The sequence below is a fragment of the Equus caballus genome, chromosome 5, assembly GCF_041296265.1.
Source record: "Equus caballus isolate H_3958 breed thoroughbred chromosome 5, TB-T2T, whole genome shotgun sequence".
Taxonomy (NCBI): domain Eukaryota; kingdom Metazoa; phylum Chordata; class Mammalia; order Perissodactyla; family Equidae; genus Equus; species Equus caballus.
In genome coordinates this window covers 69,655,696-69,944,053 of record NC_091688.1, presented here as the reverse complement: position 1 = coordinate 69,944,053, position 288,358 = coordinate 69,655,696, and the positions used below count along the sequence as shown (strand labels likewise).

General features: G+C 36.2%; 1 protein-coding gene across 4 annotated transcripts; it reads right to left on the bottom strand.

Annotated features, from left to right (window-relative positions):
- Positions 1–69,481: 69,481 nt before the first annotated feature.
- On the bottom strand, positions 69,482–253,583 carry OLFM3 (olfactomedin 3). 4 transcript variants are annotated; one of them, XM_070267266.1, is made up of 6 exons: positions 252,992–253,583; positions 103,233–103,379; positions 96,410–96,565; positions 91,547–91,766; positions 73,541–73,647; positions 69,482–72,421 (listed from the first exon to the last, which is right to left on the bottom strand). In XM_070267266.1, exons 1-6 carry the CDS (start codon positions 253,058–253,060, stop codon positions 71,744–71,746), a joined length of 1,377 nt encoding a protein of 458 aa, XP_070123367.1. In that variant the 5' UTR covers positions 253,061–253,583; the 3' UTR covers positions 69,482–71,743. The 4 variants fall into 4 exon arrangements, with proteins under 4 accessions (XP_070123367.1, XP_001488186.2, XP_070123369.1 ...); XM_001488136.7 differs by lacking the exon at positions 252,992–253,583 and adding an exon at positions 112,729–112,981; XM_070267268.1 differs by lacking the exon at positions 252,992–253,583 and adding an exon at positions 112,694–112,961.
- Between the last annotated feature and the right edge of the window lie 34,775 nt (positions 253,584–288,358).

Genomic DNA, 288,358 nt, shown 5'->3' with positions numbered 1-288,358 from the left:
ATGAGGATTATATAATGTGTCTCCTCTTGTTTACATGGAGCCAGGTACACAACAGGCACTCAATAATTCCTAATTTATTCTAACTTGTTTTTCTCCTCTTTTTCCTAGTATCTTTTTATTCCTCTCCTCTTTTTTCCCCTTTATCTTGCCGTTTTGGATTCATCAAGCCAGATTAACTGATTTATTAAAACAATCAAGTAAGTAATTATAAGTCAGACAGTAGTCATTTTATGAGCATTTTATGGCATGAGCAAGAGAGAGAATTCATGTGAGGCCGAAGAGTTGGTTTGACTGAATATTTTAGTTTTTAAAGTTCTGGCCTTCTATGACTGAACTTTTCTCCTAGTAGTGGGAAACATGAGGAAGACCCAAGGGAAAGGCCACAAATAGTTCAAAGCATTTAAGCTCCTCAGAGAGCTGGAAAAGCAGGGCACTAAATCATATTGCCATGTTGAGCAGAGGCTGCCTTTCTCTGTATCTGCCTAATTTGCTCCTGGAGGAACTAATTCTTTTTACATTTTGGAAACCAAAGCTCCATGGATAAACACTGTGCTTTTTCTGACCCCACCTTTTTTTCCTAGACTTCATTAAAAATTGCTTAAATCAGATCAAAGGAACAAGGAACCTATGCATTAAGCCACACAATTGCAATATCTTCCTAAGTAGTTTCCCCACCGCCTGCATTTCCCTCCTTCCACCCATCGTATATTTTGCTACCAGACTCATCTTCCTTAAGTGAAACTCATATACACAGATGGCTCCCCAATGACCCCTGAATTGAGCACAAAAGTCTCAACTGTCTTTCAAGACTCTCCACAGGGTGATCTATAAGACCTCTTTCCATATTTATGTCCCAGTGCTATCCTTCTTGTAGCCTGCATTTCAACTAAATGGGGACTGTTCACCCACAGCCGTTGTAAATGGTTGTGCAGTTTGTGTACTGTACAAAAGCAGAAGGGTAAGGGAGCTGAAATTCAGTCTGCACTCTTGCCTAGCTGGATGTTTTTGGGGTTGTGTCTGCTCAAAGGGGTGTCTTCTTCTAATTTGCACAAAAATGAGATAAACCAGAGATGGCTCTGTTAACTTAATTTGCACCAAGCACGCTTTACCATATCTGTGTCTTTACTCATGCTTATTACCCTCTGTAGATTCCTTACCTCTTTTTCCGCCCCATAAATTCCTTTTCATCTAATCTACTGAAGCCGTCAAACTTTGCTAGTGACCTCCCACTAGTGTTCATGTTTTTAATCTTTTCTGTGGTAACTTATTTGTTGACCCTTCCTCTTAAATCTCTCTTCTCTTGGTTTCTATGTCATGTCACTTCCTTTACTTTTCTTCCAAATATCTGACTAGTCATGTTCGGGCTTTTCCTGGGTTCCTTCCTCATAGTCTGACCCTTAAATATTACTGTTTCTCAGGTTTTTAGTCTTTGTCTTATTCTGGACTGGCCAATAGGTTCTGCCTGGTTGATCTTATTTTTTAGCATGCCTTCAACTCTCATATATGTCTTGACTTTAAAATCTAAATAAACAATCCAACTGCCTACTTAGACATCTCTTATCAACAAGGATTCCTAAATTGATCTGTCTAAAATGGTAGCGTATCCATCTTCAAACCACTTATCCATCTGTATTCCCTACCTCAGGTCCTGGCAGCACCATGTATCAGTTTCCCAAATTATTTATTGTCAGGTTTTCCTGCCCCTCCTCTCCACTCCTGACAGTCAGCCAGTCACCAAGGCAACTCTACTTTTGAATGTTTCTCATAATTCTTTCCTCGTTTCTATCCCAACTGCTGCTGCTTTAGTTCCAAATTCATCACGTCTTGGCTAGACTATTGCAAAACACTCTTGACATACATTTCTTGTGCTTCTTGATATTTCAATCCATCCTCCACATTGACACCAGAGTTATTTTCCTAGAACACTAATTTACCATGTCATTACCCCATCCCCCAGCATCTGATCAAGAATATGAAATACTGGGGCTGGGCCAGTGGCGTAGTGGTTAAGCTCAAGTGCTGTGCTTCAGCAGCCCAGGGTTCGTGGGTTTGGATCCCGGAGGTGGACCTACACATTGCTCATCAAGCCATACCATGGTGGCACTCCACATACAAAATAGAGGAAGACCGGGACAGATGTTAACTCAGGGACAATCTTCCTCAGGCACAAAGAGGAATATTGGCAACAGATGTCAGCTCATGGTCAATCTTTCTCATCCAAAAAAAAAGAAAGAAAACAAAACACTGATTAGCTGAGTGCTCACTCTCCTAAACATAGTGTACACACTTCACATATATTTGTTATCTCACATAATGTACATGGTAATCTTGAGGTGAAGACAATCTTATGTTATAGATCAAGAAACCAAGACTCAGAAAGCATAAATAATTTTCTCACACAGCAGTGGCAAAGCAATGTTTCAAAGACAGGTTACTCTGATTACAAAACTCTGTATCTTTCTTCTAAACCTTTGAACTTTGCTCCTAATATTTCATGTTCTCAATGGCCTTGTCAAATCACTTGTTAGGTATAATAATAATAATAATGACAATAGAAAAAATCGGAGGTATTTTTTTCCTTGGGGAAAAATGAAATACATATTAAAGCACTTGCAAATAAGTGCTGCACAGATGTAAGTTATTCTTACAGATCTTTCGAGATCCTGATATCTACTTTCTAAAGTATTCTTGATTCACCAAGTTGAATTGACTCTTACTTTCTCAGTGCATTCATTGCACTTAGTGGATATCTCAGAGTTTATTGTATTTACTTTTACTTTTTTTCCCAACATACTGTGAGTTTTTTGAGGGTGAAGGCTCTGTCTCAGTCATTGCTATAGCAAAGTGCCTAACAGAGTAAATTGAACATCATCTCGCCGCCCAAAAGAAAAATAAAAACCTCAAGTTAAAACTAATGCATTAGTGTGAAAGATATTTAAATACAGAAAGATATCTTGTTTACCTTCAAAGCCGGTAAGGGTTTATATAGGTAGCTGAGAGTAAACTCCAGGGAGAAGATTTGAGAAAAGAAATCAGCAGAGATGGAGGATCAGATTCACAGTTCTGATACAAAGCATTCAAAATGCCACCGTTGCAGACCTCTTTAAGTAGCCTTTTCAAGTCATTCAACAACAAACCATTTATTGAGGACAGTTAAGGAACAAGCTCTTCCTTTCTTAATCTAAGTCTACAGGAGAAATAATGTAGTATTGGTTCCCAGATCTCTAAGAGTCCTCGACTATGGATATGGGAATCTGGGCGTTTCCAGTATTTCAATAATCTTTTGGAAATTGTTCAATTCCCCGGAATTAGTCTGCCTGGCTAACAAAATACATTTTCTTTGCTGTAGGCCAAAAGTAAAGAAGCACATTTTGAAGTGATGATTGGCTACTGTTGACATCGTGGAAATTATCAGAACAAGTCAGTGGATCAGACACTCTGACTAGAACTCCCAGTTCAGTGATCACTGTAATGAAACAGACATGTGCTATCGGTGATGAACCTTGCATACAAGAGCTGAGTGACAGTCAAACTGGGTAACTGGGAGCACTGAAAAGTGCTAAGTGTCTGTGGACTTAATTTTATTACCTGTTAGTGTGGTAACTGCCATAATGACATGGAATATAGGAAATAATCTTGTGAACTCAAAAATATAGACCACTGGCTACAATTGGAAAGACTGTTAGAGGGAAAATAGTGCTAACAATTAATGTCTAGTTTTGTTAGTAGACTAATCCTTTCAGATTACGGTGTCCACAGTTGAAAAGAAATGATAACAAGAAAATTTAGTGAAGAAAAGTTAACTTTTTTTGCATGAATTTTAAGAATATAGCAAACTTATTACTAATAAGTGAAGTACCCAAATGAAGATTGTGAACATTACCAGCATCTCAGAAACCTCCTCCTGTGCCCTCCTGTTACTTACCTACTGAGCCCCTCCCCAACTCCAGCCAAAAGGTAACCATTATTCTGACTGTAATACTGCAGATTAGATTTTCCTCTTTGTGTACTTTATGAAATCAAATAATACGGTATGTATTTTTGTGTCTATCTTTTTACACTCCATCTTATGCTTGTGACGTTTATCCACATGATGGCTTATAGTAGTAGTATGTCCTTAATCATTGTTTTATAGTACTTCACTCTTGAAAATATACTTTAAAAATTTATTCTCTTGTTGATGAACATTTGGGCTGTTTTGAGTTTTGACTATTACTGACGATGCTGCTATGAGCATTCTCATATGTGTCTCTTGTTGCTTATCTGTACACATTTTAGTTGAGTTTATAATTAAGAGTGGACTTGTTAAGGAATAGGAAGGCACTTGGTTAGATTTGGTAGATTCTGCCAAACAATTTTCACTTCAGCTAGGAGAGCATGAATGTTTCACTTGTTCTCAAAGGGCTTGTCAAATCACTTAAGTTAGGTATAATAATAATAATGACAATATGAAACTCAGAGGTATTTTTTACCTTGAGGAAAAAGGAAATACACATAATAGCTGGTAATGTCAGATTAATTGATTGACCGATAAAATTTCAGCCATTCTTGTGGGTGTGTGATAGTATCTTATTGCTAACTCAGCTACTGTTCCCCCCTCACTCCTCTCTGAATACCTTGTGGTTTAGTATCAATGATATCTCATTATTCTAACAGTGTAAGTGCCTTTTTTCTTGTTTTCCCACTTTTGCCTAATTTCAGCAATGAAGTACCACTTGTTATTGTTGTTGTTCCTTAATTGTGTGTTTGTAATAATACGGATGTCAATTTTGAATTACTATGCAAACACTTTGTCATGCTTCTTTTGGTGTGATATTGACCTACTGAAAATTTCATAGTAAAGTTTTGGGGTTGTTGAGTATATGCTAATTTGGAATGAATGTTCTGTGCATATTTTCCCAGGTGAAATCAGAAATTGAATTTTCTTGCCTCTAGAACTTCCTGTTGATGAGTGAGGAAAACAAGGCTAACTAAACCCTCTTTGCAAGCAGATATGGCCATTTCTATGCTCTCCTTTCAATGTGAGTAGAAGGGATATTAATTTTGAAGACCTGGTTTCTCCACTGGGTCTTTCCCCTCCACTAACACTGCAAATCAACATGGTGACTTTGCAAGATGGCGGTGCCATACATGGAAGCAGCATAGTTCTCTGAATTACCATTTGGAGGATAGCCTTCCACAGATCATAAACATTCATTTTAAACTTTATAGGAGTGAATGGTAAACTTCTAATGTGTCTGGGCCACTTAAAATTTGTGGTTTATTGGTTACATCAGCTAGCTTGTCTTTAATATGAAAATTGGAACCTTGAAAAAAGAGTGCTTCTCCAACAGTAATTAAAACGTGGCATTGGCTTAATAGTCATGAGATGGCAAGAAAATTCATGTTGAAGGCTGGAAGATGGAGATCTATATTACACAAGTGACAAAATATGTGGGAAAACTAGAATCACTTGAAAGCCGATAAACTACTTACAAAATCTTTAGCTCTGGGGATACAGGCACCTGATTGGGTGTTGGGTACTTGCATTTGGCCAGGTATTGCAACGCAAAACAGAGAGTATCAAAGAACTGGCAATTTGAAAGCAGAAATAAAAAGACATAGAAAGAATCTAGAAATTTTGGGTCTTGCAGAGCGAGAAAAGATGTCTGCTCCTACACCCCCAAACAGTAAGAAATGAAACTGAAAAAAGCTTTGAGTAACAAAGAGTTAAGATTTTTCCAGGTAAACAGTCATGGGACAAAGATCAGACTACGGATGTTTCCTTTGCAATCAAGGAAAAGTATCAGATAGCCTCAAGGTAGGCAAACACAGCGGAGTTGCAAGAGAATGGCATAGGGTGTACTATTTTAAAGAAAGATTGTCGCCTCCCTCAAAATTGTGCCCTCTTCCTAATGTAGAGCTGTTGCTGGGATGTGGTTTCCCACCTAGTAATTATTTTCACCAATTTTGTGGGAGTGAAAAAGTAAAGAAATCAGATAGGTTCGAAAATTATACTCAAGAAAGAAATTTGGTCATGGTTTTATAGGGGAGGAAAAATCTTTCCTCTGTCCTTCTAGGTTCTTCTGGTTGTTCTAATTTAAAGTGACATGAGATAGATTAACAGGAGAAAAACAATTTAATTATGTAAGCATGGGACCCCCCCATGATAATATGAGACACCCAGGCAGTCAGGGAATTGAGGTTTATGTGACATTCTGAAGAAGAGGACAGAGCCCTGGGACTTCAAAGGGGAGGAAGATAATTTACAGGAAGAAGGGAAGAGCAAAGTGTTTGGTAAACAAATGTTTTTCACACCATTCAGAGACAGTGGGACACAGAGAGGGCTTGGAACAAACAGGCCCTGTGGAGCTCTCCTCGGTTCATCAGACCTAGCCCATATTCTTTGTAGTTGTCTCTGGTGATAGCTCTCTTGCTGGATCAGGCCCTCTATCTAAATTCTTTTAGGGAGTTAAGGGAGAGATTTAAAAATCTCTTCTTGATTGACTTCAGCTCAAAATAGCCCTTATGCCAAAGTGGCACATTCTGGGGTGACTTGTTTTGAGCCCCTTCAGTTTCTATCACATGAAACTGACTGGAAATAGAGAAATCAGAATCTGCTAAGATTTTGAGGGATTCTTACTGCCAAAACCTGCATGAAACCGGCTTAGAAAAATTCTTTAACTGTAAAACAACTTTTGGACCCCCAAACTTGCACCAGCAGGAGGCAGCCTCTGCAAGTTGTACAGGCCCCAGAGGGCTCACCCCTCAATACTCACAGAGCATAAGGGTTAAAGACAAGCCTCCCAGGGCTGGAGCCAGGGTGGAGAGACAACAATGGACAAGGGAGTTCCCACCAGAGAGTAGGACTATCGTCTAATCTAGGAACTGTCTCTACTGCCCGGTAAGAGGTGTTAATGATGCCTACCTACCAGGAGTTAATTGTTGCTGTGACTACACTGTTTCCCATTCTCTTTCCCTGTTGAAAAACCTTCAGTTTTAAGATGACTAAGTTCTGAGGGCCTGAAGAACAGCATGGTGTCCACAGTTGATAGTGCAGTATTGCATACTTGAAATTTGCTATGCGACTAGATCTTAAGTGCTCTCAACACACTCACACAAAAGGTAATTATGTGAGGTGATGGATGCATTAATTAGCTTGCTTGTGATAATCATTTCACGATGTCCACAGATGTCAAATCATCATGTTGTACATTTTAAATACATACAATTTTATTTGTTAATATATCTAAGTAAAGCTGGAGGAAAAGAAATTCAGTTTGGTAATTTCCTTGGTTGGAATCTCCAGTTCAATGCTGAATAGAAGTGGCAAGAAAGGACATCTTTGTCTTCTACCAGTCTTATGGCAAAGTAATCAGTCTTCTACTATTAAGTATAATGTTACTTTAAGTTTTTTTGTAGGTGCTCTTTATCAAGTTGAGGAAGATGCCCTCTATTCCAATTTTCCCTAGAGTTTTTATGATAAATGAGTACTGAATTTTGTCAAATGCTTTTTATGCATTGACTGATATGATCATGTGAATTTTACTTGTTGGCATGTTAACATGGTTGATTCCATTGATTTTTGAAATACTGATCAATCTTACATGCCTGGAATAAATCCTTGGTCACAGGGAAAAAAAAAAAAAACTATGGAAGAACCTTAAATGCTTATTACCAAGTGAAAGAAGTCAATCTGAAAAGGCTGTGTATTCTATACTTCCAACTATACGACATTCTGGGAAAGCAAAACTATGGCGACAGTAAAAAGATTGGTAGTTGCCAGACGTTAGGGATACGGGAGGAATGAATAGTGAGAGCACAGAGGATTTTTAGGTCAGTGAAACTAGTTTGTACAATACAACAATGGTGGATACATGTTATCATACTTCTGTCAAAAGTCACAGAATGTACAACATAAAGAGTAAACCGTGATGTAAACTGTGCACTTTGAGTGATAATGTTGTGTCGATATAGGTTCATCATTGTAACGAATGCACCACCCTCATGCGGAATGTCAATAACGGGGGAGACTCTGCATGTGTTGAGAGAGTGAGCCTATGGGAACTCTGCACTTTCTGATAGATTTTGCTGTGAACCTAAAATTTCTATAGAAAAAAATTTGTTAATTAAAAAAATAAGAGCAGGATGAAGAAGACTTGATTTGGCTTCACAGCAGGTCATATAAAATATTCTGAGGTTTTTCATTGACCAAATTCAATGCAAACAAAAAATATGATGAAGTTGCTAAGAAAAAAAAGAAAACATCCCTTTCTATTCTTGATTATACAAAAATTGAGGAAATAATAGACACATTTGAATAAGCTTTGATCCAATTGCAACTGGTATTCAGTACTAGTTCCTGCATTTTAAAGAGAAACATTTTCAAGTTAATGAGATTGTTCCTAAATTGTGGAAGGTTCTTGAGCCTTGTCATTTCAGAAACATTTGAAGGAAGTGAAAATCTATCTTCTCAAGAAGCAATAGCTAAAGAAAGACTTAACATCTGCATTCCTAGATTTAAAACTATCACGTGAAGTTGTGTTCGCTGTAGCTTCCAGTGTCAGGATTTGCGTCAATTCACAGAAGTTAGGAGAGTTTTTTAATCTCTCTCTCTGGAAAAGCTTTCAAAAAGAGTTGTTGTGGGGCCGGCCAGGTTAAGTGTGCACTCTCCGCTTCTCCGCGGCCCAGGGTTCACCGGGTTGGATCCCAGGTGTGGACGTGGCACCGCTTGGCAAGCCCTGCTATGGTAGGCATCCCACATAGAAAGTAGAGGAAGATGGGCATGGATGTTAGCTCAGGGACAGTTTTCCTCAGCAAAAAGAGGAGGATTGGCAGCAGTTAGCTCAGGGCTAGTCTTCCTCAAAAAAAAAAAAAAAAAATTTGCTGTTTCATGAAGTATTGAGAAATTTGTCATGGAAAATGTGCATATAGAGCTCAAATAATCCTGTGCCAGAGTGGTTATAGCGAGCATTTCTTTTTGAGTAAGTTATACTACATGATCTCCAAGGTAGTGGTTCCTAACTTTTTCTACATCATGGCACAAAAGACAATGACATTTCTGTACACAGTGTGATGAACTTAAAGCTGGAGGCAACTGGCTGGATCTCAGTCCACCATATTCCCTATGGGTGGGGAAACACTCTCTCCACCTTCCTCTAACCTGCTCAGTGTGCGCCATGGTCCTGCGGCACATGAGTTGGAAGAACATTGCTCGAAAATCGTGTTCAATTGTAAGATTATATGATTCTCCATAAGAGGATCGAAGGATATGAGATAGACTTTTGTTTCCTCAGCAAGAAATGGTTTCCACATTAGGAGCTAAATGATAGAAAATAGAACAATTACAGATTAAGCACTTCTTCATGCTTTGAGTTCTTATATCTTATCGCTGCTGCTCTACTCTGAGCCTCAAATTTGGCACTGGGCCAAGTATTCTGTATTCTACTCATTCTGGGAGTTTGTCTCCCAAATCAGGCTACTACTTCATAATAAGTCAACTGGTTTTTTAAATCTGAGTAAAGAACTGAAGAGAAGTAAATCAGAGTATTTGGTCTGGAGCAGAGAATTCAAGGCTTCTGCAGATGAAAACATGTTGAACACAATGCCGGAATAACAAATGATAATGTTCTTTCCAGAGGGAGCAAGCCAGGCTGCAAAATCTTGGACTCTGTCCATGTTTATTTTTCTGTTTTACTTCTGAATTTTTAGCTGTTTAGGTCTAAGTTTTCATTCAGCTAGAAGAATTTTAACCATTTATGTCACATTCAGGATAACAAGTGTGGTAATCAATTTGTGGCAACACATCAAAGGGACTTCACATTTAACCGTGCATTTAATATTAACCTACTAAGGGAGTCTTCCTTGCTAAAAGACCTCTTGTCTTTTCAAAAAATTGGCGTCCTGGATTTCAATTCTTCTGTAAAATTTTTTAAAGTGAGAGACGGTGACGAAGGATCTTGTCGGAAAGAGAAAACAGCTCTCCCATATCCAAAGCACTTTTTTTCTGGATTCTCATCATTTTGAACTTTTTTACCATTTTATAAAAATTATGCAACTTATCAAGTCTTTCTTAACAATGTTTTGGTTGTTCCTTATTTTTCATTTTCTTTTTCTAACAGCTGCTATAGTTTTCATGTCTTTTCGATTAATATTCATTCATCAAACATTTATTCAGAACTGCACGAGATATTGGGAAGGAGAGACGAACAAGGAATAATCCTTGCCCTAAGAAAATCTCATCAAGGAGCTAGATATACATGCCAATGTTTTCCATATAATGTTTTAATTACTCTGATCCTGTGTTTTTGGGATCATGCACAGGGTGATAAGGGACCAAATTAGGTGGAAGGATGATTCCGAGGAACAATGTCACAACTATGTTTAGCGCTGAGCTGAGCCTTGAACACACTGTGTGCTAAACTTTATTGAATTTAACTTATTGGACTATTCTTATAGATCATACTCTCTGACTATTTCCTAATATCAGGGCAAGTCTGGTTTGGATTTGGAATTGGGATTGGAAAACAGCTCATTTGATGTCAAGATACTCTACTAAGTGTATGTGTCATTTCCAGTATCTGTAGTGCCTTCCACAATACCTGGTGAATGTGGGTGCTCAAGTATTTTTTTTTTCAATGATTAGATACATCTTTACCAAAGCCTGATGGCTACTACTGGTACTTGATGATCCTTCTCCCTAAAACCAGTTTCTAGCCTGTGTTTTGTCTGTTTCATGCTCCTTGCTGCTGTTCTCCATGCCCTTTATTTTGTTCTTCCCCAATAGCTTTCTCATGATGCTTCATTGATCAAGTTGCTGGTGAGGAGCATGAACTTCTATTTCTAGACTCCACTGGATATCATACTTTTCTAGTTATTCTTAGACATTTCTATACCTGAGTTTTTTTGTTTGTTGTTAAATTTTGGTATAATTTTAACCTTAGAAAAGTTTCAAGAATAGTACGAAGAATTCCTGCACATCCTTTACTCAGATTCACCATTTATTTATTCTTGTCCCATTTGCTTCATGATTTCTTCTCTCTCCCTCTTTCTCTCCTCCCTCTCTCCCTACTATATATATTTTTAAATGATTTGAGAGTAAGTTGCAAATATCATACCCATGACCCTGAAATATTTTAGTATATATTTCTTAAAAATCAACAATAATCTCTTATACAACCACAGTGCAATTATTAACATCAGGAAATTTTACATTGATACTGTACTATTATGTAATCCACAGACTGTAATCAAATATCATCAATTTCTGCAATGATATCTATATTTAAATTTTGTCAGTTCTCTCAATAATAATGTCTATGATAGCTATATTTTTATATGATTTTACAGATTCCAATTTAGGCTCATGTATTGCTTTTAGTTTCACAACTTCAGTCTTTAATCTAGAATAGTTCCTCAGTCTATGTTTTTGTCTTTCATGATCTTGACAGTTTTGAAGTGTACAGGCTCATTATTTTGTAGAATATATCTCACTTTGGTTTTGTCAGGTGTTTCTGCATGATTAAAACCAGATTATACATCTTTACAGGAATAACACAGAAGTAACACTGTATTCTCCTCATTGCATTCTATCAGAATGGCTTGATGCTGATTTGTCTGTAGACAAAATATGCTAATTGTGTGCTTCAAATTTTCTATATTCCTACTGATTTATTTTTGTCTGCTTGATATTCCATAGAATGGGAAAGGTATATTAAATCTTCCATTTTGATAGTGGATTGATCAGTTTCTATTTGTATTTCTGTTAGTTTTTGCTTTATATATGGTCTATTCTCATTGGTCTTGGTAGTTATGTTCTACACAGTTACTGCAAATACTGAAATAGTGAATATTGAACCATTACTCCTAGAGGAAATACAAGGTTAGGTTCCTGTGAGCCTCTGATAACAAGGTTTTCTTCAACTGACTAATACATAACCTTGTTTTATGTGTGTTTCTGTTTAACGACACCTTATTTAATATATATGTTGTTGACTCATTTACATTGAATTCAGAGTCAACAGTGCCATGACTCATGTCTGAATGAAGCTCTTCTAGCACATGTGTCTTCTCTGTAAGGCAAACTCCAGCCTTCTATCGCTTATGAAAACTATACAGAATCACAGCGCTACACTTGGGGGTCATTTTATACAATGAAATCAACAAAAAGCACAAAAATGAGAAAAACATGGCATTAAATGGCTGTGAAAAAGACACCTGTTTACAGTGTGAAGACCGAAACAAGAGGGCAGAGAATCACCTTGTTCAACCTCATCTGGAAACAGATATTTTGGGAAACTCAAATTTTTTCTTCTCTCTGCAAGTCTGTAGATGACCACAAAAATGCTATGACTATTGTTTTTACGGTTACAAATAAAGTTTGCCAGTAGTAGAATCCACAAGTGATGAAGCTTGACTCTGTCTGAAACTATTATTATGTTCACATAAGTTGAAAACTGTTTCAACTTCCTAGCAAATTTAACCTCATAACTAAGGGATGACCCTCTTTATTTCTAGTAATATTATTTGCCTTAAAGTTTATTATATTTGGTATTAATTATGCTATATCAGCTTTCTTTTGATTGGCATACACCAATCTTTTTTATATTTAACTTTCCTATGTCCTTGTATTTTAAGTGTGTCTTTTATTAACAGTTTTGGGCTGAATTTTCTAAAATAATAACCTGAAAAAAAATCTCAGTCCTTTATTTGGAGTGCCAGGGACAAAGTGAACACTGGATAAATGTTAATCATTTTTACCCCTTCTACTCACGTGATTTCAAATGGGAGCTACCATCTTTATATGAACCATAGCGATTGGTCTTGGCATGGGCACTTGTACTAAGTGGGACCAATCAAGTGGTTGCTGATCTTGAAAGAGACACTGACCAGAAGAGGTGAAGAGGGAGAGGTTTTATTAAAACTCTGGATCCAATCGTTCTTTTTGCGGCTGTTAGGTGAGTCAATCCTCCTTTTGTCTGCGCTACTCTAATCTAGGGTTTTTTCAAAGGATCAAACTAAAGATTCTTGATGAACACATTTAATTCTTGATATTACTGTAACAGAGCCACACATTTATTTAACAAACATTTCTAACACAAACATTAAGCACTTTACACACATATACCCTTTTAATTATTACCACAATCCTATGTAATAGGCATTATCATTATCCCCATTTAATATATGAGGGTACTGTAACACAGAGAGGTTAAACTTTATTCCAAACTGGGCAGTCTGGCCCCAGAATCTATGTTCTTAAATGTTATGTCATGTTGATATGCCCCAGACACTTGGACTGGACTCCAGTTGCAATGTGCAGGGACAATGTAGATTCCTCTGATGGAATTTACACACTGAAGAATCTCCCCTCTCTCTTTCTTTCTCTGTCTCTCTGTCTTACACACACACACGCACAAAGCCCGAGTACAGATAGGTAAAAATAATCCTTATATAATATTTTAATTAGTGTCTTTAGGATCTCAGTGTCTTTGGCTTAAAAGCTTAGCGTTTAGATTTTCTCCCTTGCCTAACTCCTCCTAGAGGTGACATCAGTGGTATCTGACTGTAGAATGGAATTTTCCCCATGTGAGATTTTGTCTCAGAAGTGAGTGCAGAAAGAAAGAGGCTCTGTGTGGGACTTCCTTTTCTGCCTATTGGGTGATGATAGGGGCAGAAATAGCAGCAACTTTTCCCTCAGACCAGTTTTGCGATGTGGTTTCAAAGCTGATTAGTGACATCTCTGGCCTAGGTTTTGCCCTTCCTCTAATTCCATGAGGAAATATGCTTCACACACTAGGGAACATGATTTATGAAAAAAAGATAATATTTTATAAAATATTATCATCCTTGCTTTAATATGATCATTCCAGTTTTCTTTGAGTATGCTTTTGTCTGAAGCATTTTGTTCATCCTTTCAATTTTTCAGTTTTCTCTGGTAGTTTGTTTTAGTAATTTTCTTATAAGAAACATATAGCGAAATTTTCTTTAACACTCAGGGTTAGGCTTTTGCTTTTTAACTGATACATTTTATTTCCAAAGAGTGTCTGTGTGCATGTGTTCTCCATTATTTTTGTCCAAGATTTGGTGACATATTTTGATTTGTAGCCTTGGGCATTTTTTAAGCCCAGAAAAGGTTATTTTGTTATGTCTTTGATGCTTCCTTTTGTCTCTATTTTTCTTGCTTTTTCCTTGAGAACCTCTATATTTGTTAGACTTGCTCTCTGTTTTTAGTTCCTATGTGTATCCTATTCTTATTCATTTGAATATCTTTGTTCTTTGCCTTTACTTTTCTGAGAGGGTTTCCCGAAATGCTCCTCCACACGACTCACTCGATAATCTACGGTGACTCTTCTGCTTTCTTAGCCATTTCAGGGGGCTTTAATCATGGTACTGTGGTTGAGATTTTTAAAGGCATTTTTCTAAGTGCAGCAGATCCTTTTGTACCTCTGCTGTCGTGGTAAGCCATTCCGTTTTGTTATATACAGACCACGCACTCTCGAGTATCTTTCAAAATTTTCTTCTATCTCTTGGAGAAAACTATTTTCAGTGATATGTTTTTCTTTTAAGCCTTAAAAGTAATGGCTCCTTTTCCTTGATTGTAGATATCTTTTCAGAAATCTCATGACCTTTGTTCACTCCATCTACTCACTCTTGAATAGAAATTTTTCATTTTCCATCAAGTGGAGAGGTGAAGGATGTAGCGTTCTAACCTCTTTCAGCGTCCGCTTGCACCCTGGCATCCAGCCCGGAAAGGCACTTTTGTGTTCTCATCCTTTCGGTTCTATTTGTTGAGCACCGTGGACACTCATCCACTGAGGCTCTACTCGAGGGCTTACTTCGGCTTCACTTGTTGGTATTTTTGTTGTGTGAGTCATATTCCATTGGTAGTCCTTCATTATAAGTGAGGGATGTGAAAGTTGCCCTTGACGCTCAGCGCATTCCAGCCCATCTTTCCCCCTTATCTGGACCTAAATTAACTACCCTCTTCATCCCTGCCGTCTTGGGGCTCCACGGGCCCGCACCAGAATCTGCATTACTGGCCGTGGGGTCTTTGCCTCCTGCAAGGTGATGGACTTGCAGCCTGTGCATGCGCAGTTCGCTCCCCCAGTTCTGGCCTAGGGCGCTCCGCCCCTGCACAGACTTTGGGCCAGAGCCAGGTCCCCTACACCTGGCTGGGTCTCTGAGGCGAAGCGTTGGCAGCAGCACTGTGACTCTGACTGGGATGTCTGGGGAAGCATCAATAAGGAGTGGAGTTTACTTGACAGGTGGCGTGAGACAGCCTCCTTGTGTATGAACCTGAGACGTGGGACCTCCGGCGCGTAGTGCTCCCAGGTGTTTCCCTTCCCCGGACTCCCCTGCCATACCCCTAGAACTCCAGAGCTCCCGCGAGATCGGCTTCTTCATGGGAAGAGTGGTGGCGCAGTAGCTCCTTTGGCCTGATTCCCTAATTCCTTAATTCTCTGAGCCTCCCCTCAGCTCAGCACATCCCGGGCCATCTGTCCTGACCCCTCATCTGGACTTGCGCTTACCTCCGCTCCACATACCCGCAGCCACAAAGCCCACCCTGTGAGCTGCAACTGCGCGCTGTTTGCGGTCCTGGGAAACCCTACACTCTACCAGTGCCTTTCTCTCTGCTTCTAATACTTTTCCTTACCTTGTCCAACAGTTCCTCATGCAGCATCTACAACTATACAGCTCTGGTTAATGTTCCACTGAGCTTCGGTTTTGTGTGGCTTTGAAAATAAAGGATCTGATGAGGTAGAGCTGGGAATAGGACAAGGTTCCGGGTTGAAGGGGTTATAGTTCGAATGCGGTTGAGCGAGGTCCCTTTTTATAGTAAATGCAGCCCCTGCAGCCAAAAATTAGTGGTATGTGGCTGGAGTCAGTCAAATTTTCTCTAGCAGTTTTTAGGTCTCCTATGTTCTGGTGGGGTTTGTGGAATATAATAAAAAACTTGGGTTCCTGATCAATGTCCGCTGAATGTTACCGTTAGTAATAATATGGTTCGAAGTCAAATATGGCATTTCTAAAGCTTGATTTATAATGCCATTACAAGCTTTTATCTTTTCATGTGTCTTTGTGGATTGTTAGTGCAAAGCCTTACTCTAGTCTGATGCCCTATTAACCTGGGAGAGCTTGTCATTTCACCTTTATTCCCAGTCTGATTCTGTGTATGTTTACATCATCTCCTTCCAGAAGGATATAAGACTCGAAGTGTGAGAGAATGTGTTTGGAGAACAGTTAGAAATGTGAAGTTAACAAATCTATTGTTAAGTCAATTTATCTATCAATTTGTCTATCTACCAATGTGTCATCTAATATCAGAAGTTTCTGTGACCTTTTAAGTTGAGGGGGAGAGCATCTGCAAAGGACAGAGAAACCAACCATCACGTGGTGTTAGGAAAATGACTAGATGCTTGATGTTGCTTTAAGCATGGAGAATGGAGTAGCGGGAGCTAAGTTTGCTAAGGCAGAATGAAATCAGACTTGTTAAGCTAGTGTTTGAACTTCACCCTCTTGGCCGTGTAGAAACAGTGAAGGTCCTTAAGCACCTGAATGACTTGGTTCAAATTTGTATTTTACGGATTCAGTAACTGAGATAGCCACTGCTGAGCTGGGAAGTAGAAGGACCATGAGCAGACATATCAGCTTGGGAACCATTAAGATAATTTAAGTGAGCGTTTCTAAGAGCCCACCTTATGACAGTGTTGGCTTGGAGGTTGGAGGACATGGGAGGTGAGAGATTTGAGAAATACATAGGTGATAGAATAAATGATGGATTTGATGTGGTAGGTAGGGGAGAGAGAAAGAGATAGGACAGTAGAGGATTATACTGAGGCTACTGGGTAAGTGTTAATTTCTCACTGCGTAGACTTGTGTAAGGAGCATCAAGTATCTAGGGATTGGCCTTGTAACATTTTAAATTTGAGGTATCTGAGGGACATCCAAAGGGAAGGAAATTAGCATTTATTAACCACTTACTATGCACTGGGCACTGTGCCAAAAACTTTACACATATTGTTTCATTTTATCCTACCAAGAACATCATGAAATTTAATAATTTCATTTGACAGATAAGGAATCCATCTGCCATCTAGTTTCATGAATTCAGTTGCCAAATTCTTATTGTGAATAAAAAACTTCCCTGATTGAGGTAGTAGGGCTCAGATTTGAACCCAGATCTGTCAGTGTCTCTAATTCACACACTTCCAGCAATGAGAGGCTGAAGAGCATTGGGAGGTCAGTAGACATTCGCTGGAGCCAGAGTGCCTGCGTTCATATCCACCTTTGCTGGTTTTCAGGTGTGTGCCCTGAAACAAGATCCTTAAACATCCTGTGGCTCATTTTTCTCTTTGATAACAAAAAGGAGAAGAACACGGTATCTATCTCATAAAGTTGGTTTTTGAAGTTTAAGTGAATACATTTTTGTGCGTGTATGGGTATCATGTGTATATCATGCATATATGTATGAATATGTGTAAATATTATTCAAAAAATTTTAGTATGTGTCAAGCCCCTGCATAAGTTTCTGCTAATAATATTACTATTATTACTATTATTAGTGCTATGACATATGCAGTAAAGTGAAATTGTTTCTCATAGAGGAGATACAGGTACTGAGGCCAGGAAGAAAGGTTAAACACTATAATGTAGGTCACAATTACAGTCATTGACCTAGAAGGATACTGGTATATTCCTTTTGGTTTTAAAAATTATTTTGAATATATAAAAATCTGAATTTCCAGAAGAGAGCTTTCTTTACTAAAAGGTCTTATATTTCTAATATAATAATAATTTATCCTAAGTATGTACTTTAGAAATCTTCACTTGTGCTTTTCTTTTTATATGTTAAAATACCCTTTGGTGTCTTTGATAAATTAAGTTTATCTAAGTTTTTCTAGAAATGCTTTTGGGACTCTTGTGAGGAGGGGGAAAAAAGCAGTTTTCATATGTGAGCGTAAAGCACAAAACAATCTTTTTCGAATAATATAATAAGAGATCCACTGAAGTCCTGATGGATTTAAGCTTCGATTCTTGCACAGTATTTCAGAAGAAGACTATAATATAGGGAAAGCGTGAGCACCATAGATGTGAAACTGGGATTTGCTTTCAAAATTGTCTTATGCGGAATTGCAACTGGTAACCCTCTTAATTACCCCAGAAATTCCAAACCTCTGTCTAAGCTGTTATTATGGTAATCCTATAAACTCTTCATTTTGTTAATTTATTCATTTATTTGTCAAATACCTCTTGATCCCCTTTTAGGCTCCAGATACTGTGTAAAGGGCTCACATACAAGGTAGACCAAGGGCCAGTTCTTGATGACAAGCAATTCACAGTGACATGAGAGAGAGGGATATGAAATGGATTACTAAGCACATGGTATTATGCAATACAAAGTAAGGCCTAATGCTGGTGGGTGTAAAAAAGTTTTTCCGGAGGAAATGACACTTCAGTGGAATCTTTAAGGATATGTAGGGTTAACCATGTGGAATGGGGGACAGGAAGGAATGATAATGGTGTTCTAGTTAAGGGGGGAGGCAGTTGACCCATTTCTCTTCTAGAAGGAATGTGTAGCTCCCTGCTCCTTCCTGGTTCTCTAAATACTGAGATTAATCTGTTTTTCTGTATAGGAGGCAGCCCCATAGGTAAAGTTGTATACTGGATTCTCGTGGGAAGTCTAGTTTGTTAGAGCTTTGTTTATATCTATTTACTTTTGTTTCCTTTTGTAAGATATTAGATATACTTTAATAAAGGAGATAAATTCGAAAGGGATATAAAAGGAAGCAAAACACCATTTCCTATTGCACACATGGTATAAATTTTCAATATCTTCTTGTTCTCAATAGGGGATTGAGTCCCCAGATGCTATTAGAGAATATAGATTGGGTTTGTAAACTGAAAGATCTCTGGAAATAAGTTTGCTTGTAGTTTGTGAGTTTAACTTAGTTATGAATTTTCTAAATTAGAATCAATTCCATTCTTATCCTAAACAACAATAGCAGAAACAAATGAGCATTTGAAGTCTTATTTGCTTGCCATACTTTAGACAGGCTTGATTGAAGTGGTCAAATTCCTATATAAAATATTAGGGTTTGTAATTGCAAAAGGAAAAAGAAAACCCAACAAAATACAAAACAGACATCCTTAACAACTGTTTTTCAGCCAGTTGCTGCTTGAAAATTCAGAAGACAGCCTTCAGAATACTTTTATATGTTGCTGAAAGAAAGTATTGCAGCTAATATAGCTACAAAGGAGAAACAGTTATTCTTAAATGTCATCTATTTGCTGGACCTGAACAGGATTCAGACTTGATTCGTTCAATTACTGCTCCCAGCAGTGTTTTCACCAGCGTGTTGCTTTTTTGGCTGCTCAAGAAAGCTGAAATAAGGTTGGGCTGTATGCAAGAAAGACCTCAAAGAAAGAAAGAGAAAGTTATTGGCTTTAAAACCTGACAGTCCATTTTATACCTTATGTTGTTTGAATGAATGAAATATAATGCATTTTTTTAACCTCAGAAAACAAAGCTTATAGAGTCATAAAAGTCACATTAAATCCAAAACATGAGTCCAAAATCTTGTCTTTTGTGTATTTCAAAACACAACATTCTAGTTTTATGACAAATTTATATATTTTGTATCAGAAGGTGTAGAGTTAGGTAAACATTTTCCATCACTATTCTGCCCATTTTCTCTTTATAAATCAAATATTTGTAAAGATGACTCATGCATCAAAGCTGTTTCACTGTATTTGAAATCGTTTTCTGTGTTACTAGAAAATAATCTCCTAAAGGGATCTTGTTTATTAATTTTTGTAGTAAGCCTTTAGAATTTCATAAGTTTAATGAAGCAGTTTATAGAAGGATATTTCCTTAGAGGGTCATTAGTAATATATAAGAATTCTATCACCTTTGACAAATGAGTTTAAAAAATAAGTATGAGTGGAATGTGGTCTTATTTATAGCCGTTTTTTTCTGCCGGGTTATTTTTATTGGGGTGCGTCTTTTCTAACTGTGATACAGAGTTCCTTAGTGCCTAAAGAATGTAGATTTGGACCTAGTTCTTGCTTGTCGTATTGTATATCTTCTGAAGGATTGCAGATAGAATTACCTCCATTAAAACGTAACATTAAAACAAAACTAGGTTTAGTGAAAGCCCTTACAGATCACAGGTGGACCATGAAGTGAAGGTTAATTTTTCCTCCTTTACAGCCATTTTATCCAGATGTTTCTCCAGATGGGGGATTAAGTAGAAAAGATGGATACACGACCAGTAGTGTTTTCCCCATCAGGTTCTCAGGACAGATGCCTGTTGACCTCAGAGAGTACACATTACTAACCCTGATGGAGCCCATTGCTGCTGTGCCTTGTGGCCCCAAATTACCCAAGCTGTCATTGATTATTTTGACTTGTAAATTCCCAACCTTACACAAGTGTGTTACATTAAATCAATTTAATAGAGCAGAAGAAAACAGGCTCTATTTATCTGCCAGAGTTAATGAGACTCTGTAGTAAGCTACTATAGTGCCCAGAGTAAGCCAGCTGTAGGAGACTGAGGAGTTGCTTCAACCCTTTAAGATCACTGACTTAGAATTTGATGTAATATATTAAATAGCAATTTAAAGTCTTGATTAATTTTACATCTTTCCAGGGACACTTAACATATTCACAGAATGGACATAAGTCTATGTTAGTAACCATAGTGACTCTACATCTATCATTTTCCAAGATAAGTATGATTGCAAATATCGATCCTTATGAATATTTTCTAAATGTGTTCCAAAGTAACAATCTTAAATAGAATAATGAGGTCAAATAATTTTGTTGTTGTTGGTTGTTTGACTTTTTCATCAGGTGTCTGAAAGCTTTATTATGCTCATATACATTGTGATTCTCCAAGCCTTATTTGACTATAGATCTTTATTTTTTATTTTATTTATTTTTTTACTTAAAATCACCCACTTATTTGGGAAGTTCATCTGTAAAGTTCTTTTCTACTTTTAATGTGAGTAATAGGGTGGCTGTATTCCTAGCACGTTTTATCAACCACTGATTTCCAAGGCATTGAAAATAAAGAATTATCATATGATCCCACTTATTGACACAAAGCAAAGTTTGTTCATCTGTGGTTCAATCACTATAAACCACAATTTTACCAGTAGATTTGCCATATTAAAGAGTGTTTTTATAATGAAATGTGTGGTACAAAATATTGCTACAAAGCTGTCTTTGTAACTCTCTCTTCCAGCATTGGCTTTATACTTTCCTTAAGGCCAACATTCAACTTGAGATTTGGAAAATGTCCTCATTATGCTAAGATATAACTGATCTTTCAGTTGTACAGAGGCAGAAAGTATTGGCGAAGATCAGGATAACTATTTTTTAGCATTATGCCAGCCTAACAGAGGTCATTTGAAGTCGATAAAACAGCTCCTGTAGGAACAGAGCCCTGTGACTTAAACAATGAAAACAGCTATAATGTCTCCAGAGAACTGACCCACTCAGTAAAATTTTTTTTTTTTAAAAAAGCATGTTTTTCTGGTTGGAATGATCTTTCCTACCAAATGCTGCCTTAAAATTTTAGATGAGCTTAGACCGAAAATCTTACAAAACAAATGAATTTGTAGTACTTTTAGCTCACTGACTTGTAGTTCACCTTTGCAGAAACTGCTGGAAAAGCACATTTGCTGCGTCTGCAACAAGGATAGGGCTGACTCTGCCAGATTGCAAGTGAAGCTTCTCTCCCACCTCCCAGAGCACCTGCCTCCTCCCGTCCTGGAACATCCTCTTAAAACTCCTACTAATGGTAGTATTTCAGGCACGTTATAAGGCGGGGTGGAGACTCTTGGGGGCTGAAGGCCTGACTAATGTTGCAAATATCAAACTGCATAAGCCAGCACCTTTTCAGTCTATCATGAAATGGGCCTGGACAAGGGGGCTGACTAGCCCACTCTAAATGGAAGTCTGAACCACTGTCTACAAGCACCATTTTAACAGCAGCCTGAATATTCAAATAACTCTTGTGTTCATTAACTAAATTCATATTATTAGATTAAATCACCAATGAAACTATTTAAGGTGTTCTAAATGCATTCTGTTAGTCATATAAAGCTGGTCTGCCAGGTAAAGTTGAAGGTGAATGGTGAAACAAAGTAAGGAGAACCAAGGAATGCAAAGATAATTTAATGTTCGAAAAAGACCCAGCAGAGAATGCAACTGAACTTCCCCCAAATCTCCTCCTTATCTCTTTGGCACCCATTTTTCCCCTTGTACTTGCAGGGGCTCAGAACCTCTCCGTGCTGCTTCTCTCTGCTCCATATAAACCAAAGTTATCTTTTTCACAAAAGCATGTGTAAGTCCAAATTGCCACTGCAACACTGACCTCTCTCAACCCTAAAAGTGAGAACAAGAAATGGAGTGTTGTATTTAGGGAGTTATTTTACAGTCCTTGAATACACATGAGCAGCAGTCTTTGACATGTTGTACTACATTAGGTGAACATTCTTTCCAATGAAATTGTCTGCATAGCATAAGATAACTTTGATTTGGTTAGCTCAGTAGGAAAAAGTCAAGTACTGCTTAACTGACCTACTACTTTCCTGATTTAACTTATAATTTTTATCCAAATGGTAGATCTGGTAACTCAATGAATTAAAGAGCAGCTCTGGGCTAGATTTAGATATGGCGCGTTTTAGCAAAGACATGCCATTTTATCTCTGTTCCATCCTGCCCCACTTTCTGAGACTAGACTCACTCAGTCTAAAAACAGAAACGTATCTGCTCTGTGACTCTTAATGATGTTTCGTCATGTATTTATATCCCTGAAATTTGTAGATATCCCCCCCATAATTTTGTTGATCATGGACTTTAAGGCAACTTTTGTGCATAATTAAAAATCTTAAACTAAGAAGAGAAAATAGAATTTCAGCTTACATCACTAACAATCAATGGACTTTGTCATTCTTTATATAGCTCCATTGTGTTTCTTTTTGGTTCTATTCATATATTTACTTTTAAAAAGTCAACAAAAATCTTACCACTCTCCAAAGGCCAGAGATAGGAAAAGCTTTGTATAAATCTGTGTAATACGGGGAGCCATTGTGGAGACCCCTCATATCTTCCACTGACTCCATTCCTTTCTGTTCCAACGAGTCTAGAACTAACTGTTCTCATGCTCATCATTGCCTCTATGCTTTTGCACCTGCTGTCCATTGTCCCCGGAATGCCCACACTACACCCTCATTTTACTTGGCACAATTCTATTCCTTGGTCAATACTTAGCTCAAATGATCTCCACTGTGAAGCTTTCTCCAAGAAAATTTCAAGTAGTGACTTTTGTTCACATACCTATCTCCTCAACAGACTGTGATCTCTAACTACAGCCTCATTCATTTCTTCAATTCCAACTCCTAGTTTGAGTTCTGGCAATGCATATAAAAGAGAAATAAAACTTCGTTGAAAGAATGACCAAATAGATGAAAGACTTGAGTTTTAGGTTTAGTTCTGCCATTAACTTACTGTATAAACTCGGACAAACCATTAACTTATCTAAGCCTCTGTTTCCTTAGCTGTAATGTGAAGATATTGGAATAAATTATTCCTTTGCTATATTGTGTCATTGTTCACAATCAGTAATGCCTCCTCCCTGCCCCCAGAAGTACCAGGTAACTACCAGTGCTTCCAGCAGGTGAGATGTACTTCCCATCCATGTTCAGAATGCCATGGGAAGTAACAGTGTTTCAATTTTGAACAAATCCTTTAACAGGCATGCTAAGTTTCCAACAGTGCTTTTGGTACATTCCACTGTCTCAAGAATGGAATGTTCCAAATCAGTGCAGTTGATTTTTTGGATCCTGGCACAAAAGACACATGGAGCAGAGCTAGAACTTGAAGTAGAGCCATAGCTGACCTGCAGCCTACATATGTTATGAATGAGTATTAACCAGGTGCTATTGTAAATCATTTGACTGATTCATTCCTTAAGTTTTACCTTTTGCTCTATTTTTTTCATAATGTTCTAGCAGTCACTAAAATCTCTCCTACTAGTTATTACTGCTCAGAAGTTTTAAATACATTTAGACAAGATGAACTTAAGATGTGTGTGAGGCAACCTCAATCTGTAAAGTATGTTTTCTAACCAGTTTGTCGCTGAACTTCTGGGCTAGCCTGAGTAACTCAGTATACATGCACTTGACACCCAATAGAAACTCATCACAGATCTTCCATCACAACTCTTGGCATGTACCTGTTGTGGTAGGCCAACTCTTAAGTTGATCTCTAGTAATCCCCACCTCCTGGTATTCGTGGCCTTGTATAATTAATTTTCCTTGAGTAATTTGCTTCTAACCAACACTATACCTCAGTGTTGAGGGGATGCCACTTCTGTTGCTAGATTGCAAAAGCTTCTCACTTTTGTCTTGGTAGCCAACTCTCTGCTTCGCTGACTTTTTTTTTTAAGATTCTATTTTTCCTTTTTCTCCCCAAAGTCCCTGGGTACATAGTTGTATATTTTTAGTTGTAGGTCCTTCTAGTTGTGGCATGTGGGAGGCCGCCTCAGCATGGCTTGATGAATGGTGCCATGTCCCCCGCCCAGGATCCGAACTGGTGAAACCCTGGGCCACTGAAGCAGAGCACAGGAACTTAACCACTCAGCCACAGGGCCGGCCCCACCTTCACTGACTTTGATGAAGCAAGTGATGTGGAGAGCTTACACATGGCAAGGAACTGAGGCTGTCAGTTCAACAACCTGCAGAGAATGGAGTCTTGGCAACAACCGCATGATCCTAGAAGCAGATACTTCCCAGTCAGGCTTCCAGATGATATGGCAACCCTGGCTGCCACCTTGATGGTAGCTATGTGAGAGAGAGAGAGATCTTGAAGAAGCAGACCCAGTGAAGCTGTGCCTGGGCTCTTAATCCACTGAAGCTATGTGTTGTTTTGATTCTCTAAGTTTGTAGTAATTTTTTTACACAGAGCAGAGGTAGATAACTAGTTTACCTCTGATTTATTCACTCAACCATCTGTTCATTCCACAAATGTCGACGAAGTATTTATTATGTGCTAGAAACCATGTTGGCAATGAAGATATAACAGTGAACAAAGCAGACATGGTTGTTGTCTTTTTGGAGCATATTATTTAGTGAGGAAGACACAGCATCAAATAAAGTGTGATAAGAGGGTACAGAACAGGGATCATGGGACACTGTGGGTCTATATGGCAGAAAAACCTGACAAGTAACGTTGACACTGAGAGGGTTGTTCTAAGAATGTGACCTTTTATTTGAGGTCTGAAGAATAAGAAATTTATCAGATGAAAGATGAGGATAGTGCCTCAGGGAAGGTGAAGGCATATTTGATGACCTAAGAATTTGAGGACAGGGTAGATATTCTCTACCTTTGTATCTGAAAGAGAAGCCTATTTAAATAGGTTGAGATCAGATCATGAAGGCCTGCTAAGCCATTTTTGAAAATTAGGACTTTATCCTGAAGGAAATGGGGCATCATTGAATGCTTTTAACAGATAAAGAACATGATCACGCTTTGTCCTTGGAAAGAATATATTTATTGCACTATGAAAAATGGTTTGTGTATTGGTCAGAGTTCAGTTCAGGAGGCAGAGCTATAATGATTTTATGTGATTAGAGATTTACTGCAGGAAGTGAGCATTACACAAATGTGGGAGAACCAGGGACAAAAAGATATGAAAAGGGAGCTTTGCATGGAAATCTGAGAAGGCAAGCACACCCAGTCATTGGAGGGAACCTGAAGGGTTCGTTCAAGGAAAGGTCCATGGAAAGTGGTTGCCCCTGTGTGGCTACTTCCCATGGGGTCCGTGGATAAGGATCTGATGGTGGGCCTGGAGTTGGGAAGCAGAGCTGGACATTCTCCTACTGTATTCTACTTTTTCTTTTGTCCATGGCATTGATCACCTGCTAGGCTACTATATAATTTCTTTCTTTATGATGTTTATTATCTGTCTTCCCTTTAGAAATATAAGCTCCATGAGCATAGGGATATTTAACTGTTTGTTTATCCGTATCTTCTAAGTAGCCTAGATCAAGCCTAAAACAGTGCCTGGCTCATAAGAGAGACATAAAAAATAGTAAATTTATATAATTTAAGTTATAAAGGTGTATAAAGTTATAAAGGGTTTTGTGGGTGATAGTTCTCCAAATTCATTACTTGGCTCTATTTTGTCTATGACAAAATCATAAAAAGTTATCTTAAAGATAATTACAAATTTTTAAATGTTCATATATCGTGATCGAAAGCGTTTTATTTTGATTCTTTCTTTCCCAGTCTTACTATAGAGTTGAAAATCAACTTAATTTGTCAAAAAAGAAATTTTTTTAACTTCACAAATTCAAACGGTGATGACTGCATATATTAAAATGAGAGGAAATTATGCTCTTGAGTTAATAGTCACATGGGAACACGGATCATTTCTCTTTTTCTGTAATGTTTATCTTCAGTTCCTATCTGATCAATTTATTTTGGATGATTCACTTTTCAAAATGTGAAGTTCTCTCTGTGACTGCATTTTCATATTCTTAGCCTACTCCAGCAATGGTAATTTTCCTAATCTCTAATCCCTGTAAAGTTCTCATGCTTGTTCTGCGTATTGGGACTTAGATCACAAAGTAGAAGATTTCTGTTTCCATTAGAGATGATGTCTTGTTAAGATAGAATCGATTTCAATAACTTGTTCTCCTGAGATATAGCCCCTTTGAAGTTTCTTGAATAACCTGCGATCACATTTCTCATTATTGGTACTCCACAGTTTCTTCTGCCTTGGAAATCTTTATACATATTAATGTTGCAGAGCTATGCCTGGTTTGAATTCATAGATTCAGGTGTGGTGGTTCATTCCTTGCCCCGTGGGAAACCCGCTGAAAAGTTCTTTTTGAACATGAGCTTGTTTTCATATACATACAGTGATTTCTTGGGGCTGTGTTTGTGAAACTTCTGCTGGAAATAAATGCAGGCATCATGGGCTGGGGGTAGAGCATCACATAAAGAATATGGATTCTACTTATATCTTATATCTTTTTTGTTTTGCTGTTTATACTTTCCCTCCTACCTCCATCCTATGTAATCGAGTCCTGTACTACAAGCCAGAGTACTAGACTGGCGCTGTAGCAAGGGGCTTGAGAAGAGACATAATTTGGGTCAAATTAGAGTTCTCCCATCTTTGCTGTTTACAAACTACATGGATTTGAACACTTTACTTAATTTTGTTGACTTTGAGTTTTCTCATCTGTAATAGAAATAATTTCTATATCTCAGTCTTGTTTGAGGGTTTAAATTATATGTATGTATGTGTACCTACAGTATCTGGCACACTATGAGTACTCAAAAAATGGTAGTTGAATGCTACTCAGAAATGGTAGTATTAAAATAGGATTAAAACAACTCTGTGCACTGAAACCAGTTTGCTTACTAACTGCAGAAAACAAATCCACAAAAGATAGAATTTAAAGATGTGGGCAGTATGATCTCAAATAATCAAGAATCGTTTTCCTAAACAACCCTGCTTTAGTCCTTTGTTATTCTTTCTCTTTTTTATTGCAATTTTTAAGGAAGCATTTCTGGTTGGATTATGTGGTATAATTAAGTAAGCCAAACCTCAACTTGTTTTACGTTTTAAAAGTTGTTACGGAGCAATTTAACTTCTCTCAATTTTACTGGGGAAAAAAGGAGATGCAGTCCCTCGCCCCCGCCGCCCCTTACCCAGCAATCCCTTAGTTACTAAGCATTTAATCATCATTTACAACATGCCCAGAATTGATTAGACACAAAAAGTTGCCACTCACGTTGTATCAGATAGACAACTTTATATGCTGATAAAGGGAGAATAGAGAGGCAGATGAACTCAAAAGTCTAGCTTATAGAGCAATGTGGAGCCTATAACATAAATTTGATGTTGACATATACTCATTTTGAAAAACATGCCTTCTTATTTATCCCTTTCATAGCGCAGTTTTCCAAAAGTATTGCCTCTAAAGTTCTGTTGGATTTTATGTAAATTCAAAACATCCAAATTTTAAATGACGTGGTATGACACAATACGAACAAACGTATGTGCAAAAAATTCGAAGTAATGCAAATCACTATAAATGAAATATTAATCAAGAATCACTTTAATCCAAAATTGGCAGGTGGAGTGAGTCTTAAAACTCTTCTGTTGCTAAGAGAAGGGATCTTAAAAATTCTCGTCTCAAGAAAAAAAATTGTAACTATGTAAGGTGATGGATGTTAACTAAATTTAGTGTGGAAATTATTTTGAAATATATACATATATCAAATCAGTATGTTGTACATCTTAAACTAATGCAATGTTATATGTCAATTATATCTCAATAAAACTGGAAAGAAAACTTCTTCTTATGCTATAGTCACGTGTCAGTAACACTTTTTTTAATTTTTAAATTTTTTTCAGTACCACTTTTGATATATAATAAATAGCCATCATACTTTGTCAGAATCTTAGTTACAGCAGTCTTGAATTATGCAACTTTTTCAAGAAAGTTTTCTCCCCATGATGATTAGCTGTGCTGTCTTGTTTGTCTCCATGTCCCCACCATCTATCCTCACATTTTCTCCACATCGCGTCATTGAACTAGCTCTTTCTATGAATTCTGTACCATTAATGGACATTCGACATTGTTAAATGTCCCTTCCTTCTTGAAGCACTACCTTTCCTGGGCTTGGAGTTCTTCCTACCTTTCTGGCCATTTTCTGTCTTCTTTGCAAACTCATCCTCGTCTAGCCAACAGTGAAATGTTAAGAGTTCTTCTTGGCTCCATCCAACGCTCTCTTCTCTTCTCACACTTAATCTTGCCCTGGCAGTCTCATTTATGTGTATGACTTTAGTTATTACAGGTAGGCAGAAGAGTTACAAATATGAATTTCCTATTCTTCAGTTGATATGACATCTCATCTTCCCTGATGAATTTGACTGCTTCTTTTCAATTCCAGCCCCACCTTACGTGTCCAAGTTACCATGAACTCTCCCCAGGATCATGCAGTAGATTTTGGATTAGTTTCCCTACACTTATTCTTTCCCTTTTTCCAATTCAAAACATGGAAGTCAGAGTAATCCTTTTGAAGTGCAAATCTGATTTCTTCTCACCTCTGTCTCATTAAATCAATTTTTTAGCCTTCCATGGCTATTAGAGTGAAGAACAAAATACTTAACATTTTCTACACAGCCTCGCATGGTATGTCATCTAAGTACTTCTCCAGACCATTTTGGTACCACACTTCCTCCCATTCTATTTGGAACAGCTACGTGAGGTTTTAAAAATCTTTTTTCTTTTTTTTTATGCAGGATTTTCTCCTTCCATAGGCTGTTCCTTCCATCTAGTCTACTTGCTTTGCCCTACTCTGCCTTAGCCTTGCTAACTTCCTTTCCTCTGTTCTTCTTTCGAGAAGTAGTCCCTGACCTCCTTAGCCAGATCAACTGTCCCTCTTAGAGTTCTTGTTGTACTATGTTCATTTCTGTCATAGCATCGATGACTATTGTAAACCAACAGTTATGCAGTTTGAGTCCTTGAGAAACAGATTCTCTCAGCTAGTTGGTAAGGTCCAGAACAACGGGAACCTTGTATGCTCTTCATTCACTGTTTAACTTGAGCATTTAGCACAGTGTCTAGCAGAAAATAGACAGCAAAAAATACTTTTTGGATGAGTGACTAAATACGTTAAGTGAGCACATTTCAGATTCTACTCCTCAATTTGTAGAATAGTAAGTGTAAACTCCAAGTCCCCCTTCGTGTCCAAAGTGCATGGAAGAATAGAAGTCTTGGAAGAAAGTGTTGAAAAGAAAAGACTGGGCTAGATGTTAAGTGATCCAAGTTTGGGCATTGAATCTTCAATTTAACACGTGTCACTTTAAGCAGCGATTGGCCTCCACGTCATCTTTATAATGGAAATAACGTCAATAATAATGGCAATAACAAGGCTAACCTTTATGAAGAACTGACCGTATTGCGCATCTGGCTAAATGAAGTAAAGGCATCATGGCAATTCATCCTCAAAATGCCTAGGAGATACATATTAATATAAATAAAACAATGGCATCTAACATTCGTATAACACTATGTGCTCAGCACTCATTTAAGCATGTTACAGATATTATTTCATTTAATCTTACTTAACAATGCTATTAGGAAGATCAAGTGAAATATTCACAAGATACGCCGTGTATAATGTACATCACAATATAAGTGTGAGAAAAATTATTATTATGTCTGTATAATCTAATTAAAAAGTACCTTACTCTGCAACATGGGGATTAGTTATGCTATTTTATGGCCAGTACTGTACTATTTGCTTCTTTTGATTTAAGCATACAGAATTTGTTCTAAATTCTTAAAAGTTTCTTGGCCAGGACTATTTTTCTTTCATACTCTTTCTTACAATAATCCATAGATACTCAGTTTTTGCTTGTGGGAATTTTGGCATATTTGACATTTTATATTTAGTATTCTCTACTCTTTAATGCTGCATGGCTAGAGGGAAATACTATTTTACATTCTTACAGTGTGAGAGAACTGCAGAGAGTCGATAAATTACTTTTATACCCTTGAGGCCTATAAGATTATATTTTAAATATGTTCAAAGGCTTAAAAATCAGAGCTATTGGCATATCATAAACAGATTTTTCTTACATATATTCTTGATATGTTTAATTAAATTCAAAATAATTGCTCATTTATTTCACAAAACTGTTTGAGGTAAAAGAGACAAATGACCTATGGTCATTTCCAACTATTGCAGAAAAAAATTTAAATAGTGGCATCTTTTCTTGGACTACATAGAATACTGTCTTTAAGTTGAATATATTTTCCTGTTATGAACTAAATAGCATTCTCTATAAAGCCTTATGGGAAATAAGAAGGATAGAGGAATATAAATAAAATGTTAAATTATTTATTGCATGAAGACTACTTTTCCATTTTAAGTTAGAGGTGTAAAATATAGACCTTTCTTCAAAGCATAGCTTGTTTATTTACCATATTTGTGTTGGTCAGTCAGCCCTTTAGAAGTTAACACCAAGCATTTCTCCATCTTTGTCTGTTAAAGTTTATTCTCCTAGAAAATTTTTAATACTCCGAAATAGCCAACAGCAGTAATAATAGCGTGTGAAATTATACTGAATTTACTTCCCAAATAAGGACAATCTGGGAACAGAGCAACTGAGGTTGTAGTTCAGCTGTGTGCATAATTGGGCTTTTTCTATTTCATCATGTTTAAAGCAAGGAATTTGTACTAGAATTTCATTTACTCATCAAACAAATAGTGTTACTATGTGCCAGGTACTGTTCCGATGCTAAGGAAAGACAAATTTCTCATGAAGCTTACATTTTAGTGGAAAGATAGATAATAAAAAAATGAGTTTGTGATGGAATAGCATTCTGTTATTTTCTGTCTTGTAGAAATATTTTTCACGTTTTTAATTTGAATAGTACTTTGTGTTTACATTTATAATTTCACCTAAATTGTGTCATGATCACTTGCTTATAAAGAGAGTTTCTCTTTGTGACTTCCTCAAGAATTGGAATCATATTTTAACTTTTTTTGTAAAACAATTGAAGTACTTAGCAGAGTTCCTGGAACGTAATGCATGCTTAATGAAAGTGTGTTAAGTGGATGAATGTATGGATGAACAGACTGATTAGTGGAAGAAGGAGGGAATAAGTAAAACTTTTTGGAATAATCTCTGTTTGGGCCATAACTCTGTGGGTGGAGTCTTCACGGGTCTGTGAGGTCAAAGATACATTTCCTCACCTTATCCCATTAAGCAAGTAGAATAGTGAACCCCACAGATCTTTTCCTCCCCTCAATATTTCACCAACATTTTCAAAGATGCTAAAATATTTAGGTGAACAATGAGGATGTATGTATAAATTTTAATTTAGACAATTTCCAAAAAAATATATATGGAAGAAAGGCTCAAAGTTTTTATCCATCAAATTTTTAAATTCCAGGTGCTTCTTAAACTTTCTCCTTATTGTAAAATAATTCATCTTTATATGCTGTCTGTTTCCTCAAAATCTTGTAAACCTCCATTTTTCATCTGACTAAATTACTTATTCTATTTTCCATGTTCATTGATCATAATCATGTTTTGGCAATATGATGAATTTAAAAGACTAAAATGTTACAAAACTATAACAAATACAACTAGGGGACATTTGAAAGTATGTGGGCTTGAAGAACTTGGTTGTGAACAAATATAACCAACATTATTAATAGCCATTCTCTTTATCTGCTGCAAGAGGATTGAAAACTGGCAGCACGTATCAGCGAGGCAGGAGGGCCGGGTCATGTTGGTTTTCCCACGGTAGGTAAAAGGACTGTAATATGGAAACATCAGATGAGATGCCAGAAGGCCTGGCAACTGTCTCCAATAGACAGAGTCCTAAAATATTTCAGATGAATTCTATTAGACGTTGCCCTCTCCCTTACATAGAGGAAGACTCCACCTCTCTCTCATCCACACAGTAGTCAGTGCTGCCTGAGAGCAAATAGGTTAATGTCTTCATAGTATTAAATGTTGTAAGAGGAAAAAATATTTAAGGAGTAATTATTATTAGTTTTGTAAATATATCTTTCATTCTTTTTAAAAATGGCATTCCTTATTTCTCATCTGTTAAATGCATTTGGATTAATAATTATATAGGACACCTATTTTGGTAGAAAAAATTTTACTCCAATTACTTCTCATGTGTGTGTAGATGTGTTTTCATATATATAACATTTATAATGTATATGTTTACTTCAAAGAAGATATAGAAAGATATACAATAGATGATATACTCCTACATATTCTGAATTATTTTCTAAAGCAGAGCAATTTAATTTGGATATGTTTTATATCAACCTTTTCAGACTGTGATAATCATTTTATTAAAACATCCAACAACATAATTCTAAATTCTTATAGAAAAATATAACTATATATCTACACGTGAGTTACTCTTAGTAAAGCTTTAGCTTTTCTATATTTACAAATCATCTTTAAAGGCAAAGGAGAATAAAAAATTCTTCCATTCTAACATTATTTAAATTTTGGCCTGAATAACTCCCCTGAAATCTAGACTTTGGTTACATGTAAAAGTGAAATCAGTAAGTCACCTGGGCATTGGTAGGACCATTATCCCAGAACTAAATCCACGTGTCACATTTGAACGGCATTATCCACGAGTCATGATTGGACATTTGTGCTTGGCAGGTGCTGGTGGGATGGGGTTTTATCTGAGGGACATAATCATACAACCAATCCAAATACCGAATGGCAAAATGTGAAGACCTTTTATAGTGAACCTGGATTTTATTTAAGCCCTGAGGAACAATTTAGGGGATTTGTCTGATTGAAGGATATGGCAGCACGAGATTCTAGGCAAAGACGGTACTCATTTTGGCAAGTTTCTGGTTTTCATACTGTTTTGGCATAGGACTTTTGTAGGTAGTTAGGATGTGGTAGATAACGGTCCATTGTCTCTGAAATGTGAGCCATCAACAACTATTCAGACATCCTGAGCCTCAACCGAGTGGATTTTCTTAGATTAGTCATTTGTATTGTCAATATCAATTTATATTTATCCACTCATTGACCCATTCTGTTACTCTGTTCCTTTGGTGTCTCCAGGTTTCCATTTTGGATTATTTTGATACTTCTCTAGTAAGCTCCATTTTAGTATTCTTTTCTGTGCAGGTCTACCGATGATATTCTCTTAATTTCTCTCGAGTCTTTTGTTACATTTGAAAATACATTTCACTTTCATATTTTTTTATATGTACACAAAATTGGAAATTTTTTATATGTACAGAAAATTGGCAAATACTTTTCTTAGTCCTTTAAAGATTTCATTCCATCATTTCTGTTGAGAAATCATCTATAAAATGTGTTTTTTTTTCCTTTGAATAACATACCTTAAAACTTTCTGCCTTATTTTCAGATTTTCCCATTTGTCTTCTTCACTCTTTCTATGATAAAACTAGGTATGGGTTTTGTGGTTTTTTTTTTTTTTTTTGAGGAAGTTTAGCCCTGAGCTAATATCTGCCACCAATCCTCCTCTTTTTTTGCTGAGGAAGATTGGCCCTGAGCCAACATCCGTCCCCATCTTCCTCTATTTTATATGGGACGCCTGCCACAGCATGGCTTGACCAGCGGTGCATAGGTCCACACCCGGGATCCGAACCAGTGAACCTCAGGCCACCAAAGTGAAATGTGTTAAGTTAATCGCTGAGCCACTAGGCCAGCCCCTGACTGGTATGGTTTTTATTCGTTTTTATTCTGCTTGAATTTTGCAGTGCTTCTTGAATATGTGGATTGCTGTCTTTCCTAAGTACTGGAGAATTCTCACCTATTATCTTTTCAAATTTGGCTTCTGCTTTATGTTCTTTCTGATTTCCGTTTGGGCCTCTAACTACATTTATGTCAGAAATTTGACCACATTCCACGTCTCCTGTGTTTTTTCTCAATTTTCCAATTTTTTATATAATATTTGTTTATATATTTTGACTAGTTACTGTTAAATTGTTTAAAGTCTTGCCATTCCTTTTCTCCTCAGGTTTTCCTTTTGGGGTCATTTTCCTTTTTCCCGAAGCAAATTTTAGAAATACATTTAGTAATTTTTTTTTGATGATAAACATTTATAGTTGTTTTTGTTGAAAAATATTTTTAAAAATTCATCTTCATTCTTAAATTATGATTGTGTTTGGTGTAAAATTACCGAGTGGCAATTATCTTCTCTCGGGACTTCAAAAATAATATTTCACTGTTTTCTGCCTTCCCTTGTTGCTGTTGCTGAGCATTTTTTAAATCTAATTGACATTCCTTTACATGTAATATGTCTTTGTTCCTCTCTGGATGTTCTTCAGATCTTCTCTTTATCTTTTTCCTCTGGAGTTTTTTTTTTTTTTTTTTTTTTGAGGAAGATTGGCCCTGAGCTAACATCTGCCACCAATCCTCCTCTTTTTGCTGAGGAAAACTGGCCCTAAGCTAACATCTGTGCCCATCTTCCTCTGTTTTATACGTGGGATGCCTGCCACAGCATGGCTTGAAAAGCAGTGCATGGGTCACCACCTGGGATCTGAACCAGCGAACCCCGGGCCGCCGAAGCAGAAAACGAGCACCTAACCGCTGCACCACAGGCTGGACCCTGCAGTATTTATATGCTGCTTCTAGATGAAAATTTTACTCCCTGACCTGATGATTTGTATATTTATTAATTCTTGAAAATGCTAAATCTTTTAAAAACATTTTATTGAAGCATAATATGCATTCAGAGCAGTGTTCTTAGGTACACAGTTTGATGACCTTATATAGACTATACGTATTGATTCAGCCAGCCTACAGATGAGTAAGTACAATATTTATAGAACTCCAGATGGCCCCTCTCATTCCCTTTGCATTACTACCTATCCCCAAGTATTATTGCTGTCTGGAATTCTATAATCAAAAATAAGTTTTGCTAATTTTTTAACTTTACATAAATAGAATTGAACAGGACATATTCTTTTGTGTCTGACTTCTTGTGCTCAATATTTATCCTTATTTATGAATAGCAGTCCAGTGTACAAATCTGACCATTATCTTTTCAAATATCTCTCCCTCTTTTTCATTTTCCTCTAAAAATCCAATTACATATACATTAGACTTTCTCATTCGGGCTCTCATATCTTCTATATTACAGCTCATTGTTTTTCTGGCTTGTATTATCAGTAATTTCTTCATATATATCTTTCGATTCATTAATTTTTCTTTGACTATTTATTATATAGTGTTGTTTAATCAGAACATTTATTTTAACCTGTATCTTTAATTTTAGCCATAACATTTTCCTTTCTAGAATTACTTTTCACTTATTTTATAATCTGCCTTATCTTTTAAACAATTATTGCTCTCAGTTATTATTCCATTTTAATCTATTTAAATATTTTAAAATATTCTTTTACATTCTGTATCTTATAATTACATTATATAGGATGTCTAATTCTGCTATGGGCTGTTTCCATTGACTCTCACTGGTGCTATCTTATCTTCCTAAAGTTCGCAGCCTTAGGCAGTCAGTTCTTATGTAGCATGGGTATTTTTCCTCTGAAAATCTATCGAGTCTTTTTTTCTTTGCGCCCCTCCTGAGAAAATTTACCTTTGATTCTTCAGAATGCTAGCACTTTAATTTTCTCTTGGACCTTGCAGATAGTGTGAATCAGAGTTCCAAGTTTAGACGTAACTTGAAGGAATTTCCAGGAGAGGCTTTTTTGTGCCTAGATTCCACATAAAAGCTAAAATTTCCTCGTTTTTCATCTTTCTTTCCAACAGTATTTTTTTCCCTTCACTTACAATTTTACTAAGACTACAGACCTCTGAGGCTTCCACCTTTATGTGAGGATTTCATTTCTAACACTTCCCTTATGTGAGACCCAAGGTTTTGTTACTTGTACCATGAATGGCCTGAAAAGCAAAGACTGCTTTACTGATACCAGTCATGTCATCTTGGGCCGTGACTGTAGAGTAAGCGTGGATTGTTACTTCCAGTTCCTCCTTCATTTTGCCCCTGGGATTTCTCTCAGTTTCTTAAGAATTCAGCTATGCCTTTAAAATGGCATGTGTTATACTTTCTAGGTCATTTCTAAAGCTTTTGCATTGGAAGTTTTTAAAGCTATCTATTTTGCCGTATATCTGAAACGGAGGATTTCCTATATTTTTTAATAAATATTTTACAGGGTAGCTCCTCCAGTAATAAACTGTATGATCTTGGGGAAGTTATTGAACTTTTTTGTACCTTATCTTTGTTTTCTCTCAGTAAAATAAAGATGATAAAATTATCTATTTCTTATGATGTTTTAAGGGTCAAATTATATAATATATGTAAAGTGCTTTGAATAGTGCCAAACGCATACTAAGTTATCAGTAATTGTTAGCTATTACTAGTACTATCTGTACTATTACTGTTGCTGACCCTTTGAAGAGATTGATTTCTAAGTATTCAATTATTATGTTGATAACAAGACTTAATAATAAGTTGATAAATATTGATAATAATTATTGATGGCTTTTCTATGCCCCGCCTTTCATGAGAGCTTCAATTCATGCTGGCAACTTTTCCTTGAATGGTGGTTTTCAGTTTGAAGTAATCCAAAATGTCATCTATTCCAAACTTCAACCCATCATAATAATGTCAGACAGATCGCCAGCCACTCTCTCTTCACACATCCAAGGATGTGGAACTCAAGGAATATATTTGATTTGTAGTTATCTCTTTCTTATAATCTGCCGTCACCTATCCTTCTTTGTCTGGCTTATGGAAGTGGTACATACACTAATGTAAATAAAAAGGACATGATTTCTAATATTAGCCATTGAACCCTGACACATCATTCTGTGGGAGAAGGGAGAAGAGAGCTCAGTGAAGAAAAAATAGTAAGCTGGTTCAAGATGACGTGTTGTTTCTCTTATCTATCTTTGGACTCTTTTAGGCAGCAGTTCAGAATAGTTTCTAGATCCGGTGAGACTATATGCCTGCAGCTCTTGTGCTTATAAAAGGTCAAATAAGAAAAAAAGTGTGCTCAAGAGTGTTTCTGTTGAATCGTTTAAGATTCTTTTTTGATTTAATGCTGTGAAGACGAGGATTAAATATCCTTTGGGATTATGCTCATATAGATATGGTGTGTTTTATTGACTTATGCTTCCCAGGTGAACCCAGTAAAACAGTTATAGTTTTTAGTCTGATAAGATTAGGCCAGTTATAAAATCTAATATTTTTGCTCCTTGTTGTGTTACCCTTACAATGGCATTTCCACTGCTTTTCTTGAAAATATGAGAATGAGGAGTATAGATTCTATTTTATTGCTATGCTTCTGGCATAGTTTTCAAACCTCCATAAAATAATCAGGGAAATTGTCTCCAAGAACAATTATGAAAAAGCTATTCAAGCTGAATGCCTCCAAGTGAAACTTCAAGAATGACGTTAATTAGTTATAAGATATATTTCAGATGAGAATTATTATAAAGGGAGAAAAAAAGAATATCAGAATTCTACAAGCACTAGAGAAGACACGCTCACATAACAACTTCTTTCTTCTCTCTCGCTCCTTTAGAATTTTGAACGGAAAACATCTAAGTCTCATTTTCACTTAGCATGTTTGAAATGGGCGTTCTCAGATGAAGTCTGGCTCTGAAAATGCAAACTCTCCCATTAACCATCACAGCAGAGATGAAGACTGCCACTTTTCCTCCAATTTCAGCACAAGGAGAGAATCTAAGTTTTTCACATCAGCACTTTGACGTTTCTATTTCCTGATACAATATTACATGGTTTTTCAAGGACTAGCAACACTACTTGTGGTAAGAAAAAGAATTTGTTTTTCCTGCAAGGAACACACCTCTAGCAGTAACCATTTTCTTCTTGAGGAATCACATTGATTACCATTTATTCAGAAATGATTTAAAAATATTTAACTTTGGAACTGCAGACTATGTACACAATGACTTGCCTTCATCTGAAAGTTTCACCGATGATGCGTCTAATTTGAACTGCTTTTCTTAAACTCTGCTCCTCTTCTCATATTGAATGAATATTTTAAAGCTGGACACACTCCCACCAGCCTCATCTACTAAATAATCCTCTCTACTTTCTACCGCCAGCATAGATCCTACCTTGTTTCCATGCTGACCTACTCCTAGCTCCTTCTACAGGACATGTGACTTCATACTCCACTAACTTTTCATGCTTTACTCCTTTTGCTTGGAGCAAGTGCCCTGTGGGCCTCTGTTAATAGCAGGTCAGATCCTGCTATTGATTGCTCTCACAGCATGCTGTGTTTTTCTTTTTTAATAGCCTATACAGTATCACAATAGTTTTTTTAAAATTTTTTTATTATTTTTTATTGAGTTAATGATAGGTTACAATCTTGTGAATTTCAGTTGTACATTAATGTTTGTCAGTCGTGTTGTAGGTGCACCACTTCACACTTTGTGCCCACCCCCCACCCCACCTTTCCCCTGGTATCCACTAAACTGTTCTTAGTCCACATTTTTAAATTCCTCATATGAGTGGAGTCATACACAGATTATCCTTCTCTAGCTGGCTTATTTCACTTAACATAATTCCCTCAAGGTCCATCCATGTTATTGCAAATGGAATGATTTTGTTCTGTTTTGCAGCTGAGTAGTATTCCATTGTATATATGTACCACATCTTCTTTATCCATTTGTCTGTTGATGGGCACTTAGGTTGCTTCCATGTCTTGGCTATTGTAAATAATGCTGCAATGAACATTGGGGTACATAGGACTTTTGGGATTGCTGACTTCCAGCTCTTTGGATAAATACCCAGTAGTCGGATGGCTGGATCGTATGGTAGTTCTATTTTTAATTTTTTGAGGAATCTCCATAGTGGCTGCACCAGTTTGCATTCCCACCAGCAGTGTATGAGGGTTCCTTTTTCTCCACAACCTCTCCAACGTTTGTTACTATTAGTTTTAGATATTTTTGTCATTCTAATGGGTGTAAGGTGATATCTTAGCGTAGTCTTGATTTGCATTTCCCTGATGATCAGTGATGATGAGCAACTTTTCATGTGCCTATTGGCCATCAGTATATCTTCTTTGGAGAAATGTCTGTTCATGTCTCCAGCCCATTTTTTGATTGGGTTGTTTGATTTTTTTGTTGTTGAGTTGTGAGAGTTCTTTATATATTATGGATATTAAGCCTTTGTCAGATATATGACTTGCAAATATTTTTTCCGAGTTAGTGGGTTGTTTTTTTGTTTAATCCTGTTTTCATTTGCCTTGAAGAAGCTCTTTAGTCTGATGAAGTCCCATTTGTTTATTCTTTCTATTGTTTCCCTTCTCTGAGAAGGCATGGTGTCCGAAAAGGTCTTTTCAATACTGATGTCAAAGAGAGTACTGCCTACGTTTTCTTCTAGAAGCCTTATGGTTTCAGGTCTCACCTTTAGGTCTTTGATCCATTTTGAGTTTATTTTGGTGAATGGTGAAAAAGAATGGTCAATTTTCATTCTTTTACATGTGGCTTTCCAGTTTTCCCAGCACCATTTGTTGAAAAGACTTTCTTTTCTCCATTGTATGCCCTCAGCTTCTTTGTCGAAGATAAGCTGTCCATAGATGTGTGGTTTTATTTCTGGGCTTTCAATTCTGTTCCCTTGATCTGTGCACCTGTTTTTGTACCAGTACCATGCTGTTTTGATTACTGTAGCTTTGTAGTATGTTTTGATGTCAGGGATTGTGATGCCTCCCATTTTGTTCTTTTTTCTCAGGATTGCTTTAGAAATTTGGGGTCTTTTGTTGCCCCATATGAATTTTAGGATTCTTTGTTCTAATTCTGTAAAGAATGTCATTGGGATTCTGATTGGGATGGCATTGAATCTGTAGATTGCTTTAGGTAGAACAGACATTTTAACTATGTTTATTCTTCCAATCCATGTACATGGAATGTCTTTCCATCTCCTTATGTCATCATCCAATTCTCTCAGAAAGGCCTTGTAATTTTCATTATATAGGTCCTTTACTTCCTTAGTTAAATTTACCCCAAGGTATTTTATTCTTTTTGTTGCGATTGTGAATGGTATTGTGTTCTTGAGTTCTTTTTCTGTTAGTTCGTTATTAGAGTATAGAAATGCTACTGATTTATGCAAATTGATTTTGTACCCTGCAACTTTGCTGTAGTTATTGATTACTTCAAAGAGTTTTCCACTGGATTCTTTGGGGTTTTCTATATATAAGATCATGTCATCTGCAAACAGCAAGAGTTTCACTTCTTCCCTCCCTATTTGGATTCCTTTTATTCCTTTTTCTTGCCTGATTGCTCTGGCCAGGACCTCCAGTACTATGTTAAATAAGAGTGGTGATAGAGGGCATCCTTGTCTCGTTCCTGTTTTCAGGGGGATGGCGTTCAGTTTTTGCCCATTGAGTATGATGTTGGCTCTGGGTTTGTCATATATGGCCTTTATTATATTGGAGAAATTATCTGTGTAACTTAAGTAAAACACAAACCTGTTGTTTTCCTTATATCCTTATCCTTACATCTGAGCAGTGTAAAACAAAATTGATTCCCCTCAGAAGGTGAAATGGGAAAATAACTACGCTTTAAAGTTTCCCCCATCATACTTGTTTAATATTTGTTTGAAGGCAAGATTACTATTTTGTTCATGGCTGTGTTGTGTGACTAGCACAGTGCCTGGTATAGAGTGGGTGCACAATGACTATTTGGTAACTATGTGAATACATGAAGTTTCTCTATGAATCATCTAGAACTCTAGAATTCTAGCTAGGATGGCATAAAATATAATGCAGGTCTTCCTACTAGATGAATGAAAACTGTTCCTCATTAATTTCTTCTAAGAATCTAGAGCTCTTCTAGACATGCGAGATACATTTTTGTATTTTTTATTTTCTGTTATCCTTGATACCTAATATATTTGTTGATTTTTATCATTTAATTGTAGAGAATAGTTTGAGCTGGACGTTATTATTCTTATTTTCCCAAATGAAGAAACTAATTATGGTGGAACCTTTTAGCCACCCTCCATATCCTTTCTCTCCTTCCATAAAAAGCATTCTAGCTGGCATGTGGCTAGACAACATTTCTTTGACTGTCTTGCATTGAAGTGTGTCTATGTATATAATTCTTTCCCTTGTCTTTGAAGAGAAGCAGTGTGTGCCACTGTGGCCTGGAGCTTTTCAGAGAATGGGTATGCCTCCTGCTGATAAGCAGGAAATAAGCTTCCAATATGTCTGAGCTATTACAATTTGGGGTCCAGTTTACTGTATAACCAAGGTAGACTCAGAAGCTTAAGTTACTCCCAAAAGCCACCAGGTGGCAACCAGTCTCAAGACTGCTTGGCTCAAAGACCATCCATCTCCTTCCAGGACCTCTCTGCTGTGGACATAATTTGGAAATGTCTCTTTAATTCATGTCCCTTTTTGACCTTGGCCATCTATCTTAGTTCTTGTGATTGTTTTTTTTTTTTCTTTCAGCGTGCTTTTTAGGTGTTAGCATGTTTCAATTATTCATTCAGTCATTCCTTCAATTAACATTTAATGAATGCCTGCACTTTTGGAGTAGATACAAAGACTAGTTAAATAAAATCCCTACTCTCCTGGAGCTCACAGCCTGTTGGTGGCCAGGTGGAGAGACAAGGATGGTTAAATAAATAACGAGAAAATACTTTAAAAAGTGGTGTATAGTAGAAATGTGAGTACAAAGTTTAAATGCTACACGGAGGAAGTGCCTGTCATGTTTCTAATAATGTTAGCCGATGATTAATTAGCTAATATCCTGCTTAATTTATTTTCTGCCTTACAGCTCAATAAGGTCAGAGCACTTCTGACATCTCTATTTGGTCTAGAGCAGACTTAAGCTGGAAAGAGGAGGCCTTTGATGAGATGCTACCCCTTCATGTCTTGTAACAGCCTTTATACGTTGAGCTCTACAGTCTACTAATGAGATCTAAATTGTGTCATTAGGCGGGTAGTTTGGTTTCATTATTACCAATTCATTCAATGTGGAGCTGCTAATCTTTCCAATTAGCCAAGGAAAGTCACTGCCAACCAATCAGTAAACTGGACAGATGAAAATGGTTACTCAGGAATGATTGGTTTAAACCACAATAATTTGTTCACATAAGATTTTAGAGGAAATACCAATTCCAAGAGGTATGCATGGATATCAGTGGTGTAAAAAATAAGTCTGAATGTTGGGTTAGTTTGTCTTTGAAAATTCACAAAATAAAATATTTTCAGAGATTTGATAAATTATCTTACTCTCTGAACATTTTCATCTTTTCTCTCATTACATAAGCATTCTGTACCATAGGCTGTTACCTCCCCACATGTATTCATTTCACATGCTGACAAGACACTTTCATTTTATAATGTTGTCTCTATTGTCAAGAGAGCATTAGTTTAGGTAAGTGGATTTTCAAATACATTAGTTTTCTTTTATTGACATAATATTTAAAATTAAAACTAAATTTTATTTCACTAAAAAATAGAAGCAAGAATTTTATAAAATCAGTTGCCTATGGTGCAATTCTCAGTTTCCCCATTATTTTTCAGAGGAGAGCACGTCAATTTTGAATCTATAGAAATCTTTTTAAGTCCTCCTTAAAGTGAACACCAGATGAAAATACAGACATGGCCTTTGATGCACCAGGTTATAATCAGGTTGCAGAGCCTTCTAAGAATAACGGCTCAAGGAACAGCTCTTATTTCACGGTTCTAACCTCAATAAGACCAATGGTTAATCAATGCAGGTAAGAGAAGTACAGTTCTTATAACTACAATTCCTATACCTTGCATTGCTTCAGCATTTATGTATGGCGGGAGACCATTGAAGAGTAAAAATAATTTATTACTTTGGCACCAGTTTTTAATTTTACTTGATGTTTGTCACACAAAAACAGTTTTAGATCTTGATTTCTTTGGACATGGAATTTGAGAGGAAAAAGCTTTCCTACTTGAAGCCCCCTGCTTCTTTTGTTTATGTATGTAAGGTGAAAATGATGACAGATGCTATCACCCACCCCATATCTTTCCTTCTCCACTTTATTTTGGTTTACTTAATTCCTTAAATCTTACTGTTTCACTACTATTTTTTTAAGATTTTTTAATGTAATTCTTGTTTTTAAAATGTTCTTGTATGGTAGTTATACGATATTATAATAATAGTAATAAACTAAATCTCATATGCCTATAAAGGGCCAAAAATATTTTTTCTAGGAAGAGAAGTTTTAGAGTAAGTTCTTCAATACTACCTTGGACTTCTTTGGGACTAACTTCTTGAGAGTCAGCTGGTTATTTTTTGGAGCAAAACAAACCAAAGGGCGTGGATTGCTTACCTTGTGTTACTTAAGTACAATCCCTCTGATCTTATTTATCTGTTTATGCAAAGAGTCTACCTGTCCTTTACGTCTGTGCAGAGAGTTAGAGACGATTGAGAGCAAACAGAATTTAATGTTATTAAGTGACAATTTCAATGAGAAGTCTGAAGTCAGACCAAGAGATCTGATGGGAATTCCTTCCAAGAGATATATTTAATTGAGATTTGAACATTTTTAAAAGCTGAGATAAGTAACTCTCCTAGGAAAAATGCATCTAATAAATAAAATTACTAATTGAACCGTAATGCTGACCTTTAAATAACACACATGATTACACGCGTCTCGTCAGAGTGGCCTTCCTGTCTAGATGTAAGGCTTTTAAGTGTATCATTCCTCTCTGCTTATTGACTTTGCTTAATATATTCTGTGGATTTACACTTGAACTATTCAGAAAAGTAGAAAATAATTAACCACTCCTCAGGTTACTGTCAAGAATGATGAAGTAACAGAGATCCACGGGGCTTTCATGGACTGCTGGCCTCACAGCATTCTAAATCTCTAGCATCTCACCAGTAATACTTCCAGTGCAGAATCTTTGAGAATGAGTCTTATTTCCACTTTATGAAAGGGATACATGATGTAAATTTAACCTAATAGGAACAAATTTCAACAGAAGTAGAGTTTGATTGACAGGTACTAGCTAAACGCTTGAGAGGTAGAAGTGACTGAACTTTAAGAAGTGAATGATTGGTAGGATACTACGATTTTGGAAAACCAATGGGTGCAGGAGGGGAGGAAGGGAGTCTCATTGCTTTTCTATGGAAAGTGAATTGACTAATGTTTATAAGGATGTGCTATATACCAGGGATATACATTTAGCAAATAGAGTTCCTCTAGCAATACTGTGAAGTAGCAACTATTATTTTTCGTATTTGACAAATGTAGAATCCTTGGCTTGCGGGCTGAAGTTAGATAACTTCCCCAAAGTCACAGTGCTGGAAGTCGAATACTGGGTCTGTGTAGCTCCAAACTGACACTCAGTTCCAAATTATTTAGAAAACTGGCCAATACATTTTAATAAGTGAAAAAAACAGGCCTCGTTGCTTGATGAACGAAAAGCATGGGGATTAAAGGGAAGACAAAAAAGAATGACTTTCGCAGGGGTACCATGAAGCAAGAAGGCCGCTGGAGATGCTCTGAGGCTCAATGTGAGGGCTATTTTCTAAGAACCAGAGACACACATTTCACATTTTTATCTATACCCCATTTTAAAAATGCAAAATATTTGAAGAGCTGATTTCATTTTCTAGTTAATGTTCTCAGAAGAGACACATTTAAAGTGAAGTGTCAAGTCAGATATGAATCAGCCTCTAATTGTTTTATATATATTACCTAGCTAAAGTTCTTTAAGTCATGTCCTACTCATTGCATGATTTAGCTTTGCTCCTTTTTTTATAATTAATATAGGATTCACTATGGAACTCATACAGCTGCCACCTTCAGTTATTAATCAAGAAGTTATTTGAGTAAGAATAGGGAGATTTTGATGCTGAATCATTTCTCTTTTTGTAAAGCCTATCAGAATGACTCATACAGCAAATAGTGACCTATTTCCAGTGAATTATGCAATAAAATTTTTTAGACTACAATGATAATTTGGTATTTCAATTCAGACTATTCCCACACACATCCTGAGAACTGGTTTGAGTGTGACAGTAGCATTTCACATGGCACTTTTTGTTGGTTTGAGTATCAGAACGATTTGCCACAAGCTTATCATTTGTTTGCTCTGACATTTATTGTTTAAGAGTAGCACAGATAATTGTGATCACTGCCTCAGCCATAACTTTTATTTGTGGGCTTTCAATTTGCTCATATTTGGAGACACTATTAGCATAAGAAATAGAGGAGAAAATAAAAATTTATTTACTTTCACTTAGATCGGAGAACAGAAAACTTTTTCTTGTAAAGGGCCAGACACTAAATACTTTTGACCTTCCCATGGTTAGTCTCTGTCTCATCTGCTGGACATTGGCGGGAGGCAGCAATAGACAGGATGTGAAGGAATAGGTGTGGCTATGTGTCAATAAAATTTTGTTTACAAAAACAGGTGGAGGGAGCATTTGGCCTCTGGACTGTAATTTGCTAATCCTTAATCTAGATAAACAGTTTATCTACTGGAAGGAGTTAATTAATAGAACTTGAAATTTTGGAAACATAAGGAATTTTAGAGGTTTTCTGGCATTCCCCCATTCATTTTTAAATGAGAAAACTAAGGACCACAAAGGAAGCGTAAATTGGCTAGAGCAGCGCAGGAACTCAGTTACAGAAAAAGGAGGAGAATCCTGGTTTCCCAGGTCAATGTTCCTGCATCATCTGTGCTCTGGTTGCCCAGATGGCCACAGAGGAAAATGGCCTGAAAGCATGGAAAGACACCTTTTGGTAGTCTGGCAGTGCATTTTTCTGGATGTCAATATATGCAAATATATGCTAATTCAAATGGGATATTTGGCAGGCCTTAGGGAACCCCATTTAGCTGCTACTAAAGGAAGTTATCCCCAAAGAATACAAACTAAACAAAATTATTCCAAAGCTTGATTAATTTTTTGTGGTCTGCATAGAGCTGCCTGCTCATTTATTCAGTTCCCTGAACTGAGTCTCCTGTGTGGTCGTCTCATTTTTGCAGATCACACAGCAAACATGCTCAAACTTCTCCCTTTCATTCAAGCACTCAGCCACAACAGCTCACTCAGGCTTTGTGGTCCCTGGTCGGGAGGCAGACGTTAGAGCTTCTTTCAAGCTGAAACTTTTCATTTCTGGTGATAGACTGGAGTTGAGCAGATTTTAACTTGGAGTGAGTTTAGAGATTAAAGTGGATGGTTGACTTTGGAACCTGACTTATTTTAGAGTAGGAGAGTAAAAGTGGGAATGACTTTCTTGCAATCTGTTTTTGCAAAGAAAAGTGCCTTGAAAATACTAAAGAAAACTCAATGTTTTGGACATTTGAATATGAACATAAATTAATACAACATGAAGCAGAAATTCTTACCAAAGGAACAATAAACATAGCTCTGATAAAGAAGATGATGAGGAGGATAATAAACAATTTTAGAGGGCTTGCTATATGACAGACAGTTCTCAGTGCTTTCATATGTACTTAACAATTTATATTATATTGTGTTTTGTACAAAACCCCTCAAAGCTCTCCGTTATAAATGGAATAAACCCCAAATCCTTAGCAGGTAGATCAATATTCCCCCACATACATTTTTAGTACTTTTATTATTCTCCTCTGTATACAATATGCCCTAGACATTTGGGCTACTTGCTAATTTTTGAAAGCTTTTTATTATCTCCTCTGGGCCAGACACTGCTTACGTGCTGCAAATACAAAAACCAGAAAATACTTTTTACTTTTGAGGAGCTTACTGTCTAGTGGGGAAGTAGCTCTCAGCTATTGCTAGATCCTGTAATCTCAACTGGGAGCAATGGAGGTTGATAAGACCTATGTTGTACTCTCAGACAGATACCTAGTAATCAGAGTAACTGTATTTATTGCTCATTTTGATCCTTCCGTTCAAATCTTAGATCCCACTTGTGACTTGAACACTTTACAGGGTACTGTTGAATAGAAGAATGCATGTTAGAAAAATATCAGCTTCTTTGAGCTTACGCACATTTAAGAAATAAGCAGAAGCAGCACATTTGGAGAAGATATAAATGTAGGAGGAAACCAGGATTAAGCATTTGCATAAAGGAAAAATGAACTATCAGAATAAAAATATAGTAAAAAAAAGGAAGCAGTTAGGGAGAATAATAACAAGGGACTGAGAAAATACTCTTTAATTTGTCAAGAAAGAGATCATCAAGAAAGGAGTTTTAGCAGATTGGTAGCAGAGAGGCCAAATTTCTGGAGACTATAGAGGAAATGAGTGAGCAGCGTCTAGGAAGTCTCATCTAAGTGGTTTGCGTTGAATGGAACATCCCCAGTAGCAGCTTTAGGAGCGGCAGAGGCTGGCAGTTCCAGACTTTCAGAGTCTCCATCAGTTACCTACGTTGTCTGTCGGAAGTTAACAGGCTCTGTTTATATTTGTGTTTCTACGTGAAACATTTGTATTTTTAAAATTTCTTATTTTGACATTGTGAAGACACTTTGCTTAACAGATAGAGTAAATTTTTAAGCAAGTGAACCCTACTGGACGCTTTCAAATGATTTTGAAATTTTGGTTGATGATCCAAAGCCAGCTATCTTTAAGGATAAACAAGAGCTTGGAGCAGTCTATAGGAAACACAGAAGAAATGATGGGATTACTTTGAGGGACAACCCAGGCTCCTTCTTCAAAGTCTATACCAATAAATTCTTCGGAATAAATTTCAGTTATGAATATCATTTTTTTAAAAAGGGTATTTTCGCTCCATTGTTAAAGAACATCAAAACTCAACACTTCTTTTACTTACCAAACACAGACAACATGCAGGTTTCAAACAATACCAGATCTCTAAGTGACAACTCTACTCAATTTAAGCAGAGTCTGACTTGGGAGCAGAGCTGGCAGCATGGCTGAATATTCCTCTCTCCTTTATTCTCTCAATTTTGGCAGGAGTAAATTAAAATTTAGCTTATAGACAATGTTTTTGCTAGCTAGAGTGCCTTCGCATTTCATAGTTTTGGGAGAGGAAGTTTAATTGACATGTTTGGCTATTAGTAAAGAAAAGTTGGATTTTGAGATGCCTAAATAGCTAAGAAAAAGCAGGCAATAGCGCAGTATTTTATGATAAGATTGCCAAAGATTCTTATGTGGCTGCTTAGTAGGCAACATGAAAGTTTACTCATTATTAGAGCATGTAGTCTGAAACAGTGATTTCTAGCTTTTGAAATTTCAGGAGTTATAAAATTTTTTAGAAGTTGGAAAACTGATAAAGCGTTGTCAAGGTATTATTTTGGCAAGCTAGTGGACAGCTGATGTTTTTGCTTAATTCAAAATTGTTCACTTTCTCTTTGGTAACAGCCCCCTGATTTTCTTAGTGGATCACCTCTTGCTTAGGATTCTTCATGTAGTTCGTGAGGGTCTGACTCTACCGCTGGGCTCACAGATGGACAGACAGACCATTGCACTCTCTGACTCCAGTGGCTGGTTCAGGGCTAGTCATGTGGCCTAACCACATCCATTATGACTTTTCTGGAACTAGTAGGAAGAGAGAAGTTTTCTTTCCCCTAGCAGGGCTAGCAGTAAGGATGATGTAAGCTTGAATCTTCTGAAGCCATCATGTGAAATCTGAGAATAAAGCCTTTAAAAAACAAAGCAGAGCCAAGAGATGGAGAGAGACCAAGGCTGAAAACGTCAGTGGAATCCTGGCTCTAGCCATATGGGACCTATGACAATGGGTTTTTTCTTTTTTTCCGTTACGTGAGGCAATAAATTCCCTTTTTAGCTTAAACTAGTTTGAGTTAGGTTTTAGATATGTGCAACAGAGAGAGTTCAGACTGATATGCCAAGAAAACCACTTATAAATACAAACAGCTACTGTTTTTTATCATCATTTAATTTAAAACAGAACATTTTCACAAAAAGATAGGAAAAATAAAAGACACTCCTTTAAAATAGAAATAATTTGCTTTTATAAAATTGTTGCCCTTAATGTTATCATATCTTAGCAGGCAGGTGAAAACCTTATCACAGGGCACTCAGGAACAGCTGGTCCAATAGGATGGTAATAGGACTGAGACTCGAGCCACAAGGATATAAGTCTTGCTTCTACCAATAAGTATTGTGGATTAGCAGGGAGTTGCTTAAATTCTCTGCATCTGTGGTCCCTCAGTTTTTAACTGGAACAAATGATTCTTGCATAGCTACCCCATATGCTATTTATGAGGAGGAAAAGTAGGCTAGTTTATATAAGAATGTTCAAAAGTTTCGTCACCATAATGCACATTTATTTTTTTACTTATGATTATGACTTCAGGGCTGGAGAACTTTTAAATTAATCTCTAGTGACTTTGGCAAACGAAGCTGTGCCTCTGCATTCATGAGTCTTTGAAAGATTAAAACATTTGTGGCAGTCACTACAATATATGGTTTCAATTTTTTGCTAACGTTTTGGATGCAATTTTATTTTATGTTGTAAAATGCACATCCGTTGAGGATGTTAGAGTTAAATGAAACAAAGTGACATTTTTCAGGAATGCTTACAGTGTGTGAAGAAATGAACATCTGTTTTATGGGCTAATTATGTGATGTGTAGGAAGCTTTTCGTTGTTGTTGTTCATAGCTATGTTTTGAAGGATTGGTCAACGAGCCATATCACAAACACTGTTAAAATGAGATTTTTGTGCATGAATAAATCAAGTTATTTTCTATACTCTCAGCAGATTTTTTTTTTTTTAAAAGACAGACTTGTTTTAAATGAATTTTACAGCCAGAATAAAACAATTGATTTAAAATAATTTCAACAGGCAAAGCAGCTGACTTAATGAGGTCCAGTGCTTCTTTACCAGGAGACTATTCTCTTTGGTTTTGTTATTTTCAAAGTCTAGACTCTAAACTGAGCTTCTGTGCATTTTGGGCCAAAGGGTGTGTTTTTGTGAAAGAGAACCTGCTTCATAGAGAAGGATTTGCATTGCATCCAATCATACTTGGCAGACGAAAGAGGAAAAGTAGGGAAGCAGACAGAGCGATTGCTGAGGCTGCCCTTGAGGCCCTGAGCCCAGGGCTTCCCTAATCCTGCAGCGGGTGTCAGTTTGCATTGCTGCTGCCTGGGAGCTGGCCATTCAGATGGATGTTTCTCCTTCTCCGCTCAGCTTGCCTTTGAAGCTTCCTATTGCAGGGACCAGAGGGAATGGGCCGTTTTGCACAATTTATAGGAGCAAACTGAAAGCAGCAATTTCTCTGTCAGAAATCTACTGAAATGTCACCTGCAGTGAGCATATGTTTGGCAACAACCAGGTCATGTACTCGGTCATTTAAACAGTTTGATCAAAACCAGGAGCCCCAGTTGTTTGGAAGGGCTACAACTTCACTGGGGGCCTTATGACTTGGCCCAAATATGTCAGCATCTTTTTTTAGGCTGGCAACTGTCAATCAGGTGGGCAGTATTTCATTTTAATATTTTCCTGAATTGAGCTGATCCACTAATTCTACCTGTGCTGAATGTCTTCCATAGCTGTGGCTTTGCTATATGATGTGGATTTAGCAGCTTCTAGGCTTCAGTGATAAACAGCGTGGTAGATAAACCACATGGACTCTGGAGCCATATTGTCTTGAGGTTCAAATTCCATTTCTACCACTACTTAGCAATATGACTTTGGGAAACTTATCTAATCTCTCTGTGCCTCAGTTACCCTACATGTAAAATGGGGCAAAAGTTGGTTATAAGGATTGAACAAATTAACATAAGTCTAAGTGTCTGGCATATTGCAAGCACTACATCAGTGTAAGTTATTATTATTATCATTTTTTTTTTTTTAAGATTGGCACCTGAGTTAACATCTGTTGCCAATCTTCTTTTTTTTTTCTCCTTCTTCTTCCCCCCAACGTCTCCCAGTACGTAGTTGTATATTCTAGTTGTGAATGTCTCTGGTAGTGCTATGTGGGATGCCACCTCAGCATGGCGTGATGAGCGGTGCCATGTCCGTACCCGGATCCGAACTGTCAAAACCCTGGGACACCAAAGCAGAGCATGCGAACTTAACCACTAGGCCATGGGCTGGACCATTATCATTATTAATTATGATTAAACTTTGATACTTCCATCTATCCTTTTTTTGTTGATCCAGAAAAATTAGTGATATCACACAGCAGATTCTGGAATATTTATTGGTTATATATACTATGTCCATATCACTATGTTAAGTGCTGCTGAAGATAGTAAACCAGATTATTAGCTCTTGAATATCTATGGTGATGTCTGACAAAGGGATACTTGTGATGCAGAATAAACATTGGCAGTTTTCAAAGGATCTTTGCAATTTGTTTTAACTGAATCAATCAAGGAAGCAAGCAAAACACGTATAGCAATTGATGCTATATTGAAGTCATCAGCAAGGCATTGGAAGGTCAAAGAAATAAATTAAGAGTGCCTTTGGGTTGACTGAAGCATGCTGAATTTTAGCGTCTCATCTCTGTGCATTTAGGTTTAACACGAGAACAGCACCTGGTCTCTAAGACAGTGTGTGACACACGGTAAATATTTGTTGAATAACTGTCCTTTTAATTTATGAAGCAGTTTCACATATGCCATCTCATCCAGTTTTCAAGATCAGCACTGTTGACTATTTTGGTCAGACAATTGTTATGGAGGACTATTCTGTGCATGCAGGGTGTTTAGCAGCATCCCTGATCTCTATCCACTAGGTCTACAACCCAGCCCCCCCACCCAGTTATGAGAGCCAAAAATGTCTGCAGACATTGTCAAACGTACTCTGGGGATCAAACTTATCTCCATTTGGGAACCACTGATTCTCATTTTATCCTCCAACTTCCTCACGGGCAGGATGACAATATCAGGTTTGCAACTGAGAGAACTAAATCTCAGTGACTAAGTGTCTTATGCAGTGTCCTCTGGCTAGTGACTGGTAGAACTAACATATAAACTTGGCAGGGCTTTTGACTGAATCCTATCGCCTACTGACTTAAATGACTGCAGATGGCGTAAAGGTAAATGCGACGGAAGTGGGCAGAGTTTACACAGCTAAGTAGTGTGCAAGGGCAGCCTGGATGATTCAGCTGGGTTTGCTGGAGTCATGACCACACAGCAACTCTTCAGCTATGCTTCTGTTCTCGGGGTCACCTTTGGAAAGAATGAAAAATAGCCACAGTGATAGTTTCTGGGGATACTCCCAAAGGGAGCATGCTGTCTACTTTATTTATATAATAGGGCAACAAATTGTCTATCTTATTTAAAGAGATGAAAAGAGGAGCTTGCTTAAGTTTTCCTAGTGATAGGCACAGTGTCTTGATATGGAAGGACATTCTGATTTTGTTTATATTTGCGATAGTCTAATTTAATTTCCTTTTATTTCTCTTAGAGAGTAAAATATTCAAATCTTTCCTAGAAGTGGGCTGTAAAGGTAAGGAAAAGAGTGCCCGATGTCTAGAGTCTGGTCTAAATCATTTGTACAGACCAGCCTGTGAAATGCAGTTGCTGCTGCTTCCAGGTGGTTTTCCAGATATACAAGACCTAAATTTCACGTAACTGTGAAAATAAATTAGGGCCTCCTCCAGATGATGCTCCCTCAACTGTAAATCTCCTTCGCAGTTTCAAATTCTATCTAAACAACTTGGCATTAAAATTCATTCACTAAGGTAAGCTGGGCTAGAGCAGGTGTAAGCAATGATCACGATTAATGTAAAGAAGCCAGAGAGAAAGAGAGAAAATGGAAACAACAGAAGCAGAATGAGGAAGCTGGAGAGAGTTAGAGGACAACATTGAAAATGATGCATGAGAATGATTTATATGAAGAATTTGGTCAAAAAAAAAATGAGAACTCACGATTTTAAATCAGATCTCTTTATATGCATCACAGTGAGCATAAAGGCACCTAAAACATATTTTAGCTAAGAAAGTAGGCACTGACAGAAGAGAGTTTGACAGAAGGTTTAGCATTATTTCCAAAATTATTATTAACATCATCAGTAAACACTCATTTTGGCCAGCCCTGTGGCATAGTTCTTGAGTTTGGCACGCTCGGCTTCGGCAGCCCAGGTTCACAGTTCAGATCCTGGGCGTGGACCTACACCACTCGTCAGCCATGCTGTGGCAGTGACCCAAATGTAAAGTGGAGGAAGATTGGCACAGATGTTAGCTCAGGGCTAATCTTCCTCAGCGAAAAAAAAAAAAAAAAAAAAGAAAGAAAGAAAGCAAACACGCACTTATTGCATCAAGACCAAAATCAAGGTACTTGAAGTAAAGATGGGACACAAAGCATTGAAACCAAGGCTTTACCATCTAGCTCTCTGAGCTTAGACTAGTAGTTTTCAGAGTTTAGCCTAAATTGAATCATATGGAAGACTTTAGGAACACAGATTACCAGGCCTCAGCCTGGAGTTTCTGATTCAGTAGTTTGGGTGAGGGCATAGGATTTGCCTTCATGGCAAGTTCCCATATGATACTGAAGACTAGAGGCCACGCTTTGTGAACCATGGGCTTAGGTCATCATTAGGACCTACATGAACCTCATTTTACTCAGGCATAGAATGTAACTGAAGACTACCTACCACCATAGTATTTATGTGTGAGAGGTCTTTTAAAAGTATAAATTTATTTTTAAATATTTCTTTCAGCTACAATCTAGGATAATTCCACTGATTTGGCCTACTTTATTGGGAACATAATCAGATTATTCTAGCACACCAAGGCTGTCAGTGGTAAATTCTTGTGTCTTCCTTATATTTTGTATTATCAAAAAATGGACACAAATTTTATTTATTTTTTGAGGGCAGAATATTAGCTCTTATGCCTTTTCGGATGGTCCATCACTGGCTATGCTTTCCTCTTGCTTTCTGATAGTTTTGACAGTTAGGAAAACGGAAAACAGTAACTTTTGTAACAGACAAATTCTGGAAATCACACTTCCACAGATCATTGATAATATACTTTTCAACTTCTCAGAATTCCGGGTCACCAACGAGTAAGTACTACCTCTCTCTATAGTGTTATGTTTTATATTCAAATACTAATTTATAAGCCCAAGCACTTTACACATGACCCATGGAGACCCCTAATTTAGAGAGTGGCAAACCTGAATTACGTGGAGTGCTAAAGGGCAAAAATGTTATCGATTAAAAGTAGTGGTGATTTGATGATTTTATAACCCACTCCTCAGTCTTCTACGTAGTTACATAAATAAGAAGAGATACTTGAGACATCTGGGGAAACCAAATTATTATTTGCCATTTTGGAAGAATCTTCTACATGTTTAAACAAACATTTTGAGTCATACTATGTTCTAGGTACTATGCCAATTGCTGGGGAAACACATTTAAATGAAGAATTGATCCTAATTTTTTTAGGATCTTACAGTATGTGTGGAAGACAATTTACAAATAACTAATTTTGTATAACACAATATGAAATCTGCTGCAATGAGAGTATGTACAAAATATTATGACAACAGATAAAAGGAAATAAAAAATACAGTATAGGGGCTGGCCCGGTGGCATAGTGGTTAAGTTTGTGCACTCTGCTTCGGCAGCTCAGGGTTTGCAGGTTCGAATCCCAGGCGCAGACCTACACACTGCTCATCGAGTCATGCTGTGGTGGCATCCCATGTATTAAAAAACAGGGGAAGATTGGCACAGATGTTAGCTCAGAGACAATCCTCCTCAAGCGAAAAGAAGCAGCTTGGCAACAAATGTTAACTCAGGGCCAATCTTCCTCACAAAGAAAAAAAAACAATATAAATGGGAAATAATTTCTAGAAAGAAATACCTCACAAGTTACCAAATAAGCCTCTAAAATTATTTAGGCTATTCACAGCCATGAAGAGTATTAGCTTTGGTGGGGCTAACCAGTGGAAACAAGAAAACGTCAGAGGCTGGCTCAGTGGTGCAGCGGTTAAGTGCACACAATCTGCTTCGGTGTCCCAGGGTTCCCCAGTTCGGATCCCAGGTGCGGACATGGCACCACTTAGCATGCCATGCTGTGGTAGGCATCCCACATATGAAGTAGAGGAAGATGGGCATGATGTTAGCTCAGGGCCAGTCTTCCTCAGCAAAAAGAGGAGGATTGGCAGCAGTTAGCTCAGAGCTGATCTTCCTCAAAAAAGAAAAAAGAAAATGTCAGAAATTTCTAAGGGATTCTTATTTTGCATATTATGGGGCCTAAATAAGGATACTCAGACTTTGATTACCGTGTCTTTCTATCCATCCTCCCATCCTTCTATATAGTTCTAATGATTCACTGTATTTTAAATACATGCCCATTTGCTGACTAGTAAAAGAAGGATATCTCGATGTTGACTATAATTTACCATTATAATTTACCACTGCTCCTTAAATACATGTATCAAAGTGCTCATAATCTTTTAATCACAGATATTTTTGAACCTGGATTTAATAATAAAAGTTGAACCTCGAGAGGAAAGTGGCTAAATGTATTTCTTTACATTATATATAGTGTCATTGAATATCAGAGCTAAAAACTAAATTTCAAATCTTTTGATTATAGTAGGAATGAAATTTCTGCTACATGATATTGCTTCCTTTTGAAAGCTGAAACAGAGCTGTGTTTAGAACATAACTCAAAGAGGAGTGGACTTCAAATGAGGATTTCCAAGGCCTGGAGTGACACTGGTGTTGGTGAATGGGTCTGGGTGGGAGAGTAAATTGAAAAGTAGAACTTGAATTGAAGTTTAGCAGTGAGCCATGGGATTAGCCTCCTTTTAAGGAAATAAAGACATTTTTGATTTTAAATTTATATATATTTTTGGAATGTTATGTTATATATCCTTCCTGATCAGGGTCATTCTTGCGTGTGTGGGTTCCTGGACACAAAGACTGGATCCTTTTCTTCTACTTCATTGACTAAAATGGAAATTACTTGTTATAGACCGAATCGTGTTTCCTTAAAATTCATATGTTGAAACCTTAACCTCCAATGTGACTGTATTTGGTGATGAGGTCTTTAAGGTTAAATAAGGTCATAAGGGTGGGGCCTTAATCTGATAAGACTGGCATCCTCATAAGAAGAGGAAGAGACACCAGAAATCTCTCTCTTTCTGTGTGTGCAAAGAGAAAAGATCACGTGAGGACACAGCAAGAAGGCAGCCACCTGCAAGCCAAGGACAGAGGCATCACCAGAAGCCAACCCTGCTGGTACCGTGATCTTGGACTTCTAGCTTCTAGAACTGTGAGAAAATAAATTTCTATTGTTTAAGCCCCCTAGCCTGTGGGATTCCATTTACGGCAGCCTGAGCTGCCTAACATTACTTAACAGTAAGAAATAGCGCAATCTTGATTCTATCCACTTGACCTTATTGGTCTCAACATTTATACATTACGTGATTAGATGAGACTGGAAGTTACTTTTTCTGAATGGATTTTTCTAAAAATATTATTTTTTAAAAGGATTTATAGGTCCCTTGTTTGAAAGATTAGAAGGCAATTATAAGAAACTGACTTATGGCAAACATAGGATGATTCTATATAGCAATTTAATATGTTAATGAACTTTTTGCCCTTGAAAATGTCTAAATAATCATCCCCTGGATAATGACTACTTCCTGGTATATTTTAACTTTGTTTGCTCAGTACACTTCTTAAATTCATGTGCGGCATGTACTGTGACTAATGCAAACAGAGCAGCCATCAGATCCATTTCATTAAGAAAAGATTAAGTGGAGATTCTGAAAATTTCCCATGAAACTTTGATGCGCAATTCATTCTTTAATTAAAAGCAAACAGTCTTGCTTTCCGGGATTAGGCCACCTAATTATGTAAAAACAGAGAGAATATGTTGATAAAGAGTCTTTGAATAAAAAGGGAAGAAAATATCACCAGAATTTGCCCCAAATGAATGTCATCCCAGAAAGTAGGAGATAAGAATGAAAATCAGAAGCAGTTTTGAATAATCTATACTTCAAATGACTCCAACTCATGAAGAATTAAAATCTCTGATGTTCCAGGGACGAGCAGGTGTGGAGCCGATGAGACTTTGGGAAAAAGTGCAGATACTGAGAGATTGTTGATCCAGACTATAGAGAACAATCTGCCTGAGATTTCAGAGTTTGTTCTGACCTCCGCTACTAACTCGATATATAACTACAGGCAAGTGAGTTAATCTTTCTGTGACTCATTCATGCCTTTGTCAGATGGAAATAATAACACCTGCTTCATGAGAGTATTTGAAGGTTTAATTAAATTAGTGTGTTGAACTTCTTAGATGAAAGTTGCTACAATAATGCAAAGGGCAATTATTGAGCTCATTTTTCCTTTTCCTGTACAGAATATGATGATTGAAACACGTTTATTTTAATTGGAAAATTGACTAATTGCCTAAAGAAACCCTTCCTCATGGCATATGATACATGTGACAATAGGTCAAATCTCTTTATAATAAAGAGGATCATAATCTAATTCTTAATTTAACAACAGAAAATCTAATCTGTGGCAAAAGAGTTCTTTCAAGAATCATTCAATATGTAAAATTCTAATACCTTACGGTCATAGCAGTGGAATCTGGTTTATAGTCTCGTCCAGAAATGTGGTGTCTCTCACACAACCATTTATAGGTTTGACTCAGTTCTTTTTCTGATGAATTGATTACTTTTTCTCTTTTTGGCAAAAAGGGCAGTGGTTTTTAAGTGAGGAAGATGCCAACTTTCTAAAGAGAGGAAGTTTCCATGAGGAAAACAGTTTGTGTATATATACTGTTGTCTGGGGTATGACCATGTGAGCAACTGGCTCAGGAGAAGGTCACTGTTAGAAAGGCCAAGGAATTGAGAGGCTCCAGTGTTGGGAGATCATCTAGAGTAGCAGTGTTGGAGAGAATGATAGTGAGCCGGGATGCAAAATTTTGAAAAAAAGGAGGGGGACCTGAGAATCTCTAGATGATTCCACAAAGAGTTGTAATGAGTTGGGAAACCTGATGACAACAGATTCAAAGCTGAGCTGTGGCACTATTAGGATGAATGGACAATAAGTGGCAACGAAGAGCAGAGATGACCCACACTGACCTCTACACCCAGATGTATGAGGGCTGTTGGGAGAGGAAATAGTACTCTTTTGAGAGGGGAAGTCATGTCCTTCAGGGAGAATAAGGTTTCCATTAGACTCAGCAGAGATTCTCAGCACTGACTGTACTAGGATCTCCTCAGAAACTTTCCAAGCAACACTGTTCGTGGGTCTCACTTCAGACCAATTAAATCAGGATCTGTGGCGGTGGATCCCAGAGAACAGAACGAAAAAGCAAACAAAAAACCAACAAATCTCTCTCCAAGAAATTGAGCTAGGTTTAAAAACTGGTATAATGGCAGTTTTCAGAAGATAAGAAGGTGAAGGGAACATTGAAAACAGAGGTTAGAAAGGTAGATTTTGCTTCTGACAGATTGTGAGTTCTAGAGGATACTCTGAGTGGGAGTCAGAAGTCTGAAAGTGGATGTGCAACGCCATAATGGATTAGAGTGACCAATGGTTCTAGGCTTCTTGGATCATAAAGAGGCTTGACTTGATGACCTCAGGCTGTGAACTTTGGAGAGTGGGTTGGGGAGGTAGGGAGTTCTTGCTATGAGCACATAGAATTCTCTGGCTTCCCTTTTAGTCTTACCATTAGACTCAAGGAGAATAGGGGAGGGGAAAACTTTATTCTTAGCAAACAAGGCCCCCTTTTGACTCATGCTGATGGGAGTAGTGATCAGTATAAACCACAATCCAGATTACATTTTTTGTTCACTTTATTTCTCATTTTTTGGATAGATACCCAAACTATCAGCCTTGTTGTGTATCACTGTTTTTAAAAATATCATTGATTAATATACCTTATAAAGAATTGTGAGGGGCCATCCCATGGACAAATGGTTAAGTTCGCACGCTCCACTTTGGGAGCCTGGGCTTCGTGTTCGGATCCTGGGTGCAGACCTACTCACTGCTCATCAAGCCAGGCTGTGGCAGCATCCCACATAGAAGAACTAGAATGCCCACAACTACAATATACAACTAAGTATTGGGGCTTTGGGGTGTAAAAAAAGGAGGAAGATTGGCAACTGATGTTAGCTTACGGCCCATCTTCAACAAAGCAACTCAAGAAGTGATTGTATACATAGAAAATCCAACAGAATCTGCACAAATGCTACTACAACCAAAAAAAAAAAAAAAAAAGAGAAAGAAAGAAAAAAGAATTGTGAATTCTTGTTTTGTGGTCATTTCTTATGCTTAGAAAATCTGTATCTCACGTGGGTGAACACTTTTGGATTTGACCAATGAGGATTCAGTAACAGCTAGTTTATAGATAGCATTCAATAAAAGTGAAATCATCTTGACCCAGCCTGCCCGTTTACAAAAGGAAAGGTAGAAGCAGTTCTCTCTGCTGGGAACTAAAACTCAGCATCATTCTTCTGAGGATTAAATTCTGCAGACTGGCCACTTGAATATCTGTAAGTTGCTGGTAAAATGAGACTTTACAACTCCTGTGGCTCTGAGAGTCTGCTATAGAAAAAAAAGGATCTGCAGCATCAGCATAAACTGAAGACTCTATGGTTTGATTTGAGAATTTGGAAGTCAATAAAGTGAAGACAGCATTTGTATGTAGAGGATAACTTTTTGAAACTTAGCTTGTCTTTTCTTATCCTCTTTTTATACTATAATACTTCTGCGGCGTTTAGAGAAAACAGAACTTACATGGAATGGAAACGTCGACAAATGGCCCAACACATCTAATTTAATCAGAATCAATGCTTATGTCGTTTACAGCACTGCAAGCTTGATGCCTTCTTTACTCAACTGTATTCTGTTCCTTAGACCATTACATCACTCTCACAGGCATTTATTCTGTTTTTCTGGTCGAGGCAGTGGGTGTAGGCAAAGTTCTGCAGGATGTTCCGGTGAGACTCTAAAGGCAGGTTCCTTATGACTGCAACAGATGTTGAGGATTTTTAGGGAAATGCTGACTTTATATTGTGAATCCCTCTCTCTCAGGGAAAAATAAGGTATTTCCAATTGCCTGCTAGCTATAAAAGCAGAAGGGCTAAATAGCCTAGCTATAAAAGTGGAACACTGAAATTCTTACGAGGTACAAAAATAATGAAGACTTCTCAGTTCTTATTAAGAAGCAAACTTCTCTCTCAATAGTTCATTATTTGATTATGGCTCCACAGATATGATTAAAGGAAGAGATAAAAAATTTAACTGTAAATTCCAAAAATATTTGGCTCTGTAATCTGATTTAGGAAAAACAAAAGGCTAGACACACAAGTGCAAACAGATACTATTAATTCATCTTTCCTACTGTTAGCCTAGCATTGTTATTAGTAGTAGTAGTAGTTATAATAGATGTAGTTATAGAAAGTTTTATAATAAACATACTGTTCCACTGTTAGCTCTTGACAGGTAAAAAATTGAGATGTTTAGCTTGTGTTATTTTAAGTAGACTCAAGACTTAAAATTTCCCTTAACCAGTTACTTAATCACTGTGTTTAAACAAATATTTAATGCTATTAGGAATATAAATGTAAAAAATTCCAAAGCAATTCAAGAGCTAATGAGGAAATAAGCAAGTAAACGACATTAGACATTGAGATGTACGATCTGCAGTTCCAACTGAGATGATTGTTGATTTTTTTAACAATTGATTGCTTCCTTCATTGAAAAGTTATTTACTGGGATAGCACTATGTTCCAGGAACTAATTTAGGCACTGCAGATAAAATCATGAGTAAGACAACTGTGATCCCTGACATGATGGAGCTTACTTGCTGTTTTTCAGTTTATTAAAATTAGAGAAAATATGCAGAGTGCATGACATGAAATCGAATCTTTTGGCTGAGTCTGATCAAAAAGCATTTAACAACATGCACAATGTCTGCCTCCTGCTCTCATGCAACTCAAGGAACCGAGTCAAGTACTGTTGACTGTGAAGTTCATAAAAACAGTCCCTAAGTCTGTCTTTAATAAATTTGTGTCCACAGAAACTAGCGCCTAGTTTATTTAGCAGATAAACCTGGTATTTCATTAATACACCATAAATATTTGCTGAATGAAGGAATGGATTTTCTCAGAATCAACTTGTTTCTCAGAACCAAACTCCTTGTTTGCTTACTGAAATCTTTATCTTCTTGTATTGCCTGGTTTCTTTCCTTCCTTTCTTTATTACACATTCTGGTCCAAACTGGCTCCCTTGTTTTGGGGGAACTGAAATATTAGGGTTTCAAGAAGCTTTCGTTGGACATAAGAAGTTTCAAAATCAGGCTAAAGAAAGCCCCAGAGAGGTTAAAGGCCCCCAGGAGAAATTTTAGTGTAGTCCACACCTGTTTATACTATAGTAAATACTCCAATTTCCTTTGGGTATTTATTAGAGGAGGTTCTTTTTCTTGGAACCACTAGAAAATGTATCATTCCTCCAGAGTAACATACCCAATGTGAATTGCAGTGAAATGTTGGTTCAAATATGGGGTTTATTTGAGGAGATTTTATAGCATTATTGGTCAGCTTCTGACAGAAGTTGGTCTAACAAAACAGCTCACACATGCTTGGTAAAATAATTAGTTGGACTGTAGGGTCAAGGGCAAGATTTTATGTCTGTTGATTTTGTAAGTGTGTGACCTAGTCCTTCTCTGAAAATCATTTCACCAAAGTCACTATATACTCCTGTGGAGACAGACGACACGTTTCCTTGCAAATTTGTCTGACTCCTGTTGTCCCTTACTTTTGTCCCTTGATGGAATTATTTGGACTGAGTGGACTTTACTTTGGGCCCAGAAGCATAAGCGAAGATTCTGATAATAAGAGAGGAATGAGAACATTCAGAATGTGGATATAAGCTAGAGGAAAGAAGGCTTGTATTATGCGTGTGGACTTTATGATTAGACTAAACGAATTGTGTTGGATAATAATGGAAAATAAAGTTGTAAATCTCGGGTGGGTTCAGTCAGAGAAGCCTGAAATTGATGTGTTGGGAAGCTATGGTTTGTTAATGAACAGGAAGTGTTATACTGCTTTATTGAGATGAACCTGATGGAGGAATGTAGGTTAGATTTTATGAGAAGATACTGGAGACAGAGATACCTACCAGCAGTATTTTGCAATACATTTTGCAAGTAGAAGATAGTGAGACCTGGTGTCACTTGTAGCAACAGGATAAGTCAGTAAGATTCGAGAAAAAAATCTTTTGAAAGAAGAAACAACAGATTTTTGGATTTTAGTGGGAGTCTGAATGTAGGGAATGAAGGTGATGGAAGAGTTAAATATATCTAGAAGAGCAGTGATATTATTGATGAAATACAGTGGTTTGGCTGATCAAGCCAGCAACATAGAGAACGTACAGTTTACCAGGGAACACTATGCTATCATAATGCCTCCAGGAAACTCATTGTCCAAAGTGGGACGCAGACAAGTAAACAGATACTTACTTGTGGTAAAAGTAGTATGTTTGACACAAGTACAAGGTAGTATGACAGCCCAAAAAGCCGCAAATAGCGTAGCTGAGGGAATAGTTGGGAAATCTTTCCAGAAGTAAAATCTAAGCTCATCTTTGAAACTTGGACAAGAATTAACCAAATAAGAAGGATACTACAGATAGTGCTACAGGTAGAAAGAATAGCAGGGGGAGGATGATAAAGAGTGAAACCTAAGTATTTATTTCTTGCGGATGATGGAGAGTTGTGTATATCTTGTTAAGGAGATTTGACTTTATCCCCTAAGGAAGCTAATATAAGAAAGATCAGTTCATTTATGGATATGCTGCCTTTAAATTGATGGATCCTTCCTATATAGATATCGCTTGGATAGCTAGAAATTCTGAATTTGAAGACATGAAATGGATTTGAAAGCTGTACAGTAATAGTTGAAGCCATGTGAGAGGATGAGTTCTTAAAAGAGTGTAGAGAGAAAAGGACCATGGATTTTGAACTGAGCTGTTGGGGAGAGTATCCCTAGTTAGGTAGCAAATTTTAGTCAAGTAATAGAGAACAATATGAAATGTTTGTCTTAGTTTTAACATAATATAGGTAACTCTCTAGAAACTACTTGAAAACTTCTGGAAACTGAATTAGTAAGTTTCATTTTTATTTCCTTTCCCTCTGGTATTTTCCCTTTCAGTCTGAGCTATACAAGCATCTGAGTCCCACTTGATGCACAGCCTCTATTGATCTTTTAGAACAACGGATTAGGAGAAGGTTAGAACGGAAAGAAACCTTGGGGACCATCTAGTTAACTGGTTTTTATACTTCCTTTTTTTTAAACAACAGAAGTTTTCTGACAATAAAAGCTTAACATAGAAGCATTTAATAAGTGGATGAAAGTGAGATTGCTCTTGTTGGCGGTGGTGGGGGAGAGTTCGTGATTCATTGTCCCACCTCTGTTAAGTTCCTCTATTCCTTTTTGGTATTCTCTGAGGGATCCTGACAGAAACCTCAAGCTCTAAAGGGTGGTTTTTGAAAAGTACTGATAGAGCCCAGTGCTTTCATTTTCAGAAACCAAGAAACTTGTTCAAAGACATATAGTTAGATCTAATTTTAGAACAAATATTCTGCCTCTGGAAGAGTTGCTTGCACTATATGAAGAAGTGATCTTCACTAATGTTACTTAGAAGCTGTTACCAGTTGCATTTACTTAGAATCACTGACGGATTAATGGACATCAGATTTCCTGTTGGTGCACCCCTTGAAAACAGAGGATAAGGAAGGAGAGTAACACGTGAGACGGGGAAAAATGGCTTCTTTATTTTTCCCTGGTCTGATAGCACATGCCCCTTTGATAAAACCCTGTCTGTTCGGCCAAAGACAAAGTACATTTCTAAGAGAAGTCTTTACTTACAGCAGAAAAAATGCAAACTAGGGAACCAAAAGTTGAATGGGTTAAAATTTAAATGCTTTTTCCTTTTTAAAACATGGGCTTTAAGGAAGAAATAGAGCAAGTTGCTATCGTAGCTTGTCAAATAAAATTTATTGTGGAATAATTCTGAAATAAAATTTACTCTGTCATAGAGAGACCAATTTACCCAAGAGAGCAAAGTAAGCCCAATTTTATCTGCTTGACATTTCCTATATTTAATATCTAACCTTAGTAAGAAATTTATTTACAATAAAATAAACTTGAAAATGTTAATTTCTCATGAAGTTTTCAGAATGGAACAGTTTTTAGTGTTTTTGGTATGGAAAGGTGCTTCCTTTTTCACTCAGTCTTACATTTCTTTGGTTATTAATGTTTACTGTGGGATTATTCTGTATCAGACACTGTGCCAGGAAATATAAGGAAAATAACTTATTGCCCCTACTCTTGAGGAGTCCACACTAACTTGGAGAAAACAAATGATTTTGACAATACAAGATCAATACTTTGGAGAACACAAAAGAACGACTTTTTTATAGGCTTCAGAAATAAGGTGATAATTTAAGTGAGCTTTGAATGATGAATAGGAATTTAATGACAAAGAGTAAGAGGTCAATCTTGAATGTGAATTTTGAATCCCATCATTTAATCTGACTTGGAAAGCAGGGGGCTTCTTTGGTCAGGGAACGTTCCAGAAGCCCATAGCTGATGGAAGTGGCCCTTGGCCAAAGCAAAAGGCAAAGCTAATTATTTAGGAGACAAACCAGAGGTCAGTAAACAAAAAAAGCATTTCCAAATAAGACACCCAATTCTGACCATAGAGATGGAGATTAGAGGGTTGCTGGAATAAAGCAGGAAGCAGGGACTGAACTGAACAAATTGGAAGATAATTGTTGAGAACAAATATCTGGACTAGGCGTCGATTTAGATGTTAGACATGATAAGATTTTATTTGTTATAGAAATCTGGTAATGGGTGGGGCAGGTACATTTAAAGAGCCAAAGCTGTGGTAGAAAGCAAGACTGAGGATGGGATGGTATTTTTGCTAACTGAGATAGGAAGGAAAAGTAGATTGGGGGACAGGTGAGGGAAAGATAAGGATTTTGCTTAGGGATGTACTGAGTGTAAGGTGCCTGTGGAATATCTATGGAGAAATATAAACAGTGAAACGTAAATGTTCTGTTTCCTTATTTATCAAATGGGGATGACAACATTTGCCCTCCCTATCCCACAGGACTGTTGAAAGGCCTCACATGAAAGAACAGAAATGAAATAGGCTTGAAAAATAGAAAACAATGTACAATGAAAAGAGTTGTTTTGGTTATGTTTGTTTAGCGCACATTTTCTAAGGAAGAATGGCAAGAAAAGCTAACCATAAATTGATTATACATCTTTTCCATTTTTCTGGACCAAACTTTACCTGAGGGGCAAGAATGTCGTTTGAATATAAGAACTTTTTACTCATATAAAGACATGTTCAACTTCTTTTTCAATGCATACTTCATCATCCAAGAGTAGTTTCTAATGGAGTTTAATGAAGACACTGGAGAAAGAATGAAAATACTTATTTCTGTTTTTGTTTCACATTGGAGTGGAAGCTAATGAGTATCGTCTCAAGTCCTTTGGGGAAAAAAAATCCAAGGAAACATCACTGACAGAAGCAGCCTCAATTCTCTACTCAGCATAACGTTATCTGCATAAATGTGACCAGTTAATTTTTAACAAAAAATCTTTTATTTGTTTTCTGCAGCTGTAGATTACAGGAATATCAACTAGAATAGGTTCTAAGCCAAGGCAAGTGTTATAACCTTTCTTTTTGCTATTTGTGTGTTGCCGCGGTAGCTAATTTCAGAAGAGGAGTTTGCAGTTAAATTTGATGGAGCACACCACATCTGCTCGATTCCAGTCAGATTCTAATGGTGCTGCCAAAAGGCTGTGTTAGAATTATAAGAGAATCTTCTCCAAACTCAAATAGATGGAGGATAGGCATCGTAATAGACTCTTGGGTCACCGAATCTGGCAAGAACGTACCCTAAAGGTTGGATCACAGAAAAATAGTCGGACTTGGTACAAATATAAAAAAAATCCCTTTAGAGTATTTTATAGGAAATAATTTAATCTTGAGTTCTTCTGAAGAAAAAAATTTCTGATAATACTAGGATGTTAATTTCCTTCCTCTCTGAAGCAAGCTAAAATTCTTGAAGATTTCAAAACAGAAGACAGATGTTCTGTGCTGGTCATAAAGATGTTTAATAAATTTGGGATTAAATTCGATTACATTGACTTAGTGGTGATCTTTTGGGTCATGGCTTTCCTTAATATGTGATAAAAGCTGTAAATCCCCCACATGAAAGAACGTATAGCCATGTACACGCACTAAATTTAGCATATATTTTCAGGGAGTTCAGCCATCCTTAGAAGCATATTCTTGAACTCCAAGTTAAAAAAAATATTTCTACAATACAGAAATATTGAGAAATATTTGACCCACGGATTTCTAGGAACAGAAAGTAAGAGGTCAAATTTTTTATGTGTATCAGATGGTGGCATTGCATTCCTTGACTGAATTTACCACTGCAGGCTACTTCTTAAAGAGACCTCCTTTGACTTCCTCTCTAAATATCACTTTTTACCCCACCCTACCCCTTGCAAACACCCAGTCACTCTTTATAAAGCTTGTTTATTTCCTTCACAACAATTAATACAATCAGAATTTATTTTTCATTAATATTTTTGTTGCAGACTGTTCTCACTAGAATGTAAGCACATGAAAACATTATTTATCTCTTGACAGCTATATCCTTAGCATCCAGAAATCATCTGGCACGTAGTATTGCTCAGGGATTATGTTTTGAGTAAATGAATAAACAATGCATTATTATCTACTTTGGAAGCCCATACACTATCCGTTGGTAACACACATGAATTCATATGAAGTCAAGGATGGTATAGACAGAGTTGGCTGGATATGTATTACCAAGGTCAGCAGTATGATACATTTCTATAACATGCTTAACTTAGAATGGCTAATGCTTCTTCTAGTCAGCTCGTTTCTTGCGCCATTTTCAAGACCTTTGTCACATAATATTTATTTTCTAGAAATGTCTGCTGTTATTCAATATTTCCAAATCTGAATTGTAGCAGGGAATGATATATTACGGCAGTATTTTAGTTATTTTTTTTAAAAAAATGGGTGCAAGCTCTCTGGGCAGACTATATAGCTTTGGTAGGGTCGCAACTTGGTACTACATATGTGTGTATAGTTTACCAGCAAACTTCTTGCAGCACTAAAATATTCCTGAGAACTCTTCCATATTCACCAGATTGTCTCACACCCCTAACTAGGAGTAATATTGTAAGATGTTTATAGTTATGAAAGGTACTCAAGGTACAACTTTTTGTCCTTTTTAATGTTATTTTTAAGTTATATTCAATAATAAATATTTGTAAACTTAGCAATCGATGACCCGAGCTGCAAAGCAGATAAGTATTCTGCCAACTAGTTTGACATTTGGAGACAAGGCAGGCTCCAAACAGGATTAAAATTCCACTAAGCCTGACAGAATAGTTCAACCAAAAGGGATAAACTATAACATAGTTTTAAGATGTGAGTCAGCTTTCTTTCTGATTGGGTAACAGTAGAGCAAACAGTTTTCTATTCTTTATTCAAGAGATTGTCATCAATTGAATTCATTATTTCGTAGAAACATAATTAAAGAGTTTAGTGAAGTTGATTTTTCTTCCATAAGCTAATTTTTTCATTGTATTTATTCTAGTACAAGTTCCACAATTCAGAAGACATATTTTAAGTCCAAGATCTTTTCTGAAGAGTCACTGATTATAATAAATTATTAGCTAAGAGATTTATACTGAGCTTACTTAGTTTTAGAAACAGGAAACCATTCCATGATCTTGATTTCGGTATGGATACAACCTACTGAACTGAATGATATTTAGTGCCACTGAGTCTTTCTAGAAGCAACTGTTTCTAGCTATGAGCAGAGACTAAGGCTTTGTATCATCTTATAGCATCTACATTTGAATTGATGCTCCCTGCCTATAGTGCTAATAGGCCGCTTTACAGTAGCTCTTGTCATGGTCCACTTACGACATGATGATGGAGAAAGCGGAGTACTCTTTGTCTATATGCCCATTCTTTTATGATGTCATAGGAACTCTCGTTGTACCTTTAGTAGAGGATATAATCATACCTACCTCATCAAGTCAGCAAGATGCTGTTATTGGCTTTGTTTTGGAAAGTACCCAGATTTCTAGAAGGCCTGGCTTTTAGAAACTCTGCAAATTGTATAATTTTTCATGTTTGCTCTAACTTGAAGGGATCCTTTTAATTTTGCTGTCAATTGAATTCAAATTTAGCATTAGCAGAAAAAGTTTGGTAATCTTGAGTGGTAAGGAGAGCCAGATGGGTTTTTTTTTTTTTTTTGAAAATCTATTCTTTAAGGAGAATAAAACTAAAGGATTATTATATGTAAAACTTACCTTAGTAAGAAAACAACTGGTTTTATTTTTAGTTTGAACAGAAGTACAATTTTGTATAGTTACGTTTTAAAAGTAATTCTTCTCTGTGAAAAATTTGTACTTGTAAGTTTTATAGTGATTTTCAGATATAAAGACCATTTTCTTATTAAGGCTAAGAATCAATTTTCTGAAGATAGGATTTTATCAGAGAGAATACTATGGTTTGTAAAGTTGAAATGACTTTATGAGTATAGTAATAGGAACCAAAGATTATTAGTTTATGGTAAATCTTATCTAATCACTTGTAATGTTGCATGTAGACATCTGCCATTATTTTCTCTCTTATCTCTATGTATTGATAATGTGCTGAAATATTATCGTTTTATAAACTCACAGATATAAGTGTAAGTGTAAGTAATAAATATTGTGATTCAAGAGCCACAAATACAAATGTCACACAAACACAATCAGACTATGATCATACTATTATGTGAATGACATGGAAGTTTGTTAATGATCTGGTTAATTCTCAAAATACCAGTTATACAGTTCCACTTAGGATTAAGACTTTGTGAGTTTGGATTTCTTCACTGATTGGATTGCGTGGATGATTTTGAAATAGCCGTTGTTTCCCTCATAAAATTTATTTGTTTGTTTGAGATTTAAAAAAACAGTTTTTAGACTAAGTTCTTATTTATTTCAGGCACAAAACTGATAATTTATTAAGAAAAATGCTTTTAAACTATAAATGCTTAATGCAAATCACATGTTTAAACTCATGTTACCCCCACTTCTAGTGACAATAATAAAATCTGTGCTTGCTCTAGCAGCACATACACTATAAATTGGATACGGTGATGAAACCTTACATAGAAAACAATGAAGTGCTTTACAGGCTGCACATCTCACAAAAAAGCTGTGACCGTCCAGGTTTTGAATGTATGTGATGATACCACATTACATCATTTTTCTAAATAACAAGTAATGAAGATCCGGATATCCATTCCAGGCCATCTACTAAAAATTCGTTCATTTCTGAAATTGACTTTCTTTCTTCATAGAAACTCTTGATATACAAAGTGTTGGCCGATTATTTTTGTGGTGTGTGTGCAATGCCAAGTGAATCCCCTACATTTTCTAACCCTCAAAAGCAGAGGAGAACTTATACAAATGTGTTAAAAGGGAAGACAACATTGCAGAGGGACCCAGAGTGGTCATTAAATCATGCTAACTTTTTGTAGACAGACAAAGAAATCTTTGTTCAACTTTAACACTTTCAAGATTGGATTATTGAATTCTACAATTTTGACAGTGAGATATTTGAGAATGATGTTTTACTTGTGACTATTAGAAATGAATTACTCTGATGTATTAGTATTACTTTACACAATGCTTTATCTGAGTTATTATATTCTTACTTTACAAGGAAATTATGATATTATGCATGTGTGAAAGTCAACATTTATAACAATTTAAGTCATATAATATTTATTATAGAATATACTTTTTAAATTGCAAAACCGACCCATTCTAGTTTCTGTAAAACTGCCTTAGGTAGGTATTTTTAATATATGGAAAGTACATCCAAACCCAATGATATGTTTGATATATATTGATTATATGGTTTTGGGTTTATTAACATAAAAAATTATTAAAGCTTTATTTTTTTCGTTACATTACTTCTTCACACACAATGAATCAGGGTATCAAGGGGTTGCCTTCCCATCTTGTTTTCTGAATTGGTTATTTGCCCATTTAAACCACACAGACAACTCCCAAGTTTTCCCATCATTTTCTTTAGCACAATTCTTGCCAATAACTCTCCAGAGTTTATAATATAAATCTAGATGACATTACGGAAATTTTCTTTTTAAGAATTTTTATATGTGCTTCCTGTACTTTTAGAGTCCTGACACAAGGAATTATATTACTGCAAGTTGTGTGTAAAATAAAAGCTAGAACACTAATATATTAAATTATGAAGAACAAAATTTGTTTGGTTCTGTAATAAATAAGTAGAGTGAATTGAAGTTCATTTTTTGTGACCCAGCTACATCTTTGCAAGCAACTATTTGGTTTTATTTTTTTTTCAGTAGACTGAGCAGAGTAACGTATCCATATGAGTAAGTTTAAGTTTTAGCATTCAGTGTCAGTGGTCTAGTAAACTTGGGGTAAAATAAAGATTATACGTAAGGGATCTGGCTTGATTTTCTTTTTAGTTTGTAATGCTTGTGTCAAGGGGTAAGCCTAGAAGATACTTCCTTCTTGATCACACTTGAAAATTGACTCGTAGTAATTACTGAGATTAAACTGCAGTGTATTTTATAAAAAATATTACTTACTTTCCCAGAAGTGAAGAGATACAATTGTACAATGGTGGTTACAATGGTAGAAATACATATTGCCAAGAAAATGTTAGCAAGAGATTTAAAAATGACTGTACAGCACCGCATCAGAGAATTGTATAACAGCAAAATGATTAATTTTATTTTTTTATATTAATAAAATCCTTAAATCTTTTTTAGAAATAAATGAGGGGAAAGTGCTTTTTTTCCCTCTAATTCCTACCAAAATATTTCCTGATGTGGAGCAGAAGACAGTAAAAAATGACAGATTAAAAAAAAAAAAGACATTCATGCATTTAAGCCACCATTAGTCTCTGACTCTAATATAAGGCAGATCATTAATCTTTTGCAAAACTATGACTTTAGCCACTTAAGCTCTATTTAGTGCTTTTCATGACAAGGACATGATAGGCCTTGTAAATTTAGGAGTTAAGATGTGTTTCCAACAGGTTAATTTAGACAGGCTCAGCTGTTTTTTGAAACACCAACTTTATAATAAAAAATGCTTTGGAGAAATGATGAAAGTTATAATAAATAAAAACCAGAAAGGATTCTATAGAGTTTATCACAAATGACACTGTTTAGATCAATGAAAACAAATTACATTTGCTTATGTGTCATCCTCAGTCTTAATGATGTGGAAAAGGGTGACATTGAACAGGACCTGGTGACCATTGTTCCAGGCATAAAGTGCTCTATCTCTTGCATTGTAGTCAAGCATGGATATGTGAAAGTATTGATTATGAAAGGGAATGTCTGTGTACTCATATGTTGAGGTTTTGGTGGAATAGGAATAATACACCTTGGCTCCAGTTAAGTGAGAGTTGGTAACATACAGTGTCCCACATATCATGAAAGATTCCCCTGCACTTCTCTTGGGATAGCCAGTGCTCCAGCTCTTCATCACCTCCAAGGTATCTTGGTTAAGTTGGCTGATGACTATGTTGCCTGCATTCTGGTTAGTTGCATACACAGCCCACAGCCCAATTTCATCAGCCATTAGGTCGATGTCAGAGAATCCACCCCAGGTGTAGGGGTAAACATTGTGAAAACCAGCATACTCCAGGCTTCGTTGGGCAAGCACTCTCCCCATATCAAAGCTGTATTTGATGATGATGTTACTCTGATATTTGTTAAAATAGAGTGAGCCATTGTAGACAACATGGTTAGTTCCCGCCCATTTGAAAGGGAGGTTGTATGTCCTTGACTCAGCCCCACTGACGAAGTCTGCAATTGATTTGTATTCACGGACAATTTTGTTGTTAGTATAACTGTCCATGTACCAGACCTGGGAAGAAGGAAAAAAACATGGAGTGACAAAATGCTGTACCTTTCTGAGAATTCCAAAATAAAGACAATGAGATGTAGCACCTATTAATATCACCATTCTTGGGCTCTGGAAGCCACATTACTTACAGCTGACCTGTTGCATTGTGATAGCAATGCAGGCTTTTGCAAAAGTAGAATCATGGTCTATATAGAAGGGAAACAACTGAATTTACTGCTTTGAAGTTGATTCTCTTTTTGTCTTTTCTTTTTTAGTGTTATATTTTTGACCATTCAGTGCATATCACTGAGTGAACCAAACATGTATCAATGCAAATCACATCATTTTGTCTAGTTACCTGATAGATAGACGCAATCAGTAATAACTGCGGAAAATATCACCTTCAGTAAATTTATTTATTCTATTCCTTGCTCTGAAAAATGTATGGTCTAATTTTACACTTTCAACTTGTGGTATCCTTTATGGATACCACAGAACCTTTTAGTAACACTCATTCACTAGACCAGCTGAGAGGTACAACTACCTTTCCATGAAACCATTTTACTAATTTGGCTACTAATGTCATGCAGATTTAACCTTTGAGAATCTTAATGTGTACTGAATTCTGTAATAGAACATAGAGCTATGGTAAGTTTGCAGGATACTGACTTATATAATATAGGCATTACTAACTTATGAAAATACCTCCCCAAAATTTCAGTACTATTTCTTTTAAAATTACTTCTTGTCTCCAGTGATATTTTAGCTTGTTTAGTGAATTGGTTAGCTCTTAACTTTTTCACTTATTTGGTGTTGCTTTTTTTTTCACCCTAAGGAGCAAGTTTTAGAAGGAGTATACAGAGAATTTTGTACACCTGTAAGTAGCCCGTTTCAAGCATCAAACAACATTAAAACCAATAAAAACTAGACTCACTGGTAAATTATAGGATGGAACATTTTACTAAAATAAATTTGTCATATATCAGTAGATATGTTAATATTATCAAACAAAATATTTGCAAATGGTGTAACACCTTTCAAGTTGAGATTAATATTCCTGAAAAGAAATGAATAGCTCTGTAGACATAAAGTGTAAATAAAACATAATTCTAAATAAAGGCATTTATGGAAGGAACATACTCTGTTATTTTTTTCAGATGCTAAAGGGTCTGTCATCCAAGCGCCAAATCGGGTTCCAGATGTCTTGACTGTAATTGGACCTGTGATTTTCATCAATTTGCCGCATGCTGAAATTAGAGAGACATAAACATGTTGGGTGAACATGGCCAGTGATTCCAGCATACATACTCATACCAAGAGCAAAGAAAGGTATCCTAAAACAAAGCAAATCCATGGGACTGATATCACATACTCCGAATGAATGATCATTCATGTTGGGTACCACATGTTGAACTATAATTTGAACCATGAATAGTTGCTTTTTCAGTACTCTAAATCTAAAGTGTAGAATTTTAAATTGGGAAGTGATTTGTACAATTTGGAAAGAAATAAGTAAGGAAAGTCATTATCATTATACCTATTCAGCACCTGCTTCTTCTAAGTAAAGGAGTCAAAAAAATCAAACAAATTGTCCATGGGCCTGTTTACCTGATCACCAGATCCCCCTCCCCGCCCCTTCCCTGCCCCTATGCTTCGAGGCTGTGGACAACTTATGGAAGCCAGAAAGAGCTCTATAAGCTAATTTTCAGTTTGCATTTGTGAATGAGTAGCTCCTGTGAAAGATATCTTTATAGAATACAACAATAGGAGTAAAAACATATGTCCACAGAAATACTTAAATATATCTGACAGATTATTCATCAAAAGCATAAACATAAGCAAATTTCCAGCTATGAAGGGAAGGGTAATCAATCTTTTCTCCCTGGCCTTAGACCCGACGACCACTGATTTGCATTCTGTAGCTTGAGTTTTGCCATTTTTAGATTTTCATATAAATGGAGTCATGCTATAAAAAAATGAATTTCAACACCGTCTACTTGAAAGAGGTAGAGTTTTGAATGGAAAATGCTTTGTGTAAGCCTGATACAGTAGCCATGAAGATGCGAAGGAAAGAAAGCCCAAAAGGTAAGCCCTTAGACCCCATCGTCAAATGCAGTGAAAGATGTGGAGTAGCATGATGAAAAATTAATGACTTCCTTGAAAAATTGTAATATTTTTTATCACTTTAGCTGTGAATAAGATCTTAGGAAAAGCCTAGACGTCATAAATGCCAAAACCTAAACTAAAAGGAAACCCAGCATTTTGTGAAATTCTTAAACAGCAAAATTTAAAAGCTATTTATAATACACATTGTGAAAGACAATATGAGTGCCTATAAATACTGACCTTTTGTCTAAACAAAGGAATTTTTTTTTCTTATCCATTTATCCTCTATTTTACTTTCTGTTCTTTTTTTACATTTTAAAAAAAATTTTGTCTTATGTGTTCCATGTTTCTTAGCTCCTCCTCTGACTATCCCTAGGATTGATACATTTCTATTTAGTTTCTATTGGTTCCTGTGTGTTTGTAAGAGAAAGAAGACATCCACAAAGCAAATGCAAAACTAATTCTAACTTGAAACTTATTTTGGCTCATTTTTATCTATAGATGTTCCTCGTAAGAATAATTGGTAACTGGCAGAGTACTAAGCCGTGCCGTTAGGAAGATGATGAATGCTAATATTCTATTTTGTGCTATTACTTTAGTGATAATTATGTGTTTAGTAATTTCTAGCATTTCATGAAACATGAATTGTATACATGTTTTTTCTCCTTTTGTGAAAGAAATTAGATGAGATGGCATCCTTATATACTTTAAATAAAAGAGTTACCTTATAATTTCCTCAAACCCGATAAACTGGGCATATAATTCAGAAGACTTTATGGCATTTTCCATATTGAATAGCAAGACCTTGGGTTAAACCTATTTAGAATGTATCAGCTCAACTTGTATAAACACATGAACAATATATGAGTAAAGTAATATCAACTTGAACTAGAAAAAGCAAATGTATTCTGAATGAATCTAGTTGAGTATATTCTCTGAATGTGCACGTGAAAGTAATATGATCCTTAATTATGTCCTATGTAAGTATATCTACATTCACAGATGGTAAGTGCATGAAAATTTCAAGTCTAAGTATATTGAAATAAAAAGAAAAACATCTCTCCCCCTGAAAAACACCACAAAACAAAATGATACTTTTTCTTAGGCGTGGATAATAAATTCTTTTTTGAACAAAATATAAATGGCAAAATTAGGTAAACTGTGAAAAGTAATTGGTGTAAGATGATGGACTAATATGTGCTTTTATCTTCTTTATTTCCCAGAGCTCACTGACATGATAATCAAGGAGTAAAACATGAGGGAAAAAAAGCAAAGCAAAGAGAAAGGTATAAGAGTCATTAGTGGAGAAGAAACTAACAAATTTCTAGAAGGCAGAAGGTGATGGAGAGTGGTAATTAAAGATGTAGGAGGATATAAGATGCCTCAGTGTCTGTGCAGAGAAGGCAAGAGCTGAGGTGGGGGCTGCTCTGCCTTGAGAAAGAGAAGTAAGGGACTCAGAAAGAGAAGTAAGGGACTCAGGTATAAAGGATGTTGGGAAAGAGGTAGGTTGCTGAAAACAGGAAAACCACTGAAAACATGCCATAAGAGCAATTGATCCCATCTTCACTCCTAGATTCAGGATCCCAGAAGTCACGTAAAAAAAAAATCTACGAAACTCTGTTAATTACCTGAAAAGACTTAGGGCAACTAATGTAGGCATTGGAGCTCTAGAACAAAGGCTCTTGCATTCTGCATTTGATAGTCTCCTTGCATACTCACCATGGAATGAAGTGTCATGCCCTACCTAAATACACAGAGTTTCCAAGCAGATTGATTGTTAAATCTTTAAAAATGACTGGGTAACCAAGAATTAGCAGAGATTTTGAAAAAGTTTAGAATAAGAATGACCAAAGTAAATCTGCAGAAAAACCAGACTACCATAAAAAGAGAGAAAATTCAGAGAGCAGAGGAAATTTTAGTGTCTTTAGAGAGATTTGCATATTATAGTCTGTGTACTGTGAAAGGAAAACAAAAAGAGCTATTTGAAATTTAAAATATGATTACTTTTTTAAAATTAATAAATTGGAAGATAAAAAGAGTTATTCAGAAAATTAAAAAAGTAAAAATGAAAATAAGAGAAAATACATGGATCCATATAGGATCGATCCAGAAGCTCCAACATCTGAAGAGCAAGTCTCTAGAACGAGAGGAGAAAGAAAAAGAGTAGAGAAAATTATCAAAGAAATTATGCACAAAATTTTCCCAGTTACAAAACCTATATATTCAAATTAAAAGGGCACACATTATAATGAACAAAAACAGATTTACTCCTAAAGATATTTACTGTGAAATTTCAGAAGATTAAGAATAAAGAGAAAAATTGGATCTTTGCAGAGAAAGTGTGAGGTGGTCACATGCAAACGGATAAGAATTAGACTGTCACTGGGTTTCTCATCATCAGTACTGGATGCTGGAAGACAATGATCAGTGTCTTTATATTCAGGAAGAAAAATCAGAGGAAGATAGAATAAGGATATTTTCTGACATGCAGACTTTCCAAAGTTTACCTACAATGCACCCTTTCTTAAGAGTTTACTCGAGGATATATTGCAGCAAAATAAGCAAGTAAACCAAAACAAGGGAAGACGAGATCAGGAAAACTGACTTCTTGTCCCAGAATGACAACTGTGCAGTACGCCTTGAGAGCAGCTAGTCCAGAATGGACAGACATCTCCAGGAGGAAGGTGTCAGAAATAAGAGAAGTTGATCTATAGAAATACTGTATGAAGGGGCCGGCCTGGTGGCACAGCAGTTAAGTGGGCACGTTCTGCTTCGGTGGCCCGGGGTTCACCAGTTCAGATCCCGTGTGTGGACATGGCACCACTGGGCAAGCGATGCTGTGGTAGGCATCCCACATATAGAGTAGAGGAAGACAGGCATGGATGTGAGCTCAGGGCCAGTCTTCTTCAGCAAAAAGAGGAGGATTGGCAGATGTTAGCTCAGGGCTAATCTTCCTCAAAAAAAAAAAAGAAAGAAATACTGTATGAGACCCTCTAGAAAAAACTGGGTATAGTGAAGTTGGTTTTTGAAATACATAAAAGGAGAATTCATTTGAACTTAACTCTAGTAATATTCTCCTTTGAATGGCACAGATGTTGTGACATTGGACTTACAGAGGAAAGGAATACATACTTAGCGCCCAAAGAACAATATAAGCATTGTCATAATAACTTTTAATTTGTAGAATCAGCCCATGAACTAATTACAGAATACTTAAAAGACATTTTATCTGCTGTGTGATTATAGAAACGACAAAATGTTTCCAACTGTGATAAGATAGAAGAATAGATAAAGTTCACACTGTGAGAGAATTAAAAATTAGGAGAAGAGGTGAAAGAAAGATGAGGTTCAAACTGTCCTCATATTTAAAAACATGGTATTAAGAGAGTTTTCCTATAATTAATGAAAAAATCATAAAGATTTAAATATGGGGTTTGAAGTTACAAAGTTGGTAAGGGTCGAATTGTGAATAGTTGTAAAAGTGTATTATGAGGAGATGAGAAAGAAAGTGGCTTTAGCTAAATGATCTAAATCCTCCTTTTTGCAGAGCGGAAAGTCAGTAAAGTGTCCAAAATTGATAAACCAAATAAAAAATGGTGGAAAAACAAGCGTATTATTACAAAGATGGATTTAACCACCAGAAGCACTAAAATTAAACTTAAATGTGGTTGCCTCTGGAGAGCAGAACTACAGGAGGAGACATGCTTTTTATTCTAAGTCTTTTTATTCTAAACATATAATTTTCTAGCCATGTGCATAATATATTTAAATTATAATTTTAAAATTAAAATACCTGCAAAACATTATGAGTCATTAAATTTAAAAAGCAAACATCACATTTATATATTGCCTATTGAAAAATCATTTCCAGGGTTTTTTATGCCATGCTTCCTTGCAGGTCTAGGAAGGAGGTGGAAATTGAAGCTGTAAATAGTCTCCAGCAATGAAAGTTGTGAATATTCTGCATTTTAATTTGGTTTCAGTCCTGGAAGGATGAGATTAAAATTATGTTCTTTATACTTCAAGATCTGTCTTAAAATTGACATGGCAATCTCTCTTTCTTTAATTCTTTCAACCTTAAAAGAATTAGAATTCTTACTATGAATGATGGCATTTATCATTACTTCATAGGGGTGTTAAGAAAAGCTAATAGGCGATTGCATCGGTTAGTACATGTGTAGGAGCTGTATTAAAGACATTGTGCATGTGATTCAAGTAGAAATGGCGTGCATTTTATTTCAAAGTAGCAAGTGATTATGACCTTGGAGAAATATGCTCCTGTTGAAGACCCACTTTCCATAGAAGGAAAAATTAGTTTAAACCTTCTTGAAAAATATCTTTTAAAGATGAATGATATTTCTTGATTACTTGAAAAGAAAGCTGCGTGGAATTTTAGAAGTCACTTTAAATTTGTTCTAGGTATAGATCAATATCATGTCCCAAATATGAAACATAAACATAATGGAATTTTCATCCCCACTAAACTTTATACTCAGAGGAAAGTGCCAAATGGAAATACAGTCAGTAAGAAATTATGGCGACCTCAAGTTGTTTGGATGCTGAGAGTGAATAGAGATTTTGTAGTTGTGGAGTTTGACAACATTTTAGTTGGTTAAACTGTATAATTAAACCTCAAAATGAGTTTTTTAACCTGCCTCATCAGCACAATTGGCCCCTTTTGCCATAGGTAGCCTCTATTGCCTGAAGACCGAATCACAGTTTAGACACAAGAAGACGTAAAGCTCGTGCTTCCCTCAGATGTATGCGTATTTCAGATGTTGATTCATCTTCTGGGTCTAAAGGATCTTCTTGATTTGGTTCATGTAGACATAACTTCAATATGAATTGAGTTAATAACTTTAATATGAATTAAAACCTGCATAAGAACTATCTTTGGGACAAAGAATGACGCCATGAATCTTTTGTAAACAACATTGCCAAAAACTTCAGCACATCGTGGCTTGGGTGTGTTGGCTTTTGTGGTGTTTGGATCGAACTCATCATTGTATCCGTGTGGCAGAGGGATACTGCTGAGCCTTCGATTGTTTAGACCAGGAATTAAGACAGAAATAATACCAGGGCTTAAAAGCTTCTGATACCTATACTAAAAATGATTTTGCTCTCTTCTTGTAGCGATGGGCATTTTCTCTGAAACAAATTAGAGGGCAAAACCAATAGTTACTATTTAAATATAAAATAATTAATTTACATATTCATTTAACAATGATTCACTGAGAACTTCTTATGTACCAGCACTATGTTAGGTGCTGGGAATATAAGGTGAACAGAGACAAAATAGGTCCATATGTTGTAGCTTCTCAAAATACCATTGCTTGTGCTTATCCTTTCCGTTTCTTTTTTTATTCTACTTCTTTTTCTTTTTTCAAATCAACTGACAAGAAAGTTAAATGAAGAAGTTATTTAGGACCAAATCTATATTGAGAATAAAAGGAGGTCGTACTGAGTGCACTGAATATCTGTTGATATTAAGTAAAAATTACAGAAATTTAGCCCTAGATAGTATAATATATAATAGCACCTCTTCCGTTAAGACAGCTTCCTTTGATAACCTGCAATTTATCTTATTTTAAGCCACATTTTACCTCTACTCTTCTACAAAACATATCCATAAACTGTCAAACATAGACAGAAACAAGCAAATTCAACTAATTTCCCATGTTTAGTTTTCTATAAAAAATGAATGTGATGATCTAGAAAGCACAAATTCATGCAGTTATATTTCTTATTAGGTCTCACTGATTTGGTCCTGCATATGTATCTTAATGGTAGTCGTCCCGTCTGTGTGAGGGAAACATATCTATAATCTAGTAAATCAATATAATTTTGCAAACTTTAACTCTGTGATATTTCAGTGAATGGGCTTTTAAGTTAGATGTAAACCATTTTCAAAATCTGCACGTGAAACTATGTGAGTTCTGGTTGCAAATAAAAACATTTTCTATCTAGTCTCTGGCCAGAGAAGATCTTGTGAACATTTATGAACTTTGCATTTTGCATTCTTTGATTCTCCTATGTGTATTCCTCTCTCCATTATTTTCCTCCATGTCTGTCACCCATCGGCTGTCTCCCAACTGCCCAGTGACTCACAATGTGCAATGCCAGCCTTTTTCTTAATGGCACCACTCTGGATTTGACCTCATTCCACCACTTTTCATCCCAGAGTAACATCCTTAGAATAAATCAATTTTTGTAGTAGTAATCTAAGAAGCACATTTGAAGTGAAGAACTAGTGACCCAAAGTATTGACAATTTAAATAATATCTATACCTGAAATGAATCCCTTGGTTTCTTAGTCTGAAATAGTGAGTGCATTGAGGATTTTGGACTCCATGGCAATAAACTTGATTAAAACTCAAAATAGCTCTATGATAATTGTGTATGGAAATGTCTTTTACTCTTCACTGAGTTGTGCATAAGTTGTTTTCCATAAAGCTCCTCCACATAGGCTGATCATGGTGGGGTGGTCTATGGACTAATGGACTCTTTTTACCATCTACTTTGTTTGATGGCAGTAATTGATTCTTATTCCAGTCAATTCTACCTCAGAAAACAGACACTTAGGTGCTAAAAGAAGGGCTTCTGGATCTGAGACAGGGGTATTTCATTCACTCATTCATTTGTTCATTCATCCAGCATCAATTTAGTTTAACGAGCATCAAACCCTGTTCTTGGTACTAGAATTACAATGGTGCGGAAGACACGACACTTCTGGTGAATCTTAATAGGAAGAGAGAAGGAAAAAATAAGCAAAAAAGCAAACAAGCTCAATATATCAGGTAAGAATAACTTTAATGCAGATATGTGAAGAGTGAAGTTTGATAAGTGACTCGGGAGCTGCATTAGATTGGGTGAGTAGGGAAGACTTCTCAGAGAGGATGATATTTAATCGAATTGACAAGGAGTCAGCCATGGACCCATAAATTGAAATGAAGGACATTCAGGCAGTGGATCAGCCAGGGGAAGGCAGCATTTTAAAGTCATTGAAGTCATGGGTTAAGGAGTCTGACTGCCTGGATTTGGATCCTGATTCTATCACTCACCCCCTGGGAGACTTGAACAATATTTAACTTTTCAGTATCTCATGGGTAGCAACAGTAATAATACCTATATCACAGTGTTATTGGGAAGATTAAAAAAGAGATATATGCTAAGGGTGTAGAATAGTATGACATAGTTTGGTACACAGTTCAGTATTAATAAATGTTAGTTATCATTATTCTGGATGTGCTTGATGAGTTAATAGAAACAGACATAAAAATAAAGAAAGGCAGTGTGTCTAGAGCACACTTGGAAAAGTAGAAGATGAGGTTTGAGAAGTGAATGGTATAGATAAATGAAACTTTGTAAAATCAGAGCGAGTATTTGGATTTTATTCTAGGTATGATGGAAAGCTACCGGAGGATTTTAAGAAGATGGGGGAGTGCCAGCATGTAAGCTACAGTTTAAAAAGATTACTTTAGCTACTATGTGAAAGTTAATTGTAGAGGAGTAGGCAGAGAGAGACCAGCAGCAGACACCAGTTGAAAGGTCACGACATTGGTCCAGGTGAGAGAGGATGGAGCAGTGATAGAGATGGAGAAAAGCAGATGGATTTGGGTTATGTTTCTTTTTGGATAAAGTTGATAGGACTAGGCTTTAGATTAGATCTTAGGATGGAAAGTAAGAGGAATTAGAGGAATATTACCAGTTAAAAATAATCTAGGATAGCATCCAGATTTTTAGCTTGCTCAGCTGGGCGGATTGTATTGTCACATACTCAGATGAAATGATGAAGGAATAGGTTTGGGAGGAAAAATCAAGAATTCAGTCTGAGTTATTTTAAGTTGTTCATGACTATTGTACATGGCAGAGGAGATGTAGTGAAGATATTATACAAATCTAGGTAGAAAACACCCTTTTGAGACAAAGCTTGGACAATCTTCAACACAATGATGATAGTGAAAGCCAGAGCCTAAATATTGCCTTAGAGAAGAGCATACCCAGAGAAGAGAAAGACATCTAGAACAGAACTCTGGGACATCACAATGTTTACAGGATTCAGCAAAAGAACCCAATAAGAAGCTATAAATGGGATAGAAAAATAGTGCGATATTAAGAAATTCAAAAGAAAAAGCATTTTAATAAGGATGAAGTAACGACCTGTGGAGAATATTACTGAGCTGTCTAGATAAAACAGATAAAAGATAAATCAAATAAATGACCATGGAATTTAGAAGCAAGAAGCCATGATCACAAGAGTCAAATGAAGAGAATGTTGAAATCAGAAGCTATATTGGAGCAGGTTTTGAGAATACTGTAGACCAAAGCAGCAGCTGTAGAAGATTCTTTCAAGGGAGAAGCAGCAGGGAGACGGGGGTGGAGAAACATGGGGTTACAGGAAATCTTTATTGTGCTGACGTTATTGTTGTTTAAGAAAAGTTTGTTTGCCTTTAAGAGTAATCCAGTAGAGAGGGAGAAACTGATGATTTGAAAGAGAGAATAATTAAGCAAATGAACCCATGAGCAGATGGTAGTTTAATCTGTTTAGTAGCCATGACTCTGTCTGTCCTTTTATATGATTTTTTGTCTCTCTATTCTTCCACAATTTCCCAGGAGTTGTTCTTTGTGTGGTATATTCCATCCAGGTTAGAATGCTGAGGTGGGTGTCAGGAGATCTGGTTTCTAAGCCACAATGTTAGATCATTATATAGTATCAGATAATGTACTTACTCTCTGGGATGGAATTTCCTCACCTATAAAATGGAAGTTCTGAAGCTTGACACTTTGTTATTATAACTAAGAGAACATTGAGTGGATAGGGGATCAATAAACTTTTATATGGTGATGGAGAGAAAGTGGTGTTTGAGGTTGTGGTGAAACACACACACACCATCAGTGTGATCATGATCATGGTGATCACCACCATCTACTCTTATTCTTGGAAAGAAAAAACAGGCAGAAAGGTCTCTCAATGTCAACTTCTTCCCACTAGAAATTTCTCTTACAAATTGTTATTGAATTCCAAAGCTAAAATTCATCTTGTCAAGTGAAATTAGTAAAATTAAAGTTGCGGGAATTTATAAAACTGACTGCCTTTTTAGTTATAATTTTGTGGATCTTAGTGTTCAGTAAACAAAGGCATTAGATTCTGATGGAGCACAAAAATTATAAAAATAAAGTAAAATAAAATAAGCAATAAAAGTTATTTCTATTTCTTGGCTCCCCAAAACTAGCTTTTTGTTCAAATAAATGATTATCTTTTTCACTTCACTCTCATTTTCCATGAGGACAAAGGAAGTCAGACAGAAAGGAAAATTTCCCCAAATGCCTGAAAGACAAATGTTCCTGCAAAAGTGGATGGCAAAGAAGGAAGTTGAGTCTTGCTTCATTGATTTTCTCCTGCTACACTCTTCTGTCTGCAGGGAGACACATGAAAACATTAGCATTTTATAATATATTGTATGTGTATGGCTCTGTATATTCAGAAAATATACTGAGTAGGTCGTTGACGAATGTAATCATTTTATTTCTCTGATGACTTTCAGACATTAAATGTTTTATGATTAGTTACAATCCATATTTATCAATCAATAGCTCAGGAAGATATCATTTGGAATTCAGTAGAAAGATCAGTTGTTTGGATCAATGAAGCATAAAAACCATCTGTCTTCTCTTTTGTTTATTTCTTTAATATATAATTGTACCTTGCAACATCTTGGAGAGACAGCTTCTAGATTTGAATCCTAAGGCCATGCCCATATAAATAAATTAAATGGTATAGTGAATATGTTTATGACAGAATGCTATTTCTTTTTACCTAAGGGCGTTGGAGAACTCATGTAGCAAGAAGTAGATATAATTTGATCTTTAAACTCTATCTATTGAAGCTATTTAAAATAAGTTTGTCTCTACCATACATTTGATAGTAAAATCTGTTTCTGCTATTTAACCTTTTATTTGCAGGTCTAATCTTACCAACTATACTGCTGAGGGACAGGTGACAATAAGGATGGACATAATAGATGCCATATTCGATAGGCACAAGAATGAGTTTTCAGTGGATGTTTAGTAAATGAAATCATGAATAATATGTGTCTAAACACATGTATTTTCCAAAATTAATGCAACCTGACCCTTACATTATTTAAAAAACTGCCTCAACTTTTTCTGGGATAAAGCTTACGCATGAACATATTTTTAGGGAAAAACCTATTTAACATGCAAAGTGAATGGAGCAGCATTGTATTGTGAAATCTCAAATAATTTGGCAGTCCATACTTGCCTCTGAAAATGCAGGTTTTATATCCTTAAAAGGCTTATGATTTAGTTGTAATCTAGGAAAAGGTAGGACATAAAAGAAAGATAAATGATAAATTAATTTATGTTAAACTATACCAATTCCCAAAAATGTGATAAAATCACTAAGGTTCTAGGCTTCCGGAAGAATTAATCATCGTGAAGTGCCTGGACACTGTAGAAATTAAATTTTCTATTACAATCTGGCATTTTAGGGAGAGTAGGACTGTCTTTGGTAAATGAAGATCTCCTCCATTTAGTTTGAGCGGGTGTTCTTAAAAGTCTCCCCTACTATATTTCCAAGTTAAATCTGACTCGTCTCCCTCCCAGGCACACAGTTTGACTTTTCTGCTAATTCCTACTTTCAATGAGATTTTCAGTGTCTCCCACTTTAAATGCTAAGTAGAGCCAAATATCAGGTGTTTTGCAATGAAATACTGCATTACCATTGAAGAAAGAACAGATGGCAACAAAAACAAAGGTGAAAAAACAGTGTGCTGTTGTCTTTTTTCCCCCAAATATTTTAGGTTTTGTAAAAGATATAGATATTTTATATTTGACATACACTGATTCATTTCTTGAAAGCAACACAAAGCTTTTTATTTTAAAAATAAAGATTTTCTTTCAAAGGCTCTATAGACACTCATTTTTAACTATTATATTTCAGATGTTTTATGATAGTCTACAAAGATTCTACTGGAGCAAGACACAGTTGGTCCCTGACCTCTCAGAGCAAGGGCAACTTGTCTATAACGGGGTAAAGATTAAAAAAGCAAAAAAAAAGCAAATAGGCATTTTCTGTAAAATGTGCTAAGTGTCATGGGGGAGTGGGTGGGAGGCTATGGGAGAGCATGCCAGGAAAGTCCAACCATGTTTAGGAGAAGTCAGAGAAAGCTCATGAAGTAGTCAGTATCTGGTGTGTAAAATGAAAAGTCATTGGAATTCGGATACATAAGGTGGGGAGGAAGACTGTTCCGTGAAACGGGAGAGGAAGCTCAGTGTCCAGGAGGAGAAGAAAGCAAGCGTGATTGAGGAAGTGAAAGATTAAAATGGCTAAAGCTCAGAGTGAGTGCATGGGGAGAACTTGAGAGAAAGGGCTATAGAATTAGGCAGAATCCATATCATCGAGGCAAATCATGCAAAGCTTTTGAGATCTAATTTTAAAGGAAAAATCGTTTAAACACTGATGTAATATAATTAGATTTGCATTTGGAAAAGACTACCCTGAATACCTAGTGTGGCGGAGAGGGAATGACTTCAGGAAAGGGGTCGTTGCAGTAATCCAGCTGAGAGATGAGAATGATGCTCTGGATTTGGGTGGTGGAAGTAAGGATGCAGAAAGGAGGTCGTTTTGAGTGATCGGTTTGGAGTTGGGGGGGAGATGTGGTTACATGTGAGAGAGTTCAGGGAAGGATCAAAAATGACTCTGGCTTTTTTCTTTCTGCAGCAGTTGGGTTCTATTCACTGAATTAAACTTACTGAGGGATCCAGGTCATTTCTCTATTACTGTATGTACCCAACAAGAGACATCATGTGGGGGGAAGAAATCTCAGTCTTTGAACTCAGGACTTGAGTTTAAAGTTGTTACCTCCAACGTGTACCTTCGGCAAATGAATTTAAACTGTCTGAACTTCTGTTTACAATAAATTGCCGATAATAATGCCTAATCCAGAGTTGTTGCAGTAATTAGAACAAACGCATGTAAACAAGCTGGCACAGTGCCTCTCAAGCAGCGGCTCTCGGCATTGCTGTGGTTATATACTTAGAAGCTTGCTGGCCCCACTAAAGTGCAAGCTTCTTGACAATTAGAGGGAGACTGTCTGCTACTTAGCCTTATCCCAAATACCTGGCAAGTGCCAGCACATACTGGGGAGTCAATAAGTATTTGCTGAAGGTGCAAAAAAGACTATTACCACAGAGACAATTTGATTTCCCTTTTAAAACTTATTTGACACAAACCTGGTAAAAGCAATAACCTCAGTTTCACAACTTGTGACCTTAAGTTTCAAATGCTACTGATACTTTTGTTAAATATGAAGCCTCAAAACTGTGTTAATAAAAAGCTGCATCCTGTACTTCACTAGATGGCACCAAACCATTGCCCTAAAATAGAACTAACAAGAGGGAGTGAGGGGGGAAGGACCGGAAAGCTGGAAAGCGGGGTTATAATATACATTAAATATCTATGGGGGGTCTCAGGGGGTATGCAAGAGCTTTGACTGTGCTCTGTCAGTCAAATTCTCACATGCATATAATTATATTTTGCATATCTAGGAATGTGACATGATTTAATTAAGCACAGGGGACTTTGTTCAGTCTCTCATAGGAGAAAATTAAGCACTTAGGAAAGAGCATTATGTACCTCATTCGGGCCACTAGGGTGCATTGGTGTTGAAGCATTTCTTCTCATTTCTGTTTTATCCAAAATTTTAATTATCCAATAGAAATAAGTCAAATGGTGCCCTACTGGTCTCAATGATTTGTGGTTCCTTCAGTGCCTTATTTACTATTTGGGACTAGGTCTTGCAGGCAATGAAGCTACTTTGTTTTTTTGGTGTCTTGAACTTCATGTAATCTTCAACTATAGTTTTTTCTCTTAAAGCAAATCTACTGGAAATGTGAGGGGAAATGCATTCATCATTGTTATAATTGTGCTCTTTTTCCTCTATCCATTTCTATCCTCTGCTAATGGACTGTGTATGTTGAGAGGCTTTTGTGAAGAGTGAAGATGCCATTGATGGATGAGCCTTCTTGCTCCCACTACTACATTGTCGATACCATAATTATCTAATGTCGCACTGTAGATCCGAGCAGCACAGCAACTGGATTTTAGACTCCTTTGGAACACTGAACCCTTGATATGTTTTTTTCTCTACATTTCCTGTTAATGATCCTGATATTGATTAACATCTGTTTTCTGAGTCCATGTGTTCTGGTATCTTGATATTCAGGACTTGCTTTTGAGATAATACTAGGTATGGAGTTAAAATCATTCAGAGAGAGAGTTTGGTCCAATATATACCAATTCTCAGAAAGTGTAAACACTAAGTAAGGTATTAATGAAGCTATAACTTAGTGCTACACTCAAATTTATATGTTTGCGTTTTCTTCTGCAAATATATATATCTTATCAGAGATCCTATTTTCAAATGGGAGTAATTCTTTTTTTAATAGAAAATATAAAGATTCATTTATCTATGTTTTGAGGGACCATGTGGCTTCATACTTTATGGTATTAAGGCTGTCTGTCTCTACCTGGACATGTTTTCTACATTGTAATTAACGGTTGTGATCCAGTTGATAAATATCTTCTCTGCTCAGAAGGCTCTCAGTAAGTGGTTTTGATTAATTGACATAAACATGGTGTGATGGAGAAAAGTACTCAGTTCTTGGGACAAGAAGCATAAATGAGTTAAAGTCATTGTTTGTGTGGCACTCACCACACACAGGGATGTACAAAAGTACATAGGGATCTGAAGGCCACTAACAATGTAAAAGGAGTTTATGACATGTGAAAACTATTTTCGGTATCTCATGAGGTCCTATCAACTCGAATAGCAGCCATCTCATTAAATAAGAAAGTTGAATACTAGTTTTATTGCTGTTTTATATCTGTATTGGTGCTAGATTTTATGTTGTTTTGCTTTTTGCTTTTTGAGGAAGACCGGCCCTGAGCTAACATCCATGCCCATCTTCTTCTACTTTCTATGTGGGACGCCTGCCACAGCACGGCTTGCCGAGCGGTGCCAGGTCCACACCCAGGATCCGAACCGGTGAACCCAGGGCCGCCCAAGCAGAACGCGTGCACCTAACCACTGCACCACCAGGCCAGCCCTTAGATTTTATGTTTTTGATTAGATAAAATAAAAATAAATCTTAACTAATTATTGCAGTTTTACAGTCACATTCTTTCAAACTTTGTGGTCCCTGGGGGGGAAAATTAATAAAAAGAGCCTTTGATAATATTGCAGATCATAGTCCTGAGGCTTAAGGACACCATAGAGATATTATCTGTGGTTCAGTAAGAAGGAATAAGATGAATTTGTGTCCACTGAGATTAACCCTCTTTGTCTCAAATATCATTTTCAATATTGGAGGAGATTGTGTGTGGGGAGTTACATGTGGATTAGAAAAAACAAATAGGCAATCATGAAAGAGCTGAGAGGAGTGTAGAGTTGCCTAACTGCAGTAGACGTTATTTCCGGATTAGTAAACTCAGAGAGAATATATGTTGTAAGTGAAGTTCATTTCTAAAGTTGAGCAAATCCCGAGTTTTCCATGTTGACCCCTCAAAAACATACCTGGCACATTTTAAGCCTCCAGGTGTTTACAAGGCAGAACCTTTCTCTGGACTGCCCTTGCTTTCGTAGAGTCCATTTGTACCTAGTAGACACCTGGTCTCAGCATACAAAGCCTATGGCTTGGGTTTATTGCAAGATGCTAGGAGTGACAGAGTAAATTGATTCTCAGAGTCTGGAGTGGTTCAACTGTAACATACAGACGTCTTCCAATGCAAGTCAGAACCCTACACAAACCAGAGCCATGTACTGCCATTTACAGAAAATCTTTAACCAGATGTTTTATGGACTAATAAAATATTCATATAGATACTTCTTTGTAAGCCCCAAAGTAACTTAGATATTGAGGGTACTCAAACAATTCTTGACTTGAGATTTTCTTCTTAGCTTATTTGGTGGATACATCGTCTGGCAAGCTATGTAACTAACATGTGATCCAACTAAAGGTATCCCTTGATTAAAAAAGTGTAAAATATGACAGCAAAATTGCTTTATGTTGGTAATGTTTACCTATTTTATATTAACAATAAGCTCCATAACTTGAATTATAAAAGCAAAAGGATATAAAGGAGTTATTTAACTGCTATATCAAATAAATAACTTTTCCCTTGCTTTGTCTTAATCAATCTTTTGCCGTCCTAACTCAAATATGTGGCTAAAAGAGATCTTTTTTTTTTAACAAGTAAAATAGATTGTTTTCTGCCACTTGAAATAGCTAATACTTACTGTATTTAGTAAACAAAAATTAGTACTCTATTTCCAAAGTTTAGAAATTGTTCTTATGACTCCCTATAGAATCAATTTATTCAGGAAATATTCATTAAGTAATTTTTCCTTGTCAGACAATTTTCTAGGCATTGGGAGGTACAAGATTTAGAGTGAATATCATAGACATTCCTCTTGTTCTTATGAAATGAAAGTCTAGCAAGAAAGACATCCAATTACACATGCAGTGATAATGAAACAGGAAAAGTCCAATCAGTGGTAAAAGATCAGGGTTTGAGAGCACCTAGCAGGGACACACGGGACACATAGGGAGGGCAAGAAAGGATTTTGGCAAGACACAACGTTTAAACTGAGACCTGAAGAATGAATAGGAGTTTGTCACATGTGGCAGGTGAAAGTGTATTGGTAGAGAAGGAGTAAATAGGGGAAAGAGTGTTTCAGAAGGAACAAACAGCGTCTCACAGCATCCTGTGCTGGAGAGTGTAGAGCAATGTGACTGGGACACAGCTTGTAAGGGGAGAAGGGGCAGGACCTAAGACGGGAGATGTAGGGAGTGCCACGCATGAAGGGCCTCATAAGCCGTGGACTGTATCCTAGGACATAAAGGATTCTTAGGACACTCGAAGTAGAGTGAAATAATATTGGATTTATTGTATTTCAAAAAATCCCCTTGTCAATAATGTGGAAAATTGGTGGAGAGGAGCAAGAACTGGAGGCATGGAATTTAAATTATATTTGTAAAACGAGTAATCTTTAAAATGTTCTTGTAAGCCATTCAAACTTTATTTTAAACATTGACATTTATTCTCTGAACTTTTCTTTACTGGGAATTGATTAATTTTTCCAAATTCTTTACTCCTTTTCCCAGTTTATTTTCTATTCCAGGGAAGCTTTTCTTTAGCTTGAGAGAACACTTTTCTATGCTTATTGCATTGCCCTCCCTGTCATGTCACATCATGTCAACAACTAAAATATTGTTACTAAATGGATGTACAACCCCTCTTATTCAATTCATGACCACTTATTTACTTCACGTTAAGTTACAGACTAGTCCCGTGATGACTTCAATTGAATAATTAGCTCCTGGATGCAATGGGAGAGTTTGCAAACTCAGACCAGGTTGAACTAGACATTTTATGACTCAAGAAATAGCGTCCTTAACCCATGTCACACATTTGACTCCTTGCAGAATAGAGAATATCTATTTGAGTAGGTGCCTTTTTTAATTTCTTCATTGGATCAGAGCAGCTGACGGCAAGTCTGCATAATAGAGGAATTGTGTTGGTTTGCTTTAATCATTGTTGTTTCACATTTGGTCCCAGATAATCTTCCTTTTCCCCAGCCCTCTAACTTTCTCCACTAGCAGAAATGCCTCCCTGCTTCCTCTAGCCAAGCAGTGATTGACCATTACATATTATCTGTGTGTAATAAAACTTATTTCCATTAGTGTAGACAATAGAATTGACTGTATTTTCCAGACTACTTATTTCAAGCCATCAAATGGTAACAGGGTGCTCTGAAAATCAGGCAACTTTTAATAGAATAACGCTGAGTACCCAGGCATGCTTAAGCCATTAGGGAACACTTACGTTACACTTAGAAAGCAGTCACTCGTTTCCCTATAATTAGGTATTTACGGATATTTGCAAAATGTAAGAATGCAGTTTTCACTGAAACTACTTAAAAACACAACTTAGACAAATGGAATTATTGTACTCACTTAGTTTTTTCATGCAGTCACGAAGTCTGGTTTCCAAGCTAAGCACCCTTTGATGTAATTCCTCGTAGTCATAGGCACCAATTTCCTCCTGAATCCCAGTGAGGACAGCAGACAGATTCCGGATTTCTTCCTTGAACTGGGTGATTAACTTGGCGTCTGTTTTGTACTGTTCCAGCACGGGGATCAAGGGCAGGAGCTCATCCATCTTCTCTTTCAACTCCTGTGGAAAGCAGCCAGTTGTTCCTGAGAGTCGTGTAAACAGATCAAGCAGCTACCTTCTTTTTAATATGATACTTAAAGGAGGTTATTAAAACAGATTCAAATTCCTTTTTAAAAAAACTTTTTAATTTATTTTTCATTGAGATGTAATTGACATATAACGTATTAGTTTCAGGTGTACAACATAATGATTTGATATTTGTGTATCAAAATTCCTTACTGATTTTTGGTTGAAATTAGGTATTTTGTGAAAATGTTGGTGGGCACATGATCATTAAGAGTAAATCTATTTGTCTCAGCCTTTCAAGCAAGAACCTCTCTTTAAATGCTTTTCTATAAAACAAATTGATCCTTGTCATAATTACAAAAACTTCCTATGATAGCAATTATTGTAGGAAAGGTTTGTGTATTATCTCACTTTCTGGTAGCATTTTATAAAGTGGGTAATGCATTATTTAGTTAGGAAATGGAAGCAGGGTCCATTTTCTAATTATGAATTATTGGAAATAGGTCAAATAGCTTATGCCTGTTAAGTCTAATTAACCCAGTTACTGATTATCTATGTTACTAAGTACTGAGGGTATTTACAAAAAACTTTGGATCCTGGAACAGCTATTCCCTAACACTTAGAATTTTTCTAATTATGGCCTAACATCACTCTGTCCTTCCATTGTGCTTGAGTATTCCTCTTTTTAATATCCATCTTAGCACAGCATCATTAGGAAGGTAAGTTCAGCAAGCATAATAAATCAAGCAAAGCCTCTCAAAGCTCAAAGAAATGTATGTTGCTGTTTACCACTTTGAATTATTACCCATCCTCTGACTCCACTTGCCTTAGCATAGATAATTTAGAGCTCTTTATGCAAAGCGGAGTAGCTCGCACATGTAGTGAATTAACTCTTTCAGGGACAAACATGCTCATAGCTTCTGTAACAAAAGAGCCAGTTGCACAGAGCTGTTCGGAACTGAAAAGTTGATTTTCATTTGGAGATCAAGAAGTGTATGTTGCCAACATAATGTCCTTCACTCCAAGCGTCACAGAACTGAGCCACACGTGCAGTTTCACTTTCAATTTCTAGACATGCCACCTTTTCTTCTTTCCCTTCAACTTCGTGTTGATGGTCAATGAAAATATTTCATGAGTTTGATTCAGTTGGAGTTTATTGCAGATGATATAATTGTGGAAAGAGCTGTCACTGTTTTGATAGTTTGAGAATAATCCATAGGTGCTGTCAGAAACCATGCTGTACGCTAATTTAAGGAGCCAAAAATTGCATTTTAAAATTACATTTAGAAGATGTTATTACTATAAATGCATTAAAATAGCAGGAACTCCCATTGCTACCCTGATTGATGGGTTTATGTTGCTTGTGGGGAAATTTCCACTTGCTGTGTAAGCTCAGTATTCTTTGAATTCGTCTATATGTCCATGTTGAACGGGAGGGTAAAGAGAGTCTTAATAATGAGATGGATTCATAAATAACCCAGTCAAAAGGCAGAATTGCAGAGCTTTGCTCATTTTGGTGGCTAATTTTGAAATAAACTTATTAGTTTGAGCATCTCTTGGCATCCCTAAAGGAAGACACAATTGCTTCATTAGGATTTTAACGAGAAGAGTTCTATCGGTACTGTTCGTTGCATATTATAGCAACTGTTGTGCTGGAGAGTTTTACATTTTTGTACGTGAATATCAAAGAGCAGTAAATGTCACAATTCTGGTGGCATTTTTTCCCCATGAATTAAAAAAAATAGGTCTTTATATTTTTGGATCTTTTCAAAAATTCATTGTTTGATTATTGGCAGTCAGTTTTGAAACTCCGGAAACTTGTCAAAGAACAGTGGCCAGTCCAGCCAATATATATATATATCAAATACTTAAAAGATTAAAGCAGAATAGCACAGATTTGTGCTTGCTAATCCCTTTTAGAATTTCGCTTTCTACAGTGTTGCTCTTACAGCAGAGGTTGTATTAGCATTTATGTATAGACTATCTTCCCCAATAATGGTCTCTTAATATAAAAATGATAGTCTCCACTATGATGACTAGAAAAGCTTTTCATCTTAAAGAATGGAGAAGACAAGAACTGCTTAGGGCTTTTTGTAAGTTGAAATGGTATGCCAGAGGAAGATTTTCTTCAGATTTAAAAGTAGCCTTCGATGTTAAACTTACTTTTGGAATGCTCCATTTCTTCTCAAACATGGCTGCTCAACACCTAGCACAAAATCTGACTCGTGGTAGGACTCAGTGAATAAATAAATTCAGCAAATATATATTGCACATCTAATTTTTATTATTAGTTAATATCAGAGAGCTGTAGTCTACTCAGAGAGACAACGTGTCATTGGTATTAGGGAGCTGGACTTTACGATTCTGATACATATTAGATATATGACCCTGAGAAAATTGCTTAACCCTTTTTGTGCATCAGTTTCCTCATCTGAATGATGGGGATAAAAATAGTGCCTACCTCATAGGATTGTTGTGAGGATGTTTAAAGTACACAGAAGTGTGCTAAATAAGAGTAATTCTTCAGAAAAATAGTCATTATCATTACTGCTATTTGGATTTTGACATATAATTTCAGTATCTACTTGGCTTACATGAACTGGGAAAATCAAAATCATTAGATCCTATGATGCTGCCTGAAAATTAAGTTTTTTTATCGGTAGCCTGGCTACTGTTGGGCAAGCATGGAATAGGCAAATTACATCTTTGTGTTTCTCTCAGCTTTGTGTCTTTTTGTTTCTTTGTTTCCTGTCTTCTCCCAAGAGTTCCCATAGACGCATATTTGTTGTCATGTGTCCCTGGTCCTGCCAGCCTTGGCACCCTCAAGCCGTCCCTCAAGCTGTCCACCTGAGTTTGAGTGATTTTCCCTCCATGCCAGATGCCCTGAGCTCCTCTCCTTCTGTCCCTCTTCCTTTCTGGGAATGCTCCCCCTGTGCCCTAAGTGCCAGCTTACTATTGCCTATTTTGTTGATGGCTTCAGCATCAGGCTCAAGTATCACATTATTGCTTTACAGTTTATGCCCTAACTTTGAACATTGAAAACTGACATTGAAAACCTTTTGGTTTCTTTATCTCCTCTGTGATTTAATACTTTTTCGGGGGGGGGGGGGGGGGGTTGGGGGTAGGCACCAGTCTAAAAATGCTTTCTCGAATATTGCCAAATCTTGAAACTCTTCCCCTGATCTTCTCTAAACAAAATTTAACAAAATTAATCACTCTTCTCTTTGTGCTGTTAAGTAATGTTTATGCCTCTACTTACTATCAATTTTGCCTGCCTGCTTGTTAGTTGTCTTTCATAGAAGAGAGATTATATGTTATATATCTAGCAGTGGGCTCAACATTGCACTGCACACAGTACATGCTCAATAAATATTGGTTAAAATTAATTCATTTATTCCTCAACCTTATATTCTTCTTTATTTACCATTGCCCCATAGATTCTCTATTGTCCAGTTCACTCATTCTCACATTTCCAATAATATTTAAATTAATTGTGTCTTCTAGGCCTTGCTCTAATTTGTTCTAATTTCTTAATCTTCTGGCTTTGTTTACATCTCTGTTCAACTTAAACTTCCTGATTCATCACTTCAGCCCCTTCTATTATCCTTACCCTCAACTTTCTCACCCTCTGTTCCTTGTGTTGCGCCTTTTTTGGTAGAACTTTAACGTTGGTTAAGAACTGTTTTCTGCACTTCTTTACTCAGGCTCTTGAGCACCATTGAAGAAAATTACAAAACTATGAAAATTTCTGCCACATTAAAATGAGCTGTGCAGAGATCCTGTTGCATGTTACTGACTAGCTCTCTGCCCTTCACCACTATGTGTGAAAAGCACTTCTAATGCTTGACCAAGAGCTTGAATTCAGACCCACTCCCTCATCATTAGCAGTCAATCTCACTAAGCAGCAGGGAAAACAGAGGCTATTATGTTTATAAAACCAGTGTGTCTTGTAAACTACATGGTAAGCCTCTTTAAGGCAGGTTATTTGGCTTTAATAGAGGCTCAAATGGCATTGTCATAGTCAGGTTTTTTTTTAAATCTATGACACTGTCATACATAGTTAACAAAAGTCCACACAGCAGGCTTAAAAGCACTATTTTCAGTGTTTCTAGATAATTGCCAATAAACAGCTTAAAGTCTACACACTTGATCTTAGCCAAAAGACCAAGAAGCGATAAACTTAAAAGTCTAAAAAAATGACTTCATTTGTGTCAAATTATGAAACAACTCTCTTTTCTATATGTTATTAATGATGGTATTATTGCTTCTTCTAATAATTTATATTTTCTATATTTCTCCTTATATTAGCAGACTATAAAATCATCAGAAAACGTTGAAAATTTTAATTATTAATTTTCCTTGAGATTTCCCCTTGTCATAGATGTCAAAGTGTCTGTAAATCTATCTAGAAACTCCACTAAATTCTAGGAGGATGAGGCTATTTTTGTAGCAAATCTTCTAGGCATTCCTACCAGCTAATGGTCAGTTTCAGTAGAGAGATGATTGACGTCCCCAGTGAGTCTTTAATCTTGCATGTATGGGCCAATGCACAGTTATTTCTAGCTGAGTGCCATGTTGGCTGTCCATCACACTCAGTATCTCATTTGGATTGACAAGACTGCAGAAGTCAAACCTACTTGAAAATGCTTGGTCATTAGTGTCTTCCGATCATCTTCAATCTGCCGAAACTTGGCCTTCAGCCCTTTCATTTGGGTTTCCATTTTAAGAACATATTGGAAATCTCTCTGAGTTCTCAAGTTTAAGACTTCAATAGACTGGGACATGTTCTGAACCTGTTAAAGAAGAACATTGGCTGTACATTATTGTCTGTTTACAGGTATATGCAATCACAACCAAAGTAGCAAAAATGACATTAACATAAAGAACTGGAAGTCCCAACTTCATAATTGCATTTCCGCATAACATATTTTCAGAAGGACAATTCTTCATGGTAAACATTCAAAAAATTCAGCAAGAGAAAATTAAACCTAGGCAGGAAATAATAAAATGGACATTCTTTTTTTTTTTTTTTTTTTTTTTTTTTAAATTGCTCTTTTTTTTTTTTTTTTTTTTTAAGATTTTATTTTTTCCTTTTTCTGCCCAAAGCCCCCCGGTACATAGTTGTGTATTCTTCGTTGTGGGTTCTTCTAGTTGTGGCATGTGGGACGCTGCCTCAGCGTGGTCTGATGAGCAGTGCCATGTCCGCGCTCAGGATTCGAACTAACGAAATACTGGGCCACCTGCATCGGAGCGCGCGAACGTAACCACTCAGCCACGGGGCCAGCCCCTAAAATGGACATTCTAGCATTAGAGATGACTAAATATAAATAAGAATTTAATATATCAGAAAAATAAATTTTAAAAATAGAATTTTCATTCCAGGGCTTTGTAAGCTTATAATGCCTTAGTCTGTTAAATGTTAAAATGAGTTGTTTCTGTAAGTACTAACTCTGACTTCTTCAAGATCTGGGATACTTAGCAATTGTGGATGACAGTGAAGCGTCCAACAGACCTAGAATGCGTTCATTGCAGTACAGTTACTTCAAGCTGCATCTTAAGTACTCCCAGGGGTGAGACTGACTTGAGCAAGGTAAGTGGTTGTAGTGCTGGGGCACCTCCTCATTTTGGAGCATACTGTTTAAGAGACCTGGAAAATGGCAACTTTTATCAACTGTTGGGTAGATAGGCAATGAGCGTGTGTTAAGCTCGTGGCACCATCCCAGGTTCATTGAGCCCCATGCTCTTTAGAAGTAGGAAAGAGGTGACTTATGAAACGTGTAGAAATGAGGAAAGAAATGCTACTCCAATTTTTTTTGGCAGTAAAACCTGAAAACAACATGAAGGAGAGCTGTTAAATGAATTGAGGAATGGAATACAAAGAAACTCGTTTAAAGAATAAGATAGATCTCTTATACTTTGGTGCTCAAAAGTATTGTCTACAGAGCGACAACCTTCGCATCTCCTGCAAGCTTGCCAGAAATGCAAAATCTTGGGGCCCATCACAGAGCTACTGAGTTATAATCTGCATTTTATCAAGGTCCCCAAGTGATTTCACTATTTATTAAATATAAATAGACCAGTGAGAAACACTGGTCAAAATAGAGGAATTTCCACAAGAAAAGCAAGTGAGAAAAGCAAATGTAAAGATCTTCATATGATTTGATTCTTTTATTTTAAATAAAATTCTCTCTGTCTTTTTCTCTCTCTTCTACCCTCCCCCACACACATACATGCACACATATGTAAAAGAAAATGGAGTATATAAGCAAAAAATTGTGGAGAAAGGTATGGAAGGATTAGAAGAATACATATTAGAGTGTTAACATTACTTTTCTGTGAGAGGTGTGATGTGTGTAAGATGAGAAGTAACAAAATAAACATTGCAGAAAGGGGTCCCTGGTAAATACTATATATAGTTGTAAATCTATCTGCATATAATTATATTTTATTTGCATAAATGAATACATAAAAGCATAGCCACCAAAAAAAATGGTGATGGGATTTCAGGTGAATTTTACTTTGTTTCATATGTTTTTATGTGTTATTTCATTTATTTTTTAATAAACATGTATTATTTATGTTATAAGTAAAAAGTTATTTTCATCGCAAAAATTGTGAGTTACGAATAAGAAAGGGATGATTTGTTCAGAGACAGATTTTTGTAATCAGGTAAAGTTACAAAGCTTAGTGGACCAGCTACATACAAAGAGCCGGTTGCTGAGACATTCCTCAGGACTGGAGCACTCAGAAAGGGCAGTGAATTCGGCTGCCTTGGCTTGCCTCAGTTCCTCCACTTTTCTTGTCAGAGAAGGTCACATTTTCTTGTTCTTTTTCTGCTGTCTTGATCCACAGTCCTACCCTTTACAAATCCCGTGTGTTTTCAGGACATATTACAGTCAAACATATTTTAAAAGTAATTATGTAATATGTGTGTTGGAGGGAACAGAGAAGGGGCTGTCCTTCTGCGAGCTCCATGAGGTTAGAAACTGTGTCTTATTCATATCTTTTATTTCCAAGGACTTACGTAGAATCAGTCACAGAATAATTGCTCAATAAATATCTGTTAGATGAAATTATCTTAGACTTCCAATAGTAGTAATAGGTAATTAGTATTTTAATCTTTTAAAGAAAGTTTCCTCCTCCTGTCACTAGTTAGGCTATAGCATTACATGACTCCGAAATATTTCTTAATTTGCTATCATCCCTACATTCAGAAAGCTTCATTTTTTTTTTAATCTTTAGTGCAGCATAAAATTACTAAGACAGCATTGAAAGCATGGTAATTGCAACTTGGATAAATGCAATGCTTTCAAAACAATTTTCAACTCCATTATGGTTAAGCAAGAGTAAAGAAAAGCCATTAGTGTTTCTATGCATTTGAATATGACATTTGTCTATGAAGACACCCATCTCTGGTATGGCCAATATTCTTCTAGGAATTCTGTGTACGTAGGTAGAGTCTGTACAATTAGAAAATGATAGGCAAGTGAGATATTCTAAATAAGATTAAAAAGCCCCTCTTTATTTTGTCTCTAACTTACCCTATCAAGTTAATTTTCAGCTTTATTTGTGTTGTGGAAAAATGCACTGAGAGGATTTTTGCTGAGACTTGATTATGACTTTCTATATTGAGGAATCATATATAATTATAAGAACTACCTTTAGGGTAATGGCTCAGGATAATGGAACTAATCGGGAAGGATTTGGCTCTGGGCTCCCTTTTGCTTTTCCTGCTGGCTGTACCTAGGGCTGCTTAGTTTCCCACTGGTTACAGAGACCCACTGAACATCAGTGTCCTGATGATACCTGAGACTGGATCTCCATGACTTCACTTGAAGGAAGGAGACACATCTATTGTGGTTCCTCTTTCAGTTTGCTTGTCTCTTATCTTCTGCAGGTCATCTTTCCATGCATGTCCCTGCACTTTAGACCCTCTCTACATAGCTTGGCAAGCTCATTGTCCCCCGTCATTGATAATTTTTTTTGAACTCTTTATTTATCTTGGTTCTTTGTATAAATGAAATGTCTGAGAACTTTTTGAATTTAAACACTAATTAACTTACATTTTCACTCTCATTCATAATTAGTGTGGAAGCTACTTGGAAACAAAATATCTTATGGTTCAATATCTTTGGACAGCCCTAGAGTTAACAAAAATAAACAAAGATTTCTTTACTGTAGGTTTTCACAAAACCTTTAGTATTAAACCGTGTGATGGAAATCTTCAAGAGTGAAGTGTGATGTATAGTGTTTCTTAAAATTATTTTATTGGGAGGATGTCACTGGCATGGTATTCCAAAAATAACGCTTTAGGAAATATTGACCTAGACAATGCAGGACATCTTCAACTGTACAGAGAAGCTACATAGCTAACAAGCAAACTTTTTTTTTAAGTCAGCAATTTTTGTTTGGGCATACTGAGACCTGAAATATTGTGAAACCAATTGTAATTTTTCTAATGTTCAGTAATATAAACACTTGTTAAAAATTTTTGACAGAGCATTGCTGAAATAAGTGTGGCATTCTGGATGACACTGGCATGGTGTTGAGAAAATGCAAAACTGATCTGGGAAGCCTCCACAGTCTACTGATTGGTGACATTGGTAGGGTTTTCAACCTCAAACAGCACCGGTTGCCTTTTGTGTAAACTTAGGACAACTACCTCTGCTGTGAGGATTGAATGGGCTGGATACAGACAGATGAGAACTATTGTTATTAATATTATTATTACTAAAAATATTCCCTTTTTATATGACTAAATCAATCCTTTGGTTAATGGTGAATGAGCTGCTTAAAGGTCATGCTCTTATTTGCCATCTGGTACCTTGGACTTATGTGGAATTGTAGAGAAGTCAGAAAGGAACTGGCTCAGACTGCATAAGGAATGCTTGTTTTGGATGTCCTTTCTTTGGGTCAGGGCAGCAAATCAGTGCTGTTTTCTTCCTTTTGGCCACTGTACATCATGCACACAATTTACTATTCCTCTGTTGGCATAACAATACCAAGTGGTAAAACTAATAAATCTAACTTGTAGTGACTTTGATTTTGTCAATAAATTTTATTTCTTTTTTGTCATATAGGTATCAAAGAATTTTTAAAGATGTGATTTTCCAGAATTTCTTTAAAATATTAAGCAAACTGCATATTGGATAGAGTGATTGTATAAACGTCAATGATTGTTTTCTTTTATTTTTTAACGATCGGCCCTGAGCTAACATCCATTGCTAATCTTTCATTTTTTTCCTTCTTCTCCCCAAAGCCCCCCAGTACATAGTTGTATAATCTAGTTGTAGGTCTTTCTGGCTCTGCTATGTGGGATGCAACCTCAGCATGGCTTGATGAGCAGCGCTAGGTCCAGGTCCAGGATCCAAACGGGCAAACCCCTGGGCCACCAAAGTGGGGCATAGAGGGCATGTGAACTTAACCACTCTGCCACAGGGCCAGCCCCTCAATGATTGTTTTCAATCAACCTCCTTGGTGGTACTTTTTTGCCTTATTCATCCTTCACTAAGTCCTGGTTTTATCATAGCTCTGGAATACGTTTTGCTTTGGACCTGTGGAGCACATTCTCCACTTCCTGGTATTCATAGTTTGTTTTAATTTTTTTCTTTTTTGAATTTTTATTTCTTGGAGGAAGACCAGCCCTGAGCAAACATCTGCCCCATCCTCTTCTACTTTATACATGGGACACCTGCCACAGCATGGCTTGACAAGCAGTGTGTAGGTTCTCACCGGGATCCGAACAGGCGAACCCTGGGCCACCAAAGCCAAACGTGCAAACTTAACTACTGTACCACTGGGCTGGCTCCCTTTGAATTTTTTCAACTGGCTTTTGAAGAAATGTCTGAGTCTATGTCTGGGTTCATGTATGCAATGCTATACTGAAAAATAGTAACACAAATAAGGTTATGATGTCTAGGAAACCGTTTTTCATCATAGTTGATGTAGAAAAAAAGATAGCTTTACATAGAAAAGAAGATTGGAGCAGAAAGTCAGTAATCTGAGGGGAAATACAATTCATTAGAAAAGCAAACTTGGATTTAAAAGATTGTCTTTTTGCCAATATAATTAATTTCCCTAGTAACCAAACAATATTAAACTATATATATGATTTTTTAATAAAAATAAAGACAATCAAGATTGGAAAACAATACCTAAGACTAATTAGCGTTCATATGCCTGATTTCTAACAGTTGAGGGGCACACTAGCTAGAGTCATTAACTTGATTGAAAATCACATTTGCTCTTGTCTGGGGAACAGGTATTGAAGGAGTGGGGAAGATGGGATCTTTAAAAGAAAAAAACTTACGAAGAGAGAGCCAATAGATGATGGCAGCTCCACCGAGAGGAAGAGGCGAAACAGATTCATCTTTGTATAAAAACATGAAAATATCTTCCTAAAATCTTAGAACATCAATAGACTTCCAAATAATGTTCACAGAAGAACTTTATTTTTATTATATGGCAGTGGAAGAAAGTTATTGTGGTTAGGCTTGAAATTGCATAAACTATGAATGCCTGTTTTAACAAGTCTGATGCTTTCATTTTTCTGGTTTCTCTTAATTTTGTGTAAAAGTTCCTATTCAATGCCATAACTGTGTGGATGATCATGGAAATGATATTGCACAGAGTGAATTGTTGAGGCTGATATCATCTCAAAGCACATACTACCTAATTTATCTTATTATCCCTGAAGGTACTTAAAATTCAAACATGTTGTCATCCTTCCATCAGTCTGGCCACCCCAGCTGTCCTACTATATTCAGAGCTCAACACAGTGAAAGTCTGAATGAGAATAATTGAAAGAACCATTCATTGGTTTTTTTTCCTCCCAAACTAAACATAAATAACCTTTCATGAGCTGACTTTTATCTGTAAAAGAGAATAAATCAAGAACATTCTGCATTTGATTGTTATAGATCCGGCTTAAGTAAATTATATGGAGAGAATGCTATTGAATGAAATTGAAGAGCTTAATGTTCAAAGGAATGACTTAGAGAATGATGATATATACATGGAATTATTCATTATCTGTTCAGATAGCTTGCATATTGCATGCCATTATTTTAATTTCCTTGCAAGGTTGTTAATGGGATCCAAAACCATGAGCTCAAAGAGCCTAGTGTGAATCTGAGAGTTGAGGCTAAATTTCTGGCATCGGAATAAGACGTCTTGCTTTTTTTTTTTTTTCTTAAGGAGAGACCAACTAGATTTTACGATATAATATATAGTAGGGAGCCAGTCTTAAGAAGGCAAGGTTGGAAAAGTAAAAAGTCATATAAATAGAACAATAGAGTAGGAAGATTGGAGTTTTCCTTTCAAGGAAGGGGAAAAAATTTATTTGAGAAGGGGAACAAAAATTGGAAGGCCCCTCCTCACCGTTACCTACGTGCTTTCCCATATCTTTTATTCAAATGTAGTTTTCAACAAAACTATGGACAGGGGACACAGGATACCTACCTTCTCGAGAAGTTGGCGAAGCTGCCTGCTTTTGGCATCCCGGGAACACAGGTTTTGTTCTGGAGCAACCACTGTGCAGATGCATCGTCCATCAGGATCCTGAGCTGAGCTGTACACTTGCCACCCTTCTTTGGGACTAATCTGAGTCTGAGGAAGCCAACGGCAAACACACAAAACACAGACCCCCATTATAGGATAAAGAGAATTTGGGTTTGTAGTATTTTAAGCAAAACATCTTTTTTGATAAAGTTTGTGTTTTTATTCTTTAAAGTCAAAGAGAAAGAGATTAAACAATTTACATCGGCAGCACAGTTTCATTGTCATGCGTTCCTTATCAATGCCCAGAAGGAGAATCTTTCTCTTTCTTTAGGTTCCATATTATTAACAATGTATTGATCTTACAGCATTTTCTAATGCCTTTTGTCATATTCGGACATTTTAATGCAACTTTAGAAGCATCTGATAACCATTTAGTCACATATCACCACTCTTTCTACATAAGATCTGTTAGATTGTCTTTCTCAACAGTAAATAGTAATTAGTAGTATATTTTTTCTGATTATTATTCATGTGTGATATTTGGAAGCAGAGCCCTATCTCAAGAAACTTCCCATGTACTGAAGGGCTAATTATTAATAAAGCCGGAAAGGTATCATGTGAGAATATAGGGTAATAATAATTAGATCAGATTGTTCTGCAAAGGATGCAGAGTCCCAGAGGAGTTAAAGAAAGCATTTTGGCATAGTCTGCCAAATTGATCTTCCCAAATTACTTTTTTGCACTTGTCACCCTACCTCCCTAGAACCCTAGCTTAAAGGGGCATTCTGGTTCCACTGCCGTCTGCCTCCTATTTGTGTGTCTAATTTTACCTCCTGTGTCTTCCTACAGGAAACTTCTCTCCAACCAAATTGGTCTATGTGTATCCTGAAAGCATGCTGCCTTGATTCATATCTTCGTATGTTACTCATTTTTCTTCTCCTGCTTGGAATACCTCCTTTATAAACCTTCCATTCATTCAGCCCTCATGGTTTCTACCTGTTCTTGAGGACTGTCTGTACTATTCATTAGTCATTTAATGTATATTCTCTAGTATTGTTGTCTTTCATATGTCTTATTTCAACACTTAGTTTATACGCAGCTACTAGATATATTGGGTCTTTCCTATCTGCCATATTGAGTACATTCTATCAGGTACAAAGATAAGTATCCCCATTTTTCTGTCTACTTATTTTTCAGGAAGAACTGTACTTTGAACATGCACTCTCCATTGTACAAACAGAAGCTGTTGTGGATGCCATGGTGCGCTGCCCATAGAGGCATTCATTCATTTCTCCAGCTGCTGGGAGTGTCAGTAGCTTGACTCCCAGTTGAGTTTCTCTTTGGGGATTGCCTAGGCAAGAACACTGCCTGCTCGAAGTCTGGCTCTTTTCCAAGGGACAGCTCACATCCATTGAGTTGCTGATGCAAGAGTAGAAAGAAGCACTCTGAAGAAGCAGGAATTAGTATTATTCTCATTTTACAGAGGAGAAAATTAGTTAACTTGACTGAGAACGCACAGCTTGTATGTAGTAGAGCTATGTATGAGGCCAGACAGTATGCTCCAGAGCAGAACTGCCCAGAAGAAATATAATGCAAGCCTCTCGTGTAACTTTAAATTTTCTAGAAGCTAAGTTTAAAAAAGTAAAAAGAAACAAGTGAAACTAATTTTAATAATACATTTGATTACATATTATATATTTATTATAAAATATATTTTATTTCATTCAAGATGTCCAAAATATTATCATTTCAACATGTAATCACTATAGAAATTATTCGTGAGATACTTTACATTCTGTTTTTTTTCTCCTTTTTTTGGTACTGTCTTTGAAATTGAGTGCATTTTACACTTATGGCACACATCAACTTGGGCTAGCCCTATCTCAAGGGCTCAATGGCCTCACGTGGCCTCCTTGTTGGACAGTACAGCTCCAGAGTCCTACTTTTAATTCCAATTCTATAGCTATATCAATATGATACTGAATATCTAGATAATTCTTTGTAAAGCTCAATCATATAAATATTGAAAAAACTACCTAACAGATTTACATAGACACACCTACAATTTGCATCTGAATTTGTTTTTCCTGTGGAAATATCACATAAATCGATGGGCTTCCTTCTAGCTAAGCTGTGGCTTACTTCTACAACTGAAATCTGAAATACTTCGGCCTTCCTCTATCTTGCCTTCTATGGTTTCCAGGGATTCAGCAGAGGAGGAGGTATTTCTTGTATGATCAGAAGAGAGAGATGAATTTAGCCTAGAAAAGAAGGTATTTATTGAATCAGGCTGGAGGGGCTAGGCCAAGGAAGTAAATAAGAGAAGGGCTGAGGGTCAGAGGTTGAGATGGGGTTAGGAACAAGGAGGTGACTGGAGGCCAGCAGAGAACGATCTTGCAAAATGCCTAGGTTACTGGGCTGGTCTGTTTGCCTGTGGACTGGGGTGCTTTGCCAGGCTGGAAGCAAATTATTAAAAGGACTAAACCAGCCTGACTTCTCTTTCCACGTGTCTGCCATATTCTGGAGGATCTTCTGTCTCTGGAATTCACAACAGAACAGAGGTAATCTCCTCCTTATTCTGTCCCAGGCTCCTCATACCATGAACCAACACAGTTCTTTTTCTTTTAGGGCTTTAGCAATAATTATACAGAGTGCTGATAGGCATTCCAACAATCAAGAACCAATATTGGGGAAGCTATAAATTATAAACTCAAGAAACTCATAAAGAAATCATAGTCCTTATCCTTGATCTATAATGAAAGGTGAATGGTGCCAAACCTATCTTTCTAGTCTCCTTTTTCAGATAGTTCATGGAAGTGTCCTAGGCTGCTTTTATTTCTGGGGCATTGGATTCTTTATCATTCCTTTTGGTTTCATTCCCCTCACCCCTTCTTTCTAGCATTTATGCCTCAACACTTAGTTAGGATAGAAAGATGTACTTAGAATTATGTATTATTAGAATCAGATAGGCTCTTAAAGATTATTGTGTTATCTTTTTTGTATTAAAGAAGAAAAATGCAGAGATTATCTACAGAATGGAGATAGGAACAGTTTAGCACAGTAGTTTCAATGCTATAATTAAAAGTTTAAGCTGAGTAACAGTATGGGATGAATGTTGCTAGACAGAGGTTCTGAAGTTTCAGCTAGGCTTCTCCTCACCTTGGACACAAATCTCAGATCTGTCAGAAAATTAAGGCTTGTCACTAGAACAAATTTAGCTTTTGGATAAAGGAGCAGGGGCCACCCAATTATAATATGAAAATATCTTTAACAGCAGTGCAAACGCTGATTATTAAATCTGGCAGCATTAATATTGATGTTCACTTGTCGAGTGTTTGGCTATCTAGCGAGGAGCTTATCATGACAGGGCAAGGTGTCGGTTGCTCTCTGGAATGAGGGAAGTGGGAAAAGTGAATAAGGTTTGCTGTTCATTTAGCATTCTCCCTGAAGTGTCAGCTTAATAAAACTAGACTCCAGCCTTGTTTGTACTTCCAATTGTCTTCTTGGAAGAATCACTGAAAAGAGCCATGACCTTATCTACCACAGAGTTACTTTGAATGATCTCAACTATAACAAGTTACCTCTTTGGCAAGAAAAACATAACTTGAATGGGAAAAAAGCCAATATAAAAGAAGAGAGCCTGACAGTCCAGAGGGTTTTGATAGAGACCTCTGTGTCAGGGTCAGTGATAAATAGAGGAAGCTTTATGAGTGTCTCTCATGTTCTCTTTTAGGGCACCCATACTGGCATTGAAAAGAGGATCAAAATAAAACCAACCAAGATCTCAAATAGAAGGAAATATTTAGATGGTTTTTGGATACCAATGAAAAAAGGCTTGCTCCTACCTTAACCTATAAGAGCAATTATTCAGGTGTCAATAAACCTCATGTATTAGTAATAGGAAACACTTATGGAGCTCTAGCCATTACTTGGCAGTTCACATGTGTTATTGCCTTTGAATATCACAGTAACCCTATAGAGTAGGGGATGTTATTCTGCCCATTTTATAGGTGAGGAAACTAAGAGACAGTAAGGAACTTGCTCAAAGTCAGGCAGGGGGTAATGAGAGCTGGGATTTGTACTTGCACAGTCTGATTTCAGAGCCTGAGAGTTTAACCACCACACTGTACCATCAGTTGTCTGAAATTCCCTTTTATGTATGATGAAAATAACCCTGATAGCATTTTCTGAACTACTTTGAAGCCCAATAGCTGGACCTGGAGGGTGCACATGGTTTATTACTATCCGAAGCATTGTTAAATACAGGAGTTACGGATGCACTTCTCGAACCTTTTGAGTTAATTAGAGCTAAATGAACTATTTAGCAGCTTTTAATATTACAAAACTTATGAAATATTTAAGAATGCTCTAAATAGAAAAATTAAAATGATAATTTTAACAATTGGATTTCAAGTCTGGATTCTTTGCTTATAATTTAATTACAAAGCTATGTTTTATAAATATAAAGCTACTGTGTGAGAATTCTCCCAGCGCTGCAGAGGCTAGGTACCAGAAGAGAAAGATCCTGAGGACTGAGGTAAAAGTAAAAGTAAATAAAAATATCTTGCATTTCATTATGTTTTCTGTTTATAAAATCCCTTTTCTGTATTAGTCTCACTTCTTTTGAACCAACTACCCTTAGAAATAGATATTACCTTGTTTTATTTATGAGAAAGCTGAAACTCAAAGAACTTAAGCAATTTTTTCTAAGTCACCCATGCAGTAAATGTTATACATTAGACTTAGACCAATTTTCTCCAACTTTCAGTACAGAGCTCTTTACCATCATCCTCTGCAAATAAATGCCAATGGTCTATGTCTATTCACCAATAGCCAAAAATTGTGCTTCAGAGGAGATGCACCCAGGCAGGTGGAAGGCATTATCCAAACAGTATGGAAATAAGTAGCAATTGGCACCCCAGAGGGGTGGTTAGCAGTAAAAGTTTAGCAAGATACAACTGCGTATTTCTGAGGAAGGTCCTCCAATCATTTATCAGGGCCCAGGTGAAAGGGCAGGCAAGGGGACAAATTTCCACTCCTTAGAAGAGAATAAAATCAGCTGGCTGAACATTGTCATGTCTTATGTTTTATGTTGAGTTTCTGGGCATTTCGAAAAAGTGCAGACTGAGGCAAAAAGGAATAAAGGATCTAGCTACTGAAAGTGGTATACAAGGTAAGAAAATAAAGCAGGAAAAACCCATTTATTAAAACCTATTGGATTTAGATTTGAGATCCCTAAGTGATGAAAACCCCTTATAAATTTTCTGAGGATAGGTTTTTGTCTCAGAGAGTGAAATGTGGTTGAGCATGCTAATGGCTTCAGTTGTGAAGAGAGGAGAAATGTGAGGACAAGAATTAGAGAGATGTTGACAGACCAGCTAAAAGAAGCTGTGTTCAGGAGATGTATTAATAAAGATGTCACTGCCTAGCAGATTTCTTTCTGTTTCTTATGAGACTAGTTGGAACTGAAATAAGAAATGCATATTCTTCACTCAAGAAAACCTCAGTGCTCTAAAAAAAACAACTCTAAAAACAAGAAAACAAAGACATCATCAAATTTAGGTTGATTGGTCACCTCTGCTCATATTCTGGAAATCACAATGACTTAGAGTTGGCAAGGACTTCGAAGTCATATGGGTCCTATGTCTTCCGTTCAATGACACTTGTCCTATATGTTCTCCTTGTCTTTCCACTTGAACTGTGCATGATGGGAATTGCTTCATACGCTGCCCCTTCCATTGGTGGAAAGCTGAGGGGCTGGATCTGAACTTCTCTCTTTGTACTCTTCCCTCTTTGGTCCTACTTCTGCTTTAAATCTCCTCTCTTATTCATGTCACAATTCTACTTTAAAAAGCCAATTACCACATTCTCTGTGCCTCTCCAGATATGCCATTCTATTCTCTCATCCATCTCCCACTCCTTAATTTGTTTAGTTGCTATTCTATAAAATGGACATTGTCTAAGGACTTTTGGAAGAAAAAGTGTCATACAGAACAGTGAAGTCAGATATCTTCATCCAGGACTAAAAAAATTGGTGAGTTGAGGATAAGAAACTTAGAGAGTATTGAGAGTTTGTATCAGGGTATTCTCATTTTACAGAGCTTAAAACTGACTAACTCACTGAAGTAGTTATGCGGAGAAGCCAGTGAGATGTTTGAAAATGTAGCAAAACAAATCACTTATGCCCACAGGTCCCTTCAAGGCTTCTTCCCACCATTGCGGCAGCTGTTGGGCTGACTGAGAACAGCTGGTGTCTCCGGAATGTCCTCTGCTCGTTTAATGACTCTTTTCCAGGTTTTTCCTAGTGTAGAGTTCACAGCATGGGGGATTTCTCAGAAGCTCAGCCTCAAGGGGAAGCTACTCTGTATCGGAGAGAAGTGCCAGAGGCAGCCTGAGCTTTTTCGGAGCTGAGGCATCCCTCTGCTGACGCCAGCTCCCCAGAGGCTTATGGGCCCAGTGATGGATTAGAAGGAAAAAAAATGGAAAAAAAGACAGAAAACAGGGGCCAGAGAGGAGGATAAAGCAATGTTTCAAGATTCTAAGAAAAAGAAGAGAGAGATCATTCCTCCCATAAGGAGATGTATTTAACTACTGACTAACAAAAATATCCTGGAAATTTAAAAACCACTTGGAGCTTTTGAGATAATCAAATGCGCACTGCCTATTTCAGAGACCCCTGCCATAAATAGATTTAATTACCATTTAATGACCAAAACCTTATCTTTCTTATTTTAGTTTTGTGTTTTTAGGTCATTTGAAACTACCCTTCTAAAGAGAGACTGTATTCATATTTGTGTAAATCTGCACTTTGGGTCTTTTGCATATCCTGCAATCAGTTATAAAACAAATTTTCAGAGCTAATTTTGTGGTGTGTGTGGTATCTACACAAGTGCAGGCTCATCCCACTCATGCTATCTACAGCGAGAATGTAGAGGGAGAAAACTGAGAAGGGCTGGACATCGTGACTGTACCTCCTGGGAAGGAAACTGTCAACCCTTTCATCCAAGGGAGTGGAGTCCAGGGTCATAGGAAACCACATGAGCAGGGCAGAGAGAACCAAGGGTGACACCAGGGGCCAGGAGGGGCAAGGACTAGCAAAGGTGGGTGACATGACTTCCCTGGTCAGGACTGCTGTCTGGTGACTCGCTTTGACCCTTGGCTCTGCTGTTAACCAGTTGAGGAAATCTGCTTAGTCACTTACACGTTTGGGGTCCGTCCTCCCACTTGCAGAATGAGGAGGTTGGATTAGATCAGTCATATTTCCAGCTAAGCTCTTGAGAGCTCTGAGGTTCCTGTGGAGGTATCTTGAATAGGGCAAGGGGTTGATTGTGAGGGGAGGTAGCAAATGGTGGTGGCCCAGTAAATACTCCCCCCTCGTTTGTTCTTTGACCCATGACCTATTTTACATATTGGATTTCCACTGCAAGCTTCATTTAACAAATATTTATTCAACATATATTACATAAGATTTAATTTGAGAAAAAAAAAAAAAAAAGAAGGCATTGCTGCCAAGAGTAGTGTGAAAATAACTGGCCTGCATGGTTTCTAAGATGGTTTCTTTCCAGCGTTAACATTTTATTATCTTAATCCAGGAAATACAGATTCATTCATTTTTCACCATGGCAATCCTAAGGTATAAGCAATTATCTTGAATAATTAAGGTAGGGAAATGTTGTAGACGTTGTTCTCCTATAAAGTGGGCCACTTCTGTAAAACATGCAAAAATAACAACAAAAAAGGCTTTTGCAACCTGGTTTATTCATTCCAGTGAATACCACAGGGTAAACGTTCCTATACTTTTTTTTGCCATTCAAAGGAAGATTTGGTTGTGTCAGAAGATTCGTAGACCATAGCAATGCTTTATATTTTTCAACCAACAGATTACCAATCAGACAGTAAAGAAAATAAATTTACTTTAAACTTAAAAGATAACTAGAAGTCCTAAAAGCATCGTGCATAATCATCAACAATAGGAAACAACCAAAGCAAAGTCTACACACCAAAAATATACATCTCAGAACCACCGTACCACGTTTGAAATATAGTGCATTCATGACTTTCTTAGTTTAAACTCACCCTCTGAAAGAGTTGTTAATTCAACAACCAAGTTGTTAAAAATCATCAGGTACTTGAATATTGGGAAAATTTGGCTCAGTAAATATTAAATAATGTAAATTTCTTTGTTTTGTAATTATTTATTGCTGACATATTATGCTTTCTTTATAACTACAAATTTATTTTACATCTCCCCTGACACACACATAATGCAGGTAAGGAGGGGGATCTCAATAACGGAGGCAGCGAGGGTACCAAAAGTGACTCAAGGGAGGTGAAAATGTAAAAAAAGGCCAGAGTGTACCACATATGTGCCGTGCTTGTGCCCTAAGCACTGGAGGAATCTGGCAAATTATGTAATTAATTTGATCTGACTCTATTCAGTTAATTACATATTGATTGATGATGATTATTAGTAATTGCAAGCAAGTCTTGAAAATGGAAGGTTACTTTTCTCCTAGTATCTGACTTTTTCTGATCCACTGTAGTAATCCAATGGTAAAAACAGATAAAGATAAATAAAAGAGCTCTAAATACTAATTGTTTCTGTACCTTTGATTTGATAGTGGGGAAATTATTTTTCCAGGATATTCTTTCTATTTAAATTTGTAAACTTCTATTTAAGAAAACAATAGTTTTCATTTTTATTTGAAAGGTATTAGAGTATTACCAACTAAACTATGCTTCAAACTATCAGACCTTGTTATAATGTGGGAAGGGTTAAAAAACCATTAATTTTTGGAGAATTAAGACTACAGGAGTCAGACTTGTGGTAGGAAAAGTCTTTATAAAAAATGAAACAATACAGGGAAATGATTTTATCAAGTAAGTTTTCTATCGTTCATGTTTCTTAGCTCTCTTAAAGGTCTTTTTGGCAGGTTTTAAATTGCTGAAGTTTTTAATTCATTTATGTTTGCAAGAGACTGGTTTCTCTGACAGAATGCTTTGCAAACAGTCACAGGAACTGAATTTAAAGGAAGAATCTTCTATAGTAAAACTAGATAGATGGAATATACTCTAGCATATTCTGTAGGAAAAATTCTGTAGATTTTACAGACATTAAAAGAAGTAAAATAATGAGAAATAGAACATATTTCATATAACAATCCCTCCAAATCTCAGATTAAAATGGTTAAGTTAAAGCTTTTCATTCTTAAGAATTTAATGAGTCTAGTATTTCCTTTCACAGCTAGTTTCTGAGGCAGTCCATTTATTTTTTGGTGTAACTTTAAAGTGTTTATAAAGAAATATCCATGACTAAAGTTACCACATAAATATTGTACCAATGCAGCAGAATTGTAAATAGAGACGCAAAATCTCAGCCTTTGCAATTTACAGAATCAAGCTCACTGGTTTAATGCACTTACTTGCCAAGATGGCCAAACCCCCGGGAGTGACTTACTGAAGTATCTGGCGTCGACAGCCTTGTGGTGTTCAGTCCTACCAAGGATGGGAGAATTTGGGACATCCAGTTTGAGATCATTGCCATGGTACTAAGCACAGCGCCAAGCTTCAGCAGTGGAGGACTCATTGCTGTGGAGCTAATGAGTTTTCATAGTGAATGATTAAGATCCCGGTGCTGGGCTGGCAGCGGGAGGCGTGACTGCAGCACGCCACATTTACAGCATGAAAAGAGATCAACTTTCCCAGCTCTAATCACACAGGAAAGCTAACTGAACCTCTTTCCCCCACCCTCATGGAAAATGCCCTGCCCTTCCTTTTCTTCCCTTACTGGACACTTTCTGGATCATCAAAGAAAACATTCTTGATAGGGTTTGTTTGGTAATTATCAGAGCAAAGGTTGGAGGGAGGGAGAAACTTGAGCTTTTCCTGCTCCACTATAGTCATTTACCATCAACAGAGTCTATTTCCTCTGGGGTTCCTGTGAGTATTATCAGCTGCTCTTTATCTTTCATAAAAAATACACCTTTAAATGGAGGTCTGCCAAAGGGAACATTTCACACACCGAACTTAATATCTACAGATTTCTCTGGGCATGGACAGAGTGCTTTTAGACAGAGCATGAAAATAAAGTCTGCAAAGAATTTCCAAGATGTTTACATAATGAGAGTAAGAGATTATTTTTTTAAACAGTAACTTAAAATTAGCACTGTTGCTTGTAAAAAAAATAGTCAAAGATTAATAGCTACTTCCTGTGGAGAACTAGCCACCTTACATGCGAACAAACAGAAAAGGTAGCCTTGAGGAAAAGCTTCTGTTGTAGAAATTTCATGTTTCCAGTTTTGCTTTTATGAACGAGTATTTGTAGTTGCTCAGGAACGTGGCAAACTCAGTTACCTCTCTTTTACCTTGTGAGGAATGACGGACTGATACCGGAAGTGGGTGTCATGAGAGAACATGTGGCTTATTAAAAAAGAGCACAGAACTCGGATTCAGGGCGTCTGAGGGTTTAGTTCTTATTCTCTTCTAGTTGCTTGACTGGCTAGTGACGATTCCTTGGCCTCGGTTTTTTTTCCTACAATATATGGGGGTTGAACTCCTTGTCTCCAAGGCGCCTTCCGGTTTTAAAATTCAATGTTCTGTTTATTGGAGATCTGTTGGCAAATGTGTATATTGAATTTGGGGCTTATGGGTAATTTTATTATATTCTTTTATAAATACTGCAAACTGCCCACATCCATATCTCAGGTCCCAAATGGAATAAATCAGAGGCCATTGTCTTGTACAATGTATGTGGTTTAAAATAAAAGTATAGAGAGAAGACATGAAGAAAAATGGCTGAATAAAAATTAAATGAAACGGAATCTGGTGTAAAAAGGAAAAATATTGCTTTAATTCCTTAGGAGAATTCTACAATAGTTTGTATCTTGAATTTTCAGCCAAAGACATATATTTTTCTTAAGCAATTTTGGCAGGAGAAAAAAAGAAAATGTCTTTAATACCATTGAAAGAGATACATATTTATAGAGACCTGTGTGCCCTTTATTCTCAAAAACAGCTTTAAACTGGGGTGCATACTGAGAGATTCCTCATGTCTTTTTTGCGTCTATTACCAGGCTTTAGATTTTTTTCCTTCAAAATACATCCAAATGATTTCAATCAACTCTTATTTTTTATTCACAGTGCCCAGAAAACTAAATATCATTTATTTTTGTCTTTCAAAGATCATATGATAAACCAATAAGGATGTAAGCACAGTAGTTTATATATTACACTTAGCATTAGATAACAGAGTATTCAAAGAAAGGATTGTGAAATTTTACATAGTATTTCTATGTGGCAATAACAAAAAGCAAAGTGAATTTACAAATCTGTTTATTTGAAAAACATACCTGGAATGCTACCTGACTTTAACAAAGGAAGGGAGTGTCTTTTCAAGAGCTTAATTTCCAAAACTGAAAACTAATATGCATGCAATTATTGAATAATTTAAGATGCAACATGGCAGATGGTAATTACACTTATTGATGAACTACCAGTCAACAAAATAATAGCATCTTTAGAAGAATATAGGATTGAATGTCAGGGGAAACCAGTGCTCTTATCTGCAAATTAAAAAGGAAAGAAGAAATAAAGAAAAATACAACACAAATGGAGTGCTTCTTACAATTTCCCAGAGATGCAAATAATTACACTAAAAAACAGGGGGAACAATAGTGAAAGTTTATGAACAATATAACAGATTTAAATGGCACACATTGAAATAGAACGGCTCAAATTATAATGATTATTAGTTGTGGGAAATAAAAATAACTATGATTTGTGACGAGCTAAATAGTTTACAGTGCTCTCATAATCTAGTGAAGTGATTATCCTCATAATTTCTATTTTACAAGTTGAGTTCTAGTTTGCAGATGGGGGAGGTGATTATTCTGTGTAACAGTAGCAACCTGTGTTCAGGGCAAGAAACCCAGTGGTTACTTGCAGAAGCTCCACAAGGATAGTATAAGCAGTGATGAAGTAAGCAGCAAGTGATGAGGCTGGAAATACTAGCAGTAACCAGCTCCCAGGGCTTCAGGGTCACCCAAAGTTGTTTGAACATTATCTTCTATGTAATTCAAGAATTTTAAGCAAAGCTGTGAAGTCATTAATTTTATGTCTCAAATTATTACTTGGCATTTTATGATGTAGGATAGACAGGTAGGGGTTACAGGAACAGTAAAGCATATCAGAAACAGGAAGGTCACTTAGGAGCATATACTTATAGTTTAGGCGAGAGATGATGAGGTCCTGAAATAAGAAACTGTCAATGGAGTTCAAAAGGGTGGATTCCATAAAGATCTGTGGTAGAATTAACAGCATTTAGTGACTGAATAGGTGTTAGAAGTGAGGGAGAGGAAGTTACCTGGGGGAATTTCCAGGTTTGGGGTTTGGATGGTGAATGTTGTTCATCAGGGTAAGAAGTACAAGCAGAAGTATGGCTTTAGGGATAACCGAGAGTTCATTGTCCCATGCTGGATGTGAGTTGCCTGTGGTAGAGAGAGTCCTGGGTGGTAACGTGCCCACATATGGTGTTTAGAAAAGAGTTCCTTTCACTAGATCACACAATCTTAATGACCTAGTAAAAATAATGTGTCCTACATAGATGGCAAAAATGGTCAATTTAGGAACATAGTCTTAAAACTACCACAATTTTATTTAGACTTTAATTCAATATAATCTCTAGATTTAATTACCTATAGTACATAATTACTTGCACATTTTTCTTTAAAAATAACAAAGAAAAACAACTTTTATCCCTAGTAAATAGTGAAAATTTACTAAATCTAGTGATCTCACAGAAAATGTGACCTGACTACACCATTTCTTTTTGGAACCTCAATGTGGATCAAAACCTATAAAACCTACAACAGTGCTTTATTGCTCATGGAATGCAAAAAGATATTAATATATTCACTCATTAGATTTTTTATGGTAGTCTTTTTGTAACTCAGAGAGGATTTCATGAAAATCTGTAAAATAAATAATAAGCAAATAAATATTGACCAAGAGATACTTGTAGATGATCTTATGTAAGATTGGCGTGTTCCGTCATTGGAATTTTAGTTTTTTCTTGATTTGGAGAACAAAGGTTTAACATTGCCTTAATGCTCAATACACTTTCTACTTTGGGGACTATTTGTATGGCAGGCGTGTGTGGGCTTTTGGGGAAGCCAGCTTAGACAGATATGAAAAAGTCAAATATATGAAAAGACCCAATGGCCAAGTAAAATATGCAAACAAAAATTTTAAAAGCCAAAAGTTTGTCTTTAGGCAAAATGAGAAAAGAGACTGAGATTACTTCTTATTAAACAAAAGAAAATTTAAGAATGAATAGTCTACATCTTCTTTATTTTTATAATTTAAAACATGTAAACTTTGTGGATGGTTTGAGGTAAAAAAGGAAAACGGCATGTTAGATGTAGTGGTAAAGACACAGCTGCAGGGGGTGAAGAAATTACTGATGAAGAAGAGGGAGCAGGAGGAGGAGGAGCAGGAGAAGAGATGGAAAAGGAGGAGGAGGGGAAGAAGAGGGTAGCAATGGGGTAGAATGCTGAAGAAGAATTGTATCATTTGGCTAAAAGAACAGTTAAACCAAAGTGACCTCTAGGAAAACAAAGTAGACTCTTATTAGCAAGTTAAGTAGGAAGAGAGGCATAAAATAGAGGAAGGTGAGAGAGTGCTTGTGTTGAACCCAGACTGTGGAAGTATGAACTGGGTCTTAACCACTAGACCACCAGGGCTGGCTATTGGTTCTAGCATAGGGCCAAGTAATTTGCATTTCTGACAATCTCCCAACTGATACTCATGCTGCCAGTCTTGGACCACCTTTTGAGTAGACTGTCCTTGATTAAATCCATCTCACCTACTCAAAGACTATTCTCTTAATCATTTCCTCTCTTTCTGACATCCATAAATCTTCCCTCTTTAATGAATCATTCCATGCAGGATACAAACACTTCTTATATCTCTTATTTTAAATACAAACAAATAAACAGTACTTTCTTGATCCTACTTTCTCTCCATTTATTCCCTATTTCTCACTGTTCCTTTGCAGCATACCTTCTTGATGGAGTTTTCTACACTCACAATCTTTAATTTCTTTCTTCCTAATTAAATTTTTGTTTACACTTCTCCACTACACCGATGCTACTTTTATTAAGCTTGCCAGAGACCCCACATTGCTAAGTCTAGTAGTCAATTCTCAGTCCTCAACATTCTTGACCTATGAGCAGCATTCATCAGACGTTACTTTCTCCTCGAAATAATTTCTTCTCCTGGCTTCTAGGATACCACATTCACCCAGTTTTCTCCAACTTTCTCATCTATCTTCCTCGATTTCTTTTGTTGGTTTTTCATCTGTATGCTAATGATTCCCAAATTCATTTTTTCCTCTCAGACCTCTCTATCAATTCTGACCTGTGTATCCAATTACCTACTTGACATCTCCACTTGGGTGTTTAATAGATATGTTAAATTGAACCTGTTAAAAAATGAGCTCCTGATATGCTTTCGCCATCTCCGGCAAACCGCACCAAACCAAAACAACTGAAAGAAATAAACAAAAAATCACATACATGCAGCCATTCCTATAGTTTTACACATTTGAACTCCATGGTTCAGTTGCTCAGGCCAAAAAAGGTAGGTTTCAACCTTAAATTTTTCATGCTTTTTCTCTTTTTTTCATGTCTCTTATCGATTCCATCAGCAGGGCTTCTAGTCTCTACTTTCAAAATACGTCCAGCATTCTGCCAGTTTACACAAGCCCCACTGCCACCACGCTGCTCCAAGTCACCATCACCTCTCATCTGGCTTATTACAAAAGCCACAAGTTATTGACTTTATACCACTGTACTCCGCTTTTAACCCCTCAGCCTGAGTGATCCTGTTAAAATATGTCAGATTATGTTATTCCTCTGCTTAAAACTCTTTAATAATAGGTCACCATCTCACTCATGGTAAAAGTCAAAATATTTAGCACGAACTGTATGGTTCTACATAATCTGGTCTCCTCTTATCTCTCTGATTTCATTTCTTATGACTCTTTCTTTTTGTTCACTTCACTAAAGCCACTCTGGTTCCTCAGAGATGCAAGATAATCTTCTACCTCAGGGCTTTTGGACTTGCTCTTTTCTGGTGGTATTCCAATCTCCCAAATATCTTCTCTCTTCCTTTTTGTTTTGATGCAAAGATCAAAGACCTTCTCATAAGGTCTTTGTTCACCACACTATTTCTGCTCTTTTCATCTAGTTACTTAATATTTCTTTTATTACTTTACTTTTTCCTCCTTAGCACTTATAACAAGTTAGCATCCCATCTATCTTATTTACTCATTTTGGTTATTATTTGGTTTCTCCACTAGAAATAAAGCTCCATGAAGGCAGGAATGTTGCCTGTTTTGTTTGCTTGGGTATTCTCAATGCCTAAGAGAGTGCCTAGCACGTAGTAAGTACCCAATCAATGTTTATTAAGTAAATGAATCAATGAATATGTTACTGTTTTGTTCGTGACCTGCCCTAGTTTTAAAAAGAAGACGATTTTCAATGCAAAATTACCAACAAAGCCTATATTGCATTTTGTGTGTGTGTTTTCACGTGTGCATGATGAATGTATGATCGTCCTTGAGTACCCCTGGGGGATTGGTTTCAGGAAGCTCTACAGATACCAAAATCCTTGGATTCTTGAGTCCCTTATATGATGACTACAGTCAGCCCTTTATATCTGTGGGTTTTGCATCTGCAGATTCAACCAACTGCAGAGGGCCAACTGTATATGTGAGTAAAAGGATAGTGTAAAATATTGAAACATTATGCTTATAGTTAAGAATATTTTTTCATTCCAAATTTCAGATTTAGAATGCAATCTTGGCTTTGGTCTAAGCCAAGAAGCACTGTCTGCAGCTCTTGTTTTATCTTCTCTTGGTAAGACTCAAGTCATTGAAACCCTAAATAAATATGGAAGCAGTCTCCTCTTCCTCTTGCTTTTGGCTAAAGAATTTTGTCTCTAATAACATAAGGAAGGTGGGAGAAACCTTAGGCTCTGGAAAAGGTGAGTTGAAATAAAGTGAATTAGAGGGGATAGAGATTTGAGTGCCTATTCTCCCTACGCCCCTTCATTTAGCTCTTCACAGTCAAGTAGGGGACACTTGTAGCTCCTAGAATTCAGTGTTTTGCCATTCTTGCCTTAAGGTTTCAGAGTTCTCTTAAAAGTGTTCACTAATAAAAGAATGAATTTAGAGTGAAAGACATTAGCAAAGTTCTTTAAAGGAGGGATTTCTGTGTTCTCATCTTTGCCTTCATCTGTGAAGCTGACTGAAGCTGTGTAAGCCCGGGGGATCCTCTGTTGGCAGCTGGTGTTGCTACTTCAAAGGAGAAAAAATGGATGTGTGGGGGAGGAATATATTCCGGACAAATGTTTTGGTTCTTTTTTCCCCCCGGACTTTCTATTCAAAACTAAAGAAGTGGTAAAATATAAATCCAGGATTAAGCTAGAGGAAAGGAGGATGCAGAGTGTTGTAACAGAGAGACCCTCAGACTATAGAGCAAAAGACTTAGATTTTGCATAGGCTTAGTCACTGCATTGCTCTAAATTCTTCCACTGGGAAATGAAGATATTAAACTGAATTTCCTGTATGGTCTATTCCATAATATAACGACACACTTAAGAGGTCAGCTTCTATCCTCGCAGTCACACAGACACTCCTCACTCTCTGCTCTGACACTACGAGACTACTAGCTGTGTGACCTCCCAGAGCCTCGGTTTCCCTCTGTGTAAACTGGAGATAATAGAGAACCTAATTCTGAAGTCATATGTGAAGATGAAATAAACTTCTACAGATAAAGCACTTGTCACAGGACCTGGCAAACAAGGGGCTCTCAGTCAGTTATTCATCATTACTCTAGTGCAAAAGATGTTGACGTAACTTTTCCCATCTTTGTGGAAGAAAGAATAGAGATACAAATTATTAGTGATAAAGAAATGAAGATCATTAGACTTAGGGGTGAACTACTAATATAAAGGGTTATCTTTAAGAATTTTAAAAGTGCAAAATATTCTTGATTCTAATAGGGTTGGTTCGTAGGTGTTGACTGCTGACAGTGTCCTAGAAACGGTTGAAAACATGCCTTGAGGAGCTGCCTATTTAAGACCATGTTCTAAGAACTTTGCTCATTTAATTCTCATACAAACCGTGTGAGATTGATACTGTTACTATAACCAGTTTACAGATAAGGAACTGAGGCACTGAGAAGTTAAATAAGCTAACTGAGGTCACACACCTAATAAATGGCAAGGCCAATATTTGAACTCCAAAAGCCACATTCTAAGTATGCTTTTACTACTATAGATACACACATACTCCATGCGCACAATAATATTATAGCAAATATTGATTCCAAACTTTGTCTTCTTTAAGTAATTGGAATGATTTGGGGGAAGCATTACAGTTTAGTCATTGGTATGCGCTCTATAAAAGAATGCTTAAAGCTAAGCACAGAAATTGAAAGTAACATATCTTTTTGTAGTGAGATTCTCTTTGAATGCGACAGAGCAGAGCTCTCACCAGGGAGACGCTGACTCAGGTAAGTGTTCAGCGCCTGCTTCATTTTCATTGGAATCTATTTTCAGACATTTCTAATTCACCCAACTCACCAGGGTAGACTGAAGTGTTGAATTATTACCAAAAGCTTTTCTGGAAGAAATTGTTTAGGAAGACAAATCTCAGAGTTTGGAAAATTGCCTGGTGATCGGAAAGAAGACTGTTTCGGTGGTAGTGTGAAAGAAGAAAATTGGATCTTCCAACGTGCAGTTTTCTGAAAAGTTGTTGTAAGTTCTTTCATAAAGCTTATTTCCCTCATGAAATTGGAAATGTATGTTTAACAGGAACCAAAAATCTGGTGGTAGTAAATAACTCCAAACATCAAAGTCTGAAAGAAGATTACATTCATAGCATGCTTTTTGACAAATTCACGTAAATAGCAGATCTGCAGAATTAATTTTTATGTAGTAGCATTAGCGCTACTATTTGTCAGCACTGTCCCCTCATCAGTGTAATCAAGGTTATTTTGTGATTTGAAAGCTCCAGGCAGACAAACATAGTTAAGTATAAATGTGTGAAGATCTGGACTTGAGCAAATCAGGTATGTTTTGTCATTGAAAGTGTCACGCAACTTATGCAGTTTGATAAAAGGGGGTCAGAAAAACAGTTAAGGCCAAGTCATTAAAACAATCACCACATAGATGAAGCTGTACAAACTCTTTACCTCATTCCTTTGTCCTTTTTTGTTTCAATGCAATTAAGAACTAATCACTTTATAAACATAAGGTTTATAAGGTGTATAACTTATAAAAACAGTTTCAGGAAACCATAAGTAACTTGACTTAGAAAAGCTCCCTTTGTCAATACTCATCTAACAGGGTCCAATGACATAGAAATATAAACTTGACAACGGGCAAATAAAGGAAAAAAGTTTTGACGAAAGTTGTCTCTTGTTATTGAAATTAAATACATGATTTTTTCTCCTTAATATTTTTTGTTCTCTCCACATCTTCCAGCTTAATTATGTTTTGTTTTCTGTTGTTAAAAAAACATAAGTATGTTTATTAGTCTCTCATTGACCTTTTTTTTTTTAAAGATTGGCACCTGAGCTAACAACTGTTGCCAATCTTTTTTTTTTTTTTTTAATTCTTCTCCCCAAAGCCCCCCGGTATATAGTTGTAGATTCTAGTTGTGAGTGCCTCTGGTTGTGCTATGTGGGACTCCGCCTCATCGTGGCCTGATGAGTGGTGCCATGGCCCATGTCCGTGCCCAGGATCGGAACTGGTGAAACCCTGGGCTGCTGAAGCGGAGCACGTGAACTTAACCATTTGGCCATGGGGCTGGCCCCTCTCATTGACCTTTAAAGGCATTGATTTATTAGACATTTCTTAAGTGCATTTTTTGGGCCAGAAACTGTATTATATTGAAAAATGCAAGATTAATGATACAGCCTCATCTTCTGAGTAATTATCAATGTGGGAATGCAATAGAATATAAACAGTTACGTACATTTCAGTTGAATGGTTCCAATCTTAGAAGTATAGAGATACAATGGAGGAATAAAAGAAAGGGAGATTAGTACCATGTGGTTGAATGATCAGGAAAGACTTAATTGGAAGAAAAGATAGTGCTTGAGCTAGTTTTAACAGTCCACCTCTTAATTCTCTTAATTTTTCACTCACTCAAAGAAATGGACAGTGTAATTTACTATGGGCCCTAAAATAAGATAAAACTTAAGGCATAAAGAATTTGGTTGTGTGCTCCAAATCATAGAGATTTATGTACTTCCCTCCCTTTGTCAATATGCATCTTTTGTCCTAGTACTTTATCTTTCAATTAACAAAATAAAATCATGATATTTATCTAAACCATAATATAACGCCATTGAGTGTAAACAGACCGTGAAAAGGAAATGAACGTTATTATGAAAACAGCATTTTCCTTGAGAAGGAAGGGACACAAATAGAAATATCACACCTCTTGAAGAACCTTGCATTAATAAGAAAACAGTATTCAAAGTTATACACCCATGTCAACAAAGAGTAGTTTGAATTATGATATTTATACATAATGTGAGTCCTAAAGTATACGGTTAGATATTTAATTCTAGTATAGAGGCTTCTTCTAAGGTCTCTGCAAAAAGGTATATAGATACATTATAACATGAGGAATGTTGAGATACTTGCTGTTATTGAATTGTCTTTGCAATACATTCTTTCTCTCTCCCTCCCCCCTGCTTTTTCTTCTGCCTTCTCTCTCTGCCTTCCTTCTTTCTTTCCTACCACACTTCCTTCCATCCTCCTTTCTTTCCCTTGTTCCTGTCTCTCTCCTTTCTGTTTTTCACCTCCTTTTCTCCCTTTTTCTCTTTCCCTTTCACTAAACTTGATCGAGCCTGTCTGGGTGTCCTGCAATGAAGTAGGATCTGAGTATACTTGCAAGGACTCCCCAGGTGATTCTGATGTATTGCCTATCTTTAACTATTTCCTAGGCTAAATGGCTGCAATTTAAACATGGATAATTCTAATATTTTGCACTCCAAATTTGTTTATGTTTTACCTCACTACTCATTCAAAACTATTTAAAACAAAACAAAATAAGCAAGAGTTCCCTTTTCTTAACATTTAACTATGCATGCTTGGGCTATAATGTACTTCTTACTGTAGTCCATAAAGTTTTCAAGAAGTTATTGAATTTAAGACTGGGAGCTGCTCATGACTACTGTTCAGCAATGGTGGTACAACATTCATGTGAACCTCATTAATAGCTTTTCTTCCAAGAGTGATAAATAAATGTCAGAGATAAAAAATGTTTCCTCTCATATATATTTTCCCTTTCAATAATATATTTACTAATATCTATCAAAATACACATATAAGTTAGTCAATATTTTGCTACACAAATTACATTTAGAGCTACTTGAGGAGCAAAGTTTGTTTTATGGTGAATCATTTATGCATTCAACAGGAATTTATTGATCGTCTATATACTAGATACTAAATGCTAGAGAGCAAAGATTAATAAAATTCACTCTCATTCAAGATCTCATATTCTAGTGGGGTACTGACAAGAACAAGGAAGAAATATGTTTGTAAAAATAATTTAAATGTAATGTGATATGTAGTGTGTACAAAATGCATGGGATATAAACATGTTAGCAAGTAATTCTTTTAGGATGGGATAGAAAAGGCTCCAGGGGCCAGTGGGTTTAGGTTGATTCAGTCGAATTTTCGAAGTGGATCAGGAAGGAAAGGCCATTCTGCCCCGGAGACGTAATGTTAAAATGTGCCACTGAGGTCTGAGAGATCGCATGTTATTTAGGAAGCTCTAAGTAGCTTGGAGTGGGGCCAGTGGAGGGAGGAGACAGGGTTGGATAGGTCGCAGGAGCCAGCTGGCACTTGTGGCTCTCCAAGGAGATTAGCTCTTCTTACCATTAGACTTTCAGGAATTTCAGGAAGGGGAATTAACCCAGACTGTTCTGTTATTTAGAGGAAGATCACTCAGAAAAGATGCGATGAATGTCGGGGAGAGGAGTGGAGAGGAGAATGATGGCTGGGCGAGCAGTTAGGGGGCTCTTTCGGTACCCTGGAAAGAATCAAGGGAAGAACAGAGGAGTGATAAGACGTGGGCTAGTAGGCACTTTGTACAGAGTTTGTGAGTTATGCAACGTAGAGGCAAGAGAAAGAAAAATGACCTCTAGATCTCACAAAATTGAGAAAAAGGTACTTGAGAATCTTCTAGAACAGTGCTTCTTAAACATTAAAGTGCAAATGAATCACCTTAATGCCTGGTGATCTTGTTAAAGTGTAAATTTTCCTTGAGAGATTGGGGGCAGGGCCTGAGCTTCTGCACTTTTAACAAGCTCCCAGGTGATATAGACGTGGCTGGTCTCCAGACCACACTTTGAATAGAAGGAGCCATGGAAGCCAACTCAGAGATGATTGAACTAAGGGAGGGACCAATGTGTATGGACAACATTAAGGCAGCACAACAGAGGAAAGAAAAACAGTCCAGCTCAGGAAGAGAAGTGAGAGTGAGGACTCCCAGACACAAACCTGCTTCTCACCCAGAAAGAGATTCAGGTGTTCTCACCAACCGGGCACAATCATTGATAGAAAATTTAATTTAAAATTAATTCACTTTAAATAGGCCCTAAAATTTCTTACAAGTGAAGAAAAGTTATAGTTGAAGTTTTAACTTGAAAAAATAGATGTACACACAATAAAATAAATTATCTTACCGTACAATTGTGAGGATATATTTCCAACTAAACATTCAATATGAGCAGAGAATAGATGAAGTGTTAAATTCTGTGTGTGTGCATGTATTTATGTGACTATTATTTAAAAATCTCATCATTTCATTTCACAGCACAATAAAAAAGAGATTTGTTTTGCAAAACTCTTCAAGGACTTCCTTACCGTATTCAGCACCTCTATTATCCCTTTGATATTCAAATCATTGTCTTTTGAAGAGCCAGGTCCCATAATTTCCCTCTTTGATTATTAAAGGATATAAATCTTCCAGATACTCTTTAATAATCCCTTTGCATTTGAACAGAGTGGTTGTCTCACAACATTCCACCAATTTCATGAAATCATGTATCTTTTGCGTGATTTTGATTACTTCCATTATATTTGTCTTTAATAGCATTACATAGTTGCAGTGTCCAAAAATCAGTGGCTTGAGAGTTTTGACGGCTGTTGCTGCCTTATACAGCTTCATATGGCAGGACTTAGGTAGCATACATTTGCATAATTGTAACTCAGGGTTGACCAGAGATTTAGAATAGGCATCACCCATGTACTCTGATTTGGGGATGGGGTGGAAAAGGAAGAAAAGGGTGATGCTTTCATATAAATTTACTCATTTTAGGGAAGTAGACTATTAGCTATATTTAGAAGGGTTGATGGATTGTGTTTCAGCAGCTATGGAAATTTTAAATGCATTATTTTGATCTGGTTATACTCTCATCTCTCAGGGAGGGCATAATCAGGTAATATCTGGAGTTCTGAGAACTGCCTGAAGTTACCAGTGTGAGTCTTAGTGAAGGCTCTGAGTATCCTGAAAGATCCATGGACATCCTAGGTCCACAGAAGGTGCAAGCAAAAGGGAAAGCCTGAAAAATTGCTGATTGGCAATTGAATAAGAACAAAACTACCTGTGTGGTAGGGTTTGGGAGGTCAAGATTCCTGGATGTCAATCCCAATTCTTCAATTATTGTTAGGAGTATGGAGTGCCTTAGTTTCCTTTTCAGCTCCAACATTCTCTGACTCTATGTGCATAGTGTGCTTAGGGTTTTTAAAATTTTTATTTTTTGAGGAAGATTAGCCCTGAGCTAACATTTGCTGCCAATCCTCCTCTTTTTTGCTTAGGGAGTCTGGCCCTGACCTAACATCCATGCCCATCTTCCTGTACTTTATACGTGGGATGCCTGCCACAGCATGGCTTGACAAGCAGTATGCAGGTCTGCACCCGAGATCTGAACCAGCAAACCCTGGGCTGCCAAAGCAGAATGTGCGAACTTAACTGCTGCACCACTGGGCTGGCCCCAAGAGCATAGGTTTTGAAATCATATAGAACTGGGCTGGAATCCCAGTTCTGTCACTCACTATGTGATCCTGAGTAAGTTCTTTTCTGAACTTATCTTACCTATCTTTAAATTAAGGATTATAATGTCTAATGATAGAACCCATCTGGTAAAGAACACCCAGGACATACCTATAGCCCAGTAAAGCTAGGCTTATTAACTTGTTGCATCAAAAGAGATTGCATACCAGAGGATCCATGGAGCATATCACCAAGCAAAGGAAGAAAAAGTGTTAAAAATAGGACTTGGAGGGGCTGGTCCTGTGGCTTAGTGGTTAAGTTTGTGCACTCTGCTTTGGTGGCCCAGAGTTTGCGGGTTTGGATCCCGGACTTGGACCTATACACCACTCATCAAGCCATGCTATGGTGGCATCCCTCACACAAAATAGAGGAAGATTGGCATAGATGTTAGCTCAGGGCCAATCTTCCTTACAAAAAAAAATTAGTACTTGGGGGAGAGTGACATGAGCATCATGATAGAGTGAGTTGTTCCCTTAGTCTCTCTCCCTTAAGTTACAACCAAATGGACATTCATTAACTAACAGTGGATTCCCTACAATGCATAATAGGACATCTGAGAGATCCATGCAGGCATACATCTGAAGGTAGGGGTACTAGATCCCTAGGAAGCAGTGGCAGGAGGTGAGCAGATCCCTTCCCACTCCCCAGTGGCAGTGATCTAGTTGCAGGTCCTCACACAGCAGCTGGTGTGCAACTATAAGAGGAGGTGGGGGAGCAGACAGGACTGCATGCAAATGCTTTCACTTTTGGAGTTGCAGCCAGGCCTACAGGAATGCTCCACACAGAGCAGCATGGCCCAGCCTCTGTGTGGGCACCCCCACCAAGTGCAGCAGCCCAGACAAACTGCCCTTGAGTGCAGGGTGGAACCATGCATGTGAAAGAAAGTGCCCCTCTACACTTGCCTAACTCACCAGCTCAGCCAGGCCCTGGCCAAGGTGGTGGTTCTACACCAGAGCACCTGCATGTGTGTGTGTGACCTGCTGAGAAGCTATGGCCAGCAGGCAAACACAGACAAACCCTCTTGCCACAACTTCTAGCAGACATAGTGAGTTCAGAAAACACAATTCCTACCCCCCACCCCAGAGGTAGCGGGTGGAATCTGTGACCTGATACAACTACAAATGCCTCGGCAAAAGACCAGTTCATCAAACACCATGAAAAGTTACAGTAACACTTCAGTGCAGAAGGGAAATGACAAGTCTCCAGAAACCAAACCTGAAGTCACAGAAATTTACAATCTAAATGACAGAGAATTCAAAATGGTTGTCATAAAGGAACTCAATAAGTTATAAGAAAACTCAAACAGTTCAATGAACTCAGGAATAAAATTAATGAGCGGAAGGAATATTTCACCAAAGATATTCTAAAGAGAAACTCTGAAAAAAAAAAAAACCAAACAGAAATACTGGAGATGAATAACAAAATGAATGAGATAAAAACAATCTAGAAACCTTAAAAAAACAGAGCTGGGATGTTATGGAGGATAGATGAAGTGATTTAGAGGGCAGAAATAGAGAAAAGCTTCAGGTGGTGGAGAAGAGAGAGGTAAGACAAAAAACATGAAGAAATTCTTCAAGAAACATCAGACTCAATTAGGAAATGCAACATAAGGATTGTAGGGTATTCCAGAGGTAGATGAGAGGAAGAAAGGAGAAGAGAGCTTGTTTAAGGAGATAATAGCTGAGAACTTCCCAAACCTGGGGAAATACCTGGACTTACAATTACATTAAGCCAATAGAACTCCTAATCACATCAATGCAAAAAAATCCCTTCTCCAAGGCATATAATAGTAAAATTGGCAAAAGTCAATGACAAAGAAAAATTGTTGAGGGCAGGAAGACACAAGAGAATAATCTACAAAGGAACTCCTATGAGGCTTTCAGTGGATTTCTCAGCAGAAACTTTACAGGCTAGGAGAGATTGGATTGATATATTCAAGATATTGAAAGACAAAAACTTTCAGTCAAGAATACTCTATCCAGCCAAATATCCTCAGGATACAGTGGAGAAAAAAGCTTTCCCAGATAAACAAAAGCTGAGGGAGTTCATCATCACTAGACTTCCCTTACAAGAAATGATCAAGGATGCTCTCATACCTGAAACAAAAAGGCAAAGGTTTACAAAGCCTTGAGCAAGGTGAAAAATAGACAGACAAAATCAGAAAATTGCAGGTCTCTATCAGAACAGATTAGCAAACAGTTAATTATAACATAAAAGATAAAGGGAAGGAAAGGATCAAAAATAACTGTAAATGCTTCAATTTAGTCACAAACTCACAACACAAAACAGAATAATTTGTGACAACAATAACTTAGAAGAGGAAAAGGAAAGGAATAGAATCTACTTAGGCTAATGCAGATAAGAGGCTATCAGAAAATGGACTGTCTCACCTACAAGATCTTTTATACACACCTCATGGTAACCACCAAACAAAAAATAAGAGCAGAGACATAAATCATAAATAAAGAGAAAACCATCATAGAAAACCACCTAGCTGAAATGGTAGTCAGAAATACAATGGCAGAGAAACGATGGAAATGTAGATCAAGCAGAAAAAAAAAGAGATAAAATGGCAGTATTAAGTCGTCATATATCAATAATCACTCTAAATGTAAATGGATTGAATTCTCCAATAAAAAGGCACAGAGTGGCTAGATGGATGAAAAAACAAGACCCAACAAAATGCTGCCTCCAGAAAAAAAATCTCAGCTCTAAAGACAAACACAGACTCAGAGTGAAGGGATGAAAGACAATACTCCAAGCAAATGGCAAGCAAAACAAAACAGATGTTGCCATACTTATATCAGACAAAGCAGACTTCAAGATAAAAAGGCAATGAGAGACAAAGAGGGGCATTATGTAATAAAAGAGACATTCCACCAAGAGGACATAACATTTATAAACATATATGCACCCAACACAGGAGCACCAAAGTATATAAAGCAACTACTAACAGATCTAAAGGGATAAATTAACAACAATACAACAACAGTAGGAGACCTCAACCTCCACCCTTACATCAATGGATAGATCATCCAGACAGAAATCAACAAAGAAATAGTGGCCTTAATGAAATACTAGACCAGATGGACTTAATACATGTATAGAGAGCATTCTATCCAAAAAGAGCAGAATACACAGTCTTCTCAAGTGCCCATGGAACATTATCAAAGATAGACCATATGTTGGGAAACAAGGCAAGCCTCAATAAATTTAAGAAGATTGAAATCTTATCAAGTGTCTTTTCTGACCTCAATTTTATGAAACTAGAAATCAACTACAAGAAAAAAGCTGGGAAAGTCACCAATATATGAAGACTAAACAACATGCTACTGAGCAACCATTGAATCAATGAAGAAATCAAAGGAGAGATCAAAAAATAGCTGGAGACAAATGAAAATGAAAATACATCATACCAACTCTAATGGAATGCAGCAAAAGTGATTATAAGAGGGAAATTGACAGCAATATAGGCCTATCTCAACAAACAAGAAAGATCTCAAGTAAGTAATCTTAAACTATAGCTAATAGAACTAGAAAAAGAAGAATAAACAAAGTCCAAATTCAGCAGAAAGAGAGAAATAAAAAATTAGAGCAGAAATAAATGAAATAGAGACCAAAAAAAAAAAAAATAAAAAACCGATAGAAGGGATTATGAAACTAAGAGGTAGTTCTTTGATAAGACAAACAAAATTAACAAACCCTTAGCCAGACTCACTACGAAAAGAGAAAGAAGCCTCAGATAAATAAAATTATAAATGAAAGAGGAGAAATACAATGGATACTACACAAATACAAAGGTTTGTAAGAGAATACTGTGAAAAACCATATACCTTCAAACTGTATAACCCAAAAGAAATGGATAAATTCTTAGACTCACACAACCTCCCCAAAGTGAATCAAGAAGAAATAGATAATTTGAATATAGAACAATCACAAGTAAAGAGATTGAAATAGTAATCAAAAACCTCCCAGAAAACAAAAATCCAGGACCAGATGGCTTCTCTGGAGAATTTTACCTAACATTCGAAGAAGATTTAATATCAGTCCTTCTCAAACTATTCCAAAATTGTAAGAAGATGGAGTGCTTTCTAACTCATTCTTTGATGCCAACATCACCCTAATACCAAAACTAGACAGGGACAACACAAAGAAGGGAAACTACAGGCTCATATCTCTGACGAACATAGATACAGGAATCTTTAACACAACATTGGGAAACTGAATACAGAAATACATTAAAAGGATCATACATCATGATCAATTGGGATTTAACCCAGGGATGCAAGGATGGTTCGACATCTGCAAGTCAATCAATGTGATACATCACATTAACAAAATGAGAACTAAAAATCACATGATTATCTCAATAGATGTAGAGAAAGCATTTGACAGATTCAACATTCATTTATGATAAAAACTCTCAATGAAATGGGTATAGAAGGAACTACCTCAACATAATATAGGTCAGATAAGAAAAACCCACAGCCAACATCATACTTAATGGTGAAAAACTGAAAGTCATCCCTCTGAGAACAGGAATAAGACAAGTTTGCCCACTCTCACCATTCCTATTCAACATAGTACTAGAGGGTTCAGCCAGAGAAATTAGGCAATAAAAAGAAATAAAAAGAATCTGAATTGGAAAGGAAGAAGTGAAACTCTCTCTGTTTGCAGAGGACATGATCTTATATAGAGAAAACTCTAAAGAATCCACCAGAAAAGCATTGGAAATAATCAACTAAAGCAAAGTTGCAGCATTCAAAATCAACTTGCAATATTCAGTTACATTTCTATATACTAATAATGAACTAACAGAAAGAGAACTCAGGAATACAATTCCATTTACAATCACAACAAAAAGAATAAAATATCTAGGAATAAATTTAACCAAGGAGGTGAAAGACCTATACATTGAAAACTATAAGAGATTATTGAAAGAAATAGAAGATGACATAAAGAAATGGAAAGATATTACATGCTCATGGATTGGAAGAATAAACAGAGTTAAAATATCCATATTATGTAAAGCAATCTACAGATTCAATGCAATCCCAATCAGAATACCAATGACATTCTTCACAGAAATAGAACAAACAATCCTAAAATTTATATGGAGAAACAACAGACCCTGAATAGCCAAAGTAATCCTGAGAATAAAGAACAAAGCTGGAGACATCACAATCCCTGACTTCAAAATGTACTAAAAAGCTATCGTAATCAAAACAGCATGGTACTAGCAGAAAAACAGACACAGAGATCCATGGGTCAAAATCAAAAGCCCAGAAATAAAACCATACATCTTTGGACAGCTAATCTTTGACAAAGGAGCCAAGAGCATGCAGTGGAGAGAGGAAAATCTCTTCAATAAATGGTGTTGGGAAAACTGTACAGTCACATGCAAAAGAATGAAAGTAGATCATTATCTTACAACATACATAAAAATTAACTCAAAATGGATCAAAGATTTGAATGTAAGACCTGAAACCTTAAAACTCCTAGAAGAAAATACAGGCAGTACACTTTTGACATTGGTCTTAGCAACTTTTCGAATACCATGTCTACTCAGGAAAGAGAAACAAAAGAAAACATAAACAAATGGGACTACATCAGACTAAAAAGCTTCTGCAAGTCAAAGGAACTCATCAACAAAATGAAAAGACAGCTTATCAACTGGGAGAAAGTATTTGCAAATCATATATTCAACAACAGGTTAATTTCTAAAATATATAAAGATCTCATACAACTCAACAACAGTAAAAAACAAACAACTCGATCAAAAAATGGGCAGAGGATATGAACAGACATTTTTCCAAAGAAGATATACAGATGGCCAATAGGCATATGAAAAGATGCTTGACATCACTAATTATTAGGGAAATGTAACTCAAAACTATAATGAAATATCACCTTGCACCTGTCAGAAAGGCTATAATTACCAAGACAAAAAATAACAAACGTTGGACAGGATGTGGAGAAAAGGGAACCCTCTACGCTGCTGGTGGGAATGCAAACTGGTGCAGCCACTATGGAAAACACTACAGAGATTTCTCAGAAAATTAAAAATATAAATACTGCATGACATAGCTATCCCACTACTGGGTATTTATTCTTAACTTGAAATCAATAATTCAAAGAGACTTATGCACCCCTGTGTTCATTGCAGCACAATTCACAATAGCCAAGACATGGAAGCAATGCAAGTGTCCAGCAACTGAGGAATGGATAAAGAAGACGAGGTATATATATGCAATGAAATAGTACTCAGACATCAAAAGACAAAATTGTCCCATTGGCAACAACAAGGATGGACCATGAGGGTATTACGTTGGGTGAAATAAGCCAGACAGAGAAAGACAAAGACTGCATAATTTTACGTATATGTAGAAGATAAACACATGAATAAAGGGAACTGATAAGTGGTTACCAGAGGAGAAGGTGGTTGTGGATTGGCAAAAGGGGTAAAGGTGCACATATCTATGGTGACGAATAAAAATTAGACTATTGGTGGTGAGCGCAATGCAATCTATACAGAAGCTGATAAAGAATAATGTACATCTGAAATTATTCAATGTTATAAACCATTATGACCTCAATAAAATATAATTGAATACAAAAGACAACAAGACAAAACAAAAATACGACTTGGGGGAAAGATGGAGTTTAGACAGTATTTAAATAGAGCAAAATTTTGACAATGCCAAAAAGGGAGCAAGGATCTAATGTAAGGGAGTTAACATCAGGCCTGAGATGAGAAGTGGACTCTGGATTCTGTTTCCTTGGAAACTACGAAATTAAGACAAACGTTGAACATTGTGTCCAGAAAACCCTTATCTGAAGTTTTGCACCTGGGTTGAAAATTGAGGCTGCTTCGCAGTGTCAAAGTGACTCAAATCCTCCAGGCAAGAGTGGGCTGTTCCGTTTTTACTCAACCAATTTCAAACAACTCAGTTTCTGATAGTCTATGATTTCAGAGAACAAAATGTCAGCACTACATCCTCCAGGAAAGTAACAAAAGCAGCTTTTAGGCTTGTACTTATAAAATTAGACAATGCATATGAAGTGTCGAGAGCAGTGCTTGTCCTATAAGCCATTATTATTGTTATTATTGTCAGTAATAGTATTACTTAGCTGTCCTTTCATAAATAAACCCCATGATAAAATTAACTGTCGAGTTGAAGTGCCCAGTCTTTAGTCACTAAAAGGCACAAATCTGAAAACCTAACCAGCCAATAAAGGGACAGAATCTGTTGTCTTGACCTTAGGAGCCCCATGCTTTGAACAGTAACGTGGATGCAGCACAATCACCTGTTGCCTTTGAAAATACAGATTTCTTGCCCCTTCTTCACCAGAAATGGTAGTCAAGGGACTAGGAGTGGAATGCGTATTTGCACTTTTCAAAAGCTCCTGAATTTGGATATGCAGCCGAATTTCAGAAACATTCATATAACCAAATGAGCATGGAGAAGCATCATCACAGTGCATTGCTGTTCCCCAATGGTTAGGAGGAAAGGTTTAGAACATCCAAGAATATGGCTTAAAGGTCATCTAGTCCAGATTTCACTCACTATTGAAATGTACTGTGAAACATTCCTGATACATTGATTTTTCAACTTGGATACTTTCAGTGTTGGTAAAATCAATCCTGTGCAGCTATGATCTGATATTGGACGTTTCCAATCATGAGTAAGCCTGTGACGACTCATATTCCATTCACTGTCTTAGTTCTGCCTTCTGATGTACCAACTGAGAAGTTTGTTTCTCTCTGCTACATAATGGCCCTTTAAAATATCAGGGTCTACACTTGTCTTTTTCCAAGAAGAATATGCCCGTATTTTTTTACCTTCTTTCTTATCACATACTTTCAGGGCCTCCACCTTTCTGGTTATTCTCATCTGAACACACTCTTCTTGGTCAATATTACTATGCCCACAACAGAAGGAAATACTCTGAAATACTCCAGATTGGTCTGATCAGCCTGGATCAGAGACAAGGGAAAAAGTCTTATTCATAAAAACAATGATAACGTCTTTTCCTTCGCAGGATTAATGAACATTATTGTAATTTAAATATGTTATCCTTTCCTTAAGGAATTATGATTATAAATGACACAAAGAAAACATATTCCACTGTAACCCAACAAATGCTGTCTGTTAAAGTCAAATCCAGTTGCAGAGAACGTGATATTTTAATACTTAATATATATCTCAGTGATGAATTGGGTTAAAATGTTTCATCAGTATACAGGATGATTTAAGATACATTGTATTTTTAAACCCCATTAAAGAGTCACTATGCCAGGGTTTCCCAAATACCTGTTGGCATCTACAGAGAATTTCTGAGTCTTAAATTTTTGGATCTCCGGGCATTTTGCCGCTTCAGAAGTAGACTGAGACACAGTGGAGAGAAAAGCTTAGAGGCCACCGGTGCCTCTTTTCTTCTGTTTTCTGAGTTTGAACTTGAGGAAAATTCAACTCTCTTCCCCTTTTCCTTACTCCCCTAACAAACTCAAACATTACTGAATTAGCTCATACACAATGGGTAATATGGAATTGATGTCAATATAATGTGAATTTACATTGGTTCCTATGTATTTTTTCAAATCATTAACATTTTGCACCAAAAGTAACAGAAGCAAAGTATAGTAACACAGCTGAACATAGCAAGATGCAGTTATTTAGTTCTTTACACGATGATACTTCACCTAATGTCATTTTTCCTGACTTGATGTGGACATACGTTTTGTCTCTTTTGCTTGTGGTACTCCCAGGTTGAAACTTTTACACTTGTCTCTATACTTCGGCAGCCTCAGTCAATTCTTACATCCTCTTCCATCAGGTTGCTTCTTCTTGGAAGTTAAAATCCTATATTTACTGAGGAATATCCTATTTACTAGAAACGAAGATAATTTTTAACTGTGTTAGTATGCTAACACAGTTACTGCTTTTGTTATCTAACCAAATTATGTAGGTTTGAGTTGTCTGACATAACCCATTATCCTATAATCCTTCTTGTTTTTAATGTATGATTTTGGAAAGCATGTTTTTTTCAGGGATGTCTATTTGCATTTGCTTTGCTAGGTGGTCAGGACTTTCCCAGTCAGAACTAGCTGAGGGACAGTATGGTTAAGGGGTTTTCTGGGGCTGGGGTCCTTTGAACCTCACCAAACTCAATGCCTGTATCTCCTCTAAATCAAACATTTTGGGTCACCTTCAAGATCAGTGATAATACACCTCACTAAATGTGAAAAATTAATGGGTGAATAGATGACACTTTTCTCTCCTACGAGTTGTAAGCCACCTCATATCACCACACATAGAGGCTGACCCATAAAACCAATTTCTCAGGATTCCCACATTTTTATCCCCATCTCAGTGATCTCTAGCCCATTCCACTCGGTCTTCTCCAAAATGATTTTCCTTTGTCTTTACTCCTTGGCTCCAGTTTCTTCTCTCAGATCCCCAAAGTTCATCAGTCCTCTCCCTATGTGGAATTCACTTTTTTTTTCCTCAAGTGTTTGTTCTAAGGACTTTCTGAGTGGTTTCTTGTTTACTTTGTCTTCCCTGCTCTGGTTCTAAGCACTATGGAGCCCTCTCAACCAGGCTGATTTTTCAGCAGTGTCTCTGTTTGGAACAGCCCTGACCAATCCTTAAGAGGAAGTTGATTCAGAAGACGGTCATGGGAGCACATAATGACATTTTTGATAAGGCTATGCCTTTTCAACCTTTATATATCTGAAAAAGCATTTTATTTTTTAGCATAAACCCAAAGTGGAAGTCAGTCTATACTGCAGACCCCTAAGCCTTTGTTTCTTCTTTTATACTGTTTTTAAATGTTATTTTATACTGTGGTAGATTCTTCAAGTATGTGGTATTATTCTACATGTGGGAGGATATTAGTATAGAAGGTAAAGTCACATTAATTCTTTCAGATCAGTGGTAGGTCATTCAAGAGTGTTTTGTGCCAATGCACCATATAACAACTTCTTACTTGAAAATCATTAGTACTTATCCTAGCATGTCTAACAGCCTCATAAAGTCACAGCCTGGACAAATCCTGGGAGACACTGGCTGTGGTGCCATCAGTCCAGGGCTGCTAGTGCTCACGGTGACTCAGAGTTCAGAAGTTCAAGGACTCCTAGGTCAAAACATGAAACTCTGAAAAATTTAATTCTTCTAGATTTGCTTTTAAACAGAAAATAAAGAGTTCTTAGTAAAGTCTTTAAGAATTCATATAACATTTCTAGTTGGTTGAATCTTTACGTGGTCAGAATCTTGAAAAGAAAGTTAGTTCACTGATTTGGCATTATACGTACCAAAGCTGTTTGCATTTCCAAATGCACACAAACAAGAAAAGAGCAATCATATTTCATCAGCTGAAGGAATCTATCAATATATAGAGCACTAATGACCATTCATTAGTGTATTTAAAATATGGCCAGATGAGATAAAATGTCTCTAATTCTGAGAAAATTGTTTCATCAGCCAAATATATTTAAGGAAGCACTATTTACGTTTGGTAAATATAAATGAATATGATACAGTTATTTCTACTTTAAAAATGTAATTACTCTTTTGAAAGTAGAAGCTCAGTACTTTTCCTTAGTCAATAGAATCATTGATTTGGATTAAAACGTATTTTTCTGTTGCTATTAAATTGAATAAACTTCTTTATATATATTCTATTTCTATCTTACCAAAATTAACTACTTTCAATATCATTGTTCAAATACTGTGATTTGCTGATTGAACCAATAGATAATAAAATTGAAAAATACTTAATGCCGCATCTTTTTAGCTTACAATGATTAGTACTTAATTTAAATGCTTGGCTTCATAAAATCATAAGTAGTATGTTAAATGTCATAGCATATTGGGAATTCAATTTGTATTTTGAAATCTGGTTAATGTTAATTTAAAAAATAGCTATATTTAATAGTACTTAATGTAAACAGTAAATTATGCAAATAAACATTCATCTATTCATATTAATGTTTTTATATATGCATTTTGCATAAAAAACTTTGCAAGTTAAATAATCATTGAAAGCTAATATATAATGATCACTTATCATTTACTCCAATATTTGAAGTTTTTTGAAATAAGTAATAAGCACGGCTCAGTATTGGACTATAGCTTCACTAATTTTAAGTGTTTTAGGAGGTGATTTGAAATATTTATTTGTTTTTGCCATTTGTTGTACCTGAGAGAAAAATGAGCAGGAATATTACATTTTTCTGATGTTAGAGGATGATACCATTCTTTAAAATTCAAGCACTTGGCTCTTTGCTGACATGGCCAGTGGTGACTTGCTGGTCTGCCCCGCTGCAGCTCTGGGGACAGCAGTGTGATCATACATCAAAAGCAGCACTCTCATTTCCAAGCGCTTATCAGCGCTTGTATTGCTGACACTTTACAACAAGTTTTGCAGTTGGTTTGTATTGTATTAATAACTTAATAATTTAATAATTATTTTAATAATGAACAATTGGAGGCCCAGACAGGTTGACAACACTGTCAAACAGCAAGGTAGCAGAAAAATTCAAACCTCTGATTCTTCAAATCTGGAGATTATAGTTACTGGTAATTTTATTCATTGTAATCTTCTATGATTAAAGCATTTTTGCTATCAGAATTTCATCACGAACCTAAAAATGATACACTGCCATGCCAACATGACAGAGGGGATGATGTTCTTCACATCCACGGAGAGTGCTACTGAAGGATTGTTACAGCAGGCAGCTACACGATGCTTATAAAGGGAATAGACTAGAATACTATTCCCCAGTCTGGTTGTTTTCACGTTAGGCAGTATTCTGTTCCTTGAGGAGAGGGAGGTTCAAAATTCTTTTCCACACCATGTTGGTATAGCTCAGCAATAAAGAGCTTGTAGGTTAGAGTCAGCCAGACCCGGTTGTGAATTCTGGCTCTGCTACCTTGTTCTCTATAGAAGCTAACTTTCAAATACCTCAGTTACTTTATCATCATAATAGAAATAAATGCTAGTACTTAGCTGATAAAGTTATTGTGAGGATTACTATGGAATAATTGACCAGTTAAAATGCTTAGTGTAGTGTTTGAAATATACTAATATTACAAACTATTAGCTGTTACCAATATTAATATTCCTATCATATTTGTGGACAAATATTCTCAATAAATCGAATGTAGTCAGTGAATAATTGTGAAATTTTGCTCGGTCAATTACAAAACAATTACTTTACCTTCCTCACATAATGTGGATGTTATCTCTTTGCACCTGGCTATCTAGAAGATCTCTGAGGGGCCAGCCCTGTGGCCTAGTGGTTACACTCAGTGCATGAGTTCAGTTACGGAGCATGGACCTGGACCACTCATCAGCAGCCGTGCTGTGGCAGCATCCCACATACAAAATAAAGGAAGATTGGCACAGATGTTAGTTCAGGGCACATCTTCCTTAAGCAAAAGGAGGAAGATTGGGGGACTGCCCACTTGTTCTACTTCATCCTCACTCATCACAGCATAAGGCTTGCCCCAGTTATTAAATTTCTGGTTCCTTTGTGCCCTCAGATACTACGTCCTTCTTCTAGAATGCTAGTGGACTTCTTACCCATAAAAATTCAAAATTTCTTTCCTCTCTGAAGGTTTTCTCAACTCCTGCCTTCCAGCAAACTTAGAGGAGAGCAGAGGGGTCTTTTCTTCCTCACAGTATTTCCCAGTGGAGGTGGAAGTAGAAAAGTTCAGAATTACCTAGGGAACTTTGTTTTGTTTTTTTTTATTATTCATAGGCTGGGGGCATTCCTTCCCCAAAATGCTATGGGAATGAGCACAAGAATGTGTAATATAAGTTTTCCCAAGTACTTCTAATAAAGCATCCACTACTCCCTCTTTCTATGCCCCACAGAGAAGCACTGATCTCTCATTTTATGCCTCTTATACTATCTGGATAGGGTGCAGTCACATTGCTTTATAATTGCTTATTTCTCTATTTGTCACTCCACCAAACTTTTCAAGGGCTTTTCACCTTTTTAATGTGAAGAAAGTGTAGTGCTAAGCACCTGATGGAAGTAAGTGCTTTTCTTCTCATGCATGAATGAATATATTTTAGGACCATATTACTTATCTCATTGTCATTTAACTAGATACCTCAAATAGAGTAAAGAGATGCAAATTAATTCTTTTTTTAGATCCAAACAGGGAAAAAATAGTCTAAGCATTAAAGTACAAACACTGTGCTTCATAAGAAAGCCCCAGGCCATCATTCACTTTTACTGTATACAGAATTATAATAAGGTTAGTTTGCTGGCATTCTAGCTCACAGTAAATTGAAGAAAAAATTTGAATGGATTTGGTTGAAATATTCTGTAGGAAGATGCACCATTAGCAGCAAGAATTGATAGTCTAACAGGCTATCAATAGACACAAACCATAAAATAGTTACCCTAAAATAGCTGAAAAGTTTAGTGTGTTTTAATTCAACCACAAACATCTCCACAAATATGTCACTCAGAAATAAAAACAAAACAAGGCAAATGCTTATGTATAATCATTCTAAGTTGTAGTATAATGCTAAATTATTTATAATACATTGAAAATAGAATATATATGAATGTGCATTGATACACATTGAATATACATTGAAATATAATACCTTGAAGATAGGATTCTCATTAAAATGAGAAAAAAATACATATTTTAGCTCTCTATATGTTAGAACCTGAATAGCACACAGAGAAGTGAGATAGACATGTCTGCTTAACATAATGTGACAAATGTGGCCATCGAAGAATGAATTACTACTGTGAGATCACAAGGGAACCAATCACTTTGAGTTGAAGAGTTATGAAATGCATTAGAGAAATGACAATTAAGCTGGAGCTTAAAGAATGCGTGGCTTTCTGAGTAGCATTTTACGGGAGTAAAATCAGAAGCTCAAAAGGAAAATCTGGAGTGTTTGGAGGAGAAGGTAAGAAGTTCAACGTAGTTGAATCATAGAGAAGTGAGGATTAGCGATGAGTTGGGAGAAGTTGAAAAGAGATGGAAAGACTTGTAGGCCATCCTGAGGAGGTCTGACTCAACATTATTGGCAACAGGTAGTAGCAAAGGCTTATGGCAAGGTAGTGGCAGGATTAAATATATTTGTTTGTTTATGCTTTTAAGATACAAGACTTGAAATATCAGACTAGAAAATTCCCTGAGCAGACAAAAACAATTAAGCCATGTAAGTGGAACCTAATTTAGTTTATCCTGTGACGGAAGCAAAACAACTTGGGTCATTTTCTGGACATGCCTCTGAAAATCTTAAACAATACCTAAATCGCTTTCCAAAAATGGCATAGATAACCACTTTTAACCAATCCCCTGTCATTTGTAGAAACTCCAATGCTATAACCAGTCATTATAAGGAGTAAACAACCCCTGCGTTCTTAGTGTATAAGCTGTCCTATAACAACACGCCTCTGAGCTTCATTCCACTGTTGGTGGACTCTCAGTTTATTAACTGTTCTTCTATGAACCATAAACTCTTACTAAATGCAATTTTATTGATTGAGTTTCATTTTTGATAGTTTCTGAATTTTGACAGTTTGTGTTGGTCAGAGAAATCCGGTGAATGAATGGAGAGTGGATTCGGTAGAGTGACTGATTAGGCGGCCATGGCAAAGTACTTTTCAAAGTCTTGAAAAGGGCTAAAGAGATATGATATACTAAAGTCTTCTTCAGGACTGAATGGAGTGGAGAAAACTGAGAGATATGTGGCACTACTGTGGAAGACGCCATAATGGAGATAGAGAAATCAAGATGAGCCACAGGTTTAGGCAGAGAGAAATGTGTGCAGCTTTGAATGTGCTAAGCGCAAATGAAATTCCAGTGGGACATCTAAGTAGAAACGTTTCATAAGCAGAAATGTGAACTGGAGATTTGGAAATTTGTTGGAGCAGGAGATTCAGATTTGATCACTACCACTCCTGGGAACAGATGAACACCGCTGAGAAAGAACAGACAGAAAGAAAACAAAAAAGATGATTATGGACAGAACTCTGAGACAGCATCACTTTAGAGACAGGCAGAGAAAATAGGATGAGTCAGTGTCAAAAGAAGCAAGGTGGGGAAAGGTGAGAAGTGGAATAAGAGTTTTGTCCTTTGTGCCAAGGAGAGAATGTCACGCCGTCAACAGTGTCATATGTTGCAGAGAAATGGAATTGTAGAAAAAATGATTATTCCATCAAACAGTATAGAAGCCACTCATTCCTTTGGTTTGATCTCCTTCAGTGGATTAGTAGAGCCAGTCATCTACGTGTGCAGACTGAGGAGCAGGTGGGAGCATCAGAATGTAAACAAAAACATCAAGTCCTTTTTGCAGAAGTTTGCCCTTGAAGGAGCTTAAGGGAAAAGTCACATGAAGTTAAAATATATGTAGGAACATTCTTTTGATAAATACAGAGTTTTGGGTGATTCTGAAATATGAGGTTTCTCAACAAAGTTTCCTATCCTGTAGTTCATTCAGCTATAACAAAAATATGTCTACTTGAAGTAAGTGCTATACTTTTCCTTAGCAGGGACTTGTTTTTTTAAAATGAAAACCACAGCTTACTTTTCACCTTTTAAAAATAGTGTCTGCAAAAGCTATTTATCTCTCTTCCCTGGAAAGATCTCACTTGTTCTAGTTTAATCTCATTTTCCTCGGAAGTTAGGCTCTCCAAGTTAAATGATGATGGATGATAATTATTCTTAATGAAACCTCAACTTGGCATCAACAAGCTAGGCAGCAAGGAATGGGAATAAAAATATTGTATCTGATTACTATATTTTAGTAATTAAGATGAGCATTTTGATACTTTTTGTAATTCAAAAGCCTTGTTCTATTGTTTTTACTTTTGCATCAACTCTGTTGAAGAGTGTCTCTCAATCTATATCTTAATGGATACGTTGAGAAAAATCCCAGAAAATATGGAAATTGTAATGATTTTCAGAATCTTTTTTTCCCAATATGGGTAAGTTTAATGATCACAAAGCCATAGGTTCTATAGCTCAATATGTATATCAGTTACATGGTTAGGGACATTCAAAAGCTGACAGCTGAAAAGTTATGCTTCAGTGAATACTAACAAGTTGTTTTTAGATTTTTCACAAACTAAGAGAACTGTGAAAATAAGGTTGTCAAAATGTCCCTATAAAATAGAATTTTTTCAGTGCAAATAAACTTGAAATGGGACTGAATAATACAAATATGATAATACAAATATGAGCAAAGGAAGAGTTACGGTGTCCTTTTACATCTCCTGCAAGCTCCCTTTCAGTTGTTCTTCCTTCTGCAAATGTGTGTTCCTTTTCTGGCATGTGAACGGGAAGCATCAGCCTCGGGGAAATCCCTGAAGTGACTTAGCATTGTATTCCTGTTGTTTTGTACATCACAAGTCAATCACAAGTGATTCAGAGGGTTGCAAGTTTTCCATGGTTATGAATAGTGTGTGCTAGGTCTTGATATTAAATTTAATTCTTCTGATTCCTAATGTATTTTCCTTCCCCAGTATGAAAGAATAGTTGAGTGCAGGATCTTTGTAACCAAATGTCTTGAGTTCAGATTCTGTTTCCACCATTTACTAGCTTAGTCAAGTTACTAGTAGATCTTTTCCAGTTTTCTCTAACGCAGAATGGAGAAAATAATGGTACCCACAGAGTTACTGTTTGGGTTAAATGATATATATATAATACTTGCTCAGCATTTTAATTTTGCCAGACCAATTAAACACCCACAAATATTAACTATTATTAATATTCTCCAATAATTTACATTTTATTTATTAAGAAAGTTGTCTCCAAATTTATGATCTAACAGAGAAAATATCTTGACTTCTGAAATGTAGTGAGCCCTCTCCAATCTTTAGTTTTTCGTTTCTTCTTTAACCTACATTGATTAGTATGTGTAGGCTGTCCTGAAAGCAGGGATAATCACCACACCTCTGTAGTCTGCTATTTCTATAAGCTGGAAAAAAAAAAGATTCAGAGCTCTTTACCATTATTTTTACAATCAATGTTTGTTTCTGAACACGCCTTCTTTTCTGACTGTTGACCATGTGATTTTCAAAGACTAATTATATTTTGAACTATTCTATCATTATATATTAAATAGACACATGTCAGATTAACCCAGAAGGAAGCCAGGAGAAATTCCGATAAGTATTTCTTGAGTTTAATGCTGTCCGCACCACTAATATTCTGTCCTATGTTGGCTGTACAGCTAACACTGTCGTTATCTGGGATGGAAGGTCTGTTATACCTCATATTTCCCTGTGCTCCAGGCAGTTGTTGCTATCGTTAATTTCTTTCTTGGATCTCCACTGTATAATAAAAATCCTAGTAATGTAATAATAATGACAATGACAACGTGACAAATATTCATTGAGTATCTGTCAAATACCAGGTACTATATTAGGAATTTTGACATATGCTAAGTAATTTGATCATTAAAGAAATTAAGTGAAGCAACTGTCATTATGATATTTTACAAATAAGGGATTTGAGGCTCTGTAATATTATATACTTCACCCAGGGTCACACAGTGCAACTGGTAGTATTCGATCTCCAGCGTTAGAACTGTTATTCTAACTGTGTTGTGATATTGTATGAGGTAGGAATGGGAAGAGAAGGCAGATTCCATAAGGTTCACATTAAGAAGTAGAGACAGGGGTCTGGTCTTACCTCCACAACTGCCTATGTAGTTTCCAACTGGCCAGCCAGCCTGTATATTTTTCTAAGCTGATTTAATTAATGAGCAGACATTATACCGAAAGTCATTGCCGAGCTCTAAATCCCAACTTCTCTTATTTGCAGCTTAGACTTTCTGAGTCCCAATGACTGTGAATCCCCTCACGGCTAACAATTTCATTAAGTAGAATTATTTCTGATCTCATAGTCTTGGGTGAAAACCATTTAAAGAAATTAGTTTAGGAAACAAAGTAATTAAATTCAGTATTAATGAAGAAAAATGGAATGGCTCTGTATACACCAGAATTTTTAAACAGATAATCTCTCCTAGACTACTGAGATGGACTTGGTGAGCAATCTGAAAAAGCATTGTATTCAGGCAGTGAAACTATTCTGTATGATACTGTAATAGTAGATACATGTCACTAGACATTTGTCAAAATCTGTAGAATGTATAACACAAGTAGTGAATTATAATGCAAACTATAGACTTTAGTTAATAATGTATCAATTCTGCCTCATCCATTGTAACAAGTGTACCACACTGTATCAGTCAGCTCTGGCTGTGATAACAAAATACCATGCTGACTGTGCGTCTAAACAAACAGAGATTTATTTTCTCACAGTGCTGGAGGCTGAAAGTCAGAGATCAGGGTCCCAGCACAGTTGGGTTCCATTGAGAGCTTTCTTCCTCAATTGTAGATGACTGCCTTCTCACTGTGTCCTCACCTGGCAAAGAAAGAGTTCTGGTACCTCTTCCTCTTTTTATAGGGGCATGAATCCCATCCAGAGGGCCCCACCCCTCAGGAATTTATCTAAACCTAATAATGTCCCAAAGGCCCCGTCTCCAGATACCATCTCATCGGGGGTTAGGTCTTCAGCATGTGAAATTGAGGGGGACACAATTCAATCCATAACATATATTATGCAAGATATCAATAATAGGGGAAATTGTGCGTGTGTACATGGTGGGGAGGTGTATACGGGAGCACTCTATACTTTCTGCTCAATGTTTCTGTAAACCTAAAATTGCTCTAAAAAATAAAAAGTCTCTTAACTTAAAAATTTGAAATACATATTCTAGGACACAGAAAGAGTTAAATGAACAAATGTGAAGTGTATACAAGAAGTGGCAATTTATAATCCCTATACTGAGTTTTATAAAACAGTATTATTTCAAATGTTCTGTTTTTTTTCTGTCATTAGACCACTTGTCTCCACTTTGAAGCTATAACAAGACCCCCAAAAATGTTTCCATGGAAAGGAATTGGAAGATATCATCAATTCTTGTACCTAACTTCCAATAATCTAGTAAAAATGGCCTTGCCAATTTCAAAGTAGCTACAAGGAAAGACTTCAACATCATCATTTAAGTGAGTGTCACAAACTAAATTTTAGTTGAGTACCAAAACGATTTAACTTTGCTTGAAAAACAATTTGCACAAAAATGAGGAAACTATTTACATAAATGACTGGCTTGTTCATGCTAAAGAGAATTTATCGGAATTCTCTGGCAGATTCAGTGTTGCTCTCCTAATTTATTTACTGTACTTCAGATTAAAGGATTTCAGAAGTAACACAAGGAGGTTGTAAATATTTAAAAGATGGTGCCTTAGATCAGCAATTCCTAAGTTTCTCTCTGTTTAAAATTTATTTTTCCCTTATACTTAAAATGAAGACTGGAATTGTTCATAAATATTCATTTCATGAATATCTTGCCACAACTCTCTTCCTACGGCGGAAGCCACCTGCTCTGAGCAGCCTTAGAGTGCAAAGCATATTAGAAGGAATTGGCAAATGCCAGAAAGCAGTGGTGCCAAGTGTTGGATGGCTTCTCAAGCTGTCTCCTCATACAGCGACTCCCAAGGTACCTGGGCAATGAACACTCTGAGAGAAATGATGGCTACTGGGCCACTATGTAATGGGCTACTCTCTAAAATGCTTCTACATACTTAGATTTACTAAAGCGTTTTCTCTGGAGTGAAGAGTAGCTGAGAAATAAAAGTTACCTTCACAAATTTAGGGCAGTCCATTACATAGCTCTAGATCTGTTGTTTTGATTGTATTTGTTTGTTTTAGAATGAAAATGAGCCTGGCCAAAGTAAGTGATCATTTTAACATTAAAATTTCGAATTGAATATTGTCATTTATCTAGTTTTTTAAGCTTTTTTAAATTTTGATTATTCTTTTCTTTTTTCATAATAACCACCTACATTAATTCTGTATGCCAGAATCTTTTAGGAGACCAAATGGCTTGTCTAAGGATTTCAGTATAGGCTGTAGCAAATCATTGCATCACATAATTGCTTTTATATTGCCTTGTGAGTGGTAGTATCCTATAGTTGGATGGGCATGGGGTATATGATTACCATCTCTGGATTCCACACCTAGCCCTGTCACCCTGGTAGGTGTGTGACTGGGGTTAAAATTTCAGTTTCTCAATAAACCTAGCTATACAATATCTGAAACATATTTGTTGGTGAATGGATCCTTCATTGAGCTATTGTGAAGAACAGATGAGCTTACATGTGAAAGCTCTTTGTGAACAATAAAGTATGTATGTAAAGATTAGCTATTAAATATGAAGGTAATTGCAATATTTAACTAGCAGTCAATGGTATGAGCTGCATTTATTTTTAATTTGTTGATAATTTGAAGCAGTCTAAAGTTAAGGCAACCTTGAAAATATCAACCTTCCTATTTATTTAAGATAAACACACAAGAGTGACACGATCAGAACTCTTTAGGGAAACACCAGATCTCTCTCTTTTCACCCATTTTCCTCCTCAGTCCTGAAGATTTCCTGACACCGGTTATGGTGCTTTGGCCTCTATTTAAAAAGCTGGAGATCAGCAGATCAAAATACAGAACATGCATTTTATTCTGGTTAATGATGTTCAGATTTTATTGACACCATTATCACATTTTAAAAACTAGTTTTTCAAAAAGTTATATTTCCAAAATAGCATTAATAAATAAAACAAAAAGCATAATTGGAAATTACCTTTCTATATTTTAATGTTTGTGAGAAACTGTATAATCATTTTGGAATATGACAAGGAGGAGGGAGCGATAAATAGGTAAAGCCTATTCAGGGCTTGTAGTTTTCAGTGCTACTTTTAATATCAACATAATTTTTTAAAATTAAATGCCAAAAATAAATTGTTGCATGCAAAAATTAAATGCCAAAAAAAAAAAACCCTGTTGCATGCAAAAATAAAATGTTGTATGCTAAAACATGATCTTAGTTTAAGTATTTTAAGGTAAATTAGTTGGTTACTTGGCAGTTAAATATTTAGACTTTAATAAAATACACCGTTTTTCAGATTATATTTATACAACATATTTTTCATTGCATTTTCTCAATTTCTTATTCACAGAGTCAGCAGTAGCATGCTTTTTTAAGAGGCAAAAACTCCTTAAATATCAAGTTTCTTCTGAATTACATTCTTATTGTAAGGAAAAATAATATGTAGTAGATAAAAAAACTCCATTTTGGGGCATGGAATCTGGAATTATAAAAAGAGCAGTTGATACAACAAATATTCAGATCTTTCGCAGTTAGTAATCTCATCTGTTTTCTGTACTCTTGCCTAAATATTTAATATTATATCTAGCCTTCTGATGAAAACATGTAGAGATTATTAACTGTTTCTTTGCTGATTACAGCTTTAGTCATAAGCCATAGGAAAATTCAATTCACATAATATAATTTCATTAGTTTTATATACACTGTATGGGAAGTTAGTCATATGAAATATATATACATGTATATATAAATGATACCATTAAGTGGAAGACGCAACATTAAGATTAGTAGTATTTTTGAAGAAAACTATATTAAACAAATATTGATTGTAAAATAATCCAATTTTCAGAAATGTTATATCCAAAAATAAGTTTGTTAGGCTTAACAAAAATAGCACAATATTATTTCTATTCTTGATATTGGTACACATAGATATTTCTTTTAAGAGCATAGGAGCTGTGCCAGTTCTGATATTGTTATATAAGTATATATTCAACATCCATATATTGGATTAGAGTAACCCTGGAAAATACCAAGCAAACCTTTAACCAAAATCCCTTTCATGTCTATGTGATCCCCAGTCAGTACAGCTTCCCAATCCTGCAACCACGGCTGTCTATATGATGGTACTGATCTGGCACCATGAGAGCTCTTGGAACCTGGAGAACTGCTTTAGCATCAGGGACAACACTGAAGTAAGCCTGGCAGGGCATGAAGAGGTAAAGTAAGAGATGCTGGCTGTGAGTTCGACATCTGCTGCATTTTTATGCATCAGATGGCATTCCAGACCCTCTGGACAGGGCTGGATGACACTAACCAATTATAGTTGCCAGTAGTGAGCGACTTCATGAAGATCTGGCCAGTGTCAGTTAAGAAGGAACAGTTGCCAAGGATGGCAAAGTTCAGGAAAGTATCTGAAGATTTTATAAAGTCCAACCTCCTATGAAGGAGTCTGATCACCCCTTCTATGACACCAGTGAAGATCTTCCCTGCGTAGATCACACTGAAGATCAGCTGCCCTTCAGTGAACATCTAAATAGCACTAATGCTTTGTCTCACTCTTTCAGTATGAGTAAATAGTTCACAACTCAAGAAGGTGAAGTGGGTACCAATTGTAGACTATGACAAGCATTTTTAGGAAGCTGTCAAATGTCTGGAATGTCTCTCTGTAGAAACCATGATGGGGCTGACCCTACCCTCTGGTATTCCAGTTGTCTATGAATTGGAGAAGAACTTGAAATACACCAAACCCACGTGTTTCCTGGAAAACCAAGAGACTTTGTGTACAATCTTGGAAGCTGTAGCTGCTTAGGACAAAATGAAAAAGTTACGAGATCAGGAAGAGCATCAGCACAAAGAAATTTCTTCCTATTCCCTGCCCCATCCCTATCCTGCCTCTCCCTTTGCTTGTCACATTGACCAAAATGACCACATCTGTTAGAATCTTAAGTTGTAGCTGCAGGAGAGAGTATAGACTCCAATTCTCATTTCTTTCCTATTTTGACTATTTTGTTTTTTTATATCTACTTGCCTCAAAGAACCTGGTCAAAATGTCTTTGGGCATAGATTGTTCTTTAGTTTGAGGCTTCTGGTATTGATTATTTACTAAGGATCTGCTTGAGTGAAGATAGAGAAGAAATAAGGCATGATCAATGAGGATCAAGTGAGCCTAAGGTTATTCCCAGCAGCCAGCCCTATTCTTTAATAACTATCCCAGGGTCCATCAGCATTCTCAGGAAATAGAAGAATGTAACCTGTACTGCAACTAAAAAACACCATGTTTCCAAGTTGACCTGAGAGGATCCTGGTTGGAGTCAGACCTGAATGTTTACCTGCTGTATTGAATGTTTTGTATATAATTCAAAGAACAGGAATTCTTTCAGGATTTCTACTGCCAGTTAAAATAATGTAGTCATAAAAAATTTCAAGTCATTCCTTACTCCATTGTGATGTAAGCTTGCTGACTTCTAAGTGGTAGGCAGAGTACATCGTATTGTATATTCCAGAATCCCTTCCTCTCTTATTGTTGTGTGGCAGTGAAATATCCGTAATACTTTTGATAATGCCTAATTATGTCTTTCACTATGTCACCTTTCCAAGTCATGTTCTAGTTACTTGGCATTTCCACTTGGATCCAATGCTAGTTTTAATATGACTGCCTGTCTTTTATTTTTCCAGAGCAGTATGATTAAGAAGTTATGTGCAATTATATATATTATATTATGTGCATATTATGTATTATTTTTATATATTTATTGTATCTCTTCAATCTAAAGAATGCACACTTTTAGAGTTACAGGTACATGTGTGACAGACAAACATCTTCAGGGTTAAATACATTCACGACATTAATAATATTTAGAATAAGAAACATCAACAAAGAAAAGGGCAAGGGAAGAGATTTCCTTTAGCCTTAAAAGGGCAGTAAATCTCTTGCTATCATTCTTTTTCTCCCTGGTTTTATTGCCTCTCTTTATCTTGGAACTGCTATCACCAAAAACCTTACAAATAGGCTTTCTGCCTAGGTATATTTATTAACATTCATTCACAGCACCTTCAATGATATAAAAGAATTTGCATTCTCCTTGGCTTCTTCTTAAATCTTTTGTTTTCCATGTCTATCCATGGACTTTATGGAGCCCTAAACCACTCCCAATATTCTCTCATCTTTTGGGAGGGAGGGTCTCTCTGGGATTTCCCTCTGTACTTGTTACTTACTTTTTTTTCGTGTTTCTCTGCCTGTATGTCAATGATGATCTTTTTGCTGTTTGTTTCTTGGGGACTTTTAAGAAGCACATCAGGTCCCCTTAATACATCTATAAACATCGGAGACAGGAAGAGCTTGAGCTATTGTCTAAACACTCAATTGATTCCTTGTAATAGGTAATATAAAATCTTCAGTTAATTTTGAATATTGAAAGTGAATATTCATAGTGGAGCTGAATCTGTGATGTGGGCAGGAGAGTATAAATGCAAAATTGGGAAAGTTTTTTCTCCCTCAGGTACATAAAAAAATATGAAGCACCCTCCCCCAGAGATTTGGAATGGGACAAAGAGGAGAGCTTAAGGGAGGAGAAAAGATGAAAGGCATGGAAAAGAAAGACAAAAGAAAAGCCAAAATATTTTTAAAATTAAGGATAATTAATAATCAATTTTAATTTGTTCGCTTTGTAGGATTGAATGACAACTTTTGGCTCAAACATTATGTAAAGACACATGAAAGTCTTGGGAAGGGGGAAGACTGGATGGTAATTCCTTTGGGGGGGTGATAATTTTTTTGTGTACATCAAATAAAGTCTTGGAGTTTCACATCTGGTTTAGTCTCAGGCAGAGAAAAAAAATTAATTTAGATTGGAGAAGGAAGAAGCAGGATCAAGGGCTTGGAATGAGTCTTAGACAATATTTTCTGGATCTTACAGTGGAGGAAGACCTCAGCTGATATTTGGGGTCATTAGTTTTCAAGATAGCACCCCCTCCCTCAATGAACACACATCCCAATATTAACAATTTTGTATATTCCCCTACCAAATTGAATCTGTGCTTTCCCCATGCGGCAAATAAAATATGTTGGGAGTGTTGTGGAGAAGCCACCTGGGCTGACCTCAGCCACCATCTGACTCTAGCCACATGAGAGACTCCAAGGAAAAGCCACACAGACGAGGCCCATCAACCCACAGAGCCATGAGAGATGATAATAAATTGTCTCAATTAATTTAGACACTAAATTTATTATACAATAAATTTTGGGGTGATTAGTTAGACAGCAATAGACAATTGTAATATACTTCTTTAACAGTATACTAATAAGATCATTTGTTTTTCTTTCTGCTTTTTCTCCCCAAATCCCCCCAGTACATAGTTGTATATTCTAGTTGCGGGTCCTTCTAGTTGTGGCACGTGGGATACAGCTTCAACGTGGCCTGAGGAGTGGTGCCACATCCGAGCCAGGATCTGAATCAATGAAACCCTGGGCTGCCATAGCGGAACGCGAGAACGTAAACATTAGACCACGGGGAGGCCCCAAGATCATATTTTTTGTTTGTTGATCATTTCCAATTCATTCAGCAGACTTTTATTAAATATCATATACTCTCACAGGGTCTTGGTATAATAAGGTAAATAAAATATGGTATTTTCCTCCAGTGGATTACACAATGTACTCAATTATATAATTCCTTCTCTTAAGAAGTTTAAGAGGGAAATTAATGATTATATTAGTATTTGTTATTGGCACAATAAGCTACTCTTCTGAAATAAACTAATTTAGACCTTTTTTCAAATTATCTACAGAAAATTTTTTAAAAAGTAAACTATAATGCAGGAAAATGTAGATATAGATTGAATCTTTGTTTAACCTCCTGGTGGGAGATGGTTTAATAATCACAACACAAAACCATGAAACATGGATCAAAAGATTTAAATATTTGGCTGCATAAAATTAAAAAAAATTATTGTGGTAAAACACACAATAACCATTGTAAAACAACAAGAAATGATATGTTGAGGGGAAGAGAATTGTATATAACATAGAAAATGTTAAAAACCTTTAATATTTAAGCAGCTCCTAAATTTTTATAATAAAATATCAAACATTCCAGTATAAAAAGAAGTAAGACATATGGAAATACAATTCATAGAGTAAGAAATGAAAATGGGAAATAAACATATGATAATACATTTAAACTCACTAATAGGAAAAAGAAAATTTGAAAAAAATTCTTCTCACCTTATTAAAACTATAAAATCTAAAACATCTTTTAAATTAGTTTAATATGAGAAACTGGCAGTCTCTTACATAGCTTGACTTGCAAGGGTAGAGAGGGGAAGGCATATGAATTACTAAAATCTTTTATAAATTCAGCAGTACTATTAAAATTCTACCAATCCCACAGTTGAGACTATTACAGAGGGAAAAATCATCAGTAGATACATATATATGTGCCATGCTTACTGCTGTATTGTTTTAAATGACATGAATGTCAATTATTAAGATAGTAATTAAATAAATTATCATATATCTTACTGTATGCAGCTTACTGTATGCAGCTATTAACATGAATATGTTTTATTCATAATTATTGACTTGGAAAAATTCTTACATTATATTTTTAATGGGAGAAATCAAATAGCAGGGTAATTACAGTATTATACATTTTTATTGGTTAAAAATAAAGAGAAAGAAAGAGGAAAATGTATATGTAATAAATTTGGATAAATCTTTGGATATATAATCTAGCACAGGAATTTTATGTAAATATATACATGCAATTATTAGCTTTAATTAATCAAGGGATAAAAGATTAGAAGAAGTGGAAAGGTGCTTTTTTCTTCTCAGTACACATATAAAATTTAAATGTATTATTTTTGTAATTTTAGATATCTTTTTATATCATTTAAACTAACAACTCCACATCTCAGAAGCCATCCTAAGAAAATAATTGAAAATCAAGGGAAAAAGTGTAAAGAAATATCTTCATCTATATTACAAATAACTATTACATTTGAAACATTCCAAAAATTCAATTAAAGGGGACTAAGTAAATCATGTTGCAGCCTTAAATATGATATTTATAGATATTAAAATTGTGCCTTTCAAAAGCTTTTAATGATCTTAGAGAATGGTCATGATATAATAAGTGGGAAAAGGAGGATAACCATTGCACACAAGGCATAATCTTAACAACGCTTAAAACACACACATCCTTACCACGCTCTTACGCAAACCTGCACGCACAAGAGGGGAAAACAACCTGGAAGAAAACTATTATGATGAACTATTTTGCTAAGATTAGGAGTGATATTATTTTCATTTCACTTTTTAAGCTTTTTTGTAATTTCCAAAATTTTTATAATGAACATTTTATAATTCCTCAAAAGAAAATATCATAGCCAACATGAAAACATCAGAATGAGTCAGGAATTTTGTGCATTGTTTAAATGGGAGTTAGTTGATTATCCTTCCAATTAAGGTAAAACTCTGTTTCTGATATCTTATAAAAGAGTTAATTATTTCACATGCTTACATGCCATGCTTATTAGGCAGAAAACAGAATTAAAAACGCAAACAAAACCCCATAAGGTTTGTTTTCAGTTTGCTGAATATAGAGAAAATCCTCAATTCTAAAACTCAGTGAAGAAGGAACCACTGTATTCATCACTTTAACCATTATAAAAACACAATTGAAGTAATAACTTTGGAAAATAAAATTTCTATACAAACGAAAAGACATAGTGGTTCGGCAAATCCAAGACAACGGAAATAAATGAATCTTCAACAGCAAATATTTCTACATCCCAGCTGATGCATGAGTCTTTCAGACCTTATTTAATACAGCATAATTGTACTCTAACTAAATATTTGGATATTCTGAGAATTTGATTTAATAAAACAGCTTTTCTTCCAATATTTTATTAGTAATACATTAGTTTTCACAGTGATGTAGCAAATTTATCTTCCTAATTATTCTGGCTGAACTAATGTCAGAACCCTGCAGATAGTTTTTGGTGCGACAGTGTATTACTTCTACCCAGCTCTCAGAGTTTAGAAGGATTTAGCTAGAGATTTAAAATTTGCACGTAATCCACCCTATGAATCAGAAGCTTAGTATGTAAAATATGCAGTACCTTCTTGTTTGGGTTAGGCAGGGTAATTTAAATCTTTTGTGGAGATTCAAAGAAGAACTTTTAAAATGGTCATTAATTTTGAAAGAAATAATAACATACTTTATCAAGTATTCCATATATGGAAGATAGAGTATGGATAACATGCTAGTTATTACTAGATGAATATATTAAGATAAAAGTGATAAAAATAAAATGTAAGCACCAAAAACATTGATGATCCACTGACCACTATTACTCAGAGGAAACAACGGGATTCTTAAAATATTTGGATCAGTTTCTTGTATCTTATTACCATTTTAAATGGATTTATCTTTTTTCACTTAGATTCACAAGCCCATTCAATGCTTTTATGAAGTGAGAAGTAATAAAGACCAGTATTTATATGTAATAGATCATCTATGTTAATGCTGGTTTCATTTTTGTAAAGCCAAGCATGGTGCTTAGCTATTAAAGAAAATAGTGTTAGTGGCAAAATTTCTGATGAGTACATGCAAAGCTATCTACATTTAATATTCGTTACTAGGGTTTAAGATTTCAGGTTTGGCATAGACATTATTTACTATGAAAATCATGAAATGTAGTGATATTTTACTATGTATTAGTTAGGGCTAAATGAAATTGCCATTCTTTAAAAGATGTAAATAGTGAATGTGGTCAATTTCATATGGTTTAACTTAATCCTTATTTCTCTCCAATTCTCAAATTTGCCTTTACATGCAATGTGGATAGAAAAATTAGGCACACTTAGGACAACACTTTTTATGTTTTCTAATGAGTGACTCATTTAGTCATAAAAGCTCACAGTCCTTGTTAGCTCAAGCTTTACGTTTTTCTATGGCACTGCTGGACAAGAATGAGACTCTACCTTGAACGAGACTCTATTATTTTCGTTAATAAATGATTCTGCAATATATTTGCCCTGCCTAACCTCTACAGGTGTGCCAAGCAAGAGATGAGCTGGGTCTGGCCTGAGTTCTGCACCAGAACGCCAGGAGAAGCCTGGGGAAGTGGCAAAGTTTTTGCATCCCTCAGCTCTTCTCATAACAGGCTGGTGAATATAAGAGAGCTGCAGCAGATGTTTGGTCAACTTTGTTTTCCTATTCAAAGACTTCATCCACAGAAGCTTATAAGCAGCAACAGCTGAACAACAGACTTTAAATTGAAAGTTACACATTTATCTAAGTCACTGTTTCTATGATTTCTTTTTCAAAATACAACCTTTTTAGACCTTTTAAGTTCACTTTTTACTCTAGAAAATTGAAAAATTTTATTTGAAAAAATTTGGTTTACATTATGTTCACATTATGGTTACATTATGTTCCTCCTCCCTCTTTTTCTCCTGCCCTTTTCCCTCTGTGTTTCTTCTTTTCCTTTTAATGTCCAAGGCTATTGAACGAAAACAAAAAATTTTGTCCACTCATGTTTTTAAAATGGTGAAAAATTTACATTGTATGCAAAGTGAAGCAACTATTTGACTGATGTCCAAATCTTCTTTTTTTCTTTTGAAGAAGATTAGCCCTGAGCTAACATCTGCTGCCAATCCTCCTCTTTTCGCTGAGGAATGCTGGCCCTGAGCTAACATCCGTGCCTTCTTCCTCTACTTTATATGTGAGACGCCTACCACAGCATGGCTTTTGCCAAGCGGTGTCATGTCCACACCCGGGATCCGAACCAGCAAACCCAGGGCTACCGAGAAGTAGAATGTGCGAACTTAACTGCTGTGCCATCTGGCCGGCTTCCAAACCCTCTTTTCTAAGACCATGAGTTTCTCTGAGCATTATCATGGCCTCAGTTAAAGAAACCATAAGGGCTGTTAGAACTCTACAGAAAAGTCTGTATGCAAATATTTGTCCTCCCTATTCAATTTCTAACTATTTAACAAATCAAAGGTAGTTATATTCATAATTTGCTATGATTTTCATTCTTAATATTTTTGGCAAAGGATAAAAGAGAAATAGGACTTGAGTTATTTGTCGTAGGTTGTACACACGCATGCAGGCATTCATTCATTCATTTATACTGCTGATGAACTTCCATCCCTGAATGCTTGATCTCTCCTATAGGTGAAAGGATCTTTAAAGATCTGTTTGAGGCTAGTTTTGGTCCTAAGGCTGTCAAACTGACAAGGGTGAGCATGGCCAACAATGCTCTCTTCATTTTTGCATCAGATAGTTTTAAATTTGGTTTCCAGAGTCAGTTAATAGAAGATATACCAGAGAGAGCCAGAAAGATAAGCTAAGTGCCCTACTAGTGAGGTGTCAGAAGGGAGATGATTATTTTCAATTATTATCTGATATTTTGTAAAAAAAAAAAAGTCTCTTTTGTGATATTAATTAATTAGTCTCCTTTGTGATGTCTCTTTTGTGGTATATACTGAAACCTATAAAACGGTAAGCCTATAGATTATCTGGTTTATTAAACCAGTGTTGATACTTAGTCCAGGCAATTTGAACCCTTACAATAACTTTTCAGGTAGATCAACTTTTATTTATTCTAGCCTCTGTAAACTTAAAGAGAATCGCACTTTCTCAGAATGTGCCACGTAATATTTTCTATTTTAAAGAGAAATAGAGTTTATAGCATAATGAATGACTATTTCAATATTTGGCTTTGTGTCATATTTGAATTCTCCCTTTAACATTCATTCTAAATATATTTCACAGTCCGCTGAATGTAACAATAATACAAATTGTAGCTGTAATTCAACAACGTCAATTATTTGTTCCATAACAGTGTAACTTGAAGTATCTTCAACACAAATCACTTGTATTAAAAAGACAGCTGCTTTCTTTAAGCTTGCCATAAGCATATTTGGAAATACTTTCCCCAAATGGAGCTGGAAATATTCTATATGATGTTGGAAGCACTTGAGAGATGTTTTTAATTCAGATCTCTCAGGATATAGAGGACATGACCCCAGTATTGAGCTGTTTACCTTTCAGAGAGAGAATATATATGAATACCAATAGACGTAAACACTGCTTACTTTCAGGTCAGCTAGGGGTGGAGTGACTGAATAAGATAAATGGGCTCAGGGTTTTAACATGTTTATCTGTAAACTCTTTTCTGGTAGTCATTATGCCGTTGCACATGCTGCTAACCTTTATTTTCAGCATCAATTAATGGGATATATTTCTTTGTCATTTTTACCCAGCCCTGGATTAAACTCTTCTATTTGCTTATTTCTTTGCAATCTATTGTCTTGTTTATAGTGGATTCTGCTACAACCCCAAACCTTCAGTTTAGTTGCTAGAGACAAATTCTGCATATTGGTGCATGCTAACCAAGCTCTTTATTCAAGCTGGGATTTTGACCTCAGACTTGTATGCTATTCTACCTTGACAAACCTCAAGGAGATTTTGTTGTTGTTGTTGTCATTTACATGAAAGTAAACCTAAATTCCATGCTCCATTCATCATTTTCCAAGAGTCTTATACTCACCTCATGAATTAATGACAACTTTTAACAATTGTTTTCCTTCCATTGAGAGCTCCATCCCCTCCTGTTGGGCCCCATTCTGGACCTTTAATCCACATCACAACACCTCCTGAAGGGTGTTAAACTATCTGGCAAGGTCCCTGGAGCAGTGGTTTACAAATTAGATGGCTTCACTATCACTGTTATTAAATTAATTTAATGGGTTATGAATAGCTTTTGAAATTGAAATGGAATAAAATAGAATATCAGATTGAATTTAATAATTCTTACATTTGCAATGTAGATGGAAAAACTGTGAAATTTTCAGTGTGTGCCTGTGTGTGTGCATTTGCAGTTAATATATTACTTACTCTGGTTTATGTTTGAAAAATGTAAAGCATAAAGCAGGGTTTCTCAGGCTAGAGTCATCAAATGGACCCATTTAAAAGGTAGATAATAATAATATTATTATTACAATAATAAAAAATTGTGGATAACATTGATTACTTAGATTGACTTTTGTAATATAACGTATATGTATAAACATATATGCAACAAATATGTATAAAGATTAAAATAAATTTATTATTCATTTTACTCATATAAGCAAACAGCCAAAAAATTACAAGTAAAATTTTAAACTAAATCAGTAAAATTTAAATTAATGACATTAATGTGGCATACACAACTGCTTTCTTGAATTTAAACTGACCAGGTTGGGTTTAATAATATAAAGATATATTGGCATCTTTTAATTTTCATTCGCTGTTGATTTTATGTTTTGATTTTTGACAATGTTGTGTCATCTTTGAATAACCGTCCAGGTGATCGTGGTTGTGTTGCACACTTGCCATGACCCCACTAATGAACTACTGTAATCATGTTCTAGAGAGAGTGACTGCAGTGTGTGCACTCACGATTAGCACATGGTACTTACTGCAGTTGTGCAGGTCTTTCGCTTCGGATTTAGCATGCTTATGCACTCTGTACCCATACAATGTCTCCACTCTCTGTTAATTTCTTTCTGTTTGAACTCTTGAGAAACCTTTGTTTTGTATCACTCCTTGACTTCATTTGAGCAAATGCAGTGGAAAGCCACAAAAATTAAGGTAAATACAAGCAATAAAATTCTGAGTCAAGGATAAAAGTCTAGGTTAAAAGAGTCTGAGTCTAGGATAAAAGATGGTCACAAGATGATCCAGATCGTTATTGGTTTTAACTTCTTTTTAGCTTATCTTTGAAAGAAAAGACACAAAATTTAAAACGTGTCATATAACCCTCCAGGATATACTCACGGAGCTCAAGAAGTCAATGGGCCCTAACAGGGCAAACTTGTCCTAGAGAATTTCTCCAAATTTTTTGACTACAGATGCTTGTGTGTGTGTGTGTGTGTGTGTGTGTGTGTGTGGTGTCCCAATTACCTGTAATCTGTGATAACAAGAATATCGAAAGAACAAAATGGTAACAGTACATAAATTTACATGTTCAAAATTAACATTATTGGTTATCCTAAAAATATACAGATCACTATAAAAATATAAAAAAACAGATATCACTACCAACACAAGATAGCAATTATGATGTCCTTGTAACAAAGTGTTCTTTCTAAAATTTATTAGAATTCCAATAATTTGTATTTACATTTGTTCACAATGAACTTTATAAAATGGTTAAGTATTATATGGCAAGAGAACACTAAATTACAATGCTAAATAAACTTTACTCTCTAATTTTAATTTGTGAATGCCAAATTATAATAACCTCTATTAATTCTTTAAGCAAGTTACTAGTATAGCCCTCAAGTGAACATGAAAATGAAAACCAAATGGAAAGTGTAGGAAACTAAAGGTGTATTTTTAAAAATCAGTTTGCAGCCATACAAGTTCATGTGGGTAGTGAACTATATACTAGGAAACACTTCACTAAAGGTTTAAATGTAATATTAGAAAGAGTTATAAATTTACCAACTTTTAGAGAGGTGAAGAAGATTGCTCAGCATTGTAACATAAAATTGACCTATAGCCAATTAGTTCTAGAATGTACAGCTAAAGCAATAGATTAACACAATCCGGGCGACCCATCTGATGTAAGCAGGAAAATTATTATTTCCAGAGTAAATACAACTTTTAAGAATATAGTTTGTAAGATCATAAAAGGAAAGACTCTTGTTTCTAAGGCAACTTTCTGAAATTCCTGTGTGAGACAGATCATAGTAACAATTAATATTTTTCAACTGAGTATCACCTCAGCTCGAAAAAACTATTATTATTTTCTTTTTTGCTTCTAGGCATGTATTTACATGTTAGGTTTCCTTCTTTTCTGTTTTTTTCTGCTGAGGACAGTTAGCCCTGAGCTAACATCTGTTGCTAATCTTCCTCTTTTTTGGCTTGAGGAAGATTAGCCCTAAGCTAACATCTGTGCCAATTTTCCACTACTTCATATGTGGGTTGCTGCCACAGCATGGCTGACCAGTGATGTAGGTCCCTGCAAGGGATCTGAACCTGCAAACCTGGGCTGCCAAAGCAACGCACACTGAATTGAACCACTACGCCACAGGACCGGCCTCTATTTGTTAGTCTTTAGATAGGAAAAAAGTTTCCAAGGAAATGAGTCACCTTCCACTGATATTTATCCATATTGGAAATAACTAACAAAAAGCACTTTAGAGAAGTTGTTTGTATTTTGTTTTAGAAGGACAATTTCTTTTTTTTTTTGAAGATTGGCATCTGAGCTAACATCTGTTGCCAATCTTTTCTTTTTCTCCTTCTCCCTAAAGCCCCCCAGCACATAGTTGTATATTTCAGTTGTGAGTGCCTCTGGTTGTGCTATGTGGGACACCACCTCAGCATGGCCTGAGGAGCGGTACTAGGTCAGTGCCCAGATCCGACCCTGCGAAACCATGGACCATCGAAGCAGAGTGCACAAACTTAACCACTCAGCCACAGGTCCAGCCCCTAGAAGGATGATTTTTAAGTATTTAATATTTTTGAGCAAGTGTGATGTAGGAGATAATATCCGTGGAATATTTCATTTCCTTCTTTGTCAGAGATTTTAATATTGAGCCACATTGCATTGCTCCCTTCTTGGATTTTACTTGGAAAAGAGCGTATTTACTTCACAAGTAGTATTTTCTCCTTAGGTTTATAGCTTAGAAATGAAGGACTCTGTTCTAAAAGAAAAAACGTTTTTCACTATCTAATATGTTTTCAGACTATGTCAGGATAGAGGGGAAAATAACAGAAAAGTTACAACATAGTTGCTTTGCATTTTCAAGTTGCATCACAATTTCAAAATGATCCTTTAAGGAAAGAACCTGATGGATGAAGATATTCCAGTTGGGAAAAATTGCTGGTGATTCTGTGTATTTTGCATTTCTGCATGCTGGATGAAAACGAATCTGTTTTTCCATTTCTTAAAGCTTCAAGGATCATAAACAAATAAACAAATTATAACACTTAAAGGTGAATAATTTTAAAATATTTCATGATAGTTCAACCTCTAAGTTCCAACCTAAGTTAGAGAGTCTAAGTTCTAACCTAGATTTAGAGTTAGAAATTCTTAGTTAGAGGTTCTTAGGTCATAATTTTTTTCTTCAAATGGAATTAATATAACCTGGGTCAAACATACTTCAGATAGCAAGATAAATTGGAACATTCAGTCTAGGTTTTAGGGTTTGACAAAAGGGATTTTTTTTCCCCCAAGATGTCATCTTGGAGCCTATCTACAATAGCTACATTTTTGCTAGCTATTGGTCAAACACATTATTGAATTTAATCTTCATAAAAACCTTCTGAGTGGGTAATATAATCTTCTGAGAGATTAAGAAGCTAAGGAACTTTAGTAAGGTTAAGCTACTCACTCAAGGTCATATAACTAGTTAAGTGACAGATCCAGAATTTGATCTTTGACTGATTCCAAACACATACAATAGCAGCAGCTTTACTTGTAAATTGATTAGAAGTTTTGCAATTACAGTAGATGATTAAATGTAATTCTAAATGATGTTCAGATCTGACTTCACGATATTTAAGTGATTATATTTAATACTGAGTGATTTAGGGAACTAATTTATATCAGCAAGTATGCATTTCTAATAAAGCATTAAAAAAATGAATTGGATGATAAGAGCAGAAAATCCTGAACATTTACTCACTAAGCAGGTATTTACATGGCTGCCAGAGTGTACAAAAGGAAAAGGCAGTTATATTGGGTCTCTATTGCTGTGTAACAAAATACCCTCAAGCTTAGCTGCTTTAAACAACAACCACGTATTATCTCACAGTTTCTGTGTGTCAGAAGTCTGGGTACAACTCAACTGGGTGCCTCTGCCTCAAGGTCTCTCAAAAGGCCTCAATCAAGGCTGGAGTTGTGATCACATCTGAAGGCTCAAATGGGGGAAGATCTGCTTCTGAGCTCACTCGTGGTTGTCAGCCCTCCACAGATTGTTGAACTGACGTTGTCATTTCCTCACTGGCTATTGGCCTGAGGCTGCCCTCCATTCCTTGCTATAAAGGCTTATTCCTGGGGAAGGTCACAACATGATAGAGAGAATAGAATTGCGAGGGAGAGAATAAAAACAGGTGAAAAAGAGAGACTTGAGGAGCAAGACTGCAAGCAACGTCTTTTTCTAACTTCATAGTGAAAGTGTAATCCTATCACTTTTGTGTATTATGTTCATTAGAAGGGAGTCACTGGATGGGGCCCAAACTCAAGGAGACAGGATTACATAAAGGCATGAATACAGGCAGGGACCTTTGGGGACAATGTGGAAACTTCCTACCAAAGCAATCAGTATTTGCTGGTTAACATTTGGCGTATGAATTAATCAGTGTGTCTTTTATCTCATGAGTTTAATCTATAGGAATATCCCCAAAGGAAATAGTTCTTATCCAAAGATAATATTTAATTGTAAAAAAAAATATAAAAGCAATTTGAATTTTCAATAAAAATGAATTGAATAAATACATTTATATAACTTCAATGTATAAATAAATAGCTCAAACTTGCAAATTTATATATATGTATTATACTTAACATTAAACATGTACATGCTTTAATTATTGTACTTCCAGTCTTTGTTCTAATTTTAGCTCCCGGGAGAGGACTTCTCTACATATTATGGCCCTAGAATCTTAGGGTGGGTCACAGAAGTTGAATTGTCTACGAAATATTAAAATCGTCATTTGAAATAAGATATTCTCTTACTCTGCTTTTTTGCTATTGTTTGTCATAGCCTGACATTATATTATCCATGAATTTACTTATGTGTTTGATGTTTCTCTCACTAGAATATAAGTTTCAGGATGGCAGGAAGTTTATTGGCTTGCTTTATTCACTCTTGTGTACCAGTCATCTAGAGAAGTCCATGGATATAGACTTAAGAAATATTAACTGTAGAAATGAATGCATTGCATGCACAGATTATTATTGGAACATAGAAGAGAGATACCAGCATGCAAGCCCATGGTGTGTTTGATCAGGCAAATTTTCCCATAAGAAACAATGCTTGAGCTAAAACAAATTGGAGTTAGCAGAAGGACAAGGCCTGAACCCATAATGATACCAGACTGTACATGCATTTGATCTTGCCTAGAAGCTCATGGTCTGGGTGATGTGTAGAAGACATTCAATGCATTGCAGTTTGGCTGTGGGAGATAAAGATGATGATGCGAGCAAATTGAATGTAAATGCAAGAATATATTTGGTATGGGGAAATCATGGGGTCAAAGCTAGATAATTAAGGAAGTGAAACCAGGAAGGGGCCAATAATATGGAAGAAAATGGTAGAGTCAGTGGGTTGGAGAATTCAAATGAGGTCAAAGCCAGATAAGAGATAATTGAATTTTGGAGATTATGATTGAAATGTTGAGCATATTTTGTGGTGACAAATAGTGGGTCATGGATATGGGTGGCTACAGTGGGTTGGGTTTGAAGGTTAATGGAATCTATTTTGAGGACATGCTAAAATATTAACTTTATAGTTTTAGTGAAAATTTAGAAATTCCTTTCAGAGGTAGATTCCTATATTTAAACAAATCATTAAACATGCTTCAAAAATAAGGTGAAATGCAATGGTTGGTCATGACATTTTTAGGCTCTCCATGTCCTTTACTCCTATTTATTTTTGATCCATATTCCCATACTTAAGTCCACTTCAACAATTCAATTTATCACTACTTCTCAGAGCCTATTATATGATATGAGAGATGCAAACATAAATATGATGGAATACCTTCTTTTAATAAATGGGTTAAGGCTAACACTGGTTAAGGCAGGCAAACAATATTATAAGAGTTTTACACTATTTTGGATGTGCAAAATAAACAGTTGTCACACTAGTTGGGAGAACCAGGGAAGACTTCAGGAAAATTATATTTGAGTGGCATCTTGAAGAATATATAGAACTTTATCAATCATATAGGATGAAATGGAATTTCAGAAGGATAAAAAACCTGACATGGAGCAGTGGAGACAATAAAATGTGTCAGGCGTTTGGAAAAATTGAGCAATCTACATGAAGCATGGGATGCCCTTATATGTGGGGTACAGAGACATAGAGTTGGAAATGTAAGATAAGCAGAGAATCATGCTATAGGAATTAGAGTTTGGATTTAAGTGAGTCTCTGAAGGTTTTCAAGATGGCCAGTGACATGATCAGAAAAATGTAAATGGATAAGGAAGAATATTAGAAGCAGGAAAATGAACAAGGCAATTCATTGCAACAGTTCCACAATGGACAATTAAAAGCCTGAACTAGAGTAATGGAAGTATGAGTGGAGGAAAGTGTGGGTGTGAGAAATATATGTTGATTTGCAGACCTGATAAATATTTCGTTGTGGGGGCAATTGGAGAGAAGGACACTAAAGATCATTCCTCAGTTTCAACTGGTAGATTAGTATTTTAACAGAAATAGGAAAGTCGGTGGAAAAGTAATAGGCAGAATGAGTTTGATTACTTCTGATTTACTTTAAAATGCTACAGGTAAATCAAATGGGAGGGACAATATACAGTTTAAATCTTGACCTGTGAACTGAGAGTGAAACTATAATTAGAGGTTCAGATTCAGAGATCTCTAAATAGAGAGGAGAGTAAAAAACTTCAGAATGAATAAAATCTTCAATTCAGTGAGTGCAGAGAGGGCTAAAAATAGATTGCATTTTTGACAATAGAGATTACTGTTGGAAGGTTGAAAGAGAAAGAGGAGCCAGTACTGGAGACAACCAATGAATGCTTGGAAAGAAGAGAGGTGAAGGATAATGGTACTATGACCTGGAAGTCAAATGGGGAGAGACGTCAAGAAGGAGGACATGAGTGGTGATTAGGAGGTCAGTATTAGTTTAGAGAGAATAATTTCAATACAATATTCAATATACCTATTCAAAAGAACAGGTCCACATTGAATCCTAATTACAAGGGATAAATTTGAGGGGTAAATGAATTCTGAGAAAGGAGAGGCATCAAGATATGCTCTATTTCCATAATTTTTGCAGCAAAGTAAGGGGACAGATGGTGTGGAAACTTGAATTGGTAACAACACAAAGAGGAAATGAAGAAATCGAGCATAGTTGTCACCCAAAGAGGAAGGAACTATGTAGTCTAGAGGAAAAGATTGAAGACGGAAATGAAACTAAAAGGAACTAGGAAGTTTAGACTAGACAGAGTCAAGAGTGCAGATTAAAAGAGAAATTGTTGCATGAAAGAAGATTACAGTCATCAGATATACAAAAAGAGAAGTAGAAATGCCAGAAATAATTATGTTAAGGAAACTTTAGTTGGTTTGTCCTAATTGCATTAATCAACAAAAAAATCTATTTATTTAGGGATTACTGTTTTCCAGGAACTGTGCTAATGGTTTTCATGTGCTAACTTATTTAATCTTTCCAACAGCTCTGTGGAGTATGTACTGTAAGTACTCTCATTTTAAATGTAGGAAACAGAATCTTTAGAGAACGTAACTTGTTCAGGGATCTCAGTGAGAGGCAGGTCTATGAATCAAACCTAACACTGGCTCCAAAGCCCAAACCCTTGCCCACTATGCTAGGTGGGTGAGTTGAGACTTGAGGCTACAAGGAATTTCCCAGCAACGGCAGTGATTCACTCAGACACCATTGATTTGTAAGGTATTTAGTCTGGTTCTGTGACTTCTTCTCGCAGAATTTGGCAGCCTTAGGACAGAGAAGAAAGTAGAGAATTTCAGGAAATGCAAGACAACTTTTGTAAAAGGACAAAGGGGAAGACAGTTCTAAGGTGAGAGTTGACATATATTTGGAATGACTGACATTGGAGTCCAACCTTGGGCAGAAAAGAAGAGAAGCCCCAAAGAGAGTAGCTAGTAGGAAGCACAGAGAATAATCAAGGGCCTAGACTTCACATGAAGGACAAGGGCAGAGCTAATAGGTATGAAAGGATGAGAAACTATGTTAAGAGAGCAGTTTCTTGGGGCTGGCCTCATGGCCAAGTGGTTAAGTTCGCGCGCTCCGCTGCAGGTGGCCCAGTGTTTCCTTGGTTCGAATCCTGGGTGCGGACATGGCACTGCTCATCAAACCACGCTGAGGTAGCGTCCCATATACCACAGCTAGAAGGACCCACAACAAAGAATATACAACTATGTACCGGGGGGCTTTGGGGAGAAAAAGGAAAAAAAATAAAATCTTAAAAAAAAAAGAGAGAGGAGTTTTGATACTTCAAAAATATTTAAGTATTTGGGGACAGCCCAGTGGTGTAGTGGTTAAGTTTGTGTGCTCCGTTTTGGTGTCCCAGGATTCACAGATCGGATCCCAGGCGTGGACCTATACATCACGCATCAAGCCATCCTGTAGAGGCATCCTCCATGGAAAATAGAGGCAGACTGGCATAGAAGTTAGCTCAAGGACAATCTTACTCACCCAAAAAAAAAAAAAAATTAAGTACCAAGTAGGTGCCATTGTGATAAGTCCTGGATATACAAAGGTGAACTACACATAGTTCTGCTTGAGAAAAAGATTTACTATGGCTGAAGCAGATTGGAAATGGGGTCGCTGCAGTCATGGAGCTAAGGCATGTGAGGCCAAGGATAGGCAGAGATCGTACTCAGTGCTTGATGTTAACTATTGAGTCGGTGAAGCTGATAACACTGACTTTAGAAAGGTTCGATACAATATAATTTTCTTGCTTTTGCTATTTTATGTGTTATTATTAGTGATACTTAAGAACTCCTTGCTCACAGCTCCTATTAAAATCTGAATTCTCTCATGTCCTATCAAAGAAAAACAATTCTTGAAACCATTTTGTGAACTTATAGTTTTATATATTTTGATACATGCCCTTCTTAAGGGCATTTAATATCTGAAAAACTCTTTGAAAGAAAACACTATAATATTTTTAAATGGATATGTTTTTCACAATAACAACCCTTACGTGTCACGATAAATTATTTCTAGTTATTTTGAGATGATTCTCTGATCACAATAAAGAAATATGATTGTGTTTTATTTATAAATATGCTGCTGGACATATCTACGCTTTATTCCATTTTTCTGGATTTAAATTCCTTTGTTATTCAGAGGGCTCTGGATATAAGAACAAGATATCTTCTGTATTTCTATAAAATCAAACTTTTTCAAACCTTTCTCTTCCTCTAACGAATAATAGTTGTTAGAGAATATGGGCAGTTGTGGAGTATCTTTTCTGCTGATTCAGTCATCATTGTAATTTGTTAGTTACAGTTGTTTATATTGTATAGTCCACCATCATGAACTTACTTGAAGAAACTACTTAAGATCACAAAAAATAAATGAAAGAAGTTAAAAAGAAATATTCTTGAGTGATTGAATACAGGAGAGGGTAGTGGGGAATAGAGCTTCAAAATTAATCATGTCAAGCAGGAGAAAAAAAGTCTTGACTTTATTTCAGGAACCAGTCAGAAGTTATTTGTAACAGTTAGCAGGATGAGAAAAGAAAGGGACATTCCATCCTTCATTTCTGAAGATGCAGCTGTTGGCTGCAAGTTCTAGCCTATTACATGGTCTACAATTCTCTAGAAAGAGCGGATGAGAATGAGTTTGTAAATTTCTAACTTTTAAGTAACTTGGAATATATTGTTCATCCTTTAATAAGCGGAAGGAATCTGTTTCAGCCCTTGAATAAATGATTGATACATACATGACAACTACGCTACACTAAGCTGTGAAGAGAACTGCCAAAAGCTGTTGGCTAGCGATACAATTCAGTGATGACAAATGACTCTTTCCCAAAGAGATTTCCTTTTTTTGAGAAATTGAAAATTGACGGCAAACAAATCGAGGAAGTAACTTTCTCCCTATCCCTGAAAATAACTTACAATTATGGAAATCAGCCATCTAGAAAAAAGTAAAACTGCTGACACCAATTCTCTTCTCACCTGTTTACCTTTACTCCCCACACTCTCCCCAGCCACCACCACTCCCACCCAGCCAATGTCTCAGATTACTCACTGTCAGTGTATGTGGCAGACACAAAACTTGTAGTCTTTGGACACAAAGGAATGTAAAAAATGAGGAGGTCTGAGGAAGTATTTGTTAAAAATCCTTGCGCTATGGTAAGATAAAAGGAACCTTTCCAAAGATTTCCAAAAGGTTTGGGCAGTGAGGTTGTAGCAATGAGGCATTTGGAGCGTGCGCTCATCACAACATATACTTTGCATGTTTCAGAGTTTTTTCTTTTCACTAATAAGTCTTCGTTCAGCTACTCTTCTTACGTACATTCTTCCACTCTCTGTGTCACGTCTCCTTCCATATGGCAAAACTCTAATGCAACTGTGGAGGAAAACACCTCCCCCAGTTTTTAAATGGTGAGAGTAATCTGAAGACAGCCAAACATTCACTGGATTGCCATTGACTGCGATTGACTCTACCTAAAGTTCCTGGAACATCAAAATCTCATTAAAACAAGCCATTCAATGAGAATGTCATTTAAGATACACTCAACGATGGACTCAGGCCAAATATAGTATAATGCTCTGTATCCAGACTGGATGGGAAACTAACTCCTGCTGTTTTACTTCAGATCTGTTTACTTCTTGGGGGAAACCTACAATTTGCTCTGTTAGGGTTCCCCTGCAGATTTAAGAAAGTTGTAAAGTAAATTTCTCAGTGGGGAGTGATCATCAAGCTAACAGCCTGTTTCTAAGGAGTAAATAAAGCCTGGGAAAGCTGCAATTGACTCTATCACAAGGAGGAGGCACTATAAAAATTATAATCACTGGCTTTCAGAATTGTGATTGGCCATTAATGCCTGAAATCACAGGTGCACTCAGTGTTTTCAAGACACAGTTACTGCAACACTCAGGATCTATGAGAACACACAACACTTGGCTAAAAGTTACCTTTAAGGTTTAATGAATAATTCAGAACCAAAAATAATCTGCCTCTGACTTGGAGCAGAGGACCACAATTCTCAGCTGTACAATCAGGGCATGATCTATTCTCGTCATATTAACTTTAAATGGGCTTCTATTCCCTTCACCATCTGGTTAGGTCAATAGTAACCAGTCAGGATCAACGGGAAACTCATACGCCCACATCTCTTCCATTTTCTAAGTACAGTGGGAATAAGACTGCATTTAGAATGCCTTATCCTTGAAAAGCCAGGGGAAGAATGGGTATCTTTCCCCCCATAACCTGGAGGTGTTTCCTTGACTGGGAAATCAATTCCACAGAAACTAGGCTCTAGCCTCTCTTGCAGAAATGACGTTTGTAGCCACAGTTGTTCTTAATACTTTGGTGTTAAATACACTTATAAGATACATCTGATTTCTTATATCATTGCTAAATTATTGAATTGAAACAAACATACATTTAACAAATGACATGGTCCGAGTCTAATTCAAAGCCTAGTCATAGTGAGAAAATTCAAATATTTGAATACAAATGATAGGTTTCAATATTTCTAACGATGCATTGCCTAGTAAGTGTTCTCATATTTTATCTCACATGTTTTGTATTATCAAGGAGATCATCTTAGAGGTAATTTATTTTAGTGCCCTTGTTATACAAGTAAGAAAATTGAGGCCCAATGAAGTTAAATAGTTTTCCATGATGAAAAAGATATTAACTGGAAATCCGGGTCTAGTATGTAGGGTCCTTTGATTCTAGCCCAGTAATTTTTCCATAATTATCAGTGATTCCTGCCATATTTTAAAATAAAACGATAAAACCATGGAAAAATCTGACACTTTCTAGATCCCACAAAACTAGAGCAAGAATGAATCTCTTATCCTAAGCAAGGACAGCTTGCAGATGGAGATTACACAGTACTCTTGACAAAAGCTACACTTTTGACAGAAGAAACAATCGTTTGGAAAGCTGACAGCTAGACTCACTCAGTTGACTTCCAGTGATCTTCATCATCATCCGAGACCAGATTTGAAAATGACATACATATATATACATAAATTTAGAATATGAGATATATAAATACATGTAGGCACACATATATGCAAACATGCATGATGTATATATATACACATGTATATATTGCTTTTAAACTAAACTAGCAGAGGTCTTTGGGATACTCATTTTTCATATTCACATTTAAGATTTTTCATATTTTAAGCTCTTCATTTTGAAATAAAAACGTTCAGTTTTCTAACCATTCTCTGTGACAAATAAAGGATTAAAATTGAGCTAAAAGAGAAATGTAACTCTCTGACACATAAGTTGGAACTAGGTTCCCATTATAATAGTAATCGAAGCTTTTTGTATTTTTTTAAATTTTGCCACGAGATCCAAATAAAATCATAAGCTGATTGAGATATGTAGACAATCAGTTAAATATGCTGAAAAGGGCAATGTCAAAGGAACTTGAAGTTTTTCATCTCTGCCAAGAATATAGTTAAAATAAACCTGCCCCCCCCACATCAATCACACGTCAATTATTAGCACTATTTCTTTTTGTCCTAAATGCAAAATCATTGTGATGACAAATGCCATTCTCTGCCCACGTGATAGTAAATGCAGACAACAGAATGCTGGTTTCTAAATCTGCCTTACTGCTGCTCACTGCTTGACCTTACTTGATCTTATCTGTGCAGACTATAGAGGAAAATAACCCAGGTCACTCTGACTTTGATAGTTGTTTCTGTGGTTTTAATTAGCAGAATTTCAGAAATGACTCAGCTCATCCAGCAGGGCTGGCAAAGGAGGTCTCCAGGTGGGTTCCAAATAACACATTTGTAATATTCACTTTAAAGTTTTTCTTACCTCACGTATCATTGACATTACTCAGTGTCAAAGCTTTTTTGGAAATTGTACCATTGTCTGCTCCAAGGCTAACTTCTAATGAAAAGGGGCAAAAGTCCCTGATCAATCTAGCACATTTTGTGGTCACCTATTTTGAGCTCAGAAGGCTCTTTTTGCAAAAAGAGGAAGACCCTTGGGATCTTTAGAAAGTTCCATTTCTCTCAAAAGAAACACTTGGAAGTTACACAAAATAATTCACCATATTTATCCGTGTCAAATGAAATATTCTATATACCTGTCAACTTCCACTCACATATTATTGCTTTATCTACATACAGCCCCAGAATATAATTGTAAAAAAAATTTAGAGATATAATATTTAATATTTGAAAAATTAATATACTTAGAATTTATTTTCCTCACCAAATATGGAAATATGATTAAAAAATATAACGTTCAAATATCACTTATTTTTACATTGCATACTACATGTTAAAAATCAATTTGGGTAATTTCATTTGATCATCACACATGCCTGTAAGGGCAAACTTTTATTCTTATTTTACAGATGTGAAAAATGAGTCTTAGACAGTTTTAAGTGATTTGCCCAGGAGAGTGGTAGAATACCTCAACAGGCAGAATTAAGTCCTTTCTCAGTGCCCTTGCTATTCTTCATTGTGCCAAGTGTTGGCACCAGATAACAGCATCTGTAAATAAAATTTTGAGGGCAAATATTGTGAAGAACAGTTCAGATTAAATCAGTAAGTAGTGGAAGAGAGTAAATGATACGTGCACAGAGTTCTTGAATATCTTTGCACATTTTATTGGAAGAAGATATAGATAGAAAAACTAGCCAGCCTATGTGGTTCTCAATGGGGTAAAATTGCACACATCGATGTATTTTGGATATTTGTAGAGATGCTTTGGTTGACACAAGGAGCATGACATAACCACAGCGTTAAGGAAGGGAAGGAGATTGTAGTGAGTGGAATGGTGGCTTCCAAGAAGATATGTCTGTGTCTTAAACCCTGGAACCTGTTAATGCAACCTTATTTGGAAAATGGATTTTTGCAGATGTAATTAAGTTAAAGATCTTAGATAAGATTATCCTGGATTATCCAGGTGGACCCTAAGTCCAATGACAAGTGTCCCTATAAGAGACACACAGAAGAAGACCGACACACAGAGAAGAGGGGGAGGCCATGTGACCACAGAAGCAGAGACTGGAGTGATGCAGTCACAAGCCAACGACTACCTGGAGCCACTAGAAGCTGGAAGAGCCAAAACTGGAATTTCCCGAAGAGACTTCAGAGGTAGTGTGGCCCTGCTCATACCTTGATTTCTGACTTTCGGCTTTCAGAACTGTGAGAGAATACATTTCTGTTATTTTAAACCACCAGGTTTGTGGTAATGTGTGTAGCCACCAGAAACTCATATAGGGGTGTATCAGACAATTTTTGTGTCCCATTTCCACTTTGCCTACTTTCTTCAGGTGTCGCTGTAGTTTTACTGTCTCCCTATTCAGTGTTACACTCTCTCGCTAAGTCTGTCCCATAAGCCTTCTCTACCGCCATTTGTGGGACATCTATGGGAACCCACTCAGCAATTCTGATGGCTTTAAGTGGCTAACCAGCAGATAGGCCAGACGTCTTGTAGATTGAAGGATAGTCTCAGATAATTAAGAAAAAGCATTTCCTGGATCACTCAAGACATTGAAACCCTTTAAAAGACAGCAATGTAGGCAAAACTCCTGTTTGTAACTCTTTGTTTCTAGAAATAGCACTATTTTTTGTACAAATGGAAAATGTCTTGGCATGCTTTTAATATAAACTGAATTTTCCAGGAATATATTCACCATGTAAATTGAGAGAAGAATGTACTTTGGTTTGGAACTTTACCAAGACTATTTCATCATTTTTTAAATTGCCCACTAACTAGTCTAACGTGTTTTGTTGGCAACAATATGTGAGTTGTCCATACCACACACTTGATTAATCTTCACTTGTAACTGTCACACTTATGATGATTATACATAGAGGTGCAAGCACCTGATTACTATTTAATTACATCTTTTAATATTGAAAGAGTTTATTTCATTACTATTACTTGTCTTACATATCTCAATTATATTACAGTTAGGTCATGAGTTTTTAAATTTGAATACTGGTAGGTTTTGTTATTTTGTATGTAGGCTGATAGGTTATTTTTTTCAAAGAATTGCTTTGGGGGCATTAAAAATGTTTGTAATAAAAAGCGTGTATGTTGGTTTGGAAAATATTAAGATTCCCTGAGCTACCTAGATGTCTTGAAAGTCAGACTTGATGTCCAGGTAAAATATAGAGTCATCCAATGAGGTTCTTTGCTCCATATAAGCATAACATTTTTTGAGGAAGACCAGACCATGTCTGATCTTGAAGCATAACAACAAGGTTTTCTTCTTTTCTTCTTATTCCTTGTCCCAAAGAAGCTTTAACTCTACAGTTAAAGAAATCTTTATCATGACTTGACGTTTATTGAGTACGCATCACGTAAAAACACACTTTGAATAGACTATAAACTATATAAGTTTAGGCTTTTGTCTTCAAAAGTTTATCAGCAACATGAACTGTAAAACATATACGCACGAGCTAGCCTTAAAATCATGGTCAATGGTGTCACTTTCCTGGCTTTCTTCCCTGGTTAGTATTTTACATCTTTTTATGATTTTCTTGCTAGTGTTTTCTGAGGTTGTGAAGTCCTGAGAGTTTGGGACCATGTTTAAATAATTCTCTTTGTACAAACCCTGAAATAGCACAATGGAGAATTATACTTTAAAATTCTTTTTGATGAGGGAGTGAAGTTATGCCTAAATCCCTGATAGAAATCACTGCTATTTCCAAATTATATAACTGCTATATTTAAAGCTTCTGATATGGAGCAATTAGTAAGAACTAAGATTCAGTGATGCCTTTGGGGAACTTAGAATTCTAGTGAGCAATCTCTTTTAGTCACAAACCAGAAAGGATATGCACATTATAGAGTTATTGGCATCATAGTGTTAAAATATTGAAATGAAAACAGCACAATGGCGTACCAATTCATAATGGTAATATTTTACGAATCTCGTTATTATTTAATGTGTAGCCCTGTGACTAGAGGCATTGTAAATCTAGTCAGTGATTTACTAGGGTACTCAGTGGGTATCCTTTGAACAAAGTGGAAGCAAATATATAGCAGGGCATAGGCATAATCTCCTGCAACTTGACATAAATAAGGTTATATTTGGTAAATGGCAGTAGAAGATAAGGGAAAGGGTAGTAGAATATTAGAATGGGATTTTTAATTTAAATGGAAGAAATTAATTAAAAAATAAAAGCCCAGGAGAGTCAATCCCAGAAGACCAATACTCAAATCTGGAACTATGAGTTGAGGCCTCGTGGCAAAGTCAGGCTCTGTGATACAGCAGATGAATGAGTGGAATGGCTTGGATGCCTTACTTGCCCTTGGTAAGGAGAAAAAGGATTTACTTTAAGGCCTCTGACGACATGTCTGCCTACTTAACTATAATACACTAGAGGAAGAGAAATGGAGTTTACATGCTCTGAGTTTTTACTTTTATACTTGTTACCCAATTTTAACCTCACAGTAGTCCTCCAGAATTGTCAAGTGGGCACCAAATACTAATTGAGCGCTCAATGTAAAAAGACAGCCATGGGCTACACAGACACAATTACTGTTTTGAGGAGCTAACGCAAAAAAAAAAAAAAAAAAAAGCACCCTGTAATTGCCCAATTCATAGAGAGGAGGAAATCCAGGCTAAGTCACATTAAGGAGCCAGCACAAAACCAGTGGTCTGAATTGCCAAGGGAGGATTTTAATTTGAGTCTAGAGATTTATTTGAATCTTCACACTATCCTAAAGTTGTAAGATTTCGAATTACTTCCTTGAACTCTCTCCCATATTTTGAATCTCTCACCTTACTTAACGAGATCATTTCAGAAGATGTTTTATTTAAAAGTTCAAGTTGTATTGTTATTTTCATATTGAACACATAAGTTAGTAATATTAAAAATATCGCAAATAGTGAAGCTTTGGCAATGAGGTATGACAGACCCTCAGCCAGGAGGGGAAGGGGGTTTATTGAACACCTCATGGTTCGGCCTGACATTCTCTGGGCCCACATACTTATTCTAATTATTGCTCTGCCAATGAGCTGTGCAGGTATAACCTGACAGCGCCTTTGCTTAGCTGCATTGCATGACCTTTAAGCTTTCTCCGCCTTGGGGCTTCTCTACTGCTGTCTTTTGGAATGCCTGTGGAAACCCACTCAGGCATTTAGATTTCTATATGTGCAAATCTGGAAGTGCAAAGAGTTTAACACTGCAAATCTTAACCAATGGGAGACCTACTCACAGGATGAATATCACCTCTCTATCCCTGTGCAAGCAGTTTCAGGTGCATTCAACGTGGCTTCGCAGAGGCTCTTCAGTAAGATTGAGCCCCAGTTGCCATCCATTTAATCTTTACAACAACCCTATGAAACAAGTTTTATTTTTATCCCTACTTTAAAGATGAGGAAACTGAAGTTTAGAGATGTAAAGCAGAATACCCAAAGTCACACAGTTTCTTAATGGAAGACTTGGGGTTTGAACCCATATCTATCTGATTTCACAGTCTACACCCTTATTTACTGAAGAAATGTAGTAAGTCTGAGTCTTTTGGCTAAAAAGATTTAGGACAGCGGTTGAGAAAGCCATGGGGATGCCTACAGGGCGTGAGAGAGAACTGTACAATCGAGGTATGTCAAACCTGTATTTTTCAATTTGGTATACGTTGAAAAAATTCAGATGCTGCCTTTTACTACAGTCTCTTACCTGCCACCTTCCACGATAACCCAAACTTCCTCCATTAGATATTTTTAGATCTTCAGGATCTGTTAAAATGCAAGTACCTTTTGGAAATTCATTATGAATTAAACTCTTAAAGGGCTAGTTGTCAGCTATGTGGGAGCATTAGCTTTGAAACCTAGTACCAGGGTACCAAAAACTTAGGGAAAGAACTGAAACTAAAAGAAGTAAAGGGGCTACAAAAACAAATTTCACTTTCAATTATTTTCTTTAAGTTTTTTCATACCAGTAAGTATAAGGAGTATGAAATTTCAAAGCAAAGATTCCACTGAAAATGCTACCTTCACCCTGCTAACACATTATAATGCCAATCTGAAGATTAATTAGTAAGAAGGCTTTCTGATTTGAACAGTCTTGAAAGTGTTTAAGGAGCAAAGCAATTTCTAAAGCAGTGCTCCAAGTTTAGCTCTCTAACTATAGTTAGGATAGAAAGAAATAATTATATATCTGGCTTAGGCGTAATTGCACCATCTTCCCTCTCATGAAAGGCTAGAGATTATGTAACTGCAGCTATTGATTTTCCACATCAGACACTTTAATTGAAAGGTTAAGAGGAAGCTGGATCAGCAAAGTTTGAGGTTACTAATTCTGCATTAAATAATTTTGGACTTAAACCCCCTCAACTGACAAGATGCCAAGAACTTTATAAGAACAATTTCACTTCTTAGAAAAGGAATATTACAATTACCGATCAACAGAAGATATTTAAAGCCTGGACTAAAATAAAAGACATCAACTTTATATAACTTTATCTTATGAATGTGGTGATCTGGCATTATTTATTTCTTTGCTGTTTGTGGTGTAGATTACAAAAGACTCTACTGCCACCTTACTACCTTACAGCTGACATTGTTTTTCATTGACATTGACATTTGGGGTACGCAGGGGAAGAATCTGATGTCAGGACCATCATACAGTAGCTATTGGCTTCCGGAGTTTACAAGTTCAGTCCTTAATTCTAAAAGTCATACAGAAAAAAAGATCAATATTCACTAGTCAGTTGTCAAAAATATGATACCCCAAGACTATTAAGTAGCAATAGAAAGCAATGGTTTCCATCACCGTTTGGACTGGAGATCATCTGAAAATTTAGCATCAGAGTAAAATGGTGTAAATGCTTCAGGAGAAGAAATAAATTGGATAAATAAATATAAAATAAAAGAGACTAGGAAATATCAAAGCATTACTAAATCTAAATATTGCTCACAAGACTTGTTGTGAAGCCCCAAACATATTCTCTGTATATTGAGTTAATGCTCTACTTAAGGAACAAAACTGAAAATCAAACATATAAAACTAAATATTTACAGTGAGACCCTGATAAAAAATTCCAATTATTTTTTCAATATTTTCCAAGTTAGCTGTATATTACATTTCCTTTTCATAAAAAATTGGTATACACATGAATAATTAAATAAATTGCTTATTAAACATCGTGGTGAATCAACATCTAATAGTTCTTGGCCATCCTGCAAGTCAGCCCAACTGATGCAGCATCACGAAGCCATTCTTGATGCCTTTGTCTGAATTGGGTTTTCCATCTCTTGTTCCCATAGCATGCTGTCACACCCAGTTTCCTAGGATTTACCACATTATTTTTGAAATTGTCAATTTAAATTTTAGTCTCTTCCAGTACACTGGATGCATGATTGAGGGTAATTACCATGTTCTATACAACTTGGTAATACATTGCTGTCCCAGTATTGCTTGTTGGATGGCAGTGTCCAGCATCCAATAATAGGTGTTAAACTGGACTGAGTCACAAATTCACGATTTAACCAGATTGATTCTTCATCCCCGACTACTCAGTGTTTAGAACACCATTTCAATAGAATTGGGTTAGCTCCTCGCTTTGGGGTGATATTCTGGTGAACTGTACCACCAAAGGTATCACTTTGAATAATGCTGTGATGCCAGAAATCACTTGGGGGTGAGAATATGCTGGTCAGTGTCAAGACTTAATGCTGTTTAGATACAGCTAAAGGGTGAATGCCAGCGTGGGGCTTATGCCAGCCTTTAATCTATTGTAGTGGTCGAAGCAATAAAAGAGTTTTCAAATGGTCTAAAGCAAAAGCATTGAAGTTACAAATGCATATACTCATGCAGTCCAGATTTAAAAACACATTTGACAGAAAGAAGAGATTAAGAAATTTCTTCGTAGAATAGTAATTTAAATGTTTGACAGTTTGGCTAATATTTTCTTTATTCATCACTATGTACTCAACGAGGATACTTCTTTTTTATTTTGATTTTGTTACTCAGTTGGCCTACTAAAGTATATATATTTCAAGTAAAGTCAGCAAACATTAACAACTTTAAGAGCTCCAATAATTATGCACATAACCACATTACATAAACTAGGTTCATAATACGTGGTAGACTGTGTGCATTCTTATGTACACAATACTTGTTGATGAATTAATAGAAGGTTAGAAGACAAAGTGCAAAGTTGCATAAAAGAGAGTCAGTTTAATTTTTAAATGGCAAGAAATGTAAGAGAATATCAATAATTTATGTGGAATTCGGCCAGCATGCTATCAACGTACAGAAAATACTTGAATTTTTTTGCTGTCCTTCATATAACCAGCTGGAATTATTATTTTTAAAATGATATCTAGTGTATCCCTTTGAAAATTTGCCTTGAATAATTTTTACAGTGTCATTCTCTTAGGATTTGAAATCATCTTTAAAACAAGTAAAAGTCACCGATAAAGAAGAATCTGTTATTTTGAGGTAAATGATGAAGTATGCCATTGAAACAGTGAAACGCTTTATCTTAGAACTCATGCTTATTTTATAAAGTTTGGTTCTCTACTCTTGAAGAACTTAAAGGTAATAATCATAATCATTTGATAGAGCTAAAAATACAATAACCCTTTTATCTTAGAAATAGCTCAAAACTGCTCCTAGAAAATAAGTTGGCAAATATTCAGACATGGAGAAATTGATGAATGTTAATGTAAGGTAATAATCATCTCTGAAAGGTAGAACAGTTTCACATCCTATAGCTGGAAACTGCACAGAGTTGAGGATATTCCAGTTTTGGCATCTTTTCAGAAGTCTATTTCTGTACACTTGCCAATTCACTGGAAACTTTCTATCCTGAAAATAGATCATTGTAATGTCCTTAGTATGATGACCCATTGTTGTGAATTAATGCCAGATTTATCTGTGCTATTAAAATTATTATGAGTATTAGCACAGCTATTAATAAGCCACTTTGTAGTTTTTAAAGAACTTTCATTTGTATTGCCTCATTTGATTCTTTCCGAAACTCTGAGAGGGACAAAGGACTGCTTTCTTATCATTGTCATTGTGTATGTGGGAAACTGAGTCATAAAGACTAAATTGACTTAGGCACATACACAACTGGAAACTGTGATTCATAAATCAAGAATCTTTCTAATTAAAAAAGTAGTGGAAATATTTATTAAGCATTTGTTCTGGGCAGTCATTCTCACCTCATAATAATATTTATTGTGTACTGTATATTTACTTTGTGTCAGACACTTTGACAGACCTTATCTTTAGAAGTCCAAAGAAATTTCAAAGATAGATATTGTCATCCTCCTATTCCAGGTGAGGATGCAGACGCCCAGAGAGGTGACATAATGGATTTTAAATTCAGGTTTATCTGACTTCCAAGTTCAAGCTCTTCCCTCGGAGGATATTACTTCATTTAATTCTCACACTATCCCTCTGAGATACGTATAATGTCCCCTCCCTTTTTATAATTCTGGAGATGATCTCAGAGAGTTGATGTCACAAGAGAGACTTGTTGGGAAATTGACATTCTGGTTGGCTGAATTTTCAATTTTCATGATTGCTGACAATACTTCTGAAATGTATGGTTAAATTTCCTGCCATACTAAATATAATATATTGAGAGCAATTGGAGTTTTTCTTAATGATTGTTACCTTTCAATTCCTAAAGACTGCCTTTTTTATTCTTACTTGGCATTATTTTCGTGCAGATATTGAAGGTGGCAGATTGACTCAAATCTGTACCGACATATAAGACTGAATGTTGTTTTTAAAAATCATTCATTAATGTTGAGGAGTTTTTATGACTATTGGAGAGATCTAGGTAATTGCTTTATCATTAAGCATCTACTATAAGCTAGATATTAAGCTGTATACTCAGTATACATATCTGTAGCAAATGAGGTCGACATAGGAGAAAACTAAACACATAAATTAGGTTTTACAGTAGCAGAATTCTGAAAAAGATCAAATGAAATCTTTAATAGCTTTGAAGTTTAGTATGAGGAAAAATGCTTCCATGAACTTAAGAATAGTTTAGTGTTAATATGTCTAAAGGAATCACAAACAGGAAAGCAGTTCAATAGATTTACATTCTTGGTTAAACAGAAAATTATCAGCCTGACAATTTTATTTTCAGCTATTTATGTTATTTATGATTTGATAGTACAATATTCTGTAATGTGGGCTGAGAGGTTAGTATGTTTCAGAGTTAAATCAAAAGTTAAGATCTCAATGATTTTAATACTATTCTTAAGTTGTAGTAACATCTGCTGTCGTGACAATATTGCAATGAAGGATTGAAATGGAGCACAGCATTGTTTATGAAGATAGGCACATATTTTGGTTTGTGTAATAGGGAAGTCATTTTCAGAAAATACAATTTTTTAAAAAGATAAATTATTACTCTTTTTTTGGACATCATGTCAAAAACAAAAAAAAGCAATAAATGTAGTTTACAAATCACAATGACAATTGCTAAAATTTTAAAGAACTACTAAATTACCTTATTATTTCACCCATAATTTAAAATATACAAATCTTGGAATGCAATTACATTAAAAAATTTGTGGAAAAATAGTATATTTCTTCTAATGTTCAGAAATTATAATAGCATTCTCTTGAGTAGGAAAAAGTCACATAATTTATAATTACCCAAGGTGCTTTCATTTATGTTGTTAAATTCATTTTTTCTTGAAAGAAAGTTAAAGACAAATACCACATTTTATCATTCTTCTCTTTAGGAATTCCTTCTGCACAGACATTTTTATAATTACTGGTCTAGTTTTGATACAATACTTAAAAACTAACTTTCTAAAGAAATTCAACAACTTTTATTGAGTGATTGCTATAGGCAAGGCACTATAGAGATCTATATAAGAAATGAAGAGATGGGGGCTGGCCCCGTGGCCGAGTGGTTAAGTCCGCGCGCTCCGCTGCAGGCGGCCCAGTGTTTCGTTGGTTCGAATCCTGGGCGCGGACATAGCACTGCTCATCAGACCACGCTGAGGCAGCGTCCCACATGCCACAACTAGAAGGACCCATAACGAAGAATACACAACTATGTACCGGGGGGCTTTGGGGAGAAAAAGGAAAAAATAAAAATCTTTAAAAAAAAAGAAATGAAGAGATGATCAAAACCAGAGCCTGACTTCAAGGAGTTCACAGTTTACTGAGGGATCTAGACAGATAGAGATCCCTAATGGTATAGTACTTTTCTGTTGCTACTATAACAAATTACCCCGAATTTAGTGACTTATGACAACAGAAATTTATCTTACACTTCCATAGGTCAGAGGTCTGAAATCTTTGCCAGCTAAAATTAAGGTTTTCACAAGGCTGTGTACCTTCTAGAGGCACTAGGAACGAAATTGCTTCCCTGCCTTTTCCACCTTCGAGAGGCTGCCTGCATTCCTTGGCTTGTGGCTCCCTTCTGTCTTCAAAGCTAGCAACACATCACTTCAACCTCACTTCCAGCATCACATTTTCTTCTCTGACTCTAACTCTCCTGCCTCCTTCTCTCACTTACAAGGACCCTTGTGATTGTAGTCAGCCCACCTGGATAATCCAGGATAATCTCTCCATCTCAAAATCCTTAACTTAATCACGTCTGCAAAATCCCTTTTCCCATGTGAGGTAACATATGAACACGTTCTGGGGATGTGAAAGCTTTTTTGGTGGTGAGGGGCAATTATTCTGCCTTCCATACATAGCTAAATATGGTAAATAGATTAATACCTATATCTTATATTTTAGGTGTAGACATTGATGCGCTCAAAAATTTGCTATTTAGGTTGTCTTTCTTCATATTAAAAATGTTTAAGTATTAACAGAGAAGATTATAAGGCCAAAAGTTTAACTTATTCAATTAAATAGTCAGGGAAGCTATCCAATCTTATGTTTCAAAAGAAGGAAGCAAATTGTTGATAATGTATAGACTTAGTTATATATGTATTCAGATCTCTGTCGCATGTCAGCTACCTAAATTTACCTTTACCTTACTTACAAAGTCTTGCAATTAGAGAGCAAACACAACCAGACAATGGAACTTAATTTAGTTCTTATCTAATTCCTTGCAATGAATTGTAAAAGAGTGAAATATTAGATTTGAATGAAATTTTAATATATTAAGTTATCATAAATCTTTAACTTTATAAAGATCTTTTGATTCCACATATGCCTCTTTACCACCCCATTTCTCTGCTCCTCTTAAAAGTAAATGCCTTGAAAGAATTTTCGGAACTTTCTATCTCCAATTCCTCTCTTCCCATTCTACTTTTAACATATTCCAGTCATGTTTTGCCCCCACTACTGCACAGAAACTGTTTTGGTTAGTCATCAATGATCACCACACTGATAAATCAGAGGTCGAATCTCAGTCCTCATTTTATTTGATCTCTCAGTTTGATGCATATGATCATTTCCTTATTCTTACAATGTCTTCTTCATTTGACATGCAGAGCCCCGTCTTTCTTGCTTTTCTTACTGTTTCACCATCCTGTCCTTCTCAGCCTCCTTCGCTTCTCCTCTTCAGTCCCCTGACCTCTGATGGTAGATTGTCTCAAGAATCAGTCTTTGGATTTTTGCTCTTCTGTCTCTCTTCTACTCATACCTAAGTGAGACTGATTACCCAGTCTCAGGGATTTAACTATTGTCTACCTGCTGTCTACCCTTAAAATTTTATTTCCAGTCCAGATCTCTTTCCTGAGCTCCAAATTCATTTACGTAAATTCCCTAGTTAATATCTCCAGTTGGATCTTCACAACCATCAGCAGCAGCCCATCCTTAACTGCGTTTCCTATCAATGTCCCTTCCTCTCACAAAAAGGAAACAAAACTGCTCCAGTAAGCCCTCAGGAAGCCCTCACTTACCTCAGTAAACGACAACTCTGTTCTTGCAGACGTGCATGCCAAAACATTGCAATCAACCTTGACTTGCAAATTCTGCTGACTCGACCTAAGCCGTAGCTCCAGGATATGAGCGCTTCTCACCACATTCATTACCACCATTTATCTCTCACTTAGATTATCTCCATGGTTTCCTAACTTGTCTCCATGTTTGTATACTTGCTTCTCTACACTCTATTTTCAATCCAACAGAGTGATCCTTTACAATGTAAGTCAGATAAGTTAATTCATCTCCACACAAACTTACAAAATTTTCCCAACTCATTTAGAGTAAATTCCAATGTCATTACAGTGGCCTATAAGCTCTTTCGTGCTCTGGCTCCATTACCTGCCTGAGCGCAACTCCTACCACTCTTGCTTAACCCTACTTGAGTCTCACTGGACTTACTGAATTGCTAACTCACAGATTTTCGCATCCTCTTTTTTCTTTCAGAATGTTCTTCCCCTAGATATCTTCATGGCTTGCTTCCTAACATTTTTAAGGCCCTTTCTCAAATGTCAGTCTCAACATAAGATCTTTCTTGACTATTCTGTTTAAAATGCTGATGTTTCCCCGTTAATGCAAGATTTCCTATTCTTCTTCTCTGCTTTTATTTTCTTCATAATAAGTAACATAGTACAGTATTATACATATATTGCACGTATTTATTTTTTCAGTTGTCTCTCTCCTTTCTTTAGAAGATAAACTTCTTGAGGTCAGGGATATTTGTCTGTTTTATATTTCTAGTTTTAAGAATAGACTCTTGCATAGTGAAGGCATTTAGTGAATGTTTATTAAATGGATTAATATATCTACTCCAAAACTTAATGTGATGTAAGATATGTTTACTACTCATTCTTTCACTTAGAAAATATAATGAAAGCAAATATGCAGACAGTTTATTTTTTCTGCTTGTGTTTAGCACCTGATTTCAAAGGAATTTACACGCTAGGCATTGGTAGGTAGTAAGTGACTTGCTTGTCTGTTTCCCATTGGGGTCCACTTGACAGGTGACGGAGGTATGGGGTTAAGCGCATTTCTGCTTCTGTCGGGGCTTTTGCATCAGTGAACCTCAGAGCTGCCGGTGGTGCTTTAATAAACAATAGTCACCCTTTACCAGTCCCTTCCTCCCTGTCAGTTGGTCTGGCTGTTGCTTACAGCAACCAGATGGGCCCTGCTTTGTCTTTTTTTGTTTTATGTGTGTATTTAATTTCTCAAACATTCAAAGACCATGATAATTTCTTTGTGAGTTTTTACCAAGATTTTCTCTCTTCTTTGTGTTTCTAATACTTCTACTGCTATTTGTACAATGTTCTGTAATCAGGTTGTTCATACTATTCACCTTCTCTTGTCCTTGTTAAAAATTCTCCATATGCCCAAATACAAATGTCGTTACTATTTTTCTTATTCTCAACATGGACACTTAGTATTTTAGAGATGCTCACTGTTGAGTGGAAAGTACGAGATAATAACTGATAAAATATAATAATAAAATGGCAAACTTTTAAATTAGATATATAGTAATTAAAAATCAGATAAGGATTGATAATGTATTTTAGTAACTTAAAAGTTTTATGTATACTAATATTTCTTTTATTCCATCAGCCTGTCCTAAGGCTGGTGGGCCTGACGATCCCATGATTCAGACCAGCAAAATGAGACTAAAGGAGTCAGATGTTTGACTTTGAGATACAAAATCTAAGGTCTAGATGCAAAGCAAACATATTTGGGAGAACATAGGGTGCTGCAATGCTTTTGTCTGCTCCCAATATAAAGCTTCACCAGGCTGGAGAGAGAGGAATTGCTGCCGGGAAAGTAGTTAAAACTGGCGTCTCTGAGAAGAGGCTCACATTTGGCTCCTTGTGGAAAGGGGTGATGCTAGAATCCTGAGAGGTTTGGGGAATCTTGAGCAGAGGGCACCGGGGCTTATTTCCTATTTGGACAAGTGAGTCAACAGCCTTAGAGTTCTGCCATCTAACCACAGCGGGGTGAATCCTTCAGAAGGGATAACAATAACACTTTGTTGAGCGTGATAAATGCATTAAAGATGTTATCTAATTTATCTCTGAAACAAGTCTGTATGAACTGATCAGAAAACTGACATTCAGAGAGTTTAAGAAACCACCTAAAATCCTACTGCAAGAAAGGGCATGGTCTCTACAGTCAGACTGGCTGGGTGTGAATCCAGGCTCCGCTTCCTAGCAGTTGTGTTCCTTGGGAAAGTTACTTAATGCCTCCATACTTCATTTCTTCATCTGAATGCTAATCATCATTTCTGTTTTATATAGTTCTTATTGGATTGACCTTCAAGAACAGCATCTCCCTGATTCCAGCTAAGGGGAGTTAGTTGAGGTCTAAGCTGACAAGTCAGGCTTTTCTTTAATAAGGACTTTTCTCTGCTTGACTTTACCTCTTCATTTCTTCATCCTTTCTGTGGGTAGTCCTGGAGCCATTTAGAACCAATTATCATCATGAATATCTGTCAGGGATCTCTTGTATTTGTCTTCTATTGAGCAAGAGGTGTTAAAATTCCTATAGCAAAAGCCCCATCCCACCCTAAAAATGTGTTGTTTCCTGAGATATTTTCCCCCAGAGATAGAAATGTGCCTGTGGATGTGTAAACTGTGCTTTTAAGTCATGACCTGAGAAGAGTAATTTGTGAAATGAAATAAAAACAATAGTGAAACCGGCTTAACACAAGGTTGACATAAGGGAAGCCATATTGTAGAAAGGAGACCACGTTGTAACTTTGAATGACCTCTGACTAACTAACCCAGCTGGATTTGCACCCTCCAGGAGATGCACCTGTTCTACAGATTTTATGACCCCTGCTAGTGCATTTACCTCCCAGCTTCGATAAGACAATAACTTCATTCTTTTGAGTTCCTTAGGAATGAGATGACCCCTCAAACAGAGAGTCTATGCTGATAGCCATCATCAGTGAAACTGAAAGATCTGGTGTGGCAACTCCCAGTCTGTAACACCAGAAGGTCAACATTCCTAATCCCCTCCTCTATAACCCACTGGCTTATATAAATGCTTCAAGATTCTGTGCCCTCCTTAGGATGGTTCTTTTGGACATTAGTCAACCATCTTCCCTCTTGCTAGCAAACTGTAATAAAATGCCCTTTCTCTGCCACCATCTTGCCTCTTGACAACTGGCTTTTGTCTCATGGCAAGCAGATTGTACCCTTTGTGCAGTAACAATAACTTTAAATATTTAGAGCTTATGGTTTGGGAGGCACTGTTCCAAGGAGCTGACATTCGATAACTCATTTCGTCCTCACAGAAACCCTATAAAGTAATGGCTATAATTTCTTCCAATTTACAGATGATAAAACTGCAGCTCAGAAAGTAACTAACCCAAACTAGTAAAGTTATAAGCCTGAATATTATCCAGGAAGTCTGACTACAGGGCTCCAGGGCTTAACCATGAACCTCAGAGGATTTTGTCGGGCATTTTCTGGATGCCAGGGAATATTATGTAGAAGAGAGTGCCCTTTATTTCTTAGGCATGTTTCTGTAGAAGGACTGACTTTAACCTGATTGCCTCAATGAATTCTAATTTTAAAATTTACACAAGGATATATTCCTTCCTGTGTGACGATTCCTCCGCTTTTGAATATTTGCTCCTGAATATAATATAAGGAAATTTGGTAGAATTTATAAATATTTTAAGATTCTCCTGTGGCCATGTCCTTTTAAATCTGTTTATTTATAATCTCAGTCCAATTACTTATTTTTAACTTGTAGTTTTGCACTAAATTCTACAGGGAAATTTCAAAACACTTCAACTTTTCTGAATTCTGAACAACCTGGAAATAGGGATGTCTGAAATATGTTCTTAGCCTTATCTGTGAGTGGAGTAATTAAAGCATGGGTAAAATCTGTTTAAAGTTTATGTAATTAGCAAGCTTTAGTCCTATTTAAATTTAACTAATGAAATGTATACATCTTTTAGTTGAGCACAAAAAGTAAAAAGAAAAATTGTCAATTATCAGAAAGATCTATGACTCTAAAAGTCCTTTACTTAATTATCTGGATCTTCTCCACTTATAATTTTTTGGATAGTTTCTTTGATTTTATAATTCAGTTTATGTACATGAGTACAGCACTTAGGCAGCTACAGTTACAGTGGTTTCCCTTCGAAGTAAGTTGGGATTGTGTTATCTGATGGTTGTTTTCTAAAATATTTTATCTCAACATTTTCATGCATATTTTTTAAAAAATCTATACATTTTTTCTTTCTTTTTCTCCAGATAAAAGATAAAACTGTAATGATAGAAATTTTGAAAAATAATGGTTGAGCTTAATTTACTGAGAATCAAAATTACCACTTATCTCTTTAATGTTAACACTACCTGTGAGGCCTGAGTATGGTCCCAAGTGAAGTAATCCGATGTTCAGAACTGAAAATTATTTCCATTACCTAAGAAACAATACCAGAGGCAAATCATCTTCCATCCACAATCTTTGATGAGAATGTTTCATTGTATATATTGCCCATAACTTAAAAAGTCAACCAGCTTTGTTAAATTTAAACATGAAAGGACATGAATCTATCAATTTTGCATTGAGTATCAAAATGTTTATATTGAAATCTTTGCACAATAGTGGATATTGAGTACTTTCGTTGACTTTTCAGTAGACATGAAGGGATGCAAAAGTCTACTATCAAAACCAAAGAAGAATTCACAATTCTACTAGCTTTTCTTTCTACAAATAAGAAATCAGTATTATTACTTTGTTTCAACATTCAATCCATAGCAACAGAAATAATGAAGCAAGAGTGACATGAAGCTTAATATAAATCTAAGCTATGTTATGCATGTTCAATATATTCAGTAATGAAGTTTGCATCCTGGAAGATTACCTGCATTGTGTCAGATCCCATTTATGATGCAATATTGTATATCTTTGCAAAGTAGACTTGCTTTTCTCATTAACTCTTACTTGTTATACTGACAATTCTGTGTAGCACTGTCATTCACAGTAAATCTAGTGAAGTAGTTCTACTCGCACACTACAAGTCACATTCAGGAGGCTACTTGTTGGGCCCCTAAATTTTATTGCCATGATGGTTTATTTTAAACTCTTGTATTTATTTATTTCAGCACTACAGTTCTATAATGTAGTATCTCTGATGATATCAAAGCTCTTCAGGAACGGGGGTCAGTTATTCCAAATTCAATGAATAATTATTTCTTATCTGGTATAGGTCAAATAATTTAGTCGGGAGCTGGGAATTCACAAATTCATAAGATACTCAATAAATGCAAAGTTAAATTGTGTACTGCATGTGAGAAGCACTGTGATATGGATGTGTACAGAGTGCTAAGGGATCACAGGGGACTAAATAAACATCCTGGGATGGAAAGAAATTAAGAGATGTGAACTAGAATATGAAATGTTCAGTTTTTGCTTCAATGGATTAGTAGATACATTGCTACTGAATAAGGGGGAGGAGATAGGGAGTAAGACCACGTTATGGGTTATCGTAGAACATAGCCTGCTTGGGAAGAAGATTAGAATAGTAGTAAGTGGTTATGGGGTGCAGGACAGGGAAAGGTGCGAGATAATGTTAGATAGATTGAATGCACTCAGATTGCGAAGGGCCTAAATATTTGTCTTTACTTTTTCTTACATATTTGTATTTATCTTGTAGGAAATGGACAGGCATTGATCTTTATCACACAGGAGTGTTTAAAACTAAATATCACTTTCTATAAGAAGCCTTATCATATTCTCTACCTCTTAATTAGGTACATTCTTATATATTTCCATACCCCATAGTATGCTGTACTTATTTCTACCATAGTACTTATAACAGAGGGGCTTTTTTTTAGTTCACTTTTTTGTCTTTAAAGACTTTTTTTAAGAGCAGTTTTAGGTTCACAGCAAAATTGATAGGAAGGTACAGAGACTTCCCATATACACCCTGTCCTCATACGTATATAACTTCTCTCATTATCAACATTTCCCACCAGAATGGTACATTTGCTACAATTGATGAACCCATATTGTCATATTATCACCCAAAGTCCATAGTTTACATTAGGGTATATTTTATGAATTTGGACAATTGTACATATACCCACTATCATAGCATTATACAGAGTACTTTCACTGCACTAACGATCCTCTGTTCTTCCGCTATTCATCCTCCCTCTCCTTATCACAGAGTTTTGTAGTATGTTTATGTCTGTTTTCTATACTAAACTGTAAGCTCCTGGAGGACTCTGACAAATCTTAGTCTTTCTTATACTCTCAGTACATAGAACTTGGCTTAGCCCATGGCAGATCCTTAGTATTTATTATATTTGGTGAACATATTTAATCACATTTTTTAGGATAACTTTGACTCAAGCGTCAAGGATGCAGAGAAGTGAGATGAGATAGTAGTCAAGGAAGTGGCAAAGTCTGGATTTGACTCTGAGTGGTTACTTTAAAATATAGGGTAGTGAATGTGCTATACTCTTGCTCATAATAAATAGCTCAATATTTAAAGCCTTAAGTTAGTTTAATTAAACTAGACTATAAAAATATTAAAATTTTCTAGCTATAGGCTTAAGCTAATTAAACCATATATTCAAACACATTGAACTATTTGGTCATAAACCTTCTTTCTATGGCAACAGAGAAGGTACTAAAATAGGGATGATATGTAATCTGTATTTAGTAGGCTAGTCTATATCACGGACAAAATCATGTTTATAGTATCTAGTCTTAAATCTCTTATCTTTGACTGTGTGATTCAGTTCCCAAACTGTTTCTATTCAAGCTGTCACTATACTTATGTAGGCCTTTGATTAGTCAGTGGTATAAGGTAGCCTAGTGTAGCAGGAGAGCTGTGTATTAAGATAGAGGTCCCCCGCAAAAGTCTCAGTTCTGCAATTAAATCACCTTGTGACTTGGGAGATAAACTGGGCTGGACAACTCTGATTTCAAGTTGGTTATCAGCTTTAAATGAAGTAAAGTAGATAAGGCGCCTCGTGGAGTAACTGGCACATTGTGGGTATTGGTCTCCTCGCTGGTCACCTCCCTGAATTTCTTCATTTATTCAAATAGGAGGATGGTTGCAACCATTTCCGAGTGTTCATGAGTCTAAAAGTTTGTAAAGATGGGTATTAAAGCTAGCTTTTTACATTTCAGGTGTGGTAGACATTTGTCTTTCACGTATGATAGAACATAGAAAATAAAAACTGAACAAAGTTTTCTAATTTTGGATTAAAAGAAAGTGTATTGTTTTTATTGTATTTTTCAAGGAAGTTCTTTAATTCTAGCCTCGCCATCTAAAAAAATGACAACAATAATAAGAGAATTGGAAAAGTAATGTAATCACTTCTGCCAAGTGATAAGTGAAGACCACGGCACTGCTTGGGATTTAAAAGCATCCGAGAGCCATGCTTAACTTGAAAGATTTTTAAAATTATTTAGCCTTATTTCAAAGCAAGGATGGCTTTCATTTTTTACATATAACCACTTTCGTTTTCTATAAAAAGAGATAGAAGGACTGAAAATGGCAGTCCTCCATAACCCTCTGCTGTAAAGGCCTAGAGAGGAATTGCGAGAAAAGAAGTAAAAACTGCCTGAAATAGTTTGATATAAAGTGGCATTTTTTTCTAAAATGATTTTGACTTGTCTTTCAAATTTTTTGAATGAAACAGAAAAGAGCCAGCTTCCTATTAATCTAGAAGGGGTTTTAAAAAAATCTTTCTTTGAAAAGGAAGCCATTCAAACATTTCTTGATAATATGAAGGAAGACATCACATCACTAGAGATTTTCTTTAAGAAGACTCGTCTGATAAATTCAGTCCATCTTTTAAGATTTGGGGAATAATGACCGTCTGGTAAGAGGATAATCAGGTTAAAGCTGTCAGCTCTGCGGAAAATTTCCTTTCATTATTCCACAAGTACATTTGGCTGTTTTAAAGCTAAAGTCTTCTTTGCAACCCCCTTTGTTTTAAATTCAAGTTAATACAGAACCTGCAAACTTTATTAAAAGGAAATACATTGTGTAACTACTGTGACTTAGTCATTATGCTCAATATTAAAGATTGCATGATATAATATCATTTTATAGTATAAGTATATAATACCAAAATGTAATGATATGTCGATACATTTAGAGAGAGAGATTAGAAAAACGTGGAAAAACATACCAGACTATTGATGGGGGTGATTTTTCAGAGAATGGGATGATAAGGTTTTCTTTCTATGCTGTATATTTTGAATTTTGTATGAGAATATGAATGTCTTCGGTAATTAGAGAAAGACGTCATTAAAAAATTAGTAGTAGGCCAACATAAGAGAGTGAGATGTGAAGAAGGTGTAACCGTCATGATTGCGTTTTACAGCGCCTGCCTCACAGAAGGTACTTAATAAATATTTCTTGAATGAATGCAGGAAAGCATTAAAGGAAACTGCCACAACTAATTTTGAGGTTGTCGTTAGAGACCACATGAAATCTTTGCTCATATGGGAACATTTGCATTATCTTTCACCATTGCCATGGGAAATAAACATAGTCAGAATACTAACAAGTGCAAGTCTTTGGAAATATAGTCATTCAACTGGGAAAACCAAACCAACAAAAAGCATGTTCATTATGTTTGCTAGAATGGCTCTTTTCGCAGGATTATAGAGGTTTATTGTGTATGACTCAACACACTGAATTGTGGCAAGATGTATAGAATGAGACAAATAGATCATGACGATTCCTCATCTACTTGTGTCTTTCTTCTCAGGGAGAATGTTTTACTGGCAAATCTACCCAGTATCATTTGCACAAGATATGTGCTTCCTTTTACTTACATTCATAAGCACTTTTCCACTTTCTAACAGAGGAAACTTGAGAAAATCCATTGAGTCTTAGAATTTCACAGTCATTCCTGGTGTTTTCTTCTGGCAAGACAATTCTAAGAGTGTGATAAGGGGTAACTCTGCTTTGGTACATGGGCAACTACAGAAGCAACAGCAAATCACCAAATTCTGAAGTCCTATTATATGCTTGGGGCTATATTAATTTTCTAATTCAGTTCTTCTAAAAACCCCTAAAGATAAGTATTATTGTATCCACTTTTAGATGGCAAAACGGAGGCTCAGAGATACTTAAATTTAGTCTCACAAGGCCTGTATGGAAAGGACTAACCTGAGAGTCACATTCTAGCAGGTCTGGATCTAAGCATGATTGCTTTTGTTGCTGTTGTCATTTTGTTTTGCGTTTTAATTATAATCCATTGCCCTTATGTCTTCACTTGCCAGCTGCCCCTTCTCTGTAAAGATCATGCACAACCTGAGAAATTTTGATGAAAATTAGAGTACAATCCTGAAATGCCAGGACTTGGATTATACTCCAACTGTCACATGCTTTCTAGCTGTGATACATGGGCCTGAACTCATTAGTGATGGATTCCTAGTAGCAGCAACTGTGCAGGTAAAACTTCTTAACTAAGCAGATATTCCATCATCCTGGCACTGTAAAATGTCATAAGCACTTCCAGTGTAATCGTCTTTTCGTTTCTTTGCTACATTTGGATGAGCAAAATCAAGAAGCATTAGAGTAATGCCAAACTCTACCAAAAGTATAGTCCAAGCACAGAGGTATCTTGGGAAACCTACCTCTTGCATTCCCTTAAGCTTTCTTGGATCCTAATTGTTTAGTGCCAAAAATACTAGTTGAATTGCATTCTTGTTCATTTGAATGCAGAAGAGTAAGTAGGCTTGGCTCTTGGTAGAGGTTTACCTTTACTTATCATTTCCCTCATCTCTCTCTACCCCTCAGGCTCCAGGAGTTTGGCACTTTGCCAGCAGTCAGCTCCTGAGACAGCCTAATAAAAGTTAATGGACCTCCAATGCAGGTAATTCGCATGAATTAAAAATAACTTAGGAAACCATTTAGGGCTCTATAAAATAAAATTTAAAATACTACATGCAGAGGTCATAATAGTACAGTTCAAACTTTCTGCCAGAAAAAATAAAGTTTATTTAAAATTTGTCTGAAATATCCAAAAATTATCAGAAAGTTGGAGAGAATAGAATTTTTCTATGTCTTTCAAAAAATAATCCCAATAAGGCTTTCTTGCTTGGTTTGTTCTAAATATTCTAGGATCTTATTTCAAGATTGCTTACAAAATGTAAGGCACATGTAGAAAAGATCTTTAGCAGAGGATAAACATGAGAATTATTTTATAGTTTCTAATAATTCTGTAAAAATTAGACAATATACAGACTATGGAGGATAAAAGATGGTATTTGTGCAGAAACCACAGAAAATTCTACGAGGGTGTAAGAGAATGGGGCGGACCTTGAATTTGCTGTAAAAGAGGCATAATAATCTTACCGCTGAAAACCGTTTAATCCTCTCCTTTGCCACAGATAGAGCCACAGTTAAACCAACCCAGAGGGATTGCTGGAATGTCTTTAGAAAGCTAAATTTCTCTGTTCCACAAATATTTATTAAACTAGGCATCATGAATTCAAATACAAAGATCAGTAATGTGTGATTTTCTCCTTAAGGAATCTTGAATTCAGTTAAAGGATAAGGCAAGTATTGGCACCTCACAGTGCAAGAAAAAAAATGTAATAGTGGCCACAGGCAAAGCACAAAATGCTCTGTGAGCTTTCTGAAGCGAAGCTACATCATGCTGAAGTCTGCATGCTACAGTGAGAAGATAAAACACTGAGGTTTAAATTCTGGGGTTTCCACCTTCTAGTTCTGGTTCCTAAGCAAGCTGTTTAACGTTTAGGAGCTTCTGGTTCATTTTCTATAAAATAGTAGTAATAGAATGCACTTCATAAATGTTTTGCACAGGATTTTTTCTCATTCATTCATTCCTCCATTCATACACAAGTATTTACTGAGTGTCCACTGTTGGCCAGGTTATACAACAATACAGTGTATGGGAGGTTGGGGGAGCAGAAAGTATGGTAGGTGCTCTGATAAAAAGGACTTATAAGTTACAGCAGGGCTTTAAAGAAAAGTGTGGTCAGTTCCTCAAAAGGGAGATGCAGAATCTCTTCATAGAGAGGCTGCCATTCCAATCCTTACTTTACAGATGAGAAAAATGGAAGCTTAGGACATCTGAATAATTGTCCCAAGATCATACAATTAGTAAATGGCTGCTAGGAGACAGGGCTTCTGCATTTTTACACGAGGCAATCAATCCTGTGTTAGTTTTGACAGGGATTATCAAAATACTGAGACCTAAAGGAATCGTTTTTGTCAATGGGATTGTGCGTATTGCAATATCTCAGAGGATTTCAGACACATTGATGTTTTGTTTTGTAATTCCTTTTCATAATTAACGGCAAAACTTACTGACTCAAATACTTGCCATGCAAAGCAGGCTTTTAAATGGAAACATTTAAGAGATCTAGTTTCATGTAACTTTCAAGGAGTTTTTGTCTCTAAACCATATCAGCAAAATTGAAATCAACTGTCTCTGTATTTCAATAATAAGCTCTTCATAACCTGCACCAAACTCATATTTTTATCCCACTCTAGGGCATTGGGCTTTTATAAAGATGCATAAGGCCAAAAAAGTTATTTTTTTCCCCTCTATTGCTCAGAAGCTTCATACAAATCAACCCTCCCAATGGGGGGATATCTACTCTCCTGTATCTTCCTCGGCCTGTTCTCTTTCCCATTGCTCTCACACAGGCTTGAAAAGTATCCCTTAGTGAGTGCCTCTGTCCTTGTCTCCCTCCCCTTGCCTCCACTGTCAATGCAATGATGGTTCATGTATTGCTGCCTTAGCAATCACAAACAGAATACACAATAGAGTCGCAGTTAGAGTTCACAGAGAAAATGAGATAAGGGTGCCCATAACTATATTGAGCAGATGTCTGGTTCTTAATGAGAAGTGGAAAAAGATCGAAGGCTGCTCATGCATGCCAGAATCCAGAGGTGTTTTGACTTGTGCCCCTAATATAGCTTGTGGGGAACTCATCAACAGCATCTCCTAATAATAACTGGCAATCCACTGGGGTTACCTGAGTTCGGCCTGTCTCTCTAAAGCAGGCACAGGAAACTTTCTGTAGCTCTGTGGGCAGCCAAATAGACAGATTCAAAATACCTGTGGCTATTTATCCTTGCCAAAAAACAACAGGCCAGCCTGTCACCTGGGGACAAGCTCATCATCTTGTTTTCACATGACCAACTAAGGGCAGCCTATGATGATAGAACAGTTGTTTTACACAAGACATGAACGTATTAAAGTCCTTGGGGATTTCATGGCAAACTCTTCATGGCATGATTTTTTTTTACCTATGTGAAAGGTGCAAAGAGTGATTTTTTTTTCCTGCTGTAAAGCTTTCAAAAAGAAAAACTGATTTTTAAGTTTTCTTTTGTGGAAATCTTATATTCTCTATATTGAGTAATTGCAGTGGTTTTCAAACTTTCCTGTGCATAAGAACCTCCTAGAATGATGTTTAAATTAGATTAGCGGGCCCATCTTGACATTCCGATTCAGTAAATCTGTTGTGAGATCCAGGAGTGCACATTTTAAAACAGGGTGTGGAGTCACAAGACTCATTTGATTTCCAGCTTTGCTGCCTGTTAGCTGCATATCCCTGGGCAAAACATTCAATTTCCTTGAACTTAAATTTCTTACCTATAAAGTTGGACTAATATTTGCACTTAATTTCACAGTATTTTTGAGCAAATCAAAGAATAATATATAATGTAAGCTAACCATCAGTGAGTTAATAAGAGCTTATTGTATCCAGTCACGTTGTGAGGCCTTTACATATTATATCTCCTTATCTTCATCACAAGCCTCTGAAGTGGGCACGATTATTATCCCCCTTACATAGATGAAGAAGCAAACAGACTACAGAGGGTAATTAATTCTTCTAAGGTCACACGACTAGTGCACGGCAAATTAGATTCCAAACCCACATAGTCAGACTCCCAATTTGGAGCTTGTATTTACTGTATTGCATTCCTTTAAAGGAGAAGATAGATGTGGCTCTTGTCAGCTCTATGTAAATACCATATAATAAAAATTGTATATAGTTTGAAAATATACTGACCACATGTACCTGGATTTCTTGGTTAGTCCTAATTGTAAATATTTAAATATATTGCTTAGGTTACTCTAATTATGTGATAAATTACCCTAGAACATGATGGCTTAAAACGCTCATATGGTATATTATCTTTCGTGGTTGCTATAGGTCAGGCATTGAGCCAGGTTATCAGAGGATGCATTGTGCCTGCTCCATGATGTCTGGGATCTCAACTCGAAGGCTCAAAGACTGGGGGATGGAGTCATCTGAAGGCTCTTTTACTCATGTGACGGAGTGCAAGAGAAATTCTCTCTCAATTTGGCACAGAAATAATTTAGAAATAACATAATCCAATGCTCCCAGGCACATTGCTTTCCAAATATTTTTTTTATGCAACCTATATTTACCAAGTTCTACTAATAGTAAACTTGTATTCTAATTTTCCCACAAAACAAATAGGAATCATGTGTTGTGATAAGCTGTTTATATAAAGCATAGCCTACAAAATAGATTATGGTCTCTTGTTTCTAGGTCTATGTTCATGTTATTTACGTGGTATAAATACACTGTTTTCCCCAGAGTAATTCCTACCTACCTCCCAAAATATTTCAAATGTCATTGTGTCTTAGGACACATTACCTGAATCTCACCCTCACTTCTCCAAAGTTAAGAACATTTACTCTGTATGCTCACCTCCATATGAGAACTTATAAAAATGTCCACTGGATACTCATGAATGTCCCTTTGTCCCTGGTCTTCAAGCTATAGGGGGAGATCCTATCCTTTAATTAGTAATAAAATGGCTGAACCGCACTACTCAGAGAGCAGCAATGCCAATAGCTTCGCAGAAGTTCTGCAGATTATCTAAGATGTGCAGCGTTCACTCCAATTTTCCATTACTACTCAAATCTGAAGGTCCTTGTGTTTTGTCTCCAGCATTGCATTCTCCTCTCTGTGCCATATTGATCCAAACATGGAACAGATATCTATCTCCCTCAATTCCCCTGAGCAGCAGTAACACAAAGCTGTGTTCATTAGAGGTGAGGATGAAGGTTGTGGAGTAAGCACTCTGCAAAACACAAAACAAGAAATAAAACTGAATATTAGATAATTACCTATTATTGTCTAAACTTTCATCAACCGTATTCTCTCCTGGAAGAATTTCTTGTATTTCATGTTCTTGCTTTGGTTTCAGTTTGCTGTTATCTTCTTGGACCTCACTCTTTGGGACCATCACTCTTCATACTCTCAGTTTCTCCGGCCTCTCTCACTTGCTACTTGGATTCAGGTGACAACTCTCAGATATATGTTATCTTCCTAGATAGAGAAATATCTTTCTGCTTTACTTTCATTCTATACTAAGTCATGCTTTAGTCTAGGAAGATGGGAGACTTAGAGAGAAAAGTCTAGTTTTCCTTTATTTAAAGAAAACTATGACAAATTTTTATGCAGTATTTTATATATAACAGCTATTCAAATGTAAAATACAGGTGAATAGATGGATGGATGGATGGACATTTCCCCATTTTCTATTATATGTATAATTTTAATGGCTGCCTATTATTACAATGGATTTTTTTCCCATTTTTACTCAGCTTAGCCCCTGTAATGGAAGATTTGGACTGTTTTTACATTATGATAATAATATTAACGATAGATAATGTTTATTGTGTGCCTGCTATATGCCACACTTTAAACAAATTTACGTAGTACTCACAACAAAACTATGATATAGCTACTATTATTACCCCAATTTACACATAAGGAAAGTGAAGAGCAGAGGTAAAGGTCTTATTCAGTGTTACTCAGCTAGTAAGAAGTAGATGGTTTGAAATCTGATTCTGGACTCCATATTTATAATTTCGTATACTTTTTTATACACACATTTTCATTTTGATTGTCTTTGCTCTATTTCCTGGTGGCATGCTTTGTGACTCAGTCTTTACATGACCAGTAAGTGGTGACTTGACTGTTGTCAGTCCCTCAAGATCATCAGCACAAGAATTCCTAATGTTCCGCACATCACAGGACATGCTGCTTTTGCTAAAGAAGGACAGAAGCTTTGGCTGACTTGTGTTAAAAGTTATTGGGGTCCTTGCTGAGTTTTCCTATTCACTCAGTTTCTTATATTGCTCCCTGGAATATACTAGAGGATCTTATTAGCCCACTCTTTCAGTTTCTTTCAGCTGCCTCTCTCAAGGTATAGGTAACAAGTTCCTCTGAGGCTGGAGAGAGTTGGAATGTCTCTATCAAGTATTCACTCAAATCATCCTGCTATGCTGAGAATCAACATATTTGCCTGCATAAATCCTAGGTGCCTTGTCTCTCTCTATCTAGGGTAAATTTCCCACCCATCTGAGTCCTTGTTGAGAGACTGGTACTGGAGAGAGGGGTGGCTCTTTCTGTCCTTGTTTTGTTCTATGGTCCTAATTTTAGTATTTCCTGTACATTATAATGCTGAGGTAGTCTTCATTTTGTAAAACCCCTGCAGTTCTTTAAAAGAACAAACAAAAACCTTCCTTTGGATAAAAAGCAGTTTACAACTGGCACCAATACCATTCAGTACAATAGCCAGGTAAAGAGAAAGACTGCAGCTCATATGCTAAATCTCTTGGACTTTTTATTCCCAAGAAACTAATTCACTTGCTTGTTTATTTGTTTGTTTATAGGCTTCTTTGGAAACTAAAATTGGATGAAGAAATCATACTATATAGGGAAGTAAATAGTTAAAGGTAATTTATATTAGGATATTTCAAAAGTAGTTTTTTTCATTCATTTATTCATCCAACAAATGAGTTCATTGTTCATTATTGGTCAGATACCATTGGGCCTATTGTGATGGTTATACACACTCCATGCCCTCTGGGACTCACAATTGTAGTTATAAATCTATATCACACACTTTAAGAACCTTATTGACAGACTCCAATATGTCTTCAGGAAGGCAATGATACTGGTAAGGCTCTTTGGAACAGTTGAGAGAGAAGATAAAACTCAGGAGGCACAGGATATCTGTCTTCAAGTATCTGAAACGCTATCTTTGGATGAAGGAGTGAACTGAATGTGTATTGTTTCAGAAAACAAAGTTAAAGTGAGACAGACTTGGGACCATTGTAAAGATATTTACATAGAGTGGACTGTTAAGAAAAGATGGACAAAAGTATAGAGACAATAAAAAGATCAGTGTTTGCCAGCGGTCGAGGTGGGAGAGAAATAAATAGGTAGAGCGCAGGTGATTTTTAAGGTAGTGAAAATACTCCGTGTGGTATTATAATGATGAATATATGTCATTATACATTTGTCCAAACCCACAAAATGTACAAGATTGAACTCTAAGGTAAACTCTGGACTTTGGGTGACTATAATGTGTCAATGTAGGTTCATCCCTGGTAAAAAATGTACCATTCTGGTGAACGATTTTGATAATGGGGGAGGCTATGCGTGTGTGGTGGCAGGGAGATATGGGAAATCTCTATATCCTCCTTTTCAATCTTGTTGTAAACCTAAAACTGCTCTAAAAAAATAAAATCTTTAAAAAAAAAAGAAAACTGATGGGCTTCCTTAAGAAGAGAGCTCTCAGTAGTGGAAGTTTTCATCCAATGTTGTAATAGAAGTCTTTTTTTTGTTACTTTTGTTTTGTTTTGTATTTAAATTACTTTTAGGATATTTTGGATGATAGAACTTTACAATAACCTGGTGTTATCATAGCCTCTAGCCACTAGTGGTTGTTCCTTTTGTTATATAACTTCATCTAATTCTTAATAAATCAGTCATAAAAGAACATTAACTTGTAATCTATAAAAATATGGTAAAATTAGTAAGAATCAGGCAACTGAATCAGTGAAAAGTATATAATCTGCCTTACCTTGCTATCTCAATTTGATTTAAATTTCATAAGCGTATGCACATGGGTATGGGAATTTATATGGGCCAAAAGGAATGTAGTAGAAATACTCTGAGTGTATTTGTGATAGACAAATGCATGTATTCTCCTAATGTTCTGAATCAAGAAGATATAGAAAGATATTTCTAGCCAATAATATAGAACAGTGAGACCAGGACATAAAAAAGATCAGATGAACAACAAAACATGGGACTTTGGAGTTTGCTTTTATTTCTTAGGTTTTACTCATTTTTCAGAACTACAATAGAACTGTGCTATTTTCAGGATCCATACTATGTGAATATGTCTTTCAGGAGAACATTATTCTTTAGCTTTGCACTCAGCTCACTCTCACATTCCCCTCTTTTTGAGCTTTGAAAAAATCTGAGTCTTAATTTAAAAAATTTTTCATCTATCTATCTTTGTATCATTTTTGTGAGGGAGCAAGTCTCAGCTAAGTTGGAGGTAAATGCAAATATGTTTGGGGGCACACATCCCTTGACATTCCCCCAACACCAGTAAGTACCAAGATATGTATATGTATGTGTATATGTGCTATGTACATCTCTATCTCCATCTCTATATCTGTATCACTATAGCCATATCTATACTTATATCTAATCTACTTTATATCTATCCAGCTATCCAAGCCTAGGAAACTGGCCATCAAAAGTGGTGGTTACAACGTAGGGTGTATGTTCTGAATCTGTGCCAGTGGACACATCTGTACCCTGGGCAGCAAGAGGCTATAGGAAAACTCAATGAAGTTGACTCATTAAATTCTGCAACACTGTGGAGCCCAGGGAGCTCTTTTGTGGGACCATCATAATAGAAGGAAGTATGCTGTTTCTCATTTCACTTCACAGAAAATTATAAAGGCAGGGTGAGGGCAGCAGCAGAATGAAAGCCCAGATCCCATGAGTTTGACAGGAGTCTGCCTCTGCAGTGGAGATCAACCAAAGCAAGAGTAGAGTTATTGGCAGAATGGTGGCGGTGGATGTCTGAGGCAGAGCCTGACCCACAGCGTCATAGCAGGGAGTGTGGGAGTGTGAAAAGTGGCGGCCTGCCAGTGGCAAATGGTGGCCCAAGCTGTGGCTCAGCAGGGAGTGATGGGGTAGTTGGTTGTCCAGATGAACTCTGAGTGTGAGAATCTCATTGGAGTCTCCTGGAAATACGCCAGAAGAGAATTTTAAAGGTAGGGCTGAAAGGTCATAGTTATATTGTTTGGGGATAACAAGTTCATGAATATGACCTCATTCATGCCCACGAATGAGGCTGGGGAGGCCAGTGTGATCTTCAGTTATCTCTGTTACCCTACTTATTTATTCTATTACCTAATGATGAGGTTGACGTGGTTCAGGACACACTATCTAAGATATGGCACCTCAGCATATTGAATATCTTGCTGAAGAAATTTGAGAAATGGCATGTGCAGGAAGGGCTTTCTGACCTTCACCTGAAACAGGTCATAAACCTTTCATTTGAGAGATGCCGTCTGTACACCTACGGGAAAGGAGCATCCTTCCTTATCTCCGAAGACGGAGGAACACAGAGAAGAATCTGAAGGAACAGGTCTTGTTAGGTTTCCCCTAGTTTGCTGCACTTAGTTCATACTTTTTGTCCTATCCCATTTTCCCATGACTTTTGCTGTTCATGTAAACTAGCATAAAAATGCTCAGTTTTAACTGTTTCTCTGGGTCTTCATTTCCTAATGAAGGTTCCTGTGCCATGTAAAACTTACATTAGATAAATTCTTGCTTTTCTCTTGTTAATCTGTCCTTTGTTATAGGGTTCCAAGCAAAGAACTTGGAAGAGTAGGGGCAAAAGCTATTTTTCTTCTCCTACAAGGTTATAAAAGGAAGAAAAAATCCAGAAACAATGAAAAATTAAAATGCTAGGAACATTTTAAAAACTTTAAAAATGTATATGATATTTTAAAAGTGATAAGGGGTAAAAAAATACCTAAGTTAAAACATAAGCAACATTTGCTAAAGCTGAAGGATGGCTTTGGTTCAAACAAATGGGGCATTTATATCAGATGCTTCTTCAATGCAGCTAAGTAATATTTCCAGGCTGTTAGAGAGAGCTCTCAAAGTAGAAGACCAGAACTATAGTCCTTTACCCTTCAAAAGATACCAATAAAACTAATTTATGTAAAACACCTTATAATCTACCACATTCGCATTCATCATCTCATTTATTAGTCACTTTAGCACTCTCAAGAAAATATTTTCATCTAATTTTGTAGATGAGGAAATCAAAGATGAGAGATGAAATCACACCTGAGGTCACAGGGATTTTGAACTTAAGTAGGGAGTCCAGTCACAACTGCCTAGCCATAAATATGGGCTAATGCCCAGAGTGCATCTTAGTCATTTTAGGGTAATAGAATATTCAGGAGGCTGAAGAAAGTAGTAAAGCCTCTCCTCAGAAAACTACACAGACATATACATGTCGAAAATTACAATATTTTTGCAGAAACACTTCTGAAACGTATTCAGAGATACTTTACATGTCTACAGACTCCAGGATGAGAAACGCAGGCTAAGGGTTAGTGGTATATTGAGGTTCTGTAACAATTAAGTTTAACAAGTGGAGAGTTTATGTGAAAAAGCAAAATAAAACAACAACAAAAAGGATTTAAACCCTTCCCTGCTTCTCACTCCTCCCCTACATCTTGATTAGAATCAGGACATTTAATTTTGCAATTGAAGCTCATATCTTGAGTTCCAGGAAGATGTTACTTAGTGTTTCCTCCTAATGTGATTTACATATTCACACTGGGGCAGGGTTTTTTTTTTTTTTTTTTTCTTTAATAAAGTTCTTATTTCCCTTCTATGTATCCCCATGGCACATCTTTCATCTTTCTCTGCTTCAATAGCAGTAATCCACATGATCACTATATGAAACAATCCTTTATAGTTCCATTATTTTATGGACCTGCTATGATTTTTTTCAATCACTCCTAGACAATTGCCTGTCATAATTGGTAGCCATAGGGTGAACTGTTCTTTGATGCGTGTGGTACAATATGAGGACTCTTAAATTATTTTCCTCCCACAGTTAATGAATAAATTACTGGAGAGTGATTTTTGAATAATAACATTGCATTAGAAGAAGGCACACTTCCATTCTTGCTTTGTTCTTAGAAAAACAGAGGGAAAATAAATCAAGAATGACCTTTAGTCTTTTAGCAATTAGACCATAATTTCCTCTTTGATTAGTAACAGTGATGGCTGCAAGCAACTCTTTACAACTCTGACTCTTATATAGCAGCTTAGGATAGAAATTATCTATGGATATCTGAACTCAGAGACATACAGGACTAGCAAAACTCTAAGCTTTTTAGTCCCACGTCCCCTAACAGAACACTGGAGCATTGTGATGGTCTGTGGATGTGTCAGCTCCGCTAGGCAGCAGTCCCCAGTTGTTCAGTCAGACACGAATTTAGCTGTAGCTGTGTAGGTATTTTGTAGGTGTGATTATAGTTCATAATCAATTGACTTCAAATAAGGGAGGTGATCCCAAATAATCTGGGTGGATCTGAACAATTAGTTGAAAGACCTTAAAAATAGAGCTGAGGCATAACTGAAAGAGGAAGAAATTCCATCCCTGGATAGCAACATCAGCCCATTATGTGAGTTTGAACCTGTTCTTCCTGACAGCCTGTCCTATAGATTTTGGACTTGCTTAGTCAGCACCGTGATTGTGTAAGACAACTCTTTTCAATAAATCTCTTATATACCTCCTATGGGTTCCGCTTCTCTGGTTGAACATTGACTGACACTGGAACATACACATAAATATCAATTAAGGTAAAGCAATAACTTCAGTTATCTTCTTAGTTCTCAGGAAATATACAAACTCAACATAAGGTGTGACTTGTAGTTAGAGACAAATGTGATGATTCCCTTGTAGTTTTCAAAATATTGAGCAGGTCTGGATCAGAAAGCTGCCATTGTAGATATACCATTTTCTATTGTTCTTTCTTAATTTGCAAATATATTATTTGTCTTAGTTATAATATTTTCTTAAGTAAAAAAATATAGATGTATGTATCTACATCTCTACATCTGTATATCACCTATTGCATGTCTGTCTCTCTGTGGAGAATACTCCTCCACATGTATCCGCGTAGGGTATCCAAAGAAGAATCACTGCTATTGCGTATTGGTGTATTTAATAACGTAGTTTCTGGTTAAATTAGTAAAACTCTAGAAACAAAATTCATTTGCATCATATTACTACCGTAAGCTTCTGATTAAGATAAAAATTGTGCCTCTTGCAGCATTGCCTAATAATTTATGGTAAAATATACACAATATTTCATTGAAAGTTATGTTCCCATTATTCTTATTCTCTTATTCATAAAAGAGTGGCTAGATTTCTGATGTGTCAATGTCTTTAAAGAATTTATAACTACTTCTATTTTATATATCATTGTTGTACATTTAATTATATTTAATTTATATCTATAAATTATATATAATATACATAAAATATCTATTTATAAATTAAATATGAACATTATATTTAATTACTTCCAATACCTAGGAAAATAAGCTCTGAGAATGAAACATTAATGTCAACTTATACTGGTTCAGAACATACATACAGAAATTCACACATAAAGGCTTTTAATTCTGCAAGAATTGCCTATAAGTTTATTGTATTAATAATCTAAAGAAAGATGCAGAAACTAAAAGGGTTGGGTGATGAAGGTTGGTCACAAGAGATAAAGGAAAGAGTCAGAGACAAACTTAGACAGTGCCTGCTCAAGCACTGTTTAAAGAAGAAGGAGGCCCCACCCATTGAGAAAACCATTTCTGATCTAGAAACGTATGAATCTAACTCTTCTTCTTTTGATTCCACGTGTGTGCCTCTGCCCACCTTTCTCCATCCCTCATTCTGAGACACTCTGACTTACCATTAATAGTACCTGGGGAATATGTTGTTGATGATCATTTATTGAAATATATGATAATTGGTTGTTAACTACGTTCCAGTCACTATGCAAAGCACATATATGCATTATCAAATTTAAAGCTCACTCCACCGTAAGAGTGGTTAACTTAATAATATGATATTATTTATAGCATATATAATAATAAATAGGATTATCCTAATCTCATAATTAAAAAATAGAGATTCATAGAAGTAAAGTTACTTGCCTAGGATCACATAGCTGATAGAATACATGGTATTACACCTTTATCTGAATTCAGCGTTCATAATGAAAAGACACAAATATGCACAATAAGGCAAGTCTGGTTGTGATATAGGATCTAACAGGTATATGACAGTGGACCATAGGAGCAAACAGGGGAATTTCAGTATCTGATTAAGTTGGAGTCACATAGAGTAGATTTACTCTCCCTAATGATAAATTTTAAAATTGGACAAAATATGTGAAACAATGATTTTAAACACATTGGACACTAAACAACAAAGGATAATGACTCCAGAGTCAGGAAACAAGCAGAATGAAGACTAAAATTACCCCAGCTAATTGCCATGAGAGTTTCCAGATTACAGAGCATGGGAAACCCAGAAGGAATCCAGGGGACTTCTTGAGCTGAGTAGAGGAAACAGAGAGCCTTAGAAGACTAGAGCTTCCAAGGCCGAGTTCCATAGAGAAGAGAGTTGCACAGACAGAGAAGTCTATAGATTTGCAAAGTGTGCTCCTTAAGTATTTGGCAGATATTGATCATCACATACATGTGAGGAAACTATCAGAGGCCAGAGAAGATGCTCAGCATCATTAGTCATTGAGAAATGCAAATTAAAATCACAATGAGATACTACTACACACTTAGTAGAATGGCTACCATTATAAAAGTTGGCCATACCAAGCATTGGTAAGAATGTGGAAGAACTAGAACTCTCATACATGGCTGATGAAAATCTAAAATAGCAAACCACTTTGAAAAAAAATAATCACACACATAACATATTATCTAGTCATTCCACTCCTAGGTATTTATTCAAGAGGAATGAAAGCATACATCCAATACAAAGACTTGTACATGAATGTTCATAACAACTTCATTTGCAATGGGCAATAACTGGAAACAACCCAAATGTTCATCAAAAGGTGAATGGATAAAGAAATTGTAGTATGGCCTTACAATGGAGTACTACCTAGCAATAAGAAAGAATGAACTATTGTTATACACAATAATGTGAATGAATCAAAAAATAATAATGCTCAGTGAAAAAAGCCAGACAAAAGAGTACGCACAGTATGATTCCATTTAGAAAATAAAAACTAATCTCTAGTTACAGGAAGCAGATCAGTTTTTTTCTGGGGCGGGGGGGGGGGTGAGGAAGGGATAGGAAAGAGGGATTGCTAGGGGCTCAAAGAAATTTTGTGAGGTGATAGATATATTCTTTGCCTTGATTGTGGTGATAGTTTTATGGGTGAATATACATGTCAAAACTTTTATACAACTGCTAAAACTCTACACTTAAAATATGTCATTGTATTTCAAGCTTATCCCACTAAAGTTATTTAAAAAACAAAAACAACAAACATAACAGAAAAGCAACAAACAAAACATTTTTAAAAAAATGAACGGCATAAAGGAAGGTTGATCATAATTACAGTGGAATGTGCAGGGGAGGAAGACATTTCCTCTACCCACTCTGGGTCCTTCTTCCTGGACAATGAATTAAATTCACATGAGACAGAATAATAGGAGAAAATTAAACAAAGCTTTATAACACGTGTACATGGGAGAGGCTCAGGAAAACTGAGCAATTCAGCCAACTGGCCGAGACTGCCTGTTTAAGTATGCTCAGCTACGGACAAGGAGGACGTTTGGGGTAGTGGTTTGGTTCTTCAAAGGGGAGAAAGGCAACCCACATGGAAATGGAAAAGCAAATGTTTGGTAAATAGAACTTTGATTAAGAGTGGGCTTAGCAAGGATCCTCCCAGTCTACTGGAACCCAAAAATTATCTATGGTGATGACCTGTCCTGGGGACAGGCCTTTATTTTAAATTTCTTTTAGGCAGTTAGGGAGTAAAGACCCAATGTTCTTGCTGAGTCTGAGCCTTTATTGTCTTCAGCTCGAAATAATCCATATACCAGAGTGGGACTTCTTGGGGTGGTCTGCCCTGAACCCCATCAAGTGGATTATAATGGAACGTGCTTCTTATTGATATCATTGAGTCAGGGCCATGGAGAGAGTCTGAAATTATTAAAAATGGAATGTGCCAAAAATTTAGTGTTATGGGAGTGATGCTTCTGATACTCTCCTTCTTTCAGAAAGTGCCTGAGGCTAGTGTATTCCTGACACTATCGTTCAATCTCAATTTGGTGCCTTGGTCAACACACAATTCTTAAGCTTTGCAGACCACCAAAGTATTGCAGAAAGTAGAAGAGAAAAACAGTGCATGAGTGTCAGCAAGAATCCAATTTGATTTCATATTTATCAAATGTCTAGCATGTGAAAAACAGTGAATTCATTCCCTTTGCAACAGTGAAGATGACTATGGCACAAATAATACTATTTTGTTGGGCACTGTTTTAATTGCTTAACGTATATTAAGCTATTTGATTCTCACAACAATCCTTTGAGATAAATACTACTGATATCATTTCAAGTTTACAGATGAGGAAACTGAGGGGCAAAAATGTTAGGTAACTTGTCCGTGGTCCCAGAGCTAATAATGGCTGGGAATCAAACTGAAGCAGTTGATGTCCAAATTCATTGTTTTTAATTACCAAAGTTTTTTTTTTTTTCTGGTACATAGAAGTTAATCAATTTGGTATTGTTATTTTGAGCATCCAGTACTCTTCCTAAAAAAGTGAGAAGAAGAAGAAAAAGAAAAAGAAAAATGGGATGAGAGGATGTGATTCCTTCTTGAAATAAGTGTGTGTTGCAGAGGGAATTTGGTGAATGTGGTAAAGAGTAAATAAATAAATGTATATAAACATAAAAATTCTCTTTTGAAATTACTTGATTCACTCAACCTCTATTGTTAGAGTAGCTATAATTTGAAAGGAAAAGTTATAAAATTTATAAGCGGCAATCCTCTACTCAGTTAGTTATATGTTCTTAGTTATGATGTTGGCTCTACTTTCAAAATATTTCCAAAATTAGAACTTTTCTCACACTGACTGCTATCCCTCTAGACAAATCTATATTAACACACGTTTCTACTTTTTTTGATCCCTACATCCTCCTTCGTATTCTATTCTACAAAGTAGAAAGAGTGATCTTTTTAGAATAAAAGTTTAGATCAAATCACTCCTCTATTAAAATTCTCTGTTGGCCGCAGTTTTATTGAAGATTCAATCTAAAATCTGCTAACTGTATTTAAGATCCTTTGGATTTTGTCCCAGTGACCTTCCTAATATCATCTCTGATTACTCTCCAGTCCTCTCCAAGCATGCTGGTCTTTTGGTATTCCTTGAACACACCAACACGATTCACAATCAAACCCCTTTATCCTTCTGTGTCTTGGGACACGCACTTTCTTGCTTCCTTCAATCATTTGGGCTCCAATGTAATTTTAACAGAAAGGCCCTGCATGACCTCAGTATATAAAATCACAGACCAGCTCAAACTTTTTACCCTTTATCCTCACCTGGATGGATTTATCACCTTGCAACCCCCCATTGCTAGTGATAATATTTAATTTTATTTCTTTGAAACTATCTCTGTCACTAGAGTATCCTCTGTGAGAACAAGTACTTTGTCTGGTTTGTTCATTGCTATATTCCTTAGAACAGGGCCAAGAGCAGAAAAGCAACTCAATAAATATTTAATGATTGAACAAATAAATGAATTCCAGATCTGCCACTTACTGAAACTTTGGCAAGTTATGTAAAAGCTCTATGATCCAGTTTCTTTATTTACCTGGCAAAAAACGTAGAAAAATCTAATTTGCAGGGTCATTTTCAGATCAAATAACAGTACATAGTATGGGGATACTTTAGCACATAGTGAGCCTAAATAAATGGGTTATATTACTATGAGAGTGTAGCCAAGAATTTTTTGGATTAACATAGCTTTTTAGCACCTGGATTTTCCTATTTTAAGTTGCTTAAGAGTAAATTTCACCTGATAAAAATCAATTACAGCCACCACAGACGTATATTTTGGAAGATCAAATGAGAAACTGGATACATTTTGAATTAGTAATTGTGAACACTCTATGAGAATTTATGAGTTATTTTTCATTTAAGTTTGTTTATCCATGCAGTAGGATACACAAGGAAAGCTGAAATGTTAGTCTACATTTTTTGGCAAAATATTATTTTAAATGAAGCACAGTGGTTTCTTTCCTATCTCAGTATTCCAGGTATAGGCAACTTGGACCTCATAATAAACTAGAGACTGACTTAATGAATCATTCATGATTAGTTTGAACTAATCATCAGAAGGATCAGACGTTGGCAGGGGTTCTTGCAGTGAAAGGAAATGATCTACTGTCCATAAGTGCCTCAGAATTCTGAAGGTTCTTAGCTTCCCCACCCCGCTCCCCCCTCCCCCAACACTTAGTCATTCTCTGCAGCCATTTATCTTCAATAAGCCAAAAGAAGGAAAGGTCAGCCAGATTCAAGACTTCAAAGGTGCCATTTCTTTAGCAAACACGCTCTATTCTTGATGGATTTTGAAATATTCTGCATCTCTAATGGGTTCATTGAGAATTGTAAATTGCAAGATCTTCCAATCTTTAAAATAAGGGCATGTTTTGACTTTGAGTCAGCAAAACCATTCAGGCTCAACTTTCTTTGTCCCAAATAGTAAAAGGATTGTGTTTGCTGAAACAGATGCCTAAATTTTATGAGGACAATAGTTTTTTATTTTTGTCCTTATAGAGAGGACAGATTGTAAATTGAAAGAAATTGATTGGGATAATTGTTTCTTTGCAATAAAATTAAAACGTGCATATTTAATTTATTTAAAGGACCATAAAAGATTTAAAATACCCTGCATTTAGCTAGTAATTGTTATCTATCTTTCATTGTTATTATTTTTAACTTTCTCTTTGGTTCTCTTAATTATAAAGCATTGCTTAAACAATCCCTTGGCTGTGCTATTTGCCACCATAAACAGCTGATCCCCCTGAGACAGCTGCCCAGCTTTTAGGACTTAGCTCAGGAAAGACTGCCTCTCTGATCTTAGTCCTTTCTTCTTGCTTTACTGGACTGACCTGTTTACATACATATTGGTACTTCTTGGCTGATTTATAGAATCCTTGAATTATTTCATCTTTCTTCTCATAGTTACTACTACTTAGCACAGTTCTTTATTAGGGCTCGAGAATTTATTTTAAAGCAACATCAACTTTTTTGTGAGTAGATGGTAAATATAATGACTATCACATTTAATACTTACTCAAAAAACAGTTAGTGAGACTCTCTATGGAATGAAATAAGAAAAAGAGTATAGGAGAGCCGCTGAATCACAACTATATGCAGGAAAATCCCCCTTTCTCAAAAAATTTGCAGTCTACAAAATAACAAAAACACAAAGCTGAATAAAATATATATAGGAGGGGATGATCGGGCGCTTCACAATTGCTCTCATTCCATTATTCGTTCATTCCTTTGTCTATTCACACTTTAAGTTAGGCTCTTTGGGCTGTCAGTAACAAGATCTTCCCAGTTTATCTTTAGAAACATACTGCGCTGAAAGTCATAAGACTCTGGGCATCACAGGAAACTGGCCACTCCCATAACCTCTTTCATAGTCCACAGCTACATAGTGCAATATGACAGCCACTAGTCAGTGGTGGCTATTCAGCCCTTGAAGTGTGTCTAGTTTAAATCGAGAGGTTCTGTTGTTCTAGTTGAAACACCTAGTCTAAATAGAGAGGTACTTTAAGAGAAAAATGCACACCACGTTTCCAAGACTTAGTCTTAACAAGGAATGTAAAATTTCTCAATAAATGTTTTCTTATTAATAACATGTTGAAATAATAGTATTTTGGACACACTGGGTGTAATAAAATTAATTTTACTTGTTTATTTTCACTTTTTAATGTGGCTACTAGAAAAAGTCAAATTACATATGTAATTGAAATATAAGCACATTATATTTCTATTGGACAACAGTGTTCGAGAACAGGGATTGGCAAGCTATGGCTTGTGGGCCAAATTCAGCACATCATCTGTTTTTATAAATAAAATTTTATTGGAACACAGTCACATTCATTTGTTCACATATTTGTTCATGCTTGCTTTCTTGGTACAGTGACAGAGTCAACTAGTTGCAGCAGATACCATACGGCCTGCAAAACCTAAAATCTTTACTATCTGCCCCTTTTCAGAAAAAATTTGCAGATCCCTGCTCTAGACAATTGCTCTTTCATAATATCTTTGCTTATCCCTATGTGTCTCTTCTGCCTCTCCTTGCTATCAATTAGTTAAACCCTCTGTAACCTCTAGACTAAATTCTAGAAGAAAACAGGCTTTTTGGTTTATCCAATTCAGTTGATCCTATTTGCTCAGAGAATCTTTGGCCAGGGCATTTCATCCAACCTATAGATTAGATACTAAGTTCAGTCCAATGCATAGCTAACCCTGGGCAAAGGCTCAGCCTAATACTGTTACTCTTTACAGAATTCTGTGAAAAGGCAGAATGGGATGCTGGGCCCAAAAGGCACTTGTCCGGTGTGTTCAGTACATTTAGCCCAGTATTAGTCCCTGGTAAGAAGGATAAGCAAGAGAGTGATGAATATAGACACATATAACAGGAAACAATTAGCTCAGATTCTAGGTCCTGGGGGAGAGTCTTTAAGCGAAGGCTTTGAGGAGAGAGGAAGGATTGGTTGACCGATAAGAAAGTAGGGAAATGTTCTAGCTTTCTTTCTTTTTTTGAGGCAGATTAGCCCTGAGCTCACTACTGCCAGTCCGCCTCTTTTTTGTTGAGGAAGACCGGCCCTGAGCTAACATCCGTGCCCATCTTCCTCCACTTTATATGTGGGACGCCTACCACAGCATGGATTTTGCCAAGCAGGTGCCACGTCCCCAATCGGGATCCAAACCGGCAAACCCCTGGCTGCCAAGAAGCGGGACACGGAAACTTAACCGCTGGCCACCCGGCCAGCCCATGTTTCAGCTTTCTGGCTACTTCCTACTTTGGTATTCATGAATTATAGTGTTAATGTTTTATTTAAAATGGGATTTATTCCTAGGATACGTTCATATTTGAGTATAAGTATTAAAATGTATAATCTAACATAAATTTGAAATGACCTTAGGATTATCCATTTAAAATTATTTTAATGATACCACCATTTCTTTTGTAATTGCGAACTGACCAAATTACCTGCCCATGTGAATAGAATTGTAGCCAAAAAGCAAATTGCTTTTTCTATGTTACAGATTTAAGTGAATAAACTTGTCAACTTTCATTGTAGAAAGATTTACTACAAATTTAGATGTAGGAATGTGTAATTTCTTCTACCCGTAATTTTTATTTTAGAAATAACATGAATAAGTGTGCAAAATTTGATAGTATAGATAGATAGATATGAGCATTGTGAAATCAAAGTAAATTTCATTCCATTTCTGGAGGCATGAAATGCTATTTCTTGCTTGTAAAGAACTCGCACCCTAAAATGCTTTGATTTAAGTTTAAAACATCCCTTAATAATTCTATAGTTGAGTTTGAATTCTAAGATGAATTTTTACCTTGAGTGTCAGTAATGACTTTTACCTAAAAGCAACAATTCACTTTAAACATTTCAAATCAGATGTGTCACCTAACGTGAAGATAAACTAAATGAAAGGCAAATAATACCATTTCTAAAGTTTAGACAGTAGATAATAAATGACTTCTTCTCAGTGAGGAAGTCATTTATTTCCCCCTAGAGGAGGAGGAGTGGTAATTTAGATAAGTCAAAATGTAAAACATTTTATTGGGTACTGTGCTCATAAGTGACATTTTCAGATAATCTCAACAGCTCAGTATGACTATTTTCAAGGTTGTTCCCTTATAGGAGTTGCCCTCCCCCCGTCATGTTTTGGATCAGAACACACTATGACCTATGAACTTTCTGCATACCAAATTTCATTTGAATGCTGGATGTAGGGGAGAGGTAAAGAAGGCTAGGCCAGCTATATGACCTGCTTCATTATGAGGCAGTTTCAGTAGAGAAAATATTACATAAAGTAAGTTTTCCATACGGTTCCTTTTGGTATGCTGAAATTCTAAACTTCTAAGATTGAAATCTTAGCTTACAAGAAAAATGTTAAATTGTTTTGCTGCTTTAGTACCTATCTCTCCATTGGCGATTCAAAGGGAAAAAGAAGTGGCTGGATCAAGGCAGGAATCATGCATCCCTTGGTTTACTGAACATTGTCATGATGTCACCTCAGCTTTTCTGGAATTAAGAAATGCGGATTAACTCACTGTATAAAAAATAGTCTTTCATCCAAAGCACTATCACCCTGGGCAATTTCTTACTCAAGTTCTGGTACAATATCTCTCGTTCCTTGTACAAGTAAAGAATCTAATGAATTGTCATACCGACTTGACATCCTTTTTTTATTTAACCAGACTCTGCTGCTTTATGGAAATACTAAAGTTTCTGACAAACTTATCATCACCATCTTTGATAACTTGTTTTTAGCATTACGTGATGTCTTTTTACAGTTTTTACCACAATTGACCACCCCGTACTTCTCAAAATTCTTTTCACTCTTGGTTTCTAAGACAATTCTCCCTTCTAACTTTTTCATACATCTCTGATCATTAGTGTTCTATGCCCTTTCTGGAGGCTTCTACTTACCCATTGGAGTTCCACAGGTTTTGGTCCTTCATGTTTCACTTCCAACCATATATAGTTGTCAGAATGATCTCATTTACCCAAAGCTTTCAACAACGTTTAATGTGTTGATGTCTCTCAAATCTATATCTCCAGTCTTGAACTTTCTATACTTACATCTAATTGCTTCTTGAATATACCTCAGATTCCTCAAACACTGCAAGTACCAAACTGAACTGTCATGATTTCCCATTACCACCACCTCCAAAGTCTATTCTTATTCTTGTATTCTTTATCTGTGTTAAGGGTATCATCATCCACCATCAGGCTACAAATCACAGAGTTATTAAGCTTTTATATTCCTCCGTTTACACAGTACAAGTCACCAAATTCTGTCAAGTTTATTTCATGGTTATTTCTTACATCTGTTATTTCTCAATCCAATACAATCACAGTTTTACAAAACACCTTTTCAGGACTTTTCTTGGAATTTTCTCTGTTACTGGTCTTTTTCCTTTCCAGTCTAAACTCTACAATGCTGTCATTGTAATCTTACTAAAACAAAATCTGCTTAAAATCCTCTTTTAGATCTTTGATTACCAGATGAAGTTAAAATTCTCTAACATGCCATATAAAGCTTTATAGTCTGGTCCTGAGTTACTGAGTTAGTCTAATCTCGTCTCTCATTACTTACTCCAATCTGTAGAACCATTTGTCTTTAGTTCCAGCTAGACCACACTTTCCACTGGGTCCTCAAACATCAGTTTTAAAAAAACTCCTGGCTTTTTTCATATTGTTCTCTTGCTGGTAATACTGTACCCTTGCCTTCTCGTCTTAGAACATTTATTTGCCTTCCAATATTTCAATATTCTCTTTTTTTTTTTTTGTCACCCCTGCCAGAGATCTATCTTTTTTGGACTAGTGAACCCACTCAACATTAAATATAAATTTTGCTTTGGAAATTTTGAGTCTGCAGGTGGTGGCTTATTTTTTCTACCTAGACTAACTAATATCAGCGTAAGGCCCTGATAGTTTGAATATCTCTTTATAATTCTTCAAATGTCTCTTTTGGTCATTTGGCAAAAAAGAGCATGTAGGTTATTGCAATTGGACAGATTTCATCAAACACAGTCCATATACTTTATGGGAAATAGAGGGAAGAGAGAAGGCATTTTTTTTTTTTTTTGCATCTTTTTGGTCATTGACTATCTTAAGCCATTGCCCATACATGATCCCATCATGTTGTACTATAGTGAATGCTTTATACTTCTCTCATCCCCATTAGATGGTGAGCTTCTGCAAGACAGAGATTATCCATCCTGGGACTTCTGGCTAATGAAGGCAAATGCGGTTACAGTTCAAACTGCGGGTAGGAGAAGTTGATAACGTCAAAGGAGATTCGTTAGAGGAAATACTCAGAAATGCTAAAATTTCAATTTTTCTTTTCATTCTCCAAAACCTCTCCTGCTGTGATGCATACAGGAATCCTTCTCTCCCTCTAACCAACAGTCTATCCCACAATTGGTGTTCAGGGTTCATTGATAGACCAAATAAAGCCAGTTGCACAGCTAGCCTTCTAAAGACATTCTTTGGGAGGGACTATCGTGAAGGATATACTTTCAGAGGCAAGTCTCATATCTTTATAGATTAATCCTAATGAGTGGGGATTCTATGATTAATATCTTGCCCTTTTTTTAAATTCTTTTTTCACCATCAAAAACTCTGCAAATCTATTCATATTTAACTTATCATTTTTTTAATTTGTTTTTTGGCAGAAGATTAGCCCTGAGCTAACATCTGTGCCCATCTTGCTCTACTTTCTATGTGGGACGCCTACCACAGTATGGCACCCAGGATCCAAACCGGCGAAACTCAGGTTGCCAAAGCAGAACATGTGCACTTAGCTGCTGTGCCACCTGGCTGGCCCTTTACTTACTTTTTAATTACTGCCTTTAGCTCATTTCTCCTAAACCCACTTGTGGTATACTGGTGTTTTGGATTAGGGTGGGGTGGTTGAAATGGCAAAAAGCTAGAAAGACTCAAAAATATTTAGCGGGAAAAATCAAGAGGATTGGGAATGGAATAGAAATGGAGATGGTAACAGAAAATGTGTCAAGAGTGACTTCCAGGTTTCTGGCTTGCACAGTTGCATGAATGCTAACATTCTCTAGGGCAGAAAATATTAGGGCAAGTCCATGTTCGAGACTGGAAGTCCATCAATTTATTTTTGGATATAGTAAATTTGAAGTACTTTTGAGACATCTACCAAGAGATGTCTAGTAGCTGTTGTAAATATCGGCTTAGAGCTCAGAGAAAGGTCAGTAAGTATAACTAATTAATTAGCTAGCTAACTAGATAATTAAAAATAGCATTATGACATTTGAATTCATTTATTGATAAATGGTTAATATTGATAATTTATAAGACCTTACCAGTACTGAGGGTGCAAGATGGCTAAAACAATTCTATCCTTCTAAGAACTCACCATCTATTTAGACAGACAGGCATATATGTGCAAAATACACAAGTACTCACTTAGCCATCTCATAAGTGTCATACTAGAGGTAGAAACCAAATGTTATCAGGCCATTACAAGGAAGCAAATAATTCTGTTGAGCGGATGAGTCCAGAGTATAAGGATGAGAAAATGTAACAAACTATGAAATTTTAGCTGTGTCTTGAAAGAATATTGAGCAATGTCATTCTTCATTGAGCGAATAAAATGAGTAAATTTTTAGAGGCATTAAACTTCATGGCATACTTGAGGACAAGCAAAAGTTCCTTTGGGGAGGAATATAGTCAGGTGAGTGACGATTTTTCTGCATCTCTAACGGCTGGGAAAAGGATCCTCTGAAAGCATTACTTATAATCTTTTCTCTCTCTGAGAATCTTACAGTTTATAATTCAACCACTTCTCTCATAATAACAAAATTAGGTTTCTAAACTTCTAGACTAAATTATTTCCTTTTGTGTCTGCCCTTATGTCTTTGTAAATATCCTTTGTTTTTAGGCAGTGTGATTGCATTCGATATAAAAGGCCATGCCGTGCTTTGGGAGGCTCATTATCATAATGCATGATTTCCTGTAGGGGAATCCATGTACTCCTGAGAATATAAAACATGTAGGTGTGCATTCGAAAGACAGTTCCACAACTAGCTACTGCTTGATAAGAGCAAGGTAATTTTATAGCCATTGTGTCGCACTTGTGGTTTCTACCTAAAGGTAGTGAGTAAAACCTTTTACTTGGTGTTTTGACTGCTGAAAAGTGAGAGATGTTTGAAGAACGCTTAGACAGACTGCTCATATAATGTCCCCCATCAGAGTGCCAGAGACAATGAAGATCAGGAGGTGAGTAGATTAAGAAACACCAAAGGGACAGCACAAATGCTGCATAGCCAACTCTGAATGTGAATGAAAAGCATCTTCACCTTCACAGTAAACCACACAGAGGCATTTATGGATAAAAAATTTAAAAGTCCAGTCCAACCTTCTGTTAAAATATAACCTAACAATCTGATTTTTACTAATTTTACTGTTGAGTATGGCTGAAGTGATATGTATAACTAGCTATTGTAGCAAAGGCTGGCTACAGAAATTAAATAATAGTTAACACTTAAGTTATATATACTTTTTTCTTTCTTCCTTTGAAATTTAAGAAAATTATAAAGTGTTAGATATTACATAAATGAGTTCTCTCTGGGAAGAAGCTGAATAATTAGGAAGTGAAAGGATAACATTGCGGGTTCTTAAAAGGCTAGAGACTATTAAAATTGACAAATCACCGGTTCCAAGCACCATCTATCAAGGAATGGTAAGGAAGGGAGAATGAAAATTAGAGAAACTTAAGACAACACTTTTTTCTTTAGGGTGTTTAATTCAGGAAACATCCCAGGGGAGAGGAAAGATGGTAAGTTAATGTTGGCATTTAACCAACAACCAGAGCAAAATGTGAGTGCACAGCAGGAAGGGCTGCAGCAACTGTGAGATTAAGCGATGATTTATGTGGCTAAGTGGATGAACTTTGGAGATGCCATTGCACCCAGGAGATGACCGTGGTGGGTGAACAGCTTAGATGAACGGTTCTGCCTCCAACTTTGAGCCTGCAGTAGCCGACCCTATTTCACCGAAACACTGAAACTTTTAAAAGTGTGGTGGGAAAAACAAACTTTATACTTAACTTAATACTGACCATTTGAATTACATGTTAATTGTATCTACTGTTTTTATAGCTTGGAATTTTTTATTGAATTTAACGATTTAAAAATCGTTGCAATTTTAGTATGATGATACACACTTTCATTTGTATAGCCTTTCATAATGGATTAAATTTTTCATAGTGGTTTGTTTACTACACCATGAATTAAAAAGCATGACTGGCATTATTGATCCCATTTTACTCAGAGAGAATAGGCTCAGATAGGTCGAATGGTTTTCCCAATTCAGATAGTTTATAAGTGTTAAAGTCACTAATTCAGATTACTTTTTACAATACTATAATACATTGTAGATTTGGGGGTTGAAAGAGCATAAGGACTAGATGCATCGTAAGTTTTCCTCAGGATGTCTTAGCTTTTTAATATAGTAATTTTAGAATGTGGCCATGTTTGCTCTCTCTGAGCAGGCAGTGAAGATCGAATTTGGAGAAGACATAGGAAGAATTTCCTGGCTAAAATATATGAACATGAGAGGGATTCTTAAGGTAAAGTGATTTTTTTCCTTCAAATAAAGAATGCATAATCTTTTAATGGAACTGCGAATGCAATTTTAGATAAGGTAGTTATAAAGCTTTCTACCAATAAGATGGCCACAGGAGGTACCCTAGGTCCCCTAAGACCTGCATCTGTCTGAGGCTACAACGTATATAAGCATGGTACTGATGCTGTGCTCCTCTTCAGCAATAAGACAGAAATAAATTTTCTTTACTGTTAAATATGTTGAGGTTGCAGATACAAAGGTGAACTTGATAAGTCTCAGACCTCAAAAAGCACATACTTCCTAGTTCCCAAATGCATTCTTCCTTCTCGCCACCATTTTTTTTCCCTTTTACTTTTTAAAGCTCTGTTGATTTTGGAGGCACAATTGTGGGAAAGGACTGGCACAAATGGGGTTCATTGCTTACCATGATAATAATAATAAATAAATAATAATAAAAATGGCTATACTTCATCAAGTACTTATACATGCCAAGCACTGTGCTAGGCTTATGAAACTTTCACAGCAAGCTTATGCAATAAGTATATAAATATTGTATCTTAGTGTAAAAAATTAGGCTTAGAGAGCTTAACTGATTTGTCCAAAGTTGGTGATTGAATCGTGGTGTTTCAATACAGAAATTAGACATTTAAAAAAGTTGCACAGAAAGAAAGGCAGATCAATCTCGGATGATGAGGCTAGATGGCTGCTGAGTCAAGACCTTACACAACGGCATTAATCTCTGTTAGTTTCTTGGAATTCAGAATCTGGTCTTCAGTTTTTTAAGCTCAGAAACTCGATCTTGTTAGTGCTTAGACTTGACTGAACTGCTGTTTGGTGAAATATGTTAGCCAAATACACAAGATTGACATATGTAAAAAAAAATGCAAATTTATAATTTCCCATGAGAAATATGACAAGTGATTGGATATTTGCATTGGACTAACCACTAATTATCAGAAGTTGCTTCAAGCAAAGGAAATCATAGTATGAAGACTTAGTCATAGAATTCAAATAGCACCAGTGCCTGATACACTTAAGTCTCTCCACGAAGGGTAACACGTGCAGGTGTTTCTGTTGTAACTTGATACTTGGAGTCTTGAAAAAGCCTGTATTCTGCAAAACTGTGCGCAAAAATAACAGGGCTTATGGGGAAAGTTGGGTTGGAACAAACCACCTGAAACCTATGTAATTGTGTATCCAGAGCACTAAAAAACAATAATTACTACTTTGAGAGATTACTTGGATAACTTGGGGAGGCAGCTCTACAATAGCTGGAATTTGTGCCATGAGAGGATATATGTGCCAAAAGCAATTGAGTGTAAATGCCGGCTTGCGGGCCTGGGGCAATGCAGATGGAAGCATAACTCACTCAGAGTCATTGTGGCTGCTCTTTAGCTGGGTACAGCAGTAAATGCAACCTGCCACGAGCCCAGAGCAAGGCTGGGGGTACATCTTACTAGGGAAGGTGACCTGGGTACAGGGGCTCATTATCATTCTACTCTCATGATTCCAGCTGCACATATCTAGAAAAACTTCGTTTGTAAAGCAGCACAACATTTCTCTTATATTAATATTACTCCTGTGTTTTCCAATCATATAAGAGCTACTTGGTGTTACAGAAGATGTGTTTTAGCAGAACAGTCTGCCTGTGAATGCACCCTTCCCCCTGGGTAGTTCTTGGGTGGGCATTGTCAAATTGCCTCAGTGACTCTCCTTTTATATTTATATATGACTGGTCAATGCCCTATTTTGATTGACACATTCTTAAGCTGTGTAATATCTTCTGTTAGGGTACCTAGGGTATTATCATCTTTTACAAATGGAAGAGGATTAGAATTATCTAGAACCCTAGAGCTCTGCTAGTCCAACTGAGGCAATCCCATCACAGCATCCATAGCCCATGTTAGCCAGTCTTTGCTTGAATTCTTACAGTGATGAGAGGTTCACTCACTCCTAAGATGGTTCACCCTTTCATTTACTTATAAAAACCACATATGCTCATGATAGTATAAATTTTTGAGCTGTAAATACAATACATTTACTTGAATCTTTATTTTAGGAATAAATTGAGTGGAAAGAACATTCTGATTCTAATTATTGGGATACTATGATGAGATTTATTTGAGTAATATTTGTAGAATGTTCAATGGCTCCAGGAGACATCTTTTTGGATGTGACAGTTTATCATAGGAAGGATCATCTATAGAACTGGCAAAGAGGATGATGGGGGCAATGAAAACTTCTCTGAAGTGTATTTTTACAAGACTAATGACTTTTCTGTAAACTTCTCAAGCAGTTAATGAAAATTTTTTTGTGAAGAAATTAAGAGAAGCTAATTTTTTATTAGATGTAATTATACATTAAATGTATATAGAGGAATTTAAGTTAACTAAACCAAATGATCTAAGTCTTTTGTAAATTACAGTAATATATTTAAGATGGATACTATCTTTAGTAATCTATTAAATTTTGCTTTCCATGCTTGATTCCTTGACTATTATATACTACACATCAAGCCTTCTTTGTTAGTCAAAAGGAGCAGATCCATAAGTAATAATTTTTTTTAACATTAGACGTCTTTGCTGAAAAAGAAATCCTTATAAAATATTTGAGTCTAGTAAATAAAATGAAGTTAGAGATAGAAGAAAACACCTATAGAAATACTTTTCCTAATGACAGTGGTCCCTGACAGACTAAAGGACTTTACAATAAAAAGTTGTTAATGTTGTTGTTATGATTTATAATTTTGCAGTGTTTTACAAAAGAGGAGATAAAGCTTTACTGCAGACAGTGTGGAGAAACCATGTCAGTAAAAACCACATTTCCACAGTAGGCTGGAAGGTAAAATAACCAACATATTTTCATGACTGAAAGATGTAACTACTTAGCTTCCTTTCACCTGTTCTTGGCTTCTTTTTTTAACACTCATAAGAACCTCACTTTCAGCCATTAATTAATACCTCAGTCAATTTTTTCATTTATTCTCCCAGTTCATTAAATTATCCACTTTTTGGGGGTTTTTTTAGCACTATTTCTGCCTTCTACGTAACAGATGTAGAAGTGTTTTCTGGAGTTAAAGAAAATGTTTACTGTTAGTCACTTCTCATCAGTAATCAGAATATTCTTTTTTTTCCTGAGGCATCCCTGTTAGAAGGGGAAGGGGTAGTGGTTAGAACTCAGGGATTGCGAAGTTTTCTGAGATTCACAATTCAATGCCGTAGCATATATGGAATTTTGGCTACATGTTATGATCTTTTTTTGATCTGTGCTACTTACCAAAGGCATCTTCCTTCTAGCAAGAACTTTGACAAATGATTAATGTAAATCTTAATTGATAAAGTTGGCTGTGTTGTTTTCTTTCTTTTTTTAAGATACAGAAACACCAAATTAAAGAAAAAATTTAAATAACCTATAATGATTTGGGGAGAATAAATTGTACTTCATTCTCTAACTGATTTATTGAGCACAAATGATATATGGATTATGGTCAAAATGCAGCTTTCTTCTTGATTTTTATTGATCCTCAATGCTTTAATCAATGGGGGTAAGCTTTTCTGTTTCAGAAAAAACTTTCTAGCAGGTTCTAGGGCTTTTACATTTTGGCAAAAGTAACAGACATCTCTAAAGTTACTGCAAGTAACAAACTCAGTCTTAATTCAGAAATTAACATGTCCTTCGTAATGATCAAAGAGCAGAAGCTTCTCTGAGTTAAATCTTCTCTTGCCCATCTCAAGCTGGCTTCAAACTGGAAGACTATAGCATAGTTAGCAGCTCTTCTTTATTCTTTCAATCTGTTTTTCTCAACCATTTCTAGATGGTTAACTCTCAGCCAAAGTCAGTCTGGGGTTGGTGCGTAGAGAGGGAGCAGCAGTAGGGTAAAAGCCAGTTTTTACTTAGCTGGAATCTTTGTGCTCATTGGGCTTCTAGTTAAATTTGGTACCTCTGTGTGGGGATTCGGTTGATTAAAGCTGACTGTCTCATTGTGTGATTCAGTGAGATCTTCACAAGTTCTTTGGTGGGCTGTCATTCTTGCAGTTTGGTTGACCTTAGCAGATGTACCACGTGCAGGGTGGAAATCCTTTTTCTACCTTGGACAGGTGGCGGTACAACTTCAGACTCTTTCTGTTGGAGTCCCGCCGTGCTTCTGGGCTACCCAATTAAGCAAGACCCAAAAGTCTCATAATGCAAGTCTTCCCCATTGCCACACAGTGCGTTGAAAATTTCATGTATTCTTTTTCCTCGCAGACTCTAGGGGTACAAACAAATTCTATTATCGCTCTCCTTGGTCTGCTTCCAAAGCAAGTAGTTGACTTTCTCTTATCCTCTAGATTCTTTTCAGGTAAGAGGCTAATCCCAGCCCACAGTAGGCTTCAGCTGTGTCTGATGCTAGGTTTTTGTGCCTAACTGCAGAACAGCTATCTCAAATTCTGAAAGTGGTCCTTTTGAAGCCCCCTTTACTGGATTTGTGTTAGAAGGGAACAACACTTGTACCTGGAGAAGGAGGCATGAGTCTCTCAGAAGAAATATCTCCATTAGTTTTGGTTTTTGTTGTTGTTTTTTTTCATTTCCTCTCTCAGACAGGTTTTCTAGAGACAGGAAGAGATTTTAATTCACCCCTTTTGCAAATTCCTCATGGGGGGTTGGCAGTCTACCCAGTCATCTCTCTTACTGGTTCTTCAGTTGAAATTGAGGAAAGGAAAACATTCATTCTAGAATCCTTTTACACTGTCAACATAGCAGTTATTAAATGTGTTGTAAATATTAATTTACAAATAAGCTTATTTCACCAAAGATAACCATGTCCTAGAGGATGACAAATAAAAATGGCGAGCAATAGGATATATGGGAGTATATGGGGAAGCCATTTGGTGTAAAACTAATTCAGCCTGACTTTGTTTTTCCAAAAGGGGCCATTGAGCATGGATTGTATATCTACTTTAAGCATTTGCTATGTCCCAAAGACAAGAACAAATGGCCTTAAGATAAAAGTGCAACTTCCCCCACACTGGCATTTCCTTAAGGATAAGCATCTTTCCCTAGGCTAGGAATTGACTGCTGCACGCACCTGTGACCAGACAGCTCGAGACAACAGACCTACTACACTGCTGTGTCCACCAAGACAGCGGAACTGCTACCTGCTGGGTCCATCAATGGCTGTGCTGACAGAGCAGTCTCATGACTATTGTAAAAGGGACATTTCAATCATATGTGAAACCTACTCTTTGAGGGTATATAACCACTCTGTACACCCCACTCCTTTGGTGTCCTTCCTTCCTTGGGGATGGAAGGCCCTGGGCTATATTGTCCTCACGTTTAGTTCAGACTAAACTCACTCCAATTTTCATGTATAGATTTGTTATATATTATTTTCGTCAACAAGGGTATGGGCTCTTCCTACTCATGCTTATATTGCTAGTAACTAGTACAGTGCCTGGGGCATATGAATATTAAAAATAATAGTAAGAACGAAATTACATCCACATTGCATGGCTTTCATTTTCAAAGCTATAAGTCTGATCATTGATTGTTTTCTCTTCTCAATTCAGCTAACATTGAGCAAGGCTTTATAAAAGGGATTTCTAAGTTAGTCTTGAAGCAGCTTGTAGGCGACGGTGGTGGTGGTTAATGTATGTGGAAACAGATTTTGGAGGAGCATGGTGTGCATTTCAGGCCAAGAGAACAGCAAGTCCCAATACATGGGGGTGTGAGGAAGAGCATGTCAGGCCCCTTGGATATAGATGCAGTGGGTGGCAGAATGAGAGAGGCAAGGGTGAGATCAGACAACAGTGTAGGGGTTTTATATGCCACATTGAAGAGTTTGCACTTTATCTTTAGGATAATAGGAAACTTTTGAAGAATTATAGGTGGAAAACATGTTAATTGAGAGTAGAATGTGTTTTCATCAATTTATAAATGAAGGACTTAAAGTAGAAAATTCATTAATTGAAAGTGCAATATGTCTTGAAGCATTCATCATTAAAGCCTCGTGTTTCTGTTGGTTCGATAAGCAAAACTTTGAATGGACCTTCACCATTTTCAAGCAGTTGTAACTTTCCGACCTTCGGTTTTAGGGGAAAAAAAGTGAAATGCTTGTTTAAGTATGGAAGTATTTACTATATTCACCTCATGGTCATGAAGGAAGGGAATTGGGAATTTTACTCTTCATTCCTTGAAAGCTGATCCTTTCCAAAAGCAGTGATTTACTTCTGAGTAAAAGGAAATAAACTTCAATACAGGAACACCAACCTGCCAGTACGCAGGAGAAATGCATTTTTATTTTAAACAATTTAGTAGAAGCCAAGGGAGGAAAATAAAAACTGGATGAGATGAAAGGCAAAAGTGCAGGGAGACTGGTGTTTTGCCACATCTCCCTGTCCTTTATACGATGAGTGTGGCCTGTCATATGGATAAAGTATAAAGTAGCATTTCTGAGACAGCAAATTAGATGGTACAAGAAACTCAAATATATGTTCTGGCTCAAAGGGGGAAAATCATTCGAAACCTGTTTAAATTGTGATGAAGTTTAAAAGCTGAGAAAATTGCATAGACAGCAACTCTTTTAGGGGGAATGCAACATTTGCTTAAAGGCCATTAAAGGACCTCAGGAAAATACAGAAGTAGTAATTGGAATTTCTCAGTACTCAGGAAACTGTGCTTTTGTTATTTGTGGCAAAAAAGTATCTTCAAATCTGAGTGAATGCACAATAGTATATATATGCCCAGGCTAATGGGAAATACCACTTAGGGGCAGAAAAGGATCAAGAGAAGGTGAAGTTTGTAAAATTTAAATGTGAGCTGTTGAACAGGGCAAAGATTTGAAGGAAGGCCAAAAAAAAAAGTGATGTTTCTGGAGAATTAGCTATTAAATCATGCACATTTACTATAGCCGGACTTGGCAGTCCAATTGCTGGTAAAAGCGTGTCAGAGGTTTCAATATAAAACTCCTATTAGAAGCGGTTATTGTGTAAAATTAGCTATCCAGATCTTTGAGCATCCCACACCATCTGGCAGACATGTAAAAGCCCAGATGTCCTGTGTCTTTATGCAGAGTTTAGAGTCACTAGGTATCACACCAAAACCCATAAATATCTCACTCTGGGAAAAAGCTAAGATATTGTTCATAGCTTCAATTTACTCTATTCTATCATTGGTTCAAATAGCACAACATATTTTTTTGTAATACCTGCTCTGCTATAACCAAAGTCTTCATATACTGAAGAGGCACCTATTTCCAGTTTACGCCTCCAGATCCACTCTCTACCCGTCTCCTCCTGCAACGTGTTTGGGAGGAGGGGTCTGATGATTGCCTTCTGGTTGGATTTGGACTCCAATAGGATTTACTGGTAGGACATCAGAAGACAGGAGGGAGGAAGTCATATACGTAGTCCTCTGACTTGCTGCCTTTACCCTAAGTCCTAGTTTATTTTGGGTGAACCTCTCCTACAAGCGTATATCTCTCCAGGTCAGGTAACTGCTAACTCCCCTTCTCACTTTAGTCTTGGGGTAGTAGTTGCTCACTTCTGCTGCTAGCCCCAAGGCACTGCGTTATCTCTTAACCTTCTTATCCTTTGGTAAATGAATCTTTCATTAAAGTTCCCTGTTTGAATTTGCTCCATTTCCTTCCGGGACTCTGATTGATAGGTATCCACTTGCAAAAGGTAAAAGGCTTAGCTTGTGAGAAAATATTTTCATGTGGCACACTGATCTGTGTAGGGAAAATGTAAAAGATGACAGAAAATCAATTAGAGCAAGGGAATAGCGAGTAAGCCCGATGTTGTATTTTACACTTAATAAAGCATCTGAAGTGCTGTACTGCGATGTTGTCTTGGCATTCTCATATTTCTAGTTAATACACTGATACTAGAGCTTAATTTTGGAAGGTGAGCTTTTGAAATTTGAGGGATCTATGTGTATTTCAAATGCTTTTTGTTTTGTTAATCTCTTTTCAATGAAATACATCTGGTAATTGGATGAAATTAAAATATAAAAATAAATAAAATATAAGTTCCCAAAGAGAAAATATTCTGAATTTTTACTGTGGAAATTCGGGCAGATATGGTTGTTCCATTAGCATTTTATTTCTCCACTTCTCTGGCTGTTCCTTCTCTGTCCTGTTTTGTTTATTAACCTCCAGCATGTGCTGTTCATATTGGAGCTCCTCTGATATGAATTGACCTGTACCTTTTCGTCCTCTATGCCACCTCTTTTGGGATCTAATACACATTCAGGATATCAATAACAACCTACATTCAGATTACTCACTAATTTGTATTTCTTGTTTGTGTATCTGAGTTCTAGTCCAAATGTCTACTGATGTCCAGTCTTAGATATCTTCTCCATTTAAAACTCCCTAACAATTTCCCATTTCACTTTGACTGATACCCAAATACCATGGCCTTTATAGCTGTATTGGATTTGCTTTTTACTTTCCTCTGTTAGAGTACAGTCTAAGCTGCTGTATTAAAAAGACCAAAAAAAAAAAAAAAAAGGCTTAAGGAATATAGTTTATTTCTGCCTTAAGTAGCAATCAAAAGATCAGTTGTCCAGGGCTAATGATGGAAATTTCTGCTAACCACCTATATGCAGCTTCCACCTTTGAAACCAAGGCAATTGCTCAAGGTCCTGCCTTCTGATTTGTATCATAGTCAATGGAAAAAGGGAAATGACAAGAGGACCAGAGAAGTACACACCATCGTTTTAAGGACATGGCCTCAAAGTGAGATAATTTAGCAGCAGATAAAGAAGGTGTCTTGGGAATCCTATTATAATCGTTACACTAATGGAGGTACAGATACACCCCCAGCCTCCCGCCCAGACTGTGTTTCTCTAAGCTGATATATCCTCAGTAACAGGGATGATAGAAGCCTAACTCTTTCCTTTAGAGGAGTTTGGGTGGATGCCATGAGGTAGTCGTTCTTCACAGCATCCTTCTTCTTCAGCTCCCAGGATCTTCTCTCATTTCTTTTCCCTTTTATCACAGATTCTTTTCATTAAAGTTTAGTTGCCTGTTGCTTTTGGATCAAGCACGTCAACAAGGCCCTTAACTTCTCCTTTTGTGTGTTTCAAGTTTCAGGAAGGCAACAAGCTAGTTGATTTATTTTTTTACTTAACAGTAGATGCCTTGATTTCAACAAGGTGGCAAAGACAACAACACAAGTGGCCAGCCATCCTGTCTAATTATTATGAGCCTACATACTGGAAAGGATGATGTATAACTTTGTGTGATTCCATGTATTTAAGAACCTCTTATTCCTATGAGTTTATACGTTCTCTATTTACGTTATGCTTTTGGCACCAGCTTAAATGGTCTTATGACATTCTTTCTACAATTACTTTGCTTATAGAGGAAAACGCCACATCATAAAGAATTATGTTTCAAGAGATTTCCAGGTCAGTTGCTTGGAACTCAGAGAACATAGCTTACATAGAAATAATGATCCAAAGGGAACTTAGGTTTTCTGATTAACACATGGAATAATATTAAATCCACAGCGCAGCCAATGTATGGCACTGACCTCAATTCTGGATCTCAGGAGTAGAGCGTCCTTGAGTAATGAGATGAAAGAGGACTTCCTCTCCTATCATTCAGGAAAAATAAATGGTTTTAGAACTCCTTCGCCATCTTCACATATATCCCACAGGTGTTCCATATACTCCTGCTATCTTAAGGCTACTATATGGAAAAGGCAAAAGTAAAACTAACTCATACTCCACTACTGAGAGCCACATTCACCTCATTCCGTTCAAATTAGCTACTCCTCTTATATCAAATTGGGCCAGTCTCTGAACGACTTCATTGTGATGGAAAGAAGGTTTTATGACTTAATAAACTCCTCTGATGTGAGAGCAAAAAGCAATAGCTCTTTAACATTTTTGTAGATAATTGTAGTTTTTAAAGGATTTTATCATGAATTTTCTTGATTAATAGAATTTTAGTAAGGATAACAAGGAATTCAAGTGAAATCGGGAAGCGTAGAGACCAGAAATTAAGAATGGGAACACTCCCGCGTGTGTTAGCTCTACTGAGCATTTCCTACCTTTTATTGCTTCTCCTGTCTCTACTTCAAAGTTGACGGATTCTCTGAGGTTTTCAGTTGCTCTGTTGGCAATGGCATTAGTGGGCAAGACTGAGCAGCCTCTGTGTGGCAGAACTATTCGTATTGTTATTGTACTTACCTGGACTGTAAATTAGCTAAGCCATGTCTTACATTTCTCATAAAGAGCCAAGTACAATGACCTATATAAGGAGGTACTTAACAAGGGTTTACAGAATGATTGGGTCAAAGTACACAGGCTTTTTTCTTCATTTGGATGATTCATTTCCTTCCTGCCTTATTCAGACTTCAATAATATGCAGCCAATCCTGACATCTTAAATGGCATTTTCTGTTTCTAGGTCCAGTAATCCATAATGTCATTTTTGAACATAAATCCTTTTGGGATTTACCTTTTTATTGACTTTTTCCCCTTGGGCTGTTTTTTAATCTGTACGATCACTAGAATATGTCTGTGTAGAATTCAGGGAAGGGGGTGTCAGTCTCAGAATGATGGTGAAAATAAGTGAGCCAGAGTTATAAGAAAGTACTGAGACTAGCGTAAAGGAAATGGTATTTCTAGATGGAGAATTAAGTAAAAACGGGAACTTCTTATCCCTACTAGCAAGTCAGTGAGGGGGGTCTGGAGGATTAGCTGACACCCGGGTTCTCTCTGGGTCCCCTCACACACCCTTCAGGCTGAGGTTGCCATTTTGTCATAATAGACTGTTCATATATATATATTTTTTAATTTTAAGGTTGTTCTTGGTATTTATTTACTTCAGGTATCAGTATGAAAAATCATTTGGGCTAAGGGGTTGTGGAAAAGTGGAGAGAAGATGAAGACAAAGTCCTTTGTCTAATCACTACTCCTTGCTAAAGAATTCCTTCTTTCCTTCCTCTCTTCCATCTATCCCTGCTTTCTTTCCTTCCTTCCTCCTTTAACAAACATTTACTGAGTACCTACTTCCTGTCAGGCCTTCTGTGACTCTCTAAAGGTGTAAGTAATGACGACAGAGCACGGAGTTACATCTTTAAGATTCTCACATTTTATGAGGGAGACAAGCACAAATATAGTTAGGAAAATTGTAATGGAAGAGAAAATTCCCATCAGAAGGAATAGTTTACGCATGTAAGTATACGGTGGCATGACATAAACTCATGTTTTGAATTCTAAAGTACGTTACTGCTGGGCATAATATGTTGGCTGCTGAGTGATGGGAGATGAACAATGTATAGCCAGATTATGAAGGCTTTGTATGCCTGTAAAGGAGGTTAGATTTGGTTCTGAGATAATGCAAATGTTTTGAAGACTTCTGGGTAAGACTCTGAAATAATTACATTTTTAGCCATTGTAGGAAAGATTATGCTGAAAACAGTGTTGAGGACCTACTAAGAAAATAGAGTATGGGAGACAATTAGGCATCAATTGTTCTGGCCCAAGTGAGAGGAAATGAGTTCCTGAGCTAGAGCAGTCACAAAAAAATTGGAGTGGAAAGGCAGATTAAGTCAGATTAATGGTGCAGATATGACAGAGATTGGTGACCACTTGAATGTGGGATTAGAAAGAGAGGAGGATTTGGAATAACTCCTGCATTAGGATTTAGGATGGCTCTAGGCTTCTCTTTCAACTGTTTTCTGCCCAATGTAAAACGGCAATTTATACAGAAAAAGGTTGTGAAGACTTCAGAATGCCAGAACCGCATTGTCAATTCTTTTTTTTTACCTCCTTTTGGTAAAATCATTTCCTTGTTGTTAATTAGTGAATAGGTACAAGTGTTGACAGAACTTTGATGGCCAGACTGCATTCTTAATAGTTTACCAAGATACAAAAATTCCAAAATGAAGTTCAAAAACTTCGCTCAAGTAAAGCAAAACTTCTTCTGCATTCAATTTAAATTCTTGTTGAACTGCATAGGTGATTTAATTGGAGTATATGGTATTGCTTTCAATATTAAAGTTATTTTTGAGGCCCAATCAGACACCAGCCTTTAGTGTGACCTGGACATGTCTAAGTTTATACTATAGTTCAAGAACTAGAGCTGACAGAAAATCTCAATTTGGTCAGACCATTTGTTATTTGTATTTTTTCATTTATAGTAAAGCAACTTGTTAGCAGTATGTATGGAGAGCAGTCCAAAGAAAAATAAAGGAATATCTTTCTTTTTTGTAGTTTATATGCTAGTAGGTTGATAATCTAATTTAGTTTTGCTTAAAGTATTTTAGAGCGTGCGTGTGCATGTTTGCATGTAGTGTGTATGTGTGTGTGTATTCCTAAACTTCAAGAATTATTTAAAAGTCAACTTTTGAGTGCATAGTTCAGTAAATATCTTCTAAATTGAATTTTTCTCTCTTTGCAGATCTATAACAGTGTGGCATAACTAGTATTTTTTAAAGTTTATTATTCAATTTGTTTCAAGTCCCTGACATTTGATTTCACTGCTTTCGTATTTCTTTGAGAAAGTAATGGTGATATGGAACCTCCTGTTCCTTGGGCAGATCGAGTGTTTCCATCCCATTAGAGGACAGTCCTATGACATTTCCAGGAGGATATTAAAAACCTGAGTGTATGTTGGAAATTATGCGTCTTTGAATACCAAATATCTTTATGCTAATACTGTAGGCTCTGCTATTCTTCATGCATTTCCGTAGTAAGAACGGAAAATTAATGCATTGATTTTTAATATTAAAAATGTGTTATTTTTGCTACTTGGTGAATAATATTTTCCAGGTGGATTATCTTTTCTGTTTGAAATGTTTATTATCTTGCATTGGCTTCTTCTTGAGATTAGACTTTAGGATGTTGGTCTGAAAACATTTTAGAGATGACTGAGTCCAACCTCTTCAATTTCAGATGAAGTCATTGAGGTCCAGAGAGCTCAGTGAGGGCACGTCTTAGTCCACATTGTCCACCCAGGGCTAGAAGTTCAATGCTCTGGAGCACAATCAGTACTTTTGCCAGGTTGTGTCCTTGATATAAAAGATCCACAACTATTAGAAATAGGAAGGTCTACATTCTGTTTTATAAACTTTATTTTCTGAAATCATCTCTGTGCTGAAAAGATTAGGTGGAGCTAGTTGCATAGTTTGTTGGATTTAGACCACATGTACCATAAAATGTGACTTTACAGATCTATCAGTCTGTGTTTCTTTAACAACCACTTATTGAGAGGTTACTTTGTGCCTCCTCTCAGGCAGCTGCAAAAGTAAAGAAGATTGAATTTCCAGTTTTGAGCGGTTCATGAAGGAATCTGACACAAACACAAGTGACTCTAAAAGAGATTAGGTTGTTTCAATGTTATAGCAAAAATAAGAGCAAAATGCTATGGGCCTGTGGAAGAAAAAGCTGATTCTTTCTGGGCAGAGTGAAACCATGAAGGATCAGTAGGTTTTGAGAGTTAAAGAGTAGAAATATTGGTCTTCTAAGCAAAATAATTATCATAAAGTAAAAGAATAGAGATTCCGAAAGGTATAGAAGTTTTTGAAATAGTGCATCTTTTGATAGGGCTGTAGCAAAAAGTGTCAGGGGGCTAGAAAGAGAGATGAGGGGACTGTGTGAAGGATTTTACATGGAATGTTACATTTCTTTATGAAGAAGATTTGGGATTTTTAAAGGTTTTGATCCGAGGAGCAGAAGGAAAATAAACTTGCTTTGATTAATGCTTTCCCAGAGCTTTTGAAATTATGCAGCCTAAACTACTCACCCTCATAAAAGATCACTACAGTCCCAGGACATTTGTTCATTTGCCAAATTCCTTTCTGCTCAGCTTCAAGACTCAGTTTACCTCACAAGTATACAATGTTTTTCTTGACCTTCTGATAGTCAGCTTTTCCCATTTCCATAACTTGTAGAGGTTCTATACCACTAACAAAGAATTTAGAGGCTGTAACATGATAGGTCTCAAAAAAATTTTGACAAAATCAGCAATTATTGCCCAGATATTTTTACTCACTTCTGGGTCTATGTTTAATGCTTCTTGTCAATGACTAGCATCTTCTTACTCATTAATGATTTGTGAAATAAATTAGTGCCTGAATGCATGATTGAATAAGTGGATAAATGGGTCTTCTCGGGTTTTGAGTGTTTCCATACAAAGTATATTGTTCAAAATCAGCCTGCTCATTGCTAACTATTTTTAGGAGGTGTAACTAGACTGTAAATATTTTGGTATTATCGCCCAGCTCTGTATTTTCAGAGTCACAGAGGTGACTTGAGTCAGGGCTTCACACACCTCAGTTGCACCAGTGGTGTGCTTACTTTCTTTAGTTTTGGACTTTGCAATAGTAGTTCCCCTTCCATAATTTTATCTTTATGCCACTTTAGAGATGGTATACGGCTGATAAGGACCTATAATGTTCTGTCAATTTATTGTCGTGCTTCTGTTGGGTTTTTTGATGCAAGGTGCCGCTTTAATCTAATCCTAACAGCCTGACTAATGCCACGTAACCCTACCATCTGCTCATGCTTGTGCTCTGAATCAGTCTCTTGACAGATAATTTGCAAATGCTACGTTGTTTTGCTATTTATTTATCTACTTTTTGATTCCATCTGTGTCCACAATTAGATTGTAAACCCCATGAAACATGTTCTCTGGAACAAGGTAAGGGTAAATAGGAAATGAGAAACAACTCTATTTGTTCTTCAGGGTCCCTCATTCTCCTACTGACAAAAGAGAAAATCCAATAATAGAACTTGTTCATGTTTTTGTTGTTGTTTATGTGATTGATGCCACTGTTGATGATAACATTAGAAAAGCTCTTGCTCAGTCACCTTTACCATGGACCTTGTCTAGTGAGTTGATTATAACTTGAACTCAACCAATGAGAAGCCACTATGAGGTTATTGATATACGGTCCATGAGGATGAAAATAAAGCATGTAATTCTCCCTGCAGAACAGGAAGCAAATTATTTCAATTATCTAAATTAACTCCATAAGCAGGCTTCTCCCAGGCAAATACTTGGGGATGGTGGTATGGATATTGTCAGATAACATTTAGATTAACATTTAAAGTGGCACAGCAACACATCTAGATAGTCCCATAGCTAGAAAGTAATTATCAGGCTAAATCACACATATACTTTTGATTTTTAAATGAATTTAAACTTATCATCTTGCACTAATGCTTTCGCCTGCATGGAACGACGAGCAATATCTTTTGAACGTTAAGGAATTAATAGTAAAAATATTTTTAAAAGGTTTTCTGTTTTTGAAATATGCCATTTTTGCAGTAGGAAGAGGAATTTATAAAACATCCGAGATAATTTGTTTTTTTTCCTAAGGGAATTTTTTCTGGTGGGTTTCTGACTTACAACCAGTATTTTTTTCCAAAAATATCAGTGTTTCTAAAGGGTAAAAATAGTCACATTTTAGCCAGAAAAATGTCATTTGGAACTGAAAATGACCACTGCCACAGAAAATGTAAACCACTTATTATTAATACTTACAACACAACAAGTATCTCTTATTTCATAAGAGATTGCTATATCCAGACAGACGTAAGTTATCTAAAAGAGACAGCAAAAGTAGGAGGGAGGCAGCAAAATGTAGCTCAATGCATAGAGGGCACGATCTTCAGGAATAAATATTTAGGAGAACACAAGAAGCAGTGCAACATACATATACAGAGAGCTGAAAAAAGAGGGAAAACAATATATAAACATGGCAGAAAGAGCGTAAAAGAAAGCAGTGCTTTCTCATTCCTATGAGAAAGGAATGTATAGGAGGAATGAGAGCCAAGTTTTAAGGATTTTACTACAAGATAACAAAAGCATAGCTGTAGTTTAGTGGACATTGTTAAATTCCAATGGAGCATTTTAAGCTTTATGAAGAATTAGTAAGGAGAGAACAGAAAAATACAGAAGTCCCCAAAAACACTAGGACTCAATACAGTCAATTTGCGATTAGTGATTTGTGTTTGTTTAGGTTTTCATTGGCCTTTTATTTTTTAGTGAGGAAGATTGACGCTGAGCTAACATCTATTGCCAATCTTCCTCTTTTTGCTTGAGGAAGATTGTTGCTGAGCTAACATCTATGCCAATCTTCCTCTATTTCCTATGTAGGATGCCACCACAGCACAGCTTGATGAGCATTGTGTAGGTCTGTGCCCAGCATCAAAACCCATGAACCCTGGGTCATCAAAGTGCAGTGCAGAAACTTAACCACTACACCACCAGGCCAGCCCCTTCATTTGCCTTTTAAAATAAATTTTCCTAATATATAATTAGATAATTTCAAATTACTCCATTTTTTGGTTAAATCCCACTTAAGGAACTCTGATCTGGTATTATTTGCAGGAGAATTACACGTATCCAGGTGGACCTTAGTGACCATCTGGTCACTGGATGGATGCCCAGGACTGGACAGACTATTGTTGATTTCTAGCTGCACCCATGCCTTTTCTACCTTGTAAAAAGCATAAAAGGAGAGGGCTTACGTAATTGGTAACCTAAAAAGAGACAATTACACACAGACAAAAATACTCATACCAATAATAGAATTAGCTATCAGGCTGTAATTGGAATTAGTGGCTATCATCTCTGTCTTTCTATAGTCCAGATACTCCCAGAAAATATTATCTCATATACTTCCCACGATAATCTTATGAGATATGTTTCATTTTACTCCGAATTTATAGATAAGTAAACTAAAGCTTTACAAGTTAAATAATTTCTCAAGGTTCCACAGCTAATAAGTAGAAAGTCTTGATCAAATTCAATTCTATATCGTGAGTTTTTAACCACTATGTTATATTCCCTAAGTTAAAAAATTTTTTTGAAGTCTTTATCATACGCTAGACTCCAAGAAAGATACCTTTTCCATCCTTTCTCTCTTTATTGAGGATTTCAAAATTCTCTAGACACTCATTAACAGATTTACTTGGCATGACATAAAATATACTTTAGTAGGAACAATACAATGAGGAAGATGGAGCTACTGCAGCATACATCTCTAGCTCACGGGTAATCTGATTTGACATATTAGGATATTCAAACAACCTTCCCTGAATTGTTTGCTGTTGGCAATGCTTTCAATAAAAATTGGGCAATAGTAACCTGGAAATTTTACTCTCTGGAAATCTCAATGGTAGTTATACAAACTATGCATATTAACAATTGTGCTAGAGTAGAATTAATGTCTTTTATTAAAGTGGAAGAATCCAAAAGGATTTGTAATTAAATAATATTCATTTGGGGCTTTCAATCAACCATCACTCCCAACATTTTCACTGTAACAGTTGGGAAAAGTTCTCAGTTGGTCTAGTAACTAATTTGATTCTATTCTGGCGTCTTTAATTAATCTTTGAGATATTCTGTGTTGTTAAAGAGCTGGATCACAGTCAAGTGAAATTTAGATTTGTTTGTATTTCTCTTTTCCTTGAACATTTACAGTGATTCTGGATAAACACCAAATGGGCATGAGTATAAAAAGAACATAGAAAATTGGAGCAAACTAAAATCACAGCATTGGGGGACCCGAATTAAACATGTACTTAGCAAAGATTGTTGAACTGAAATATATCTCAGAATTGGAGGAGACTTTAGGAGTCATTTGTTGGTCCAAGTCTATCCTACTTTATGCAAAATAATTTTCAACACCAACAAGCCATATTCAAGAGCTCATAGATAATCTCTGAGTAAAGATAGAACATATAAAATTGCCTCCTTCCACCCCTCATTTGTCAACCTCTATGGGAAATCATTAGTTGTCATCTTTTTTTGACAAATAATTGTGCTTTTGATCTATTCTCACAGACACAGCCTTTTCTGTTTTGAAGGGTTCTTGTTGCTTTCTTTATTCACCTTTGGTCCCCTAAATATACATAATTAAAAATTACATAATTTTCAAGTACAAAAATTATGTAAAAAATTTTCCGTACAAAAATTTTTATGTAAAAAATACACAATTAATAATTAAAAGTAAATATACATTAATAAATAAACATTCACACCACTGTTTCAAAAGATAATCTAAAAACATTAAACTTTATGAGGATGGGGCCAGGAACAGGTAGAGAGTTTCTGAAAGGAGTATATCTCTTTTCTTTTTTCATAAGATATACTGGGAATCATGTAAAATTGGGTAAGATGAACTGAATGAGTATTGTCAGGCTGCAGATTTAGTGCATTAGTTAAGAAGTAGGACATATAGCACAAGTAATATTTTTTGAACACTAATTTACTGAAAAATAAGCTGCCATTTATTTAGCACTTACTAAATGCCAGGCAGTGGACTTGGTGCTTCAAAATGTTGTCTCATTTAACCTTCATATAGTCCCATGAGCGCAGTATTATGTTACTGAGAAATGTATGATTTAGAGAGAGGTAACATGCTTCAAGCAAGACAAGTAATTTATTATAATTTCAATCAAGAAACATTATTTATTGCAACTTCCCATCTTTTGGACCAAATAATAATCGTAACAGAGGTTAAAGATGATGTTTTCTTTGCATAACAGGAAAAAAGGAATAAAAGAAGCAAGGAAAGAAGGAAATAAACTTGGTTAGTGTAAACAGAATTTTCACGGTGAATTTATATCACCCACGTTCATTTAATTGATAGGATAATTTGAAAGTCATCTCATCTATTTTTACAGTGAGTTCTAAAGATCTCTATTAGGCAACAGTTCAAATAAAATTTGTAGGACTAACTTAGATTATTATGTGATTTAGAAATAATCAAGCTGCTTTTAAAAATATTTCGTGAATCATGCTGTTCACTTACTTCTATAATTAACGTAATTAGTTTCGATTGTTGAGGTTTTGCTCTAGTAGTTGCCAGATGAAACTTTCCCTCTTTCACACACAAACACACATATGCACACATACGCAAGCACATCCCTTTATTATTCCATTTCCAGATTCTTAGTTCAACATCAAAATTACGTTCCCTCACACATTCCTTTTACTCAATTATACTGTCACCCCACAGCAAGGGAAATGAAAAGAATGTCATTTCTTTTGATCTACGTCAAAGAATGTAGATCTTTTCCTTTTCTTGCTTTAGTCACATAAAACTAAATTTAACATTATTATTCTTTTATGTTTATGGATAATTAGAAAGGCATCATATAATAGATTAAGAGCCATATGTGAGCCATGTCTCCTTAAGCATATGCTACAGCAGAAACAAATTGCTAAATATAACAAACCACAAGTTTCTTTCCATTAATACAGTAATTGAAATAAGATTTTATTTTGGTCTCAGAATTTACAGAGAAACAATTGTGAACCCAGTTTTCCTGTATGTGTTTGGCGGGGCTGAAACAGTATGTTCTCTTGGACATGGGATAATTGCTATTTGGAACCAATAGCCCCCACACCACATACAGTTTCCTTATATTGCTTTAAGAATGTTCCAAGGAAATTTTCAGAGTAGAGTTTTGATCCAATATGGTTAAAATAAATAAGCCCACTTGTGTTCAGCTCGGCCCTTCTTTCCTGGTTACATCATATCAACTTCTAAGCGTCAGTGGATGAGTCTTCCCTTGAATGCGATGTGACATCTAAGATAAATCTGGCCCAGGGAGAGGGGGAAAGGAGTGGCATATCTTTCTCCTTTTTTTAATAATCTGTGTTGAATGCCCTCCAACTAGTTCATGGCTTTGTACATTTTCCACATCAAGAGAGATTTGGTCTGGCTAAACCTGTTCATAGTGTCAGTGAAAAAGTAACTACTTCCTGGGGAAAACTCAGACTTGTCTTCCAATGTACTTGAAGGATTCATTATCGATTTAATGCAGACAGCAACACGTGAGAATCCCACAATCAATCATTCCCTCATGTCTACTCACTTCTCTGAAAATTTCTTTCACTTTTTTACTTTTATTGAAATCTAGTTCTCTCCTGAGTGCACAGCCGCCTCTAGGGCACTCTCAAGGCCTTTGCCACTCTCCTCTATCACTAAGCCTGGCGGTGGAAACGTGGTCTTCTTTGCTTCTAATTGCAGTTTTCGGGACACCATTCTTTTCTTCTCTCTACCAATGACCCATCCTCACTCTCAGCTGATCACCATGCTTCCTAGTTCACTGAGAAGATGCAAGCAATTACAAAACAGATCCCATGTGCTAGCACTCCTTTATCTAAGCTACCCACAGCATTTGTACACATATACTCTAGTCATTTTGCTATCTTTGTTGCAACATGACAACACATTTTACACAGTTTGAACTATTAGGCTCTAATTTTAACAGTATTATGGGGTTTTATTGTAGTTTTTGAATGAATAGAAGAAAGAAAGAAAAGTGAAGGAAGGAAGGCAAAGGAAAATAAGAAAGACAGAAAGAAACTCCTCTTAGTCTGAGATGAATAAACTTTAAATCACGAAAAAATGTTGGCAAATAGAATTTGAAATTCTAAATTCTGACTAAAAGTTTTAGGTGATGCCAAATTTCAGGCCAATTTAACCAAGCCAAAATCATCTTGTAACCAGATAAAAATATAGAAGATCATTTATTTGAGGAAAACTATCCTGACAAAAGACTTGTTACCAAAGGATTTATAATTATTTTCCTAACTGAGTAATAATAATAATTTTCATGTACGATGGTGGTGATGCAATCCACAATGCAAAGACTCTTCAATTCCAGTTCTCGTGGGAGCCCAATCAGCATGAAACGGACAAGGCAGGGGCAGACAATCACAATGAAATCATAGAGAACTTGGGGTAAGACATGTGTTGGGATTCTTCTCAATAATATATCTTTTGATGATTAAAATGGGTAGATGGTTACAAAGCTGGCTAACTTGGTAGATAGAAATGAGATTCGATAGATAGGTAGATAGATAATATAAAGACACTTAGATATTGCGATATAATTTTTTTTATATTACTACTGTGATGGTATTGTATATGTCAACTTGACTGGACCATGGGATGCCCAGATATTTAGTCAAACATTACTTTGGGGGTGTCTGTGTGTCTGTTTCTGGAGGACATTAAGAATTGAATTGGTAGACTGAATAAAGCAGATTGCTCTTCCTCGTGTAGGTGAGCCTCATCCAATCAGTTGAAGCTCTGAATAGAACAAGAAAACTTAGTGAGAGAAAATTCCTTCTGCCTAACTGCCTTTGAGCTGGGACCTCGATTGTTTTCATGCCTTTGGAGTCAAACTAAAACATCTGAAACATCAGCTCTTTCTAGGTCTTGAGCCTGCAGGCTTTTGGAGTAGAACTACATCATCAGGTCTCCTGTTTCTCAGGCCTTCAGACTCAGACTGGAACTACAATATTGATTCTCCTGGGTCTCCAGCTTCTCCAATGCAGAACTTGGGAATTATCGGCCTCCATATCCACATGAGCCAATTCCTTACAATAAATCTTTTTACCTATGACATACATACACATATACATATATATTTATTATATTATATGTTAAATATGTGTATATATATATATACACACATATATACATGCACACACATGCACACATCCTATTGGTTTTTTTCCCTCTGGAGAACTCTGACTAGTATAATTACATTTTGTTTTTTTGTTTGTTTTGGGTTAAGGTAATTAAAATGCAGAAATATTTTAAAATCTAGTACAGGTCAAGTTTTTTAACCTTTAGGTAATCATTTTTCTACCACTTTAAAGCCACCAATAGTGCTGTTTGTTCTTCACCTGCAGCAACTTCTACTACTTTTTAGGAGTAAAAGAATTCAAGTCAACTAAAAGGCTCTTCAGTGCTTCACACGCTCCTTTACACACCTGTGACTTCCTATAGGTGGTTGCCTTTTAATGGAATACCCCTTTTACCCTTTACTGTCTAGATGTTCTTCCTTTAAGCATGGCCTCCCCCAGGAAATTTTCTCTTATGCCACAGTCTGCGTGTCCGTTCTCTATCCCCTACTTGCGTCTTATACAAGTCTCTGTTATGGAGCATATCATTCAGTACTACAATTCTTAGTACACTTGCGTGAGTTCTCCAGTAGAAAATATTAAGGATTTTTTAAGAGTAGTAGCTATACCTTTTAAAAAATTCTTTTATATCCAACTCCTAAAATAGTGTCACACAGAGTATTTGCTGAAAAAATTATTACAATATGAATGCCAATGGACTACTCTATCATGTATGAAAATTTAGATCATTCAGAATCATTCATTTCTGGAATAATTATTTTCTTCACATTACACATTTTTTTAAAGCTAAAAACAAATCTAAATTATTTAAAATTAAATAAGCAAACTAAACACAATTGTTTTTCTAGACTGTACATGAAACAGGTAGACCCTGCTTATATGTTGTTGAATATCACTAAGCAATCATCATGCTTCACTGTGTTTTATTGTGTAACATGCATGGTTTCTCTAAACAACATTTCTTTCTACTAAATACATGTTAGTGCCTTTGGTAGATCAAATTTGACTGATGAAATGAGGAGCCATCATCATCATTTTACTAAATCATGGGTAGCCGGTTTATTTGTATTTTCACTGTGGATTACAAATCCAGTATAAAGAATCTGGCATCAAATGCTTTTAAAAGTCCTATGCTGCAAAGAAATGAAATGACAACCCCTTAATTCTTAGACTGAGGGTGAGATTCTATAGGCAGATTTTACCTAACAAGAACAACAAGACTCACTTTGTATCATCTTATAAATGTCAACTAGGAAACAGAATAATCTATCATGTGATTCAGTTAGAGTATGTCTAATCCAAATGGTCCTCTTTAATAGGCAATTTTTCATTTCTATATTATCTAATTTAATATATACTTTTTAGTGCTCACTGTAATTTCACATCTATGGTCTCTCTAATCTTAATATCTACAAGTATAGACTATAGCATTATTTGGCGGACATACATTTTGTGTTTACATATTAATTATTATCATCTAGAGTAATATATTAGTTTCCTATTGCTGCTATAACAAACTACCATAAACTTAGTGGTTTAAGACATAAGTTTGGTATTTTACAGTTCTGGAGAGCGGAAGTCTGAAATAAGTGTTACGAAGTTAAAATCAAAGTGTCAGCAAGGCTGTATTCCTTTCCAGAGCTCTAAATAATTCATTTTTCTGGCTTTCCAGCTTCTAGAGGTGACTTACCTTCCTTTGCTTTTGGCCCCTTGCTCCGTCTTTAAAGTACTTCTCTTCAATCTCTGCTTCTGTCATCCTCTCTTATTTTTCTGAGTCAAAGCATACAGCCTTCCTATTATAAGGGCCTTTTTTATTACTTTGGGCCCACCAGAAATTCCAGGATAATCTTCCCATCTCAAGAACCTTAACTTAGTAACATCTATAAATTCCCTTTGGCCATGCAAGGTAACATATCCACAGGTTCTGAAGATTAGGATGTGAATATCTTTGGGAACACATTATTCTGTCTACTATAGTCCATGTGCTTTTTTTCTTATTAGATTTAGCCAAACAAAGAATCATAATTTAGTAGTTGAAAATATCTTTGGAAGTCATAACTCAATTTGAAAAGAAACTTTCTAATAATTATTTTTGATTAAAAATAATCCAAACTTTTGACTACTATAGCCAACTCCCCAATATTAGAAACATATGGACAGAAGCTAGCTACCTATCCATCAATTATTTTATAGAGGAGATTCTTGCTTTTATTCAGAATTAAAATAGATGGTGTCTCTATTTCTTGTAACTATGAGTCTCTTTTATTTTAACTGTTGTTTGATAAAGACAGTAGAAACATGATGTCTTTCCCTCACTTATTTTTCATTTAATCTTCAAAAGCTAATGAAGGGAAAAGATACAGAATAAATGTTAAATATGCTGCAATTCTGGGGCTAGTAAATGAGCTTATATATTTTTAAATTTATTTCTTGTATTGCTATATGTATATGACTGAATTGCTATGATTTTCTCAATGACATTAACTTTGATTTTCAACCGTAAAGTAAAAGAAGCCTAGATTTTGCTTTTAGTTTGAACAATTTGAGAGTCTATGAGAAGAAGGATGGAGGATGAAAGAGTGATGAACTACATTTATAAAAGATGAATGTGCCTCATTTTAGGATGACCTACAAATAAGAACAGAGCGTTTGGTTCAACAGCCTCATTTTATGTATGATGAAATGGGAACCAAAAAAATTTAATGAGTTGCCCAAAGTAATACAACTGGTTGGTTGCAAAGCTGATAATAGGTCCTTGCTTTTTTGAACTTCTAATTTAGTACTCTGTCCACAACACCAGGAATTTTCCAATTTCCTAATTATTATGTAATTTTTTCTGATTTGGTATGTTTTCTCTCTTCCTTTGTCTTAATTTTGTCTATTAAATTAATATTAATTAGTTTGAGTTCCTTGAGAGGTATCTTTTCCAAAAGAAATGAGTATGTCCAAATGGACAAAATGCAATCATGTTTCTACTGCCTCTCTTGCAAAGTTAAGATGCAATTAAAGAAAGAAAAAGGAACTTAAGGATGTTTTCATGCCTTTCCTTCCTTTTATTTCTTCTTGCTATGAGATATTAAAGATTGCTTGAACTAAATTGTAAACTTTGTTCTAAAAGCAAATGCCAACAATTAGTAATAGAAGCCTCAGATTAATGAACGCAATGATTTTGTGTGTGTGTGTATGTGATGTTGGTTGGGGGCAATAAACTTCACTTGAAATGCCTTAAAACACATTGACAAATGTATACATCATCTGGGAAAGCTTCAATAATCCCTGATGTGTAAACGAATTCTTATCCCTCCTCAACCTTTCTTTTCCTTTTAACTAAATTTGAATGTGTTCACCTCCATGCTACATGTAAGCTCATTTGTAATTTCATCGCTTCTTAAAGTCTTATTCCATTTTTATTTTAGGACAAATATTTAGACTTGGAGCCTTTTCTTGCTTTGACTGACAGGGAAGTCTTCATGCTTTGACACCAATGGAGGGCACCATGAGTAAATCATTGATTCGTTCCATCCACTTGATTCCTTACTCACCAATATCTTAGGCTCAGCTTTGAGTCATTATATTACAACAGCTACTTCTTAGGTGTGAGCTTGATAACTCTCTATACATTTCCTCCTGCTTATCCCTAGAGTGCTTTAAGGTATATGGCAACCAAACTAGAGTCATTTTATTCTCCCACTTTGTCTAGCCCTCAACTTGTTGTAAAGAGTAGAATATATCTGTAGCACAATATAAATAATAAATGATAAGTGTAATAAAAAGTCTTTAGTGGGTCTTGAGCCAGATAATATTTTAGTTTGTTTAGCACTACAAAGATATGTACTAAGATATAGTCATTATGCCACAAAACAAATGTGGGTGTAAAAGTATTCACCCTTGGTGCTAATTTCAGATAAGCAATTCCCTAAGCAGTCATAGACACAGATCATTCCCAGAAGTGATGGTGTCTTTTGTAAGGCAATATGTCATCACTGACATTTTGGTGTCAGTGAATCAACATTTCCAATACTGATTCTCTATTTGAAGAAATCCTGCTATCTGGAATTGGTCTCTCTAGTAATGCTATTTAAATCACCATGGGATAATGCTTATTAATCACCTTCAACTTCGTTGAAAAAATAACAAGGATGATCTATTCAATTTATGCCCTCTCTTTGGAGTTATCTAGATAGCTGTTTGTGTGTGATGTTGAAACAATTTTATCACTGACATTTCCTTTCAGAGAATTGCAACCTACAGAGTTAATTATGAAAATTTTGAATTTCTGATTATATTAAGAAGTTACAGTTCAAATAAACCTAGTTCCACTTACCTATATTTGCCTTTAATCATTTAACATTATTCTTTATGGTGGTGGTGTGCTCATATAACAATGTAGTACAAATATGGAGCCATTATTAGTTTTCTTTATATGGTACTATTATAAGAATATATAGTAAGAGAATAATTTGAACAGAATATTTTAGATCCTAAAAAAAATCTCGATCCTTAAAAAGAGAAGGAGAATCACAGATAAAACACTAATTTATCAAATAAGGCTAAGACATTATATAAAATAAAGGTAGTGAAAACAATAAGTACACATTAATAAAATGTTCAGACTTATAGACCTATGCAAATAAAATGGACACTTATACATACATCAAAGAGTAAAAGGATATACTAACTTTGCCACTGAGTGTCATGAAATCCAGCAAGTAATTTACAAGACTATTAATGTTGTAGCATTCCAGAAAGCTACCAAAAGTCAAAAATGGTACTAAGGATGGTGAGGTAGGACAGGAAATTAATCAAAAACTTAAAGAGACATAATCTTGCAGCATTCTTCAAGATAAATAACCTGATATAGGAGTTCTGAGCCCTTGAAAACAAGGTTCTTAAAATCAATCTTAACTTCCATGCCCCTAATATCTTGCCTGATGGGAGCATGGGCCAAAAACACAGATTATATTCAAGAATCATTTAATCTAAGATTTTAAGTTTTTTAGGTGCTTTTTGAGGTATTTTTTCTTCATCTATTTATGTTTTCATTCAACAAATACTTGTCAAATATCTGAATAGGCCCTGTGCTAGTTGCTACATAGGAAAGGATAAGATAACGACCAAGACACAGCGCCTGCCCTCAGCTACATTACAAATTAGGGGAGACACAAGACAATAAATATCCAATGGAAAAGAAAAAAAGAAAGTGGTAAATGTAATAAAAGTGATTGGAAATAGAATGTTTTGCAAATTTGAGGGGGAAATCCAGTTCAATCTATGTTCATTGAAGACTTATTCTGTGTCAGACACAGTGCCAGTGGCTGTAGATGCAAAGATAAATAAAACATGATTCTTTTTTTATAGGAGTTCTTAGTTTCTCTGGATTACCTCCTGCTGGGGTGCAAGAAGTATCAAGGAAGGATTTATGGAAAAAGTGACATTTAGGTTGCCTCTTAAAATATAGGTAAAATTTTAACATATGGGGAAGAGAGAAAGAGCTTTCCAGGGAGAGGCGAAAGCATGAACACAACAGCATCTGTGATCCTCTTTTTGAACTTATTTTTATTCTTCTGAAGGCTTGGTATGAGTATGGCAGAAGGCATAAAAGACAAATGTTCTTAGAAAACTCTATTTTTTATTGTTTCAACATTTTTTAGTTTTTTTTTTATTAGTATCATTGAAATTACTGGCACTATTGATAGAGGTGGTCTTATGCTGTTCCTGTATCTTGAACCCCCATCTCCCCAAAAGGATTTGAAACCTCTTGTATAAAGTAATGGAAATAAGTTACACCTCACTATGTTATGGTGTGCAAGTATTTTTGAAATAAATCCTTTCTTAAATATTAGTTGTTCATTGGTAGGGTCTATCCTAGATATTATATAGTTACTTTCATCTATTTTCACCCTTCATATTATCTACGTGGGTTGAACTGAGGAAAGAAAGAATCAGTTCATGAGTTACTCAGGTGGACTTGCTTTTATATGAGCAACATCAGAAGGAATGTTATTGAGTGGCTAATTAAGGGTCTGGTCTTCTCGAGCACTTTGTGGAAGTTGCTATTGAGTTGAGCAGGAAAACCAGTATAAACCGAGGGACTGAGAAAGCAACCCAAGAGAAAAGAGCAGAGAAATTCTACTCACAAAAGTGGTCATTTCTCCCTGACTGCTATGTTCTGAATGTTTGTGTCCCCTCTGCAAATTCATATGTTGATATCCTAATGTTCAATGTGATAGAATTAGGAGGTGGGGCCTTTGGGAGATGAGGTCATGAAAGCGAAGCCCCCATGAATGGGATTAGTTTCATTATTGAAAGAGATTCCACAGAGCTCCCCAGCCCCTACCACCAGGTGAGGACACAGCAAGAAGGCACCAGCCATGAACCAGAAGGAGGGTCCTCCCTGAAACTTGACCATGGGGGTGACTTGATCTCTTGGACTTCTCAGCTTCTAGAACAGGGAGCAATAAATTTCCATTGTTAATAAACTGCTCAGTCTGTGGTATTTTGTTATAGCAACCTGAAAGGACTAAGAAGACAACCCTCTGCTGTGATCATTTTTAGATTTATTAACTTGAGAAAATCTCTTTTTAAACTTTCTTTCTTTAATGTTTTTAAATCTTAGAGAGAATTTAAACTACTTTATCATTGGTATGCTTTGCAAAGACAGAAGCCTGCACTTTGCATGCTGGTCAAAAGGGCAGTTTTGTCTGTTGGACAGATTCCTTGTTTAAGTATATCCATGCTCTCTGTGAGCCTCTCTTCATTATTAGTTTGAAAGCTCTTTTCTTGACATGGTTTCGCTCTGATATGAAGCCACTCTTGATGTCTTGTATTTTTTTCCTAACAAACTTGTAAGAGGTGCCTTTTTGGATATAAATATGATGTAAATTTTTAAAGTGAAATGTTGAAATTGGAGGTCCGACCAAAATTATGATTCTGAAAAGCCCTGCTGATAATTCTACGTGGTATTCACTTTTCTGAAAGCTGAGAGGAAGAAACAGTAAGGTAGAAGGAGTGTGAGAGGCCCTTGGATATTATTATGACCCCAAGAGACGGTACACAACTGATTTTAGATTTGGTTATAGATTGATTGATGTTAGTGGAATATTTGCACAAACCTTTATGGTTTAAAATAGATTTTCACATATATTATATTAGTATCATCAATAACTTGATAAATTCTATTGCCTTCATGTCTATTTTATGGTTATGAAAACTGATCATCAGAGAGGGTGAGTCTTAGCGAAAAGTTGCAGTTAGGACTTAAAACTAGTTCTTATGATTTCATGCCCACCTCTCCCTTTTACATGACCGTTAGTTTGGAATACAATTTTAAAAATTATAATCGAAAATTATCATGACAATGTTAGCTTCGTACAAAAAATCCTTCAAGGTTTTTAGGTGATAAGTGGCGTAGACTGAGTAGATGGATGACCAGTTTCAAGAGGATATTTTAGATTTAAATGTGGGCTCTATGTAGTGAGTTTTAAATAGCTTTGGATGTTCCCCGAATAGTTGAATGCCGCTGTGGAATAATTTGTTCACATACATGCACATATACACATTCACGGAAATGCGCAGATGATCCCGCAGACTCACTGTAACGTCACCTAACCTACAAGACGACTCTCTGGTTTGTATCTCCTTTCTTAACCTCACTATTGCCAATTAATTTTTTTTAAGTAAAATGATAGCTAATTGATACTTCAGTAAATAAAATGCCAAGTCTTATCTTCTAAGCTGTAACTTTATCCAGTCTCATACCTTTCCCTTTATATATTTTCCTAGTACAAAAATTGAGGCTTTTCTAATAACTGCCAGTTCAAAATCCTTACGGGTGTTTCTGCTGGGGAACAGTCAGCAATGAATATGCAGGGCATCCCAAATACCTCCCACATCTCTTCAGTACACCAGAAATTCCTTTCATGAGGGAAGTAAGTTTTCACTTTACTTTTCACTAGAGAATTTTTCATTAAATAAAACTTACTCCTGAAGCAGGAAACATGTTGGCTTTCAAATCCTCTAGAATGATAAGCAGTCTTGTCAGGGGAGCAAAGTTTGATGAGTGAATGGATAGAAGCCTGAACATATGGATCACAAATGTGGAGACAGGAGGGAAGGAGAAGGCAGTGCACGAAGAAGTAGAAAATTGCAGGCTCTGAATGTCAAACACAGAAGATGAAAACTTCATGATGTTACCTAGGCGCGCTGATCCCTGTCTCACAAAGTCTATGGTCCTCCAAGCTGTACCCTATGAAAGAATTTGCTAATTTTTAACGAATGATCAAATATTATTAAACGGAGTATCTTACTCCATTCATGCTGCTATAACAAAATACCCCAGACTGGGTGGTTTATAAACAGACACTTGTTTTTCACAACTCTGGAGGCTGGAAGTTCAAGATCAGGGTGGCACCATGGTCATGTAAAGGCCCTTTTCCAAGTCACATGCTTCTCCTTGTCTCCTCACGTGGGGGAAAGAGTGAGCTTTCTCTCTGGGGCCTCTTATAATAGGGGCACTAATCCCATTCACGATGACCTAATCACCTGCCAAAGGCCCCATATCTTAATACCATCACGTTGAGCATTAGGTTTCCACATATGAATGGGGGGGGGGGGGGTGCACAAATATGCAGACCATGCCACAGAGTCATTCTAGACTTTAACAAAGAAGTTTTAAGAACGTGTAAGCCCCTCATTTTACAAGTGAGGACACTGGGTCACAGCTTCCCCCAAATCATTCGTATATATATTTATTTATGTATAATCAGTGGCAGAGTAGGGATGAGAAATGAGGGACCCTGAATCCTACCCCTTGTTTCTCACTCTTGTGTTGCTTTCTCTTCCAAAAGAGCATTGATCAATTCTCACAATAGTCATGTTTTAAAGAGTATAGTTGCAAAATTACAGGGAATAAGAATCTTAAAAGAAAAATAAAGGAAAGCAGTACCATTTTAACCTTTTCAAGTTGCCAAGAAAAAGAGCGGGAAAGGATATTTACTTTCTCCAAAGTAAAAATTTAATTGGGTTAAGGAGGATGGGATAAAATGAGAGTAAGAAAGTCACTTGTTCTTTCAAAACATGGATGGGCTACATTGAACTTTTCACTTTTTATCGTATCGGGGTTTATTGGTGCATAATTACAGGTTCTCACCAAATGCCATCGATCCATATTTTCTCTTCAGATTTGAGTCGATCTTGTTGTATAGAGGATGTCTCTGGCACACAGGAGGTAGGTTTTTAAGGTGAATTTTAAAGCAAATTGATACTGATCTCAGTTTATTTCTCTTGTTGTTTTTGCTTTTTATCAATTTCATTTAAAGGTTGTGAAAACAATAACTTTAAATAGATTCATGTACAAATGCCACTTCTAGCCAATTTAGGTCTTTGATGATTTTCTTTAGCAATACCAAAACACAAAATCACTTTTGCGTGGTATACTACATTATGAAGCATTTGCCAATATAATTGTCGAAATTCTCTTAGTTCCCATTATGTTTATATGGCTTTAAAGCAACTGTCTTGTTTAAGGCAAGAGTTCTAATTGGCTGAGTTGTTTGGACAGAAAGAACAGTTTGGTGTGGAAGATTATTGCTGAATCATTGTTACATTTGATGTCTGTAATGTGGGCAAGTACCGTGGTGGTATGTTCTTTAATATATTTCTAGGTCAGAAGATAGTGAATGTTTTCTCAATCTAAGCATGCTGGGGTGTTTTGCACGTATTTATCACATAACTATGACTGCTTTAAGGTTCAGCAGTCACTGCAATGTGTGGCTATGCCCACGTCACCTCTTTTTAACTGTTCCCCAAGTGTCTGACTCCAGTGTATACGTTCTGTTTGAAACCTGCACAGCCACATTTATATCCTCCTTTCTTCATAGCTCAGCATCGCAGAGCAGACAAATGGATGGTTCTGATTTGCAGGGATCACTGTTTTCTTATAACGTTCAAATAATGGTCTGCTAAAAATCTTGTGTAAGAAAAAGAGGTTCACTCTCGTACTATCAAGGTCGTTACGGAACTCAATGCTTTCAGTTTAAAGGCACAGAGATGCCATCTAGCAGCTGCCCTCAGGAATTTCCTACACCAGAAAATAGTCCTTTCTCTAAAACTCAGCAATAGTAAGTTCCTAAAAGCTTTCAGTTTTTAAAAATTTACTTATTGAATGAATGATGAAACGGTATATTGCCTATAATTCAGACACTCCATTAAAAATGAAATTAATTAATATCTCTTAAAATAAGCAAAGTGATATACCCAGGAGTTTTTCTAAATGGAACTGGAAACTTGTTCATAAGATTTTAATTAAGAAAACATAATTCTAATAATTTTCCTGAGAGGAAAATTGATGATCTGTCTATATAAAAATGCAAATATTAATTAGCAGTAAATTGCTTCCCTTTGCCTAAAGAAAATACTAATCTTGCCAATTTTCTGATATATTAAATGACAGAAAAGAAAGTAAGCGGATGCTGAAAGGAAGTTCATCCTGTGAATATGGAAGTTTGGGCTTTTTTTTTTAATTTGAAAATAAAATTGACTTTCAAGTAACTTATCTTACCATAAGATGGCGATACTTAAGCATTTTATAAAATGTCATATAAGATCTGTAAGTTTCAATCTCAGGAAAAATGATCATAAACATAAATATTATATAAGCTTCCATGAAGAACTGATACTGTTGTTAGAAAGCCTTTTTGTATTCAGATAAATTAATATACAGTATACGCTCTATAAGATTTAGATTTCCAATATTTGATATATGTGGCAATCCTATACTTGAAAAAACCTATTCAAATTTAGGAGCTCTCCTATTTTGTCAGTTTGTGTGTAACCTTGTGTGATTATACATATGTTTACTATAAACATAAAGTGTAATAACCTGAAAGAATACTTAAATGAATTTGTTTAAAAATGTGACTATGAAATATATCAGTCTTACCATATTAGTATGTAAAAAAATTCCACTCTTTAGAATTTCTGTATATTTAAATTTCATTACTTATTATTTATTTGACCAAAAACTGTGGTCTTGTGTGGTACTATATTATTGAATTTTTAATTTCAATTTCACCAAACATAATTTGCTTTGTGAATGCTAATTTTATTATCTAAACCCTTAGGAAGTTAGTACAGTAATAAACAAAATTAGAGAAAATTCCTAGTTCATAATCTAATTGACAATTATTTTGAGAATTTAATGGTAGCATTTGTGATTTTGGGGGGGGTGCAGTATAGTTTGGTGATCAATAGTAGTTTGATAAAATATACAAATTAGCTTTTATTCACTTCTTTAAAGCAATATTTTGTCTTGCAGTCCAAAAAGTTTTTACGACATTAAAATCACTTGCTATGAACATTTTAATATTCTCTATAATGTCGTATATGGTGTAGAACAAAATACGATCTTCTGTTCTTTGCACACTGTATTGCAGTATCTAGAAGCTGAAAAGGACAGTTTGAAAAGTTCATGTATTCCTTTCCTTTCCTGGATTTGTCAGCTCAGTTGTACTAAAGAGCCACAGTCAAGTCTGAAGAAAAGTTTTATATTGTTGAATACACAGAAATAAACTTATCAATACTGGAAAAGATCAGTACTAGAAAATGGGTCATTTATATGGGGGATTTATCTCAATATTTGACAGAAGCCTTTCTTTGTTTATATATTTAATTTGGGAAAGAATGGGGTGCAAGAAGTGAAGATATTTATGGATTGAAAATATCAGATAAATCAAATCACACATCCAGTTGTTAGTAAAGCTCAACATTTCTGACTTTATTTTGAAGAATGACAAAACTCATTTTAAGTCAAGTGGTCTTTTTTTCTACAGTAATTAGCTTTGCTTTTTAAAAATGTTTTACCAAGAATATTCCAAATGAGACATAGAATGGAATGTGTTCCAAAGTTGTAACCAACATAAGATAATGAGCGTGGCAATGGAATGTGTCACTATAGATTCAGAGGCATAAAAGACTTAAAAAATATCAAAATAAAATCGTTACTTTTTACCTAGATGTAAAATGCTTTAAAACTACCCTTGAATGTGTAAAATATTCCATTAAAATCATTAAGATGGCATTCACACTCTGTGTGAAGAATTCACAATGACAATATCAGCACAACCATAGCTTTAAAATAAAATTATTTTATTCTCATCAGAATATGGAAAATGTGAAAAATACACAGAAATAATTACAAGTATATATGACACGATTCTAAGTTTTCACCGTATACTGTATTAGGCCTAGAAATATTCAGTTAACCAAAGTGTTAGATTATGCTTGGTTACATCCTAGATCTATTCAACTGTGAAAACAAACTTAATTTCTCTATACTACACAGATGATACAAAGCTTTAAAAGAACTTTACAGTATTCCAAAATACAGCTGTAAATGTTTTTGTAACATGGCATCATTTTTCCTGTTGTGTCAAGTTGCACTTGACCAGTTAAACAAGTAAAATAATTTTTAAAATTTTATCTCTTACTCTTTTACCAGATGCCTTATGTCTTATTCCAGATAATTATTATTTTCTTAGAATGCTAAAGCTCTCAAATTCTCTCTCTTTATCATCAAGACTTCTCATACACTGCTGAAAATATTTCTCCATGTTTTTCTGCCTTTTTATGAAAAAAAAAAAAAAAAGCTTAGTGTTCACTTTAGTTGCCCATACCGGATAATTTTTAGAGTTCAACAGCTATGAGACAATTCATCCTTCCGACTGCCCTCCTTAGTTTGACAGGGTTCTCACTTCCTGTTTCTTAACACTAGTAATCAGAACTTCCTCAGTGCCCCCTAATTTCCTTAATGAAAGGAAAGAAACAAATAAACACAAGCCCTTTTCACTAATGCCTCTCAGCCACGGCAGGGAGCACAGCTCTGCTGCTCTGCCGTGTGTTACAGGCAGCATTTAAATGTTTTGGACACAAACCGCAGCACGTCTGCGATGGGAGTGTTATTGACCAGGATCAGCTGGAAAACGCGTCTCTGCTTTCAACAAAGAAACAGTTCACATCTCCTAATACATGTTTACAAATTGTGTTGTTTCAACTACTAACTCCTTTGCATTACCCGTCCGATTTCAGAAGAGAGCATTAAGCACTTGGTTACGGAATAAGCTAAATCCCCCGAGAGCCGCATTGCCCGCTGCCCATACACATTATATTCGCTCCTGGTCCCTCCCCACCTCTCGCCAAGATTCTACCTTGAGGAGCTATTCCTCCGGTAGTTCACCTTGTTATCTTCCAAGCAGTGGGGATACGCCAGGTACCACAAAATAGCTAGAAGAGCTGTCTTTCGTGTCCCTTTTGCAGGCATATTTATTTGCATTTTTGGTCGATTTATTACATATTGCACATTTATTTCAAAGAAGATTCAAAATATTGTCCATACCTTGGAAGGATCTAATCCAGCAAGCAAAGAGAGCAGCAGGAGATTGAGTAGATTGGACGTCGCCTGCATCCTGATCTGGGTTTTTGCCCCCTCTTTACTCTCTTTTTATGTAGCCACTCCACTCTCACTGCAGAGACCTTTCCCTCGTCAGTTGCACTTTCTGCCTGCCAGTCAGAGCTGAGTGGAGACAGAGGCGGTGGCAGGAGCAGGAGCAGTAGCAGCAGCAGCGGTAGCAGTAGCGGCAGCAGCTGCAGCCGCCCTGGGGGGCGATCATTCCGCAGGCATTCTCAGAACTGGGAGTCCGCGAGCTCAGGAGGGTGGGTTGAGCTGCAGTGGGCGCTGACCGAGGTGCTGAAGTGCCTCCAACCCGCGGGCCCCAATTTACCCCTTCTCCTGCTGCTATCTAGACAGCCCACCTCAAAAGTTTTGACCCAAGAAAAAGATAAAGGGAGTAACTGCTCAGAGAGATGTGGAGACCTGAAGAACGGATATGACATCACTACAGCTCTTGGGGGCTTGGGGGGATATTTTGCGGGGAATTTGTTAACCAAACAAGGATTGACGCTCATGCTCCAGTTCAGCATTTGCTGGCAACTTGAGCCGCAGAGAAGTAAAGAGTCAGCTAGATACAGGATTATGAAACAAATAGTGCCTGGAACCTTCTGCTGTCATTGACAGAGGACTTGATATCCTATTTAGTGCTTTAAACAAAGTTTGCAGTGCAGACTTTCAATGTTTATTTTCTGTTCAAGGCATACAGTCTGTAGCCATTATATATGCGTATGTGCAATGTCATTGAAATAATCTATTAGGCTAGGTGTTAACGTATATTTGCCTATCTAAGGCTTTTGGTCATCTGAAAATACTATGCATAAATAAATGAAAGGGCTTTCTTTTCTTCTTATAAGTGGAATATTCCATTAGTGACCCCCACAGCTGAAATCTCTCCCCTTCACACAAAGTCATACTCAGAAATGTAATTTCCCTGTCAGTCTTACGTGTGTTTATGCCTGAGGAAGAATTCTGTGATGGTTGGACAGTGGGATGGGGATGATTATTTCTAAGCTTCCAAATACTTCTGTTTTCTAGAATTCAAGAAGAGGAGGCAGAATAGCTGTTTCACAAGAGCAAAGAAAGGGTAAATGGCAAACTAACTCTCTCATGCTCTTTGCATCATTTAACTATACACAAGCAACTTTATTTCTTTGAAGCTGGAAAGAGTAAGTGTTCTCCATAAGATAAGGTGAGGAAGAGTTGGCAGCTACTCTGAAACCTACCTCTCATACAATTATGCCTTTGGTATTCCTTGAGTTATGTCTTCTGTTTGTTTTTCTAGAAATGATATTTCCTAAGAATTAAAATAAGTGAACTGCAGATATGGACATTGCTTCCACATTAAAAAGAGGATAAATTGTTTGAGACATCAGACACACTGTGTACAAAATACCTGTCATGCTCTTACTGAAAACTCTATATTTTTTATACAAGAAATCACCCCAAATTAGGATTCAAATATTTTTGAAAGTTATAATACCAAGGATTTGCATCGTATTGCGTCTATTTTTTTTCCTGATATTGTGAATATGTGTACATGTGTTCGTGATTATCTGAGGTCTTTCTTCTGTGAAACATAAATAGTAAGAAGAAAAATAAATTTGAAAATTCCTTTTGAAGAGATGGATCTTGCATAGAAAAGAGATTGCAGATAACGGAAAGAAGGTGGAATTATTTGTGAGTTATTAGCTTAATGATAACCCTAGTCATCATAACCACTCTCGGAAATTCCCATAATTCCCTAGCAGAAACGGAAATTTTTTTTTGAAGTAATAAATAAAATTGCAGAGTTATGTCTGACACCCTTTGGGATAACTTTCTAGAGCATATTTGAGACTAACACTTTTTACATTTGTTTATTAACCTTGTATCTATCTTTTTTTTCTACCTATCTATTTGGGATTAATCAGCATAGAATATGTTTTTCAATGATTCATATCTGAAAATTGTTGGAAATTTTATTCTGTACCCATTTTCAAACCTTTCAAATCATTGCACAATTTGAAAATGAATTTGCACAGGTGCAGTAGCTGAGTGGTTATAATAATGCCTTTTTTATTACCTATACAAAATACAGCATAATTGTTTGATTATTTGCTTTTACACATGCTTTTCTCTCTTCTCAGAATGTCTTCTACCATCTTTTCCCATCTCCACCTCTCAGCAGGCAGTGCAGCATGCTTATTTGAGTAGGAGAAGCTGTGCTTAACAGACACAAAAAAAAAGCAATATGAAAACATTACCATATCAATTTTATATCCTCAAGATCAATAGCTGTTATTTTAATCACAATATTTTTTTATTCTCAGAGTAAAAATTATTCTGATCTCATTCATGATTCACAGTATTAATGATTGGACCAAATCTCCTATATGGGCACTTTTTTTCCCTTTAACTCTCAATTTCCCTGTATTTCATGGCACTAGAAGATCATTTGTAATAAGAAGTTAATAAGAAGACAAATTCTATGAAACATTGCCAGAAAAATGTAGTATAAGATTAATACTTAAACAGCCAAAGTAAGCAGTGTATGGTAATTTTGTTACAAATGAAAATAGATGATCTTAGCATACCTACAACATACGTGCCATAAGAAACTTTGTCATTTGTAGAGAACAATCGAGTTTAGTAATAAACCAAAAACTCTATTGAACATGCCACTGAAAAGCAAAGGCTGTTACTAAATGGCACAAATTCACCAATACCTTATTCTTCTATTTCTCTTGAAAAAAATAAATAAAATTGCATAGTTTTTCTTACACATAGTTCTGACTGTTACTATGTTTGTTTTTAGTCACCTGTTTATAGTAAAGCTCACTTATAGTACATTTCCATACAATCAAATTCGTGACATTGTGGGCCACATCATATCTGTACGTAACAATTCATGTAGCATTTCTCCTCGTAAGAAAGAAGTCTATGAAACTCCATCTTGTGTCCTACATGAACTATTCAAAAGAGTTCCACTATAGAAAGAAAATAGTGTAGCTACTTTTGTTTTCCATCGTTTCAGATATTTACCAAAACTTAAATTGGTAATGGGAACTTATAACAAAAAGATAAAATGTGATGCATAGCACAGATTTAGAAATACTGCATTTTTCAATACTTGCATGAGAAAATATTTGATATTTATCTATCTAATTAAAGGTAGTCTTCTATGCCTACAATGGATACAAGATTGCTTTGAAATTTATAAAGCACTACACAAATCTTATCCAGTACTATCTACAGAGGTCTGCATAAAAATAAGCTTATATGAAATTGTGTACATATACAGCACCTAGAAAAAGGAATATAACTTTTTAAACATTTATTCCCAGTAATAAAATAGTAAGTTTTTGTTTTTCTGTGGGGTTTTTTTGTGAGGAAGATTGGCCCTGAGCTAATATCTGTTGCCAATCTTCCTCTTTTTGCTTGAGGAAGACAGTCTCTGAGCTAACTTCCATGCCAATCTTCCTCTACTTTGTATATGGGACACTACCACAGCATGGCTTGATGAGCAGTGTGTAGGTCCATGCCCAGGATGCGGACCTGTGAACCCCAGGACTGCCAAAGCAGAGCATGTGAACTTAACCGCTACACCACTGGGCCAGCCCCTACAATAGTACGTTTTCAATTATATAAAGGATTATATTGTTAGCCGACTGTTATACGTGTGTTAGTCTTCTTTTGATAAGAGATTATATGAGATAATTCTTTTGTGTTATACTGCTTCAGCATTCCAGAGATGTTCCATTATGTTAAAAAGTGCTGCTACCTATTTTGATTTTCACCTATCACTTAACATTGATGGACTTAGTTATTTTAGAAAAATTAGAAGAGGATTATCAGCAGGTTACATAAACCCTTGAGACATTTTCACCTTTTTTTATACAAATGAGGATAGTCTGTGATTCGTTTTCTAATGTCCTTGACCTATCAGAGTACTGCTACACTTACTTTTGTGCTCTTTTTCTCTTGAGATGACTTTTTCCCTCACTTACTTTTAAGTCATTTCCATCTAGATCCCCTACCTCTCCTAATTACCCTATCTAAAATAACACCCAGAATCATCCTCTATTTATTTATCATTTTTGTTAGGTTGACCCCTTACTGTCTGTATCCTTTATTAGCATATATTCTCCATGAGGAAAGGTCCTTGTCTGTTTGGTGTTCTGCTCTAATCCAATCACCTAGAGTAGTGCCTGGCACTCCATAGTCACTTAATCAATAATTATTTAATGAATGAATGAATGAGTGAATTTTCAACCCTAATTCCTTCATGCATAATATTTATAGACCCAAGATTTGCCAGATGAGATTAACTTAATTTCTTACAGGCGAGTCAAACTCAATATTTCAAATCAATACTTTTCCTCAATCATATTAGTGTGTAGCACAGTTTTCTCTCTATTGCAAAGCAAGAACCATGGAAGTCACACTGGATTTCTCCCTCATCTTTATCCCTGTATTCAATCCACTGAAAATTCTGTTAATTTTTTCTTCATAACATCTCTAAATCCATCTCACTTCTCCGTGTATACCTAGGTAAGCACCTCATTTTATGTTATCTGAATTATTATAAGAGTTTCTTTCTCTTGCCTTACCACCAGTTTTTCTTTTACTTCTACTTTCAACCTGCAGTTTGTCATCCACACAGGACCTGATATAGTTGATTTAAAGACTAATTTGGCCATGTTACTTCTCAGATTAAAGGCCTTCAATGTCTCCTGATCTTCTACATGATCGAGTGTGGACCCCTTAAAATGGCTTATCCAGAGGCTTGCCTTCCTCTCCAGTCTCATTTCTAACCATTGTCTTCCAATAATTGGAATCCAGTAAAATTTAAATACTTGTAGTTCCCTTAACACCATTCTCCTCTGTCCTTAATAGCTTTTCTTTTGCCAGAACAATTCTTATTCTGTCTTTAAGTTTCATTTAAATGCCATCTTGTCTAGAAATCCTTTCCTGGGTCCCCAGTATCCCCTCTCAAGGCTTCTCTTCTCAGTTTTTTTCATAATATCTTGTGCACACTTTCATCATTGTGTTTACTATACTTGATTATTAGAATCTACTTTTGTGTGTTTCTTCTTCACATGATTGCAATGTTCTTGAGGATGTTTAGGTTATCAATTGCTGCATAAGTAACTTTTCCAAAATTTAGTAATTTAGAAAAAAAATATATCATTACCTCTCATTGTTCTGTGATAATTCTTACTTGATTTCTTATGCAGTCTCAGTCAGATGTAAGCTAGAGTCATCTCATAGCTAGACTTGGCTAGATACCCAAAATGGCTCACTCACATGGCTGCAGTTGATGCTGGCTGTCAGGTACTTGCTCAGGTGGAGCTGTTGACCAGTTCACCTTCATTTCATCACTCTGTGTGGCTTGTGTTTCTTACAGCATGACACTTAAGTTCTGAGGGAGCATCCCAAGAGCTAGTATTCTAAAATACCTAGGCAGAAACTGCAAAGATTATGATGACCTAGACTTGGAAGTCTCAAGAGTTACATTAGCTGCATTTTTGGTCTGAGTAAGTAACTAAAATCAGCCCAGAATTAAAGGGAAAATAATTAGCCTCCATCTCTCAGTGTAAGGAACAGTGTGTGCATAGAGGGAGGGAAGAAATTGCTGGCAGCCCTATTTGAAAATATATAAGAAAAGGGATTATTTTGCACACTCACTTAAAATCACTATGAGTACCCTTACCAATCACTAATATATCTGAGCTGGATTTCGAAGATGGATTTTGATTTGGATATAACTTAGCAAGGGTAAAGAATATTTTCTTTTTTGTCTTTAATTTAGCAGGGGTAAAGAAGAATTGCATATTTACAAATAAACACCAATGTTAGAAAGGACTTCCGTTTCTAGTAATACAAGAGTGGGTAATTTGCATGAGCTCTCTCACTGAGAATGACTGGAAGAGCAAGGGAAATATAAATACAACTATATGAAGGCATTGGAGTTTTACAATGGCAATGACAAAGTATGGGACCAAGATCTGGGAGAGAAAAGAAATGGAGAGAAGAAAGCCTGGCATTTACGGCCCCTTTTCTATTAAGAGCATCTGCCACTTTCAGAAGAGGCTACCTGGAGACTGAGAAATGCAGCAGAGCTTCTGGCAGCCTCACAGGGCTAGGGGAACACAAATGGGAATTCCAGGTTCTACGACCAAGGTGCCACCCTGCAATCCCTTCCTCTGCACCACCCCTACCCCCAGCCCCTGTCCTTACTTTGGGTTGAAACAGTGAAGTACTAAAACCCCTTCAAGTAAGGATGAACCCAAAATTGAACAGTCTTCATATGGCTCCTTTGCCTGGGACCAACGACTCCTTCAGGCAAAAGCCTAGTTAGGAAGATAAGAAGGGGAACGAGGTAGATGTCTAGTCGACTGAGGCGGCAGAAAATATGATAGTGATATCTTCTGTTGATGTGAATTGCTAATTAGTTATTTTCCTACTCATCACTTTTTTTTTTATGAGCTCCGGAAATTTGGCTTGTGGCATTCCACTATAATGAACAATTGCACCTAGTTAAGAGTTTCCCTTTCAATGATATTGATTAGGGGAAAAAACTGATTTCCAGAGAGAATATTCAAAAAGTGTAGCATGTGGTACAGACCTGCTGAACGTTTAGTTGCTGGTGCCCACAGATATCCTGGGGGTTTCAGGGAAGGGCAGAAGTCCAAGTGAAGCTACTGACGCAGCCCTATCTGCAGAGCGGCCTGTAGGAAAATCCAGGTATTTTTGTCATTATATACAATTATTACTTATGACTTTGTACATGTAGTATTTACATTAGTAAATACTAATTACTTTATATACACAATTATTATGTCTTTATATACTGTATACCATCAGTTGGTCAGCTAATGACCAATTGGTAGGCAAGTGTAGTAAAACCCAGCCAAGTTGCATCAAGCAGGGCTCCAAAATTTCAAGTGCCAAAGATGCAAGTTTGCATCATTTCAAGGTTTAGAAAATAGCAGATATAAGCCTGCTGTAGAGGGCGCGTGCAAAGGGCCAGTTAAATTACATCCCAATTTGCATTTCATGTCAATATTTCAACAACTGAGGGGCCATACCAGTGTATTTGCAGCTATTTCCAAGATGAATATTGACCAATCCTGCTCATTCGCATCTCCTTGCATTTCCAGGAGGAAGGATTTTACTAGAGAAACATGTCTGTTGTTTCTGCCTCCCCGTATTCACTTATCTCTGTGGGAAGAGGAGTGAAATATTTGAATACTAAGTTGAGGATATGTCACTGGTCATGATTATTTAAACTCCTTTCTCTCCTTTTTTTTAGTATCTGCCTCACACACACACACACACACACACACACACACATATATATATATATGTATGTATCCTATTTGATTCAAAATTTAGGTGCTTTAAAGACTTAAGCATGAAAAGGATCAACTGAGGTGCAATATACAGTCTATACTTCTGCCTATAGAGTGTGCCAATATAATTATAGGCTTTTAGTAATGGAGCCATGTAATAGTGTTACATGACTCAGCTTAATGAAGAAAACACTTTTAGCCCTGACTCTAGTGAGAAGACAATCTTCTTACCCCATTGCCACATCCTTGGCAGAACAGAAGGATCAGTGAGAGCCACAAGGAGATGCACAGATAGGCAATTAAATAAGGACAACTTTCCTACGTAATTGTTAACCAGGGATATCTATTTAAAAGAGTGTGCTGGAAGAAAGCAATAGTCAAGGTCTCTGCCTCTTAAAATTCAAACTGAATAAATATAGAAGAGATTGAGAATTATTTGGAATTAGCTCTAACAACCATGATACAAGGACATCTTACAATGTTTTCATACGAGATTAGAACTTCAGGGACCACAGTAAAGGTGACCTGCAGAACCTTTGGGGGAAGGAAAGAAGAAAACCCATATGAATCAACCACTCTAAGTGCTTTCTACACCCTTAGAAGGCATCATTTCACATCACCCTCAAAAAACCCATTGAAAGAGCGTTCCAGTTTCCATTTTACAGATGAAGGGTCTGAGGCATAGAGAATGTTTTTGGCTTAACCAAAATCTCACGTTTAGTAAGTGAAGGAGTCAATGTTGAAGTCAAGAAATCTAACTCCATAAACTACATGTTTCTACCTTCATTAGATTGCCTGTGATTCACATTGCACTAGAATAGTGACAGATCTTTTTTTTTCAATATTTCTTAAAGTTTAGTCCTCAGTGCACCGCCATCAGAATTATCCAAGACACTATTTTTGGTGAGGAAGATTGGCCCTGAGCTAACATCTGTTGCAAATCTTCCTCTTTTTGCTTGAGGAAGATTGTTGCTGAGCTAACATCTGTGCCAATCTTCCTCTACTTTGTATGTGGGATGCTTCCACAGCATGGCTTGATGAGTGGTGCTAGGTTCGCACCTGGGATCCAAACCTGAGAATCCCAGGCCACTGAAGCAGAGTGTGAGAACTTAACTGCTATGCCACTGGGCCAGCCTCTATCCAAGACAGTTTTTAAAAGAGCAGATTCCTCAGCTCCAACCGAGTCCTAACTTGAAACTCTAGTTTTTAACAAATTTCCCGCATATTGATCATGCATACTAATGACTGAGAAAGACTTAAGTGAATTCTGACTTAGGATTCCAATATATCTAATGAAGCTACTGGATAATTCTAATGCATATTATTAATACTTTGAGAAATGATTATGTTTAAGTATGCCAAACAGAATAGCACCATCATGAAATTGAGTTCAGCAACTTAGTATAAGAAAAGAGATGAGAGGTCTTGAGAGAGGAAATCATAAGAAGCATCAGCTAATAGGAAATCAAGAGAAAGGAGAAGAAAGGAAAAAATTCCTCTACCACTATAGTTGGCTACCAGCCACATTTTAGTGCCCATTCATATGCAAATGAAGTAAATTGGGACAAAAATTTAGGGAACACCTCTAGTTACTTTTCCAGCTCTTTCAGGGATCAGTATGGTGGTACCTATGCTACAGTTGAAAGAATATTTGGGATCCACTAACATGTTCAATCAATGAGACATTTAAATTAATATAAATAAGTGTATGGAATCAGACATTGGAACTTGATGAATATATGGTACAAAGTTTGAGAGTAGACAGTTCCCTCTTTGCTGGGTAGTGCCTGATGGTAAAAATGACGTGCAAGCTAAATGTGTGCAAAAGGATCTCAATAATGAATGGGGAAAATTACTATTATTCTGTGATTCTCAAATATTTTTGTCAAAACATTAAAACTTTATTACTGCTGGCTGCAAATGTATAAGGCAACAAATATATAGTAAATCTAATACGTATTCGGTACACTGTAATTTAAAAAATGAGAATTAAGGGGTTTTATGTCTGTAAAAACTTATCAAGAGTACTTTGAACAGTCCTTCCTTCTTCTCCCGGTAAACATGATAGAGAGTGAGCATCTTGTCTATTGTTTGGAGGATTGTCTTACTCCATTCTAAGTCTGGAACAGCTACCAAAATCTTGGGGGGACTTCACACATTCAGTGTCCTGAAATCTCTCCCAGAGTTGCTTAAAAGTGAAATTTTTTGATGTTGCCACTTCCTCGGAAAGTCTTTTCCTTTTCATCACAATTGCTTCCTTCCTTTATGTCCCTAAATTCACGTCCAGTAGGTTCTCCTGGCTGCTTTTCTAGAGCCTCTTGAACTGTGATGGTGTCAACATTCCCCACAGTCAGATATTTCTTCTGTCACTCCATTTACTTTGGATTTAAATTTCACTTTCGGCATTACCACTTTTTCATTTCTTTGCTGCACTTTCATCTTTACTGGCCACTTCCCTCTTTGGATTATTCATTTTGTAAAATGTCTTATGCATTTATCACTGGGAAAAGGAGGCAACACAACCATATCTTTTGCTGTGAACTGAGTAACAGATGCACACTGACCAGTCACTGATAGACGTGGAAAGAAGAGATGTGATTGATCACTAATCACGATGTGCATCTATTATTTACTTAGTGATTTATGGACTGAAGACCCAGGTTTGAATTGTGCTTTATGTAATTGCTCAGAGCTGTTACAACGTAGTAAATGAAATTTGAACCATATTGTTGGGGGACTGGTGCTATTTAATTAAACCATTGTAATTGAAATGTGTACACATAGAACTAGGCAAAAATAGGGCTGTCTGTACTGTGCATGTTTCTTGAGAATGGAAATTCATGAATAAATAACTCATTTAGAAATATTTAAATATATAAATGCTTAAAAATATATAGTGAGGGAATAAAAATGACAATACTAAAGGACAATATTTTTCCCTCTTTATTCTCTTTCTACCCCACTTTTACCTCTAACAGGTTGGGGTGAAGGTCTTTAATAAATAAGACAAAGCAGAGAGGGCTTCGTTAGCATAATAACGTGTCTGATTGAAGCCATATGATAAAGGTTTGTTGTCTTCATATACACTCTCATTTTTAAAACAGTTAAGGCCACTTTCTGGTATTGGAACTTCCGGCAACCTTGAAAAACATATTTAGCATGCATTCTCAATGGAGGTGATATTGTCCACGAGGGTGTAAAACTTGGCTTTGGAGGGAAGAAAAATATTTTATATATTACAATATATTGTGGCCCTTCAAAGCTCAGTCTTACATGATAAAATCTTATGCCTTAGTACTTAATTACACTCATTAATGAGAATTTAAATTAGGTTAAATCTTTCTCTTAGGGAGGAAAGATGAAAAGGTTGAGAAACATTGAACTATAGTCAAGTTTAGAACCTGAGGGTCTCATAGGCTTCATAGGGATGGAGCTGCAGGAAGGGCAAAAGTGAATTTTAAAGACTAAGCCAGATTAAGGAAAAACAAGTCAAGAAGGCATCCTTGGACATCTGTTGAGGTCCACTCCATATAAACTTGATGGGGTTAGTACTATTTTTTGAAGCCTAGTTGTTCCTGTCATTAATTTAACAGAAAGATTGTTGGTTTTTCTGATAATGAACTGTACCTGTAAGCTTTATCAGACATTGTGGGAATTAATTAAATCAGCAAATCAAATCAAATATTTAAATTCCTGTTCTGTATAAAGCCTTACCTTGTGAGTGATACAACAAAGTCTCAATATTTAAGAACTGTAGAATCACTCTGAGAAAACAGACATTCATATATAAAAAATTAAATAGTTTACAAAGACAAATATGTCCCAGTGTTGTGCAAGATCAATTAGTGAATAAATCATCGGTTCATAAGGGCTCTGAGTTCAGAGAAATGAAACATTTTTAAATTGATCTCGAAAAGACTTAACCTGGGCTTTAAAAGATATATAGTATGTGGATACGAATTAAAAAATGGTACAGAAAAAAAATTAAAGCAAGTTGATTTTTAAAGAACATATTTACTTCTTTACAAAAATCACTTTGAGTATTTTTTTCAAAATAAGTGTTATAAGGACTATTACATAATAATTTATAAATGTTCAAAATCATAGCTCCTATAGAAATGTAAAATAAATATTTGTTAAAGATTTTTATTTAACTCATTAATTAATAAGGGAACCAGAAAAATGTTATAACTGGTTTGAAGGAGAATCCATAGACAGACACATTCACAGGCAGATTTACAGATTTCTATTAGAAATCCTGAAAGGCAAACTGGCCTTTTTACGCTGGGGAAAGAAAGTCAATTGAACCTCCACCAGAGATTTTTGTGTTTCTATGGACAAAAATTATTTGCATAGCTTTCAATTTTTCTACAAATTAATTTCTGTCTCTCCAGGATTGTAAAATAGCCTAGTCAAAACAGTGAAAGGCAAAGATTACCTGGAAGGTTGACGAGAAATATTTCCCGAGATTTCTTTACAAGGCAGTTGGGAAGACGCCTTTTAAGTTTATAAAGCTTAATCTAAATGCTAAGTGACTTGCAGTGTACAAACTGATTTTTAAAACTTTTTAAATTAGATGCTGAAATGTTTTTTAGAATGAATACTCCCAGATATGCCCTGTGGGAGGCAAGGCCTAACAACTCCTCGAGAGTACTTCTAGCTACCTGCTGGATGAACTAGACGTGGCATCTCAGATGCCAAGTCCCAAGAGTAATTGAACAACAATCAATAACTGCAAACAGTTTATTTACAGCTTTTAAAGTGTACAAGAATTCCAATAAGCTGAATTTATTCCACTCCTCTGACAGTATGGGGTTGTACAAGGCCACCAGGTGTTTTTCTTTAAACAGAACTATTTGGGGAATGACACTAGAAGCACAAGCAACAAAAACAAAAAAATTGATAAATTGAACTTTATCAAAATTTAAAACATTGTTCTTCAAAGTACGCAATCAAGAAGGTGAAAAAACAAACCACAGAATGGGAGAAAATATTTGCAAGTCATTTAGCTGACAAGAGATTAATATCTAGAATGTACAAAGAACTCCTACAACTTAACAAGAACCAAAACACCATAAACCAAGCTGATTAAAAAATTGGCAAAGGATCTGAATAGACGTTTCTCCAAAGAAGATAGACAAATGGTCAATAAACATGAAAATATGCTCAACATTACTAATCATTAGGGACACAAAAATCAACCGCTATGAAATACCACTTCACACACATTAGGATGGCTATTAACAAAAATTGCAAATATTGCAAAGATGTGGAGAAATGGGAAGCCTGGTGCATTGCTGAGAGGAATGTGAAATGATGCAGCCACTGTGGAAAACATTATGACAGCTCATCAAAAAGTTAAACCTAGAATTACCATATTATCCAGAGTTCCACTTCTAGGTGTGTACACCAAAGAATTGAAATCAGGGACGCAAGCAGACACTTGCACACCAATGTTCTTAACAGCGTTATTTATGATAGCCAAAGGATGAAAACAACCCCAAATGTCTATCAACAGATGAGTAGATAAATACAATGCAGTACATACATACAGTGGAATATTTTTCAGCCTTAAAAAAGAATGAAATTCTGATAAATGCTATATCTATGAACCTTGAAGACGTCATGCAAAGTGAAATAAGGCAGACACAAAAGGACAAATACTGTATGAGTCCACTTATATGAGGTACCTGGAACAGGCAAATTTATAGAGACAGAAATAGTAATAGCAGTTACTAAGACTGGGGGAAAGAGGAGTGGAGAATGGTTGTTTAAAGGGTACAGAGTTTCTATTTGGGACGGTGGAAAAGTTTTGGAAAAGGACAGTGCCGATGGTTGGATAACATTAATGCCACTGAATTGTACACTTAAAATGGTTAAAATGGTATGTTTTATGTTAAGTATATTTTACTATAATTTAAAAAAAAACCCTAAAAGCCTGGTGAATATTCTTTCCTTTAACATAACATTCTTAAATATTGACAGACCATATAGTCCAGCTATCCCACTACTGGGTATTTACCCAAAAAACTTAAAATCAATGATCCACAGAGATTTATGCACCCCTATGTTCATCGCAGCATTATTCACAATAGCCAAGATGTGGGGAAGCAACCCAAGTGCCCTTCTACAGATGAATGGACAAAGAATATATGGACAAAGAATATATATATACACCATATATATATATTCCATATGGAATACTACTCAGCCATTAAAAGACAAAATCTTCCCATTTGCAACAACATGGATGGAACTTCTTGAGGGTATGATGTTAATCAAAATAAGCTAGACAGAGAAAGACAAACACTGTGTGATTTCACTCATATGTGGAGGGTAACAAATACATGGATAAAAGAGAACAGATTAGTGGTTACCAGAGGGGAAGGGGGCTGGGGGGTGACAAAAGGGATGAAGGGGCATATATGTATGGTGAGAGATAAAAATGAGGCTACTGGGAGTGAGCACAATTAAGTGTGTTCAGAAATTGACAAACAATAATGTACACACAAAGTTACACAATGTTATAAACCATTATAATCCCAATAAAGTTACTTGGGGAAAAAAAAGAAAAAATATTGACACACTGTCAACTAAACTAGAGAGGTTTTTTCAAGAGAGGGTATATTGACCACTCTAAAATGCAAAAAAAAAAAAAAAAAAAGGCTATTTCTTTCCCTATCATTTAGACAAGGTTACAGAAGTTTTTAAGTTTTTCTTTGTAGTGTTCTACTTATCCTTTGTAAGTGCTGCCCTCAGGCTTTGGAATGAAATCAAGTGAATTTTCATATTCAGTGCTGCAAATTTATATTTGGGGCCCTCAGACAAGGGCAAGCCAGTATATTCTGTTAATCGTAAGACTGATATTTCTGTGGAGAAGTTAGAAGAAGTCTTTTCCTTTTATGGACTCTTCTTGCCAGCTTAGAGGTATTTGCAAATCACATCCACTACTTAGAGTTTGTGTTTTCTTAAATGAGTTTGAGCTTGGAAAGGGAGAAGTAGAAAGTTTGATCCCCATGAGCAACAGCTTAATGTATTAGTTTTCTTACACAAAAATAAAATGGAAAAAATAAAAAGAGAGAAGGCAGTTTCTGTACTTTAATTAAATGCTGTTTTCTAATGGTAGAAAAGATCGATAGTGCATTTTTTTAAATGGTGATACATAGCATTTCGTATCTGCTTTCTAATAGCCTTGGCATGTTGGTTTGAAACTGTCTTCCATGTTTGGTTGTTATATACTGTGACTCAAAGGCATATATCATTTTATTAAACCTGGACATTTGTTTTTTAGAACAAAGGCTTTTCTGTGACCAAAGCATTTAACCCAAAACAAATGCACAAAGAAAACAGAATGGCAAACAGTTAGTTTTGTGAAAGTTTTTAAAAATGTGTCTTTTAATAAATAAGAATAAAATAATTTGAGATGGGGAGATGGTTGATGAAAAAACTGACATCAGAAGATACTCAAAACTAGAGCTATTAATACTTTACTTATAAAACTTCATTTTAGCAAATAAAGTTCAACTGGAATTAGACAGCCAGATCAGAGCCAGTCTGTAATTAAAGGCATCTAGTCTTAATAGAGAAACTTCTCCTTCTTCTAAAATTATCTGAATCCTTTCATTTATAGGAAGCTTAATCTCACACATTTCAAGATCCTTAAATTCCTTAGCTATTACCTCTGAGCGTTAATTGAAGATTACTACAACACAGCCCTACCCCCAAGTAAGGAAGCAGCAACAGTAATGCATGATTTTTTTTTCTTTCTGTAAATTAACTTCTTAAAATTTTTGAGGTTGCAAAACTGTCATTTTTAACTCAATACCTGGAAAAATACTAGAACAAGCCATGAATTAATTTTGACAAGACCTTGATGATCATGAGACAGGAACAAGCCTCACAAGACAGGGCCATCTGCAAGGCCCCCAGCCTAAGAAGATAAAACCCCTAACCAATCGGCAAACTGGGAGAATCAGATAGAGGCCACCAAGATCCACATTCCTCAGCCTCTGGACTTTGCTGGGCTTTCGCACACGCCCTAGCACTGGAGTCCACTGAAGTTGACCCTAGCTCCATTAAAATAGTAAAAATCACACCCAGGGGTGGAGAGTTAGCATGCTAATGACACAGGCAAGCACACCCCCCATCTACACGCCATGACAAGGTACTCCTCCCCAGTCTTTGCCTGGTAAAAGTCCCACAATCCTGTTCCCTAACGAGCCGGTCACCTGCCTCTTTGCTTTCTGCGCCGGCTCCCTTGTGTCTCTCCTGTGCAAAAGTTAATAAAGTTTTACTTTTCTACTCCCATTTGTTGTCTCTCTTGATCTTTATCCTGGGGGACAGTGAGAACTCAATGTGCCAGTATCAATCACAGGTACCAGATAATAATCAACATTGTTGTGTGCAGCACAAAACTTACAAAACCAGTACAATTTTGTCTTAAGGCAAGATACTGGACCTGGTGAAGGAAGTAAAAAAAATCCTGATTTAGCAGGGATTTTGATTGGGCTTGGGTGACAAAGCCATCACCATAGAAAAAATAGTCTAGATGAGGCCCATTGTAGAAAAATAATCTATGGACCCACCACATGACTTCCTATTTACCCACTTACTTTGATCCATCCAACATCTGTGTCTTCCTCAAGCCCGTAGGAGCCCCTTAAAACAGATTTTTGTGAAGAAACTAACAGCTTGATATTTTGGAAGTATTTGAAGAATATAAAATGTGCTGAAGCTTGGCATATAGATGGCATGAAAATTCCTTGATTTTTTATGGTTTGTAGAGATTACTGTGCAGTCCCTTAGTAGTTAGTCATACATGACAGATATGTGACTAGTAAATTTTTAGGCTATTGAGGCTATGCCATGGGTCCATTCTCTAATTAACTTTAATCTTCTGCAAATCCATAAATTCAGGTTCAGGGAAGAAATTATCATTTATGTAATCATGATTCAGCATTTAAGAAGATTGTGGAGATCTTTCAAAAATGCAAATCTGATCCTTCCAAAAATCCTTCAGTGGCTCCCCGTTGACTCCATGACACTATAAATCCTTTAGCGTGGCACACAAGAGTTTTAGCATTTGGACCCAACTGTCCTCTCTAGAATCAAGTCTCCTAATTGGTAGGTGAAAATAATCTAGTTATTTACTTTTATCTTTCCTGAAATGCCATGCACTCTCTCACAACAGTCCTTTACACAAACAGCTCCTTCTAACTTGAACATCTTTTCCCAACTTCTGTATTTGGTTTCACATCTCGATTTACTTCTGTCTTATCTCCTCCAGGCTGCATCTAGCCCTTCCCCTGATTTCTATTACATCCTAAGCTTGATTCTGCCATGGTGTTTATCACATTGAATTATAATCACGTATCTGCATTTTTATTTTCCTCATTAGTCAGTTAACACTTTCAGACATGGAAATGTAACTTTTACATCATTTTCCCACAACACTCAACATAGTGCCTAAAGTCGGTACTAAATGAAAGGTGAATGATTGGATGTCTTTGCAATCATACCTCATAACAACCCTGCAGAGTAGGTAGTTTTATCTTTATTTTACATTTAAAGGAAAAGATTCAAAAAGAACTAGTAAGTACTCTCTTTTTGTTACCTATGGTGACACAGCCAATGGGTGGCAAAATCAAAACTCAGCACAAGCCCTCTGACTTTAGATAATGCACCATCCAAAAAATTTCTTCAACTATGTGCCCAAGAAAAATAGATGTCTGTAAATTTCTCATTATCCAGTTTTCGCCATTCAAAGAGCATTGGCTATTGAAAGAAAATTAATATCATTTTTCTTATTTGGTGAGTAAAAGCTATTATTTGAAAAAATATGGTTTATTCTTTATAAATATCACCAAACATCAACCATATCTCAGGCAGAGGCTTCACAATTGTATATTAATTGCTCTTCTTTGCACTAATATGCAGGTATCTCAAAAAATGCTATTTTATATAGTGGCTTCCATTTGACCTTGTCCAAGGAAAACAACAGGAGAAAAATTTGTTGTTTTCTTTGGGATAATATTGAGCCTTTTGACTAAGAAAGAGAGGGTCCAGGTTAGCCTGTGATGGCTGAGGCTACATTATTTATCATAAATAAGTAAGAGAAATTTTTGGCTTTTACCTAGTGGCTCAGAAAAAGGATGTTAGTTGGGGGTGGGGGGTTGGTTTGGAAAGACAAACTTAAGAATGAAAGAAGATGGAAAAACTTTTCTTCGGAGAGAGTGAAGGATATTCCAGTAATGTCATAAGGACAAGATTTAAGAGATTACCAGCATAGGGCGAGATTATACGGGAAGAGCATGAATAGATTGAATTAAGCATGAGATATAACATTAAATTTTAAGATAATTACATAGATATTTATGAAGTTAAATTTTGTAATTTCGCTTTATTATACCTGAAACATCAGTAAACTGTTACACTACACAGCATTTGTTAGTAAGGCTTTGGTGTTGAAAAATTGTTTTTTGTATTTTGTAATTTTAATGTTTTAGGCAAATGTCAACCAGAGAAAACAGCAGGCAAGATCATGGGAAGCAAACAACAGAAGATAGAAATTGAGCTATGAGTGTAGGAAATTAGAAGAGATTATAAGTAGACACAGGAGAATCAAAGCAACACTCTTCCGCCTTACCCCACATTGCATCCTGCATCCACGGACCTGTAGAAATACTGGGAAGGTTGCTGGACCTATTGGAATTTTGTTGGAGTGGAGTTTGAGTGATTATCTTTTCATATTAAGGAACAGTTTTCACGTAGGATGATATTATTCGTAGCAGAAAAATATTCTCACTGAGAAAACTTAGAAAGGCTTGATAAAATACAAAAAAAAATCTGTTTAAATATATCTCGGAGTTGTATTTAAAGACTAGTTGATAACCTTTAACTCTTTTTCCTTGGAGGTATTTGCCAATTGTGAGAATTAAGAATCTGGGCTTAGACAGATGTGCTGCTAGAACAGAGAAATCAGCTGAGTTCTTGGCAGTTGCATGAAACTGGAGTGACAAAAATAGGAGATTTGAGTAGAATCAATGAACAGCTGGCTCCCTTGGCAGACATTTCCCCAGTTCTGAAGCTATGCAAGGTGGTAGGATAATCAGATAAGCTGAAGACTTCTGAAAAGCAGGATGGAATTGCTTCAAGTCTACTGGTGTCAGGAGACAAAGATCTTCCAGGATCCAGGAACCTGCTTGAAAACACGAGTTGAAAACAGGAAGGACATCATCTAAGAAGAGGGGAAATTTAGGAGTACACTTAGTTTTTGCAAAGTTGTAGCCTGGACTTAACAGCTCAGTCTCAGTCGTGGTTAAGATGCAAGCAACCCATCAATTTATCTGCCTAGGAGAAGAAAAGCTGAATCCACTCTGATGGAAGATATCATCATATAGATTCTCCAGAGTCTATATACACTATTCCTGTCATTCGACCAAAATTATTAGGCATACCAAGAGAAAAATTAGATAGTAGAAACAAATGCATATGATTAAGATATTAAAAAAAAGCAGATGGGACTTTAACTTTTGTAGATATATTGAACAGGGGCCGGGCCGGTGGCGCAGTGGTTAAGTTCACAAGTTTTGCTTCTCGGAGGCCCAGGGTTCACCAGTTCGGATCCCGGGTGATGACGTGGCACCACTTGGCAAAAGCCATGCTGTGGTAGGCATCCCACGTATAAAGTAGAGAAAGATGGGCATGGATGTTAGCTCAGGGCCAGGCTTCCTCAGCAAAAAGAGGAGGATTGGCAGTAGTTAGCTCAGGGCTAATCTTCCTCAAAAAAAAAAAAAAAAGGTAAATATATTAAACAAAATAGAGAAAAAAGATGACAAAATAAATTAAAAGATACAGAATTTCAACAATAAATTGGAATCTGTAAAAAAGTCAAATTAACATTCACATTCTTGAAAATTACAATGTATGAAATTGTGATCTTACTAAATGAGATTAATAGCAGACTGGAAATAGCAGAAATCATGTCGGTAAATTCAAAGTCAGTTCAATAGGAAATATACCTTCTGCAGTAAAAAAAACAAAACTATCATGAATGGAAAAAAAAAAAGAAGAAATCATAAGACACAAGTAGGATAGAGTCAGCCATACGTGTATTTGGAATTCCTAACACATATGAAAATTAAAAAAAACATTTTGAACCTAATGGCAATGAAGATACATGTCCAAGATGTGGCACACGGCTAAAATATTTACATGAAGGAAATGAAACATATTAGGGGATAAAAAAGTTTAAAAACTCATGATAAATTTCTATGCCCCAAAGCTAGAAAAAATATAGGAAATCAAATGCAAAGGAAGTAGAATAAAAAATAATAAAAATGGAGCAGAAATCAGTGGCTTAGAGAACGAATGTCTAATAGAGAATATACCCAAGCCCAAATTATGTTCTTTGAAACAATTAATAAATTTATAAACTCTTGTAAGACTGATCAAGAAAAAATGAAAAGTACAAATCTACAAAATTAGAAATGAAGGGGTAACCTCAACACAGTTTCCACAGTCATTAATAGACTAATTAGGAGGTAATACGAACAACTCTATGCCAATAAATTTTACAATTTAAGTAAAATGGACAAATTCTTCAAAAACGAAAGTTTTCTGAAACTGATACAAGAAATGAAAAATATGATTAGTTTCATATTTATTAAAGAAGTTGAAAGTCTTATTAAAAACATTCATTCAAAGGAAATTCCAGGCCCACATGTCTTCTGCAGAGAATTCTTCCAAATATTTAAGAAAGAAATAGCACCAATCTTACACAAACTCTTCCTTCTGTTATAAAATAAAGAAGAAAATTCTTAACTCATTATGAAATCCAACAGTATATAGAAAGCATAGTACATCATGAACAAGCAGATTTCATTTCAGTAATGCAAGAGTGGTTGTCTATTTGAAAAATCAGTCAAAGCAATTGAGAATAATAAAGAAATGATGACCTCATAAATTTTACTAATTTAGAGTTACTCAGATTATTCATAGAAAATACACAGAATTTGCCCTCAAGGGTAGCTCATGGTTATTTATGCAGATAAATTATCATCAATATAATGGTGAACACTATTAAGAAGTGACATGAACAAAGAGCTGTGGGGGCTCATATTTCCTAGAGGAATCACAGAAAACATTACCAGAGAACAGCATTTAAATCACAATTACATTCCCTTATTCTGTCAGTAGTTATTTATTGAGCACTTTCTGAATCAAAATGAATTAAGCAATAGGGAAACAAAGATGAATAAGAAGTAGTTATATTATAAATCTCTTCAATTGTAATTATTACACATTTAGTATTTGTGCTTATCCATAGAAGATAAGCTTTGTGAGAACCGACATTCTTTCCACCTTGTTCACTACTGCATCCCCACTACCTATTTTAGTGTCTAGCTCATCAAAGAAAATGCTTGTAATAACGTTGTGCTACCTGAGATAGATATGTGCCCATAGTATGGTGGACCACATAACTGTGGATGGGGGATGTACTATATGAAATATTTCATATATAATATAATGACTCACAATTCCAAAGTAGGGTTAGAGGTACAGATGTGGTGGGAAAAAAAGAAAGCAGCAGGAAAGTTCATTCCAGGTAGAAGGAATTTAGCAAACAAAATGAAGGGGATAAGAAATACTCCTTTTGTTGATTTATTACCTATACTTCTTTGTTTTATGATTTAATAGATTCCCATTGTCTTTTATGCTATTATTATTATCAAGCATTTTTCTTCTATATAAGTTATAAACCTGTCAATATAATGTTATTAATTTTGCTTTAGACAGTAAACTATCATTATGATAGTATGTGGAATAGAAGTATTCTATTATTCTGCAAATTATAGAATACAATTATTCATCCACATATTTACCATTTTGGAAACTCTTCATTCAGCTTGAAAGATTTCCTTTAGCATCTCATGTAGTGCCGGCCAGCTTTTGCTTATCTGACAATGCAAATACTTTTTCTCTTTCATGAATGCTTTGTTGAATACAGCGCTTAGGTTGACAATCTTTTTTTTTTTTTCCAGCACTCAAAAGATGCTACGTTGTCTTCTGAATTGGTTTTTAATAATAAATTTGTATTTCTTGTCTTTGTTCCCCATCCTACTGCTTTCCTCTTTGTCTTTTACCTCCAATTACACGTGTGTTGGATGGCTTGATAATACCCCACAGGACACTCAGCATCTCTTTATTTTTTCCAGCCTGTTTTCTCTCTGCTTTAGCTTTGGTAGTTCTGTTTCTTGTCTTCAACTTCACTAATACTTTTTTATCCCTGTCTAATTTTCTGAAAAGCCTATCCAATGATATTTCATTCCAATTACTCTATATTTTTGGCCCTGGAAGTTCCATATCTTAGAGTCTGCATGTCTCTTTTCATTTTGTTTATGCTTTTCTTAAAGTACTTGAATATGTTAAAATAGCTCTTTTAAAGTCCTTGACTACTAATTACATCTTCGTTACCATTTTTGAGTCTGTTTATATTGATTGGTTTTTCTTCTAGTTATGAGTGACATTATCTTGCTTCCTCATATGAGGTTTGTTATTAGATGTTGGACATTGTGCATGTTATGTTGTTGAGTGTATGATCTTGTGGCCTTCCTATAAACAGTGTTGAATTTTGTTCGGGAAAGAATTGATGATTTACGTGTACATCAGCTTGTACCTTTTGAGGAGACTTCAAAGACTTTGTAAATTTTTAATTGTTGCTTCTTTTGTCTAGATGGTTATTTTTCTCTTATCCGTATGGTGGCTGCCAAACCTAAAGATATAACTTCATTTCAGCAGGATGCATATAAGTGAGATATTTTCAGGCAAAGAATTAACTTTAGGTTCCAGATATTCTTGGTGCTGGTGCCTCACAACTGTATGCATATTTGTCTGATTTGTTTTAATCCTTCCTGGCTCCTTCCTCCCACTCTCTGTCTTTCACCATCTGCCTTGCTTTCCTCCTTGATAGTTGAGTACTTCTGGCTTTTGGTAGCCTTCAAAATATTCTATTGTTTTGACCTATGTGATCCCTATACATTCTAGACTTTTGGTTTCTTAATGGCTTCATGATTTGATGTCTCTTTTGAGTGTAAACTTCCAGGGTTCTATCAGGAACCTAATGGCAGATTAGTGTTGAATCTCCTCATTATCCTCCTGCAAACCAGGCAAAGCAATGAGAACAACAGTCTCTCCTCCCATTTTTTTCCAAATAGCATTAACATTTTGGAAAATCAGAAACAGATTTCATATATAAATCTCTCCACTTAAAGCAATTTGGGCTCCTTGAAGTAATCACTGCTTCTAGGTCTTGGGCAGAGAATACACAAAGGGAGCCAAGAAGATCTTATGCCAGAAAGAAGAACCTTTGTAAAGACTAATAGGGTCATGTCAAAGGATATAGGAGCCGATATAAAGAGGATCTCACTGCCAAATTTGGAGCAATTAGAGGAATTTAAATAATAATGACTGTAATTTAATGAAACATGTTGAATAAATAAAAATAAATTTGTCCATAAGACTACTTAAAGAAGATAAATTCAAAAAGAAGAGAAAAAGCAAAATAAAATGCATGTCAACTGATGCCATTACAATATCCACAGAAATGGAAATGTTACTGATGCCTTCTTTTCCTATATACATTCTTATTGTTTGTTATCCAAAATCATATACTTTTTGAGTTTTTTTTCCTGATGTCTTCAAGGGCCTTAATATGAGACTCTTAATTAACATCTGTAGTTTTTTAAAGGTGATCTTTCACGTTATAACAACATAAAACTAACACTTGAAAAAAAGAACTTGGGGCTGGCCAAGTGGTTCAGTTTGCGAGCTTTACTTCAGCAGCCCAGGGTTCGCAGGTTCAGATCCGGCGTGTGGACCTGGCACTACTCGTCAAGCCATGCTGTAGTGGCATCCCACATAAAGTAGAGGAAGATTGGCAACAGATGTTAGCTCAGGGCCAATCTTCCTCACAAAAAAAGGGAATAATTTAAAAAAAAAATCCACAAACTTAGCCAATGTGTTTATTGGAGTAAACTTGTATCTACTGACAAATTATGTATGTAGTCTGTTAGTATAGATAATAAATATGAATATAAAATCATATGATACTTTGCTATTTGAAATGTGTTAACATTTTAATAGGCTTATCTGAGATAGGCAGTAAAATGAGTGCTGATATTGCCTCAGAAATAATTTTGATCAAGTAGATAGTTTATTATTTGCTTTACCTTCTAAATTAGCATTTGTTTTTTGTAACTGATAAGCCATAGTGGCAAGCAATATTTATAGGAGCTTTCATCTGACATTATGAATACTAGTTTATTACAGACAATCTTTCAAAACTTCAGTTGGTTTGTCTAATTGTCACTGTTAAAACACTGTGACTAGATAACCTTCTCATCCTTTGTAGCTGTTTATCCCTAAAATTCTGCTCCAAAATTAATAAACTATTTAGTGATTGTATCAGCTTAATTTCAAGAAGCACCTGCAAATTCTTGAAGGCAAACAGATGTTTCTCTTTATGCCTAACCAAAGTTCTGTAGGAATACAACATCTTACTTACACTTCTCATTTTTTTATTCTGCTATATTTGCTAGTCTTTAAACAAATTACAGATTTACTCTTTCTCTTTTTCAATAAAACTTTCACATTATGAAATACCTCACAGGAAAAATGGCTAGTATGCAACCTGGTAGTTACATTAAAAGCCTTTGTTACACGGAAGAGACAAATGTTTCAATTCTTCAGATATTTAATAAAGCTAGAACTAAAAAAAAAAAAAAAAACACAACATGGACCATAAACCTCTTACAAAACACATTTTTATTCCCTAGAAGACTATTTTGAATTTTTCATTGTATTTGTGTTTTATTAACAAATTCCAGAATGCATTATATATTCATATTTCCAGAATTAAACAAATAATGTGACATCTTTACCTTAAAGTGTTCTTTCCATGGTTACATTGAAAACTGGTGCTTTTGTTCTGTAGAATTACAAAGACACAACAGAGAACTATCTATTCCTGTTATAATTTTATTTAATTTGTAACATAAGATCAAATTCAGTAATATTGCAATTTCAAATTTTAATTAAATTATAATGTCTGTTTAATAAATAAGCCCACAAAATTTTATTGCAGATAATGATATAGTGGTGAATATGCAGAAGCTGAAAATATTTTCTGCAAGAAGCCATTGAAAGTAATGCAATATACATTTGTCAAGTGAGTCACAGACAGAAGTGTTTGAGCCACGCAGAGGTGATAAAACCTGTGTTATTGATAGAATAGGAAACTTTCAGGGTGGGGACAATTGAAAAATTGAGGGAATTTAATCCATGGTGGCAGTGGAGGTAATGAAAAAAGAAAACAGACATTTTAAGGAAATTTTGTGGTGAAAAATAAACCTGTTTGTTGCAAAAAAGTCACGTCAGTAGAGAGATATATATGTGTGGGGAGAAATTGATGAAAAGAATGAAATGTTAAGTTTGAAAAACAGGGTGAGATAAAAGTATGAAAGATCATGAATGGCGCACACAGAGGTCTGGAACTTATCCTATAGGTAATGGGAAGATTGAGGATATTATAAAAAATATATACGCTTGTCCCAAGGAGAACCTAAAATCATAAAAAGCCACAAATGCTTCATATGCATATAATTCTTCTCTATGTACAGTGTAGTCACAACACTTTTGTGAAGAAATCATCTCTGTTTCTACTAGTATTGTCAACTGAGTGGATTTTTGGACACCTCATTGTGCATCATCTGTAGAAACATTTTAATATTCTTAATGTTAAGTGATCTCCTCTCAACCCCCTATCAAATGAATTATGCCCCTGGTATAAGGCTTTATTTTCAGATCTAAAAGTCTCAAGACAAAAAAAATAAATAATAGGTTTTTACTTTTCTTCGTTACTTTTGAAAATGATTGGTTACTAATTATCCATCTTTTTCACTCAATGCAGTACATACTACCCTAGTACTTAAGTCACCAAGGAGCAAAGAGGATGGTATTTTTCTTCCATTGACCCCTCCACAATTAAAATAGTATTATCAAATTCCTACCAATCGTTAATAAGAGAGGGGATGGTGGTTACTGTGAACATTCCTCTGAAGAACTCACGCCTCTGTCAGAGAAATGTCTCAACTTGGCAACTATTCGTGCCCTCCCCTGCTTATACTGAAGCCAAATGTCACAAACTTCTTAAAGTTTCATTTCACAATTACTGGTTTCTCTACTTCTTCTTTATGCTTTTTACCTCATACTTTATACTTCCTCCCTCTTCCGTTTGCTTTCCACTTTTCTTCTTTTCTCTCACTATTCTCCTTGATGCTCCCTGCCACATCCTGCTGCTGCTTCTCTTTTCCCCTATTACGACTACTTGCTTCACGTCCCTGGGAGCCTACTCTTTTAAAATTCATCAAGTGGAAAATCAAACACCATAATTTGTCTGTGGAGATGGGTAACGATGTACATGCTGTTATTTTGGAGAAATATTCATATTCAAATGGACAGATATGGACGTCCTACTCAGTAATTATTCTCCTTTCCTCTGGGTTCTGCTACACCCCTATCTACACTGACACTCTCACACACATAGTTCTAAATGATCAACGAGTTTGTACTCTGAGGTCCCATCCTCAGGTCATAGTTGTTTGGTCCCAGTTTGGACATCTCTCCCAAGCTAGGTGAATCACATTCATCTTCCAATTTTTTTTTTTTTTCTTTAAAGATTGGCTCCGTAGCTAACATCTGGTGCCGATCTATTTTTTTTCTTCTCCCCAAATTCTCCCAAGTACATAGTGGTATAGTCTAGTTGCAAGTCCTTCTGGCTGTGCTATGTGGGGTGCTGCCTCAGCATGGCCTGACGAGCAGTGCCATGTCCACGCCCAGGATTCGAACCAGCGAAACCCTGGGCAGCTGAAACGGAGGGCGCGAACTTAACCACTCGGCCCGGGAACCAGTCAGCGTCTTCTAATATTTTTGTTTTAGAACCTAGAGAATTTAGCCATGCTTTGTCCAGATGGCTAAAGCAGTAAAGGTTTAGATTTTCAAAATTCTTATTGACCATGTTTCTTTGTCATGTGGAGAAAGGTGGACTACAAAGAAGGAGAAGAATAAAGCCTGAATGTAGAACCACAGATGCCTGGTGGAGTGAGAGTCCAATGTGTTCTAGTCTCTGGCTCATCATTATTCAGCCCCAATGTTAACTCTGAATTCAATGAAAGTACCTGATACACTTAAATAATTCTTTGGATTTGAGTCATGTCTAACTAAAACTCTCAATAATTTCCTGACTATGGTAGCTCATTTTATATTTGCAATGTTCTCTAAAATAAATTGTTTATCTGCTTAACATTACCACTTCTCAAGCCTTTATCTAGTTATTGAAAAATCAGCTGAAATGTAAGTCATATTTACATAGTTGTAGAGGTTAGTCCCTATATTAGTATTCTAGTTCTTTGACACGTGGTAATCTATCACTGGTAAGTGTAAGATATTTCTACAAACCAGATTATACGATACACTTCATTGGATAACCAAGCCAAAAGCGAGTTGCTGTATATTCAAAAGATTATTGATCGCATAATCCTGTCAAATTAGATGCTAATTTTCTGCAATTTTATGCATTTTATATGTAAAGAAACTGAGGCATAGGGAGATTAAATAGTGTATCCAAGGTCACAGAGCTCATAAACGGTAGAGCCGGAATTTGGACGAGGCTGTGGTTCTCCCAAGGCGTTTCTCTTAACCAAGATGCTATGTTGCTACTATTTGAGCAATTAGCACAAAATATATAAAGCACAAAGATCAATCACTTAGCAATATTTTGTTAAACAAAGAAAAGAGTAAGCACATGAGGAGAAAATTAATGACTTAATGACTGCTCTTAGTGACTTGACCAGTTAGTGCTGGACTTATCACAGAGGTGAATTCCTGGCTCCAGGTTCAATATGTTAGTAATCAGTCCTTCTACAGATGGTACTTTATTTGTCCCTATATTCATAGCTGTCCTCTGTTCCCTATAATAAGGGAATGGATTGATTATGATTCAGCTTATTTTAAAGAGACAGATGTAAGTAATCTAATATATAACACCAAATATGAAACTTTTTACTCCATGTAGACACTGAGGACCACATTCAGAATTTCACTTGCGAAAATATGGAGGTTCCACTATTTAATCTTTACTCTTGACAGAGGTGAATTTTTATATGATATGGGAGATATTTCATAAAGAAGAAAAGTAATTGAGTGCCTTGAAATTTTATTTACCTCATTTGGAAGTCATTCTCAAATGTCTAACTAATTCATGCAAATCATGGGCCTCTTTTTGCAAATGTAATCTGGAGTAGCAGTAAAATCGTTTGAAATTTTACCGACCAAGTCACAAGGTATTAATTGCTTAATGATTTCAGATTTTATATTACTACCTGTCATCACAATCCCATGGAACTTGATCTCCTGTGGCATAAAGAAGTAATTAACAGAAGAATTAAAGTGGCAGAAAGCAGTCTTTCTTTTCTTCTTTGAGGGAAAACTAGTTGACATATAGTTTGAAAATGGAAATAAAGTCTAAGCCATCTTTTGATTTCTACCAGAGTTTGACCCAGTTCATATTAACCAAGTAATTGGAACTAAATCATCCAGAATGTAATGAAAGAGTTAAAAAGGGAGATTACAAAAAGAACAGTCTATATACACATTATATTGAAAAGTTTTAATATATCTCAAGACTAGCAGAATTATATTGACTAGTATTTCAAAGTTGCCATATTTCAAATTTTCTTAGAACATATATGTTTTTTAAAATCAGAGCATATAAAAGTGTTTATATGAATCTTTTATAGGATATTAAAAATCTCTTTTATATTTTCCTGTCTTCTAAATGGTCACTTATCCATTAAGTTGTCTTATCTTTGGCTCACGTAAGCTATAATCTTTACCTACTCATGTTAAATGCCTGTAAATATGTTATGACATATGGTAAAAGGGGCTTTGCAGATGGAATTAAGGTTCTAATAAACTGACTTTAAAATAAGGACATTATCCTGGATTATTATATAGGCCTTTAAAAACGAAAGAAGGCAGAAGAGTGAGTCAGAGAGAGATGTGGTAGAAGAATGGAGGACAGGAGAGAAGAGGTAGGAGAAAGACTCGACCTATGCTTGCTGCTGGCTGTGAAGATTAAGGGGGCCACAAGCCAAGGAATGCAGACAGTCTCTAGAAACTGAGAACGACCCCAGCATACAGCCAGCAAGGAAACAGGGATCACAGTCTTACAGCTGCCTGGAACTCAATTCTGCCAACAACCTGGATGAATCCAGAAGTGGGTTCTTTCCCAGACACTGCAGTAAGGAAAGCAGCCCTGCCTATGCCTTGACTTGAGCCCAATAAGAACCTTTGGAACTTTTGACCTAAAGAACTGTGAGATAATAAATTCACGTTGTTTAAAATTATTTGGTTCGTGCTAATTTGTTGTCATATTAATAGAAAAGTAATGCAATCGTCGACTTCACTGCAGGCATTTAGTTTGGACTTCTATAAGTATCTTCAGGAGAGTATATATGGGAATATGCTTATATTTTCTGGAATTAATTCATAAAATGTAGAGGTTATTAAGATTATAAGGAGGCCTTAAAGATAAATTAATCTACTAGTTATTATTATTATTTGGTTGTGGTGAGAGAGGAGAAGAAATATTGAGGACACTTGGTAGATGCAGAAAAATTACAAAAGAACAAGGAGCTCAAATGCACTTAGAAGTGCTGTATAAGCTTTAAAGTATTGGAGAATTACCAAGAAATACTATGGTGCATCATAATTTTATTAGTTACTATATGATTAAGCAACCTTCATATAATACAAACAACCCAGGATTTTCCATTAGAATGAGCATTTATCAAACAATATTTTATATTACACATATAACATTTATAAAGTTTGCACAGTACTTTTCTACATGTCTAATTTGATCCTCACAACCGCCCAAGTAAGTAGGTATTCTCTTATGGAACTATTGTATTGGTGATGAAATTAAGATAGAGAGTTCAAGTGACTTCTCATTGTGACATAGCTATAAAAGTGAACTCAACCTGTAACTCAACCTGAGTTGACAACTTGAGTTTGAATCAGGTTTTATATCTCAAAGTTGAATTCAGAACTTGAATTCAGGTCTTATATCTCAAAGTATACAGTTTAATAAATACCATGGCATTGGGCCATTCTGTTGCCACTCCTCTTAAAGAAACTCTTGGACTGGGCGTTGGCAGGACTACGTACAAAATTATTATTTTAATTTGAATTCAAAAATTAAAAAGGAAGATGCTTGTATTATTGGTCATACAATTTCCAGGGAAAAAAATTGTTTGATTAGACCCAGATATGAATAACCTGGGTATCTAAGGCCTCAACTTCGTATAGGAACATGCCTTAATGAAACGTTTAAATTAATTCCAAAAATAAAGAGAACTACATCCTAATTCAACATCATCCGCACTACAACATGTTTATACTTTTCTGAGCGTGTAGTGCCTGTCTAAGTCTTGCTTTGGCATAACTTCTTTAGCTGTGAGATTTGCCGAGTGCCAGATCCAAAGCAGCTCAGCCAAAATGTAGCTACTTCCCTGAAAATGTATATAGAATGTCATCTGTTTGTCAGCTGGGACTTGTTCTGGTCATTTAGAAATCTTAAGCTATTAATTGTTTTGTAAACTTGGTTTATATATTTTCTCACTCTCCCTCAGTTGGTAAAGATCAAGTTTTTCTCACATGCTGTCTGTAGTCAGCCTGATACTCTTCATACAAAACCAAGAAATAAATGATTTGAATCATCTATCTAAGAAACAGAAAAAGCTGTTCTTAGTGTCTCTTATTTTAGGGTAAGCTACATAGTAGAAAGCAATCACTAAAATTGGCTGATTTATATGGCCAATTCTCCACTAGTCTAGCAAAGAGAAAAATGAAATACTTCAAAACAGTTAATTATTCAAAACATCATGTCAATTTGGATTGGTATTTTTTCCTTGTGTGTGTGTGCTAACATTGGAAAATAATTATAGAAATCTAGTTCAAGATGGCAGACTGAGCATATGTGTTAATTGCTTCTCCCTCTAGTGATCCTCTTAAATATACAGGGGGTGATTTTTTTAATGATGCTGTATAAAGTAGGGGGAGCAGAGATATTAAAGGAAATGAGGGTTCAATAAAATTGTGCATGATAAGAGGTAGATAAAAGAGCGTTAGTGGTGGAAAACAGGAGAGAAAACCACAGCCTTCAAGAGAGGAACCAGAAATATCCTCATGTTGACTGAGGGAACGTTTCTGCCTGTTGGAACTCCAGCAGTGGGTGAATACAAGGGGATTAATTAAAGATCGGTGTAGAGGATAGCCTGCTTCCTATTCCTATCACATAACCATGACCCATGGAGCAAAGGAGCCTGATGATTACCCTCAGGAAAAAAATAAACAAAAAAGTATGTTCTCTTAAATATCCAAGAAACACCTTGGGAGAACAAAGGAAGTTAATGTGAGTGTTGGCTGAGTAATTAAAGCCTCTGTGGCTTAGCCTTTGACATCCCCCACTCCTCCCCATACCCCAGAACACAACTACCCACATTCTCACTCTAGGGGCTGTTGCTCACACACAGAAAACTTCCAGGTTTCCTATTTCCTTATTCCTTTTCAAAATGATTCTATTTTAATGCAATATTTGATACGTACCAAATAATAAATACAATGCAGACAAATAAGGTACAACAAATAATAACAGAAGCTAAATACACACAGTTACATACAACATTACCCTCTGTGTTTTTTCTCACTTACATCCTACTCCTCTCTACTCCGAGGGTAATCTCAGTTCTGAGTTTTGACTTTTTATATTTCTGTTTTTCACAATTGTTTTGCTACTTTAATAGTAAAACAAATGTATCAGGAATTTTTCTTAACTTTCTATAGCTGGAATCACATTCTCTTGGTACTGCCTTCTTCACTCAGAAATTTTATAGTTTTGAGATTCACCGTACTGCTGTTTGGTTCCGTAACGATTCCTTTAATTTGAATTATAGCATTGCATTGTATGACTATGTTGTCAAGTTGTCCTTTACCTATGATAGACATTTGGATCCTTTGAAGTCTTTGTTATTACAATGCTGCTAATGAATGCTTTTGTACGCGTCTCGATGTATTTGTGCAAATACAAGATACATGTAATTACTGGTTTATGTGAAATGAATACTGTCAACTATACGATATAATGTCAAAATGTACTGATATATGCTCCTTTTAGTTATTCAAGTGTTAAATTAATATTTATTAAGCGTAAATTGTGTGCCAGGCAATATTCTAGACCTAGGAATAAATCAGTGAACAAAACAAACAAAAAAATCCATGCCCTTATTGGAGCTTACATTCTATTGCTCAACAGTAGTATATGAAAGTTTCTATCATTATGGAATTGTCTGTATTTTCATTTTTTGTCAATGTGGTTGGTATAAAATAGCATTATATTATGTGTTTTGAAAATAATTTTTAAAAATAGCTTCATAGAAACAAGTAACATGCATTAAACTGCACATATGCACGTATCTCAGAGAGATTGCAGGATCGGTTCCAGACCACAACAATAAAGAGAATATCGCAATAAAGAAAGTCACATGAATTTTTTGGTTTTCAGTGCATATAAAAGTTATGTTTACACTATACCATAGTCTATTAAATGTGCAATAGCGTTATGTCTAAAAACACTGTGTACATACCTTAATTAAAAAATACTTTATTGTTAGAAAGTGCTAACCATCACCTGAGCCTTCAGCAAGTTGTAATCTTTTTGCTAGTGGAGGGTCTTGCCTTGATGTTGATGGCTGCTGACTGATCAGGGTGGTAGTGACTGAAGGCTGGAGTGGCTGTGGCCATTTCCTACAATAAGACAACAGCGAAGTTTGCAGTGTCAATTGACTCTTCCTTTCACGAACGATTTCTCTGTAGCATGAGACGTTGTTTGATAGCATTTTACCCACAGAACTTTCAAAACTGGAGTCAGTAATTTCAAACTCTGCCACTGCTTCATCAACTAAGTTTGTGTAATATTTAAAATCTTTTGTTGTCATTTCAGCAATCCTCACAGCGTGTTCACCAGGAGTAGGTTGCATCTCAAGAAACCACTCTATTTGCTCATCCGTAACGAGCAACTCCTGGGACCCGCCCAGTGGCGCAGTGGTTAAAGTGCTCACGTTCTGCTTCGGTGGCCTGGGGTTCGCCAGTTCAGATCCCAGTTGTGGACATGGCACTGCTTGGCAAGCCATGCTGTGGTAGGCGTCCCACATACAAAGGAAAGGAAGATGGGCACAGATGTTAGCTCAGGGCCAGTATTCCTCAGCAAAAAGAGGAGGATTGGTAGCAGTTAGCTCAGGGCTAATCTTCCTCAAGAAAAAAAAAAAGAAGCAACTCCTCATTCATTACAGTTTATCATGAGATTGCAGCAATTCAATCACATCTTCAGGCTTCAATTTCAATTCTAGTTCTCTTGCTATTTCTACTATGTCTGCAGTTACTTCCTCCATTGAAGTCTTTGACCCCTCAAAGTCATGCATGAGGATTAGAATCAACTTCTTCTAAATTCTTGTTAATGGTGATGTTTTGACCTCTTCCCATGAATCACAAATGTTCTTAATGGCATCTGGAATGGTGAATCCTTTCCAGAACATTTTCAATTGACTTTGCCCAAATCCAGGAGAGGAATCACTGTCGATGGTAGCTGTAGCCTTATGAAATGTATTCCTTAAATAATAAGACTTGAAAGTTGAAATTACTCCTTGATCCATGCAGAATGGATGTTGTGTTAGCAGGCATGAAAACAACATTAATCTCATTGTACATCTCCATCAGAGCTCTTGGGTGACCAAGTGCATTGTCAATGAGCAGTAATATTTTGAAAGGAATCTTTTCTTCTGAGCAGTAGACTTCAACAGTGGGCTTTAAATACTCAGTAAATCATGCTGTAAACCAATGGAGTGTCATTTAAGCTTTGTTCTTCCATTTATAGAGCACAGACAGAATAGATTTAGCATAATGCTTAATGGCCCTAGGATTTTCAGAATGGCAAATGACCATTGGCTTCAACTTAAAGTCACCCGCTGTTTTAGCACCTAACAAGAGAGTCAGCCTGTCCTTTGAAGCTTTGAAGCCAGGCATTGACTTTTCCTCTCTAGCTTTCAAAGTCCTAGATGGCATCTTCTTCCAATAGAAGGCTGTTTCATCTGCACTGAAAATCTGTTGTTTGGTGTAGCCCCTTCATGAATTATCTTAGCTAGAGCTTCTGGAGAACTTGCTGCAGCTTCTGCATCAGCACTTGCTGCTTCACCTTGTACTTTTATGTCATGGAGACGGCTTCTTTCCTTAACATTCATGAACCAACCTCTCCTAGCTTCAAACTTTTCTTCTGCAGCTTCCTCACCTCTCTCAGCCTTCACAGAATAGAATAGAGTTAGGGCCTTGCTCTGGATTAGGCTTTGGCTTAAGGGAATATTGTGGCTCGTTTAACTGTCTATTCAGACTGTAAAAACTTTATATCAGCAAAAAGGCTATTTCGCTTTCTTATCATTTGTGTGTTCGCTAGAGTAGCACTTTGAATTTTCTTCAAGAACTTTTCCTTTGCATTCACAACTTGGCTGTTAGGTGCAAGAGGCCCAGTTTTTGGCCTGTCTCAGCTTTCAGCCTGCCTTCTTCACTAAGCTTAATCATTCTTAGCTTTTGATTTAAAGAGAGATGTGCAACTCTTCTTTTCACTTGAACACTTAGAGACCATTGTAGGGTTACTAATTGGCCTAATTTCCATATTGTTGCATCTCAGGGAATAGGGAGGCTGAGGAGAGGGAAAGATAGGGCATAGTGGGTCGGTGGAGTAGACAAAACATACACAACTTTTACCGATCAAGTTCGCTGTCTTAAATGCATATGGTTCATGGCACCCCAAAACAATTACAATAGTGATATCAAAGATCACTGATCTCAGGTCACTATAACAAATACAATAACTCAGGGTTGCCACAAACCTTAAATTTGTAAAAACACAATATCGTGAAGCTCAATATAGCAAATCACAATAAAATGAGGTATGCCTGTATTTGAAGTGTACTATTTAATAAATTTGACATAAATGTATATCCACAACACCAACACCACAAACAAGGTAATGAATGTATCCATCACCCCCCAAACTTTTGTCATGCACCATTGTAATCCCTTCAGGCCACCTCTTCTATCCCTTACTTTCACATACAACCACTGATAAGCTTCACTGTACATGAATGCATATATCCTGGTATGTTATATAATATACTGTGTACTCTTTTCTGTGTATGTTCTTTCACTCGGCATAATTATTTTGAAATTTATACATGTTGTAGCATGTTTCAGTAGTTTATGCCTTATTATTGCTGGATAGTATTCCATTGCATGGATGTAACACTTTGTTCATCCATTCACTTGTCCATGGACATTTAAGTCATTACCCAGATTTTGTCTATTACCAGTAAAGCTGTTGTTAACATTTGTGTACAAGTCTTTGGATGGACATGTACTTTTATTTCTTTTATAAAATGTATTGGAGTGGGATGACTAGATAACATGATGCTTATGTTTAAGTTTTAAGAAACTGTCAAACTGTTTTCCAAAATGGTTGTATCATTTTCCATTTCCATCAGTACTGATAAAACTTCTAGTTCCTCCACATTCTCAGAAACACTTGGTGTGGTCATATATTTGAAATTTTACATATTCTACCAAATGTGTAGTGATAGGTCATTGTGGTTTTACATTGTATTTCCCTAATGCCTAATAATGTTGAGAATCTCTTTATGTACTTATTTACTACTGTATATATTCTTTGGTGAAGTTTCCAAATCTTTTGCCAAAATTTTAATTGAGCCAGCTATTATTTTATTATTAAGTTTTCAGTATTCTTTATTATTAT

Bases quoted from the DNA above. Each gene is read 5' to 3' on its own strand.
- OLFM3 (XM_001488136.7), bottom strand. From the start codon at position 112,857: ATGAGTCCTCCACTGCTGAAGCTTGGCGCTGTGCTTAGTACCATGGCA. The intron at 103,380-112,728 runs GTAAGTCACTCC...TGGCTTCCTCAG, and splicing joins TGTCGACGCCAGATACTTCA to ACTCAGATTAGTCCCAAAGA. The intron at 73,648-91,546 runs GTGAGTACAATA...CTCTAATTTCAG, and splicing joins TGACTGCATGAAAAAACTAA to CATGCGGCAAATTGATGAAA.